At 39.7% G+C, this 240,960-nt stretch overlaps 7 protein-coding genes across 7 annotated transcripts; 2 read left to right on the top strand and 5 right to left on the bottom strand.

The window, feature by feature from the left end:
- Positions 1-62,234: 62,234 nt before the first annotated feature.
- wnt10a (wingless-type MMTV integration site family, member 10a) lies at positions 62,235-96,154 on the bottom strand (the record flags this gene model as incomplete). The annotated part of the gene is made up of 4 exons (XM_083908945.1): positions 96,063-96,154; positions 87,649-87,914; positions 81,519-81,892; positions 62,235-62,801 (listed from the first exon to the last, which is right to left on the bottom strand). The coding sequence occupies exons 1-4, from the start codon at positions 96,089-96,091 to the stop codon at positions 62,235-62,237; spliced, it is 1,236 nt and encodes a 411-aa protein (XP_083765071.1). The 5' UTR covers positions 96,092-96,154.
- Positions 96,155-103,388: 7,234 nt separating this feature from the next.
- wnt6b (wingless-type MMTV integration site family, member 6b) lies at positions 103,389-124,783 on the bottom strand (the record flags this gene model as incomplete). The annotated part of the gene is made up of 4 exons (XM_083908784.1): positions 103,389-103,850; positions 105,175-105,602; positions 114,726-114,946; positions 124,704-124,783. 4 exons carry the CDS (start codon positions 124,781-124,783, stop codon positions 103,389-103,391), a joined length of 1,191 nt encoding a protein of 396 aa, XP_083764910.1.
- Positions 124,784-135,728: 10,945 nt separating this feature from the next.
- LOC310943148 (FAST kinase domain-containing protein 3, mitochondrial-like) lies at positions 135,729-139,004 on the top strand (the record flags this gene model as incomplete). The annotated part of the gene is made up of 9 exons (XM_083908674.1): positions 135,729-136,604; positions 136,859-137,009; positions 137,107-137,294; positions 137,385-137,553; positions 137,840-137,925; positions 138,102-138,273; positions 138,388-138,457; positions 138,572-138,686; positions 138,909-139,004. 9 exons carry the CDS (start codon positions 135,729-135,731, stop codon positions 139,002-139,004), a joined length of 1,923 nt encoding a protein of 640 aa, XP_083764800.1.
- A 1,070-nt stretch (positions 139,005-140,074) lies between these two features.
- Positions 140,075-149,670, bottom strand: cfap65 (cilia and flagella associated protein 65; the record flags this gene model as incomplete). The annotated part of the gene is made up of 31 exons (XM_083908673.1): positions 140,075-140,306; positions 140,388-140,483; positions 140,592-140,803; positions 140,888-141,004; positions 141,132-141,275; positions 141,766-141,930; positions 142,158-142,349; positions 142,533-142,643; positions 142,732-142,798; positions 142,927-143,012; positions 143,182-143,275; positions 143,627-143,752; positions 143,836-144,049; positions 144,229-144,357; positions 144,738-144,903; positions 144,994-145,137; positions 145,219-145,303; positions 145,431-145,570; positions 145,678-145,929; positions 146,377-146,496; positions 146,610-146,769; positions 146,852-147,054; positions 147,149-147,238; positions 147,335-147,603; positions 147,745-147,970; positions 148,053-148,189; positions 148,446-148,651; positions 148,739-148,905; positions 149,013-149,115; positions 149,229-149,416; positions 149,584-149,670. The coding sequence occupies 31 exons, from the start codon at positions 149,668-149,670 to the stop codon at positions 140,075-140,077; spliced, it is 4,728 nt and encodes a 1,575-aa protein (XP_083764799.1).
- A 2,219-nt stretch (positions 149,671-151,889) lies between these two features.
- Positions 151,890-154,973, bottom strand: LOC310943146 (uncharacterized protein; the record flags this gene model as incomplete). Its single annotated transcript, XM_083908672.1, has 3 exons — positions 151,890-152,237; positions 153,560-153,720; positions 154,541-154,973. 3 exons carry the CDS (start codon positions 154,971-154,973, stop codon positions 151,890-151,892), a joined length of 942 nt encoding a protein of 313 aa, XP_083764798.1.
- Positions 154,974-172,412: 17,439 nt separating this feature from the next.
- Positions 172,413-222,428, bottom strand: myo1b (myosin IB; the record flags this gene model as incomplete). The annotated part of the gene is made up of 31 exons (XM_083908569.1): positions 222,297-222,428; positions 219,198-219,313; positions 205,428-205,522; positions 202,423-202,527; positions 200,679-200,725; positions 198,981-199,044; positions 196,444-196,542; positions 194,444-194,547; positions 193,047-193,194; positions 192,386-192,504; positions 191,850-191,936; positions 191,578-191,643; positions 188,422-188,526; positions 187,025-187,087; positions 186,726-186,926; positions 186,390-186,616; positions 185,920-186,120; positions 184,907-185,000; positions 183,511-183,660; positions 183,333-183,401; positions 183,159-183,245; positions 182,702-182,788; positions 181,536-181,622; positions 180,225-180,311; positions 179,020-179,094; positions 178,784-178,918; positions 177,267-177,373; positions 176,977-177,109; positions 175,412-175,564; positions 172,651-172,781; positions 172,413-172,545 (listed from the first exon to the last, which is right to left on the bottom strand). Exons 1-31 carry the CDS (start codon positions 222,420-222,422, stop codon positions 172,413-172,415), a joined length of 3,501 nt encoding a protein of 1,166 aa, XP_083764695.1. The 5' UTR covers positions 222,423-222,428.
- Positions 222,429-233,079: 10,651 nt separating this feature from the next.
- On the top strand, positions 233,080-239,127 carry LOC310943120 (eIF5-mimic protein 2-A-like). Its single transcript, XM_083908642.1, has 12 exons — positions 233,080-233,140; positions 234,019-234,092; positions 234,539-234,715; positions 235,418-235,512; positions 235,606-235,671; positions 235,778-235,913; positions 236,758-236,867; positions 237,112-237,282; positions 237,533-237,679; positions 237,903-238,041; positions 238,339-238,461; positions 238,562-239,127. Exons 2-12 carry the CDS (start codon positions 234,029-234,031, stop codon positions 238,591-238,593), a joined length of 1,260 nt encoding a protein of 419 aa, XP_083764768.1. The 5' UTR covers positions 233,080-233,140; positions 234,019-234,028; the 3' UTR covers positions 238,594-239,127.
- Positions 239,128-240,960: the final 1,833 nt, after the last annotated feature.

The raw sequence follows: 240,960 nt of genomic DNA, 5'->3' as shown, positions 1-240,960 counted from the left end.
TAGCGCATGTCTCTATGAGTGCAAGGAGCCTGTACCTCACAGGTGTCCAACCTTAAATCTGTAAATGTAAATAAGTTTCATTTAATGATGCCGTATTCATCCAAGTTCAAGATTCAAGAGATTCAAGAGTTCTTGAGCATTTCTCTTCACTGCGTTCGACAACGCCATTGTTACTTTCATCATTTTGGCTAATATCCTGTTTGTTGAAATTGTTCGAACACCCCATCACCCCCCACCCCCATCCCTACATTGCTGCACAAAAACATTTATTTATGGACAAACAGCCTCACCTCATGAGAAAACCACTCCCTTTTTGAGAAGTTCTGGCTCGTGAGTGGATGAAGTGTTTCTAATATTTTACTGTCAGACACTTGAGACTGGGAGAACCATGTACCAATCAAATAATCTACATCCGTCATAGCTGTTGGAACACTGCGGAGCTGTTTACCGTGTACTTTCACTTGAGTACACAGCTGGCAACGGCGTTAATGAGCCAATAAAATATGATGCATTTTAGTATAACTACATAACAAGCTCTTAAAGAGGTGTTTTGGTTCTCACATGCATACATTTTGTGGGAAAAAAAACACTTGCGTAACGTGTCAAGTGTATAGAGACGAGTTTGTAGCGTTCACAATTGTGTTATTAATGTAATTGGAGTGGGAGAGAAGTCGAGTGCATTATGGGAAGTCCCCTGGCAGTTAAGGCCTCGACAACATTGTTAGGGGATTGTTTAAGGCAAGCCTCAGCCAGCCCTAACTCAAAAGTTCTATCAAACAGGAGAGTGTAAAGCCTACTCTTTGACGCGGAGAGGGTGGTAACTCGCCAGAACCAAAATGGATCCATAAAGTGGGAGCGTGGTAACTGAGGGGTCAAATAGTTTCCAGTGATTATCGAATAGGATTGTTTCGCCTCGAAACGACTTATCCCTACAGGCTATGTCATGTTTGAATTTAATATCACGTTTGGATTCATTGCAGAAAGCTGCAGGTCGTTATGGCACGACAAGGCGTCGCGTTTAGCCAACTGATAATTGACATTATAGTTTCCTAACAATAGTGCTGAAGACCGATGTGTACACGTTGAAGTTAACTGGTCCAAGCACAAGACCCAGAGGAACTCTGTATCTAAAATTCAGTGAGTTAAATCGTTAAAAGGAGTAGATCGATCAAAATAGCTGTCCAACAGTGAGGAAAAGAAACCAAGGATTATTTTGTCTATTTCTGCTGAGTAATAGACTGCAAGACTCGTCCAGTTTGGTAGACTTTTTTGTGACATATGGGGCTTTGGGTTAAACCAGTGTCTCCCAATCCTGGACCCCTGTCCTGCATGTGATTCAAATCGTCAGATCGTCATTAAAAGCTCTGCAAAAGCCTGACAACAACCCTCTCATTTGAATCAGGTGTGTTGGAGCAGCATCTTACAACATGCAGTACAAGGGTCCCCGAGGACCAGGATTGGGAAACACCGGGTTTAAAACTGTGGAACTATTTCCCTTTGTCTTTCTTTGTAATTATCCTTGTCACGGTCATTATCATGGTCCTGCATTATCCGAGTTTGTAAAATGGTGTCATGATTATATCAGTGTTGTTGTAGCCTAGGAACTTAAAGAACATAACAAAGTGAACTTGGGTGGAGACAGAGCAGCGAAACACTCCGTTAATAACAGACAGAGATGAGACAAAAACGCTACCTGCGGCGTGTCAGCGCAATTTTCATTTCACTTAATCAAGTTTGAATTCTGCTTCGGAGACATGTTAATTATCCATTTTGCCCCCTCTGTCCACAAAGATCACTGTATGTTAGATATTATTCCTGAGGTACCCAACAACAGAGGGCAGCATTGTACCTTTATGCTCCCCTCTGCCCCTAAAGCTGCATGGGACACATGACATCAACCCATTCTCTCCCCCATAAATTACCAGAGTCCTCACCCAGGGGTAAGAAGTCATCCAAGAAAAGCAAACCAAAGCAACCAAAAGACTCTATTACTGGAATGTGGGTTTGTTACACCCTCAGTGATCTATACCCTCTCTTCAGCAGGTGCTGAAACTATGTGGACACTTTCCATTAGTTTGGTTATACTCATAATGTTTGTATTTGCTGTCACCACATAAATGAGGCGACTATTAAGCTCCTGACTTGGGCCACTCACATCCTTTTTGAGGTTTTAATTCCCTGCTGAATAAAACATATAGTGATAATATTCACATTATTTCATCACTAGAATCCGCCTCATACAAACCAAAGCTGAGAATCCTTTCGCATTTGATTTGCTGTTTTTGTGCAGTAGCGTCACATATCACACACCAGGCAACGACACAAGTCTAGCAGACAGATCACACGGCTACTGCTAATGTGGATCTTGTTATTGCAAGGGCAGCCAGAGGAGCATTTTAGCCCTACAGTGGGCCTCCCTCGCTGGGCTTGCTATCGTCCCACATCAGCTCTGGACTCCTTGATGTGGTTTGGGAGGACAAGATGGGACCGAGCAGGGCCCAAAGTGATCAGTCGCGCAGTAACATCTGAAACCCATTTCCCCACAATTAAAGAGAGAGAGAAACTATCAGGACCAAACATCGGCCTGTTTCCATGGCATCAAGTCAAACATTTGCCTGTGTGTGTGTTTGTGTGTGTGTGTGTTTGTCTGTGTATGTGAGATGTACCTCCCAACCACAATCACTCACACACATACATGCACACTTTCCCATCCTAAACAGTGACGGAGCATTTCCAAATGTGTTCAATGAGAAAGAAAAGTGCTTTCCACTAAAAGGGAGGGACATCAAGAGTGATATAAATATAAAGTAATAATGACATGACAAATAATTAATAAGAATAGGGAGTCAGAAGGGTTAAATGAGCTGGAGCCAGATTCACTGTCTTTCACACACCTGAGCGACGATTGTCACATGAAAAGTGTCGGCACATCAGTTAGATCAGTCACTGTCAGAGTCTTGACACTATATATGAAAATGGATATAGTCTTCTAGTTGCACAACTCTCATAGACGTTACCGGCAACCAGGCACCTACAGTATTTGATGATACCAGCTGTCAATCACAGTGGTGTCCACTCATTCATGTCATGCTTTATTATCTGTTTTCCTCTATGCACATTTACAAAATTTACATCATGAATGAGAAAAAAAAAACTTGAGCCTTCAACTTGCTACTTTTTTTAATTCCACCCTGTATTTTACTGGTTTCATTTGCATCTTTAGTTTACTTTTTTTTTTACATTAGACTTTTTCCTTTTCATTCCACCTGGTGTTTTATTTTTGTACTTGCATCTCTTTTCCTTTTATTGTGAAGCACTTTGAGCTGCAATCCTTGTATGAAAGGTGCTGTCAAATCAAGTTTATTATTATTATTATTATTATTAGCAATAACTCCACATAAAAAAGGTTTACTGACAGTATAATTGGGTTCTTTTCTCCCAGCAGTGGAACTGCTACTTCCGTCCCACTTCCTGGGCTTCACTTTTCAAACCAAAAGTTTCCGTCCATTTCTATCTTTATAGTCTGTGGTTGGGAGGACCTACAATTTTCTTTTGGGCTACCAGATAAAACATTTCCCCTTGCTTTTTTTCCCCGAACAATTATTAAATAACACAAGTTCCAATTCATTCATTTATTTATTACACTACAAAATGTCTGGCTCATATTATGCACACATTAGCCCTTGTCATGATTTAAATTGTGAAATGAGGCTGCGATAGTTTGCTATCTCTAAAGAGTGGGTCCCCATGAAATGAAATGCCTCATGCTTGAGCGTGTACGAGAGCAGACTATGCGTGTTGAGTTGCTCCATTTGAATGCTCATTGGACATCAAACACAATAAAACGGAGAGTGGAATGGAGCTGATCGCTATCTCCAAATGTAATCAAACCAGTTCGACTCACTAAAGTACACACACAAACACACATTTCTATCCTTTAAAGGACTCTACGCTGACTATCATTTATTTGAACAGGTTAACCAAAGCTTTATCTCTAACCAGTTAATACTCTAACCTTGACATCGCCACATTTTTTTATTTGATCCCTAAACGTAACCAGCTCAGAAATTAGGTTCTGCCTTATTGGGGCCAGATTACTGGTCCTGACAAGGTCAGAGTTTATGCCAGAAAAAGGACCCAGAGAAGTAACAGATACAAGCACACACACAGGCAGAGAAAAGGCCACGCTCTTCCCCCCTCTTTCTCTGCGCCTCCCTCTTGATTCAGATCATTGGTCATGATGTGCTCGCCATGTCCTTGGCCTGCGATGTACGGCACAGTCGCCGAATGCTGCTCTTTACTGTGGTATCGGTGGTCGGCCATTTTACAAACATCCTCCGAGGGAACCTGTCAGTGAAGTTCCTATTCAGTTGAGCCAAGGACTGCAGCTTCCCATGACCCTCAGCTTTCATGGGCTCGGTTGACCTACGGTGAACCCGAAGATGACCTTTTGGAGCAGCTCAGGGTTTTTGATCAGTTTGTCTGTTATGAATGAGGCATGGATATGATAATATCAGGCCACGTTAAAAGCTACTTATCATGCTCTTTGGGTTTTTTTAGGCTTAGGTTGCCTCGTGCTCTCTGATCATTTTTGGCTCAGTGACTTTCCATTATGACCTTGGTTCTCTGAGTGAGAGTGTATGTGAATAAGTTGGGTGAATAACGCAGCGATGGAGGCACAGGAGCATATGAAAGCTGAAGTGTGACACACGGAAACGGAGATAATCTTTGGGATAATTTAATCTTCATCAGTGAAGAGCAGATGATATCTGACATCAAGTAGGGAGCACATTCAATTTTGTGGTCAGAGGAAAGCTTATTTTTGGTTTAGGGACTAAAAGTTTGTTTGCAACAATCGATCTTTCCGTTTGTGCTCACTCCCGGACAAGTGTGTTGTTGGCTCTCACCAAGTGATAAACCGCTCCAAACAATCATCTGTTACAGCAGCACATTAACCCAACGCAAATATGAAGAGGTTAAGGACAACGAGAAAGTCTGGCAGAGAAGAAAGAACGAAGACTGAAACACAGAGATAAAGTCCGAGGCAGACAAATCAGCGCTACAGTTGAGGAAGCATAGACAGTTTAAAGCGCGATGAGATAAAACCTTGAGAGACAAGAGACTGACAGAAGCGGAGCCAAATCGTTGTGTGATTCTTTTCGCTAAGGCAAGCATGTTGTAAATATCCAGGAGTGAACTGGCCTTTTTTGCTGGCTTTTCTCTGGGAACACTATCACAGGGAGAGGCGTTCCTTGACCCTTCAGCTTTTCTAACTTGGCAACAACTATCATCTCCCATTGCCTTGCTCAAGAGATGAGGGGAGCAGACAAACATGACATCCATTTGTGGCTGGGGAGAAAAAAAATCAAAGCTCTAGAAAGAGCAAATCCAAACTAATCTGTTTCAGGGTTTGGATTATGAGGTTTATTTGAACTGTCGTTGGAATACCGATCTGCCATTTTAGGCATAATTAAGATGTGTTATAACTGGGAGAGCTGCATGAAGGATTCAATAACGCATCCATATGAGGACATTTGAGCAAAAACACAAATGGTCCACACTTATATATTGATTATTAGTTTTAGTGTTAATTTTCATTGCAATTTGGACAGTGAAAATACTGTAGATGTGCAAATGATACTCTTGTTTTTTGACTTTGCTAAGCACAAAGACTTGGATATAAACAAGGCGAATTCTAGCCTTAAGAGATAACAAAATGAGCGAACCAGTCCTATTTTGTTGCTCCCAAATTACTGTAAAGCTATAAGACCAGGGATAAGAATGAACTGGAAAGTTTCACTCAAGTAGAAGACGTAATTCCCTAATTGTTCTCTCTAAAAATAATCATGATATATGCTTAAATTAGAGTCAAACATCTGCCACCAGGCATATATGATGCGTTTTCAACTCAGATAAATCATTTCCAGGTGAGAACGGCACCAAAGGCAACCAATAAATTACGCACAGGCATTTTGCCGCTTGTGCTGACAAATATCAGTCAAGTTGTTGTGCAGTCTTGTATTAGACTGTCTTGTCAGGTGTAGTTTCAGTTGGGTGTAATTGCAAACACAGGCTACACGCTTTAGAAATAAAAGTGCTAAGTAGAACCATATAAGGTTCTTCGGCTTGTCCACCTGGAACCCTTTTGGAGGGATCCACCAAGAACCCTTTTAAAACCCTTTATTCAGGAAAAGGGTTTTAAAGGGTTTTCTGGATCAAAATGGTTCTTACTGGAACCATTAGTGTTACCAAGAACACTTGAAAAACCCTTTCTTTGGGAAAGGATTTTTCAGATGCAAATAGTTCCAGGTAGAACCTCAGCCCTTGTAGAAGAACCCTTTGGAACCCATATTTCTATGAGTGTACAATGTACCTGACCCAAAAACAGCTACTTACTGTTGTAGTGTGTGGTGGTTTTGAGGTCATTGCATTGCTCTTCTGTTATTTAGCCACTACCTTATTAGTCTCATTAGTCATAATAACAAAATACATGTTAAACCTAGCATGATTAGTGAGTCATTAGCAAGGTAAGGTCGTAAGATTGTTTCACATTATGATCTTATATTACATTATTTACATATTTGAATTTTTTTTTATGATATGAATCAGTTTGTCAAAGCTATAGATTAATTTTCATCGTTCGTGACGTTCCACCTTAACGCGGAGGGCCTTTGTTTGTAGAATGATATGAAACAGATTTACCTGGTCAAGGCCAGAGCAGGGAACATGGAGTACAAGACGGTGCAGTTCAGAAAGAGAGAGAGAGAGAGAGTGAGAGAGTGAGAGAGAGTCAGAGAACGGGTGAGAGAAGATCCTCTGAGGGCAGCAGCTCTGGTTTCAGCCAACCACTGATGTTGACTGGCAGCCATGTCAAAAGCTGAGAAGTCAAACGATGCTGAATCTCAAGTTCATCTTTAGGGCACGTCAAAGCAAAGCTTATTACATGTGATTTCGGAGGGCCAGGAATGTGCGCACGCACACACACACACACACACAGATAAATGTTCAATCATGCACAGTCGCAAGTGTGACAAGCACAGACACACAAACACAAATTGTACTTTGTCATAATAACATCTCTGCTGCCAGTATAATAAGCAGGGAAATATCTCAGATTCATCCACTCTCACTGCACAGTGGATTAAATATAATTATTACCGCTGAAGCGTCTTCATGTGGAGTTTTTAGTTCATGACAAAGATTTAAAATGTCAAGCTTAGACCTTTGTTCGGACGCATGGCTCATATCGCTGATCATAACACAGGAAGGACTCATGTTCTCATTTTTCTATGCATGTGAAGTCCTTTTATAACTATTTAAATGTACATACTTTATGTCTGAATCATTGTAATCCCAGACTGGGTCGTTCTTATTTTTGAGAGAATGATTTTCTTTAACAGTTAAATGACTAACACATCTGCTTTTCACTCTATGTTGAAAATATCTTTAATCGGTCTTCAATGAAGCCACATCAATACACATTTGTCGATTGACTTCACAAATGAATGAAATTGAAAGTTTATCTTAGGATATTCAACATTGATCAGAGACTTTTAATGTCTTATTCAGCGGGCAACACAATTTCCAGTAGTAATTTTGGTTATCTCTACTTCATTTAATTCTATAGTCATCTAAACACTTATTAAATTAGTGATCTTTATATATCAATATTTGTACAAAAAAATCCCCTACAAATGCAGTATTACACTTTTCTTTTAATTGCTAACAATCATTGGTCAAAACTCTTCAATAATAAATATAATACATTGACAATAAAATGAAATAATCATAATAATTCGAGTGGTTTGCAGCTTAAAACACCAGATGAAAGGCGATGTTTCTGAATGTCTTTTTTTTGGAAATATGGATCAAAGAGGACAGGTTGATAAAGAGAGAGACGAGAGAAGAGAGGAAGGGAAGGAAGACATTTATCTGTGGGTTTACGATATATGGGCCACAATTATTGCTTTTCTTATGCGGTGAATCGTGGTTTCTTTTTGAGAGAGCCCAGTTTAAGAGTGCAGCATATAACTGTTGTGGCCATATTTAAATTTTCCAGCAAAAAACAGATTAGACTCCCATGATGGAACTTTGGATGAGGTCCTTAATCCACTTGTGCCAGAGGCCAAAGGGCAAAAAACACAACTTTTGCTGTTGTCTGGGATAATCTGGCTTTCTCTCTCTCTGTCATTTTATGTATTTTTTTTATGTTTACAGCCAACAGTTTACCATTAAACGATATATAAAGCCTAAATATGTATCACTGCAGTGCAAATACCTTATTCTATCAAACAATACTGATTTATCTAAAAGAAATATCATTTAAACTTTCAAGAAAATATGTATTATGTCACTCGGTTTGCACAAAATAACAGTGTTTGCTTCCTGAGTGGGATTTGTTGGTTAGAAAGGTTTTTGCAGGTGAACTTTTGAAAAACGTAGCTTCAGTATTGACTAATTCTTGTTAGCAATTGAAAAAAAAATAAAATAAAAAACACCCTGTAATTTGTTCTAATATGCCATAACGCACAAATTTATTTTTGTTACAGTATTGTTAGGTACACGGGAAATGCCATGTGTCTGTCAGAGACAGAGAGAGCTAAATGCATTCATCACAGCAATTATCGCTCATCAAAAAATATCACCTGCAAAACAAGACAACAATCATCTTTGGCACTTTTGACAGCCCATCATTTTTGAAATATTGCTGAGAGTAATGAAATGTGAGAAGCTTGCATAAATAAAGAGCTGCAGGCAACAGTCTTTGCACTGCATCCTTGCTGTTTGCACACTGTTGCAGACATACAGTATTTACCAGATAATAATGTTTTGCTCAAAGGATGATGGAAATAGCCCAGTTATTTTAAGACATTATTGATGGAGATTTCAGTCTCAAAGGACTGTCTGGTTACAGAAAGGTAACCAAAATAATATATTCAAAAAACTGTGGCCTGTAATATTAAGGTGTTGCAACCAGTTCAAACAGGTGTCACCAAATAAAATGGACTAAAACACAGAAAATCTACTCTAATTTACCCATTCTTTCTCTTTTTGTCCGGAACAACAACACAGACTCAGGGTGAACATGATCTTGTCTTTGAGAGCTGTAAACCTCATTTATGAGGAGAAAAGGCTGCTATAGATAAATATATCACTATTTTATTATGGAATAATGGTGATAATACGCTTTCAAGCTTAAATTCAGTGATACAAATACTCCAAACGGCTCTAGGAACGTATGCAGTAACAATCTAACTTATTGGTGCTTTAATTCTAAGTCTATTCACCATGTCGGTCTCTTTGCTCGGTGAGGGGTCCATCATTTATCCTGGACCAAGAGACCCATGTCTGGGCATGTCTCCACCCATCTCTAATCCTGACCCGCTGAGGTGTAATGCTTCACTTTGACCTGTAGAGGGAGCAGTGGCCTATGCTCTCACACTGTCTTACCCCTATGTGACAGTGCCACAGCTGGCTGCAACACCTGCTCTCCAGATGTTGAGGAAAATGAGCTTGACTTTCAAACTACAGAGATTTTTTTTTCTTCTTTTTCAATAAGCATCTCTCTTTCTCTCTCTTTTAAAAGTGGCCTGACAAATGCACAGCCTTTTTCTTTGTGAACTCTCCTCACCTCTCGCAGCTCTTCATGTCCACCAATTTACACAAGACTTTTTTAACACTAAAAGCAAAGCTGAAGTGAAGGAGCCGCAACACTCATTACGCCGATCTCTCTCAGTTAAGCCTTCTCTGGGCCCAATATAGACCCCTTTAAAACCAGCATTGATAAAGTATTTATTTGCAATGCCTGTTTTATTCACTACACCTACAGTAAGTTACTCTGCAGCCATATTGTGTAATTAGTACATTTTTCTTTGGGGGAAGAAAAGAAGGAGGGAAATACCACACACACAAAATGCTTCATGAGTCACATAATGATTCAGAGAGAAAATTAGTCATTAAACTTGAACAATGGATAAAAAATCTTACACGTTTTTCTCTGGAGGGCAAAATGTAACTGACTTTGAACAGTCAGCAGTATAGTGTGCTGTGCTTCTAGGCTGCTGGAGTGTAAGTCCTTGGTCCTTTGTGCATTTGTTGTACATTTTTCCATGCATATGGCCTTGCCTTTACTAATCCTGCAACCTTGTCAAAGAACAGAGACTGAGGAAAGGAAAGGAGAACAGGACAGCCGGGCAATGACAGGAAGAAAGTGACATGGGTTTTACTTTTAGCTAAAAACACATCCTCATATTTGTGTAAACACAGTGTCATTCCACATTCTTAGATATTAAACACAAATAAAGGAGTTATATTGATATTTTTCTCTTATTTACACTACCACAAAATGGCACACATATAAAGGAAAGCAGAAATGGCAAAAGGGTAAGGCCAGGTCTTTAATATTTAGGAGAGGGAAGCCACAGGGAGGGTGTTTCCCCTCTGGCCCAGGGGCCGCTGCTGCGGTGACCGCTGCCTGCCTGCCGGGGCCGCCTGTTAGCAAACGATGTTTGATCCCGGGAGCCTGAGATCTCTGGAAAAGCTGAACTCCATTTGCCTGGGTTGGTTGACTTCTGGAAGCAGAACAGTCAAGTCAGCAGCGGATTGGCCCGGACTCTGCGCAGCTGCTCGGAGAGTGAACACCGCGAGAACCGCTCGCGGAACCGCTTGCGGAACCACCACAGCACCGCATGGAGAACCTCGACATGTGTCATAGCCACAATTTACAGAGCTGTGTGTTGTGAAACAGATATATGATAGCATGACACTTAGCAAAGTTATTTTGGACATTGTATATTATGTCCTACCAACTATGAGCTTAGGTTCAAGAGATGTGGAGTTTCTTATTAAAACATCCTATTGGCGTTTGTTCACAGGCCGCTGAAACAATGCCAGTGTATTTCTTGCATATTGCATCATTGTACCTCACAAACAACAACACGTAAAACTTTTATACCGACTGTACACATGCACAGCACTGCTCTGGGCTAAAATGTGAACTGAAATGTGCATTGCATTAGGACACTCGGGGTTGTTGTTATTGCTTTACACCACCACGTTTGACTAATACTCCTCAGGATTATTCAGTCCCAGCGGTTTGTGGGAATGCGGCAGTTTTGTGATTTGCATGTGCGTTAAATATATACATCTATGAGAATTGTAAGTGCACCATGTGGGTGTGTTTATGTTGACAGCTTTAAATGGCTAGTTCAGGTTGTTTGGAGTGTGATTGTGTGTCTCACTATACCTCACAGGAGTTCTCAATTCACTGTTACCTTCATTAAGTTATGTTACCGCTTGGGTTGATTTATGTAACGCAAACAAAGTAGGAGAGTGAGTAGTTTATAAGCTTCAATTTCCATGCATTACGCCAAACATATTCTTAACCCTTTAACACGGAGCACATTGCAAATAACACGTTCGCGCAAGTGCAATATGCATTACCGCAATTACGCAATGGTTTGTGCTATCGGAAACATTTTCGGAGGGTTCTGTAAAGCTGAGAAATTGCACGTCAAAGTCAACGTGTGGTTATTACGGTAATTTCACTCATGGTGTTGCAGGAAGCCGGCAAATCAGTGTCTTTGTCACCAGAGAGAGTTGGAAAAACGCCTGTATGTAGTTTCCATTTTTTGGCCAGATACTCAAAATCTGGTGTCCATGTACAACTACAGTGTACTTTTTTGTTTTTCTGTATTTGCAAACTGTTAATACACCATTTTAACATGCAGTCACATGTAAATAACTGCCAGATATTGAAAGTTATTCTGCAAAAATGGGAAAAAGCACTTGGTGACAGGACATTTTCTAGCCCTTTTATGGTTGATAAGCACAAAAACAGTCTAGATGGACTTTTTGAGGCTTAGGTGTAAAAGGGTTAAGTCTTAGTATTAGGTGTAAGTAAGTGTTGATTTTATTAGGTGAGCCCTTTGTTAACGTGCTAAAATCTGTCTTTCCTTCTGTCCCCACAGGCAGCGAGTGAGAACGGGTGTCTGCTCCCACACAGGTCCGTAAAGACATCAACAAAGTTGTTTTTGATGCTGTGTCAAAACTTCTTACAACTACATTTAAAACCAAAAACATGAACTATCCCTTTATGTACAACACATGATGAGAATTAAATTGAAACTGAAATCAAATCAGTCATTAAAGTGTCACTTCCCGGCTTATAGGATCCAAAGAAGCTGCTGCAGAGCATATGTCACATACTAAAAACAACAACAACAACAACAACAACATTCTCATGGAAAACACACAAGGCAAAAAAAATCCACACGCAAACAAACAGCGAGAGAAAGATATTCCCACAGTGATTGATAGTGATGGCGGTGTAACCATTCGGGGTTAGCACGGCAGCTGTTTCTAGGATCTGGTGCAAATATTCCCAAGCCATCGTCATGATACGCAAATACATAATGATCAGTATGGTCACATCAGCCCATCAAGAGTCCTACTGTACACACACACACACACAGTTCCCATACTGTCTCGGTAATAGAGCCTCCTCTTCCTCATGTGTTGAAGCAGTGCAGGGTCAACCACATCAGGGTGTATTGCCCCACCCTGTTCTCACACACACACACACATACACACAGCATCCAACACCCAGGCAAACACAACAAACACACACTTTTGCCTTAGCTAACCAAAGGCAACCCCTTTGTTATACAAATGCGACCTGAAAGAAACACAAATATGCAAACTAAAGCGAACAGACCAAAACCCTCCGAAGTTCACTTTTGAACCGTGTGTATGTGTAAATACAGTCGCTCACTCACACACACACACACACCACATAAAAACACACGTACACAACCAGATGTGTGCTCGCCCTGACCATACGACATATGGAACCACGCAGGGGTTTAAACCAATAATGTTTTTTCAGCGAAAAAAGAAATATTTCTCGTCGAAACTTGGTCGATGTTATTGTGGTTTTTGGTTGGTATCTAAAAAAATGCCATGGGAATGGAATGCAGCGAGTATTTGAATCGCCACCAAAGGCATGCATTAAATACCAATTGCAAGTGTTCAGTGAATGTTGTTTTGTGCTCATGTGCTGCAGCTGGTGCCGGCTTCACTTCACTGACTCAGTGATTCAGGCTCTACCATTTTTTTTTAATAGCCCCCACTGTGAGATTTTAGCTTTGAATTCAAATGTATTCTATTCATCCATCACTGTCTCCTGACACATTATTAAATACCAAATTCAATATTTTTTAATCATCATTTTAACCCTTTAACTCTGAGCGTATCGTGTTTGGACAAGGGCTCTCTTGCGTTACCGTAATTACGCAACGGTTTGTTCTATCGGAAAAACTCCAACAGCCTCTGAAAGCTAAGAACTTAGAATTAGATAGCATAGACTTTTGTCAAATATCAAATTTTGAGACATACTTGAAAAATGATATTAGAAATAATGTTTTATACTGTTCAAATTTCAAAAATGAAAATGCAAAATACCTTATTCATCTACAACTACAGTGTTTCTTGTCAAAATAAAACTTTTTCTTGACTTTAAACTGTTAATACGCTCTTTCAACACACAATGAATCGTACTCAAAGGACATTTTCTGGCCCTTTTATGGGTACAATAAGAAAAAAAAGGATATTTTGAGGCTTAGGTGTTAAAGGGCTAGTGTTACCTGTTCCTATATATAACAATTTTCCATAAAAATCTTCAAATATTTCATGCCAATTAAACCGTCTGATGATCTGATGGTTAGAAAAAGAAAACGATTACTCACAACCGAGCACAGTACTTAAATGTAAGACTATCTCGTTTAGCTCCTGCAGATGTTTGAAGCACCTGAGAACTCTGAGGTTTTGTCACCGGCCTCAGATTCCCAGGTCTTGAACCCATTTTATGAAGAGTGATGGTGACCCTGTCGGACCCCACAGTCGACCTCCCGGGGGTCATACCTATTAGAGTGGTTATAAACTCTTTCTGGTATTCTTTTCTGTCTGTAATTAAAGCAATAAATTACCTGCTGATGGTGACAGGGTGTTAATGGTGGCTTTGCATGACTAACAACATGCAGGTGCTGCCTTTGGGCAGATGTGACTGCGCGCTGTGAGTCTTATTGACGGTCGCATTTTTACATACAGTATAGTGTAAACATGTTGTACTTTATACGTGATATTAAAAAATGCCAGTTTGTACTCATATTTCACAAAAACAATTGAAGAAATGTTGGCTTTAAAACAAAACTCCTATTGCGAGTAATTATTTAAATGCACAGTATTTTATGGACGTTCTCCAGTAGCAGAACCGAACTACACTAAGGGCAGCTAAATGTAAAGCCAGTGTGGAGCAAAGTTACCCTTGACTTAATGGAAATATTGACCTAGCTGTCAACGTCTCACTCGTCGGTCTGGACCTCTTGTCCGCCCAATAAACCGTTCCCATGATGCAATATGCTTTCAGGCAAAAGCCGTGACTACAATTTCACCAGTGTCTCTGTATCTTATGGTTGCTATGGCCATGACTTTTTACTGTAACCAACCTTTACGCAGATCCACCGTCTAAAAACAATCATGAGAACCAGTGACTGTACGTTTCACAGACGTTCAGCTACGTTCCAGTGCAAGGCCAAAATAACTGTTATATTATTACAATAGCACTGCTCAAAATTGATACGGTTTACTTCAGTTTACAGAGATGTTATGATTCACTCAGTCCTACAGTGTCAAAATAAGCTGTGTGTGAATAATATGGTTATATTACCCTGACATGACAGGATTATACTGTATGTCTGCATTACCTTTCCAGTACCTGTCAAATCTCCATTAAGGTAATCAAAACGAAAAATATAAATGGATAAAAGTACTGTTTTTACGAGGCTAGGGTTGGCTGAAATCATTGGTGGCAACTGTAAGTTCGCTCCCAGGAAAGTTGTAAGAAAATGTAAACGCTGGCGAAAACATTTTTGGTATCGTTTCCTCATATTTCATTTGTGAAGGAAGGATAAAACAATTTCTTTTAAAACTCCAGTGCAGAACCTCTGTCGCCCCCCCCTTTGGACTTCTGGGTAATCGGCAAATCAGTGCAGTCTACTTTTTTCTGCCCTGCCCCTCCCCATGCACCTCAATAGCAGTGGAATCACTTCCTGTAACGTTTTATGGCCACATCTCGGTGTTTTCAGTCAAAGTGCTGCTTGAGGCTGTCTTGCTTTACTTGCGCGGTGTTCTTCTTTCACCTTGACGTGACAAAAAATGTGTCACAATGTGGTTGTTTGTGTTTTGTTTTTATATATATATACTAATTTAAGATTTTATATCTATATATCTTATATATTGATGTTGCACACTTTTGTGCATTGAACAAATGTTTGAAGTATGGTAGTACTGATGATAACTTCTAACATTATTATATTGAAACTAAATTGGTCCAAATTCAACATTGAGTAAAAAAATAAAAACAAATGGGTGATGATCAGTCATGGGGACACCTTGATGTCGGAGCATGGAATCACTGTGTTTAGCAACAAGACGATGAAAGTGCTGCTGGATTATGATCGTTATCTCAGTCAGGAGTTCTGAGCCAATTTGTCAGCTCTACTTAAAGCTTTTGAAAGGTTAAAATTAAAACAAGTTCTAAAAAAAGACTCAAAAAAGATCCTCCCCTTCATCACGATCATCTGGATACAGTTGTGTCATTACAACCAACGACTGTGTGTGAATGAAAGGATGTTACTGTAAATGCCTTGGTGATAAGAACTTGTATTTTCTTAGTCCACTCTCTGCTTGACTCCCTCTCTCTCTCTCTCTCTCTCTCCAATCTCAGTTGCCACACAAGACGCTTGTGACTACAGGAAATAATGTTACTCCCGAGAGGCAAGTGGGACCTAATTTGACATTTGACCTCACTTTGTGACTGGCTCACGCACGGCGGTGACTCAACGCAGATGCACACAAACGTTTACCGTAACCTGAAGCTCGCCTTCCCATAACATTTTCAATTAAAGGAGACGGCTTACGACTGTGTATATTTTGCGCAATCTGTTGAAAGTCGCAGAGCAGCTGCTGGACTTTTACTGGAAAGACTAATGGAAATCACCTGGTTTCAGATATCTATATGTCAAGAAAACACTTTAATATAACACAGCATGAGCTTTCCTTCAAGTGCAGTTCTTTTTTTTTTTTAAAGAGTTTACAGAGTGTCTTGACAAGAATAGCCTGTAATTTATCCCTGCAGTGAAAACACGGAGACTGTTATCTGTTTTTTACCAGATTAGTAATCTCAGAAGAGAAAATGACTCTACCTAACTATAGAGATTTCCTCGTTTTCCATCAACATGTTATGACTGTGCGTTTGCAGTGTTGACCTTATGCAAATGTGTGTATCTGCGAAAGTGGGCGCACATGTGTTTGTGGCTCGTCCCACGGATGATGATTTTCTTGGTCGTCGCGAATGTGACAGCTACTCATTCACCTGATATAGGAGTCAACCCCACCCTATTATTTGGCTGCACCAGATAGCCTTCCCCCTCAGTGAGGGTGTGCACTAACCTCTTCATCTAATGACTCCCATGTTATTACTTTGTCTGCCACCAGAATCAAAGACTTCGTCCCACATGCAGAGCAATTTACGGTCATTTCGGACATCTTAACAGACAGAGATTTATGCTACGGACACGGCGTATGGCAGTACTTATTAAATCCGTCAGTTTTGTAAATAAACCAGATGTTTCCCAAGTGACAATTTGTTTTTCACACAGTTTCCTATATTTGGGAGACACATCTCATTGTGGGACTGAGGCTTTATTGAGCCTTATTGAATCATAGAGAAAATGTGGTGGCCCACCAGACACAGGCCTGTGACTCATTTTGGATCTTGGATAGCGGGTTTAAGAACCAGCGGGGTTGCTGGATGCTCTTTATCTTTATATTTAGTGAACACTTTAATGTCCAGTGTGAAAGATGTTGTCATATTTAATAATGAGAATGCTTCACTTAAATCAGTGAAATACAGTGTACTTTGCATTTGAGAAAGGTTGTCATTCTTGTTTGTTTGTGTTGAAAACTCTTGTTGGTTTGTTTGTTTGTCACAGCTGCGGTGGAAACATGGAGGCAAAGGATGTTGGACTCCGTAAATCAAGGCTCCATTTCCCAATGGCGATAGGCTCCAGGCCCCTCGAACCCTCATGTGGGGTATAAAGCAGTAGACAATGAGTGAGTGACCGTCAAACTTTTCATCGCTAGTTCACGCTAACGATCAGGCGTTGACTATATGAATGTAAATCACTCGTCATTTACCGTTTGTAAACGACACATTTGTGCACACAAGCTAAACAATATTCCTGCTGACAACTGTAAAAGACTTCTCCTTGAGCTCTCCCTCCCTCCCGACCTCCCTACCTCCCTCCCTCCCTTCCCCTCCCAGTAGCTCCTACTGCTACTAATTAACCACATCCTGAACCCTGTGTGTGTGCTTGCTCGTGCATGATCAGTTTTGTGGTGACAAGATGATGAGTTTGATCTCACCATCAACTCCCATGAGCAGAAACAGCTGGCCACGGTGCCCCAAGTGTGTGTGTGTGTGTATGTGTGTGTGTGTGTATTGTGCTGTATATACGTTCCACTTGAGTGAAACATGAATGAAAATGAAAACTGGGTTGCTGCAGGGGGCCTTGGCCTTTGATGTGCCAACTGTACTTACTGAGTTATTCCACAGCCGAAGTCTTTATCGGGGGAAATTTTGGGGCAGGATCATCCCGTTCACCTTACACAAGGTCATGTTTTTCACTGCTGGAGCGGCAGATGTGAAGTCAGGTTACAAAGTCAGTCAAGAGTTCAACAAGACTCTATAGGTCCCCTCACAATGGCATAATGTGCGTTATCACTATTAATACTGATAGTTTGCTGTGCACACATGTATTTGTTATCGAGTAGAGGGAGCAAACACCCTCATAATCAAATGAACACAAACACCATGGCATAGTTTTGATGGTACTTTGTTTCAATTCCCATTTTTGATCCAAATGGATTATGAATAACATTGATGTAGAAGAAAATCCATGCCATAAAAGACCTGTACATAATGTTGTGGCACGATTACGCATATCGTTCCCTTCACCTGTACTGTATAGATGAAAACACAGCATTTTATCTGAAGTAATACCTTATATTTTAAGCCTGTATACGGTTATTTAGGGTTATAAAAGTACCTAGTGTAGACTGGACACCATGTAAAAGGATGGCAACCCATTACTCAATGAAGAAAAAGCAGGCTTCAATTTTCTTCCATACAGTCAAGACTGATTAAGCGCTTCCTGCACAAATGAAATGGAGGAAATATATTCATAACATGGTGTATTTGTCTCGCAATATGTATTTGTGAATGGCCGTTACACTGAGAACTGAAGGAAAGACAAGAACAGAGAAGAAATGGTTCTATTTTAACTGAGAAGAAGAATGCAATGCAGTACTACTACCAACCAGTGAGTCGTTCTCACAATCCGATCATAATGAGAAGGCTTCCTTTTGTTGCCAGTGCCAACCCATGAGGATGCAGGCCATATGACAGATATTACTCTGCTTTCTTTATATAGACCGAACCCAGCATAGCCCTGCCCAAAACTTTCCTGCTGGCCCCAAACCTGAGAATCAGGCAGAGAATAGGGGAGCAGAGACATAGTGACACACACACACACACACACACACAGAGCCAGAGAGAAATACAGTCTTTCAGAAGATGCAGTTATTGATTTGTATATATTTGCTTAAGATTGTGACTGACAATATGTTTGAAGGAGAGATCAGAGAAGGGGAGAGAGAAAGAGAGAGAGAGGCAGACATATTGAGTCTGGATCAGAGCTCTATAGAGAAGGAAACCACAGAAAAACCCTCTGTGGCCAAAGCATCCATCATCCTCATGTTACTGCAATGGGAAGAGATTGCTGACCTCACCAGCAGATGTGTAGCCTGTGAGCTGGGCTGGGCTGGGCCGGCCTAGGTTGGGCAGAGAAAAGTTGGACCACTGAATCTACTTGGATATTCCCATCCAAGTTCTTGCTTTGGTCATTTTGTTAGTGTGCTTTATGCTTGAAACAGAGTGGTTATTGTGCTAGTAGTATCGCACACTTTTGATTTAATGGTCATTTCGTCTGTAGCTGTACAACTGTTGGTCAGTGTACTGTTTGAGACCAAGACCCTGAAAATGATATAGGACGTGTTTGCGTTGTTTCTTGATTGCATCTCCTATCCAAGAAAATTGAAATCAATGTATTTCCTGCAATATACAAATTTGGTAACTATTTTATGGCGTGTATAATTATAGTATAATGTTTACTATGATTTATTACTTTTATGTTATTGAAATTTAATGGTGTTTTTATGAGGAAAAGTATGATTGAGTCTGACATGAAGCATAAGACTGGGCAAGTTGACTTATTCAGTATTAAACCAAAAACCACGATAATTTAGATAGGAGGGAGAAAGTTACTTCCATGTAACTAAGCTGATAAAAAGAGCCCCTCGTCTTCACCACCTATGGAAAAGATCACATCCAACAATTAAACCATAAAACTGTCAAAAATGCAAAGGCATGTCTGCACACGAAGCGTCTGACGTATTTCTATCATTGTTCAACCCGTGCTTGATAAAACAGGTACGCTTTCAAGCTAGTTTCACTACTTCTTCAACCCCACATATTTACGCGAGTCACCTGGGAGCCTTTACCTCCCCGCTAGTTCCTCTCCATCTCTTGATCTCGCCACTTTCTCTATCTCTCATTCTTGACTGGAAAGTCCCCTCCGTTTTTGCAGTAGCACCGGGAGTAGCAGCAGCAACAGCAGCAGCAGCAGCAGCAGCAGCAGCAGTGTTTGGGTCACACTGGTGAGGGGGAAGGCACGCCACTGGCAGCTGGCCTACCACATGAGAGGACTCTGGTGTTTGTATGTGTGTACGTGAATGTATGTGTGTGCTCGCATGTGTGTTGGGTGCATGCATGTGTGTACAATAATAAGAGCCCTGCTGCCTGTCAGCCACAAGGCAGCAGCTGCTTAGGCCCACAGATTAGAGGCTTGCACTGCACTGGATGCCCCTAGTGAGTAGTTACATGGATGGATGGATGAATGGAGATCCAGTCTCCAACATTTAGAAGGGTTTATTGGCAGAAAATCTTATACCTACATTTTTATATCGAGAATTATCACTTGGTTTTCATATAGAATAGGCTTTTTTCATATGCATGTGCAGTGCTTTACAAAGGCCGCCATCTTGCATTGCCATTTTTCTATACTATCTTGATTTTTTGGGCCAAATGGCCACGATAGTTTCCTGGTGAGCTTGGGAAAAAGGGGAGGGGAGCAAAGCAAAGCTGCAGTCTCGCAATTGCATGTCAATAATTTTTCCAGTATGTATTTAATTACGCGGTGGTACTGTTCAGCACTTGGGCCAATTATGTTTTATTAAATTGGTTCAGATTGGATTGGATTAAAGGCAGATTTTTCCTGGCTGGATATTTTAATAATGTTTACTGTCTTCACTGCTCTTGTACATGGTAGAGCTCGTCAGATGTAGTTGTTTTTCTGAACTCATCAGTGTAGAAAGTTACTGTTTCTCAACAGAGTCATACCAAGAAGACGCCATTGCTCCTAAAAAACTACAACAAGCATGTTTGCTGATACGCTGTTTGCCGCTCTGCATAATCATCTGGGTCATTTGTCTGATTGGGTGTAGGTCTGTCTAATTGCATACAAAGGCTTTTCCCATCCACGTTCAGACAGATACAAGATATCTGCTCTAGGTGCAGGATGGATGGATGGATGGATGGGAATAGACATTCACTCAGACACCATCAGACAAAAGTACTCTCTTCATCCAAAAAGCAGCCATTAACTTCATACTCCCATCATCGGTGGCTCAGCTTTCCACTAAAACACGTAGCAAAGTGTACTTTCACATAATAGAATTTGTGCCAAAATTACACACTGCACAACCCTAGCAACAGACTTCCTTTATATAAAGTACATACCAGTGTGATTGTTTTGAAGAACGTTTGATCCCCCAGGCCAAAAAATCTGTGTAGGGTCTAATTAAAATCCAATTTTTCAACATTATATTAATAATCTCAGACAGCTGGAAGAGTCTCAACAAGTGTAAGTTGGTCTGATTTGCATGTCACTGCTGTTAGCAAATCATTACAGTGTCTTTGGAGAGGAAACCGGCTTCATGTCTCATCTGAGCTTTTCTACAAAATGAAATCTTTGTTTGTTTGTTTGCTGTCCATCAGTTTGTTTGCCCTGTAAACTCCAACTTCAAAATGTAAAGTCTGATAAGGCAGCTCTAGAACATTGCAGCTCCAGATGGTGGCCTTCATAAAGAAAGGTTCGTGAAATGGCTTATGCTAAGGCTACAAAACTACAGAATTAAAATTTTATTGTGATTACAGACTTTTACATAGTTATGAGTAATATAATCAATTTCTTCTCGACAACAGAAGAAGTAGTCGCCAAGGATAGCGACCTAGCGTCCCTCGAACCCCGACTCCCCTGCCCGACTGACCTTTCAGCTGATCAGCCGCTCGAACCAGACGTGTCAGAGGGAGCTGTAGCATCGTTCTCTTCTTCTTTGGTAGGATTTGCGTCCTTTTCCCAGACTTTACCACCACCCGATGGTGAAGTCAGATACTACAGGACCATGACGCGCGATTATACCCGGGTCCGTGATATGCGACGCGCACAACACCTTTTACAAGTCACCGACCCATCAAAATCATTTTTATTATGTAATTATTTTAAGGTAAACATAAAGCAAATGTTGTTTTGCAACTATTTTGTGACTTGTGATAAGGTGGGTCGCATCTCGTCCATCAGCTGATCCTCTGCACATACGAGCCTATTAATTTGATTACCAGCAACATAAAGGACTAGGTGTCGGCTGTTTATTCTAACGGCACATACTGTCTAGTTTTAGGGTGGAATTCCCCCTTAGGCAGGCACCGTCAGTCATATGACAGTAAGGTATCTCACTTGATCCTCTGTTGTGGTTTCTGTAGGTGAGATGAAGGCTATCACTGTGACTCTGGGAGGCAGGCAACTCTGTTAAACGCTCTCCCTTTGTGTCTGATCCACCTGACGTCTTTGTTCCTTGCGCTCCGGCACACGCATGCAGCACATGAATGGAAACAGACAAAGATCAATGCATGCAAGTACCCGCGGACGTGCATGCACACATGTTTGTCGAGCCCTGTAAGAGTATACTCTTAATGTCACAACCCCAATAAAAGCGTAGCCATCCAGATGTATCATTGTCTCTGGCAGATCACGTAAGATGAATTAGTATTTCGAATTATCTCGCGCGCGCACGTCACCCTGCCAGAAGGTGTGTGATCATGTCAGCAGCGATAAGACCAGCAGTGTCTGCCTCATACAAAGAGGAATGTTGCTCTTGAGACATCTGGTGCAGTTACGGATGCAGCCCCGGTCAAATAGGCGATTATGTCATCGTGTTCAGGTGCCGGCGATGAAGGAAGGGAGTGTTTCATCCAATTTGTTGAACACTCAACACACAATGACATAAACGGCCTCGCTCCCTTTGACGCACGGCACAAGCGCACACAATAGCACAGGTGTAATTTTCACCTCCACATTTGTCAGACATATCTATATTTTTAATTATTGTGCTTTTGGAGGAGGAGCCAAAGCCTAAGTTGTGATGTAGTTTTTTGTCTCATTTCCAATACAAGGTCTTATATACTTACTACACACTAAGGTAACACTTTAGATTAGGGAACACATATTCACCATTAACTAGGTGCTTACTAACATGCATATGTATGCAAGTAGCATACTAGCCCTTTATTTGTAAATATTAAGCACGTATTAACACCTTATGTAGGAAAAATCTTAATTCATGTTGTAGTAGATGTAGAATAAGGTGTTAAGACGTGCTTAATGATTACTAATAAAGGGCTAGTATGCTAAGCACCTAGTTAATGGTGAATATGTGTTACCTCATCTAAAGTATTACCCATATTAATAATAATTGATGATTGCTGCTGTCATACAATGGCCATGTTTCTTTATCATCATGGTTTAAGTGGTCATAAAAAGTAAATCACGCTTGTAAACAAAACCAAAGTAAATCACTTATCACTTCCTACTTATTATCACCTATTTTTTTTTTTACTGTATTTTCAATAAAGCAATTGAAAAAAATTCCAATTAAATTAGTACCATTTTTACTTTATATTGCCTTTTTTGTCCAAACCTGTCCATGCTATAATCTGGCTCCCCTCCATTAGTTTTAATCTCTTTTTGTGGGCATTTAAAGTGAATACTCACTGGTTTGTGTATCTTACACATGGGAGTTTTTCCCTAATTTTCCGTATGAGTGCGCACATGCACATCATTTATATACAAGTGTGATCACACGCACACAAGCACAGTCACACACACACACACACACACCCGCCCTCAGCATGGGACAGGTCTGAACACTGTGGCAGCAGTGAAGCCTTGGCACTCCCCTTCTGACATGTTCAAATCTGTCCTCATCACTGATTTTTCCATCTAATCTGCACTGGATCATGTCCGTCACATCAAAAGGAGATGGGAGGGTGGCAGAAAGACAAATGAGGCATTCTGTGTGTTCCTTCTATATTACTACTGGTTGGTTACTAATACGCGGTTGATAAAACGCAAGCGCTTCTAAGTTAAAGTGGAAGCGAGGAGAGCGGCACCCGGTTGATGTGGTGATGGGGCGGCGGACAGTTGGGAAGGACATGAAACGAGAGCTGCGCGCACCAGTCACACCTGTATGAAACAGAAGGTGAAAGTGTTGGGCTGCATTCCGTTCACTCTTCCCTTAAGTTAAACACGAGGAATGCGATGTGTGCTTTCCAGATGTAAAGCAGTAAGAAACTGTGCAGAGGTAGAAGGCCAGAGGCACAGTCTAGACTTCACGTCCACAAATGTGGCTCCTAAAAATGGTCAACTTGTTTGAGATAACAGATGCACTTGTGACATCTTCTCTTTGCTGTGTTTCTGTGTCGCAGGAGTGGAGTGCGTGAGCAAGACGGACGCGCTCAATAAAGTCAAACAGGGCCAGGCGATCCATCCTTTTTCTGGCACAATCTGCCCATGTTCAGCCACATTCTGCAGACAGCGTTGCCGCCCCGCGGGATCATAACAGCGAGAAAGGAGGAATGGACAGGTTGGAAGAATGCCAGGAATGAAGGTTGAGCTCAGCCTTGCAGGTCTGTGCAGCGACAGCGTGCACAATGAACTCTGAGAGAGGTTTTGTAGAAATGGCCCGGGGACACGTCTTTGCCGCAGCATCTGTATCTGTATCAAGGATTTGCTTCTGAAAAAAAAAACAACACTAAATCTTAATCAACTCAACACTCATTCCCTGAGACTGTCTCTGCCTGAACATCCCCAAATTTAACCATAAAAAACACAAGGTAAGTTGACCTATAGGGCTGAGCGACCATATATGGCTGTATCCTATTTGGTAGAAAGTTGTTGTTAGCTGCAGCTGCAGAGATGCGGTCACACGTGTGCACTTAAGTCACTCATCCCCGTTGTGTACAGTTAGTCACAGAGCAGCTGAGTTTGCCCGGACCGTTTGATGTCACCACTGATGACGAGATGAGCTCATGTAGCGCCAGCGATGTGAGTCCGCACCATCGTCGACCCTCCAAAGGATACCTCAGCGGATGCTGAGAGAGATAATATCATCATTTTGGCTGAGACAAAGACAGAGGTAGAGGCTGACGTGCTGTGACTGAAGTGTGGGAGGTGGGAGGTGGGAGGGGGGGGCAACAGCAGGTGCTGTGGCCATGGCTCAGAGATTTAAAGGAAGACACACAGTGAAGGAGGGAGATGAGGAACTCTGGGCTGTCTCAGATGTAGAGAAACTTTCATTGTCATCATTGAGAGTGAGCAGAAGTCGAAGAATATATACAAATGAACATACTCATGTTTTGGTGATGAAATGTTCCAATGCTGAACTGGAAACAGGTGATCAGAAGGGGAGGAGATCAATTTCTGTGAGTGAAGACCTTTGACCTTTCAATGTAGACAAGGGAAACAGGACATCCTTGTCTACAGCTACAACTACTTTGGTAATGACCACAATTGTGGCAAAGGTCCTAATTTTGATCAAAAGTTTGAATAACTGAAATGTCTCTGCATCTCTGAATGCCTGCATGATAAAGTTTTTCGGTCAGTTGATTTGCTTTCAAATTAATCATATTTAAGTGCGATATTAAACACCATCATGTAGCCTATGTAATAGATAATAGATGAACTCACAAAATCAACCTGGACAGTACAACATACACTGCCATTCAAAAGCTTAGAAATGTCTTTATTTTCTACGTTTTTTTCCAATGAATATAACATTAAACTTAATCAGAAATACACTCTATACATTGTTAATGTGGTAAACGACTATTCTAGCTGCAAAAGTCTGGTTTTTAATGGAATATGTACATAGGTGTATAGAGGCCCATTTCCAGTGTTCTAATGGTACATTGTGTTTGCTAATCGTGTTAGAAGGCTATTGGATGATTAGAAAACCCTTGTGCAATGATGTTAGCACAGCTGATAACAGTTTTACTGCTTCTTAGACGAAAGGGCAAAATTATTATTTTGAATAAAAATCATTATTTCTCATCTTGTCAATGTCTTGACTATATTTTCTATTAATTTTGCAACTCTTTTGATGAATAAAAGTGTGAGTTTATTAGAAAACTTTTTTGTAAAAATTGTATAGGTGACCCTAAACTTTTGAACGGTAGTGCATGTAATTTATCCTGAATCAGGATGCACCATTATGGGTCAAAAGACGATATCTTAAAGCTACAAATAAGGAATTACTCACAAATAAAATGGCTTGGCTCACCACTATAGTTGTTAGATCTGCCTGTAGAACCACATACACCCTCCCTCCCTCTGAGGATTAGTCTGGTTCAAGACCGTGGGTTAAAGTCTCTCATGGGTCACTGGAAGTAAAGATGAAGGCGGGAGGTGGAGAGAAGAAGGGACATAAAACAACCCTCAGAAGAGCTTAAGATTAAAGGGACCACTGCTTGTCCCTCGTTGTGTTATTAATGCCAAAATTACTAATTATACTGTCTCAGATGTTTTTAAGTCTTGGTTGATGATGCAGCAATTTAACTTGTTTGGGCCAGATAAGTGATCAAAGCAGAACACCCGCCTGGGCCGTGGAGGGGAAGGCTGAAGTCCTAGCAACTATGGGAAAAGAGAGAGAGAGAGAGACTGTGGTATGAAGCAAGGTGAAATTATAGAAATTTCTGTCAAGCATGACTGCATGTGAAGCCCTTTAAAGTATGATTAGAAACATAGTTCATGTTTTAAAATGACCTGAATTCAAAATCATGCACGTGGTTATCATTTGGATTCATTTGCACTCATAGATCACACTATGCACCTGTCACCTTCACCGGGGGAATTTGTGATTTATCAAAGGCAACTCTTCCACAACGGCAGACGAGGCTTCATTGAAATTAATTACAGAAACTACTGTGGTTAACTTTGGGCACCACAGGAATGTTATATATGAAGCAGAATGTCGGCTACAACAAAGCAACCAAACCTTTTTCAACGCTGTGCTATGTCTGTCCGTTCCATCCCAGCCATCACCAATATCTCAAGGATATCTTGAGGGAATCCTTTCAAATTTGGTGCAATAGTTCAGTTGAATTTGCAAATGAGCTGATTAGAGTCATCTTCTACTGGGGGTTGACAAAAACGGGGTGCAGGTCGCCTGTCCATCACAGGGCCACATCAAGACAAACAACAACCGTCCACTCTCACAGTCACACCTATGGACAATTTGGCCTAATCTGCATGCTTTTGGAATATTTTTTTTGGAGTAAACTGGAGAACCTGAAGAAAGGGGGAAATCCATGCAGAAAGGCCCTTGTTCTGACCGCGTCTTCAAGAGTTGCTCAACTGATTACATTTTTGTCGTCAAATGTCAAGGTCACAGAGACCTCAGAATTGTAATTTCTTGACATTGTGAATGAAAGTTCAGGAGAGAATCCTATGAGCTCTCCTTCTGTCAGTCCACCACTCCTATCAAGTGGATTTCTTTCCAAGACTTCTTCTATGTAGCTTATTCCTCTTTTGTAAGTCGCTTCTGCTAAATGCTTCAACATAATGTAATGTTTACTGTAAATACAAACTGATGGCAATGAGCCATCCACAAATTAACAGTTGAATTTACCTAACAATTCCCATGGATTTCTAAAATCCAGTACATGCAAGTCAGTGGGTGGAAAAGGGCAAGGCAGTTGTAGAGAATGTGTGACAGTTGAGGAAAGAATGTAAAGATAAACCGAACGTAAACGGCACATTAACTACATTCCTTTCTTTGGGGCCAATAATGAAGATATCGTCCATCCAAAAATGTGTCCTTGATTTAAAGTGAGGTCAGATCTTTTGAGATTAACCGAGTAGTTTTGTGTTGATGTGTTTGTTCGTTTAGCAGTCAAACTGGAACAGTTCAAAGTTTAAAAAAACTTTGCTGACCAGCAACTCTAAAGTTAGCACATCTCATGATGGTTTTAGAAACACTCTTTCCATTGCCATTTTTAGATGTACACTAAAAATATTTTTTAGTTATTCGGTAGTGCTTTTATCTAAACAGTTTCAACATGTAGAAAATTCTTTGCTTTTTAACATTCTTTAAATCTTTATTAAATTCATCTTTATCAATTATTTCTGATTTTCTTGAATCTGCTTTTGTGTATGAAAAATGCTCTATAAATAAAACTGCCTTGTTTTGCCACATCACGCTAGTTTAGTTTAATCTGTACAGAAAATGAAGTGCAAACGTGACATTTATTGAAATAATTGTGTGCTGGACAGGTTGGGGATTGTCTCGCGACTCTTTTAAAAATAAGCTTATAATAGTTAATAGTTTATCAAATATTTGTTTTTTTGTGATGTAACTGCATCATGCTTAAAACTGTTTAAATTATAAGTGAAATTTTAAAAATGACTTTGGTAGAAGTTAAAGTGTTCTTTAAGCACAACACAAGTAGAAGTACTAAAGGACAAATTTTTAGTTTTTAAGTATCGCAAGTAGTTTATTTGAAAAATGTACTACTCAAGTTCTGAAAGTAAAAGTATTGTGTTATGTAGTTCACAATCCTAAGAGGCAGAGGCATTTCATTCAATATGAATGGTCTTTTACGCCCCGACAAATGAAAACACAGACACTAAGGAGGGCCAGAGGTAGTCTCTTTCAACAGAGACCACCCATAGTATAGTATGATGTTATTGTCAAATTTTGGACCAAACATTTTTTAAATAAGAAAATTGTCAAATGTTGGACGACATAGTATAGTATGAGGTTTTGTCAAATTTTGGATGAATTTTTTATTTAATAATTTTTAAAAAAAAATTTGGACCACATAGTACAGTATGACTTTTTTATGAATTTTTTTACCAAAATGTTTTTTCCAATTTTTTTTGTCAGATTTTGGACCATCATTCTTTTTTCAAAAAATGGTCCGATTTTGGATGAAATAGTGTAGTATGACATTGAGGTCAACGAAATAGTATAGTATGACGTTTTGGTCACATTTTGGGCTAAAAAATTTTTTTTTTTTTCGATTTTGGACGACATAGTATAGTATGACCTTTTTGTCAAATTTTGGACCAAAATTTGTCTTTCAAAAATTGGTCAGATTTTGGACGAAATAGTGTAGTATGACATTGAGGTCGATGACATAGTATAGTATGACGTTTTGGTCACATTTTGAGTTAAAAAAAAAACATAGACGACATAGTATAGTATGATGTTTTTGTCAAATTTTGGGCCAACACTTTTTTTTCAAAAAAATGGTCAGATTTTGGACGAAATAGTATAGTATGATATAGAGGTAGATGACTGGATTATATGACATTGTGTTTAGCTTAGTAGGTAGAGCACCCACCAAGATCCGTGACTTGAGACTGTAGTCTTGCTGCACACTGGTTCAAATCCCACTCCAAGCGGTCTGTCCTGCATGCAATTCCCCACCTCTCTGCCTCCGGTCTCTTTCCACTGTACTTTACCACATTAAAAAGGCAAAAACACCCCAATAAAAATATTGCCCAATTTTGGACGACATAGTATAGTATGACGTTTTTGTCAAATTTTGGGCCAACATTTTTTTTTCCAAAAAATTGTCCGATTTCGGACTAAATAGTGAAGTATGACATTGAGGTCGACGACATAGTATAGTATGACGTTTTGGTCACATTTTGGGCAAAAAAAAAAGACATTTCAACAAAATTTCCTATTTTGGACAACATAGTATAGTATGTAGTTTTTGTCAAATTTTGGACCAACATTTTGTTTTTAAAAAAATGGTCAGATTTTGGACGAAATAGTGTAGTATGACATTGAGGTTGATGACATAGTATAGTATGACGTTCTGTCACATTTTGGGCTAAAAAAACTTTTTTAACAAGATTTTCAATTTTGGACGACATAGTATAGTATGTCATTTTTGTCAAATTTTGGACCAACATTTTTTTTTCAAAAAAATGGTCAGATTTTGGACGAAATAGTGTAGTATGACATTGAGGTCGACGACATAGTATAGTGTGACGTTTTGGTCACATTTTGGGCTAAAAAAAGAAATTTCAAAAAATTTGCAGATTTTGGACAACATAGTATAGTATGACGTTTCTGTCAAATTTTGGACCAATTTTTTTTTTGAAAAAAATTGTCAGATTTTGGACGAAATAGTGTAGTATGACATTGAGGTCGACGACATAGTATAGTATGACGATGTAACGAAGGGAACTTCATTACTGGGAATTTTGCACTATTTTAGGTTTGAGTTATTGCATTTTAACATCTCTCATAACATTTAAATTGAACATCAATAATGGCACTTGGACACTCTAATATTAATTGGCACTTTATTGCAGGTTTGCACAGAACATTTGCACATTGCATTATTTGCACATCGTCTATGAAACATTTTAATAATTGGTATTGAATGTTCGATTTAAGTGTAGAAAAACTTCCGTGATTAATTGTTTGTCCTGGAGCAGGTGCTGTGGAGGCCACGCAGCTCCTCCTGGAAATGAAGGAGAATTGAGACAATGACACTGTGAATATTAATGATTGAAAACCTGACTAAAGTTAGTCATTTCTGTGGCGAAATTGTGTTAATGTGTTAAGAGGGCTATAGTAAACAGGTGTTAAAGTTTGGCAAGACACTCACCTTTCCTTCTTTGTTGCAGCATGGTGTTCGGGCAAAAGAGTCCTAAAGGAAACGAGAACTTATTTATGGTTCCGGGACGGACCAAGGGGGAAAATAGGAGCGGGGAACTGGTGGACAATGGTTAGGTTGTTGTTGTTTTTTTAACCATGATACAGACTTTATTTTTAATAAAATAATTTAAAAAACATTATTTAAAATTGGTAAAAACATGTTAAAAATATGAAGTTAAATAATTTAATTGTTTGTTGTTAATTATGTGGAGAGTTACCTGCAAATGGTAGTGCCAGAGCTCACAATCAGGGACACAGTATAAAAGGCGCCATTTTACATCTGTCTGTTACTGGTCAGGGCAAAGCTCTTTGCCTGTGAACGGTGTTGCTGAATTCTTTGGGAATAAAATGTCGATTGATCCCGCTTACGTCTGCCGTTCATCATATGTCGCTGTAACATCCAGCTGCATTAAATGGTCAAAAAACGTTTTTCAAAAACATTGTCAGATTTTGGACGACATAGTATAGTATGTCGTTTATGTCAAATTTTGGACCAAATTTTTTTTCTCCATAAATGGCCACATTTTGGAGACATAGTATATTAAGACGTACTGCATAGTATAGTATAACGTTTTTGTCAAGTTTTGGACCAAAAAAAGTTTTTCAAAAACATTGTCAGATTTTGGACGACATAGTATAGTATGTTGTTTTTGTCAAATTTTGGACCAAATTTTTTTTTCAAAAAGATGGTCAGATTTTGGACGAAATAGTATAGTATGACATTGAGGTCGATGACACAGTATAGTATGACGTTCTGTCACATTTTGGGCTACAAAAAAATATTCCAAAAAATGTTCTATTTTGGACGACATAGTATAGTATGTCGTTTTTGTCAAATTTTGGACCAAAATTTTTATTTCAAAATAATGGTCAGATATTGCATGAAATAGTGTAGTATGACACTGCGGTCAACAACATAGTATAGTATGACATTTAGGTCACCTTTCTATAGGCACTGTATAGCTCAGATGGTAGAGCACCTGACCTATTCATGTGTTGAGGCAAGATCCCTTACTGTGGCCAACACTGGTTTCGAATCCCAAACCAAGTGGTTTTTCCTGCATGTAATTTCCCACTTCTCGGTTTCTTGTCTCTCCTCCCCACTATACTATCTATTAAAAACGCCCAAAAATGTTGTCAGATTTTAGACCACATAGTATAGTATGTCGTTTTTGTCAAATTTTGGACCAAATTTTTTTCTCCAAAAATGGTCACATTTTGGAGACATAGTATATTAAGACGTACTACATAGTATAGTATAACGTTTTTGTCAAGTTTTGGACCAAAAAAAGTTTTTCAAAAACATTGTCAGATTTTGGACGACATAGTATAGTATGTCGTTTATGTCAAATTTTGGACCAAATTTTTTTTCTCCATAAATGGCCACATTTTGGAGACATAGTATGTTAAGACGTACTGCATAGTATAGTATAACGTTTTTGTCAAGTTTTGGACCAAAAAACGTTTTTCAAAAACATTGTCAGATTTTGGACGACATAGTATAGTATGTCGTTTTTGTCAAATTTTGGACCAAATTTTTTTTCTCCAAAAATGGTCACATTTGGCAGACATAGTATAGTATGACGTACTACATAGTATAGTATAACGTTTTTGTCAAGTTTTGGACCAAAAAAACGTTTTTCAAAAACATTGTCAGATTTTGGAAGACATAGTATAGTATGTCGTTTTTGTCAAATTTTGGACCAAATTTTTTTCTCCAAAAATGGTCACATTTTGGAGACATAGTATATTAAGACGTACTACATAGTATAGTATAACGTTTTTGTCAAGTTTTGGACCAAAAAAAGTTTTTCAAAAAAATGGTCAGCTTTTGGACGACATAGTATATAGTATGTCGTTTTTGTCAAATTTTGGACCAAATTCTTTTTTCTCCAAAAATGGTCACATTTTGGAGACATAGTATATTAAGACGTACTACATAGTATAGTATAACGTTTTTTCAAGTTTTGGACCAAAAAAACGTTTTTCAAAAACATTGCCAGATTTTGGATGACATAGTACAGTATGTCGTTTTTGTCAAATTTTGGACCAAATTTTTTTCTCCAAAAATGGTCACATTTTGGAGACATAGTATATTAAGACGTACTACATAGTATAGTATAACGTTTTTGTCAAGTTTTGGACCAAAAAAACATTTTTCAAAAACATTGTCAGATTTTGGACGACATAGTATAGTATGTCGTTTTTGTCAAATTTTGGACCAAATTTTTTTTCTCCAAAAATGGTCACATTTTGGAGACATAGTATAGTATGACGTACTACATAGTATAGTATAACGTTTTTGTCAAGTTTTGGACCAAAAAAAGTTTTTCAAAAACATTGTCAGATTTTGGACGACATAGTATAGTATGTCGTTTTTGTCCAATTTTGGACCAAATTCTTTTTTCTCCATAAATGGTCACATTTTGGAGACATAGTATAGTATGACGTACTACATAGTATAGTATAACGTTTTTGTCAAGTTTTGGACCAAAAAAACGTTTTTCAAAAACATTGTCAGATTTTGGACGACATAGTATAGTATGTCGTTTATGTCAAATTTTGGACCAAATTTTTTTTCTCCATAAATGGCCACATTTTGGAGACATAGTATGTTAAGACGTACTGCATAGTATAGTATAACGTTTTTGTCAAGTTTTGGACCAAAAAACGTTTTTCAAAAACATTGTCAGATTTTGGACGACATAGTATAGTATGTCGTTTTTGTCAAATTTTGGACCAAATTTTTTTTCTCCAAAAATGGTCACATTTGGCAGACATAGTATAGTATGACGTACTACATAGTATAGTATAACGTTTTTGTCAAGTTTTGGACCAAAAAAACGTTTTTCAAAAACATTGTCAGATTTTGGAAGACATAGTATAGTATGTCGTTTTTGTCAAATTTTGGACCAAATTTTTTTCTCCAAAAATGGTCACATTTTGGAGACATAGTATATTAAGACGTACTACATAGTATAGTATAACGTTTTTGTCAAGTTTTGGACCAAAAAAAGTTTTTCAAAAAAATGGTCAGCTTTTGGACGACATAGTATATAGTATGTCGTTTTTGTCAAATTTTGGACCAAATTCTTTTTTCTCCAAAAATGGTCACATTTTGGAGACATAGTATATTAAGACGTACTACATAGTATAGTATAACGTTTTTTCAAGTTTTGGACCAAAAAAACGTTTTTCAAAAACATTGCCAGATTTTGGACGACATAATACAGTATGTCGTTTTTGTCAAATTTTGGACCAAATTTTTTTCTCCAAAAATGGTCACATTTTGGAGACATAGTATATTAAGACGTACTACATAGTATAGTATAACGTTTTTGTCAAGTTTTGGACCAAAAAAACATTTTTCAAAAACATTGTCAGATTTTGGACGACATAGTATAGTATGTCGTTTTTGTCAAATTTTGGACCAAATTTTTTTTCTCCAAAAATGGTCACATTTTGGAGACATAGTATAGTATGACGTACTACATAGTATAGTATAACGTTTTTGTCAAGTTTTGGACCAAAAAAAGTTTTTCAAAAACATTGTCAGATTTTGGACGACATAGTATAGTATGTCGTTTTTGTCCAATTTTGGACCAAATTCTTTTTTCTCCATAAATGGTCACATTTTGGAGACATAGTATAGTATGACGTACTACATAGTATAGTATAACGTTTTTGTCAAGTTTTGGACCAAAAAAACGTTTTTCAAAAACATTGTCAGATTTTGGACGACATAGTATAGTATGTCGTTTTTGTCAAATTTTGGACCAGACTTTTTTCTCCAAAAATGGTCACATTTTGGAGACATAGTATATTAAGACGTACTACATAGTATAGTATAACGTTTTTGTCAAGTTTTGGACCAAAAAAAGTTTTTCAAAAAAATGGTCAGCTTTTGGACGACATAGTATAGTATGTCGTTTTTGTCAAATTTTGGACCAAATTTTTTCCTTCAAAAATGGTCACATTTTGGAGACATAGTATATTAAGACGTACTGCATAGTATAGTATAAAGTTTTTTCAAATTTTGGACCAACACTTTTTTTTCAAAAAAATGGTCAGATTTTGGACGTAATAGTATAGTATGATATAAAGGTAGATGACTGGAGTATATGACATTGTGTTTAGCTCAGTAGGTAGAGCACCCACCAAGATCCATGACTTGTAACTGTAGTTTTGCTGCACTCTGGTTCAAATCCCACTTCAAGCGGTCTGTCCTGCATGCAATTCCCCACCTCTCTTCCTCCAGTCTCTTTCCACTGTACTTTGCCACATTAAAAAGGCAAAAACACCCCAATAAAAATATTGCCCAATTTTGGACGACATAGTATAGTATGCCTTTTTTGTCAAATTTTGGACCAAAATTTGTTTTTCAAAAAATCGTCAGATTTTGGACGAAATAGTGTAGTTTGACATTGAGGATGACGACATAGTATAGTATGACGTTTTGGTCACATTTTGAGCTAAAACATTTTTTCATGATTTTGATCGACATAGTATAGTATGACGTTTTTGTCAAATTTTGGGCCAACATTTTTTTTTTTTTTAAATGGTCAGATTGTGGACGAAATAGTGTAGTATGACATGGAGGTCGACGACATAGTATAGTATGACGTTTCGGTCACATTTTGAGCTAAAAAAAACGTCCAAATTTTTTTTCCCATTTTGGACGACAGTATAGTATGATTTTTTTTGTCAAATTATGGGCCAACATTTTTTTTTCAAAAAAATTGTCAGATTTTGAACGAAATTGTTTAGTATCGTATGGAGGTCGATGACATAGTCAATGTGGCATTGTGTTTAGCTCAGATGGTAGAGCACCCACCAAGATCCGTGTGTTGGAGCTGTATTCTTGCTGCAGACGACCCTGGTTCAAATCCCACTTGAAGTGGTCTTTCCTGCGTTTAATTTCCCACCTCTCTGCCTCCGGTCTCTCTCCACTGTACTATACCACATTAAAAAGGCAAAAACAACCCAATAAAAATATTGCCCAATTTTGGACGACATAGTATAGTATGTTGTTTTTGTCAAATTTTGGAACAAAGTTTTTTTCTCCATAAATGGCCACATTTTGGAGACATAGTATATTAAGACGTACTGCATAGTATAGTGTGACGTTTTTGTCAAGTTTTGGACCAAAAAAACGTTTTTCAAAAAAATTGTCAGAATCAAAAACGACATAGTATAGTATGTCGTTTTTGTCCAATTTTGGACCAAATTTTTTTTCTCCAAAAATGGTCACATTTTAGAGACATAGTATAGTATGACGTACTGCATAGTATAGTGTGACGTTTTTGTGAAGTTTTGGACCAAAAAAACGTTTTTCAAAAAAATTGTCAGAATCAAAAACGACATAGTATAGTATGTCGTTTTTATCCAATTTTGGACCAAATTTTTTTTCTCCAAAAATGGTCACATTTTGGAGACATAGTATAGTATGACGTACTGCATAGTATAGTGTGACGTTTTTGTGAAGTTTTGGACCAAAAAACTTTTTTCAAAAAAATTGTCAGAATCAAAAACGACATAGTATAGTATGTCGTTTTTATCCAATTTTGGACCAAATTTTTTTTCTCCAAAAATGGTCACATTTTAGAGACATAGTATAGTATGACGTACTGCATAGTATAGTGTGACGTTTTTGTCAAGTTTTGGACCAAAAAAAGTTTTTCAAAAAAATTGTCAGAATCAAAAACGACATAGTATAGTATGTCGTTTTTGTCCAATTTTGGACCAAATTTTTTTTCTCCAAAAATGGTCACATTTTAGAGACATAGTATAGTATGAGGTACTGCATAGTATAGTGTGACGTTTTTGTCAAGTTTTGGACCAAAAAACGTTTTTCAAAAAAATTGTCAGAATCAAAAACGACATTGTATAGTATGTCGTTTTTGTCAAATTTTGGACCAAATTTTTTTTCTCCAAAAATGGTCACATTTTAGAGACATAGTATAGTATGAGGTACTGCATAGTATAGTGTGACGTTTTTGTCAAGTTTTGGACCAAAAAAAAGTTTTTCAAAAAAATTGTCAGAATCAAAAACGACATAGTATAGTATGTCGTTTTTGTCCAATTTTGGACCAAATTTTTTTTCTCCAAAAATGGTCACATTTTGGAGACATAGTATAGTATGACGTACTACATAGTATAGTGTTACGTTTTGATCAAGTTTTGGACCAGATTCTGGGGGCAGCGGTGGCTCACTTGGGAGAGCATCTACCCCATATGCTGAAGCTGTAGTCCTCGCTGCAGGTGATCCTGGTTCGAATCCTGCACCAAGCGGTTTTTCGTGTGTGTCATCCACCATCTCTCTGTCTCCTTTCCTATCTCTCTCCACTATACTATCATTAAAGGCAAAAAGGCCCAAACAAATATATATATATAAAAAATGATCACTTTTTGGAAGACATAGTATAGTAAGTCGTTTTTGTCCAATTTTGGACCAAATTTTTTTTCTCCAAAAATGGTCACATTTCAGAGACATAGTATAGTATGAGGTACTGCATAGTATAGTGTGACGTTTTTGTCAAGTTTTGGACCAAAAAAATGTTTTTCAAAAAAATTGTCAGAATCAAAAACGACATAGTATAGTATGTCGTTTTTGTCCAACTTTGGACCAAAATTTTTTTCTCCAAAAATGGTCACATTTTAGAGACATAGTATAGTATGAGGTACTGCATAGTATAGTGTGACGTTTTTGTCAAGTTTTGGACCAAAAAAACGTTTTTCAAAAAAATTGTCAGAATCAAAAACGACATAGTATAGTATGTCGTTTTTATCCAATTTTGGACCAAATTTTTTTTCTCCAAAAATGGTCACATTTTAGAGACATAGTATAGTATGAGGTACTGCATAGTATAGTGTGACGTTTTTGTCAAGTTTTGGACCAAAAAACGTTTTTCAAAAAAATTGTCAGAATCAAAAACGACATAGTATAGTATGTCGTTTTTGTCCAATTTTGGACCAAATTTTTTTTCTCCAAAAATGGTCACATTTTAGAGACATAGTATAGTATGACGTACTGCATAGTATAGTATGACGTTTTTGTCAAGTTTTGGACCAAAAAAACGTTTTTCAAAAAAATTGTCAGAATCAAAAACGACATAGTATATAGTATGTCGTTTTTGTCCAATTTTGGACCAAATTTTTTTTCTCCAAAAATGGTCACATTTTAGAGACATAGTATAGTATGAGGTACTGCATAGTATAGTGTGACGTTTTTGTCAAGTTTTGGACCAAAAAACGTTTTTCAAAAAAATTATCAGAATCAAAAACGACATAGTATAGTATGTCGTTTTTGTCCAATTTTGGACCAAATTTTTTTTCTCCAAAAATTGTCACATTTTAGAGACATAGTATAGTATGAGGTACTGCATAGTATAGTGTGACGTTTTTGTCAAGTTTTGGACCAAAAAAACGTTTTTCAAAAAAATTGTCAGAATCAAAAACGACATAGTATAGTATGTCGTTTTTATCCAATTTTGGACCAAATTTTTTTTCTCCAAAAATGGTCACATTTTGGAGACATAGTATAGTATGACGTACTGCATAGTATAGTGTGACGTTTTTGTCAAGTTTTGGACCAAAAAACGTTTTTCAAAAAAATTGTCAGAATCAAAAACGACATAGTATAGTATGTCGTTTTTGTCCAATTTTGGACCAAATTTTTTTTCTCCAAAAATGGTCACATTTTAGAGACATAGTATAGTATGACGTACTACATAGTATAGTGTTACGTTTTGATCAAGTTTTGGACCAGATTCTGGGGGCAGCGGTGGCTCACTTGGGAGAGCATCTACCCCATATGCTGAAGCTGTAGTCCTCGCTGCAGGTGATCCTGGTTCGAATCCTGCACCAAGCGGTTTTTCGTGTGTGTCATCCACCATCTCTCTGTCTCCTTTCCTATCTCTCTCCACTATACTATCATTAAAGGCAAAAAGGCCCAAACAAATATATATATATAAAAAATGATCACTTTTTGGAAGACATAGTATAGTAAGTCGTTTTTGTCCAATTTTGGACCAAATTTTTTTTCTCCAAAAATGGTCACATTTCAGAGACATAGTATAGTATGAGGTACTGCATAGTATAGTGTGACGTTTTTGTCAAGTTTTGGACCAAAAAAATGTTTTTCAAAAAAATTGTCAGAATCAAAAACGACATAGTATAGTATGTCGTTTTTGTCCAACTTTGGACCAAAATTATTTTCTCCAAAAATGGTCACATTTTAGAGACATAGTATAGTATGAGGTACTGCATAGTATAGTGTGACGTTTTTGTCAAGTTTTGGACCAAAAAAACGTTTTTCAAAAAAATTGTCAGAATCAAAAACGACATAGTATAGTATGTCGTTTTTATCCAATTTTGGACCAAATTTTTTTTCTCCAAAAATGGTCACATTTTAGAGACATAGTATAGTATGAGGTACTGCATAGTATAGTGTGACGTTTTTGTCAAGTTTTGGACCAAAAAACGTTTTTCAAAAAAATTGTCAGAATCAAAAACGACATAGTATAGTATGTCGTTTTTGTCCAATTTTGGACCAAATTTTTTTTCTCCAAAAATTGTCACATTTTAGAGACATAGTATAGTATGACGTACTGCATAGTATAGTATGACGTTTTTGTCAAGTTTTGGACCAAAAAAACGTTTTTCAAAAAAATTGTCAGAATCAAAAACGACATAGTATATAGTATGTCGTTTTTGTCCAATTTTGGACCAAATTTTTTTTCTCCAAAAATGGTCACATTTTAGAGACATAGTATAGTATGAGGTACTGCATAGTATAGTGTGACGTTTTTGTCAAGTTTTGGACCAAAAAACGTTTTTCAAAAAAATTATCAGAATCAAAAACGACATAGTATAGTATGTCGTTTTTGTCCAATTTTGGACCAAATTTTTTTTCTCCAAAAATTGTCACATTTTAGAGACATAGTATAGTATGAGGTACTGCATAGTATAGTGTGACGTTTTTGTCAAGTTTTGGACCAAAAAAACGTTTTTCAAAAAAATTGTCAGAATCAAAAACGACATAGTATAGTATGTCGTTTTTATCCAATTTTGGACCAAATTTTTTTTCTCCAAAAATGGTCACATTTTGGAGACATAGTATAGTATGACGTACTGCATAGTATAGTGTGACGTTTTTGTCAAGTTTTGGACCAAAAAACGTTTTTCAAAAAAATTGTCAGAATCAAAAACGACATAGTATAGTATGTCGTTTTTGTCCAATTTTGGACCAAATTTTTTTTCTCCAAAAATGGTCACATTTTAGAGACATAGTATAGTATGACGTACTGCATAGTATAGTGTGACGTTTTTGTGAAGTTTTGGACCAAAAAAACGTTTTTCAAAAAAATTGTCAGAATCAAAAACGACATAGTATAGTATGTCGTTTTTATCCAATTTTGGACCAAATTTTTTTTCTCCAAAAATGGTCACATTTTGGAGACATAGTATAGTATGACGTATTGCATAGTATAGTGTGACGTTTTTGTCAAGTTTTGGACCAAAAAACGTTTTTCAAAAAAATTGTCAGAATCAAAAACGACATAGTATAGTATGTCGTTTTTGTCCAATTTTGGACCAAATTTTTTTTCTCCAAAAATGGTCACATTTTAGAGACATAGTATAGTATGACGTACTGCATAGTATAGTGTGAGGTTTTTTTCAAGTTTTGGACCAAAAAAACGTTTTTCAAAAAAATTGTCAGAATCAAAAACGACATAGTATAGTATGTCGTTTTTGTCCAATTTTGGACCAAACTTTTTTTTCTCCAAAAATGGTCACATTTTAGAGACATAGTATAGTATGAGGTACTGCATAGTATAGTGTGACGTTTTTGTCAAGTTTTGGACCAAAAAACGTTTTTCAAAAAAATTGTCAGAATCAAAAACGACATAGTATAGTATGTCGTTTTTGTCCAATTTTGGACCAAATTTTTTTTCTCCAAAAATGGTCACATTTTAGAGACATAGTATAGTATGAGGTACTGCATAGTATAGTGTGATGTTTTTGTCAAGTTTTGGACCAAAAAAACTTTTTTCAAAAAAATTGTCAGAATCAAAAACGACATAGTATAGTATGTCGTTTTTATCCAATTTTGGACCAAATTTTTTTTCTCCAAAAATGGTCACATTTTAGAGACATAGTATAGTATGACGTACTGCATAGTATAGTGTGACGTTTTTGTCAAGTTTTGGACCAAAAAAAGTTTTTCAAAAAAATTGTCAGAATCAAAAACGACATAGTATAGTATGTCGTTTTTGTCCAATTTTGGACCAAATTTTTTTTCTCCAAAAATGGTCACATTTTAGAGACATAGTATAGTATGAGGTACTGCATAGTATAGTGTGACGTTTTTGTCAAGTTTTGGACCAAAAAACGTTTTTCAAAAAAATTGTCAGAATCAAAAACGACATAGTATAGTATGTCGTTTTTGTCAAATTTTGGACCAAATTTTTTTTCTCCAAAAATGGTCACATTTTAGAGACATAGTATAGTATGAGGTACTGCATAGTATAGTGTGATGTTTTTGTCAAGTTTTGGACCAAAAAAAAGTTTTTCAAAAAAATTGTCAGAATCAAAAACGACATAGTATAGTATGTCGTTTTTGTCCAATTTTGGACCAAATTTTTTTTCTCCAAAAATGGTCACATTTTGGAGACATAGTATAGTATGACGTACTACATAGTATAGTGTAACGTTTTGATCAAGTTTTGGACCAGATTCTGGGGGCAGCTGTGGCTCACTTGGTAGAGCTTCTACCCCATATGCTGAAGCTGTAGTCCTCGCTGCAGGTGATCCTGGTTCGAATCCTGCACCAAGCGGTTTTTCGTGTGTGTCATCCACCATCTCTCTGTCTCCTTTCCTATCTCTCTCCACTATACTATCATTAAAGGCAAAAAGGCCCAAACAAATATATATATATAAAAAATGATCACTTTTTGGAAGACATAGTATAGTATGTCGTTTTTGTCCAATTTTGGACCAAATTTTTTCTCTCCAAAAATGGTCACATTTTGGAGACATAGTATAGTATGACGTATTGCATAGTATAGTGTGACGTTTTTGTCAAGTTTTGGACCAAAAAACGTTTTTCAAAAAAATTGTCAGAATCAAAAACGACATAGTATATATAGTATGTCGTTTTTGTCCAATTTTGGACCCAATTTTTTTTCTCCAAAAATGGTCACATTTTAGAGACATAGTATAGTATGAGGTACTGCATAGTATAGTGTGACGTTTTTGTCAAGTTTTGGACCAAAAAACGCTTTTCAAAAAAATTGTCAGAATCAAAAACGACATAGTATAGTATGTCGTTTTTGTCCAATTTTGGACCAAATTTTTTTTCTCCAAAAATGGTCACATTTCAGAGACATAGTATAGTATGAGGTACTGCATAGTATAGTGTGACGTTTTTGTCAAGTTTTGGACCAAAAAAACGTTTTTCAAAAAAATTGTCAGAATCAAAAACGACATAGTATAGTATGTCGTTTTTGTCAAATTTTGGACCAAATTTTTTTTCTCCAAAAATGGTCACATTTTAGAGACATAGTATAGTATGACGTACTGCATAGTACAGTGTGAGGTTTTTTTCAAGTTTTGGACCAAAAAAATGTTTTTCAAAAAAATTGTCAGAATCAAAAACGACATAGTATAGTATGTCGTTTTTGTCCAACTTTGGACCAAATTTTTTTTCTCCAAAAATGGTCACATTTTAGGGACATAGTATAGTATGAGGTACTGCATAGTATAGTGTGACGTTTTTGTCAAGTTTTGGACCAAAAAACGTTTTTCAAAAAAATTGTCAGAATCAAAAACGACATAGTATAGTATGTCGTTTTTGTCCAATTTTGGACCAAATTTTTTTTCTCCAAAAATTGTCACATTTTAGAGACATAGTATAGTATGACGTACTGCATAGTATAGTATGACGTTTTTGTCAAGTTTTGGACCAAAAAAACGTTTTTCAAAAAAATTGTCAGAATCAAAAACGACATAGTATATAGTATGTCGTTTTTGTCCAATTTTGGACCAAATTTTTTTTCTCCAAAAATGGTCACATTTTAGAGACATAGTATAGTATGAGGTACTGCATAGTATAGTGTGACGTTTTTGTCAAGTTTTGGACCAAAAAACGTTTTTCAAAAAAATTATCAGAATCAAAAACGACATAGTATAGTATGTCGTTTTTGTCCAATTTTGGACCAAATTTTTTTTCTCCAAAAATTGTCACATTTTAGAGACATAGTATAGTATGAGGTACTGCATAGTATAGTGTGACGTTTTTGTCAAGTTTTGGACCAAAAAAACGTTTTTCAAAAAAATTGTCAGAATCAAAAACGACATAGTATAGTATGTCGTTTTTATCCAATTTTGGACCAAATTTTTTTTCTCCAAAAATGGTCACATTTTGGAGACATAGTATAGTATGACGTACTGCATAGTATAGTGTGACGTTTTTGTCAAGTTTTGGACCAAAAAACGTTTTTCAAAAAAATTGTCAGAATCAAAAACGACATAGTATAGTATGTCGTTTTTGTCCAATTTTGGACCAAATTTTTTTTCTCCAAAAATGGTCACATTTTAGAGACATAGTATAGTATGACGTACTGCATAGTATAGTGTGACGTTTTTGTGAAGTTTTGGACCAAAAAAACGTTTTTCAAAAAAATTGTCAGAATCAAAAACGACATAGTATAGTATGTCGTTTTTATCCAATTTTGGACCAAATTTTTTTTCTCCAAAAATGGTCACATTTTGGAGACATAGTATAGTATGACGTATTGCATAGTATAGTGTGACGTTTTTGTCAAGTTTTGGACCAAAAAACGTTTTTCAAAAAAATTGTCAGAATCAAAAACGACATAGTATAGTATGTCGTTTTTGTCCAATTTTGGACCAAATTTTTTTTCTCCAAAAATGGTCACATTTTAGAGACATAGTATAGTATGACGTACTGCATAGTATAGTGTGAGGTTTTTTTCAAGTTTTGGACCAAAAAAACGTTTTTCAAAAAAATTGTCAGAATCAAAAACGACATAGTATAGTATGTCGTTTTTATCCAATTTTGGACCAAATTTTTTTTCTCCAAAAATGGTCACATTTTAGAGACATAGTATAGTATGACGTACTGCATAGTATAGTGTGACGTTTTTGTCAAGTTTTGGACCAAAAAAACGTTTTTCAAAGAAATTGTCAGAATCAAAAACGACATAGTATAGTATGTCGTTTTTGTCCAATTTTGGACCAAATTTTTTTTCTCCAAAAATGGTCACATTTTAGAGACATAGTATAGTATGAGGTACTGCATAGTATAGTGTGACGTCTTTGTCAAGTTTTGGACCAAAAAAACGTTTTTCAAAAAAATTGTCAGAATCAAAAACGACATAGTATAGTATGTCGTTTTTGTCCAATTTTGGACCAAATTTTTTTTCTCCAAAAATGGTCACATTTTAGAGACATAGTATAGTATGACGTACTGCATAGTATAGTGTGACGTTTTTGTCAAGTTTTGGACCAAAAAAACGTTTTTCAAAAAAATTGTCAGAATCAAAAACGACATAGTATAGTATGTCGTTTTTGTCCAATTTTGGACCAAATTTTTTTTCTCCAAAAATGGTCACATTTTAGAGACATAGTATAGTATGAGGTACTGCATAGTATAGTGTGACGTTTTTGTCAAGTTTTGGACCAAAAAACGTTTTTCAAAAAAACTGTCAGAATCAAAAACGACATAGTATAGTATGTCGTTTTTGTCCAATTTTGGACCAAATTTTTTTTCTCCAAAAATGGTCACATTTTAGAGACATAGTATAGTATGAGGTACTGCATAGTATAGTGTGACGTTTTTGTCAAGTTTTGGACCAAAAAAACGTTTTTCAAAAAAATTGTCAGAATCAAAAACGACATAGTATAGTATGTCGTTTTTATCCAATTTTGGACCAAATTTTTTTTCTCCAAAAATGGTCACATTTTGGAGACATAGTATAGTATGACGTACTGCATAGTATAGTGTGACGTTTTTGTCAAGTTTTGGACCAAAAAACGTTTTTCAAAAAAATTGTCAGAATCAAAAACGACATAGTATAGTATGTCGTTTTTGTCCAATTTTGGACCAAATCTTTTTTTCTCCAAAAATGGTCACATTTTAGAGACATAGTATAGTATGACGTACTGCATAGTATAGTGTGACGTTTTTGTCAAGTTTCGGACCAAAAAAACGTTTTTCAAAAAAATTGTCAGAATCAAAAACGACATAGTATAGTATGTCGTTTTTATCCAATTTTGGACCAAATTTTTTTTCTCCAAAAATGGTCACATTTTGGAGACATAGTATAGTATGACGTACTGCATAGTATAGTGTGACGTTTTTGTCAAGTTTTGGACCAAAAAACGTTTTTCAAAAAAATTGTCAGAATCAAAAACGACATAGTATAGTATGTCGTTTTTGTCCAATTTTGGACCAAATTTTTTTTCTCCAAAAATGGTCACATTTTAGAGACATAGTATAGTATGACGTACTGCATAGTATAGTGTGACGTTTTTGTGAAGTTTTGGACCAAAAAAACGTTTTTCAAAAAAATTGTCAGAATCAAAAACGACATAGTATAGTATGTCGTTTTTATCCAATTTTGGAACAAATTTTTTTTCTCCAAAAATGGTCACATTTTGGAGACATAGTATAGTATGACGTACTGCATAGTATAGTGTGACGTTTTTGTGAAGTTTTGGACCAAAAAAACTTTTTTCAAAAAAATTGTCAGAATCAAAAACGACATAGTATAGTATGTCGTTTTTATCCAATTTTGGACCAAATTTTTTTTCTCCAAAAATGGTCACATTTTAGAGACATAGTATAGTATGACGTACTGCATAGTATAGTGTGACGTTTTTGTCAAGTTTTGGACCAAAAAAAGTTTTTCAAAAAAATTGTCAGAATCAAAAACGACATAGTATAGTATGTCGTTTTTGTCCAATTTTGGACCAAACTTTTTTTTCTCCAAAAATGGTCACATTTTAGAGACATAGTATAGTATGAGGTACTGCATAGTATAGTGTGACGTTTTTGTCAAGTTTTGGACCAAAAAACGTTTTTCAAAAAAATTGTCAGAATCAAAAACGACATAGTATAGTATGTCGTTTTTGTCCAATTTTGGACCAAATTTTTTTTCTCCAAAAATGGTCACATTTTAGAGACATAGTATAGTATGAGGTACTGCATAGTATAGTGTGATGTTTTTGTCAAGTTTTGGACCAAAAAAACTTTTTTCAAAAAAATTGTCAGAATCAAAAACGACATAGTATAGTATGTCGTTTTTATCCAATTTTGGACCAAATTTTTTTTCTCCAAAAATGGTCACATTTTAGAGACATAGTATAGTATGACGTACTGCATAGTATAGTGTGACGTTTTTGTCAAGTTTTGGACCAAAAAAAGTTTTTCAAAAAAATTGTCAGAATCAAAAACGACATAGTATAGTATGTCGTTTTTGTCCAATTTTGGACCAAATTTTTTTTCTCCAAAAATGGTCACATTTTAGAGACATAGTATAGTATGAGGTACTGCATAGTATAGTGTGACGTTTTTGTCAAGTTTTGGACCAAAAAACGTTTTTCAAAAAAATTGTCAGAATCAAAAACAACATAGTATAGTATGTCGTTTTTGTCAAATTTTGGACCAAATTTTTTTTCTCCAAAAATGGTCACATTTTAGAGACATAGTATAGTATGAGGTACTGCATAGTATAGTGTGATGTTTTTGTCAAGTTTTGGACCAAAAAAAAGTTTTTCAAAAAAATTGTCAGAATCAAAAACGACATAGTATAGTATGTCGTTTTTGTCCAATTTTGGACCAAATTTTTTTTCTCCAAAAATGGTCACATTTTGGAGACATAGTATAGTATGACGTACTACATAGTATAGTGTAACGTTTTGATCAAGTTTTGGACCAGATTCTGGGGGCAGCTGTGGCTCACTTGGTAGAGCATCTACCCCATATGCTGAAGCTGTAGTCCTCGCTGCAGGTGATCCTGGTTCGAATCCTGCACCAAGCGGTTTTTCGTGTGTGTCATCCACCATCTCTCTGTCTCCTTTCCTATCTCTCTCCACTATACTATCATTAAAGGCAAAAAGGCCCAAACAAATATATATATATAAAAAATGATCACTTTTTGGAAGACATAGTATTGTATGTCGTTTTTGTCCAATTTTGGACCAAATTTTTTCTCTCCAAAAATGGTCACATTTTGGAGACATAGTATAGTATGACGTATTGCATAGTATAGTGTGACGTTTTTGTCAAGTTTTGGACCAAAAAACGTTTTTCAAAAAAATTGTCAGAATCAAAAACGACATAGTATATATAGTATGTCGTTTTTGTCCAATTTTGGACCAAATTTTTTTTCTCCAAAAATGGTCACATTTTGGAGACATAGTATAGTATGACGTACTACATAGTATAGTGTAACGTTTTGATCAAGTTTTGGACCAGATTCTGGGGGCAGCTGTGGCTCACTTGGTAGAGCATCTACCCCATATGCTGAAGCTGTAGTCCTCGCTGCAGGTGATCCTGGTTCGAATCCTGCACCAAGCGGTTTTTCGTGTGTGTCATCCACCATCTCTCTGTCTCCTTTCCTATCTCTCTCCACTATACTATCATTAAAGGCAAAAAGGCCCAAACAAATATATATATATAAAAAATGATCACTTTTTGGAAGACATAGTATAGTATGTCGTTTTTGTCCAATTTTGGACCAAATTTTTTCTCTCCAAAAATGGTCACATTTCAGAGACATAGTATAGTATGAGGTACTGCATAGTATAGTGTGACGTTTTTGTCAAGTTTTGGACCAAAAAAACGTTTTTCAAAAAAATTGTCAGAATCAAAAACGACATAGTATAGTATGTCGTTTTTGTCAAATTTTGGACCAAATTTTTTTTCTCCAAAAATGGTCACATTTTAGAGACATAGTATAGTATGACGTACTGCATAGTACAGTGTGAGGTTTTTTTCAAGTTTTGGACCAAAAAAATGTTTTTCAAAAAAATTGTCAGAATCAAAAACGACATAGTATAGTATGTCGTTTTTGTCCAACTTTGGACCAAATTTTTTTTCTCCAAAAATGGTCACATTTTAGAGACATAGTATAGTATGAGGTACTGCATAGTATAGTGTGACGTTTTTGTCAAGTTTTGGACCAAAAAAACGTTTTTCAAAAAAATTGTCAGAATCAAAAACGACATAGTATAGTATGTCGTTTTTGTCCAATTTTGGACCAAATTTTTTTTCTCCAAAAATGGTCACATTTTAGAGACATAGTATAGTATGAGGTACTGCATAGTATAGTGTGACGTTTTTGTCAAGTTTTGGACCAAAAAAACGTTTTTCAAAAAAATTGTCAGAATCAAAAACGACATAGTATAGTATGTCGTTTTTGTCCAATTTTGGACCAAATTTTTTTTCTCCAAAAATGGTCACATTTTAGAGACATAGTATAGTATGAGGTACTGCATAGTATAGTGTGACGTTTTTGTCAAGTTTTGGACCAAAAAACGTTTTTCAAAAAAATTGTCAGAATCAAAAACGACATAGTATAGTATGTCGTTTTTATCCAATTTTGGACCAAATTTTTTTTCTCCAAAAATGGTCACATTTTGGAGACATAGTATAGTATGACGTACTGCATAGTATAGTGTGACGTTTTTGTCAAGTTTTGGACCAAAAAACGTTTTTCAAAAAAATTGTCAGAATCAAAAACGACATAGTATAGTATGTCGTTTTTGTCAAATTTTGGACCAAATTTTTTTTCTCCAAAAATGGTCACATTTTAGAGACATAGTATAGTATGACGTACTGCATAGTACAGTGTGAGGTTTTTTTCAAGTTTTGGACCAAAAAAATGTTTTTCAAAAAAATTGTCAGAATCAAAAACGACATAGTATAGTATGTCGTTTTTGTCCAACTTTGGACCAAATTTTTTTTCTCCAAAAATGGTCACATTTTAGAGACATAGTATAGTATGAGGTACTGCATAGTATAGTGTGACGTTTTTGTCAAGTTTTGGACCAAAAAAACGTTTTTCAAAAAAATTGTCAGAATCAAAAACGACATAGTATAGTATGTCGTTTTTGTCCAATTTTGGACCAAATTTTTTTTCTCCAAAAATGGTCACATTTTATAGACATAGTATAGTATGAGGTACTGCATAGTATAGTGTGACGTTTTTGTCAAGTTTTGGACCAAAAAACGTTTTTCAAAAAAATTGTCAGAATCAAAAACGACATAGTATAGTATGTCGTTTTTGTCCAATTTTGGACCAAATTTTTTTTCTCCAAAAATGGTCACATTTTGGAGACATAGTATAGTATGACGTACTGCATAGTATAGTGTGACGTTTTTGTCAAGTTTTGGACCAAAAAACGTTTTTCAAAAAAATTGTCAGAATCAAAAACGACATAGTATAGTATGTCGTTTTTGTCCAATTTTGGACCAAATTTTTTTTCTCCAAAAATGGTCACATTTTGGAGACATAGTATAGTATGACGTACTGCATAGTATAGTGTGACGTTTTTGTCAAGTTTTGGAACAAAAAACGTTTTTCAAAAAAATTGTCAGAATCAAAAACGACATAGTATAGTATGTCGTTTTTGTCAAATTTTGGACCAAATTTTTTTTCTCCAAAAATGGTCACATTTTAGAGACATAGTATAGTATGACGTACTGCATAGTACAGTGTGAGGTTTTTTTCAAGTTTTGGACCCAAAAAAATGTTTTTCAAAAAAATTGTCAGAATCAAAAACGACATAGTATAGTATGTCGTTTTCGTCCAATTTTGGACCAAATTTTTTTTCTCCAAAAATGGTCACATTTTAGAGACATAGTATAGTATGACGTACTGCATAGTACAGTGTGAGGTTTTTTTCAAGTTTTGGACCAAAAAAACGTTTTTCAAAAAAATTGTCAGAATCAAAAACGACATAGTATAGTATGTCGTTTTTGTCCAATTTTGGACCAAATTTTTTTTCTCCAAAAATGGTCACATTTTAGAGACATAGTATAGTATGAGGTACTGCATAGTATAGTGTGACGTTTTTGTCAAGTTTTGGACCAAAAAACGTTTTTCAAAAAAATTGTCAGAATCAAAAACGACATAGTATAGTATGTCGTTTTTGTCAAATTTTGGACCAAATTTTTTTTCTCCAAAAATGGTCACATTTTAGAGACATAGTATAGTATGAGGTACTGCATAGTATAGTGTGACGTTTTTGTCAAGTTTTGGACCAAAAAAACTTTTTTCAAAAAAATTGTCAGAATCAAAAACGACATAGTATAGTATGTCGTTTTTGTCCAATTTTGGACCAAATTTTTTTTCTCCAAAAATGGTCACATTTTAGAGACATAGTATAGTATGAGGTACTGCATAGTATAGTGTGACGTTTTTGTCAAGTTTTGGACCAAAAAAAAGTTTTTCAAAAAAATTGTCAGAATCAAAAACGACATAGTATAGTATGTCGTTTTTGTCCAATTTTGGACCAAATTTTTTCTCTCCAAAAATGGTTACATTTTGGAGACATAGTATAGTATGACGTATTGCATAGTATAGTGTGACGTTTTTGTCAAGTTTTGGACCAAAAAACGTTTTTCAAAAAAATTGTCAGAATCAAAAACGACATAGTATAGTATGTCGTTTTTGTCCAATTTTGGACCAAATTTTTTTTCTCCAAAAATGGTCACATTTTAGAGACATAGTATAGTATGACGTACTGCATAGTATAGTGTGACGTTTTTGTCAAGTTTTGGACCAAAAAAACGTTTTTCAAAAAAATTGTCAGAATCAAAAACGACATAGTATAGTATGTCGTTTTTGATTCTGACAATTTTGGACCAAATTTTTTTTCTCCAAAAATGGTCACATTTTAGAGACATAGTATGACGTACTGCATAGTATAGTGTGACGTTTTTTTTGTCAAGTTTTGGACCAAAAAAACGTTTTTCAAAAAAATTGTCAGAATCAAAAACGACATAGTATAGTATGTCGTTTTTGTCCAATTTTGGACCAAATCTTTTTTTCTCCAAAAATGGTCACATTTTAGAGACATAGTATAGTATGATGTACTACATGGTATAGTGTGACGTTTTTGTCAAGTTTTTGACCAAAAAAACTTTTTCAAAAAAATTGTCAGAATCAAAAACGACATAGTATAGTATGTCATTTTTGTCCAATTTTGGACCAAATTTTTTTTCTCCAAAAATGGTCACATTTTAGAGACATAGTATAGTTTGACGTACTGCATAGTATCGTTTGACGTTTTTGTCAAGTTTTGGACCAAAAAAAACGTTTTTACTCTTCAAGTAGCTCTTGGCCTCAAAAAGGTTGGTGACCCCTGGTATAGTGTGACGTTTTTGTCAAGTTTTGGACCAAAAAAACGTTTTTCAAAAAAATGGTCAGATTTTGGACGACATAGTATAGTATGTCGATTTTGTCCAATTTTGGACCAAATTTTTTTTCTCCAAAAATGGTCACATTTTGGAGACATAGTATAGTATGACGTACTACATAGTATAGTGTTACGTTTTCATCAAGTTTTGGATCAGATTCTGGGGACAGTGGTGGCTCACTTGGTAGAGCATCTACCCCATATGCTGAAGCTGTAGTCCTCGCTGCAGGTGATCCTGGTTAGAATCCTGCACCAAGCGGTCTTTTCTGTGTGTCATCCACCATCTCTCTGTCTCCCGTTTCCTGTCTCTCTCCACTATACTATCATTAAAGGCAAAAAGGCCCAAACAAATATATATATATAAAAAAAGATCACTTTTTGGACGACATAGTATGTCGTTTTTGTCCAACTTTGGACCAAATTTTTTTCTCCAAAAATGGTCACATTTTGGAGACATAGTATATTAAGACGTACTACATAGTATAGTATAACGTTTTTTCAAGCTTTGGACCAAAAAAACGTTTTTCAAAAACATTGTCAGATTTTGGACGACATAGTATAGTATGTCGTTTTTGTCAAATTTTGGACCAAATTCTTTTTTCTCCATAAATGGTCACATTTTGGAGACATAGTATAGTATGACATACTACATAGTATAGTATAACGTTTTTGTCAAGTTTTGGACCAAAAAAACGTTTTTCAAAAACATTGTCAGATTTTGGACGACATAGTATAGAATGTAGTTTTGTCAAATTTCGGACAACATTTTTTTCTCCATAAACAGTCACATTTTGGAGACATAGTATAGTATGACGTACTACATAATATAGTATAACGTTTTTTCAAGTTTTGGACCAAAAAAACGTTTTTCAAAAACATTGCCAGATTTTGGACGAGATAGTATAGTATGTCGTTTTTGTCAAATTTTGGACCAAATTCTTTTTTCTCCATAAATGGCCACATTTGGGAAACATAGTATATTAAGACGTACTGCATAGTATAGTATAACGTTTTTGTCAAGTTTTGGACCAAAAAAACGTTTTTCAGTGGTCAGCTTTTGGACGACATAGTGTAGTATGACATTGAGGTCGATGACATAGTATAGTATGTTGTTTTTGTCAAATTTTGGACCAACATTTTTTTTTTCAAAAAAATGGTCCGATTTTGGACGAAATAGTGTAGTATGACATTGAGGTCGATGACATAGTATAGTATGATGTTTTTGTCAAATTTTGGGCCAACATTTTCTTTTTCCAAAAAAATGGTCAGATTTTGGACGAAATAGTATAGTATGATATAGAGGTAGATGACTGGATTATATGACATTGTGTTTAGCTTAGTAGGTAGAGCACCCACCAAGATCCATGACTTGTGACTGTAGTCTTGCTGCACCCTGGTTCAAATCCTTCAAGCGGTCTGTCCTGCATGCAATTCCCCACCTCTCTGCCTCCGGTCTCTTTCCACTGTACTTTACCACATTAAAAAGGCAAAAACACCCCAATAAAAATATTGCCCAATTTTGGACGACATAGTATAATATGACGTTTTTGTCAAATTTTGGACCAAAATTAGTTTTTCAAAAAAATGGTCAGATTTTGGACGAAATAGTGTGGTATGACATTGAGGATGAAGACATAGTATAGTATGACATTTTGGTCACATTTTGAGCTAAAACATTTTTTCATGATTTTGATCGACATAGTATAGTATGACGTTTTTGTCAAATTTTGGGCCAACATTTAAAAAAAAAAAAAAAAAAAAGGTCAGATTGTGGACGAAATAGTGTAGTATGACATGGAGATCGACGACATAGTATAGTATGACGTTTTGGTCACATTTTGGGCTAAAAAAAAGATTTTCAAAAAAATTGTCCGATCTTGGACGACATAGTATATAGTATGACATTTTTGTCAAATTTTGGACCGACCTTTTTTTTTCCAAAAAATTGTCACATTTTGGACGAAATAGTGTAGTATGATATGGAGGTCGGCGACATAGTATAGTATGACGTTTTGGTCACATTTCGGGCTAAAAAAAAAAAATTTCCAAAAAAATTTCCGATTTAGGACGACATACTATAGTATGACGTTTTTGTGAAATTTTGGACCAAATTTTTTTTTCAAAATAATGGTCAGATTTTTGACCACATTTTTTTTTTTTCTGTTTGTGAGCAGCATAACTAAAAATAAGCTATGATTTTGATTAAATGAATGTTGGACACTACATACAAAACTACACACATGATACCTTTCTGTAGTTCCTGCTCTGGTAGAGTAACTATTTATATCCCCTTTACCAATGCAGTACCACTGAATGTTTTCAATGCTGTCAGGCTTATATCTCAAGTGATTATGCTTGATTTGATTTGATGGACAGCTGGAAGCTTTGCAATGAACCTTCATTAGAAAAAGTTGATTAATGCGAACACATGCAATCCTTTAAATAGGCTTTCACCCATTTGTCTGTACTTTTTTCTTGCTGATTCAAAAAAATCTTGTCCTAATTCACAAATCACTATTGGCCAAGGAAGGCCCAAATACCTACCAGCTGTCTTCCACTTGGTGGAGCTTAAAGTGCAACTATTCCTCTGGTAAATCAGTAGAACTTTCTCTTGGAGAAAGACCAAAGGGGTTAGACCTCTTCCATATATAGCCCCTCTAATGAGGACATGTTTGACCCTCGCTGATCAATATTTTAGGAAATTGCTCCTTGTGTCACTTCCTATGTCCCAGGATGAAAATGACATGATTGCAGTGTGTCTGCGAGAGAGCGAGCGAGAGAGAGTGAAATGTCAGCAGGCCCACAGCAGCTCTCTCTCCACCATCTCATTCCATGTCAGGCTTGAAGAAAGTGGAACTCGAAAGCAGTGAACCAAGTGTCAGCTTAGGTCGAATGGAACATGTTGCAAATGGTGTTAAAAGCATGTACTCGTTGGCCTCTGCTCTCAATAATTAATGTGTGGGGGCCCACAAAAAATGATCCCTTCTTCCATCTTTGATCCTTCCCTGGTGGAAGGGGTCATGAATTAGTAACACAGATCAAACTGCTGCGTTAGCGCAGATCAAGTATTTGTAAAGAAGCTGAAAGGACTTCATACAAGAACAAGAGAGGGTCCTATGAGATAATGTGGATGTGCCTTGGATGTTCCCTGTTCCTGTCACATCAAATTTTAATTTGGAATAGAGCAATTCTACAAGATATAAGAGCAATGCATTATTTATCTAAAGGCGACGACCTATCTTTAGGTCAGAAATGTCTTGAATAAGTTTTTAAAAGCAATCTAAAAAAAAAAGAGAGAGAGAGGAAAACATAAGGAGCATGAAAGGCAGTCCTCAATCTTCTGGAGAATGTACTTTAATTTAATTTGAAGCCAGAGAACAAATCAGTCAACAGCAAATCATTTGTACTGATTTAACCTTAGACGGTCGGCCTTCTAACTATTCACTGTGTGTGGTCTCCTCTGATCTAGACACAAGTAGGACACATCTATGCTGACGCGGGTAAAGTCAGCAACTTTAATGCTTCCAAACATTTACTGTAACATGCAGTCATGGCTCATGGAGTCATGGAGCTGTCTGTTTCAACAATGTTCTTCAAATTCACTTCGCTCTTCGCTGCACGTGGCATGCTCACACACACACACACACAACTGTGGATTCCTGTGATAAAGCGCCATTCAATATTATTTTTCACCAAAGTTTACTTGTAGGGACTGGTTCGTACATTTGTTCTTTTCAATCCACCCTTGAGGGAAAAGTCAAAGAGTGCCTCATCGAGCTTGTAGCAGCTAGCTGCCTGTCTGTTTCTCCTTATACTGTGTCTTTCTTTCTGTCTGTTTGTGGCGTCGTTTCTCAAATTTGCCCAAAACTCAGCTTGACCACATCTCTGTCTGAGCACCTCGTACCCTCCAGAAGAGTTAACTAACCGGTCGTCTTTTGCCGATTCGGTGGTAGAGAGTCTGTCAGGTGCTCTGGGATGTTTCTCTGGTGGTCTGAGCGAGATGTTGAACAGACGTAGCCTCCACTTTCTGCCTGTAATAACAAGCAATTGATCAAATTAGATATGAAACAGTTGACAAAATCTATAGCAGTCGCAGTCAAATTGTGTTTTTGTGTGTGAAAACAATCAATTAACTCCAGGTCATACAGACTGGATATGAAAGACACTCGGGAATAGCATTTGAGAGAATGTCACATAACCTGGTTAACCAGACGTGCAACACGATAAACAGGAAGTCTTTCTTCAATTTCATCCATTACAAGGGACTCAATTTACAAAATTATTATTTTTATTTCATTTCCCTTTTCTCTTCGTACACTCTTAGAAATAAAAGTGCTAAGTAGAACCATATAAGGTTCTTCAGCTTGTCCTCATAGGAGAACCCTTTTGGACGGTTCCACCAAGAACCCTTTTAAAACCCTTTATTCAGGAAAGGGGGTTTTAAAGGGTTCTCTGGATCAAAATGGTTCTTACTGCAACCATCAGTGTTACCAAGAACCCTTGAAAACCCTTTCTTCGGGAAAAGGGTTTTTCAGAAGCAAATGGTTCCAGGTAGAACCTCAGACCTTGTAGAAGGAACCCTTATTTCTAAGAGTGTGTGTGAGGTTCATAGATCGTGGGACGATAAGAAACGACAGAAATGATAACGGTAGCCTACTATGATCGAAGCGTGCAACTTTCAGGGTTGGATTAAAGAATCACTGACAATACGCAGTGTCCTGGTGAGTGATTAAAACTGATAACACATGCAAAAAAAAAAGCTATTATGTTGTGATCTTCAACATACTGTTAATGTATTGGGTGATTCGTTATTGTACTGCACTGAAAAACATGTTATTCACATGCACAGTGTCTGTCCAATTGAGAAACCATTATGCAGACTTGCGAGTTCATGCAAAGCGATCATAACATTCTAAATCATATTTATCAGTGTAATGTTTTTTTTTTTTTTTTTGTGTCAGGTCATATCTGAACTTCACCTTGGGACCTGCGCTCTATCAAAATAACAACCACTGTTCAAATAAGGCTAACACACAAGCCCAGGCCTGACATTCACTGGCAACAGCTTTTCCCCGTGAAGATTAATGTTTCTGCCCTTTTTCACTCTCTCTCTCTCTCTTTTTTAGGGGGAGTAATCTAATATGAAACAAGTATTTGTCAAGGTCATTATAGATCGACTCAGGCTCTGAACACTTACATGATCATTTGTGTCTAGATTGTGACTAATTCGTGTATCCACTTCTTTGTCTCTCTGCAGTAATGAAAAAAAAACAAAAAAAAGATCGGCTGAACTTTGATTTGGCAGCCGCTGGGTTTTTTTTACCGATGGAGGATATTGGCAGTGATGTCTGAGCGAGAATTACTCAACCTCGACTTAAGTTCATTGTCAAATTATACATCCAATCACCGGCTGTCACTTCAATCCACGAGTGAGCCTCCAAAAGAAAACGCAATGCATGCATTTCACATACGGTGTTGTCGCCACACATGAACTATTTATGTATGTTGAGAGGGAGATGAACAGAGTGTTCACTCCGCGCTGTGCATGTTTAACTCAACACGAGAGAGAGAAGAAGAAGAAGAAGAAGTTGCAGTTTGGATAAGAATAGAACAGCAAGGCTCTGAAATAGCACCTTTTTTTTTTACTGCACATCTGTTTACTTTGAATCTTTTGGATTCTTACACTTGACTTGGTGACTTCATAACTTCCCTCAGGGTGCAGAATACATGAGTGAGTCAGGACACTCAACCTGATTTCTCTTTGCACGCAAGCAGCAACTGGTGAAGGGAAGGAATATAAATGGTATTATTGGGTCCATGTCTGAAGGTTATGAAATAAAAAAATAAAAAAAGTCTATGTACAATCACATGTAATGACTTTAATAACTGCACTTATGATATAATACAAGTATTTCAATGATTGGCTCTTATTTTGAGGTTGTCCAAATTAGTGTTGCGAAAATAAAAACGTTAACACTTTCTTCACCAGCCACTTCTTTTCCCTAATTAAGTGTCCAGTGTGGAGTCCATCTGTTTCAAGGTTGAACGTGTTGTGTGTTTAGACATGGTCTTCTGCATACCTTGGTTGGTAATGAGTGGTTATTAGAGTTACTGTTGCCCTTCTGTCATCCTTGAACCAGTCTGGTCATTCTCCTGTGACATCTGGCATCGGCGAGGCCTTTTTAACCAGAGAACTGCCGCTCACTGGATCTTCGGACCATTCTCTGTAAATGAGAACACATTACACCAGTGCATGCATAGCCATAACTTACTTAAAAATACCTTTTAAAGACCATCACATGTTTTTTGTGTCTTCTGACTCCGGGTCAAAGTCATAAAAAGGACTGCGGCGTGGAGTCGTGACTAAGCTATTTTTAAACATTGTTAAATCAATGTTTTGATAATGAGTAGCAGTGCATCCACCGTCCCAGTGGGGGGCGCTGCGCTTCTGAGAGCGGATGTGCTGAACAGTACTGGCCAATCACAAGACTCTGTCTTCTGGGGTTGAGAGTTGAGTCTGAAATATCGCGGCTCAGGAACAGCGTCAGAAAAGAGGATTCCTATCGGCTCGTTTACAGCAACTAGGAGGTTTTTGACCATAAAAACAAGTTAATGTATGTAAGTAGACCTCCATAACTAACATATATGTGAAACAGGACCACTCTAGGTCCGCTTTAATATAATGTTTATGAATAAAGGGCTAGTATGCTACTTATATATGTTAGTAAGCACCTATTTAATGGTGCTACAATTAAGTGTTTTGCCCAAGTATTCATTACAAAACTGAGCACTAAGGTGTTTCAAAGATTTATTAGTCATTAGTCAGTTAAGGGCAAAATTCTTAGTAAGAGGGAGTCATGTATGGAGACAGGTGAGGCATAGTGGAGGTGCATGAGGTGACTTGTGCAAGTTGCCAGTCAAAAATCTGTCATTTTTCCAGTTATAACTCATAACGTACAGACATGACACACGCGCATTTTTATTTGCCGTCTCACTTAACGCCGTGGATATCGTTATCTCCGGTGTCAAGCGTCCATAAATCTAGCCGACGCTTATCGTGAGAGCCATCGGGCCAACGGGTTTTGCACCAAATGAATCCAATTATTGTCGTCTTTATCGTGCACTCTGGATAAAAAAAAACAAAAAAACCCTGCGAATAATTCAGCCAACATTTAAAGAAATAGGGATTAAAGAAATGAGCCTCAAGTTGAAACACAGTTTACATTCTTGGCAACTTTACACTTGTTTTTAAACATCCCCCAAAGCACTACGGGGAACTGTGTTCCAAAAACCCCGGGACTTAGACTGGCAGTTGTCTCGTCAATAAATTACTGCTCTGATTTGTTGGAGGGCTGTTCGGCGACTGTTAATGAGCCGAGGGGTCAATGACCTCTAACGTGACATCACTATAAATATACCAACAGTTTAAGTGTTCTCGCCAACTATGTTGAACTTTTTTTGATCGCATGCAAACATAATAATGGTGTTATAAGAAGTATTTTATGGCTGTCTGAATAACTGTTAAACAGATCTACAGTTTGACAGCTGTCACTGAGAATAGAATGTTCAGACTACATCCACACATAATAAGTGAGCCCAAGCAAGACAATGAATAATGATGGTGATAAATCTTTGCAGCAGTGTGAGGCAGCATTGGTGTAGCAAGAAATGAATGTGTGCGTGTACACTGCTGTTCAAAAGTTTGTTAGTCACTTAGAAATGTCCTTATTTTTGAAGGAAAAGCACTTTTTTTCAATGAATATAACATTAAATTAATCAGAAATACACTCTTTACATTGTTTTAGTGGTAAACGACTATTATAGCTGCAAATGTCTGGTTTTTAATGGAATATGTACATAGGTGTATAGAGGCCCATTTCCAGTGTTCTAATGGTACATTGTTTTCGTTAATGGCGTTAGAAGGCTATTGGATGATCAGAAAACCCTTGAAAACCCTTGTGCAATGATGTTAGCACAGCTGAAAACAGTTTTGCTGGTTCTTTGACGAAAGCAAAGTTTGAAGGGCAAAATTATTATGTTTTATTCTTAACCTTCCCAATGTCTTAACTATATTTTGTATTCATTTAGCAACTCTTTTGATGAATAAAAGTGTGAAAGCACAAAATAAATTGTATAGGTGACCCCAAACTTTTGTATGACCTAAAAAAATCCTGTATTATTCACTCAACAGTGCGTTTACATGTGCACTTTAGTCAAGCTAAGGTCGTAGTCCGACTAAGACAGGCAACCAGACAACTTGAAGACTCCGAGTATACATGGGGGAGTAGTAATCGGACTATGAATGAACAATTATCCAGGTATGTTAGTCCGACTAAGACTAGCTTGATTTTAGTCGGACTAACATGTTTACATGACATTAAAAAACTTTTTTTTTATTTTTGTTCAACTAAAATTGGACTTGTAAACTCACTTTATCCTCCATATGAGAGTCGTGTGGGGCCTCCGGAGCCAATCCCACCTGACAGAGGGCAAAAGGCAGAGTGCACCCTGGAGAGTCCATCGCAGCACTCACATATTAACACCTATGCTCCATTTAGAGTGTCCAATTAACCTCTCCATGTTTTTGGACCTGTGGGCGTAACCAGAGATGCAAACACGGGGAAAACATGGAAACTCCACACAGAACGGGAATGTGAACCACCAAGGAACCTAAGAAATTCATCATCATTATGCGGAGCAAAAATCAATTGTCTTAGCAAACACGATCTTTTCACATATTTTATTATTCATCATATTAAAGCCCCTTTCAATATTATGCTCTTTCTTTTTGTCTTACAAATATTAATTTATCCACAAAAATAAAATAACTTAGATAATAACCATATTAAAACATAAAAAAAAATTAAAACATACATTACATTTATGACATGAAATTAACAAATGGACAAATGTATAATAGATATTTTTCCCAGAGTTTTCCTGGACACAGTTCTGTGTGTGCAAACTACTTATCAGAACCACAATAATCTTTTTGCACTGAAAGCCTCATCCCAGACTTTCTTGTTTCCCCCTCAGCTTTTAACACTTAAACACATTTTGCTTAAAATAAATTACACTGTCTGATAAGGAGCCTCACTCATACAACTTAACTAAGATCAAATGTGATCTTCACAATGTGCACAGGCAAATAAATCCACATCAACTTTTGTTTTTTGTTTTTTTTTCTCAATATACTTTGAAGTCATCTTCAAAATACCTCCGTTGTACACATTGAAGTATGAAGGAGGTGAGTGTATATTACAGTATATTACACACACACACAAATAGCACAGTAAACACTTTCAATGTTTATAGTGTGATGAACTGACGCCTGTCCATGTGCACTCAGTTTCACTTTATACTTGTGTGTTGTTATTGGTGCAGCATTAATATGTTTTATTTACAATGCTGTTCAGATCATGCTGAAGATTAAAAAAAACAACAAAAGTACACAGTGTACACACTGTTGATGGAGGACGCTTTATCTGAGCTGTGTTTTTACGGAGAAAACAAATGTACAAGCTTACGTAGTCATGTTTGCAAACAGTGATTTTCTTTTTTGTGTTGTATGATACTTGAATACTTGTTCTGTGTAAAGTCTGGTTTGAGTGACTTTCATTTTTCACACCCACTGTTTTTAGAAAAGGAAAAGTTTGAGATGCACAAAGGTGGCAGCAACAATACAGAAATTTCACAGTGGTCATAATTTTTTAAAGAAAAAAATTAATTCAAACCAAACAGCTATGGAATTAGATTTGTTTTCAACGAAACAAACAACACTTTATGAATCCAGCAAACACAAATGAACCCCTGAATAAATTAAATACACAAATTGCAAATAAAATATTGTTTCCATTCATTTGAAAATGCACTTTTTGTTTGCAATGATCGGAATTTTGTTTGCTCCAACTCTTTTGTTTGCTCTCCCTCACTTGTTCTTTGTGCTGTGTTTTTTTGTTTGCGATTCTACAATTATTTAGTCGGCTGTCGATGGGAAAAAATTGGGGAACGACAAACAAAAAACACCACGCCACAAAGAGCAAGTGAGGGAGCGCAAATGTAAGTAAAAGTGTATTTTCAAACAAATAAAATGTTTAAATGATTAAAATCGATATTTTATTTGCAATTTGTGTATTTTGTTGATTTTGTGGTTAATTTTTTTGTGTTGTTCGCGTCTTAAAAAGCGTCGTTAGCTTCTTGAAAAGCGTAGTTCGCTTCTTAAGAAGCGTGTTTGCTTCTTAAAAAGCGTTGTGAGCTTCTTAAAAGGCGTTGTGAGCTTCTTAGGAAGTGATGTTCACTTCTTAGAAAGCGTTGTTAGCTTCTTAAAAAGCGTTGTTCGCTTATTAAAAATCGATGTTCGCTTCTTAAAAAGCATTGTTAGCTTCTTAAAAAGTGTTGTTAGCTACTTAAAAAGCGTTATTTGCTTCTTAAAAAGCGTTGTTTGCTTCTTAAAGTGTTATTAGCTTCCTAAAAAGCGTTGTTTGCTTCTTAAATTGTTATTAGCTTCCTAAAAAGCACTGTTTGCTTCTTAAAGTGTTGTTAGCTTCCTAAAAAGCGTTGTTATCTTCTTAAAAAGTGTTATTTGCTTCTTAAAAATCTTTGTTCGCTTCTTAAAAAGCGTTGTTAGCTTCTTAAAAAGCGTTGTTCGCTTCTTAAAAAGCGTTGTTCGCTTCTTAAAAAGTGTTGCTTGCATCTCGAAACATCTAACTCCATAAATAGCTCCGTCTGCCCTGAGCCATGATTTGAGCTGATGATGCCACTGATTCCGGAACGATCACTGTGTCCTGAGCCAAACACTGACACGATAAACAAAAGTCACTGCCTGTGAACAAGACAAGGAAATTCTTAAGTGCTCCTAATGCGCTGACGATGTGTGAAAAGGACGGACTACGTTTGTCCCTGTATGTAATAGATAGAGACAGCATGTGCCACTGTAACACTGTAACATGACTGTGTTTCTGCTGTGATCTGGTTAAAAAACATTATAGATGCTCTCCGGCATTATTTAAGTGTCACGGGATACAAGACAGTCCTCACACCTTATATCCCTGGTGCTATGAAGCATTATTATTTTTTCCTTTATGCATGCAATCTCCTCCCGACTTTCTCACGTGTACCTCATGCAGCTGGATGTCGGTCGACGTGCGGCGATGACTTTTCCAGAGCTCAGATCTTACATTTGGCGTTGTCAGATATTTCTCTGATATGACTATGTTCCTTTATCTCAGGAGAACGGCAGCAAACATGCAGTCTCTCTGAGTTGTTGTGGCAGCTTTAGACAAAAATGCTCGCTGCATGTGCACACTCTTTACCAACATGCACGTCTCTCTGCTGGCTCAGCTGCTTCACACACACGCACACACTCACGCACACACACACTGTCCTCGCTCTTTAGGAAAACAGCAGTCCACTGCAAAAAAAATGAGCGGGGGGTACATTATATTACAGTCATATTCCCCTTTCAAATGAATAGTCTCTGACGTGTGTAACGTGTCTTTATCTCTTTGTTTAGTCTCTCGACGTGTGTTTCTTCATTTACAGACACTGACCCACTCTGTTATCCGGCACTCTTCGCAGACCACGTAGCAGCACCAGTGGAACTTGCAGTTGCAGCGTTCGCTCCGCGTCTGCTGCAGGATGTTGTGTCCTCTGCCGCAGCACAGGCTCTCACAGTTGTCCATGCCAGGGCTGGTCTTGTTGCAGATGCGGCCCTGTGTGCCGGCCGAGTCCGAGCCCAGGTCCCGTTCGCAGAAATCCGGAGACTTTTCAAAGTAGACCAGCTCGTTGACGCTGGGCCGCCGCCGGTGTGTGTGGTGGTGGTGATGGTGGCTGTTCTGATGATGGTGGTGGTGGTGGTGGTGGTGGTGGTTGTGGTGGCTGTGATGGTTGTGGTGGTTGTTGTGGTTGTTGTGGTGGGAATGGTCGAGCTGTCCGGTGTTCCGGTTGTGCGCTTTGATAAGCGCGGCGACGTGGAAGCGCTCTTTGAGGATGGAGCCCACCACGCGGAACTCGGGGGTGACTTGCCAGCAGGTTTTCAGCTGGCAGCTGCCCGACGTCCCGTGGCACTTGCATTTCCGTCTCATGTGGTCGAGAACCACCTGCGAAACACAGATGGTGCGAGACAGACAAAAGGAAAGAGTGGGATGGTGTGAGGAAATGAGCAGAGGAAAGAAGGAGGGAGGGAGGGAAGAGAAGGAGGAGGATTAATAACTTTCTTGGTCACTGGTTGCATTTGAAGTTTTCAAGCTGTAAAGTGTTACTTTTAAATATGTTCACACAATACTTTCATCTTCACTGGACTGTGTTTCTCAATTTTCAGAAGGACGCAGAATACATTCAGCATTACGAACATGCATATAAGTCGCATACTAGCCCTTTATTAGTACATATTAAGCAGCATGTATTAACACCTTATGGAAGAAAAATCTTAATTCATTTCATAATAGAGGTAGAATAAGGTTATGTAGAAAATTAATACATGCTTAATGATTATTAATAAAGGGCTAATATGCTACATAATATTATATTCTCTCTGTTCACCAAGCCCAACCAGAGGCAGAATAATAGCAACAGAAAAACAGAATAAAATCAACAGAATTAACTACAACTACAGTGTGTTGTTGCCATGTTGCATCTCGTATTACACGTGCCAGCTTTGCCTCACAACTTTTGTTTATTCTTCTACACAGTGACCGTTGTTTCGCTGTAAACCAAAAGACACATAATGCCCTGCAGGAAAAAGGTCCCATATTTAAAAAAAAAGAAAAAAAAAAGCACCACCAGGTGGTCCAGGTCTGAGCTGCTGGTTGTCAAACACACTGATATCAAATAACACAGATGGATGCAGGTATTATCCAAACAGATGTGTTTGTCATTATTCATATTTTGGCAGTGAGCTATGACTCCAGGTTTAGCCCACATGTGGTGGCACAGAGGCAGCGGAGCGTATCCGTATTTACATATTTCCACTGTAATGGTTTAATTCTGGATATTGGAAGGGCATGCACGCAGGAAACCGCAGTGTGTTTCCTTTTGTTTTGTTTTTATTGTCTTACCAGGAAACAGCATGAATGAATAAAAGCCATTTTCACGTACAAATTAGGCTTCGGAACGGGCCAAAATCTAAAAAAAAAAACTCGCAAGGTCAAAAGAATGTGTATGTGAACATCTGAATACAAGCACAAACACAAAGTATCCTGTTAGAGCATGACTACCACTTCAGGACCTACCCACTCTCTGTCAGTGGCACACACACACACACACACACACACACATGACCATCCCATAAATCCTGTCCTGTAACGTTCCTCAAGGCTATGCATGCATGCGTCGACTATGAGTATGAACATTTGTGTGTGTATTTATCAGTCATCGCCCATTCTAAACTTTAAGATTGAATTACCAACAGGAAACGGGGGCCACCCAGACTAGTGACAGACGCTTCATGCTGCTGCTACTGCTGCTGCAGCCCCTATATATACATTCCATGCATGTGCTAGCAATAATGGTAATCTGCACCGTATATCACAGGAGATTATTAGAATGAGACAGAGATGGCAGTCAAACTGGTATGTGGTGTGATGGTAATAGCTGGAAAACAATTAGAGATGTTAGAGATCTGTCATCTACACTTTGAATGGACTGATGCCAAAAATCACATGCTTCACTTTTTCTGTGATCCTTTGCGTGACCCCGCCTTTCTCAATTTAGTGAACTGTGCTCCGGGTTTGTGTAGCATGAGGCTCCTTTGCAGACTGTACAGTTTCAAACCCGGTCCGGGCGGCATGAATGAACGAAAGCGGTGGGTGAGAGAATGAAAGTGTGATAAATGGAGCTGTTTGACTCATCTGTTTGGAATGAACCATGTACGAAAAAAGAAGAAAAAAAAGCACAGCAAAAGAAAAAGGAAAAAGCCAAACTCCTGTTTGCAACAGAGCCAAAGTTAACAAGGATCAGTGATGCTCTACAAAAAAAGAAACCTGGTTACTGTTGCAAGTCATGTGGAGCTAGAAGATTATGATGCATCCACTGAGAGCTGCTACTAATTAGTCGAGCACTACTCCGCTCAAAAGTGAACGATGTGCCAGTGCAAATATAGCTCTCTTACACACACTACCGCTCAAAAGTTTGGGGTCACTTAGAAATTTCCTTATTTTTTGAAGCAAAAGCACCTTTTTTTCAATGAATATAACATTAACTGAATCAGAAATACACTCTATACATTGTTAATGTGGTAAACGACTATTCTAGCTGCAAATGTCTGGTTTTTAATGGAATATGTACATAGGTGTATAGAGGCCCATTTACAGCAACCATCTCTCCAGTGTTCTAGTGTACATGCAATGTACATTGTGTTTGCTAATCGCATTAGAAGGCTATTGGATGTTTAGAAAACCCTTGTGCAACTATGTTAGCATAGCTGAAAACATTCATAATTTGAATAAAAATAATTATTTCTAATCTTGTCAATGTCTTGACTGTATTTTCTATTCATTTTGCAACTCTTTTGATGAATAAAAGTGTGACTTTTAATGGAAAACGCAAAAAAATTGTATAGGTGACCCCCAACTTTTGAACTAGGGGTGGTTGGAAAAAATCGATTCACATAGGAATCGCGATTTTAATCATCCACGATTCTGAATTGATTCATAAACTTCAAAAATAGATTTTCTATTTTGAAAAACCACACAAAACCCCAGTTTGTGTTATTTGTGTACAGTTCATTTTTGTAACTTCTGGGAGAGAAAGGCAGCTAGCCTAAGCTAAGTTGTTTTTTGTACAGTAAGTAAGTTTTTATTTGTTTTGAATGAATAAATGTTAACCTTTGTTTTTAAAATTTGTCTTTGCGTGATCACATTATCACATTATCTTATGCAAACTGTATTGTTTTGATGCCATAATTTGCCTGAACACACTATGCATCGTATCAATTTTTTTATGTTTTGAATTGAATTGAGAATCGATTTTGAATCGAATCTTGACCCTAAGAATTGGAATGGAATCTAATCATGAGCCACCCAAAGATTCACATCCATATTTTGAACTGTAGTGTATTCAGTCAAAATAAAACATATTTTCCTACTGTATCTTCTTTGTGTGTTATTGTAACAGAAAGTGACTGAAAAGAACATTCGAGAACAGACACAGTTCCTCTGTAATTGAGAAGAAAGTTGAAAGAAACTGTGATCAGCGGTGAGGAGATAGAGGCCGTGTACGACTGACTTAATAGTAAACAACACAATAATAGTTCAAACGGCAACTTGCACTTCAGAGTTCAGATTGCAGCATTCGGCTGGAGTTTTTAAAGACAGAGGCAACCCCAGAATCACAAACGCACACTGGCCTTAAACACACAGCAAAGTCTGTAATCATAAAGCGCTCTAACCTAAACCTTAAGGAGTCAAACTGACCTAACAGTCATAATTGCATCCACATTGCTACTGTTTGATGGTACTTTCACAACAGGATAAGGGTTTTAAAGGACAGTAAAACTACAAAAACAGCCTGAAAAATATGTGATTTCTTCTTAAATTAAATAAAAAAAAAGGTTTACGTATTCTGGGAAATGGGGGCAAATGTGCATCACAGTATAGCATGTTCTTAACAATCAGTGATCCCATAAAACAATCTTTCCAGTAGTACACAGCACATCTGGCTTCCATACCTTATGTTCTGAATGCACCGTAATTTAATTCACCATTTTGCTAAATTCCTCCTCCGAACAGCAGTTGTCCAGTCTTAGTTTGGCACCCGCGACGTAGCTCGGTATAAAGCTTGGATTTCTGCACGGCTGGAGTTATAAGAAAATCTCAACCTTTGGAATCGACTCTGCATTTTTTCCACTTACAAAAGCAAAAGTATGAAAGATGTACAAAAAAAATTCAAGGAATGTTTTTGGCTGTTCTAATGTACGATGACAACATTTGCATGTACACGTCAACGACCTAACCACTTATTAAGGGCATTTTAAAGGGTTACATCTATGAAATTCATCGTTATTATTATTATCATCTTTTCACTATTATCTATCTGTTGGTTTGTTTGTGATTTAGGAAAATATGCAGGATTGTTTTGTGATGTGAGCCATTGTAAACCATTACCATGGTTAAATGGTCCTCTACCTTCTGTTAGAGGGAAACAAGCCTCGCAATATGAAGGGCTGCTGACCCAGAATCCTTTGTATGAGGAGGTTTTAGCAAAGTCTCAGGTCTCGCAAGAAACACAAATTGTTTCATGGCACTAAACACACACACACAATTGCAAGGTACTGGCAGTAGAATCAAGGCAGCATTATTGTTATTTTAGATGTTAATTAAAAAAAGAAAACAGGAAGAGAGAAAGAGGAAACGACTCTCCGACCACCTCTTTTTCGCATGGCGAGAAGCATGAAAAATGAACGCTGACTGGCAGATAGATAGATAGAGAGCTTGCTAGCTAGCTTTCTAGCTAAAATGATAGCATGCTAGCTGAACGATAGATAGATAGATAGATAGATAGATAGATAGATAGATAGATAGATAGATAGATAGATAGATAGATAGATAGATAGATAGATAGATAGATAGATAGATAGATGGACGGACGGACGGACAGACAGACAGACAGACAGACAGACAGACAGACAGACAGACAGACAGACAGACAGAGAGATAGATAGATAGATAGATAGATAGATAGATAGATAGATAGATAGATAGATAGATAGATAGATAGATAGATAGATAGATAGATAGATAGATAGATAGATAGATAGATAGATAGATAGATAGATAGATAGATAGATAGATAGATTCACAGTGGTGTTGTAAAAAATATGTACTCCGAAACTGCAGGGGGAGCTCCATAGAGATCCAGACTTGCAAAACTGACTTTAGTGAAACTTTGTGGAGGGATAGGATGCGAGCCAAGGACAAAAAAAAAACATTACATATGGGCCAATAAATTTTGGATAAGTGGGTGGATCAAGGAATTTAATTAGCTGCTAACTAGCAATGCTCTGAAAAGGGAAGTTAAAAGTTGCTGGCTAGAAATGAAAGGCAAGCAACGTCACACTTGTCTGACAATGTGTGAAGTCTAAATGTGCTGTGCCAAAACACAAAGCTTCATAAAGCTTATAAGCATAGCAAACCAGGGTTGGGCCTTTGGCAAAATGTTTTTTTTTTGTAGTTTTTTTTTTTTGTTTTACCCCAGGTCTCCAATGTTATTCATTATGTGCTGCCAAAAATGATAATGCTTCATTTGATTTATTTTTCTCAGCCTCGGGTTTGCAACTTGTTACTACTCAACTCAACTGAATAACCACTGGCAAAACCCAATAGCAGTCAAATTAAAGTCTCCGCCTCTGCCAATTCAACATTAAAGGAAGCGCATGCATGAGCTCTGCTTTAGGGTGGAATTATCCATTCTTAACCTGGTAGAGCTTTTTGTTCTAAGAATTATTACAGAAGAACAAAACTCCAGGTTAGGAGTAGCCCCCATTATCTCTGAGTGAACATGTGTGGAGGAAGGATGTCAGATATTCCCTTTGACGTGGAGTTGAAAGGCAGGCAGGTATAATCCAGACCCTTAACTGCTAATAGGAAATCGGGAAGCTGTCTGCTCTTGCTATTAGAAGTGGTCTGTCAGTATGATATGTGAAGTGCTGATCTATCTAACAAAGGAGGCCGGGGGAACACCAGTGAAGAACATTTTGTACTGAAAGTATTAAAAATGCAGGGGGGGGGGGGGGAAAGGCTGAATTTTTTAAATGTAATATTGAATGACAAAAGTTTAAATAGAGGGTAAGATCTTAAAGTTTTGCTCTCTACTTATCTAAAACGATGATTAAAAAATACCCTTCAAAGACAAACTCTTATCACACTGGATACAGATCAATTATGAGATGAACGTTTGTGATATTCTTGATTTCTTGTGATCGGTCACACCTGTGAGGCAGGTGTGTGTGTGTGTGTGTGTGTGTGTGTGTGTGTAGTAAAGATGATAGAGAGAAAACACAGAAGAATGTTGTGTGTCTGTCTCTGTCTGTGTTTACGAGATGTGTCTTGACTACTGTGGGGCAAAGAAAAAAAAAAGGAAGAAAAGTGACGCATGTGATTTATTGTTACCCCCTCGTTGTAGATCTTGAGATTTCGCCCTGAGGACACGGAGGACTGATGGGGTGGTGAGGTGGGGGCTGGATGCTGGAGCTGGTGGTTGGATGGAGCGTACGGTAAAAAAGAAAAGAAAAAAAAAGGGAGGAGATAGAAGGGCAGAGAGGAAAAGGAGCTGTGGAGAAGGGATGACAGGAGGAGGAGATGATCTGTGGATTATCTCTTTGCTGTCCCTCCAGCTTTTGATTCTCAAGTGTGTGTGTGTGTGTGTGTGTGTGTGTGTGTGTGTGTGTGTGTGGTGCGCTGTGAGGGAATTCTAAATAATCTCCGATGGAGCAAGGGCGCGTTCTTCTTGTGTGTTCTGCCCAACACAATGATACTCACACCGGAAAGTTGTGCTTTTATTGAGTATACTCTTACACGGATCCAGCGTCTGTGTGTGTGTGTGTGTGTGTGTGTGTGTGTGTGTGTGATGATGACAAATTAGGATTCAAACCTATCTTTGTGAGGACATTTTGGGGTTAGTATTAGGGAATGCATTATGTCAGTGAGTGTGTGTGTGTATGCATCGTGCATTAAGCTATTATGTACAAATCACCTGTGGGTGTAGTTCTCTGTCGAGGCTCGTCAAGAATATCCTGCTGCTATTATCTACGCCAGATTGTAATCAGATCAATAAAACTCTGAGCTGTGAGTTATACAACAACTTAAATTTATGTGACTTGACATGTGCTGAGATGAGATGAACCTACGTTCAGAGTTACACAGAAACTATTTGCACAGCGTCTTTCGTACGAGCGTTGCAGCTCAAAGGGCTTCACAATAAAAGGAAAATACAATAGAACACAACACAGGGTGTAATGAAATAGGAAAAGTCTTAAGTCAAGTAGTAAAAAACCCTGTTTTAACTTTGAAATAAGACAAAAAAAAATGCAAGGGTGGAATGAAAAAGGAAACGGCTGTAGAGGCAAGAGGTTAAAAACCTGTTCTTAACTTTAAAATAAACCAAACATGCAAATAAAGCACAACACAGGGTGGAATAAAAAGGAGCAAAAGAGAGGTTTTAAGTCTTCTTTTAAAAATATCCAGTGAGCTGGCTTCCCTGGTATCTAAGGGTAGTGTGTTCCAAAGATTTTTGGGCTGTTGTGGAGAGCCTCCAATAAACAAGCATTGGACGATCGCAGTGTTCTTGCGGTCTAATAATAATAATAATGATTATTAAAACTTGGGTTACTAGATAAATACTTAATATTGACAGTTCCCTGATTTATGATTGACACTATGGCTCGCACTGCACACACACACACACACACTGAAGAGATGCAACTGCTTCAAAGTCAACGGTTGACCACAGTGTGGAGACAAACATCTGGTGTGTTTTTAATTGGCTTAAGAGAGTGAGACAGAGGCGTCTATAAAAAAAGAGGCCCAGACGGAGATCAAATACGACATGTTGGTGGCAGATTAGGACTGCAGGCTACATAATACAGTAGACTGGGGATAAGTGCAACATGTTGGTGTGTGGAGCGCAGCAGACTACTGTGCAACCAAGAGGAGTTGTGCAACGAACTCAAGATCGGAGCGATGTTGTGACAGTTGGTGCAGTTGGACAACGTTCAAAAAGTGATGCGTGTCTGACTGACCGTCTCGACTCGCCGTCCTGATTTGTGTAAAGTGTTTACCACATTGTCTTCGTTACTAGGGCGATTTCCAAATAGTACGGTCAAATCGAAAAACCATACCGACTTAACGATGTATTCTCTTTTTTTTTCTTTGTTGCATTCAAATGGGTGGTGCAGCTGTGTCATAATAATAATAACAACTAACTAACTGTGATTCAGGACTAGAGTTAGTTACCATACTCCTGTTCCACTTGTTTTTGTCGTCCTGAGCGAATATCATTCTCTGGCTGAGTCAGTCACTTATGAACATGTTGATAATGACTTACAGGATTTCTTTTTGTGAACAGGGAAGGTCCTGACATTTACAAGACAAAATGGAGAGAAGAAATAGCCAATGAGGGATTGAGAAGTTTGAGCCTGTCTGTGCTTGTTACACCGTTTTTTTTTATTATGAATCCCACGCCATATAAAATGTATTGTGTGTGTCTGTGTATTGTGTATGATCTCATCCCCGCAGGCGAATCACACACAAGATGGGAAGTCTAGATTTGTCTGTTAATGAATTTTAAATACAGTCTTTGCTGAATTGCTATTATCCATATATATACACTACCGTTCAAAAGTTTGGGGTCACCTATACAATATGTTTATGTTTTCCATTAAAAGTCACACTTTTATTCATCAAAAGAGTTGCAAAATGAATAGAAAATATAGTCAAGACATTGACAAGAGTAGAAATAATCATTTTTATTCCGTCAAAGAACCAGCAAAACTGTTATAATAATAATTGCCCAATGATTTTCAAGGGTTTTCTAATCATCCAATAGCCTTCTAACGCCATTAGCAAATACAATGTACCATTAGGAGAGATGGTTGCTGGAAATAGGCCTCTACACTCTTAGAAATAAAAGTGCTAAGTATAACCCTATAAGGTTCTTCGGCTTGTCCTATAAAGGTTCTACCTGGAACCCTTTAGGAGGATTCCACCCTTTTAAAACCCTTTATTCAGGAAAGGGGGTTTAAAGGGTTCTCTGGATCAAAATGGTTCTTACTGGAACCATTAGTGTTACCAAGAACCTTTGAAAAACCCTTTCTTCGGGAGAGGGATTTTCAGAAGCATGGTTCCAGGTAGAACCTCAGCCCTTGTAGAAGGACCATTTTAGAACCCTTATTACTAAGAGTGTATACACCTATGTACATATTCCATTAAAAAACAGACGTTTGCAGGTAGAATTTCATTGAAAAAAAAAGAGTTTTCTGTCCTTTTTTCCTTCAAAAACAAGGACATTTCTAAGTGACCCCAAACTTTTGAACGGTAGCGTGAGTAAAAATGGCACCATGTGGACGTCTGAACCAGCAACGTCTTAACCGCACTACCTATTTTGTCTGCCTCATTGTCTTTAATTGTCGGCCAAGTGAGTAATCACTTTTTGGGGAAGTCCTAATCTGATGTCTGTGCGTCCCACAGTCGACCCCTTCTCGCCGATAATCTGCAGGGCTCGTCGGCGCGATGCAGCCTTGTGTGTTCGTCAGTTCAAAGACAATCTGCTCAAGGAACCTTTTAAAGCCGAGCAGAAAGCCACGGGCCGATATCAAAGCACACAAACAAATCCCACAGCCGCACAGTAAGCCCAGACATCACTTTAAACAAATCAAACGCCTCGCTTCAAAAGAACAATTACGGGCACGCGGGGCAAACACACACAGGCGCACATCGCGGAAAACACAATGACATGCAATTACTGAGAAAATGCATATTTACGGTACGCAAGTAAGAGCTGTAACTTCACTGGAATGCGCGTGTGCACGTGTGTCGTATTTACGCACTCGTTAATTGCACACAATGTCCACAGCTCTCATTTAGAGAGTCTAATAAAATGTTATTACCGGCATAAGCGCTTCCACCTGCTGAGCTTTTACTGTGAAGCCTTCGCTGTGTACTTTTGGGTGAACGTGGATGTGAGTAAACGAGAAAGAGAGTTGTAAGGATAATGTGTGTGTGTGTGTGTGTGTGTTGCAGGTATTACTCATGTTGCGGGGACCTAAATCTGGACAAAAAAAGCAAGTCCCCAATGACGTAATTTGAAGATATGTTGGATGATTAGGATGAGGTTAGGTTAAGGTTAGGTTTAGGGCAGTAGTCGTTATGGTTAAGGGTTAGAGTGAGTGTACAGGAAATGAATGTAAGTCAATGTTATGTCCTCTGAAGTCATGGAGACCAGACAGTGTGTGTGTGTGTGTGCACATGTATGTGTTGGCGTGTGTACAGTGTGTGTGGTGGGTCACATCAAATGCCCGCCCTCTGTACTTGTCAGGACTCAGGAATGCTCCGCACACCACGGATGATATGAATTGGCCTCTGGAGAGCACATCGCTAACCCCCACGCGCTAATGTTGCTATTTATGATCAAACACACTGCGCTGCTTCGTGTGGCTTTTCTGAGTCAATGAATTAAGGTGAATGGGATCTCCAGAGCTAGACATAAAAGGAGCTGGGACCACTGTTGCCAGTTTGGGTCAAGCCAGAGGGTGAGCAGCTCCAGTCCATTATGGTTTAAATAAATTCTCAACTATGTTCAATGAGCTAGGGAAGTAAAAATGTGCTTTTGTGCAGATAAAGTAGGTCGTCCACTGCCTCAAAACATCAAGTGTGAGAGTCCGTGGTCCTTTTAATTTGACACTGAGCTTCATATTAGTAACTTATATGAAAATGTATGGAAATAATTTAGTTACCAGTTAGCTCCGTTAGCTGCGTTAGCTGCGTTAGCTCATTTAGCGCGCCTACAGTCAAACTTGAGCGGTCTGTTTATTAAACGAAAAGCGCAGCTTACTTTACTTACTTATTTTAGAGACTCATTTTAACAATTGGGATTCACGTAAACATGACGTCATGCGCGTCTATTTCCGGTCAGTCGTCATGGAAATGCGCCATGCGTTAACGTGCATTAGCGTTGACGCTGTTAACAGCCATTAGCGCGCTAACGTGCCCAGCACTAGTTATCAGGTCGTGATCGTTTTGTCTGTCTTTTGTTTGCCGATAACATTGCAATGGTTTTTATTTTATTTATTTTTATCTATTTAATTTTACTTAAAAAAAATAACAAAATAAAAATAATAATTTAAAAAAATTTTTTTTTTTGTGGAATGTGCACTGTGCAATGACGATAAAACGATTCTGATTCAAGGACAGAATGATTTGCAGTTTTAAATCAAACTAAAATCAGATGCTAACACAGTTACCAACGTCACCAAATACTAATAATTTTGTCGGTAAGCAACTATCATATCACACAAAACTGCTCTTCACCCCCAAAGGTCACAGACAGCAGTATCACAAGAGGTGGTCGGAGGATGTCAGTCTTCCACACAGCCTTTGTTTGCACTTCCAAAAGCATGTGATTACACTGTCAGTGTCATTAGCTTCTGTCCTCCCTCTGATTTAACAATGCAGGTGGGTGAAGAAGGCTTGGCCACAGACCGCAGTATCTGCAGCTCACTGAGGCTGCACCATCAATACAAAGCATGTGAGCAATCAGTCGCTCTCATACTGTTTCAGAACAATGACAATCAGAAAGGTTGGAAAGCATCAGGTTATAGATTTATACATACACTACCGTTCAAAGGTTTGGGGTCAACTATACAAGTTTTTTTTGTTTGCCATTAAAAGTCACACTTTTATTCATCAAAAGAGTTGCAAAATGAATAAAAAATATATTCAAGACATTGTCAATGAACCAGCAAAACTGTTTTCAGCTGTGCTAGCATAATTGCACAAGGGTTTTCTAATCATCCAATAGCCTTCTAGAGTGATTAGCAAACACAATGTACCATTAGAACACTGGAGAGATGGTTGCTGGAAATGGGCCTCTATACACCTATGTACATATTCCATTAAAAACCAGACATTTGCAGCTAGAATAGTCGTTTACCACATTAACAATGTATTTCTGATTCATTTAATGTTATATTCATTGAAAAAAAGAGTGCTTTTTCTTCAAAAATAAGGACATTTCTAAGTGACCCCAAACTTTTGAATGGTAGTGTACATATCTTTCCGCCAATGAACCTTACAACATGTTACACAATAGGCCTTAAAGGCTGAGTCTGATCACAGCCACACATCCTGCTATTATTCATCCACATTGTGAAAATGACAAATTTTAAATTACCACAGACACAAGCACCGTCACGAACACGACACTTAAACAATTATTTAGAGAGCCAGGGCAAATGTCTCTGCTGTTTTGTCAGCATTGTGCATGTGAAATGTATCGTTTCCTTCCTAATAAGAGCCACACCGTCTCTTTTTACTCCCCTGCAGTTAGACCGTGTGATGGTAAATTGTTAATTACTGCAGGACGCTTGCCAGTAACACGACTGCTGACTGTTGCATAGCCAGCACTGTCACCACTTGCCTCGCAAAACAGACAGGATTGAACAGGGCCTCGGCATAGCGTGAAGCTCTGCAACAAGAACACAAGAAAGCGTGCCAAGCATTTGCTTTGAGGTGTGCTCTCTAAACGATTGAGAAAAACACTCAGGGGGAAAAAAAAGAAACTTGGCCGAGAAGTTTACTGCCTTGGTGGAGTATCTTCATGTCATGAGCAGGCGCTTTAGCATGTAGCCAAGCCTTTAAAACGGTTGCGTTTCGGTTCACTTGCAGCAGTGGAACAAGCTAAAGTGTGAATCTATAAAGCAAAATGAACACATGCAGAATCAGGATGAATTGAATGATGGAATGATTATGTTAATCAGTCAAAATACAAACTTTTTGTAAAATGACTGCTTTTATATTAACTACAGACATGGATATTTAAGAAATAATAAAAAATTTTACTACAATGATGATACTTTTATTTTTGCCCTGGACTTAACCTATTTGTTGTTATAGTAACATCATATGTGCTTGGGCTCCCCTTATTCCATCATAGAATACAGTGTTATTTTTGTAATCAGCTTTGCTGGAGAGATGTTGGTGGAGGCAGAAGCAGGAGAAGGGAGGGAAGGAAAGGGCGAATCTCTTTCTACTTTCCGCCGCGGCGTTTGAAGTCTAAAATCTTTTGCAGGGTTTTAAACATCTGTTTCCAAACTGCCAGCAGCCACTAATTAGGGCTAAAAACAAGACGGGACGTCGTGAGAACCCTGGGGTGGGCATGAGGCGACATGCACGCCCCGCAAAAAAAAAAAAAAAACCCACCGCATTCCTCTGCCTAAAGACTACTTCTCTGAAAGAGGAGGGGGAGCAGGGGTGGAGCGGAGCAGAGGGAGGTGAGACGGTGGGTCGGTGGGAGGAAAAAAGACACGGGAAGGGCAGGCATTATTTCTGAGGCCCCCACCTGTCAGTGTTTTGTGTTTGATTCTAGGGGCCGTGCGTCCGCGCACGTGTGCGCGTGCACGCTGTGTTGTGAGGTCTTAGAGGGGCTTTGTTGTGGCTTTCTTTACTATTTGAAGTCATCAAGGTGCGTGGTGTTCTGCAGCACAACCGTTCTTCTGCGTGTCATTGTATGTTTGCTTTTCTGTCCTCGCTCGACTCTCTCTCTCTCTATTCTCCAATCTGTGCTTAGATGCAGCAAAAAAAACACTTATACCCTCTCTGAAACCATGAAAGGTGGGAAAAAAGTAAAAAAAAAAAAAAGTATCCTAATAAATTGTTTTCTACCCTAAAAATAGCTATTTATCAGAGTCTCGATTCATTGTGGCCTAGTATTTAATTTTATTTTATCATGGAATACTGAGAAGACAAAGCTAAAAAACCTTATTCTATTTATTCTATTATTAGCCGGGGCTGCTAAATGTAGCATTCCTTAAAAAAAAAATAGATGTGTATTGATTTTGGAAAACGTGACTTATCATTACATTTTGATTTAAAAGTCTTATGTAATGTTCGTTACTTTCAGAATGATTTCAGAATCAAAACAGTTGTAGTAACAATAGTAAAGGAGCTTTAATATCTCTTCCCAATGAAGCTGGAGAGTTTGAAGATGTTTGTGTCGCAGTGTCGTATCACATAGGCTGGAGGGCGAAAGGCTTTAGCTTTGAACCCTACCCAAGGTCATCAGGGGTCATCAGGGTTTGTGTTAAAACGCAAGAGGTACGACCGGTGAGTGTCATTCATTTCGACCTCTTCCGGTTACGACCGGAATCGTTGCCCGGGAACAAGGTACAAGCTCTTTGATGTCAAAGACTGTAGGCGTTTCATTTGACGTATGCCTCAGAGACTCACTCGGCTGGAATCGTGCACAGTGAAAGCTGTTTAATTTATTGAGGAATCTTAGCGCCAATGTACAGCCTTTTTTTAACTTATTCTGGAAAGATGAAACTGTAAACTACAATCTATTTTCTTTGAGCTACTGCTGTACGTCTTAAAGTTTAAAGATTGCGATTACAGCTGATTTGATAAACTTGCTAATAACTTATTCATTAATGTAAAATGACTTACATACATAAACAGCAAAGAAGCACATTAGACCGTTTGAAGAAATTACTGCACGATCCAGCAGAGGCCGCTGTGAGTGCGGTTTAACCTTTGATACACTTTAAATGCCCTATTTTGGCAAATCAGAAACAAATAAGTGACGTGATGTGATTCTCAGAATTGGGCTTCATTTCTTAACCTTTAAAGGTTTTTGCCGTGATTGGACGTATTTAGCGCTTAGCTCCACCCGAGTGAGGCAGCACAGGAAGTGAATAACACCCAAATATTTTTTCAAGGAATAGCATGTGACGAAAAACATCCGTTCTAACTTGATTTTTTGGGAAAAAGTGACAGAGCCTGATTCCTGGTCCACTTCTCAGACACAATGATATTGCACATGCTATCTTGACTTTCTCTCGCACACACGCACTCTGCAACTGTAACTATCACTAACCTTTAATCATTATCATTACCATCAGATTAACGAAGTGAGAAGAGTGCCACGCCTTCAATTAATAAGATCACATCATGTAATTAGGATTATGCCTTTTGTGTGATACGAGTCAAAAGTACATATCGTGCTAATGGGCAGTTTCGTATCTGTCACGTGGTTTCGCACGTGACTCGGTGTGTGGATGCATATGATGCCTCTCTCTTGACGAAGGGTTGGGCCCAAAACGTTACCTGTTTTGGAAATAATAATTGGTTTGCAAACACTTTCAGTTTTTTTTTTTTCTTTTAATTATTATTATCATTTCATTAATAATGCCTATCACCCACATGGCACATTCTGCTATTTAATACTTACAATTATCTTGACACGTCCTCTCTTCTTGTGCGTGCTTTTTAAAAACAATAAAATTGATTGAGAGGTTCAAAACCACACTTAATGTACTGGAAACACGGGTTTCAGCTTCCTGTTCAATGGCATGTACCTGGATACACAACAGGATTGGGATAATATGAATGTGCGACCATGTATACTCCAAATTTCAGTTTCATAACCTTACGGCATACTCCCAATCATTGTTTTGATTCATGAGAGACAGAAACTTTACTCCCATGTTCACATCATTGATTAAGATTTATGTGACAGTTTCTACCAGTGCAGCTACTGGGGAGGCAGCAGCTGCTGTCGAGCACGTTTGACGCACTTCACATTTTGTGTTTTGTCTCCATAATCAAGGAAACCAGAAGTAAACTGATGGAAAGATACAGGCCACAAATTACTCAGGAGGAAACGGGGGAACAATGAGCAATTTACGGTCGCTTCGTGTCTGTTTAACAACAGAGCTGGACATCGTCGAGGCCTTATCACCGTCATTTGCATTCTCTCTTGCATTGGAAAAAACACTTGACATCGAAAATAAGAAGAGTTTCTTAACTACAAGTGGTTTTGAATATTTGACCCAAATACAACCCATACAGCAATGTTTTGGTATCATGGGTCCATTTCCTTTGTTTTCTGAAAACCATGACGCTTTATGACATCCTGAGTGATAATTGACATGACACAGTCATTACACAACCAAAATCACAACAAGACAACGCTAATGTAAACTCACAACTTCCCCTATGAGTCTGAGAATGACTCATTTGTCCACAGTTCCTCCGTTCTTCTTCTTCTTCTGATTTTAAGGGAACAATGTGGTATTCAAAGATATGATGACAAAAGTTATTCCGACTCCACAGCTACATACTGATCCACAAGGCTGTGTGTGTTCAGACAAGCCCATTTTTGCATAAAAGAAGAATCACACTGGAAATCGCCATAGCGACCACCTAAACCAATACATCATCGCCATTGTTAGTTGTTGGGGTTTTTTTTGCATTGCAGACAAACTCATACTTGTAATACTTACTTACTCATCAACCTAGCACTTTGTTTTGTGTCTTCAGGTGTAAGGGAAGTGTGAGCTGCACGGCTGCATGACACTTTCAAGACTAAGAGGTTACAAAGAAATTCCTATAAATGCCTATAGGCAAGAGAATCAGAGGCAATGCGCTGTTCTCTTAATCTCTTTAATGTATGTAATGTGTAGCATAATAAACATCGCCGTGTTGTAGGGTCATCTCATTTCGCAGGGGGAAGATTTTCAAGCACTATCCACAAACCGCTCTCTCCTTGTGTTTCTTTGGTGGTTCACCACAACACTTAGCGCAATGAATGCTGCCTCTACCTGACCAAGAGCACCAGATGATTGATTTGTTGAGAGCTCAGATTTCCATCTTTCACTGTCTGTAACTGCTTCTTAATGCGATTCATAATCACTTTGTTTACTACTAGTTCTGCACAATTAAAACCAGTACCAAAACCTATAATTATTATCTAATCTACGGTATCTGAATCTGTACCTGTTTCTCCTTAATCCATGTTGTGTTCAGCAAATCAGTATTTTAAAAGTAATATAAATATTTTTTTACAGGATACAACTGTGGTTGTGACTTATTTATGTATTTATTTATCTAATCGCCTCTGTCAGAATTGATGAATGAACGAATATCCAATGTAGTGATAACAAAAACTACAAAAAACAAATCATGAATATTCCTCGTCCTAACTTTTCCACTGGCTACTCGAACTGTAGAGAAAACACTACAGCAAGTGGAGCTTGGGCAAAACCCAATAATAAAAAAGAAAGAAAGAAAGCAGTGTAATAATGACAGACCAATAAAAGCCAATGAAATCAGATTATGTCGTGAACTATAACATTATCATTGGCCCAGCTGCCAGCAACCCACCCACTGTCAACCTGTTTTATTGTGTAATAAATTACGTTGAAGATAGTGTCATGTTTTTATTAAAGATGTGTGCAATATTTACATTAATAGCAGAGATTATTTATCTAACCACTGTTTTACTCCCCTCATATGTTTTTAGATACTCAGTGGGACGGAGTCAACCCAATTAAACTCGGTCAAATGGTGTGTGGTGAGATATATGACACTGTTATATCAAAACTGCAGCGTCTAACTTTTAAATATAACTTTAAAATTCAAATATATTAAATTCAACACAGGTTTTACACAGTGCTGATTAAGTTCCTTGTCTGGATAGCAGTTTTTTGTTTTCTTTTTGCGTGCGTCTTATGTTGCAACTACGCAGGTGAGGCAGAAGAATCACAATGCTAGAGTAAAGCGAGACGATCACAGCACAAGGCAGAACATAAACATTCGGCAGGTCTTTGCAGTCGTATTGTTATTATGGTCTTGACTTTAGCATCACGCAAACACGATCAGCCGATAATGAAAGTGTTACAGCTACCCGACTACCTGCATGTGTCAATCTGCCTGCATCTGCACCTTTACAGCTCCAAGTTTTCCTGACTGCAGTCAGGGCAAGTAATGACACCATAAAAGACAGATAAGCAATACATAAATTACCAAAGAAAAAGATACCTGGAACCTGTTCACCAACTGTTCACAAGTTCAAACTTAGCCTCGTATATATGAGTGTTTTGTAAATGCAAAGTAGCACATCAATATTTCATTATGTAGCGAGCTGAGCCAACTCACATAAAGAATATTAGCTCGCTAATATACTGCAAATGCCAAAGTCCTTCAAGGCAATTCCTTGCGTCTGTGGGCTAACAAGACCAGGCTCCTTTTTCTAAATGAATGTAGACTGAGCCAGAGCTACTACATGCATGTGCACCATCTCAACTCAAATCTGATAAAAAAAAAAAAAAAGAAGCAGCTTGAACATTGGGTGAGTTTTGTCAAAGGTTAACCTGCACATGAACTTGTTTTTATAGCTTAATCCAGAAGATGCCATCCACTCCAGTGGTTACCACTTGCCACACAGCAAGACGATTCTCAAATTCCAGTTCAAGTAGGGCCTGAACTCTGTGTGTGGATGAGAGTTAGTATGTTCACTCCGGGGAGTCACCCACAATCCAAAGTCATACATTGGGGTTAGGTGGATTTTGAGACTACAAATTGCCAGTTAGCCTGAACGTCACAGCGTGTTTCCTGCACGTTGGACGGGAAACCTATCCATCCATCATGTACCTGATGCAAGTTCTGATTTTTTTCCATAATTATCTCAAAAATCTCTCTATATATCTCTTTTAAGAAAATAAAAAATACAAAGACCAAAGTTGCTTGTGCCAGCAGCATGTGAACAGGAATGATACATGTGGATGATGTGCTGTATGAATAATGGGTGTGAATGTGTGAATGCCCAAAACTGTAGCACACTTTTAGTGGTCATACAGTAAACGCAGATACCTCGTCTTCATGCCTCCGCCTCCACAAATATTCACGGGGGAACAGCTCAATAGTTTTTAGTAATCCTACTAACAAAGAAACATGATGAACAGACCCACGCTTTGTTGGTTTTTGTTCATTTTCAATAACAATCTGTCCATGTGTGCGCCTACTCTACGAGCAGCTTTTACTAGCTCCGGAAGTAAAAGCCAGATTTGAAAGGGGATGTATTTTATCGCCCAAGGAAGAAAATATTCGATTTTGTTGACCTTGCAAAATACGGGAGTGTATCGACTGTGGGAAATTGAGTGGCCTTGGTGAAGGTTTGCCCTCTCTGAGAGCTTTCTCCAGTCTTGCACGTTGTAAATTAGTGGTCTGTGCTGCAAAGCTGTTGGACATTTGATATGTGTGAACTGCGGGTGTTGCACGGGGTTAACCTGACACAGAACAGTAAAAACCAAAGCACACTTTTTCACTCACCTGTCTCCCGACTCGATTATTGTGCAGCCTCATACGGGCGTGGATGTCTTTATAGGTCTCTCGGGCATCCAGGAAGTCCCGGGAGAACTTCTCTCCGAATTCCACATCTGGGCTGCAACCACCCCACTCCCAGGAGTCCTGGGGTCCCGGCAGGTCAGCGGGGAAGTGTTCCATGACTCCGTGTACCATACCCTTCCCCCGGTGAATGGCCTCCAGCTGCAAGCGGTGCAGTTTGATGCGAAACGCCTCCTCGTCGCCGCGTCTCTTCTCGTCGCAGCTGCACGCCTTCAGCTTGCCCATGGAGCACGCGTTGGCCACGGCGTGCACCACACCCGCCGCCGCTATGGCGTACGCAAAGGCGCTCTCTCGGAAACCTGCGGGCAAGTGAGGAAACAGGATGTGTAAAGGTGAAAAGGTCACAATCGGGACAGGTTGAGAAATGAAAAGAGGGGAATATTTTTGTCAAATGTCAGCACAACTCTGCAGATTATGGAATTTACTTCCTCTGAATGTCATAACTATGTCCAAAATGACACATGAGAAGTGACTGATTGACATGAGGTCTGTGTCAGTATTCAGGAATGTTCCATTTTCTGCTTTCAGGAGGTCACTGTCGACACATTAGGAAGGAGTTTTTAAAAAGTGTTAACACTTTGATAACCTGCTGAAAATGACGAGATCACAAGAAATGGATGTTGAAGGATGATATCTGCTGTTTGTGTGTTTGTTTGTTTTAAATTACACCCCAAAAAAACCCCCGATCAGAATAGCGGCAAAACTGTTTAATTCCCCTCATCAAAGTTGGGTTGTGAAATTGCTGAATAAAACTTTTAAGATGTTAAGCCATAAAACTTCACTCAACTTTTAACTGCAGCACAGTAAACAAGACACAGGAATTTTTAAACTCTTCTGTTCCCGACTTGTGTCACAATGTTCCCGGAGTTTGAACTTAATGTGTTCAATAAAGCTTCTTTTTTCTTCCACTGTTATCGTGGGATTGCACAACATTCATTTGCATATTCATTTACTTCACATGACATGTTTTTATCTTAGTTTCGGCTTCTCCGTCTCTAGAGGTCACCACGGCGGATCACAAGCATATTTGATTTGACAGATATTTTACACCGGATGCCCCCTCCCCCTGGGCCGGGGTCCATTTAGAGTGTCCAATTAACCCAATCAATGAGTAGCAATGGGAAGTGGGTGTGCCAGAGTCAGCCTTTGACCTGACAGGATTCAAACCGACACTACACTCCATTATACATAATAATAACTCAAATTAAATGTTATCATGTTCACAAACTATCATGTTTTTAAACGGGGCTTGGTGGGTTTAGGGTGATGCTTACGTCTAATACAATTTGATACGAAACGATACGATACGATAAAAAGCGATACGATACGATACGAAGCGATATGATACGATACATACAATGCGAAACGATACCTTACGTTGCGATGAGATGCGATACGATACGCTAGATACGTTACGTTACTATGAGATACGATACGCTAGATACGATTCGATGTGCTAGATATGATACGATACGCTAGATACGACACGATACACTAGATACGTTACGTTACGTTACGATATAATATGATACGATATGATTGCGATACGATTACGATACTATGCGAAATGCTAGATATGATATGATATAATACGCTAGGTATGATACGATACAATATCATACGATACCAATACCATACCATGCGATACGATACAATAAGATAAGAGCTACATATATCACTGTTAATAATTGAATAAATATTATATTAAACAACGTTACTAATAATGTAAATAATTCAGCTGCCCGTTTTGCACTTATATTGCATTTGCACCAAAGAAGAAGAAGAAGAAGAACTAACCCCTTCTAGCATATACTGAAAAAAACTTGTAACTTATTAGGGAATGCTTTTTGCAGACATTTAATCTCAAAAACAAAGCCATAAACATCGCATAAATATTAAGCTGCTGTGAGAGATTAATTAATAACATAATCTCAGAGTCTGACCAGGAAGCTGCAGTGCGTTAACCATTGTTGGCTTTCTATTGCTCTCCATATTTTATTCATATTTCAGGAGAACAGGAAGTGACTGGATCACTTTCCTTATGTAATATCTTTCAACACAGTTTAAGACCACTGTGCTTCACCTGCACGTATTTGACTTACAGTGGACAGTGAATATGTCACACGATCACTTGTCAAACTGGCTCATGCCGACTACAGGAAGTAATAAAACGACTGTGCACATGTAATCTCTCTATATGATGCACGATGACTGTCGCGTTTACAGTGAAACACATCTGTTTCTCCTTGAGGAAGTCTGACCTGCATGTGGCGCATGCAATGAGCAACTCCCACCACAACTGATCTGTAATTTAGAGGACTAATGTTGCACTACTCGCATGCACAATATAAACACATGTACAAAGTGCCTTCGTCGCATCCATTTTGATGTATTTGTGTGACAAATAATTCACGTTTATGGGTGGAATCTGTACGACGAAGGATGCAGTGAGACAGTGTTTGTTGTTGGATATCAGCTTACTGCCTGTGAGCTTGGTGCCCTCAGGTTCTATTAAATAAAATAAAAAAGTCCAACTGGTGGATACTTAAGGGTGTAGAAGACAGTGAAGATTATAATGGAAACTTGAAAAGGAAAAAAAAAAAAAACATGAAAAGAAACCACTTACAAGTTTATAGCATGCTGCTTGAAGGAGCAATGATTCAGGCTGGCTGTTGGGAGTCAAATAAAAAGCCAATAATTGGAACTGCCCCCTTTTTTTAAAAGACATGTTTGATGTGACTTAATTATTTATACGCTTAAATAAACGGGATGCTCGTTTGTTTTTTTTGTGAGATGCAATGTTAAGTTTCACACAGTGGTAAAAAATTCACAGGCTGTCAGGAAACAATCTGCGAATCTGGACGAGCCTTTGTGAGACAAACAAAAACAAAAAATTTACCCACAGAGACCCTAAAAAACAGTGACTGTCTGCGTAAGAACACAAAACTTGTGTGTTGTTAACTTTTATTTGAACTATGCGTAGAACTAGGAGATGAAATATTCCTCGTGTCACATTAAAACAAGGCCAGTTTTTACTATTCTGACTTTCCCATGTAGGAACACTACCGTGCAAAAGTTTGGGGTCACTTACAAATGTCCTTATTTTTAAAGGAAAATCACTTTTTTTTTCAATTAATATAACATTAAATGAATCAGAAATGCACTCTATACATTGTTAATGTGGTAAACGACTATTCTAGCTGCAAACGTCTGGTTTTTAATGGAATATGTTGTACATAGGTGTATAGAGAATAGAATAGAATAGAAAACACCAAATAATTGAACAGGTGACCCCCAACTTTTGAACTGCAGTGTATACATATATTAAAAAAAAAACAGCTTCTGTGACACAGCTTTCCAACAAAACTGCAGAGCTGAGTGATAAATGCAATATCAAGGAGGAGCTACAATACGTTTTCAACGTGCAAACCAATAATTTTAAACGTGGTTATTATAAAAACTGATTTATTATTACAGCGGGGCGGAATTAATGCGCACGTATACACAATCTCCGACATGTCCTCGACTACATATATAATTTGACTCACTTCCACTCCCACCTACCACCTTGGCGCACAAGGAGGAGGGGGGGGGGACCAGAGGGATGGCACTTAGGCACATCCTCATACATACATAGAAAGCCTTGTTTTAGCTCTAGCCCCTGCTCCGTTGACGGCCCAGGCCCCCAGAAGACTGGGAACAAATCAATCTAACAAATAATTCACTGGCTGCGGGCACGCCCGGATGAACTGATGGCAGAGGAAGTGGCAAAATGAATGAAAGATTCAAAAGGAAACTGTCACTTTGTGTTACAGAAACCGACTAAACAGGTTTATGCTTTTGCCACCAGAGTTGGGAAAGTGCTGAGAGCAAATTCACAAGCACTCGCACTGGCAAGGGAAGTAAAAAGCATTAGGATCAGCCCAGTGAGGGAGGAAACATAGAGAGAGAGAGAGAGGAGGAGGAGGAGGAGACCCAGAAAGAAAGAGAAAGATTCTCCTATTTCTATCTCTGTGTATCTGTACGGAAGAGGATTAGGGCCACACAGGAAAATAATATAATAACTAGTTACTAGCTAATTACTAGCTAGCTAGTTACTAACTTGCTAATAACTATTTGATTTCTGACTTAAAAGTGACTTAAATTTTGAGTTTAAAGTCAGAATTCTGAGTTTTAAAGTCAGAAATTCTGCATTTAAAGTCAGAATTCTGAGAATAAAGTCAGAATTCTGAGTTTTAAAGTCAGAATACTGAGTTTAAAGTCAGAAATTTGAGAATAAAGTCAGAATTCTGAGTTTAAAGTCAGAATCAGAGTCAGAATTCTGAGTTTTAAAGTCAGAAATTCTGAGTTTAAAGTCAGAATTCTGAGTTTAAAGTCAGAATTCTGCATTTAAAGTCAGAATTTTGAGTCTTAAAGTCAGAAATTCTGAGTTTAAAGTCAGAAATTTGGGAATAAAGTCAGAACTCCTCTTCCATAGTAACCGTGACTCGCCTGATGTATATATTTTTTTCTAATTCAAGCTGAATGAAAATAGACACATAAACCTTATTATCTAAGCAGTGTTTATGCAGTAACATAATATAGACACCAAAACAAGGCGCTTGGTAACTCGCTTGTATCACTTTTAAGAGACACATTTCTGAGGAATCGCTGCATCATAAACCATATATTAAATTGTCGCGACACTGACGATTTGTGTGACACCGCGTGTGTTTCTGTTTCTCTTTGCAGTTTGCACTAGAACAAAAAAAAAAAAAAGCCAAAAAACGTGTTTGTCAATCTGCACAATTCAAATCAAATCCACCGCTGTAAATCTGTCGCAATTAAAGCACACACTGCCAGTAGCTACACGCACTTATAGCCGCAGCATGTTTACTTCTTTGCATCAGTTTTTTGGGAGCTTCTGTCGAGCAGAATGTATCAACATGTAACAGATGAATCATCCGATTTAAAGAGGTTGTTTATGTCAGTGGTTTGGACTTTCTGCGCCCGAGGCGAACCAGGGATGCCAGACAAAAAGCAACTGCCTCTGCTAATAATGACAAACAGCCTCTCAATGAGTCAGTGAGGAGTGAAAGTATACGTGCAGCAGAGGTGTGTAAGCACATGCTTTTGTTGGAGACATTTCTTTCTTTTTTGATAAAAAAAAAAAGTTTGTAGCTGTGACAGGATATAAAATCCTAAAGATGGTTGTAAAAGTCCTAATTTCCGCCCTCAATGACAAATCTTTCATCAATTTATTTTAGTAACAGTAAAACGGTTGATTCTTTCACGAATACGTGAGATAAACAATGCAGCAGAGTGATAATCTCAGTCTGAATTTCAGTTTTGAGCATGCATCTCACCCCAAGACTCAAAACTGTGAACTACCCCAGCGTGCTTGTTCATCTATCCAGGTGTTTCGGGCTATACTATGAAATTGATTCCAGTCAATAACCTGGGACGGGTCCATCTTACAAGCTTCCCAACACTGGAGATCCTCTTTCATCCCTTTGTGGTGGACTTGCAAAGCTTGGAGGACTACAAAGCGTCAGGGAAAACCGATCTGCGGGAGGTTTGGTAATCTGGAGGTGACTAACTGCTTTTGAAGCTTACCTGCCTCTTTTGTACAGGTCGTACAGCGGAGATACAGAGAATAGTGGTTGGAATACAGATACCAGTCTGCTAGTCACTGAAGATAACCTAGCTATACAGAGGAGCGTATTGTTGCCAGACAACAATCGAGAATTGTCTGTCGGGAGGGAAAATGATCTCTTCTTATGGCCTTGTTTGAAGAAATGACAGTATACTGTGGCAGAGAATCTTTATAAGACTATATCCTTTCATGATATTGAATTTAAGAGTGTTCGAATATAACCTGTTTGAAGACTTTTGAACTGACTCTGCTTTTGTGGGGGGTGTTTTTTTAGCAGGTAGAACTGTGTATAACACACACAACCATTGAATATGAATGTATTGTATTGTTTTTATACTATTTTGTGACTTTTAAAACTAGAAAATGTTGCCATGAAAGAGACACCAAAAATGTTTGTTGTGACCGTGTGGCTGCGCTGACCTCTTTTAAAGACTATGCTGTCGTATGGGATTTTGTTCCGCGTCTCCAGGCTGGAGCAGTTCCAGCGGTGCCCTCGAAACTGGTGCTGGCACTCGTGGATGGCGATCTGGATTCCCTGGATTGCCGACGCCGTCACGTCCGGGTTCCGCATGCACACCTCCAGCTGGCGCCGCGTCAGCCCCGGTAGGGTCAGACACACGGTGTTGGCGTTCAGGATCGGGTCAATGTTGGGGAGCTTCAGGCCCAGGATTTCGTTGGAGTCTACCCTGCACGGAGCACACACAGGTCACGTTATTAACAAGACAAACGACGTTCAACACTCCTCCTCTGTGTCCCTTTCTCTTCCCAAACAAAATAAAAGTTAGAAGCTTTTTTTTTGTTGTTGTTAATGTGCCGTCGGGCGTCACAGCATCACCCACAGTGCCAGACAGGCGCCCCACTACACTCATGGTCCCCACTATAGTTGATTGCTGTAAAACCTCAACAATACACTTCTGAAAACATCTCCAGATGCTGCCCGGAAAAAGGATGTGAAATGCACTCACAGGGCAATTTGTGCTTTGTTTTCCAGATTAATTCAGTTTATGATTGTGTGAAGCTGTTGTTGGAGGCTCTTAAATTCTGTGTGATTTCCAACAAATGCTTACTTTAAGCTTCCTGAAGCCGTAAAGGTACCACAGAAATGCAAAAAGTTTAGAGTTTGTGAAACAAGTAGGGCGAACATGGGAGTGCAAAGGTGTGAAACTCAAGGACTTTTCCCCCCGGTGTAAGGTGTGCGTCTTTACTCGGCAGCCTCCTGCCTCTGTTGTAGATCAATCATGTGAAAAAAACAGTAATTCAGCTGACAGCAGTCAGAGCTCTCTCTCTACATCTTCACAGAGTCACAGTCACCAGCGTTAACAAGGAAAACACAGGCTTGAGAGGACGAAATGTGCAGCAGCGCACTCTTTTTTTTAATTCTCATTTACAAGAAAAACACAGGTTGTGTGTGTGTGTGCGATTGAGACGCACAACCGCACATGCAGTGAGGAGCGTGCATGACCAACGTCCACATCCAGGTGTAAGGAGGTGTGCACGCACACAGAGAGTTGTGAATGCAATACTGCAAGTTTGCATAAACTACATATTTCTCCCTCCCTGCATAATCTGCAAACCGCTGAATCAGAGAACCATCACACATCACCTTCTAAGTGACTCAGAGTGAATTATACAACATCTCGCTGGGACCTTAAATCTTCATTTGCACGGTGGTGCCCTACCTTCACGTTAACATTTTCCAAGCATGGGATTCCGGTAAGTTTTCTGTTGCTACCTGTTGTGTTTCCTGCTCTGACAGTGGACCTGTTTCAACAACTCTGTCTAAATATAGATCATCATTATTAATGGGCAACATTGTTTGGGAATCAGCGAGCAGAAAATCAAAGCACATGTGGAATGAAGTGCTGTTTATTTCTGATGTTTTTATTCTTTCAAAGTGTCAGAGTGAGGCATGTGTGTGTTATTTAGCTTTAACTTTGCTATATTGCTTACTCACTATCCCAATTCATCCAATCCACTTTGTTTATATAGCACAATTTTAAACAAACACACGTTTTCTAAAGTGCTGCACAATTCATGCGTAAGGTCATGAAATGTAAGACCTGTATGTTGCTTAAATAATACAGAATTATGAATTCAGATATTGCAACTCACCTTCTATCCATGAGGCAGATAATCACCAAGATGATTGCTATTCTGAGGACTGGGTGTTCCATTTTTGTGCCTTACTAATTAAAATAAAAATAAAAAAAATCACAAAATAATAAAGAAAAGAAAAATACAAAAGTTCAGAGTCCAGTATTCCACCTCTTAATTTAGAAGAGGACAAGTGGGTAAAAGAAGAAGAAGAAACAGAAGGTCAGGTCAGGTCCGCGTAAAAGTTGGCGCTGGACTTGACAGCTCCGCGAGACTCCAGATGTGGCAGCCAGAGGCGCGAGTCTCATTCAAGAAAACTTTCATCAACCTCGCAACTTCACTGAATGAAGAAGAAGAAAGCCGCAACAAGTTTGACTGTTTTTACGCGTCTCAAACACGTCCGCGTACATCCCCGGTTACTCCGTATTTTTGCGCGAGCGGTGGAGGGTTTTGAAACATCCGAGATGATCCAGGAGAGTCTCTCTAGATGAAGGTCTGCAGGACTGCTGGGGTTTTTTTTTTCTTCTGCGCGCCCCGGTACTCCTCCAAAAAACTCCTGCACTTAGCGCTGCGCCAGCCCACTTTTGCGCGTCACTCAGGGAGAGAAGGAGAGCGCCGAGGGAGGTCAAGTGCCTCGTTAAAGCAGGATAGAGATCCTTTTAGATAAGGAAACCAGAAACACTTAGCGTGCGCCCTCTGTGAGGGAGAACATTTATATTCACTGGAGGATGAGGAGGAGGAGGAGGAGGAGGAGGAGATCATAACTTTTCTCTGTGTGACTTTGGAGTTCACAGATTTGTTGACAGGGATGTTTTTAAGGGTGATGATGAAGAGGGGAGGACGGGAGGATGATGATGGTATCATTGTCTCTGTCAGGAGGATGATGAGTTGAGAAAGATGGAAGAACTCTTTTTTTTTTTTTTACTTTCTCCATGAAAGTAGTTGTAATTCTACCTCTGTATTTATTTTTTATGAAGTCAGGGCACTTTAGAAAAATGCACATTTAATTTTCTGAGGCTCAACTGAACACAAATTCTGATTAGAACCAAATATAATGTTATTATATTTACTTTGTCTAGTGTTACAGGTCACATTTAACACTATTCTAGAGTGCATTTAACGAAATTTAACAATGTTCCAGAGTGTATTTTTCTCTTTTAGTCTTAAAGTAACCCTAAAAGAGTCAACCCTTTATCACCTAAGCCTTATTTTAACCATAAAGGGCCAAAAAATGTCCCCCCCCAAAAAATGAGTTGTGCTTTCGCCCATTTACTATAACATCTTAAAGTGTTAAAATAGTGTATTAATAATTTAAAATGAAGGAAACACTGTAGCTGTACATGAACACCAGATTCTGTGTGTTAAATTTGAAATTTGAACTATAAAAAATATTTAAAATACTTTTTTTGTTTGTTTTTGTCTCAAAGGCCAAAATTCTGGAAACTATTTACGGGGCATTTTTTCCGGCTTCCTGCAACAGAGCGAGTGAAATTACCGTAATAACCACACATTGGCTTTAACGTGCAACTTCTCCGCTTTCAGAAACCGCCATAATTTTTCCAATAGCGCGAACCGTCGCATGATTACGGAAATGCAAAGTGCGCTTGCGCGAACTCGTCGTCTGCGATATGCTTAAACAGAGAGTGTAGTAGTCTTAAAGTAACACTAAAAGAGTTAAAAATCACAATGTCCCAGACTGTATTTGGTCCTAACTGGTGTTTAACACTGTTTACCCTGTAAAAACTTACTCATAAAACCAAAAAATAATGTCATTTCTCAGACCCAGAGTCACAAAAGTTCATACAATCAGTGTCATGTGTAGCCGTTTGTCTTCAGAGAACAGAGAAAGAATCATAAAGAAATGAGGTTTGGTTCAAATCTGCCCGCTGACGTTCTCATTACGCTCTAACCTCCCCTGCGTGTCGTGGCCTTTAATCGTAATCCTTTAAATGGCTGTAAAGCAAAAAAAAAAAAAAAAATCTCCATTGTTGATGAAGACCACATGATATCACTCATCTCAGAGCTTTATGAGTAGCTCGGAATAAAGATTCACAGACCACAAATAAAAAAGGTCCCCCCCCCCCCCCACACACATCACCACCACCATCGGAGGGGAAGTAAACATTCTGGCAGCATGGAGTCACCAGAGCAGTAAAACACTACATTCAGACACAATTAAGTTGCCATACACACATTTAGAAGATCAGGGAAACAATACCACATCAGATTTTCTCTCTGAGGGATTTATCGCAGCAGCAGCAGCAGCAGCAGCCTGATCTGGAAGGTTTTGGCCTGGGACGACAACTTTGTGCCTAATTACTTCAAGGCATGTAAGGAAGGGAGGCTTGTTAGTGGATTTAATAGGTTTCTTTTTTTCTTTCCTGACTTCAGTTCTACAGCGGGTGGATGTGCTGCATCGCTGTCATCCTCGTGACTCTTTCTGTTTCTCTAAATATGACTCACGCATCCTCACTCCCCCGTCCTCGCTCCACTCGGAGAATCAAACACAGAAGCTCAGAGATCACCGTGACCCCGGGTGCGTGATCTTATAAAGCGAAATGATGGAGGAGGTGATCCACTAAATGTCAATTAGATAAAGCTGTTGGTAAACTGAGAGATTTAAGTGACACGTTTAAAACGAGAAGTCACTATTCTGAGAAGGCAAATGAACTCACTTTACTTTAATTATTATAATTACCTTATAATTTTACCCCATTTCCAACAGAAAGTCATTGTGCTCAAATCAGACCTGACTGGCGATAAATTATTCAGTCTCTCTCTACCTGGGATTACATCAGTGTTTTTGTGGTGGTATCATGACTCGGGGGCCTCTCTTTTTTTTTTGTTGATTTTTTGAATGGCAAATGTAGGTCCCAGCAGACGGCATACGTTACATATTCATGCTGACGACCTACTGCACATTATTCATAATGAAAAGGGATATCACATGCGGACATATAATACAGCCGTGCTTCCATCTGCTCTGCAGAAACCAGTGGTGTCCTCTCTCTCTCTCTCCCTCTCTCTCACACACACACACACACCTTTAATTATATTTCCATTATTTTCCCACTCACTTACATTTGTTCGAAATGATGTGGTAAACATTTCAGTTCTGGTCTCCGATCAACTTGACTCCCGTGTCTAGAGATTTTTTTTCACTTTAGTTAAACGCTCACATGCCAGGTTCATTTCATAGCTCCTTATTTTGAGCCCAAATGTTTTTTTTTTGTTTTTTGTCCGAACATGATTTCCATGTAGCTCGTATTATTTTTATCTCGCACTGCTACATGAAATCCGAACCCCGCTGCACAGTTAATTCAATAATAAACTAAAAACACGCTGTTTTCCCTCCCAATAGTGCTGCTAGTTTTTTTTTGTCGAGCTGCAGTGTCTGGTTCAATTGAAACTTTATTGTCCTGCAGGGAGAGACACGGTCGGGCAAGGTTTTTTCGCAGTCTAGCGGTGGGTGCCGTGTAAACACATGATGTCATACTGTATTTATTATTATTAATATATAGTATGGTCTAGTGTAGCCGCGCTGTTAACTTTCAGTCTGGTATCATGGAACAAGCGGTGATTTACCGCAACGGTGACATACGCTGTAATAAATATAATATAATGTAATATATGATGTTATGTTCTCCGCTCTTTCTCTGTCTTCTGTTAGTTTGGGGTTTAAAAGGTTCTTAGGTTTAAGACTTAGGTTTCAGTGTTTAACGTGGATTTGTCGTCTGTGTGAGAGACTTAATTTTGAGCTTAAGTTTAGGCTCAACTTAACCTCTAATTTTACAATGATTTCCCCACTTAATAGTGCTTTGCTGTGCAATTTTTTACAGTGTACGTTCAAATTTGTTATTATTTGTTTGAGGGACACTTTGAAACCAAATAGAATTTGTTTTTTTGTGCTCATACCAATTAGTGATAATGAATTTGTCCACACACCCCGTGGATTGGGTACCTTGCTTATTTGAACCTTTCCTCTTGGCTAATAAACACATAATAATGAAAAATTTGACTAATTACTACTTTTGAGAAATAGTCAAATGTCAGGAAACGCACTTGCATGCAAAATCAATAGCATCTACAGGCTTAATCAGGCTTAGCTTAGACTGCACAACAGCAGGAAAAGGGCTAACTTAATCTCAGCATGGATTTAATTTTGATAAACAAACAAATATGCATATCACTATGTGAGCGTATTGTAATAGCATACAGACCTGAGAGTAATACTGCTGCAGTTACACTTTAGATTAGCGAACACATATTCACCATTAGCTATGTGCTTACTAGCATATATAAGTAGCATACTAGCCCTTTATTAGTAATCATTAAGCACATATTAACACGTTATTCTACCTGGATTACGACATGAATTAAGATTGTTCCTACATAAGGTGTTAATACGTGCTTAGTATTTACTAAAAAAGGGCTAGTAAGAGCTAGCTAGTATGCTACTTATAATACATGTAGCATACTAGCCCTTTATTAGTAGTAATTAAGCACATATTAACACCTTATTTTACCTCTATTACGACATGAATGAAGATTTTTCCTATATAAGGTGTTAATAAGTGCTTAATATTTACTACAAACGGGCTAGTAAGTGCTAGCTAGTATGCTACTTATAATAAAAGTAGCATACTAGCTAGCATGTTAGTAAGCACAGAGTTAGCGGTGAATATGTGTTCCCTAATCTAAAGTGTTAGCACATTAGCGTAAAACCCCTGTAAAATAAGTGATGTAGCACATTTTTGCCCTTTTGACTCTACATTGTACTTTACTTTATTATTGCCAATGAACTGTTCTTGAAGGTTGACTTTGCTGTTGCAGAAATAGAAATAAAACGTTGGCCATGTAACGCTCGCGCAGGAACATCGTGAACCCTACAAAAAAAAGCTTACTTTCAACCTGGGATCCCAGATTAAGTATAAGGTACAGTGATAGGATTTACGATAGGAGGTCAAAAATAATTACAACACGCAGTCATTTAAAGATAGCTTGTGGCTATTTTGCTAAATCCTTCATCTCTCTCTTTCTGTTCACCCACACACACACACACACACATCTTGACCTTCGTCAACACCGCTGTGACAATACAACGTGCACGACGTTAACTGACATCAACAGAAGTTTACCTTTCTTTCTGCGTCCTTTCCCCCCCGAAAACAGACAAGAAGACGGGGACAGACGGGGGAGTTCACGCGAAGTTCATGTTTCTTGGAGAGTTTTGGCCCGAGCCGAACGAAAATAAGCAATGCAGAGGGAGAGTGCGGCAGAGCAGAGGTTAGGCAATTACAAGGCTCGACACTAGTAACTAACTTCTAACAAGCAAATTCTTGGCCCTGTTGTGTGTTTGTGCGAGCGCACGAGAAGAGGTAGCGGGAGGAAAAACAGTGTGGGTGCAGGCAGGAGGATGTCAATATGGGGTTTTTGTTTGCATGCAGGGACACATGTTTTGGGAGGTGATATTGTGTGAAATACGGAGAGTAGAGTGGACAGAGCACACAAATGACAGGGCCTGTTAAACAATCAGTATGCAAATTTTTTTTTAAATCTAAACTGCAAAAAAGGGATGTGAATCACTGGGTGGCTCACGATTCGGTTCGATTCCGATTCCCAGGGTCACGATTCGATTCAAAATTGATTCTCGATTCAAAAATGTATACAATGCATAGTGTGTTAAGGCAAATTATGGCATCAAAACAATACAGTTTGTATAAGATAATGTGATAATGTGATCACACAAAGGCAAACTTAAGACAGTTAAGTTAACATTTATTCATTCAAAACAAATAAAAACTTACTTACTGTACAAAAAAATAACTTGCATAAATAAAAGCTTAGGCTAGCTGTCTTTTTCTGCCAGAAGTTACAAAAATAAACTGCACACAAATAACACAAACTGGTGTTTTGTTTCAAAATAGAAACTTTTTTAAAAAAAATTCAAAAATTGATTTTTTGGTGGGAATCTTTCTACGATCAGATGTTCCGATTTTTGGGGCTACACAATGACAAATGGAGACATTAAAGTGTCTTTTTCTGACTGTTTTAAACATTTATCCATGCTTAGATGTAACTGTTGCATAAAAACAAAATCACATATTGCATAAGTAACAAAATAAAAGTGCCTCTTCAAGTCTGGTACATTTTATATATCGATTCTGAATCGTAGTAAACGAGAATTGCGAAAAAAAATTTGGCACACACCCCTAGTACACGCCGTCCAGTGCCAGAAACACATGGACCTTATTAGAACTGTCACAAAGTTACCGTAATGTGTTTTTATCTGTGTTGCAAACCCCCGTGTCGAGACTGTGGTGTGGTTCTAATCAATTAACCCGGCTTTGTGTGTGTGTGTGTGTGTGTGTGTGTGGGGGGGGGGGTTAAAAATGTCCCAGGGCTGTGAGAACTGGCTTTATTTTGGATGATCCTAATGATACACACACAGAACACACACACACAGGCCAGAGAGGAGGTAAAACTGAGGATTCTTGAACAAAACCAGTGGGATGCACAACTTCCATGTGTTTTTTTTCCTCCCCTCTGGTGATTGGAAATGAAAATATTTCATGGGTTGTATTTTTTGGGAGGCAGAGAAGTCGTGTTTTATAAGCTCGGTTCAAGCAAAGTTTCAGCGGTAATTGTTCATTTTTAAAAGGGCACCCAGGGGATGGTAATGGATTATTTAACTTTATAAATATATTAATATATGGTTTTTTTTTAAAGAAAAAAGTTACCTGGTTTGCTGACGACATTTTTCAGCCATCTTGGCTCATGGAAGGAGGTTGTGCACCATGCAGCTGCTCAGAAATCCTGGATTTCAGCCCGGTCCATGGCATTTTGTAGAAGTACATCCCCCCCCGAATGCAATTTTTAAAAGAGATGGGGAAAAAATGACAGGGTTTGAACCTTAAACCATGCACTCCGAGTAAAGAACGAAAGAAAGAATAGAAAAAATCAACACAACTAACCTGCTTCACCCCAATAATGCACCAGAAATCAAAATCACATGGAATTAAAATGCTGGATTCATCTGAGGTCGTTATGGATGAGACTTGGCAACGATGCAGGAAAGTCATATTCTGAAAAAAAAAAAAAAAAAAAAACAACATAATAAAATGCAAATATGTGCATGACTATACACACACCGTGGGAAACATGCACGGTAGCAGACACAGTCGATCCAAGAATGTGTTAATAAAGCCTTATCATAAATTACCATATACATACTGCAGTTGGATATAGAGTGCATGGCTAAAAATGTCAATAAAATATATATACACAACAACAGGGGGCTGATTTAAATCAAGTTAAATCACTTACAGTAAAATACATCATGTGTTTGTGCCATTTTTGCCTTTAAATCATAATTTTTTGGCTCATTGTTATCATTACATCAGTGCTTCAAGTGCATCCTGCAATGCCTGACAGGATGGAAGAGCAGCATCGCCGTCTCTTTTTGCTCCAAGGGCGCCATCTTGTGTATAAAGACAGAAATGTAACAGACCCTCTGAATCCACTGTGTGTGCTCTGCAGTCTGTGGTGTTTTTCTACACAGATACATGACTTCACATTTGTGAAAACTGCATTCTACACACACACACAAACAATGGTAGATGACAGCAGCTACTTGTAGACGTGATGAACGCCGGGACAGAGAGAGGATGCTTTATAAAACGATCACACTTATACTCACTATTGCACATGTGCATGCACTCAAACAAGGCAGGTCTTCTGCTTCCCATCAAAACATTCCCCGGCTCTTATTGTACAAACAGCCTTGTTTATTGTCTCTGTCCTAAAAGAGAAAGAAACCTGCCCCAATTTCTTTCTTTCTTTCTTTCTTTCTTTCTTTCTTTCTTTCTTTCTTTCTTTCTTTCTTTCTTTCTTTCTTTCTTTCTTTCTTTCTTTCTTTCTTTCTTTCGCACAGGAACAGATACCGAGCCAAAGCAGCCACAGTGGACAGCAGGGCCCCCTCCGTCTCACACCAACACCTCTCGCAGCCATGTTTTCACAACCCGAGATTACAGAGAAGAAGAGGGTAGAAGAGGGGGAAAGAGAGGGAAGAGATAGCTACGGTCTGGACTTTGATAAATGAGTCAAAAAGAAAATCACACGTTATTTTTTATAGTTTATCCATCCTGAATACTAACGTGGGTCGACTAATGTGTTCCTCGATCGTTTCACACCGCGTTGAGATGATCATAAAAGATAAATGTGACATGATTTACACTACTGTTCAAAAGTTTGGGGTCATTTATACAATTTGTTTGGTGTTTTCCATTAAAAGTCACACTTTTATTCATCAAAAGAGTTGCAAAATGAATAGAAAATATAGTCAAAACATTGATAAGATTAGAAATAATGATTTTCAGGGTTTTCAAGGGTTTTCTAATCATCCAATAGCCTTCTAACGCCATTAGCAAACACAATGTACCATTAGAATACTGTAAATGGGCCTCTATACACCTATACATCTGTACATATTCCATTAAAAACCAGACGTTTGCAGCTAGAATAGTTGTTTACCACATTAACAATGTATAGAGTGTATTTCTGATTCATTTAATGTTATATTCATTGAAAAAAAGCACTTTTCCTTCAAAAATAAGGACATTAATAAGTGACCCCAAACTTTTGAACGGCAGTGTATGCTGAATACAATCGGGCACAAAAAGAAAATGAAGACGTGACAAACACAATATATGATTAAAAAAAAGATGTGGATTGTTCTACAAAATGTGTTAAAAACTGAAGTTCTGCTCAGTCGTAGACAAGCAGATGTTGTTGTAACCAAACATGTGTTAACATCATGTCATTATGCCGGAAGCTGCAGTGATGATAATAAACTAGGATGCAAGGCTTTTATGTTGAATCCACATCATCAATGATGGAATAAATTACATATTGCTGCAAATCCTGATTGCAAAATATGAAGTAGTTTGGGGTCACTTAGAAATGTCCTTATTTTGGAAGGAAAAGCACTTTTTTTTGCTATGAATATAACATTAAATGTATCATAAATACACTCTATACATTGTTAATGTGGTAAACGACTATTCTAGCTGCAAACGTCTGGTTTTTAATGGAATATGTACATAGGTGTATAGAGGCCCATTTCCAGTGTTCTAATGGTACATTGTGTTTGCTAATCGCGTTAGAAGACTATTGGATGATTAGAAAACCCTTGAAAACCCTTGTGCAATTATGTTTGCACAGCTGAAATATTAAAATATTGAATAAAATCATTATTTCTATTCTTGTCAATGTCTTGACTACATTTTCTATTCGTTTTGCAACTCTTTTGATGAATAAGTGTGACTTTTAATGTAAAACACATAAATATTGTATAGGTGACCCCAAACTTTTGAACCACAGTGTATTATAATGCCAGGTTCCTCGTGCAAAGCAGTGTGTTTTCTTGTACAGTGTGTCCCTAAAGGAGTCACTTTTATAACAGGAGAGCAGAGGTTAGGCCCTAATCTGCACTGCGATTTCTCCGCCTCGGCGCTCGACCAAAACACTCGTTCACGTACAACCCTGTGCAAGATTAGTCAAGTCGCTCACGTCAGTAAACTCCCCGCGTGTCGGGGGGTTTGCACAGAACGCGATGGTGAAGGGTCCCGAGGCGAGCTGCACCTAAAAGGAGATGCACTGATGTGCACAGAATGGACTATTAAATCTCCTTAGCCTGAGCAGCCGAGTTGGGTGGCCCCGTGGAACTTTAAGGCAGCAGCTGAGCCATCACCTCCAGGGCCTGCATTAACTCATAAAGATCACTGTCTCCTCCAAACACCCAGAGCCAAAGCCGAGGCTGCAGTATGTATGTGTGTGTGTGTGTGTGTGTGTGTGTGTTCGGCTAGTCTCCTAAAAGCATGACAAAGTCTATGCTTTTAGTGCGTCATTTATCTGCGAAAAAAGAAGCGAGATCGGTTCATTTCACGGCCTGCGTTAAACATCATGCCTGTCTCCCCACCAGCTCATATAATTACAGTCAATGCTATCAGATGAAACCCCACACAGAGCTGATCTCGAGATGTGCCCTTTTGTGTAAGCAAGCATCTCACTGCTAGATTGATAGAGGATTGGAGGAGACGTCCACACAAATGGAAAGGCATTATCGTGTCAAGTTACCACTAAGTTTTCTTCTCTGTCTCTCTCACTGTCTTCCTCCTCCCCCTTTTACCCTATTTGTAAATTTCCCTTCTGTTGTTGTTCATTTCCTTACTCATTCTTTTTCTGATATGCTGTTTTCCTGCATGTGGTAAAAGCATGGTAAATAGAAGAGAGGATGACAAAAAAGTCCACTGAAGGAAGACACTAAATGGCAGGGCTCAATTTGTCTGACTGATCGACGGAAATGACTGTCTGCACTGTAGAGCCGTTCACAGTGGCAGCCCTTCATTAACGCTCGAGTCAGCGACGACGTAGCCGCAGAGACACAACTCATCTCTCTCTCGAGTTGGGGGACGATTTTGCATTCCTGCAGGCACTATTTCTCCGTCTCTCTCGGAGGGACACATGGAAAAATACACTCCATCTAACCTGGACGCGCACTCCCACACACACACACACACATATACTACATGCACTGACTGACAAAGACAGACACATGCTGCCACATGTACACAGATGTCGACAGGCAGATCTATTTATACCGGTGCTACAATAAATCTATCTGCTCGCTTGTCTATTTTCTCTGGCTTTGCCCATGCAGTGTTGAATACCTGCACAGCTTAGAGAGACAGAGTAGGAGAGGAGAGAGGAGAGAGGATGAGGGGAGAGGAGAGAGGAGAGGAGGCCTGAGGGGAGACAGAAAGAGACGTGTGCACGCTCCCGTGGCATTTTTTCGTCCGTCTTCGCGGGCCTACGTCTCCGTGTCGTCAGTCGGTGCAACTTGCAGCCCTGGCCCTCCGTGCTCTCGCTATACGCCGCTGTGCAACAAATTCCTGGAAAACAAGAACTTGTGTCAACTTGTGCAGCTCAAACTAATACAGGCCAGCGTGCATGCCCCCCCCCCCCCCCCTTGTCTTTCCATTTCTGACGTCTCAAATACCTAAAAAATAACACTTGTTTTTGTTGAGGGGCAAAAAGTATCAAGAGGATTTAGTCACTAATGCACATATAACAAGGTGGTTTTATGGAAATAGTCTGTAGATGTTAAAGTTAGTCATTTTCTGCACCTGAAATGTAGAAAAGTGTTATTTATTTATCAAAAGTAATATCATGATTTTGATATAGTACACATTAAATACTATTTTACACATTTGAGAGTGAGTTATATATAAACAGTAGTTACTTTCAACACGTAATGTTTAATGAAATTGCAGTGTAACATCCAGATATGAAATGGTTTCTGTGGAATACATTGGAGCACAAAATTAAAAAATCATACATACATACATACATTATACGACAAAAGATATATTCTCTGACAGTTGATGATGATCAAAAATTATTTTTGCGTAAAACCCTCACTATTGTCATATTTGTATATTTGGTGTTTAAACGCCAAACGTGCAGATTTTCTTTATGAAGTACTTGGAAAGTGCTGAGGCGTTTTAGGTTTACGTTACTTGCCAAATCATTAAAAATCATTTTTAAATGAAGTACAGAGTGATATGTACGGAAGAGGATTAAGGCCACACAGGAAAAAAAATATTTGAGTTTTGAATTTAAAGTTTGAATTATGAGTTTTAAGGTAAGAAAAAGTGTGAGTATTAAAGTCAGAAATTCTGAGTTTTAAAGTCGGAATTCTAAGAATAAAGTCAGAATTCTGAGTTTAATCTCAGACTGTTGCATTTTAAAGTCAGAAATTAAAAATTTTCAAGTAAGAAATACTGAGTTTTAAAGTCAGAAATTCTGAGTTTTAAAATCAGAATACAGAGTTCAAAGTCAGAATTCTGAGAATAAAATCAGAATTCTGAGTTTAAAGTCAGAATACAGAGTTTAAAGTTAGAATTCTGAAAATAAAGTCAGAACTAAAATATTTTTTTACCGTGTGGCCCTAATCCTCTTCCGTAAATATGAGCCACATGAATATTTCTATTCTAGATGATATTTAAATATTGCTGCATATCCTGAAGGCAAAATGTAAAACTGGGGCGTTTGAAATGTATGTGGACATGAACTCCGGCTGAAGTCTTAAAGATAAATATGCGTCAGTGTTAAAGATAAATTAATAATAATCTGTAAATTTAATAAGTTTAACAGTTGGATAACTAAGTGGACATTTGTAACAGGAAAACTTCCTTTAAACTTTGGTTAAACGTGCATCGTAGGTCTGTTGCGTCACTTTTGCTAAAGTTGAGAAATCTTTAAAGTGACGAGCGTCGGCCAAAACAAACTACGTTAGGCAACTCCACACAGCCCACCCAGAGCTCGTGAACAAAGCTGTTTTTGTGCACCCAACAACGGCAGATACTGAAGACATCGAGTCACCATCACTTAATAGTAATTGTTATGCTATTAGCTGTGACAAAATACCGCTCTGCTACCCAGCATCAGGCCCGCCCACTGTCAAGCGCTAAAAGCCTTAAAGTACACACAAGTCCATTATCAGGAGGTCATTTTTTGGGGAACAATTGGGACAGACCTGAGTCAACTTTTGAGATGATTCTAAATCCTCGAGGGGTAAAATAAACCGCACGTTGAATGTGGCGTTATATAGCTCGGTATATTTCACTGTACATGTGTCTTTATATGAAATGAAAGGGAAGCATACTGTATATGCCCCTGAACATGAATGACACATAAAAACATCATCTTGTCTGCCTCACACAGAGACAGAGCGTCACAGACCTGTGTGCTCGTAATAACCGACGTAACTGAAGTCAGGAAAGCGAAATGCACGGTTTATATAAAGGCACAGGAGTGTCCACTGAAGGAAGGACAACCTACACAGATGCATAGGAAACAGGACTGCATTATAGGAAGAGCACTTCTACTATAGTCTGTTGACCATTAACAGTGCTTTGCCGTGTGTGTTTCATTCACACACATTCACACACAACTTCAACACACTCAACACACGCCAACATCCAAAGTGCATCATTATATTAGCCCTGTTTATCGTCATCCGATAAACAAAATACATCATATACATTTTCTCCAATAATATACCAAACAATGACGCAATGTCGAGAAAACTTTTTCTCTTTTGGTTTTTTACGATGAACCGCTCCAAAAAAAAAAGTTCCTGTTGCCAAACTATTAGAGGAAGTCCACGGCAGCCATCACATCCAAAGTGCTTCTGAGAGGGAGATGGAGTGAGTAGTCTTGTCATCTTTATATAAATAACTGTCTTTGCTGACAGGCAGGAGTTCACACCTGCGCATCGCAGCGTTGACGTTAATCTTCAAAAGAAAAAATATGATAGCATGATATAATTTCCCTTTTATGTACATTTTTTGACGCAGTAGCAGGAAAAAGTGAAGACCAGCATCTTGCAAGATTGTGGGACACAAAAAAAAAAATAAAAAAAAAAAGTCTTGTTAATCAAAAAATGCCACAGCATCCTGCTCATAGACGACTTTCAATACCTTATAGTTCCTGAAAGATGTTCACAGACCTAACAGGTGTCATATACTTCACACAGTTATAGAGTTAAATCAGATGGATCAACACATGTTGATGCTGATTAGCCTCTGGTCCTCTAGGTATCATCTCCCCTCCAGGTTAGATGGAAAACATATTTTCACATTCTTTGGTCCTTTTTCATAAACTAGAACTAAAAAACAAATAGGTAGCTCAGAAAATAAGAAACTCTTTATCGTATTCTTCTTCTTTTAGTCCCTCTTTCCATTGGTTCCACATGGTTCGGTTTACTCTCTGCACTTTGTGAACCTTTGGACAACAACCCGAGGACTTTCTGGAAGTCAAATACTGTCTGATTATCAAATTTTGGTGGTCATTGTCTGATCGTGAGTGGGATCAGTATCACCAAAAAAAAAAGTCTCAAATGTGTCCTTCTTTCAAACCCCAAACTAAAGAAAAAACACCTGAACACCAGAAGTAATCATACTCAACTACGTCATAGTGACTTCGCCCTTATCGTCCGTTCATCAGTGACAGAGACTAAGCTCTTTTCGGACCAAGCACTTCTTGCACTGGACCACACAACACCAGTGGAAACGACACAGACAGTTCTCCTCAAACACCACCGTCTCCTCCCGGTAGCCTCGCTCGCAGCACAGCAGATCGCAGCCACTGATGTCCATGGCCGTGCTGTTGCACATGCGTCCCCGCGTCCCCAGTGAACCCGTTTTCCGATTCGCGATGCAGAAATCGGGCGACTCGTCCGAGTAGATCAGATCCTGCTTATCCGGCGGCTTTATGTTCTGGCCAACGGGGATCAGGGTCTTGCCGTCGTTGCCACCCATAACCTTGGAGGCTCCGTTGAATCGCTCCAGCAGGCGGTCGCCGACCTCGCGGAAATGAGGCATCTTTTTCCAGCACGTGCGCAGCGTGCATGAGCCCGACAGCCCGTGGCATTTGCACTCTGTCCGCATGTAGAGCTTCACTGCCTGGAAGGGGAGAGAGTGGGTTTAGGGATTTTTACACGGCAGGGGGAGAAAAGAGAGGTAAAGAAGGGCAAACAGGTGAGAAAAATGGGATAAGGTTTGATCAAACAGAAAAACAGGGGCAACCTTCAAGTGAAGCAGAACTGCTTTTGACAAATGACAAGCTCTCCAAAGCAGTAACACATTATTGCGTCTTTATGATGTATTACAGTGGATCATGCACACAAACACACACACACACATGCATGCAGACTCACACTGATAGATAGGTAAGATAAAAGCAGACACTATTCAGAAGGAATTTAACTCCTCCACCACCACCACCACCCCCCTCTCTCCCTCTGTGTTGCCTCTGGCCTTCCTACATCTAACAAGCCTTGACAACAGATCATTCACTTATACTGCATAATTAACCCATCTCACAGACACACACACACACACACACATACCTGCCCATGCAGACATACACACATATTTGCTAAATGTGTACACAAGTAGATGTCGATCCTGAATGCTCCTCTCCTCCTCTCCTTCCTCATCTACCTGCCTTTGACCCCAGCTAAAGTGAACTCTGTGAGCTTGTGTCAACATTTCTGCAGCTGGAGATCAACACAACACCAACACCAACAGCTAAAAAGTCAAATGTGATCTTGGAAGTTTTTCTGCACGATAATCAACTCCAACTGAAAAAACGTGCTACTTTAAACAAACGCACGCTCTCTTTCGGTAGCATTTTGACTCGTCGCGGCCGTAACTCACTCTGCGCTCGCACTGGCAACAAAGAGGAACTTTAAACTTGAACAGAGGCCGTGGAAACATTAGACGCGACGTGCCTCGGAGGCTTGAAAACAAAATGTGTGGCACGCTCTTGTTTTTGTGTTTCAGAAACCTGATTCTTGTCAGAATATCGGCTTACGGCACTACACAAATGTGGCTCCGAGCGATGTCTGTCTTTTAAGCATGTTCCTGGAATGAAGACTATTCCACGGGACAAGCAGCACCTTTGGTGCTACGATGCAAGACGAGGGAAGAAGCAGGCCTGTGTAGCTCGGCTGTGGCGCAAGAATATCTTTCATTATTATAATAACGATGTTCTTGAATGTCTTATTTTGTCCAGAAACCAAAATGATTCAGTTTTAATGATTTCTCTGTAATATCGAGCAAATAAATTGAGAAAATATGCACATTTAAGAAGCTAAAACAATCAGAAATCTTGTTTTAATAATGAAAAAAGTAATTTAGTAATGGATTGTTTCAGCTCTACTTGACTCCACCCATCTAAAACACAAAAAAAACCACTCTCATTCCTCCTGAATCAATGTCTTACCAGACGTCCAGCCTCGTTGTTGTGCAGGTCAATGAGTGTCCTGATGTCACTCTTGCCTCGTCTCCTCTTTGCGTCCATAAACTGTTTTGACTTTTCATAACCAAACTCCACGTCGTCTCCACAGCCCCCCCACTCCCACTTGACTCCATCCCCGGAAGAAGATGATGATGATGATGATGATGATGATGATGATGATGATGATGATGATGATGATGATGATGATGATGATGATGATGATGATGATGATGATGATGAAGAGGAGGAGGAGGAGGACGATGACGACAACAACGGCGGTGGTCTTGGAGGTGCTCTGTTCCTGGTGGCCTCGCAGCCACACTGCAGCAGGTCTCCCATGCTGCAGGCCTGGGTCACAGCGTGGGTGACGCCGGCTGCCGTGATGGCGTAAACAAACGCCGTCTCCCGAATATCTGCAGCGACATGAAAAGAGGGGGATTTAGTCAAGTTAACATCTTTGCAAATGTGCTTATACGCAGGTTCAAAACTCTCAACATCTTCATTATGAGATAGTGGCAGTGGATGATACACTACTTTTCAAAAGTTTGGGCTAACCAATACGATTTTTTTGGTGTTTTCCATTAAAACTCACACATTAAGAACCAGCATAACTGTCTTCAGCCGTGCTAACATAATTGCCCAAGGGATTTCAAGGGTTTTCTTATCATCCAATAGCCTTCTAACGCCATTAGCAAACACAATGTACCATTAGAACACTGGAAATGGGCCTCTATACATCTATCTACATATTCCATTAAAAACCAGACGTTTGCAGCTAGAATAGTCGTTTACCACATTAACAATGTATGTATGAGTGGATTTCTGATTCTTTTAATGTCATATTCATTGGAAAAAAGCGCTTTTCCCTCAAATAAGGACATTTCTAAGTGACCCCAAACTTTTGAACGGTAGTGTAAATACGTGCACATTTTTTTTTCCACTGACACAGTGAGCGGTCTTTGTATTTGATCATCTCCACGTCCTCCACAATCAATCAGGATAACAACTAAAAGAGGGAGAGAGAGAGAGATCTACACGTGTAAGAAGCTGTTTTCCATGCGTCCATTTATCCAGGCATCTGTCCCTCCATCCAGATAGTCCACTATGTCAGCTACATGGAACAAGATGAAAGCACCTTTGTGTCACTCCTGGTCCATTACTGCAATCACCAGCGTCACCGGATTTGTAGTGCTGAGAGGACGGCTCTTTGGTGCGCACACACACACACACACACACACACACATGCAGTCATACACTCACACACAGCCACAGCTGCTGGTTTATTTTAGGCGCGGAGCTTAGCACTACCGGCTAAAGGCAAATCTAACAACTACAAATTGATCGTCTGTCCTCAGCATTGTTCTCGCCCTCGGCTCGAACGTTTCTTTGTTCTCAACCATTGCCGTTATTGTCATTCCCTTGGCAACGAAGGAATGTGTAATTGAAATAAGACAAATGTGTCTCCTATAGTCCACCCCACCCTCATATGTATACTCCCTTATCAAATTGACTCATTGTCATTATCGTCCACACCTAATAATAATAATAATTCACAAATGTTTGCAGAGTCACAGCAATAAAATTAATAGACAATGTTCCCTTATTAAGGTCAACATGGTAACTCCTTCATCTTCCAAACACTGTAAATGTGTGCTAATCTGCAGCTGGACATACACTACCGATTAAAAGTTTGGGGTCTCTTGGAAACGTCCTTATTTTTGAAGGAAAAGCACTTTTTTTACACTCTATACATTGTTAATGTGGTAAACGACTATTCTAGCTGCAAACATCTGGTTTTTAATGGAATATGTACATAGGTGTATAGAGGCCCATTTCCAGTGTTCTAATGGTACATTGTGTTTGCTAATCGCATTAGAAGGCTATTGGATGATAAGAAAACCCTTGAAAACCCTTGTGCAATTATGTTTGCACAGCTGAAATATTAAAATATTGAATAAAAATCATTATTTCTATTCTTGTCAATGTCTTGACTACATTTTCTATTCGTTTTGCAACTCTTTTGATTAATAAAACTGTGACTTTTAATGTAAAACACATAAAAATTGTATTGGTGACCCCACACTTTTGAACGGTAATGTAATCTCAGAATTGTATTTCTGTTTGAGCAACACTTGAAAAAAAAAAACAACAGCTCCAGTTCCTCTCCAAGACAACAACACAAAAAAAGACACAAAAAAAGTAAAAAAAAAGACACAAAAAATGTCACTTGTCCACTTCGGTGCATGTATGACTGAAGGCTAAGCAGAGGACTTTTATTTTTTAAAGAGCTGGAAGGCGGCGAGTGCGTGCGGTCACCGCCGCCAACGCTGCCAACTCTGTATCGCATGATTCAGTGAATGGGATTCATTAGGAACGGTAACACACACACACACACACACACACACACACACACACACACACACACACACACACACACACACACACACACACACACACACACACACACACACACACACACACACACACACACACACACACACACACGCACACACGCACACACACGCACACACACACACACAAAAGAACGGATGGCGTGCGACAAAACCTGCACACCCCAGCACGCTGCGATATCAAGACCAGCTGTACGCTCCAACACCCGGAGACGAAAGTTTCTACGTGTCGACGTGTATATGAGTCTGAAATGGTTTTGTGTATGTAAATTGTGCACATTTTGTGTGACTTTCTATGCGCCTGTTTATGTATATGTGGTTACAATGAGGTTATGAGGTCCCTAGGAATTTGGGGAACAAGTTAGGAGTATTGATTGTGGTGGGCACAGTTTCAGTTATGTATTACTAATCTCAGGCTTTACCGACACATTTCCAGTAATATGATACTCGTCACATATAATAATTACAACACACCTTTAACCTGACATTTAGCGGTGCTTTGTTTTCAAAACCAACAACAACACCGCAAGTCTTTTGGCACCTGAACCAAACACAATTATAAAGTGCTTCATTAGACGCAACTTGGTAAACTTCCCCGAGCGAGTACAAGGTGAGTCATCGCAAATCTCAAAATGGATTTTGAGGGCATAGCAACCGCAAAAATCTAATAGAAATATTGGAAGAAAACTTTTCTTTTAATCTCATTAGGCTGTGCACAGGCATGTCAGTGACATTTTCGAGCAACGCACGTGATTAAAGCACTAAATTGTTGATTTTGTCGTCTTGGAGACTTGAAGGTTGAGGCCAGGGTTGAAGCTATGACGGGAAAATATAGGGTAAAGGGGCTAAATCATGTGTTAATAGGCGTCCAACTGACTGTGTGTGTGTTTGTGTGACAAACCACGCCTTATATACTGCTGTAGTGAGTTCCTCAGTCAGAGTGACATACCCAAATTGAGATGTGTCATCTTGAAACCTGGGTTTATTTAAGACGTGCATGCGTATAACATTAGCGCACAGCTCATTATGAGAACAATATGGTTACGATAACAAAAGCCATACCCGAAACAACCTGGAAGACTGTCCTCAAATGCACTGCTCAGTCGAGGGGAATCTGCAGGCAAGTGTCATTTGAGATATGTTTAAATTGTGCAGACATGGAGCAAAGTATGGCCCTGTTAAAAAAATAAAAATAAGTGGGAATAAAAGAGCACGGGGTGAAAGAGAAACAGTGTTGTTGTGTGTAAAATAAGCTATCAATAATGTGATGATTTAAGTGCCCTGTTTCATATTTTCCTCGGAGACATGAATTCCAAACAAATTCTCATGCCGTGGCGGGTGTCTGGACCTGTCTGTGTCTGCTTCTAATTCCACAAGGCTCTGCTGCTGCTGCTGCTGCTGCTGCTGCTGCTGCAGGAATTAGCACATACTCTTTAATAGTCTGACTTTTGGGTCAAGATTCACGGGGGATGTCTGGTGCGTTCGCACGGCTTTGTAGACACCTGCAGGGACTGGGGCTCACATCCAGTGTTTTTTTTTTGTGTTTTCAAATGCACACAGACCTAGTCCACGGTGCATCTTCCAGGATCTCATAAACCAGAGAGTCTCCTATGTTGGAGGATTAACTAATCTCAGGAGTATGGAAATGACAGTTATCAAGAAATCAAAAGGGGAAACCTAAATTATACCTAATTCAGGTATAATTGCCTGTAGATACAGTACATATTTCTTTTCTGGAAAAAAGAACTGAAGCTCTATGTTGGGTTTGGACGGGATCCAGAATATCAGACTTGAGTAAACTTCTCCATTTCCCCAGCGAGATGAGGGATGAGTCTCGATGCCATCTTGACATCGTGTGCTCGTTTTTTTTTATTAAATGTACACTAGGCACGATCGTTTGGACGTTATACCGATCAAAAGATTCCGTGATAAACTTTCACCATCACATAAATCAAGTGATCTGAGAGAGAGAGAACAACATGTCTGCACCTTCTCTAGGCTCTGTTTGAAGACTTTGATCGATCACAGGGGCAGTGGAGATCACTCATACTGGCTTTTTTTGTTATGCATTCAGGTCCTATTGGTATAAAGATTGATGCAGTCCAGCACATAGGCTGTATATAAAATTGGACATATCTTAAAAGTTTGAAAACTGAATTCTGGAAAGTAGGACGGAAGTTGTAATCATCAACCAGAGGGAGGGAGAGATCATCTCTCACGTATGAAATGAGTCTGTTCGTGCTAATCTGACGAGAGGAGCTCACCACAACGGGAGTAGCAATCCCAACATGTTGGTACTTCAACAACCTGCGTCAACTGTTTTTTCTCGTGATCCTGCCAAACTGCAGCTTTCGATTCATTTCAGATCACAGGAGCGGCCTGTTTTTTGGCTCATGCCAAAACATGACAGCACGACAATTATTATTATTTATTTATTTAGACCCGGTTCGCGATTTACGTCTGATCTCCTCAGCTGTGCGTGCGCCAGGTTTGTGCCACAGCATCGCCAACGTCAAACGTTGAAGGATAATTTTGATTCATCAGTTACGTGGAAGTGGATTTGTGTGCATCTGCTTTGGCGTTGTCTGAAAAACAGCTCTGTAGAAGTCAATAAAACAGTAAAGTCAAGTCAAGTCAAGTCTCATGTCTTTTAAGCTTGAATCTGATTTAAGTCTCATGTCTTTTGAGTTTGAGTCAAGTCTCATGTCTTTTGAGCTTGAATCTGATTTAAGTCTCATGTCTTCTGAGCTTGAAACCTATTTAAGTCTCAAGTCTTTTGAGCTCGAGTCCAAGTCAAGTCTCATGTCTTTTGAGTTTGAATCTGATTTAAGTCTCATGTCTTTTGAATTTGAGTCCAAGTCAAGTCTCATGTCTTCTGAACGTGAAACCGATTTAAGTCTCATGTCTTTTGAGTTTGAGTCCGATTTAAGTCACGTCTTTTGAGTTTGAGTCAAGTCTCATGTCTTTTGAGCTTGAATCCGAGTCAAGTCTCACGTCTCTGATGAGTGCCCATCTCATGAGAGTCATGTGGAGCTGTATCACCAGCTCAGTCAGCATAGTGTTAACTTGTAATGTGTATGTGTATAATGTAATGTAATCGACCTTTGTTTGTGTTCAGAAGTTACGTACTACAGCTTTAAGTGAAAGGCGTAAATGTGTACACATGTATCTTGTGTCTCTGTACCTGTGTCAACCTGTGAAGCTTATTAATGTGAAAATCCTCACTTTTGACATGACTGATGACTGGTTTATTTAATGTGCAACCATTGTACAGCCCAGAGCAAAAGTCCTTGTTAATTCTACAGAAGTGCAGTGTCAAACACACACACACACACACACACACAGGGCTCTCAAAAGAAAAACCTGCAGCATCCTTTCTGTGATTACCAGCATCACTGTGTGCAGGCTGGCTCACACTGCCAGGTATGACTGCTCCAGGGTCCGTGTGCTATTCAAACACAACAGAGATCAAGGCGAGGATGATAATAACCACCAATTAATGACGTAAAACCAGAAATTCTACCTTGTTCTGGAGCCGACTGTACGTTAAAGGTTCATGTCCAGAGGAGAAAACATTTTGATTCCGCCGCAAAAAGAAGTTGTCATCCGTGTGTCGACATGTTCGTTCATTCGCTAATTTTCGCAATCCACGGTTGAAGAGGCAGCGCTTTGAGAATGTTGTGAAATCACCTAAAACCCCTATTATACAAACACGCACGCACACTAAGCATTTGCAACGTATGTGTGTTATTTCATTTTCATGCTGGTCATTATACGATGAATCCACAATGAACGGCACAAATCAAGTCACATTTTCTGCAGCACACACAGGTGCTGTAAGGTTTATGTTGGAAATAATGAGCGGATACGGGAAGACCATGCTTCAGACCCCAAAATCCCCATCAATCTTCTGTCTGAAAACCTTTTAAATGTTAGGGTTCTGGGGGGAATATTGGGCGTTTTATCATCGCAATTTGCTAAGTGGATTATTTTATTTGGGGGGCTGATCTTTGACTGGAGCCCCCTTCAATATAAACAGCTGATAAGGCAGAGTCACCCTCACTCACTCATTGTCTACCTCTATGTCTACCCTATCCTCCACATGAGGGTCATGGCTTCATAGGGCAAAAGTCACATACAGCTAAATTAGACTAAATGTTCCATCAACACTCCTTTTCCTTCACATTTGCATCAAATTAGGTGGAAAAAAAGACCAAAAAAACAAACAAAAAAACAGACTGTGTTCATCATGCCCAACTAACCTGCACAGACAAGGCTTTTTTACAAAGAAAAGCTTGTCATCAAAATGATTCAAAAGCATCTATTATCGCATAAAACGCTAAACAGCGGTCAATGAGGTTAAATAAACCACTTAGGGAGAGAGTCTTTTTTAATACAAAGGCACTTTTATTTTGACGTTTACTGGTATTAGTGCGTGATAAACAGCCATTAAGAGCAGATCCAGGTAATTTAGGACAAAGACTTCAAACCAGAGAGGCACTTTGGTCTCCCTCATAGACAGGCTGGAATTTATGATTAATTGCTCGTCTATTTTCTACTGGTAGATTCTTGCCCCATTCCCCTCGCTCTTACTCTGCCTCCGCTTCTTGATCTTTCGTTCCCGTCTTCATTCTTCTCTCCTTTCTTTCTCTGCCAGAGACACTGGCAACGCGAGTAAGTGTCATAAATTCAAATGAGATAAGAGACGAAAAACAAACACGCGTTTGAACCAGCTTGTCGGTTGCAGCTACATGTGTCGCTGACAATCAGCGTCTGGTGGTGCGAAGCTAATGAACGTCGTTCCAAAAAAAACAACCGTGAATCGCACAATGCAAATGTATATTTAACATATGGCAGATTATGAACATCTGCCTTATTTGAAACGAGACAAAAAAATGTGGATAGTTACGGTACAGTTAAAAAGTGATCCAGAAGCCACAGAATTAAGAAGAAAGCAGTAATGCAACATTAGTGACGCCAACTGCTGTAAAACATGCAAAGTACGTGTTCTTCTCTTAGGATTTGATACTATAAATGTCATTTTTTAAGACCCATTTTTTAATGCATCTAAAACCTTATTGTAGTTATTTCTGATTTATGTAAAAGAAAAAAGCTGTGGCATCAACAGTATCAATGTAGAAGCAATAGCGATCCATACGTCTCTATGTCCCATAGAAATTTGCATCGTGTTTGCTTTATGATGCAAGCTATCGCCCTCTTGTGGCCAAATGAGTCTGTTGTCTCTTAAAGCCGCTGAGGGAATGTGTTTAATTTGCTTTTTTTTTTTTTTTTTTTTGGGTTAAATTGGTTTTATCCTGCAGGATAAAGCGGTAGATGATGAATGGATGGATTTTTATTGGCTATCTATTTAGGACAGAGATGCACCACTTCCAATTTTACAAGGCACATTCATCTTCCATCCATTAGTGTAGCTGTTAGCATTAAATGATTGTAAAAATCCTTTTATACACCTGGGACACATAATTATCATTTATTTCATCGGATCATCTAGACTCTAAAGTAAAAGATGCAGCGTAGTAACCACACTAACTTTATAACTGAAGGCTATGATGTCTCATTTTCCACATCCATGACATCACAATTCAGGAAATTGGGTTAATTGGGTTTTCAGCAGCGCCAAACTGGTTTAAAAAAAATTGAAAATACCTGTTAATTTAAATGTGAAAGAGGCTTTCGGGGAAGAACATATTACTGAGGCGGGAAATATCACTAGAGCGTATCGTTGGCAGTAAATGCAGATTAGAATGCAGTAAAAAGGTTGTAATAATTCACTTGGTGCAATGAATGGAAGATTAATTAAATCAAAGAGTTATAATACTAGGTATTGACTGTTTGTTGACTAAACACACAGATTTAAGGTCCTTAAACAAAGACACAGCCCCTCTATGAATCTAATCATATGAGAGAAAAACCAACACAGTAATTGCAAGAGACCCAGCGCTGACCCAGCATCAGTTATATTACAGACTTCAAAGAGCTGGAGGAAGATGTCAGGAGATCTTAAGAGAGATGTTAAGAGAAAATGCAATCTTTGCTGATCATTTCAAGCGTGCCCAATCTGATAAAGAGGAGAGTCAGTCATGTGTGAATATGTCTGCTCTGAAATACAACAGCTGCCCTTGTCTGTTGTGCTGCCATTAGACGGGCATCTGACCTCAAGTTGACGCTAGGCCACTGGCTGCGGTCGTGAGGTCATGGGTTCAGATCCTGAAGGCACTCGCGTTTGAAAAATGGGACATGACGTGTCTCTAATGTGTTTTTACGCATATCCTCGAAAAAAAAATCCTGTGAAAAGGTTTTTGGTGAGGAGCGAGCAAAAAACGACTATGGGAATTAACGTCTGTTCCACCGGCGGTGGAAATAAGAACAAACAAGACTCGCATGCAGTTGTTTTAACTTTTTAAGGGCTTTGCTAAACCCAAAAAGGCTGGTATGTTGTGTTGAATGAAATTTGGTCAGAGATAAAACATCGAGTCGGTTCATACCCATATGATTTTGATTCCGCCTTTGGAGAAGAGAGTTGTGAGAAAACGTTGTATCGTTGCACCTGCACATAACTACAGAGCTTCAGAGGTGCCAGGAGGTGTTGATAGCTCGGTACGGACTGAACGGATCAAAAGGTGGTATTGATATTCTCATCGACATTTCTCCAAAGAAGCACGGAACAGAGATTTCTATTTGTTTTAAATATAGCTTAAGATATTAGAAAAGGCCACCGTTGAAAAGTTTGGGGTCACCTAAACAATTTGTTTGTGTTTTCCATTAAAAGTCACACTTTTATTCATCAAAAGAGTTGCAAAATGAATAGAAAATATAGTCAAGACATTGACAAGATTAGAAATAAGGGTTTTCTAATCATCCAATAGCCTTCTAACGCGATTAGCAAACACAATGTACCATTAGAACACTGGAAATGGGCCTCTATACACCTATGTACATATTCCATTAAAAACCAGACGTTTACCACATTAACAATGTATAGAGTGTATTTCTGATTCATTTAATGTTATATTCATTGAAAACCCCAAACTTTTGAACGGTAGCATAGACATCAGAGGTAATCAGCGAGACAGGGAAAGAGGAAAAACTGCGTCTGTTACTCACCTTGCTGCAGTATTTTGCCAAAGTATTTGTTGTGGCTGGTGCAGTTCCACCGGCGGTACCTGAACTGGTACTGGCACTCCCTGACACCCAGTCTGGCTCCTTTGGCCACTTCGTTGACGATTTCTGGCTGAGTCTGACACAGCTCGGCCTGCTTCCCCGCGAGACGCTTCGCCTTCCTGCAGATGCTGTTGGGGTCCATCACCAGGGGACTGCCCACTGCCCTGGAAAAAAAAACGTATAAATAACAAATAATCAGTCTGGGAACACTCTCGTCATAATGAAACCTGGTACCCTGCATTTTTGCAACCGTAGCAAGACATTGAAGAACATTTTAAACTTTCAGACTCTGATCTGTAGAGGAGGCGGCGGCAAAGCTTTACCAGTGGCACCAGTGTGCGCAAAAAATTAAGTGAGGGAAAAGTGTTTAAATTTAAATGAACGGCCTACGCCGTGAGAGCGCCTGTGATTGGAGCATGACTCACAGATTTGCGGTCAGTTGGCCGTCAGCCAATTACAGCTGGGCGTATGACGACCGTGTCCTGTATGAATGAACGCAAGGCTTTATTTAAACAAGGGAAAAAGGGTATCTGAGAGGTATGGCAACATGTCGTGGCGACACCTGTTAACTTAATCACAGAGTAAACAATGTGGCCACGTTCATCGGGAAAGCCATAAACCAGAGTTTTATTTTTTCTGTGGCTGTCGCGCCTGCCAGCTTCTTCCCACCACATCTCAGCCATAGCGACAATGTGCGCCTTGACTAGAAACATGGGAGGCAAGAGAGGGGAGTTTTAACGTCACACTCACTGATTTGGTTCTGCCATCGTAGGGAGTGTGAGGTCTTTGCAAAACGTCAGCAGTCACACAAATGGAGATCTCCTAACAGACAAGCCGTGACACTAAGTTGATCTTGGTAAACCAGTGGGCAGACTTCCTAGATTCCACTTAATACACTATCTGAGATTTTTTTTTTTTTTACGGCAGTTAAGGACTTAAACCGCAATTTGTCCTCAAATCGGCCCTTCCAGATTTAAGCCCATGCTAAATGAAAAGTACACATATTAAATTACAGAAAAATCTGAATGTAATTGTGCGGTTGGATAAATCAAGTCTGCTTCATGTTGTACAAATATTTAAAACGTCACAAAACACATATACAAACGTCTTGTATTATTCAACACAGACTGAGGACCTCCTCAACAGCTTTGACAGATCACTGTGTATAATAAAGATAAATAGTTTATTCTAACTCTTAACGGGAAAAGAGGGATTTGGCTCGACCACTTTGAAGCAATTGTGAGCTTTATGGGTCCTTCAATGTGATACAGGAAAGTGCCTTGGTTCTTCTTTCTTTTTCTTCATCCCACAACAGATCGTTGTGCTTCCCACACTTCACCATGTTCTATTTTTGCAGCTTCTGTGAGTTCACACAACACTGATGATGACACAACATGATCTACATCTCAAACACACGTTGGTCACAAAAAACACATGTGAGAAGTGACAGGGGTAATGACACGTGTGTGAAACCAGGTTTAGTTTCATGTCTAGAGTTCAACTTGTAGAGAAATAGATTTGCTTTGAAGCTGCATTTTTTTTCTGCTTCCTTTATCTAATGATTTATGTTATAATTTCAACTTTATATCTCATTATTATCACTTTTTATCTCATTATTTTGACTTTTTATCTCATCATTTCAACCTTTTTTTGTCATAATTATGTTTTTTTATCTCATAATTACAACTTTTTATCTCATAATTTTGACGTTTTGTCTCATTTCCACGTTTGTCATAATTATGACTTTATCTCATAATTTCAACTTTTTATGTCATAATTTAGACTTTTTATCTCATAATTTACTTTTTATTTCATAATTATGACTTTTTATCTCATAATTTCGACTTTTTTACCTCACAATCTGACTTTTAATCTCAAAATTTTGACTTTATCTGATAATTTTGACTTTATCTCATAATTTAGACTTTTATCTCATTATAATGGCTTTCTATCTCATAACTTAGACTTTATATCTCATTATTATGACTTTTTATCTCATAACTTAGACTTTTTATCTCATTATTATGACTTTTTATCTCAACATTTAGACTTTATCTCATTATTATGACTTTTTATCTCATAATTTCAACTTTTTTATCTAATAATTATGACTTTTTTCTCATAATTATGACTTTTTCATCTCACAATTATAACTTGTTATCTTATAATTTGACTTTTTAATCTCATAATTTAGACTTTTTTCTCATAACATCTACTTTATCTCAGAATTAAGACTTTTTATTTCATAATTATGACTTTTTATCTCAGAATTTCAACTTTTTATACCTCTTTTTTTTCTGGCGGAAACAGACTTCCATATATTCAGCTTTCATCACACTCGTATTGAATTTACTCTGTCACATCTGAATCAGGGACTTAACATCCATCCATGATCCATAACTTAAAAGTGTGAGAGATGGAGTGAAAGATCCTCACATCGGTGTTCATTCAGCTTCGAGCTTGTTAATCACACTGCCTTATATCATTCATCTGCTTCAAGAAGAGTTTGTTTTAAGAAGCAGAACACACTTCTGCCTGTTGCCTCTCCAGGTGGTCTGATACTGACACACAAACGTGCACGTATGCACACAATCCAATCTATTTTATTGTAATAACGTGATATTTATACGGCTGACTAACATGTCAGCACATGACTCAGTGGAAACATAATACGTCGGGAGCACAGTGTCAGCCTCTTGGCCAATAGCAGCGTGAAAAGTGAAATCCAGAAGCAAATAAACTAGTGTTACTCACGAGGACTAACAGACAGCACATGACAATAGCAGACAGCGCAGATTACAGTTATGATTTCCTTGCTATCGAATTTGACACAAGATTAGGGCGAGTTAATGTGCCTAATCCCACAAAATCAGACATAATAGCTGGTGTGTAATGTGAAAACCTGCAAAAAAACAAAACAAAACTGCGATGGAAACAATCCTGTACCTTTAATACAGCTGTGCATGCGTGCTCGAACACGCACACGTGTGGAGACAAATAATGTAAATCATTACGCTTTAAGGTGAGGACACGTTTTATGTCGTAGTCATTAGTTTAAGGTTAGAATAAGTCTACGGGAAATTTGTAATTTAGTGTCATGGAGACGCAACTTTCGCTGCTTTGTGTGTGTGTGTGTGTGTGTGTGTGTGTGTGTGTGTGTGTGTGTGTGTGTGGTAGTCACACAGATAATAACATCATACAGATGAGCTGTTCATGTTAATTAGCAGGTACATGTACAGTACTTAGTAAAACACTCCCTCTCAACAACCTCTTATTATCTACCCACTTCCATCGGGAACTGTGTGTGTGCATGTGTGTGTGAGAGAGAGAGATGGGTGCATTAAAAAGAGTAATTTCTATGTTGTCTGTAAGTTTTTTTATGGATGTGATGTTGTGTCATGTGTGTGTATGTGCCAGGGGCAGCTCTGGGAAGCCAGCAGCTCAAAAAGTCAGCCTGGCTTTTATCATGGGAAGTGGGTAGAGCTGCGAATATACAGTGTCCCGTTTCACTGTCAAGAGTCAAAGAGAAGGAGAGTCAACAAGTGAGTGATTCAGATTCATTAGTATTATTCCCCCTTTAACACAAAAAGAATACTGCAATGTACTCAGATGTAAGAGCTACAAACAGACGTCATAGGAACTCTAAGACATGGCGTTCAAAAATGAGGCAACTAGCTAAATAGCGAACTAGCTCGCTCCACCGGTAGAATTGTCAACATGTGACGTAAGTTAGCACGTTCGTTACGTTCACTACACTAATTTGGGGATGGGACGTGGCCTTAGTTCCTCGTATTTTGGTGGTAACGCAGCTATCAGTGATGCCATGGGCTTAAATTCAGCTTACTGTTGTTTTGGACACTGCATCATGTACATCCCCTCATACGTTTAATAACTGGAAAAGCATGCTTTATGCTCATACATACACAATCTTACACACACGTGCAGGTATTGGAGCAGGTGCACTCAGATAAAAACTCAAATCCACTTGTGTGTGAGAAGGAACTTCAAAATCAGGCAGCAATCAGATCACTTCCCATGCAAAGTCCCACCGTCACCGTCAGTTATGCTACAGCTCCCGATCAGATAACACGATAAAGTACCAACAAGGACGAGCAGTCGCTGATGTTATCGCGGGGGCTTTAGGGAAACACCGTCTCGGATGAAAAGGTTCTTTCGTAACGATACAGTCCTGAACGAGAGAGACACCGGGGGTTCATGCAGTGAGAGATAAAACCAGACAAAATAACAAAAGCATTCAAAATAAGAGCACCGATAGTCCTATCGGTGCTCTTACCACCTGCAACAAGTTAACAGCTTCTCCGATCCAGAGCTAAACCTTTACCTCATGGTTATGTGTACTGCGTGAAAAAAATGTGCATAAGGGCAGTCAGGTTCTTATCGCCGTGCTTTCACATCGGTTGTATAAAAAACCCCAAAGAAGGTTGTTTTCATAAAGTAGTCTCGCTAAAATTCAAAAATAAAAGGGTTTTCGCATGAAGATGTTATAAATAGACGCCTTTTGCCTGTGTGTTTTCGGGGCCCAGAGTCGGGCTCAGAAAGAGATTAAACATCGGCGCGAGACCTCAGGTTTCATAAAAGGATCTCACGGCACCATAGATAAAGTGCTGTACTGTACGGGACCCTTCTTTTTTTTCACTCCGCCCACGAATGAGTGAATTTCATCCCTCCTTAATCCCTCAAGTATGCTGGAGATGAAGACAGTCACGACAAGCGCTAGGTTCGAGACGCCAGTGTGTGTGAGAGAAAGGAAAGGATCAAATAGAGACAGCCAGGGAGAGGGGAATAGTGGGTGGGGGTTAAACGTTAGATAAGGAGGAATAATTAGATATTATGAGATAAACGAGGTTATAAATAAGGGAGTGAAAATCAAAACATGTGTAAAAACTCTGTCCATGTCCCTGCAGTGTCACCGACAGCAGCTTCACAGTTTTTTCTTTCAAACATGTTTTTTGGGTCGCGTGGATCAAGAGGTTGAGAGCGAACGAAAGTTTGCTGCAATAAGATATTTCAGAACTCATAATTTGTAGCGCGCCCAATTTAAAACGGTGGCAATAAAGTGCGACCAACAGGAAACCAACGCGGGACCAAATTCACATCGGAAAACTATCCAGCTTGCTCCGTTGTAACAACATTGACACACCCAGGGGCACGCACTGCCAAAAGATAAAAGCTGTCAGAAAACAGACATATTTATATGATGCGGCTGGGTTAGACAAAGCCAGTGCATGGATGAGCTTGGATGTGCCCATCACCACATATTTAGTGTGTAAAAAGATTGGAAAGTAACATTTAACAAGCACATGTGCCAAGGTTTGAAAACAGAGATTCTAGCTGCTACTGTCAACTGATGGATTTGTATTCTTTGTATTTACTGAAGTATTTTCAGTGTATAGCTGAAGGGAACTGCACGTCCTCACCTAACATGAGCAGCGTCCTGCCATAAGAGAACATTTACAGTGTCAGTGTCATCACTATTAGCTTTGTTTTTCCATCTGAATCTGAGCGCAGATTAACTGGGAACCACTGATTTGGACTGACACATACACACAAGTTTGCACAGCTAAAGTACCTAAAGGGGATATTTGAGTAAAAGTACAAGTATCTCACCAGAAAATGACTTTGGTAGAAGTTGAAGTGAATTAAGTAAAAGTCTTAAAGTATATGACAATTACTGTACTTAAAGGTGCATTATGCAATACATCTAAGGCCAACTGGCCATAAAAGATTCAGGAATAATGTTCATATAACAAACTGAACTCACCAACAACAACAGTACAGACAAAATATTCACATTCAAAAAAAATATTTTGCAGACTGCAAATCATGTTTACGTTTTGAAATAATGTTTTGGCTTCATGTGGCACCACCTACCGCCGTCTACCAATCATTGCAGTCAGTAGAGTCTCAGCTGCCGAGCAACCACGGGTTGCCAGTTACGTCTGAGCTACAATGGCGGAGAAAACGAAACCTAAAAGACCTCTGTATTTTGCATTTGAGTGTAGTAACCGTTTTTGGCCACATTCTTACATATGGTGCCTTTAAGTATCAAAAGTAATGTTCTGGTATAAAATGTACTTAAATTTAAAAAAGCAAGGAAAAAAGAAAAGTTGTCTTTCAACTGGAAGGTTTTGGGTTCAATTCCTGGCCTTGTTATTCTACGTGTGTCCTTGAGCAAGCCACTTAACCCCATGTTGAAGCATGTGAACGACAAAACTGTAGTGAAGCAGTTCATCAAGACTAGAAAAGCTCTACATAAATACAGACCATTACCAACTCTTCTTCTTCTGATTTTACTGACTTTGTTACTTTAAAACACTGCCTAACCCTAACCTTAACCTAACCCACAATTATAATCTTAACCAGTTCTGCCCCATTGGGACCAGGTTTTGGTCCCAGAGGAAGTACGGTCCTGACGAGGTAAGTGTTTGTGGCAGAAAACGTCCTAAAAAGCAAAAACACATACAAGTAAACAGCAGGCTTGTGTGTGTGTCACTCATTTTTTTTTTACAAAGTAGACATTTTTTGGGGGAAACATAACTAAAAACGAAGCTATTTGAACAGAAACGTCTCGACTTCAACACTTTTCCTGTGGTTTAATGGGAATTCTTGCTCTGTTTGCTCTCTGTTGCAGACAAATTGTGATTTAAAAAAAGTCTATTTATTTTGACTTGAATGTTTTAAAACTCCAGACAGCAGCGGCTGCTGCTGCAGTAAACGTCATTCAAAGCCATGTATATATTTCTGGCAGTAGAACATACTGTAGCATGAATATGCTTGCACACACACACACACACACACATAAACACAGTTAATTCAGTTCCCTACCTGATGCCAAGCCCACATCGTCATTTAATCTTTATCTGTGCCCATCTCACTGGTCCTGATTAGACATTGAGCTTTTCAGACTCTTATAGTGAAGCAGACAAGATAAGATCTGCTACAATGAAAGTCTCCTCTGGTGATGATGGCAATGAACAGTATACATAGTATATCTTTCCCTCTGCTCTGTGACTGAATGAGTGCATGTTGAACAGATTAAGCAAAGGGATCCACTGGTTTAAGATGTGATTATACTGACGCACACATAAACACACAAAAGACAGCACTTCGACACACTCACAAACTCTGTCTCTGTGTGTGTGTGTGTGTGTGTGTGTGTGTGTGTGTGATTGTACATACGTGCACCTGTGGGTCAGTGACACACTCCTGCAAACTGGAGCTGTGACACACTGGCACACACACACACACACACACACATGAATGAAGAGAAAAGTTGGCCCTGCTAAGCACCGCAATCAAAACCAGTATAAGAGAGCAAAGGCATTCCTCACTGCGCTGAGTCTTCAGGCTGTGCTCTCTGCTCTCAGGCCAAATGATTAGAGCGCCGTAATCAGCAGAGGCTCTGAAAGGACGCCTATCTCCCAGCATTTCATCTCTCCCACTCTCGGCCTCACTCTCTTCCTTCAGCGACAACCTATCTTGTAATGACTGGCATTCCCTCTCCAAAAGGCCAGCACGACTAAAGACAGACAGACACAGATAGAGACATTCAAGAGGAGCGAGCATGAGACCTGGGGGGGGGGGGGGGGGGGAGAAAGATGTCCGATGGTATGTCCAGCAGCTTTCAACAGAGAGCATCATTGTCCTGGGCAGACTGGGGAGCTGCCCCACAGGTGTGGCTTTGCCCAAGCTGCACCACAGTCGGCCACTGTGTGTGTACATGAGTGTGTGTGTGTGTGTGTGTGTGTGTGTGTGTGTGTGTGTGTGTGTGTGTGAGTGTGTGAGTGATGGAAGATGACAACGTGTGTCAGTGGGGATAGAGAGAAAGAAGGTGACTTCTAAAGGGTGGTTCTTCTTAATAAATATGAACGTCCTTATAGTGACTGTGCCGTCAGTGCACTCTTAGAAATAAAAGTGCTAAGTAGAACCATATAAGGTTCTTCGGCTTATCCTCACAGGAGAACCCTTTCCACCTGGAACCCTTTTGGAGGGTTCCACCAAACACTTTATTCAGGAAAGGGGTTTTAAAGGGTTCTCTGGATCAAAATGGTTCTTACTGCGACCATTAGTGTTACCAAGAACCCTTGGAAAATGCTTTCTTCAGGAAAGGGTTTTTCAGAAGCAAATGGTTCCAGGTAGAACCTCAGCCCTTGTAGAAGGACCCTTTTGAAACCCTTATTTCTCAGTGTAGTGTACGTATAGGTCCGTTGCTCAAGTTTGTGCGAGTCTATGCCTATGTTCCCGGGGACTAGTGTTCCCCCAGATTTGATACATAAGGGAACCTGATAAAGGTTCATATGTTTCCAGCTCTATGCACTTAGAAATAAGGGTTAGATATAAGGGTAGAAGGACACTTTTGGAACCCTTATTTCTTAGAGTGTAGAGCTTTAGCTCTAAAAAAAATAAAGCCCTATATCAACTATGAAAAGACTGATAACCACTAATGTCACTTTTTTTTTTTTTTTACCAGGATTTACACCAGGTGTTTAGAAGCTGGGTGAGAAATGACTGATTCACCCTCAAGGGCCAGTATTTTTCTTTCTTTCCCACCACAGCTGGGTCGACAGATCATGACCCTGTGGTTAATCTGATTCCCTTTGTCCACCTGTATTCGAAAATGCTTATTTTCTTCTCCGTTATGATCCATTTTAGTCAATTTTTACAATTTTTCATGATGGAAACAGCCTTATATTTTCATATGGACAGGGAAAAAATAAATGTTTTGGATTATGATGATATAAGAGACAGTTTGAGGATTATGCAGCAGCAAATTGTGCCATCCAGCAATGAAGCCTGGCTTAATGACGGACAGTATAAGGGAATATAATTATTACAAAAGAGGTTTAAGCCGCAGAGTGAGCACAAGTGTCTCTGTGCCTCTCCTCCACAGATGTGGAGAGACGCGTCCTTCTGAGGCTGCCCGTCCATACCAGTCATACAAGGACATCACAGTAGACTTACACAGCTTCTGTGACACCGCAGCCCACACTGACCTTGACAAAGCTGTGAATGAACAGTGGGAGGATTCGCATGAAGGGGAAAAAAAAAAACCTCCACAAAGCTTCACATTGAAATACTGCCACTTTGCAGAAGTGTGTGTGTGTATGTGAGAAAGAGAGAGAGAGAGAGAGAGAGGGATGTTGTCTCATGAAACACTGCACACAAGACAATGAAAGAACCACAGACAGATGGACAGACTTACAGAGTGTGTGTTATCAGAAGATCTGCAGGGTCTGTCTGTCTGTCTGTCTGTCCAACTGTCACACACACATCGGCAGAGCTGAGCCTATGTGGATTATTTTATGATGACATATCCACTGCGCCTAGAGGGCCACCTGACATTCCTCACTTTGACCCCCCACACACCCACACCCACGCACACACACACAAACACAGTCTCCCTCATGTATCTTTGCAGGCAATGCAGTGCAGACACCACTCTCTGTCCTTAATGAACACAGTGGAAATCCACATCATCAAGTCTAATTAAGACACTCTGACTGTGTTATTTTTATTTCAGGTAATTTACATCTATTTTTTTTTAATCAATATTTCAATTTAAATCAATAATATGATCATTATATGACTGTTTTATGTGTTTTTAGAGATCTGTTTTTGTTTTGTTTGTTAATTCTAGGCAACGGGAACATGTGAGTCACTGCCGATTAGACACAGCGTGCGTTATTTGGATGAAAAGTCGTCAAAGTGTCTGAGTGATGGCGCAGCGGTTAACCGCAGACGACGTGATTACGCGCAGCCAAGCGATTGCGCGCAAAACTCAAAAAAAAAATTAAGTGCCGTGTGATGATTTAAATCCCATGTGAGACACACACACACACAGTAGAGTAAGATCGACGTGAAACCATAACAACACACGTGATTAAAGACGCAGCAACTTACCACCACAATCCGATGATGTTGACCGGGCAGAGCAGGATGAAGAACAGGGCCAGTTGGATCCGCGATAGACGAACCGTCATTGTTGAACGCTGCAAATCCTCAATGAGAAATCCCCAGCAGCAAAGTTAGAAATGACTCAGCTCAGCCAAACGCCGGGTTGGATTTCCTCGGAAATACATAGGAAGCCCTTGTTTTTCTGACGGTGCCGTATCTCACTGTGCGCTGTGGGTCAAAGAGAGCGCGGAAAGGTTCATCATCCAACTCCTCTTCTGTCGGGCGCATCTCAGAGGCGCAACGAAGCTGGTCAGGACTCGGCTGCAGGAGAGACGTCCACTTTCAAAGGTGTGGTTGACCTCCACATGGTCGCAGCACATGTAATGTGTTTCACCAACTGTCCAAGGAAAGAGACGCAGTGACAAAACGCAAGCAAAAGTTGGGGCTGAGAGCGGAACAGCAGCGCACGAACGAACAAGCAGCTGAAAGGACAGCCGGACTCTCTCCTCTCTGTTGTTATATTTCAAAGGTGAAGTGGTATTAAAAACGACCTTCCAAACAAATGAAAAACAATCATGGTGTCAGCTGGATTGTGGCTTGGCTCTGAAATGACGCAGCGGTACATCAACTTTTGGGAAAGGAGTATATTGGTGCGCGCCGGCTGCAGGTAGAGGCGTATGTGCGCCAGTGCAGAGCCACAAGTCTGCGTCGATGTGTTTTCTTTGGATGATAAAGGGCGAGGGGGGGGATATGCGCTCGTCTCCTTCCACCTTGGTGTGACGTCGCTCCGGGCGCAGCGAAATCCTCGCTGTCACTCAGAGACGGAGAGAGACAGAAACTCCAATTAGCTTTAGGAGGACCCGGCGTTGAGCAGAGCAGAGAGGGGGTAAACAGACACACACACACACACTGACAGAGAGTGAGAGACCTACATTACTGTGTTTATGGTGGACCAGAAATAAGAGCTTATGGAATGAGGTGATGTCAGTACAGGTGTGGTATAGCAGCTCTCTGATACCATGTTTTTGCCAAGAGACTGGCACGGTATGAAGCCATCTGGATGCGTGTTGCGTCATCATGTCACACTGTTTTCAATCCCACAATTTATGGCTTTGCATTTTTTACAATCCATTTCACAATTCACAATTATTTCATGTTATTGGTTTGTGAATAAAACCTAAGCTGCGTTCAAACGAAGTTACCTTTTACGCGCGCGCCCACTGTGCGTTCTTTTTTGGGCACCTTTTCGGGCACTGACGTTTCCAGGAACAGTAGAGTCCTCATAGGGACCAATGTTTGGTTCTAATGAGACAGACAGAACCTATGCCCAGTTCTAACACAGGTATGTACACAGTCATGGCAAAATGGAATTCTATACCCTCATTAGTTACTTTAAAAAGTAAGAAATCAAGAATTAAATTGACAAATTATCTCAAAATCCTTCCTGGACATTGTGTGAGTTTACCCCAATTCGATGTGTGTAATTATAGTGTAACTTTCTGTACATGGCTCTTTAAGACAAAGTTTGTTTGTGATATTGTGCTATACAAAGAAAATTGTTGCCCCTATAGAGAATAACTAGCTCTTATAATTTGATTTATTATATTGCCAGTGATACTATTGTTTTGTTCTATGTTAAATGTGGGCCATATAATATAGGAAGAGCAGCATTGCCCAGCATAATGGGGATCCTTATAAATTAAACTACAACTAAACTGTTCATATGAATGGAAGTCAGTGTCCTGATAAGAATAGCTGTGCAAACATGTATCTGTGTGTGTGTGAGAACAGGCGTATTATCACCTGACTGGCCAAGGGCATATCCACTGAAATCCAACACCACTGTACCGTGGTCGCCCATAAAAGCCACTGACACCCGACTTTGTTTCACTGCAGTAATGCAATCAATCACAAGCGTAACAAAAGGCAAAACTCACCCAGTCAAGTGCCACTGTCTTTCTCGCAGGTCTCCGTTCCATCATTTACTGAAGCACAAACGGACGCGATGGGAAGACCTGTCGTCAGACTGAGACAGAAGGAAAAGCAACTTTTATGGTTTGATAAAATTAAAGTCCAAATGTTATAATATTTTGAGACAAAGAAAATGTGTGCTTTTAACAACCATTTGTGGCGTTATACAAATGTATTTTACAACATGTGACAGACAGACAGACAGACTTGAGGGTTACTTGATTATTTTCATCCACATTTCATTTCATGTTTTTACTAAAAAAATGCAACTGAAAATGCATATTGACATCTGGAAACAGACTTGTTGTATATATCGTATCCTATTAGCCTTATTAATTGTAACCCATATTTTCTAGGTTGCTGGCAAATTGCCCCCAGTGTGTATATATATACAATAATTCTGCATTGCTTTGACATATGCTATGTTTAGATACATGAGCGTGTTGTGCCTCTGGGTGATGCCGTTCATAACAAAGTAATGAATTATCTGACACCGCCGCCTTTAAAGGATTTAATATCACTGTGTTGTGATTTGTCTCAATGTTGTTTAAATGCTGTAATATCTTGTCATTTTCACTGTTTATATGTGTTGCAAACTATGTATGTACTAATAGTGTCATTGTATAATAATGGAATCATACTTTGTTAGTACATACTATGTGTAAATGTTTGTTGTGTACATTTTCTCTCTCTCTTTGTCTCTGAGACGTTTTTCCTTCCGTGTTTGGCTAAAACAAAACAAGGTGAGCTCTTTGCTGAAACAGAACATGTGGTGATATCTGAGCAGTAGAGAAAGCTTCTCCGTGTGAAGTGTGTGGCTGCACTGACGTGAACTGGTACCAACTACAATAAAATAAGAAAGTTATGAGAATTGAGTTATCTCAATATAACTAAGTCGGCATAGCTGTGAGCAAAAATGCGGCACTTGAAGTATGCTTCGTGTACTGGCTGTTCTTTTCTCCGCACATCTATCTTTCAGCCACCTTACACTCTCTGTCCTCTCCTCTTCTGTATCTCTGAGTTCTACAGTTTCTCTCTCGTCTTATCCCTCTCTCTCCTCTGGATCAGTGTGTTTTGTTAGGGAGGGCTGATTCTTCATACTTGGCTGCGGCTTTATGGACAATAAAGATCTGATTTCAAAGTCCGGCAGGGTGTTGGGCCTGGGGTCTTGGCTCACAACTCCAGTTGCCTGCTGGGAGGAGACACTGCACAGCCCCTGACCAGATGGCCATCAGCCCACTTACATTAGATTCATAATGTACATTATGTGCATTGTTGAGATTCTTGTCTGTGCGGAGCGCAGTACATCATTGTAACTGACGTCCACAAAATTAAGCTCAGTGTTTTCACACTTTTGATACTGCACCTTGTATTTACTGTAACACTGAAGGAAAACATGCCATGTAAACGCTTTTTGTGAAGAGAAACAATGTCTGTGTACATGCTTAGAAATAAGGGTTCCAAAGTGGTCCTTCTACAAGGGCTGAGGTTCTACCTGGAACCATTTGCTTCTGAAAAACCCTTTCCCGAAGAAAGTGTTTTTCAAGGGTTCTTGGTAACACTAGTGGTTCCAGTAAGAACCATTTTGATCCAGAGAACCTTTTAAAACCCCTTTCCTGAATAAAGGATTTTAAAAGGGTTCTTGGTGAAACCCTCCAAAAGGGTTCTCCTATGAGGACAAGCCAAAGAACCTTATATGGTTCTGATATATGGTAGAGCTGAAACGATTAATCGATTACTGAATTAATCGTCAACAATTTTGATAATCCGTTTGAAGATTATTTTTATGATTAAAACAAGATTTCTGATTGTTTCATCTTCTTAAATGTGAATATTTTCTTCATTTTTTTGCTCCACATAACAAACAAATCATTAAAACTGAATCATTTTGGTTTGTGGACAAAACGAGACACCCGAGAACATCGTAATTTCCAGGTTTGACAAAGACCGATCAATGTTTTTTAACAGTTTCTGGACCATTAATGGAGAAAATAATTGACAGATTAATCGGTTACAAAAATAATCGTTATAAATGAAACAAAAAATGTTGATATTGACTCAAATTCGAAGCGTCTTGAATGCATCAAGTGGAAGGCACACTTTATTATCAACACTGTCATATCCACACAATTACAGTGGAAGTTTGGCAGACGTGTGTTGTGACCACATTCATGTTGTTAATTTGAGTTCTCATACTAAACTGAGTTGAAATGACATGTGCTTTGGTTGAGGTTAATGGGCTAAAATCATTGTGGTTGTCCTCTAAATGGTTGAGTATCTCCACCCTGACTGTTTGCTTAAGCACATCATCATTATTTGGGAACAAAAACAAACAAAATCCATGTGTTGCCAAAAGACACCGAGTCAAGGACAGATGTCCGCCAGCACGGGAGCTAGAACCATTGTTTTCTAGTTTTCAGTATTTGCTCCTCCATCCCCGCGGTTCCCATAGCGATGCTGCCGACGACGACGGCGATTGCTCCACGTTGACCTTAAAAGCCTTTTTGTGATTAACTGGAGTTCCCTTAGTTGTTTACTCGCTGACTCGTACATTTTAATCACATAAGTCAGAGTTGAGATGTGTGACGTGTCCCTCTAGCATGTATAACACATCTGTGGGGACTTAGTGCAGAACTGTAAAAGAGAACGCCCTGATAAATACAGGAGCTTCACTCAGAGCTGCCAGCAGTGCATTTTTCAGTCATTAAACTTGTGATATTGGTTTCGTTCCACTTGACATTTACTAGTTGAGGGAGGGGGAGAGAGAAGGATGGCATAGGGTGACAGAGGAATTTGCTCATGACATGATAAGCAGACCTGTTTAATATAAATCTCATGTTTCCTTTGGCATCTTTAAACTACAGCACTTTGTGTACGGGCAAGTTGAGTCAAACACAGTTTATTTCACACTGGTACAATTTCACACCTGGCTTGTAAAGTGCACATGATGTTTTAGCTCTGTACAAGTATGTACAAGAACAAAAGGACAGTGACAACTTTTTTTAAGCTACACACTTTGTGGCTACAGTGAAATCCTCTGGAGAGAGAGATCAACCTTCATGGGGTGGTCATGGTCACCAGAGGATTTGCCACAAGTGCCTTTGTGCAGTTTTTGGTGAGATCTTAACAAATGGTACAGACCAAGAGGCAAAAGGTAACTCCCATTTTGAAGCCTCAAGATTTGAGTTTTTATAACCAGAATTTTACAGATGTTACCTAACGACCCACCCGCCTACCTATCCATCTACAACCAGGCTCCTATTGAAGGATACCAGCTGTCAATCACACTCATATGTGCCATCCTTGATCATCCATCCTCTACTGCTTTATCCTCCACCGGAGGTTCGCGGGGAGGTGCTGTGCCAATCTCAGCTGACATAGGGCAATCAGTGGGGTCACATTCTGGACGGTTCACTAGTCCATCGCAGGGCCACACATAGAGACAAACAACCATTAACTCTCACATTCACACCTATACGGTCAATTTAGAGTGTCCAATTTACCTAATCCCCAAATCTTCACGTCTTTGGACTGGGGCAGGAAACCGGAGAATCAGAAAACCAGCGCACACACGTAGGCAAACATGCAAACTCCATGCAGAAAGCTCCTTGTTCCGACTGGGTTGCGAACCCAAGATTATACAATAACAGATTTTACAAAATGTGCTTATTGAACAACTTTCCAGATTCAGTCATCATCTGGCACACTGTCAGATTATGACCAACATACACATGCATGTTTAGAGCCAAGCAGATGAATCCAAAAAACAATGGTGCACCCGGAAGATCAAGATATCACTTAAATTATATCAACATCTAATAAATGAATAGGATTATGTGTATCGACAATGTCCAGTTTACTTTCATTACCACACTACACTACACTCTTAGAAACAAAGGCACTAAGTAGAACCATACAAGGTTCTTCAGCTTGTCCTCATCATTTTATAAAGGTTCCACCTGGAACCCTTTTGGAGGGTTCCACCAAGAACCCTTTTAAAACCCTTTATTCAGGAAATGGGTTTTAAAGGGTTCTCTGGATCAAAATGGTTCTTAAAAACCAGGATTTTTCAGAAGCAAACGGTTCCAGGTAGAACCTCAAGCCCTTGTAGAAGGACCCTTTTGGAACCCTTATTTCTAAGAGTGTAGAGCTGCAACTAACGATTATTTTCTTAATTGATTAATCGTTTGGTCCATAAAATGTCAGAAAACGTTTAAAAAAAAACGTTGATCAGTGTTTGTCAAACCTGGAAATGACGATGTTCTTGAATATCTTGTTCGGTCCACAAATCAAAATGATTCAGTTTTAATTATGTGGAGTTAAGAAACGAAGAAAATGTACACAGTTTTAAAAACTAAAACAATCACAAATCATGAAAAAGCTTCAAACCGATTATCGATTATCAAAATAGTTAGCTCTACAATACGCTGCACTGTACTACACCACAATACTGCATTATACGGACAGGGTTATTAGGGAAATCTCCGAACAGGAAGGCTTATCTTTAAAGAAAAACATGCTCAATAAACAATTTGCTGCAATAACTCTGCAGTTTCCCCTTGGGTCTGTCACTGATTGAGAGGAAAGAGAGCATGGGTCTGGGATATGAAGTGTTCTCTCCCTCCCTCCCTCCCTCCACCCAGGAAAAGCTAACAGGCCTAACCCCTGTGCCGCCACACCTATCATACACACGCTGCACACACATTCCCCTTCTCACACTGCTTTCATCTGGGTGTGAAATGGATTCCTACTGTCTGCCAGAATGCACCACCTATCTCTGGATGTAATTCTCTCTCTTTCCCCCCCTTTGTTTTCTTTCTTTCTCTGTGCCACACACGTGCGTCCTTTTGTTTCCATGCCTCGCCCACCCTGCACAGTACACATAACACATTCCCAGGCGATTATGATTTGAAAAAAAAAATGATTAGAAATCTCACTGGAGCTAATATTTTATATGACAGCTTGAATTATATCTAAATCAGAAACACATGATGGCCCTAACCTTTAAAACAAAAAAAACAAACCACAGCCATCCCAGGAATTCCCAAGAGAAAGGCATGTTTATAAAATTCCTTCATAACTGGCACACACACACACACACACACACACACACACACACACACACACACACACACACTTTAAGTGTGTAGTACGAAATATTGATACCTCTCACTGCCGCATGATTTTACACGTCCACAAACACAAAGTCTGTTCTTAGAGAGAAGGGGAACTGAAGTTATGCGAAATGATGGTCTTGTCACAGCAAGTAATGAAAGTAAAACCCTGTTCCAGGAAACTGCCTCAGCGCTGAAAACCAGCGCAAAACTGTCAACAGCGTGCTATATAATGTGGTGTGATTCAGATACAGTGGATCCCTGCTTTTCGTCTCACACACACACACACACACATGGCCAGCCCAGTTTTCAGCTCAATGACTCTGTCATCATAATTGGATGCATATTGTTTGGATCACAACAACACTTGGAATTGACCAGAGAGAAAAATAATGGTTAATGTGCAGATTGGTGATGATAAGGAGGAGGTCAATTTTTTAAAACGTCGATGAAGTAATTAAAGGGGTTTTTGCAGCATGGTTCTCAATCTGGGGCACGGGTACCACCAGTGGTACACAAGCTTCCTCTGGTGGTACTTGGAGGAAAATCAGAAATACTGTTTTCTACTGGAGTGTGTTTAAAAATGAAACAAATAACAATACTTATTATTCTTAATCTAATTTCACTATACCGGCATGTGAAGTATATGCGAGGAGGAGGATGATGATGAGAGAGTCAATTATCTTATTGGGAATAAATCTGCCTCCTGTGTAAAGTCCGCAGCTGACTTTACACCACTGTATTTTAACGTCGGTGATAATGGTGTTACTTTAAGAGCTCAATATTTTCTCAGGTGCTACTTCAAGAAAGAACCACCGGTCTAAATCATAGCGTTTGAATTGCCAGAGGAATTTGAGATTTTCTCCGGCATTTTGTGCCATATTTGTAGAGGAAGAATTGGAGAAAACAAGTGTTGTTGCCTAGGGTTTCGATGCTCATCTGTCTCGTTTTGTGAATCCCTGCACTTTAGTGTTTGCTGACATTTGATACTGAGGAGAGTCCCATTATCAGCCCCTCCTATAGGGGGTTCCTGAGTCTCTCCTGCACAATGTGTGCATATATAGACCTCCGCGATTAAACACGAAAAAGTAGTCAAAATTCATATTTAAGTAGTAGTATTGCTAGATCGCAGCACAGCCACTGTTGTTAATGATCCATGGGCCACACACTGCATCTGGGAGCATGTTGGGAACGGGGATTCAGACATATTTTTGTCAATTTTGAACTGAAACTTAACCCTTTAAGGTACGCATCAAGAAACAACAAATATATATATATATATATTATTATACCCTACAATATTTCAGATACAGTCCTCTACCAAACGGTTGAGACGTCTGTTCATAATAAAAGTACAACATTCAGAACAAGTCATATTAACTGCAATTTCGTGACCAATATTACTCACTCACTCGTCTTTGGTGGCTGTACAACAGCACACATGGTTTCTGACCTGTAAAGAGCATGAGCATTGCATAACTACACCAAACGGTAGAGATGTGACTTAGAGTGTGGTCCACCAAATGGTTGCGAGTACCTTTAAAGGGTTTCAGAGGCTTTATTAAGATATAAAGCTAGAGTTTAAAATGGCGACGCAAATTTAAAAGATTGGAGTGTGTTGTGGCCCTCCCCCACCTCCTCAGAACCAATCATGTACAAACTAAAAGACGGCTATACGTGGAGTTTAGATCCTCATTTTCAGTTATAGTTTCTTATACTTTCTATTTCCTCAACATCAACAATTTCCAGGCTGAACATTTTAATTGTAAATTGTAAAACATTTCAATTTCCTTCATGATTGTTTATGACTTAATATAATACGTGGCTTGATACCAACTAACCACGGACCATTTTAACGTCTAACAGCAGAAATCCTGTTGTACAGACAGAGACGGAGCGAAACTCCAGATGTGGCCAATGACACCACAGATGAACTTTATGATTATGAGCTGTAATAAGTATAAGTGTGCTGCAGCGTGGTTCCCACACACAGTGTGTTTGTGGGTAATACTGTAGGTCAATGCGTGTACTGGCATGAGTTTCCATTGTGCCAACATTTTCCAAAACCTTTGCCAGTTTCCCTGATAAACACGCAAAGTTATCTGTCTTTGTTTAATTCAATTTCAAAGGTGTATTCTGTCACAACAAGCTGAAATACAGAAGTTACTCAACAAATTTTGTTATTAGTATTATGATTTATTAATGTGTGTGGGGGTGTGTAAACACGCGTGTTTGGTTGGGGAAGTCGTACTGATTATTTTACGATTTAGCTACACAAAAGTCAATATTTCCATTGGGTCATTTACAAAAAAAAGAAAAGAAATACTGATATCATGTGCACACAGACACACACACACATGTGCCAGAGTGACTATTTGGTGTGATTCATCAGCATTACCGGCAGAACAGTAACTTTATTGCACCAGATCTTATCTAGTCTGCCCTGCTCACCATTTGAAAACCCTGGCTATTTTTTTTTTCACTCTTTCTTCTCAGTCCAGCTCTTGTCCAGAGGGCTGGTGGTGCATTTTGCAAAGGAGATAGAGGGGACCAGATGGGGAACACACACACACACACCCACACACACACACACACACGGTCTTAGAGATGGAAGGAGATGACTTTTGGATCAACCCTGTGTCTCACCAGCCACACACAAGGACACTCATGCACTCAAAACAGATATGGAGTTTTGAAAAGAACCACATTCTGAAAAGAACCACTGACTTTTATAAACTGTAATATCAGAATACAAACCTAAACCTATAAAAACATCCAATAAATTGACTTTTATTTACAGAACACGACTGTCATTATGTCACTCTATGGCCTGTGTGTCTGTCTGTGTTTAAGTGTACCTTGTATTAACACAATAAATGCTGATTCTCTGCTTTTACGCTGACATTATTACTCATAGCTTGTTTCCTTATGTGTTAAATGTGGATGCAATGAAGCTCAGCTGTGACTTGGGAGGTAAACATGAGAGCAAGGCAGGCCAGTTTCTTTGTATATAGCACCATCTTGTGGTAGTTAACACTTATGCCATGGCATCATGAGTTGGTCATGATGATGAAGCTGTAAATGATATAGTTCAAATTGGGAAAATAATAAAGCCATAATAGGTTAACTGAACTATCAGACTTGAGATATCCAATTATTGCACCTACAACTTTTGTTGAATTTCCATTATCTCAGTGGTTTTTTTTTAACATGGTTAAATAAAAATTAAATACTTTTTTGATAAGGTATATTACAAAAAATGGTTACACCGTCTATATACAAGAATCTGAAAAAACAAACTATTAAATCATATTTTTAAATTATTCCAATAATATTTTGGTCAGGATAATAGCGAAAATAAACAATTTATTTTCCATGTGCATTGCCTCACATTTTGGAGAGCAACTCATTGAAAAGATCGATATCATTGGCTGCTGCCTAATGACGTCATTATGGTCAAGAAGCAGGCGACATCACACAAACCAGACCAGCGTGCAGTTTGCTCTTTAACCACTGGGCGGCAGCACACGTAAACACAAACCTTACACAACGTGTTACCAAACGCTTGAGATTCTGTAATGTGTTCGTGTTTGTAAACCCCACTACTCGTCATTCAGCTGTCTCACTGGAGGTAAGAGCTATAAATGTTGGTTTAAGTTTCATTCATGAACAAGTGTGTAAATATTTGATAAAACAAAGTTATATTTTGATGTTTTTCTTGTGGTTTTCTTGTGCAAAGGTCCATAAATTATCACCATCACAAACCAGATTTTAGAAAATCAAAAGTTGGTTGTAAAATATTCAGATTAATAAATTAATGTGAACTCAATCGTTTATGTAGAAATTCTCTGAAAGTGTTGTGTACTAAAGAAAATAACGTCATATTACTTACAGTGACGTTTCTTGTCTTCAGGTGGAACTTGGTCGTCACATCTTCAGGTCAACAATGAAGTCTGTTGTTTGCATCTCTTCCTCAGTCAGGGCAGCGTGTCACCACAGCTCAGCGTTCTCCACATTCAGTCGTGCTCCAATCCGCTGCAGTTCCATGGGAACGTGCTCTCCTGTGGTCAGCAGAACTGTGGTTGCACAACCACAGCCATCTTTAACAGGTTTGCGCCCTTTCCACAGTGCACATGCAAACACAGCCATGGTCCAGCAGGTGAGAGCAGCCCCTCTCCTCACTCCAGTGCTTTTCCCGGTGAAAGGAGACGATCGACTGACTGTGCAACAGATTGTAAGATGCATTTCGCCTAAAGCGGAATCAGGATCGGCTCCCCGTCTCCCTCCGCACACACTACACACCAAACAGAACAGTGCAACTGCACTAGTCAATATCCAGTCCCTGTTTGAAGACGATGTGATCGCTGAGCTGTGTGCCAGGCTGGAAGACTCCCCCATCAAGGACAGAGCAGAAGGTCTAGCCATTTTACTCAGAGTGTGTGATGAGTGTGGCTTGGAAGCCCACAGTCCTGTAGTCGTCAAACTGATCAAAGAGTGCCAGCAGCTCCTCACCATCAGGGGCATCGGGGTGACTCAGCTCTGCCACCTGGGTGAGGTGGCTCACGCCGTGGAAGGCCGTCAGTCTGAGATGTTAATGGAGGTCCTGAACTTCATCGGTTCTGCTCTAGAAAACCGTTGTGTCTCTCCCGGAGAAGCTGTCAGAGTTCACTCCATGCTCGCTCTGTGCTACGACCCTGGCAGCCAGCAGCAGGCTCTCATGCTGTCGTCTTTGCACAGAGTCACACAGAGGCTGGTGCACCGGCTGAGTGCCAGTCAAGTCAGTGATCTTCTGCAGCACCTGCAGAAGTTACAGCACAGACAGGTTGTTAAAACTTTCTTTTAGACTTACACATTTCACCATTTGTCAAAACTAAAGAGTTTGGCACTACTTTTGCCAAAACACACACATAAATCTCTTGCATGAAACGCAGCACCCACAACCATGCTTCTGACCACGATAACAAAACACAGACCAAGTAGTTCTTGGAGAACATGCACATACTGTATTGAAATGTATTCCCATATGTGAGGTGTTATAAGAGGATGAAGCACTGATACTAATATTCTGTTTCACAGGCTGTCGCCCTGATGCTGAGGCTGAGTCACACAGCGTCACAGGTTTTCAGTGCTTTCAGGGACCATGAAATCATCCAGGTGCTCTCTGCCCTGATGCGTTTGGGGCAGCATCATGAAGAACTCCTGACTGCAATGGAGAAAGTGCTACCAGGTGTGATCAGGTTTAATTCTTGCTATTTCTGTGCCAAAAGACAACATTTTGAATGGGAAAGGCTGATCAGAACATCTTGTGCTGCTGTTTGTGTCAGAGAGGCTGAGGAAATGTGAGCCAGAGCTGATCAGCGCTGTCATGGAGTACTGTCTGCAGACCAGGTGCCGATCTGAGGCAATTTTTGAGGCTGTGGCTGAGAACTTTGTGTGCAATGCCGAGGAGCACACCACCGCTCAGATAGCCAGACAGATTGTCGCCATGGGGAGACTCAACTACCTGCCAAAGGTACTTAAATCTGAAGATGTGTGTCGTTCGAGATATAAATCACAATGTAGATCGTTTTTATTGATGATGTATCTCACCTTGATCCCTCAGTGCTCCAGTCAGATGTTCAAGAAGCTGGAGAGCATTTTATCGACAAGGTTGTCCCACTTCCAGCCTCGCTCCCTGATAGAGATGCTGCACGCCTGCATCCACCTGGAGCGCTTTCCACTCAACTACATGTCCAAAGTCTTCAGTCCATACTTCCTACAGAGGCTGCAAGGTATGTGTAGGGAAACATGTTGGGAGAAAGGAGAGGGAGACAGTCGACTGTCACAATATTCATTATGAGACATTTGATGAGAGAGGACACATAAAGTTTGTCAGCTGTGTCTTGTTTTCAGCTTGTTTACTTTATATTGTAGTTAGTTGTAGTTTCAGTTATTACACAGTAAATCAGTTTATATTATATACCTTTAAAGTTACGAGTTAAGTTTACATAATACAGTCTTTGCTGAACAATCTGATTTACAGCAAGTTAATATGTAGCGTCATTGTTTGTCCCACAGCACAGGGGGAGCCTTTGGACAATAATACACTGAGACAACTGACACAGCTCCATCTTTCCACCTCACTAGAATGTAAACATTACCGGGTGAGTGAAATATTGAAAAGGTACCCATTTGCTACTATCACTGTCTTAAGCAAAACCCGATAGTGATATAAAAGTGAACTGTACATATACTTAAGAGGTTAAGTATATGCAAGTACTTTTCTTTTTGTTCATAGAGTGAAAAATCGATAAATAATATTCTCTATCGCCTTCATCAGGGTCCCAGATTGCCCCGCTTCATCCATGTGAGGACGTTCTCCTCTGTGGACGAGGCCTTTGAGACACCTGTGGACAATCTGTTGTACAAACAGGTCAAAGTGTCACTCACTCAATTCTTGGGAGGAAAGTTTTACTCGACCAGAATCTTAATTCCCAGTGGATACACCATAGGTAATGCTACACAAGAGCAGAGATGTGGTGCACAACAGCAATACTGCCTGTTTAGAATTTAGAAAATCTTTACTCACAGATATGGTGTTTCTCCGTTTCATTCTTCTTTCCAAGATGTGGAGATTTGTCTGGACGAGGATGGATACGTTTTGCCTCGTTCTCAGTGGGAGCAGACGCACAGGAGGTAAGAGGCTGGATGGTACATCGCAACAAAAAACTAAAAACATTAAAGACAGTCACATGCACCATTCAAAGTCAGTTGTGAGCGGTGAGCTGATGTCGTCTTGTCGACATGTAGGATGGCACTGTGTCTAGATGGGAAAACCCGCTTCTGCAGTAACACACGACTCCTGCTGGGCAAGGAAGTCACTAAAAGGAGACACCTCCACAGGATGGGCTATGAGGTGGTGCAGGTATGACTTTCAGTGCTGCATCTTAACCATCATTAACACCAGAACTACCAAAGTGGTTGCAGATTCTGTTTGTAGATTAATTTTGTAGAGTCATTTTTAGGACTATACCATTATATTCAAGCAATAGCTGATCAAACATTTTACTGAATCTGTACAGATAAGAACTACTTACGACTTGCTGTTGTTACTTCCAAACAAGATTTCTTCTTGTGTCCCCTTCAGATCCCTTACTTTGAATTTGAGAAGCTGAGGACTCGGCGGGAAAAAGTCCAATATCTTCATGACAAAATGTTTCCCATCTTCAAGTTCAACCACTGATTTCAGTCACGTCACAAGTATAATTTTTGAGCATTAAAATAAAATATTTATTATAGTTATTTTTAATAAAAAATAACTTTTTAACATTGTGCAGCATCTGATATCACAGATGCCTGCTTATGCCAGTAGGGACTGAATATGTGTATGTATGTATGTGTTATTTTTAATAAAAAATAAAGTCAATTATTTGCACCTTATTTCCTGAATTATTGTTACTATGTTTCCACTGCCTGTACCATGGAGAGGAAATAAAGTCTGTAAATGTTGTAACACAATGTTGCTTTTACCTTTGTCCGTATGCGAGTTGTATTATGTTGTATAATGTGAACTTTATTTGTAAAGGCACTTTCAGACCTCATGATATTCTACAAAGACAAAAACAAGCCCAACAGATGACACTGTGAGCCAGTACTTGATGACTCAAAGCAGACTCACGATACTCATTGTAAAAATAATAAAAAGGTGATGGAGCATTACCACATGAAATGCATCAAAAATATTCACTACCATACTAAAAAGCAAGGGGAAGCTTTTTGTCTTGATGTGGCGAAAAGAGTTTTTTATCGTTGACAATAGGATGAACTTAAAATGTTCAATTTTCATTAACTTTTTTTAATTAGTTCCTGCTTATCCAATGCAAAGCAAGATAAAAGATATGAATGGCCTTTTCTTCCCTTAACTGGAATTAAAACAATTAAAAAACAGAACAATTAAATTGCAACCTTTAACATTTGCCAATTATTTCTAAATGCGATTTCAATTTGAAAATGAAAAAGTTACAAAGTTGTTGAAATCAAGTCATCGATCTTTTTTTGTTGTTGTGCTCATCCTTGGCTCCGGATGTCCTCCTGCTGTAAATGAAACACAGTCAGGTTAACTTCATATTCAGGCGAGAGAACTACCCTGTGTGTGTGTGTGTGTGTGTGTGTGTGTGTGTGTGTGTGTGTGTGTGTGTGTGTGTGTGTGTGTGTGTGTGTGTGTGTGTGTGTGTGTGTGTGTGTGTGTGTGTGTGTGTGTGTGTGTGTGTGTGTGTGTGTGTGTGTGTGTGTGTGTGTGTACAGTGTCTGTCTTCACCTGGGAGAAATAGGTGGCAGGATAATAGAGCGTGGATACACTGTAAGCTCCAGCTCTCCTCTGACAGCTTCCATCATCAGGTTCTGGATGGTGCCCAACAAGACCCTTTTACTTAAATCACCAGGCGCGCGCTCAGTGTTCTGCCGTATTTGGAGTGCTGTTTTCGGACGCATTGAAATCCTCACGGGACGTTCGAGCTTGGAGAAGTCCAAGTCGTCAAGTATGTTCCTGGAAAAGAAGGAGGTGCGTTAAAAAGCTTAAAACAATAGCAAATCACTTTATGAATGCTGTTATCAGTGTGTGTTTTACCATAGCAGAGTGCTAAGTATGTGCACGACAATGTTTTGGCCAGCGGCATGACAGACTTTAGAGTTCTTGACAGACTGGAGGTGACTGAGGAACACACTAAAACAAAAACATTATTATAATTTTTGCATATAAGATATGAGGTCTAAACTGCTCCTACTACAGTATAATGTATACAACTGGTCAAGATAAGTGTGTGTGACATACTGCTGAGGCCTGTAGGAGTGTGCTGTAACCTCCAGAAGCAACTGAGTAGGATGTGGTGGTTCAGGTTCCTCCTCTAGCTTTGCTAATTTTTCCCGTTGGCACCGAGTCTCCTTCTTGTCTGTAATAACGAACTCCACCTCCCGTCTCTTTTTTTCTGCCTCCCAGCGGTGCACAGCTTTATGATACTGATTCAGCGAGGCTTCATGAATGATCTGAAGTGGGGGACAAGAGGTAAGAAAGGCCAAACAGGCTCAAAATAAAGTTGTTTGATACAGCTTAAAATACTGCCGTGGTACCTGACAGGTGAGATCTAGCTGATAAATGGTGGGGTAGTCCGTGGCGGTGACAGTCAGGACACTAAGAGCACTCTCCCCTGGATTCAGTCTACCTTGCTCTGGATGGAAATGCACCTCCTGACAACACACACACCAGCATGCTAAGCTAACGTTTACTCAATATAGAGTCCAAATACACAGCTACACATGAATGATTATGCACAGGCTGTATGTACAGTATGTACAGTATTAATCCTTACTGTACCTGCTGGTCGCTCTGCTGGGATATGTCCCAGGTGTACTGTGCAATGTCTGTGTCAGACACATTGTTCAGGAAGAGGATTCTTGAAGATGTTTTGCAGATGGGGATGTAGCCGAGAGACACACTTTCCTCGGACAGAAATATTGTCTACATCCAAACATATATATATAAATTAAGATGAGATGTACAAATAGCCACAATTGCATTTTACTTACAAGGATCAGACCAGTGCAACATATATTGCTTCAATTACTCAATTCAGTTACTTCAATTCATTAAATGTCTTAAGTTGCTGCATTGTAACATTTGGTGATTTTTTTCCTGTTGATGTTATTGTTCTGCCTTTTTGCAGCCGTCTCAATTTACCAACACAATGCTGCTGTTGCCTCCAACATGAAATACTAATCTGCAGTACAGAAATGTCAACAGGTGACAGAGGAACTAAACTAAACTATACCGTGAAACACAGAGAAAGATGTGTGGAGCTAAAGGGATTAATCAGCATTGTGTGAACTCTTCTACTAATCATTTCCAGCAGGCTGTGGACCGAAAGGTGCGATGCTGCCCTGCACAAATCTGTCATTTGACAATGGTTTGAATGTTAACAGATATTTGATTCTATTTTAAAGTTACTCACCGAAGTCTTAGCAATGTTCATAGTCGATTTCACTTGTCCTGGGAGAGGGATGTCATCACTGCAGTCACATGCGTTTGATTTGCCCTGTTTGGGACAAGCACGCCCAGAGCCCTCAAACCTCACCACCGTTGTATCCCCATTGTCGATGTGGATAGGAATATCCATCTAGAAACACACAAAATAGGAAACAAGCTAAATCACAAACATAGTCTGGACATTTAAGGAGAGAGGGCTAAATTGCTAATGCTATAAATGCTATGGTGTGTGAAAAGGTAGATGACAAAATCTACAAATTCAACAACTTGATTTCTAAATCAGCTTAATCTCCACACTGATGCAGGAAAAAAAATCAAAGAATAACAATTAGAGGAGAGGAGAAAGTTGGTGCATACCTGGTACAATTTAGCCTCCAGTGGAGAAAAGATCCATTCCAGCATGACTGGCTCTCCTGGAGGGACCCCTCCCTCTGGATTGACACAGTACAGCACCGCATGGTTAAAGTTGTCCATCTGAAGCTGCAACAGCACGGCTGAGTCCACTTCATAATGAGCAGGCAATGCACCTGCATTATGTAATTTGAAGCACTGCAGCACAAGCAAAGACACAGAAACCCAGACATTCTCAATACTTAAGTTTTAAATATATTTGATAGAAAGGACGATACACCAGTCTAACAAGCAGGTGTCTATCAAAACGAATGGACGGACCAATAAATAAATTATATTATTTGGAACAGAACTCATGCGGACACAGATTTTTTTACACACTTGCTTCGGAGGACTGTTGTCGCCAATGAACACAGGAGCGAAGACATAATTGTTGGAGGCATAGTGGAGATATGATCTGCTCGTCTCCACGGTCAAGCCCTGGAAATTGAGCTGTGAACAGAAACATGTACATGAAGTTAATAGACAATCTAACAATTAGGAAGAGTTCACTATTCCTAGTGATAAAGGTTAGCCTTACCAATATCTCTCTACCATAGGATTGTGTGAACACAACAGGAAGCTGATTTTTTCCTGTAATTTCATGGCTGTAAAGAAAAAAAACGTTTTGGTACCACACAGAAAGTGTTATGTGATTAATGAATAAGCTGAACTCTTGTAAATCATCCACTGTCAAATGTTTCACTACAGTACATCCTCTTCTGAAATCTCTGACCTGTAGCTGAAGCGCACTGCCTTCTTCTGGCCCGGCAACAAAGTCCCAGAACGAGGAGACACGTTAAACAGACGCTTTCCTTGATCCTGTCAATGAAACCAAGATATTTAGGTTTATCGGTATATTTTTCAAGTCAAGAATTGTTGAATTCAGAATCACATTAATTAAAATAGAACATTAATTAATTGAAGTGACACTAAATATTACAAACATATAGGACAAAATGTCCTTATGCTGTATTGAGGCATGCCTGACCTTCAACTTGGACAGCTGAGAGCTGCTGAATGCGCCGATCTGTGCCCAGTGATCCCACTGTGCAATCTGTTGGTCTTCTGGAAACAGGAAAGCCCTGATATTGAATAGCATTAGTCAATCAACCAAAGATAATAGAATAGTAAAAGAGAATAGTACATCTATTTTTAAAATTGCCTGTGACATACACTGCTTCAGTTAGTAGGTGTGCAGCTATTATTGTCACTGAAGCAACAAATATTAAACATTCAGATTTTGATTTTGCTCCACAGAACAGAATGTGTCAAAGAATTAGGTACATTTTTATATCAGTATTGATAGCCCACATTAGAAGGCCACCTGCAATACCTCAGAGGTACAGTTGAGGCGCACCTGCAGTACCTCTGATGCGCACAAGTGGGCCCTAACTTATGGAAGCACAATACTTTCCCTGTTGAAGTTTGCTCACCAATCAACAGGGAAGGAATCGGGGTTATCAAACATCAGCACAAATGTCGACGGGGCTGAATCCATGGGAGCAGCATTAAAGTTGAAGTCCAATATCGTCGCAGTGGTAGAAGGACAAGTGCGCAGACTAGGGGAGGATAGGAAGATAATATTCGGTATGTACAAAATGGTTATTTTTACAATACATTTTTCTATAATTCTGCTCCTGACCAGTATCTGGTTGGGGTTCCATGAGTGACTTCTGGAGCAGAGAGGGTGGACATCAGGTGGTGGTTGAGGCTATCCAAGGACAAGATTTTCCAGAGAGGTCTCTTACCGAGTTTTTTAAGGCTGCCACCACCACAAACATCTGTCACCTGCAGAATGGGGACCACACCCTTAGTTCTCACTTCACACACTGCATGTGGAAGGGACGACACAAGCCCTGGTAAGAGAAGTGAACACAGTAACCAGGAGGGTAGAAGTAGACCTTGTCACAACATCAAAAATAAAACGCATAATAATTATCATTGTAGAGAGTAGTAGAAAAGTAGATATGAGAACTAAGAGAAAACTAATACAGAATATATCCAGGTTTGAAGAGTGTGTGTGTTTTCTTTTTACCACTGGCATTCAGTATCTGGTAGCTGATTTTACACAGGTACTGGGCTCGTCTGTATGGTTTGACAGTGGACGGGAGTATCATCATGGAGTGAGGGGCAATAGTTCCCCTCTCAAAGTCCAGTTGTAGAGCTAAAAAGGAACAAAGATAACATTCTGTGTGTTGTGTGCAGCACTGGTTGTACTAAACCTGCGTTAGACATAGTCACTAGTCTTGATCTTATACATATTGGCCAGATAGGCTCTACAGTGAGGACTTCTTGTTTTCCTGAACACAAGAACTGTTGTGTTATTGTTTTACTCCTGTGTGCAACTCTGGAATATTGCCATGAGACCAAAACTCTGCTATACTGATAATAATTTGATATAAAAATGTTTAATAGTTACACACTACATTTAAAATAACCTGGATCAGCTGTTTTTTTTTTTGAAAATCAAATCACTGTCAGAGAGCAAATAAACATCATGCACATACACACAATTATTTTAATCAACAGTATAATGGAGCATACCACTTGATTCAGTCTCAGGGTCATAAACAAGACCCTCATCTAGAAGTGTCTGCTCCACCGAGAGAGAAAAGGACACAGCACAGGGACTGTTGTTGACCAGAGGAATTTCAATTGACTGGTAACTTCCCACTAGGATCTCCCCAACATCCACTAGGGATTTTTCCGCCTGATGAGAAAACAATCATTCACACACTGCTTGGTTAATGTTTTTGTTGCAATTGTAGTAAAAATCACACAAACACGTTGACGGCCGTACCTTTATAAAGCCTTTGGCGCCCACTCCCACCACTTTAAGGGTGAGTTGTGACTTATGTTCATCAGCCTTGACCAGCCAGAAGGTGAGAATAGCTTCAATAGTGTATGTTTTCTCTGTCAGCGGACTAAAGCACCAAGTCTGGAGCTGTAAAAAAAAATGCAGATGTTCAGTATTTCGGTAAGTTTCAAATTACCTTCTCAATAATTGATTCCCTTAATCTCTCACCGAGATCTCATTGGAATTCAGTTCACCAGCATCTGGTTCAACAGTGATAAGGTCCAGGTCAAGCTCTGGAATGCTCCACTGGAACCTATCATGAAAGACGATCACAGAGATTCAGCAGCAGGCAGGGTTCATGATTATGGGTTAAGACCAGGTTAAAATGTGAAAATGGCATTACATACAGGCAAAGAGAAACAATAGTGGGACCAACCAACCGTATACGTAGATTGCTGAGATTTCTGATGTAGTGGGAGCGTTTGGTGAGTGAGCCCACCGCTGTTGGCGGAAAATTTAAAGTGCCATCTCCTTCCAGAGACATGCTCAATGTTTCCGGCACATTCACAACTGTTATTTCCTAAAAGGTGTCACAAAAAAGGTGCAGATACAGTTAAACCTACAATAACTGCATTCCTCTCAATAACAGCGTGAATCTCTGCCAGTGTAGTATACATGGTACAGTACCTCTGTGTATATGTCTGCATTGAAGTGCAGCACTACACTAAAGCCCTCGATGGGACAGTCTTCTGTTGGAGTTTTTCTGAGGATGAGGATTTTGTGATACCTCGGTGCGATCAGACCACAGTTTGGAAATGCGGCCACCGATTCTGCCAGGGTAGACTTTGAGCTTCTGCCAAGAGAGTAAATGAGGGGCAGGTTCCCAATATTCTTTAGGAGCACCATCTGATAGGAAAGGGCATCAATGCCTGTGAACACCTATAAAAATGACACGTCAGAGACATCAGAGTATGTCTTTCTTTGTTTATCGTAGTATAATTTATAGTGCATTATATTTAGTGGGTTGATATTCATGTTTGTAGGTCAATTTGAAGCACTTTCACTGTCCAAGCATTTTCATTAGCTTTCAGCCGTGGTAAATTGCATCTTTATTAGGTAAATCTATAGTCAAAATGATTTTTTCACTGTTCTAAATCACATTAAAAGAGATAGCATAATGCTATAACCCACCAAAATAGTTTAATTATAAGGAAAACACATAGTAATATAGCCTCTCCAACTTTTTTTTCCAACAATTTGCTGTTTGGTGTTAAAGAATTTAAGTTCCAATTTTAGTTTTCAGTTACTGTCTCCAAAATTCAAGCACTTTGCAAAACAAGATTAATACAGATTAAGAAGAAGCTAATTCTTGTTCTTGTGTCTCACCACTTGCGAGGGTTCCAGAGAGCAGCATTGCTTCAAGTGTATTTTACCAGGCTGAAACGAGTGGCCTATGACTCTCACAATCACGCATGAACACAGCAGTCGATCGCCAGAGACATTAGCCTACAGGACCCACAGAGGAGGACAAAGGAGGATTTCAGCTCAAACAACACACTTTTTGACATGTTAACTAGTCCTAGAATTTTTCGCGGCAGTACCGAATAACATTTCAATACCATTTTATGGTACGCAAAGCACTCGAGTTGTGCTCCATGCAATGTGTTGAGTTCCTTGGGGTCATATGTCACCCTGAATGCGGTGGACTTCATTGGCGCCAGGTCAGATGATGAGGGAGAGACAGAAAATGGTGATTCGTTGACAAGAGTCCACACTACGCTGGAAGAGAAACACAGAAATTACATCGATTCAGAACATTTGTAAAACTAATATTGTAATAGTCTGTGGCAGGCAGCAGTACCTGAGTCTCTCTCTGGTGTGGTTGGTGATGGCGACAGATTGAGAGGATGTCGATGAAGTTGTCAAGGATTTGGTGACTTTGTGATTAAACATCAGCTCGTGGGGAAACACACACACATGGGGAGATTCAATGCACGGTGAAAAAGTTTCGTAATATTCATCCATGGGTGTTTTCGGCGTCGCACTGTCCAGTATTTCATTGGACTGCAAGAAAAATAACACAGTGAATGAGTGGGGTCACAGTTTGTAAAAATCTACTATTAAATACCACAAAAGATATTTAAATAGACAAAAATACCTTATGGGCTTGCTGTATTGCCCTCACAGTGTCTGGCGAATCCACGTCCTCAGGGTGACAGACACCATTCAGTTCAAGGAACAGAGGGTTCTAAAAGGAAGATTAGTGAGATAGATATAAGTAGGCGGTCCTCATAAATGTTTCTCTATGTTGTGAGTGTGTTTATAGCTAAATATTGGCTCGTACCCCATGCAGTATGAGACATGACACTCTCCTGTTGTGAGCAATGGGCTGCGTAGGCCTATAGACTGCATTCGACGTGATGTGGCTCCATGGCTGCACAGTGCCACATGGTGGCTGGATACTGAACACACTGTGGCCATTGCAATCAATGTCCCACTGGTAGATCGTCGCAACAGCAGAATGATTGTGCAGCGTGACCGTCTGTTTGACTGATCCTCCTTCCTTGACAAAACCAAAGTCCAATGTGGAGGAGGACAAGGACATTTCTGGACCTAATTACAAAAATAAACATTGTCTTACTAAATAAGTGTACATTCTGACTTTCGGATTCCCTTCTTGTTTGTTTTCAAATAAGGTGAAGAAAACTAAAGCATTGACTGTATTTTCTGGTTGGGTTTTTGTGGGTCCCTTACCGCAACACATCCCAGTGAGTTTCACCAAGAATTCTTCAGGGATCCCTCTGCATTCAAGAGATAAGTACTCAACAGTAACCATATCCACCAAAGTAGGAGAATATGTGACTCCAACTCGCTGTGTTCCACCAGGCTCCACCTCACCCTTCATGACATCACAGCTGAACACTGACCCAGTCAAAGGAACTATGCCAGGCAGAAGTGACAAAGCGAAAGCTGCGGGGACCTGCAGGAGAGGAGAATAATGATGTGAGAAGGTCACCGAGATAGTGAGCGCATGTATTTTGTGCAATTTGAGAGCAACTCACGGGGGAGGGATTGAAGATATCAAAGTGTTTCTGTAAATTCTGGCCAACACCTACAGAGCCATAGATCAGAACTGGATCCCAGTGTTCTTTTTCCTTCCCGGTCACTGGATTTCTCAGCTGCAGACATGGGTTTTTGGCTAAGATAGGAGGCAAAATAAGAGGCAAGTGAGCAAGTACTGGTTCCGGCTTATGGTTCAATGTAGAATCAAAAGCCAAATGAAGATGTGTCAAGTCATGCTTATGTATTTATAGCACATTAAAGCAACACAATTTAAATCAAAGTGTTTGACCTGAAGTTGAAAGTAGTAATCCTACAATCAATCTTAATGATTCACACATCAAAGCTAGTTCATTTAATCAATAACCACATTTCAGGACCTATGTTTGCACTACCTTGTGCGTGCAGCAGCACAGTGCGATAGCTTTCCGTCTTGTCCTCTTCTCCAAACTTGCAGTAAGCCTGTTGCTGGTACATCTGAGCCTCCTGTGGCCAGAACTCCACAGTGATATGACACTCCTGGTTGGGCTTCAGCAGGCCATGATCAGGGCTCAGCTGGAAAGGCGCTTCACATACCCACTGGAAGTATGTCTGGAGTTTACTGTGGGAGGATTGAAGGGATTAAAGAAAGAGTGGTGGTCAAGTAAAACATAAAATCAATTTCTTTCACATCAAAACTCACGTGTACCTTGCATTTTTGAGCAGGAACGTCAATTGTGTACAGTGTTGAACAGCACAGAGTGGCAGCAGCACTGAGTCAGGCACCTCCAGTGCAGGGCAAGGAACGGTGGCATGGAGGCGTACTTGGAAGCTTCCATCTTTACCTTGAAACTCAATGCTGTCCTCATAGTCACGCTGTCAAGAGACAGACAGTGGGACAGTAAGCCAGACCCACAAACTGAAGCTGAGATATAGTGAAATAACACATCTATTCATGATGCCTTAAGTGTGGTATGCGTTACCTTCTTTTGTGGTGTAAAGATGATTGGAATAGCGCATTTAGTCCCTGGGCTGAGAAGAATATTCGGGGTAGTTACTATGGTAAAAAACGTGGACACTGGGGGCCTGAAAAAGGTCAATAAGGGAGACAGGTTAATCTGTGGTTTACCATTTACCTCACGTTTGTATGAAGCTTATGTTGTGTGCATAACTGTGTGTAATTTTATAAACTCAAATACCTCACGGACAGCCTCTGTAGCTTGTTTTGAATGTTCCGTAACACTAAAGTCTTGGGGAACTCCTTTCCCAGGTCCCAGTCCTTCCAAACGAGCTCTGACCTGGTTTCCAACCCTAAGTGGCAGCTTCTTTTGCTGGACACGTTTCGCAGGTGTTTCCTTTCCTGTCTGCTGTGGTGATCTCCTGGATCCTGCGAGGAATGAGTTTAGGAAAGCATGAATAATTTACATTTAATACAACTTTTTAAGAGCACAAAATAACCATATAATAGCTATTTAAAAACAAAGACTGTAACTGTTAGTCAGACATTTTGCGCACATATTGTAATATTGTAATGTGAGACATATTGGTACTTACTCTGTTATCCTTTCCAGCAGTGGGAGGCTGCAATGGTGCATTAGAACCCAAAGGATCCAGATTGTTACCTATTTGTTCAGCTAACATGGCTAGGAAAAGAGACAAGGCATTGACACATCTATTAATTATAAAATATGACGCACACAGTTTTGTTAACACACCTGTGGGCCTTTTTCACAGCAGCTATTTGGAAGGTGACAGTCGAAAGAACACAGGTGATAGGAGAGAACAAATTACACTACCGGAAAATCCCTTCAGTCTCCTAATACTTTTTTTTTACAATTTCAATGATAAATGCCTTAGTTAATTTGCTGAGATTTGCTAATAAGCATTAGGAGATGAATGAATGTTTGCTTTTATGGATTGTTTTATTATGTTTTTACCTTTATTGTATTGCAGTGCTTTTATTTTTATTATGTCAATGTTATTTTATCCTTGGTGCTCAATACTTACTGACTTAACCAGGAAAAACTGAGCTTGAGAGCCTCTTCCTCCAGGAAGACAGGGAGACATACAAATAAAATATCACATTGCAGTCATAAAATAAATACAATTATAATAATATATGTGCTTTTCAAGTGTTTTGAAATGGCTTTATGAGTTACTTTTAGCCTCCCCAGTGTCAGGTGTTATGCTAGCTTAATGTCACACTTACTGTATACAGTCTTCATTAATGTTATCAGGAACACCTGTGCCGCTTACCTTGCTAGCATCATTCAAAATGGCTGCTGTGAACGTGACCACAACACTCGCTCTAACTGAACGCACAAGCAGTTTAGTTGTTGAAATAAATGTATATTAAACACTACAGCTGTACTGTAAGGGATTCTTACCGTCTTTCGAACGACACACTACTAAGTTTGCGCTTTTAATTCCACGTTATTTGCGTACGCAAGGCGACGCCGAAATTCCGTCGGTCGTGACGTAAACCTAGATTAAAGTAATTTCGTCTCAAAGGAAAGTGTGTCTTTCTGTCGGTCACGGCGTTACCATAGCAACGAGCAGTTGTTTGTATACTCCGCTCGCTCACTTACTTCCGCCCTTGACGCTACAGTAACTACTGCGGCCGTTGAGGGACATTTTTTAAATGCGCTCTGGTAGGCCGTCACAGGTATAGTTACAACTACCGTGACGTCATTCTTACTAGTCAAAACTAGTTGTTTTTTTTACAGGTTAGAATGACGTCACGTTTGCCATTCATGTGTATGTGGTGGATTTCTGCAATTCAATTGTTTCAGTATCTGTGTAACTTAATTCAATATATCTTGAAAAGGACAATGTAGATAACTTCAATTGAGGATAATTAAAGATATCTTGAACTTTAATTATGACTACTCATAAGATATAGGAGTATTTAGGGAACACTATGGACACGTCTCCAGTACAAATGGCACACAATATCATTAATTTTTAGTCTTAACTCAAAACAATCATGATTTATTTTTTAAACAACCACCTCCACACAAAAAAAACTCTAGTGTTGCACAGGTGAAATATATTAAATTCTATCATTTTTAAATTATATTGACAATACCATGCGTGATACTATGAGAACAGTTTACAAAACACAATGAGAGGGTCACATTCAACTTCCATACAGTACATGCAAGCGTTCCTTTGTGTGTGTCATTCAAACTAGCGACATGCAGATTCACAAAGATAAAGAGACAAATCAAAGAGCTTTGTTACAAAACACAAATTCATGACCATATCATCAAAAAAAAGTACTATATAACCTGAGAAGAGTTTCCCCCTGTGTTACACCATCATAATGCCCTAAAATAATCACTGAGCAAATGTAAATCTGAGTCTAAAAAGTATGAAAATCTTCCAATATTAGTTCAATATCTAATATTTGTAACAGACCAGAGAGCACTGACAACAATGTAACACTGAGTAAGTAAAATGCTCCATCTCCACTTCTTCTCATCAAAGTGCTATTTTCCCTTAAACTCCTACAGTTTTATTACATGTGCATTCACGTGTGTATACGTTTATTGCAGATTACAGCTTATAGTTTGGTTGCGCTGTTCTAAAACTAAAACAAATGAAACATGCACAAGAATACACATAAGAATAGAATTGTTTGCTGATTTTGGAGCCATACCTCTTATACGTGGTCATCAAACAATATAATCACCAGATATATAAGATGAAGATGGCATTATCCTGGTCAGTTTTCATATTCAGCACAATGGGATATTTATATCTGGGAAAATGATCCTTTTTCAATAGCGTTGTGTATTTTTTTTCTCAGGAGGAGTAAACACAAAAAAAAGACATACATTGAAGGCCTGCAGGATTTTTTATAACCCAGAGAAAACCCCACTTCTTGTTCTTGGGGTTCCTTCCTCCCGTTGCTCCTCTGAATAAGTGCTGTAGTTCCCTATTCCTCCTATGTCAAGCCTGGTGCAGCCTACGGAGCCTAAAGAACTGGCCCTCAGCACCTCTGTCTCCTCGATTTCATCCTCCACCTCCCCGTCAAGCTCCTCCTCATCTTCTAGGCTTGAGCTGTGTGAATCACCCTGAGACTTGGCACTATGCATATCCATTTCATCCGTATCTGCACCAGTCAGTGAAGTGAGGGCCGCTTGTTCCTTGACTTTGCGGCTCCTCTTCCATTTCATGCGCCTGTTCTGGAACCAGATCTTAACCTGGTGAAAGGAAGAGAAAAAAAGCAGAAAAAACAATGTTAGAAAACAAGGGCACCATATGACGGGGTAAGCAAGATTAAACTTGACCTTAGGTCACTTGTGTGCGATGGCTCAAATGAGATTCCCTTGGGTTCGTGCTAATTTACATATTTTAAAGTGTTGTTTCACAGGTTCAACGGATTGTGTTGAACCGTATATATAAAAAGTGGACATGATTCTGATTTGCTGACCGAGGACAACAAGAAAATGGCCTATAGAGGACGGCACACACCAGATCAGTGTGACTCATAGCTGGTATCCAATAGGAGTCTGGTTGCAGGTGATGTTTGTGATCTTTGCAAAACGTCAACATGGCGCCGGACAAATCGCAGAATTCTTGTGATGTCATTACCGGGTTGCCATATTTGTTGAGCAATTGTTCTGCATTAAGGCTAATCAGAGGAAATCAACCTCTTTCTGCAAACTTATGCCAACATCCACATTAAAAGCCTACTTTAAAAAATACTTTTGCACTGTTTGAGTATGTAGATGGTTTATCTCTAACCCAATTTTTTTAAACTGTTGTTTCACAAAAGATATACTCTTAAGGGAAATGAGAGTGGGGGGAATGATATATGTTGAAATAAAACTAACAATAAACGGATCTAAACTGCATGGAAAATAAAGGGTAGGAGGTGTTTTCATAAATACACTAGAAAAGCACTCGGAGAGCACAGACCTCCACCAAGGCAGCTCAGTGCCTACAAAATACAACCTGCCGGTGCGCATCGTCAACGGATCACGCCCCAAATTGAATTGCCTGTTCTAGGCCCCATTGCGGACATTTCCTGAAAATTTCTTCCAAATCCATCTGTGACTTTTCAAGTTATGTTGCTAACAGACAGAAAAACAAACAAGCTCCGGCGAAAACATACACTTCCTGGTGGAGGTCACTAAAACCAAAGAGTGTACCAGTAGTCCTCATGGAGACTAAAACTTGGTCCCAATGAAGCAGAGCCTAATCTCTGAGGAACTGGTTAAGTTTTCATTTTATCTTCTCCAATTGTTTTGTTTTATTTGATTATTATTTATTCATTCATTTATTTATTTATTTGTCTTATTATTTATACTACTTTACCTGTGGGAATAAGTTGTACTGTTTTAACATAATGGAAAACCTACATAAAAAAATATCAAATTAAAAAAAAGTTAGGGGTAAGGGTAGGCATTAAGTGGATAACGCTTTGTTTAGGCTGTCCAAATGCATGGATGTCAACGCCGCAGCGTCCTCAGAGGAATAGCTGCACGCAAAACTGTGTGTGTTTGTTTGTCTATGCACTCACTTGAGTCTCGGTGAGCATGAGTGAAGTGGCCACCTCGAAGCGTTTCGGTCTGGACAGATACTTGTTGAGCTTGAACTGGTTTTCTAACTGGAGGAGCTGCTGACTGGTGAACGCCGTCCTCGGCCTTCTGCACTTCCCCAGCAAACCTGCCTGGGCTGGAGCTGAGAGGGGGAGGAAAAGCAGGAGGGTTAGATGAGACATACATTTTTTTAATTATTATTATTTGATATTATTCAAATAAACCTTCAACTGTAACATCCCATAATACTCCAGTTTAATTTCCAGTTCATTGTTGGATGCCACCAGGCTTATACCTGCCTGTCTTTCCTGTCTGTCTGTCTGTTTGTTCACGTTTATTGCCCTGATGTGAGGTGAGAGGATATTGCTTCGGAGGAGTAATAAACCACCGCAGAGCTCCATTACCTTAATGAAAACACTATAAATGTTATCAATTGATTAAGTGGCAGGTCTGCTTCAAGTGTTACCTTTGTCGTAAAATGTTACACATTGTTTTTTTTTTTTATGAGATAAATTGTCCTTAAGTGACACAACATCTCAATGTTACATTACCTTCAAATATGAGATGGACATGAAGGTGTTGGGATGCCCTTAAATATGAATACAAATAGGTTGACGGCCTACAACTTACAAAAGTAGGGCATAAATAAACAAGAATAAAAAAAATTAAAAACTGCAATTAAAATTCCAACTCTAAAGAGAAACATGCATTGAATGCATGAGTAAAAGGTGTCAAAAACTTAAAAGTTGTACAGAATGTTATTTTTTTGTACTAAAATTGAGTTTCTAAATTAGGATGTATGATTTTAAATAAAACATTTATCTGACATTATGATAATGTAGTTTTACTATATTAATCTAATTTTAGTTAATATGTAACAAAATGTCTTGTAATAGTGTAGTTTTCATGTTAGTATGTTTAATTCATAAACAAAATAATAGTGTGCAGTTGAAAAAGCTCACCTCCATATTCTCCAAATCTCGGTATCATGAAGCCGGCTCTGATCCATGGCTCCAGGGGCAAACCTCCCGACACTACACTCGCCTTCAGTTGCTCCGGGTACGACTGGAACATCTGCGTAAAACCGGGATAGATGAAGGCGGGGTGCTGTCCTCCCAGGGCCGCCAGGGGGTACACGGAGCCCGGGTGCATCCCGATGAGACCCCCGTGGTGCAGCGCAGCGAATCCTGAGTTGTTGTTGTTGTAGAAGTGGGATTTGGGCAAAACTCCCAGAGGAGCCGGAGAGGAGTTTGGAGGGTTCGGGTGAGGGGAGGGCGTCTCAGAGCAGCGGTTCGACACCGGGCTGTCCCCGGGGCTCTCCGTCCTCTGGTCCGCGTCGTGCGCCAGCAGCGCGTCAATGCAAAAGTTTTTGGATTTCTCCAGAGTGGAAGTCATTCTTTCTGTCCAAAGTGATCTCAAAATGTAGGTTTGAAAAACAACAGGGCTTTGTCTGCTGCTCTCAGAAAGTCCAAATGTGTCTGTGATTGTCTTTAAAGTTTGGTGTAAACCTCTGTTTTCACTCGTCTCCCTTGCAGAAATGGCCCACTCTGTGTCTGACCCGCTCCACCTCTGCCATGCGAGAGAGAAAAAAACACTTGATTCACTCCGCCAAACACTCCAGAGCGCTATAAAGTCTGCTCCATCCTGATTGGCCAGTGTCCTGCAGCACAGGGGCAGGATATAATATAACCATAGACTATATTCCTATAAGGGCATACATGTTAGAATTTAGAATAAAATAAGCAAAGAAAGATTCTGCATTCACAATCTTAAAAGTATGATCTTTCATTCAGTTTTCCCCGTTATCTTTTATTTGACCTCTCTCAGGTGTGATTGTGTCTTGTAAGGTCTTCTTTGACACACCGTGACACACTTTTACCGCCACGTTAATTACTGTCATCTCACTTTAGAGAGATGATAAAAAAGTCGACGTTTAACAGGGACTTCATTGGGATTTATTGCCCGAGGTTGACAGAAAAGAAGCCCCGACAGTTCTTATCACGGGTGGTTGTCATAATTACAGGTCCTCACAGTATCTGTGCAGATAATGGTGCTGTAAAACTGAGAGAAAGCAAACTTATTGTGTGTCTTATTGTGCATATAAGAGCTCATGTGCATGGTGAAATAGTTTAATTTACACTATCTAACGAAATACATTTACTCAAGTTACTGTATTGAATACTTTTTTGTGTGTATTTTGTATTTTTTAAGTACAATTTAAAATCAGGATTGTGTATTTTACTTGAGTAAGTATTGACTCAAGTATTGTACTTAGTTACTTTATAAATCCTATCCGTTACTGAGTAAAAGAATTAAAATTCAGCACAATGAAGACCTAAAGGGGGAAAATATACACCAGAACCAGACGAATGATGATGTGATTATCACCAGCACTGGCGCGTGAACATAGAGGGCGCCAAAAGTGACGTAATATCCTGTGTCGCGCCGGGCGCGTGAGCTCCAAAATACTTTTGGATTTCTGACCCCTTGTCATATTTCTACTATTATTTATATTTACTTAAATTACATTTCAAATGAACTACTTTTACTTCTACTTGAGTAATATTTCATCAAAGTATTGGTACTTTTACTTGAGTACAATATTTTAGTACTTTTTCCACCTCTGCCAACAAGCCATGGACTTTGGTGTGGAGGAGTGTGAGGTCCAGAAAGCGACACGACCCTCTGATTCCGTTCAGAAAAGGCAAACATATTCATAAGATATCATAGGTATATATTTTCTGAGGTGAGCTTTTCTAACGTATAGAGGCTAAAATCAGTTTTTTTTCCATCCAGCATCCATGTCTCTCAGCGGGAAACACTTAAAGAGAAAATCGGCGCCGACAATGTCATCACCGGTACACCACGAACTATGGCTTTAAAGTGTCTGAAAACTGCACTTTGCTTCTGCGACAGTTTGGTGATTTCCTGCTGGTTCATACAGGACTGATAAGCGACAGTTATGGGCTTGGGAAAACAAACCGCTCTCACTTCAAAGACAAACACGGCAACACCTGCTCATCTACCCAGCATATAAACTAAATGACCAGTGAGTCTATATATGTACAGTACGTGTGTGTGCGTGTGTGTGTGTGTGTGTGTGTGTGTGTGTGTGTGTGTGTGTGTGTGTGCAGGCATGCGTGTGCTCGTCGAGGTAAATGATTATCGTGATATAAAGGTTTTCAGAGATTAATTTTGTCTGCATCTCATATAAGATGAGATGAGTTTGTCCTCACAGCATAGGCATACAAGGCAATCTAATGAACTAATGAATGAAATCGACAAGACATAGGTTACTCATTTACAACATGCATCATCTTCCATTACTATCAATCACTATGAATTATTACTTTAAATCCCATGTTCATCCTTTTGTCTTTATGCCTGTAATAGAAATAATTATACATTTTACTGATAGGGGCTCAAGTTCATCTTATAGACGCCACAATAGACCTTTTCCATGGCAGAAAATCTCTCTGTCTTTAGACACGAAGAAGTGATTAAATTACAGGCCACATGGCTCGTCCACGCTCTAAATGTAAACGCCACAGTTGTTGGCGATCGGGTTATTCTTTCCCATTGCCCCTCACCACATAGGCCCATAAAAGGAGGCCGTAAAAAGCCTGCTGTAAAATAATTAGTGCTCTGTGATCTGTTCTCCATTAGATAAGGAGGGGGAGGAAATATATATATATATATATATCACACCATTTAATAAAGTTTGTTGTGACAATGACGTCTCTCTATCTGAGCACAAATATCACATCGTCGGAGATAAGGGCTCGTAGATAAAGACAACAAAGCCAGCGACATTTGAAATTTCACACCACCGAGGCGATATTGGGTTTGGTGGTAAGTATAATGTAATTTGGATTTATGATCAGATTATACAGCCCGGGACTATAACAACACTTCTTTGTGTTCATATAATTCACGCACATAACGTTTATCTATTTGCAAAGCGATAAAACGGCGATATAACGTGATACTTTGCACGGTGCGGAGGTTGACCCATCGATGTCCCGTCTGATTAAAACATCGAATATCTGTTTACCAATGCCATTTAATCCTCAGAGTCAAAGTGTGTGTGTGTCTATGTTTAATAAAAACTCACAAAGGACAAGGTTTCAAAGTAGGCTAAACACACTCAGCAGCCCTTGACCCCCAAACTCTGACCCTAAACCTAATTTGATAAGTTATCTCAGGTTTAGGTCTATTATTCACAGATTAGGGAACACATATTCACCATTAACTAGGTGCTTACTAACATAGCATACTAGCCCTTTATTAGTGAATATTATATATTTAACATTATAAGCAAGTAGTAACACCTTATATAGGAAAAATCTTAACTCATGCCACAATAGAGGTAGAAAGGTTATGTAGAATAATGTGTTAACACATGCTTAATGATAATAAAGGGCTAGTATGCGACTTATATATGCTAGTAAGCACCTAGTTAATGGTGAATGTGTGTTCCTTAATTTAAAGTGTGTTGAGTTGATTAGCTGATTGACACGTGAACTCTTTCCACCATATTCTAATTTTTTCAGATGCTGAATTTTGTGTTCTTGTTAAATGTGAGTCAAAATCATCACAATTAAAAGAACCAAAGACTTCAGTCCGAGTGTATTGAACGTATACAAAGCACAAGTTTCACTATTTGAAAGTTGAATTACTGAAATAAATACAACTTTTCCACGATATTCTAATTTATTGACGTGCACCTGCGTATGTTCGTTAAGCATCAGTGTTACCGTCATTGTACGTCAAATACAGAGCTGCAGCTTTTTTTAAGCAGAAGAACCTTATATGGTTCTACTTAGCACTTTTATTTCTAAGAGTGTACACTACTGTTCAAAAGGTTGGGGTCACCAATACAATTTGTAATGTTTTTACATTAATATTCACACTTTTATTCATCAAAAGAGTTGCAAAATTAATAGAAAATATTAGAAATAATGCGTTTTTTTTAAATTCAAAATGATAATGTTGCTATTTCGTCAAAGAACCAGCAAAACTGTTTTCAGCTGTGCTAACATCATTGTACGAGGGTTTTCTAATCATCCAATAGCCTCCTTACGCTTATTAGGAAACACAATGTACCATTAGAACACTGGAAATGGGCCTCTATACACCTATGTACATATTCTGTTAAAAACCAGACAACCAGACCAGTTTGCAGCTATAGTAGTCGTTTACCACATTAACAATGTATAGATTGTGTTTCTGATTCATTTAATGTTATATTCATTGGGGAAAAAAGTTTTTGAATGGTATTGTACATACAGAGCAACATTGAAGTCTGGCAGACACAGAAGAAACCACACAGTCTGGAGCTTCTTCTCCAGCCGTCGCTGTAAAAAGGACCATTCATGTTGCTTCTATTCATACACAAATGTAAAGAGGCTGAGCTGCGAGGATGTGCCCCATAGTTATCCCACCGTAGGGTTGTTTTTAAGATTACATTTTACTTTTGTTGCAAAAATGTGCGTCCGTAACATGGCCGCAGAGTTTAAATTAACACGCATTTAACGCTAATTATAAGGTCCAGTGTGTTTGTTAAAGGGAAACAATGTTTCCCAGGAGACATTATAGGGCAAAAAGGAAACTCCCCAACAGATATATTATAGCGTATAATGAGACCAGTTGTTGTCCCCTCTACATCCCATTGTGTCGCGTCATCTAATGTCTGCTATTGTTGTTATCTATTGTCGCGATTCGTGTTTTTGCTCCGCTTGGCCCTAATGGAGCGCGGGGGGGAAAGAACACTTCCTGGTCGAGCCTGGTGTGGGGTGTGGGTGGATGTCGAGGAGGTTGCGAGGGTTCAACGTCATTCAAAAACCACTTGATTAATGGACGCTGTCACGACGGAGAGCGGGGACATAATGAGGAGGACAAGGGGGAGGAGTCGAGGAGGCGGGGAGGAGGAGGAGCGCGGAGATTGGATGATTATTACCGACGGCAGTTAACAGAGAGATGACAGTCGAATGTGATGAGGTCTCAGCGAAGGGAGAGAGAAGAAGAAGAAGGGAGGTGGTGGGGGGGGGGGAGATAGCTAATTAGTGGTGAACAGAAGTCGGAGGAGACAGACACACGTAGAGCTGGTTAATGGACAATGAGGGGGCAGTGACGGCAGAGCAGAGGCTACACGGAGCAGTTAAACATCTGTTGCTCTGTGGGATTCTCAGACCGTTCTGGAGGGTCCATGATCCCAAAATAGTCGTCGTGAGTGACGAGTATTTTTGGGAACCTGAAGCTGTACGGAACATTTTCTAACAGAGAGCTGAAATAAAACATTCTTGTATGAAACTTTGTAGAGGATTTGCGGTGGGCAATTAATCATTAAAGGCGCCATATGCAAGAATGTGGCCAAAAACGGTTACTACACTCATATTCAAAATACCGAGGTCTTTTAGGTTTCGTTTTTCTGACCTAACTGGCAACCCGTGGTTGCTCGGCAGCTGAGACTCTACTGACTGCAATGATTGGTTTTAATGCGAATATTTTGGCCATACTGTTGTTGTTGTTGGTGAGTTCAGTTTGTTATATGAACATTATTCCTGAGTCTCTGTGACATATTAGGAGGATTTTACGGCCAGTTGATTTATATTTATTACATAATGCACATTTAAAGCTGTGTATACGTAAAAAGCATGAATTAACCATCTCACTGCTGTGAAACTCTCAGGAAATGACTGATTATTGCGATTATTCCATGATTTTGAAATGAAATCAGCCTCATAAAGAAAGCACGTGGTAGATAAAAAAATGGAACGGAGTTTTTTGTTGTTGTTGTTGTTTTTGTTGTTGTCTCAGAGTAGTTATTTAAATGTTTGGTAACACTTTAGATTAGAGAACACATACTCACCATTAACTAGGTGCTTACTAACACGCATATAAGTCGCATACTAGCCCTTTATTAGTAAATATTAAGCACATATTAACACCTTATGTAGAAAAAAATCTTAATTCCTGTCATAATAGAGGTAGAATACGGTGTTAATACATGCTTAATGATGCTAATAAAGGGCTAGTATATGTTAGTAAGCACCTAGTTAATGGTGAGTATGTGTTCCCAAATCTAAAGTGTTACCAAATTTTTAAATAATAGATTTCAGATTATACCCATACATTTTTCTCAATGGAAATAGAAATGTGTGGAAATAAATCACCTGCTCATGATGGGTCAGGACTAAGGCTTCATCTTTCGAGCTTGACTTGAATATCCGATAATAACTGAGATATGTCAGCCTTGAAATAGTGAAAAGTACCAGTCCAGTTTATTGTTGCGACCTGGAAGAAAATACAAAAAGTAGGGTGTTAGAATGGAAAGAATATTATGAACACAAACGTGCACACAGCTCCACATTTGACCTTTTTTCCTGTCTTCTTAAACTTAAACGATTGTGACTGAACTTCTTACCTCCACCTCTCTTTGTGTGCATCTTTATGTAACCATCACCTCATGCTTGTTTACTCTTGTCCTCATCATTCTCTCTCTCCGTGCCCATCCTTTCCGTATGAAGACAGTTCAATTAGCCTTGTGGTCCATGGACACGCCCACCAATCCATGTTTGCGGTGGTTTAATCAGAACACTTGCATGTGTGTGACAGACATATAATTCTTTATTAGCACCACTGACACCGTGCCATATCATCTCTCCCCTCTCCTGTCTTTTATTTCTGCTTTGCTCTCTCTTTCATCTCCTCCTTCGAGATGAAACACGCCTTGATTGGACGAGAGAGGGAGATTCAATATAAAGGCGAATAAATGCTGGTGGGTCAATGATTTTATCAAGGTTTATTAGCTGAATTTGAACACACTAAGCCCTAAGTATGTTTGTGAATCTGTGTATGGTTCGCTCTTTGGTTATGAGGGACCTCGTGAGCAAGTGTGCGAGGACCCTATTGTAATCAAGGAATACCTATTGGATTCCTATGTAACTAAATGTAACCAAATATAATGTAAAATAAAGGTAACTACTCTGATATTGCTAAAAACTTTCTGTATTTATTACTTATTCAATTTCACTCGTCGCATGATGCATATACACTGAGACACTGCGATCTAGTGGTGCCGTCACTCTGCGGGTAACACAATCGCCATGCATTGTGGGAAATGTAGTTTAGTTTCAATTTTAACACAGATTTTTGAGACCAATTAATCCCTCACGGGCCACATAAGATGACGTGGACTGGCCACATCTGACCCCCTGGCCTTGAGTTTGACACATGTGCCCTAGGGAATCTCGAATTTGACCCGCTAAACTTCACGAAAATTGCCACGCTAACCAGAACTGCCGAAAAATCCGATAAAATAATGAACTTGCGAAAAACCAATGCAAAATGGCTCAGTAGCGCCCCCTCAACAGGTCAGGCTCCTATGCAGCGGGCCGAAATTTAGTTGCGGAATATCGTCCAGCCCAAGACGAGCAAAAAAATCCTCTTGAAACCATGACCTCCACTCAACAGGAAGTTGGCCATCTTGGATTTAGCGTGTATATCTTGGCTTTTCACAAGTTTTGTAACTGAACTTGCTAGTTACGTTTGTTTTTCCAATTTGGGTTTTGAGACGGAATAACCAAAGAGCGAACCATACGCGGATTTTTGTGGGGGGGGGGTTGTGTCGGGAATTGATTTCAGATGTATATAGTTTGGTTTTTGTAGTGGGAGAATAAGCAGGAGAATAAATAACCATGTTTCCACAGCAGCTCAAAAACAAACAAATCAGCTTGTACAACAGTTGAATAGTTTCCAGACGCAATATTCCAAAGCAACCAGCTAAAAACGGCCAAAATTACGTATCCTCCTTCAAAATAAGATGCCTTTCTTAAATGTACACAGACTGTATGGATGGGTTTCAAAAATAGTCGCACCAGGAAAGCTTTTGTGCCGTGACAATTGCACGCGAGCCAACGCAGTTGGGACTCTTGTTTACAGGAGAAGAATGTGTTGAGACAGAGGCTATCTGGAGGTTAACAGGGGGAATTAGCTTTGCTCTAAATTGTTGTTTTGACAGAGGCGGGACTGACAGGCTTAGAGGAGGGGCTGTCACGTCTTGATGTATGTCGTTCCACACTGAAGAGGAGATTTCATTTCCCTAATAGATCACTCCTTGCCCTTACTTTACACCTTCTCTTGTTATTGCCTCGGTCCGTACCTTCTGCCATGTTCCTCTAGCCCTGCTGTCGTCTCTTTCTTTAGCGCTCGGCCGACACGGGGAACTGTTTAATTAGAGTCCAGTGCAATGAAAAGCATCATTATCCTCATTGTTTTTGACTCTGAGGAGCCTCTGTAAATGTTTGGCAAACTATTCCCCCTCTGCGGTACCAACGTCTTATCTTGTTTCCGTGAATCGACAATGTCATTTTCTCAAGGACATTTTATCTGTCCAACGCCCTCATAAATACTTCTCTGTGTCAAATTTCGCAGCTGTTTCCATTACATCAAAGTCCTGTGCAGTTTTCCCCTTCATCACTCTGCGCGCCCAAGGTCGAAGCAGAATTATTCAGATCCTTAGACGTTAAAGCAAATTTTGGTGGCGATCATCTTGGTATGTGTATATGAACTGACAAAACTCAAATTCTCTCAAGCTTTTTAAGGTATTTGAGGTAAATATTGAAAGACACGTCACAAAATCTCATGTGACACTCATGAAATAGAAAGGCCATCACTTTATATATTGCAGTGGCATTATCTGTATTGCTTTTGTAAAGGATGCAGTGTGTGTATATCCTAATGCTAATGAATATACAAAAAGGATGGAGGTCATTTTTTTAGCGTTTTCGAGAATTTCAAACAGCTTTTTAAAGGCACCATATGTAAGAATGTGGCCAAAAACGGTTACTACGCTCAAATTCAAAATACCGAGGTCTTCTAGGTTTCGTTTTCAGACGTAACTGGCAACCCGTGGTTGCTCGGCAGCTGTGACTCTACTGACTGCAATGATTGGTAGACGGCGGTAGGTGGCGCCACATGCCAAAACATGATTTCATTTCATTTTCATCATATTTTTTTAACGCGAATATTTTGTCTGTACTGTTGTTGTTGGTGAGTTCAGTTTGTTATATGAACATTATTCCTGAGTCTCTGTGACATATTAGGAGGATTTTATGGCCAGTTGCTTTAGATTTATTACATAATGCACCTTTAATATTACAGCTGCCGCTGAGAGACTAAAATCGAACTATTCGGATACAGCTTTCCTTTAATCTGCAGTGTCCTGCCTCTGTTTCACTCAGGCTCTTGCTCAGGGACATCTTTAACAGACTGGTATCTCTTCATATACCCACAAGAAGGTTCCTTTATTATTGGTCAAATGGAGGGCAGCTTGCAACTTTAAAGACAGCAGACTTTATCCAGCTTTTCCCCCAGATCTACTTCCATATCACAACCCTGTTTCTTTGAGTTCTGCAGGCTGTCACCTCACACCTCACTCACGACTTCCCTTTTGTGCGCTCTGATGCGTTACCGCCTGTCTCGTCCGTGTCAATCACGTCCAACTAAGGTGAACAGGTGAACTCCAAAAAAATGGATCAGGAGGAAACAGGAGCCACCTGAGTTTAAGGCTTCACACGCTCTAAACGTCTCTGTTTTTGTATTTGAAAAAGGTGATGTGAGTTCTTCTCTGAATGCACTGCCACTCCTCGTGCACACACACACACACACAGTCCTGTTCGCCGCTGCCTAAATGTCTGTAAATGAGCACCTAACGATGTGTGTGCAGCTATTTGCTTATCCGTATCAGGTGCACAGCTGCGCGTCTTCACACGCGGACAAACAGAAAGACATGGTGACGTTCACAGGAACAGATAGATTGGGATGATTTTAGATACTCAAAGGCAGAGGACAGCAATATGAGCTGGGTCCATACACACACACACACACAACAACACATAACACACAACGTGACTGTTGTTGTTATGTGTTGCTCATTGATGTTTTCTTATCCCTCGTCCGTTCACACAGAGCCACCACCAGCAGCAGCAGGGTGTTTTCTTTCTTCCTCTATCTGCAAGATGGAGCAGCAGCACAACAGTTTTGTATGAGCATCATGTTCCTCAGACTCCCCGCTGACTCTGGCACTCACTGTGACTTATCCATTAGGTTTTCCATGAAGTAGAAACATTTGAGATTTATTTTTTTTGCAGTGGAGACTCCTGAAATATTCAATGGTGTCAGATTAAATGTGTGTATATATATATATATATATATATATATATATTGTGTATATACTGCGCAGTCACGTTCCCATCAGGATGAATTGTAATGCCTATACATGTCTCCTGTCTATGAAAGCGGAATTGTGTATTTTTCATTCATTCATTCATTCATTCATCTTACACCACTTAATCCTCCAAATGAGGGTTGTGAGGATTGTATATATAATTGTATAATATATATATATTACAAAAAAATATATATATAAAAGCAGCAGCAAAAATTTGCATTCTGAGTTTAAATTCAGAATTCTGAGTTTTAAAGTCAGAATTCTACTTTGAACTCAGAATAGTCTTACTCGAATAGAGTCAGAATTCTGAGATTAAATTCAGAATTCTGACTCTATTCGAAGAATACAGACTTTTAACTCAAAATTTGACTTTAAACTCAGAATTTTGACTTTAAACTCAGAATTTTTACTTTAGACTCAGATTTTCTAACTTTGAACACATAATTCTGATTTTAACTCTGAATTTCTGACTTTATTCTCAAAATTCTGACTTTAAATCTCAGAACTCTGACTTTATTGAAAGAGGAATTCTGAGTTTTAAAGTCAGAACTTAAATATTTTGTCCAAAAAATAGAAATTTCAATAACTTTGTGGATTTCCTTTACTAAAGTCTAAATATGAGGACCAAACAAAGCTTCTCACATCCCCATCAACCTCACAAAGCAAAAAAAAAGGATCTAAAATTAGATTAACTACTCAACACCAAAGAGAAAATCTGAATATGATCGAAAATGAACTACGTATAATTGTTATTAGTTTACAGTGCCATTAATTTAGTTATAATGACTTTTTTTTATTCAATTTTGCAGACTTAGCAGATTAATTTAATGATTACCTCTCTCTTCTATAACCCGTGTACAGCTATTTCACAGATGGTGCAGCAGAAGCCCATTTCACCCTCAATACTTTACTCCCCCTCCCTCCTCCTCCTCCCTCCTCCCTCCTCCCTCCTCCCTCCTCCTCCCCTCCGTTCTCGCCTATTGATGTGATAATGGCTACAAGCTGATGAAGCCATGAAGAGTGCACTGGTGACACCAGAGGGTGAATGGGGACACAGACTCTCCACCACCCAGTAACACTCATTAATCAGATCTCCTCCAGACTGCCCGACACATGGGCTCATGTAAAACTCTATAATATGTGTCTGTCTTTACTGCAGCGAATACACGGCACAACATAAGGAGATGCCAAACATTCTATTTTATATACATACAAAACTAGAAATTAACTTTTAATTTAGTTTATATAGTGTATAATTTTTTTTATATTGTATTTTTGGCACCAATTTCAGCACCAGCAAATTCCCTGTATGGATTCAAGCATACAAAAGTTTGGGGTCACTTAGAAATGTCCTTATTTTTTAAGGAAAATCACTTCTTTTTTTTTTTTTTCAATGAATATCACATGAATCAGTATAATGTAACGACTATTCTAGCTACAAATGTCTGTTTTTTAAAGGAATAGAGGCCCATTTCCAGTGTTCTAATGGTACATTGTGTTTGCTAATGGCGTTAGAAGGCTATTGGATGATTAGAAAACCCTTGAAAACCCTTGTGCAATTATGTTAGCACAGCTGGAAACATTAATATTTTGAGTAAAAATCATTATTTCTAATCTTGTCAATGTCTTGACTATAATTTTCTATTAATTTTGCAACTATTTTGGTGAATAAAAGTGTGATTTTTAATGGAAAACAAACAAATTGTATAGGTGACCCCAAACAATAATTATACAAAACTAGAAATGAACGTTTAATTTAGTTTAATATAGTGTGTCATTTTTAAATGTGAATTCCCTGTATGGATTCAAGCATACATGGCAATAAACCTGTTTCTGATTCTGATAAAAATGGAGAATAATATTCTCTGTCTTGTCTCAGATGTCTCAAATCCCAGCATAGATTTACACCAGAGTAAATCAGCGGCCGGGGGACCATGGCGTCCAACGTGTTGACGTCCACACTTTAAACTCCCCTCACTCGATAATGAAATCAGCCTCTTCACTGTGACAATTCAATACAGTCAATACTGTTAAGTAACTTCCATCACACACACACACACACACACACACACACACAAACACCGAATGTGTGAACAAACACATCTGAAAAGACATTTTTTATTCCATGAGGTGACGTGCTAATGAATTCACAACATCATGGTCCAATATTTTAAAAAGGGAGGTTATGCAAAGATTCCACCTCTAATAATATGCAGCATTAACGTAATGGTAGGAACAAAAAAAAAAAAAGACAGGTTGAGAGGAGGAGAACGGAGTAGACGTGGATGGGGGGGGGTTGCATATTGAATTTAGAGATTCATTAGTTCACACTGAACTTTGATCCTATTGACTATAGATGGTAGTAAATCCAGAACACTGGGAAAAAAAAGCCCAATGTTTATCTTAATTGAGTGGGAGTGTGAATGTGGTGACTTCAAGTTTAATGTGATTGGTCTGTGTTTTTTTAGGGGAAATTGAATGAAAATGTTGTAAAAAAATCACTATAGTAATGAAGTTATGATGTTTCTGCACCTGATGATGATGAGAAGTCTGGAGTTTGAGACTGAGAATTTCATTCATTCACAAAACAAATACCATGGGATGGTGTTTGATAATGAGATCTGCCAAATCTGCTGTCATACAATTTTAGCCTGAAGATATAGGAGGAAATATTTAAAGATATCAGAGACTAATCTAAATCCCTAATCCTAACCATTATCCTGACCCTATAAGCCATTTTAAGTGGTGACAGAACTCGAGCTGAGACAATAACTCGATTATTAATCGATTACTTAAGTTAATCGTCAACTATTTTGATAATCAATAATCGGTTAGAAGCTTTTTTCATGATTAAAACAGGATTTCTGATCGTTTCAGCTTCTTAAATGTGAATATTGTCTTTGTTTCTTTGCTCCACACAACTAAGAAATCAGTAAAACTGAATCATTTTGGTTTGTGGACAAAACGAGACATTGGAGAACATCGTCATTTCCAGCACTGATCAACACTGATCAACGTTTTTTTTTAAAAATTACGATTCATCAATTAATCGAGAAAAATAATTGACAGATTAAACGATTTCAAAATAATCATTAGTTCCAGCTCTAAATGAGTTATTTCTGTATGTTTTTATTACTATATTAAATCATCCCTGTTCATCATAAATGTGTATATGGTCATCTTTTTTTCGTTCCATATAAAAAAATAATAACTTTAATGTGAAATTACGTGAAATATCATCATAAATATTATTATTTCGATGTCTTTTTTTTTACTTCACCAGCCCCTTACTGACCAAACTATAGACACTCAGTGGCCCCCAGGTCATTCTAGTTTGAGACCCCTGACATGATGCATTCCCTTGCTCCTTACGCTAACCTTAACCAAGTCCCTTAACCTTAACATTACCCTAAAACCAGGTCTTAACCATGAAAAGCCTCATAAAGATAGATTTTGGACCTCACAGAGATTTAAAAAAAAAAAAAAAAAAAAAATACTAGGACACACACACGTGCAGAACACCATACAATGGCTCACAGTAAAGCAGCTATTCAATTCTTTTTTTTACACCCTTTTTTGTTGACTGCTACCACTCCTTTTACTCCTGCTTTTATTCCTGTCTTTGTGGTTTATTTTCATGCCACGCCGAGTCTATATTTATCTTATTAGAGAAAGCGGAGGTGTGAGAAAGACAGAGAGGTCGTGAGAGTGAGACACTTCTGCAAACATTAGCTAATGCTTTACCTTTTCTCTTTTCTTCTTTTTGCTGCTGCTGCTGCTGCTGCTGCCTTTTCATCTCAGAACAGAGGAGGAGGGCACGGGGGACCGAGGGTGAGATGGAGGCAAACCATCCTCTCTGGTGACCTCTGAAGAGAGAAGCTGGAAGAAAAAGAAGAAGATTTTCATCTCAGAAGAACACATCGTACAGTGTTGAAGACAGAATGTTAATTTGGCTGCAGGCAGTTTCTGCTATTGCAACTGTAACCGACGTGGAGCAAACTCAGTTTAGCACCAAATGTAAACTTCCAATCCAACTTTATTTATAAAGCACTACTGAAACAAAGCGCTGTAGATCAGAGATAAATAAATAAAACACACGTGTGACCTAATAGACCTAAGAACAAACAATAAAACAATAAAAAATTCTGTAGAAAATATAAAAACAACACAAATAAACAGGTCATACAATAAAACTATTTAAAAAAAGTTAATAATAAAAGTTTATAAAAAAAAATGTTGTGGATTAACATCAAAATATCTGTTTGGCATCGTCCTCCATCATTTTCTGCTCAATTGTAATGTCAGCTGCAATCCACAAGATGTCACCAAAGACTACTATTAGAGGTAGCTGTGACCTCCTCTATAATGTAATAATACTTTTCAAGGCTCAGTTTCCATTAAGTCAGACAACCAGGTTACATTTAAAAGGTTGTTGGGAGTTAGATGTTTAAATTAACACTTCCTTGTTTTTGATTTGTGTAAAACTACTGCACTGTGGTTTTTCCTGAAGTGCTGGATTTGTGCAGATGCCCTTCACTGAATGCACACTCCAGAACTTACAGAATGCACAATGTACAGTTCCCTTTTTGCTCTCCCACTGTGGGCTGAATATCCACAGGGAGCCTTTGACTCCTCCTCCCTTTCCCAGCCTGCCGATCGGTGGGAACTGGGTACTGGGTAGCCCAAAATGGTATGCTATTTTTACCACTCAGTACTCAATCTGAGGGCTGCTCCCTGGAGACCTGTTGCCGGCAGCTTTCCCCAAGCCGCGGAATTTAACCCCAGGACAGCTCTCCCCAGATGTGATGGAAAACATCTGGCCGAGTGCTCCGACTACAAGGCTTCATGTGATGTCCAGCCCCAAAAAGAACCGGCCAACACCCTGTTGATAATGCAGATAAATGACCCTTTAAATGAATGTCAGACTTAATAATCTGATGAAGTCACGTCTGTCTTCACGCTGGATTACAAACTGCACCGTGTCATTATGCTACTTTGAAAGTCCAGTGCGTAAAACCCAAGGTGAAATGACTCATAAAAATTATTATACTTACAAGTGTAGCCTTCGTGTGATTGCGTGAATTGTTGGTTTTCCACTGCCGGAGAATCAGTCTTTTATATTTAGACTCAGGAGCTATGGGTCAGCCATTTTGGACCAACATGTTATAAAGATAGCGGGATAAAGAGCGGGAAAACAGTTAGCCATGAAGGCTACGTAAACGACTGTTTTTTTTAGTATTTTTCATTAAAAGTCACACGTTTATTTATCAAGAGTTGCAAAATGAATAGAAAATATAGATTAGAAATAATGACATTTAGTCAAAATAATAATTTTGCCCTTTCGTCAAAGAACCAGCAAAACTGTTTTCAGATGTGCTAACATGATTGCACAAGGGTTTTCAAATCATCCAATAGCCTTCTAACGCAATTAGCATTAGCATATTCCATTAAAAAACAGACGTTTGCAGCTAGAATAGTCGTTTACCACATTAACAATGTATAGAGCGTATACGTGATGTTACTTACAAAAATAAAATAAAATACAGACATTTCTAAGTGACCCCAAATTTTTGAAAGGTAGCGTACACTTCAACAATACTTTTTTATTGTTTTTTTTAAACTTACATACTGTACCTTTAAGTGCCATCAGTCACAGGCCAATGTGGAGGACAACGTACAGACACACAGCCAAAAGAACGTCGCGGATTCCCAGGATAACATTTATTTATTTATTTTATTTATTTATCACCTGTATTTTTATTTAATTTAAAAAAAGAAAAAAAAGAAGAGATTACTTGCAAACGTTACATCGAGTTCTAGCGGAAACCTTTTCCCATGTTGCGTCTTGCAGTGCTAACGCTAACATTATAGGCACACGAGAATGCAGACACCGTTTTACAGTTGCAGCCATTGTACGAAAAAAAAAAAACAAAGAGTGAGAGAGAGGGAAGGGAAACCGTCACCTTAGCAAAACTGTGTCGAACTTTTCCCACGTGTCGGACATCAACGACTGATTCCTCAATTCCCTGTGTTGTGTGTGGCGTTAAATACAAACAAACAAACCAAGATAGTTTGGATTTAAAAAATACCCTAACATCATCGTTGCCAGAAAGAAGAGAGAAAAAAAACACACACAACTGGTTGACTTGGATACCAAACAGTACAATGCCCAATTACCAGTACACCAAAAATACACATTATATTATAGTCAACATACCTGAAAATATAGAGCACTCATGTTCCTTTTATAATCAAAATTTGGCTTGTGTGTAAATATATGCGTACCAATTTTTTCTTTCAATATACGAGCGTACGAGACAGTTGCAAAAGTGGACATAGATCAATGTCTTTAAGATACATCAAGAATCCATGGTCGTGTGATATTTGGTCTTTCACCTTGAAAAATACATTAGAGTAGAGAGAGAGAGAGGCTAAAGCACGACAATAACTCAAGAAAAAAAACCCAGCCATTTCACTAACACAGCAATAAAAATAAGGATACTAAAGAAAAAGCCCTTTGTTCATGCCAGAGCCACAACCTAAAGAAACTATATGTACAGCGTATAGTACAGTGAGGGCGACTGCTTTGGGTTCTTACGGTCTGAAAGAGAATAACTGAGGAAAAAAAAATGTTATTTATTGCACACAAATATAATATCTGCATCAAGGGTTTCACTCTCCACTGGAATGTACTTATACTGCCACTGTCGGCGCGTTGTTACCGTTACTGGGAACTGAAATTCATCACATGTGCAGCGCTATCAAATGCCCTAATAGGTCGCTATATGGCCACATATTCAATAGTTTGTTTTTTGGCTGCAATTAAGTGTGCTCAATCACCTATAGGATTTGTATTAGCACACTGACATATGACAAGTCATGTGACCTGTCCAATGGCACATCGGAAATGACAGATAGAAAAAGTGGTTTCACAATAATCTGGCAAAAATGACATTTGAATTCTCAACTATAGCCACTGTGCTTTTTCTTCTTTTTTTTTTTATGTCATCGTCAGAGAAAAATACATAAAAAATAGTACATCATACAATCAAATTCACTTTCAGCTCCTCTTAGGTGAAAACAAGTGCAGTTTTTTTTTTCTGTTACTTAACTCAAGAGAAATTAAACTCTAAAAACAGGCCAGGCCCAAAAGTTCCTAGTTTGTCGCAAAAAAATGTTAAAGCCTTAAGGCCAGTTGGGGCTGGTGCTTGTCTTGTCACACAAGTTTCTCTATATATATATATAAAAAAAAACATTTTATCATCTGAAGACTGAATAACCAAGAAGGCGGAACAATCACCATCAACATCACCACTGGTCTCTGTCGTCGTGCTCCACCCCCGTCTTCAATCGTCTTGACCCCCAGTTTCACAAATTTGACCGATTATCTGTAGCATTCAACCTGCATCTTGGCTTTTTTTGCCAAATGAGAGGCACATGATTACAGCTATAGTGGTGCCATAGGAAATCTGAATAAAGAAGAGACTGAAGGAAAACTGGGGGTGGTGAAAAAAAAGACCAGACATTCCGGAGTGGACTTGGTGGTGTTTCTATGTATAATTGCTCCCAAGCTGTTAAAGTGTGGTGGGGGGGGGTCTCCACTATGCCATCAAGGGCACCGACACCTCCAGCAGGCGGTTATTCTTGCGCTTGCAGGACACACCGTTGCCGTTCTTGGGGGAGCCAGGGATGAACTTCACGCACACTTTGTCCTGCTTGAACTGCACCACGAACCTGTCGCACAGAGACAGTAAAACCACACGGTTAAAACGGCGACACGCGTGATGTGACGTATCATTCGTCCCGTAATGACAGGATTCGACCGGTGTTCTCTCTTACTCGTCCGAGATGTCGACTACGAGCTGCTCTTTGTCTCCGGCCGTGGCCCCGATGCGGTGGAGTTGGGTGATGGTCTCGATCAAGTGCTCGCTGCTGAGTAAGAAATCTCCCTTGATGGCTGACACTGAGCCCTAATGGGAAAAAAAAACACACAAAACATAGGCATCAAAGTGGTCCATGGCACATCATGTACTATGTATCTACAGCATATAGATAGAAAAACTGAAGAAACAGAGTACAACTAAATAGATTGTGACCCTTTTACCATTGTCATTATGCCCATGAAATGATTCTAAATAGTACTATTACCTTTATTTGACCTAATAGGAAGTCATTTAAACCTCATTCCTTTCTCAATATACAGTATCATTGTCGTGTGTCCTTATTTGCATGTGTATTTGCTTTTTCTTTTTATACATCTTTGGTGGAATGTCAGGAAAATGTCCTGTGACTAAGTGCTTTTGCCCATTTTTCCAGAATAACCTTCGATATAGTAATAATAATAAAAGTAATAGTAATTATATATCAGCTACTTACAATTTACTGCATGTTAAAATAGTGTATTAACCAGTTAAATAAGGTTATATTTAAAAAACAAAGACCGCAGTTGTACATGAACACCAGATTTTGCATAAATTTGACATTTGAGCAGTATAACACATTATTCAAAACAACTTCTCTTCTTTCAGAAACCGTTAGCATTTTTCCGATAGCACAAACTGTCGCGTAATTACAGTAAAGCAAAGTGTGCTTGGTGTTAAAGGGTTAATAAATAAATAAAATACATGTGTATCATATCCTCTCGGTCTCAACTCAATAAAAACATCAATATAATTGATATATATATATATATATATATATATATATATATATGTATACATTTTTGTATGTGTGGTCTGTGTCAGCCAGACGCCAGCAGGAAAAACTTAACCCTTGTAAAATGTTTACTAAAAAAACAACTTAAAACTACTGAAAAAAAAAAAAGGTTTGAATCAGCACTTCCTGAAGCTAGAGATTTCCCATGAGCACTTAAAGCAACAGCACAATTTCACTCAGGCAAAGAGAGTAAATCTATTTCATTTAGAGGGAAATGCATTACTGCAGGCTCACAACCACTGTGTGTATAAAAAAAACCTACTCTTCTCTGTGAAGCGTTCATACATATTCAAAAAAAACAACAGCGAACACCTGCAACACTCACATAGATAACATTACAGTGGGATTTAAAAGGAAAAATAGTGCATTTTCTATTTTGCTTTCTTGCAGAGAGTTGGATGAGAACAGCAGTGTCACTTGTGCTTATGAGTAAAGAGAAGTGACGGCACAATACCACTCTCTTTGAGACTGATCTCACAAACTCTGATCAATCTGAGAAAATATGAAGCTGTTAAAATCACATGTGTGTGCTCACCAAGGCAAGCTATTCCAAAGACATAATTCTCCAACTGTGCAACAAATATTCTTCTCCTATAAAGAAGAAATAAACAGACCAAATGATGACTCAGCTAAAATACTGTTTCTGATTGTCCACCGTGACTTTTTTTTTTGCTTAAAAGGACCAGAAAATTGTCCTGTGACACTGCTTTTGCCCTTTTTTCCAGAATAACTCTCAGTATCTGGCAGTTATTTTGTTTACTGCATGTTAAAATAGTGTATTAAGAATTTAAAATGAAGAAAAACAAAGTTTTATTTAAAAAAACAACACTGTGTTGTGTCAAGCTATTCCAAAGACATAATTATCTAACTGTCCAACAAATATTCTTTGTCTATACAGAATAAACAGCCCAATTATGATGACTCAGCAAATACTGTTGCCGATTGTCTTGTTTTTTTGCTTATTTTAACCATAAAAGGGCCAGAAAATGTCCTGTGACAGTGCTTTTGCCCATTTTTCCAGATTAACTTTCAGTATCTAGCAGTTATTTACAGTTTACAAAGTTTTATTCAAAAAACAAAACAAGACACTGTTCAAATTTGAACAGTATAAAACTTGTTGAAAACAAGACAATCAGAGATGGCAGACTTCACCCCATTCACGTATAAGCCTCTGGCGGCCTCTGTAGGTCATATTGGCGAGTGCAAGTGTAGAAGAACAAATGTACAGAGCCACTTAAAACAATAGTGAAAACTCCCACTCTGTGGGTGTGACTGAAATTACCTTAATAACCACACTCGGGCTGGGCAATATATCGAAAATGTATCGTTATCAAAATTTACGACGATAATCGACGTCATTTTGCCGTTATCGATATATTCGAATAATTCGAGAACAAAAAAAGTTGTTTTTGGCTGTGTGTGTGTGTAGGTAGACTGCCTACCGGTATGTTCATGTCCCTTTAAGACACTCGCACGTGTACAGTGTGTGTAGTCACGTAACTCCACGCCCTCTGTAACAACGGACACGCTAAATCTGGCGACTTTTCGACTCCTCTTAGTGACTTTTTTGTCAAAAGCGACTAGTGACATATCTCCCGACTCTTTCTGGTGTTATTAGAGACTTTTGTGGTGTTTGGTGCACATGCTTATATCAGGCAAATGGTCAAATATGCAAATTAGGCGATGACGTCATTTAGCAACTTCAAACTTATCGTTCATTAATCGTTATCGAGGTGAGCTGCTCAATATATCGTGATATTGATTTGAGGCCATATCGCCCAGCCCTAAACCACACTATAAAGAAGAAATAAACAGCCCAAATAATGACTCAGCTAAAATGCTGTTGAAAAGATCCGAATTAACCTTCTGCTGAAAGTATGCTCACCTCTTTGATTTTGAGAGCAAAGAAGCCATCACCCTGCGTGCTGACCGACACACTGGTGAGTTCCGGCAGAGGGACGCTGGCCTTGAGCTGGCCCGTCTTCTGGTCAGCCAGGATGAACCTTTTCTTCGTCAGCAGGAAGATTCGAGGCGTTCCCTGACAAAACCAGAGCAGCAAGAGCAGTGAGTCACCACAATGTCAAAGTACGACTAGTAACACGCACAACAAAGTGCGTATCAGCTGTCTTGATCTTGAAACTACTGAGACCGGGTGAAAAGCAAAAAAAAAGCATAATAAACTTGTTCAGACATGTCAATGTGGTTGCTGGGTGAAACATGGATCAACATAAAGTCATGGTTTTGTGCTCTAAATATGAGTGGAAAACATCTATATTTAATAAATAAATCTTATCCATAGACTGTATGAGTAAGTGAGAATATACTGAATGTCCACCAGGGGGCGACTCTGCATAATTCTCACTTGATTGACATTTTCCTGAGGGGATAATTGTCTCAATCACTAGTTTCAGGTTGTCAGGATTGCCTGAGCTGCACCTTTGTGTTGGTAATGTGATCTGAAGGGAAAATAAACAACGGGGGAAAAAATAAAATTCCATGTGTCTAAAACAAAACCGAAATTATCTGTAAACTAATATGATAAGAAAAGGAAATACTTTTTATTTCATTTTCATTTTGAGTATTTTTGGAATATTTGTATTGTGAATGTTGGAATAAAGTTGTTTGTTTTTGTGTCATGTGTTGTTGGTGCAGTGTCCAGGCCGGACACATTATTTCTAGTAATACTTCTAATAGCTTGACCCATATTATGACTCCATGATTATTTTTTCATTTATTCTACGCTAGATTAGTTTTCCATTTCACTTGTTATTGATCTGATACGCCCTTTACCTTTAAATTGTGTTTGGACTTTGTACTTATTGTTGATTTATTTTATTTTTTTACATAAGGTGAATTGCCACAAGGTCTTCCTCTGTAGCAGAATCCCAGAATTTCAAAGTAAAAGTGTCTTTTTTGATGTTGAATGATGTATAAGTATGTCTATTAATATCAAAAAGAGAGAAATAAATGTAAAACAACTATAATTAAAACACCAAACAATGTTGAATGGAATTCAATAGTTTGACATTTACAACCAAATGTTTAATTGTATAATAATGATAATCAATAATAATAATAATGATGATGATGATGATGATGATGATGATGATGATGATGATGATGATGATGATGATGAAGAAGAGCCATGTTTTCATTATAACATTATATTAAGAGGAGAGCCACATGTAATTGGCTTTAACACCTCTGCTCTATAGAGTTATGTTCCCATTTAGAGGAAAATGACACCAATGTGATTGACAGCTGGTATCGTCCAGTAGGTGCCTGGTTAAAAGTAACGTAAGTTTCTGGCTGGTTTCTGCGACTCTCACTCTCACTCTCACTTTCACTCCATCAACGCAAATTCAGCAAATTCATCAAATTCATCAAATTCATCAAATTCATCAAATTTAATTCTCATGGGTGATGTCACTACCAGCCAGGGGTTCTTACCTTGCCATTAGCTCTGTTGATCTTGTTCACCACGTCAGCCAGCAGGACCTTCTCCTCCATGGCACTGTTGAGTTTCTGGTACTTGGGATTCTTGCTGATCTCCAGGTAGTCTCCTCTGAAGGGCTGACTCACACTGAAGACAAAAACTCTTAAGTTGTTTGACGCTTTGTGTTTACAGACTCTGCTAATCTATTCATCGACTATGAAGTATAAAAATGCCAAAATGTAGTATTTTCTTTGTTATTAGACAATGAAATGAAAAGCTCTCTGCTGAAGTGATTTTCAGGTACCTGCTTGGGTAGAGAGTCTTTTTATCCTTGAAGATCTCACTCGCCTCCAGCTTCTCCTCATACACCACCTTCTTCTCCTCGGTGAAGCGACTCCTGTATTTCTTGCACTAAACACACAAACACAAGAGTGTATCATTTATAATGCAACGCGTTTGTTTTCGCTCCCACTCTTGAGTTCAGGACTTGAACGTGAAATCCTCCTACTTGGTCTTGTAACACTTTAAATGTGTCTATTCTTATGCTAAGTTGAAACGGACGAGGAATTTAATTACTGGCAATGATGTCGCATTGTTATAAGACAATAAGGAATCTTCAATATTGCAAACCAGTAATTCCCAGAGAGAGACTGGGTTAGGACCCACAAATGGGCAACAGGGGATTTTGACAACTTATTCCTGCCTTTTACTTAAGATTTAGATAGATAGATAGATAGATAGATAGATAGATAGATAGATAGATAGATAGATAGATAGATAGATAGATAGATAGATAGATAGATAGATAGATAGATAGATAGATAGATAGATAGATAGATAGATAGATAGATAGATGGATAGATAGAATAAAGAATATTGTGAATTGAGTCACAGTGGTTTGTCCCCCATAAAAAAAGTTTAGGAAACACTGTTTTTGACCCAATGCCTGCACTCAATGCTTCCCAAAAAATACTTTTTTACCCTCACAAATTATATTCACAAACCTGTAAAAATCCACGTTAGTCAGCATTTTTTGCCTTTTGCCACCTGACAGGTGTGGTGCGTTAGAAGCCGACATGATTTTTGGACAGGTGGGTGTCGGTCTGCTCACAATAACATGTCAAAATTATGTCAAATGCCACACTTCCCACCGATGTGATTAGCAATGGCGGCCTGTACAGTCAGTGTGCCTATCGCCTGGAATGTCCACCAGAGCAGTGACTACAAGACGACGTCCCACATTTAACCATCTGCTCTCATATGCCTGTCAACCATGTTGTCACCACAGCAGCACAGTAGATCCACACCAGATAATGAATCCTTCTGACCCCGATGTTACCTGTACACATTATCCACACGACAACTCCGCAGACTTTTTGTCTGTTGGCTTTTTTGCACATTTATTGTGAAGTTTCTAATTTTCAGTGTGATTTCCAATGTCAAACCCTCCACCCTTCATCATATTTTAACATTTCTATTTTATTCCAAAATTTAAATACTAATTAGACACTTCATAAGGTCACCTGGATTAATGTTCAATGAGTGGGTGCCTTTGCAGCTTTTTCCAAGATAACTTTTACTTTTAATATCTGGCAGTTATTCAACCATTTACCAATAAACCAATAAATAAAAGTGTCATTAGGAAATAAAAGTCCCCTGAAAAGAGTACTTTTATTTATCTATTTCTGTTTTTACAGATTTATTTCTGTTTCTATTTATTTAATTTTGACTGAGATGGCTCTCCATAGAGGAGAACATGCAAACTCCAGGCAGAAAGGCTCTTGTTCTGACCAGTTTGAAAGAGAAATACATTAGACTGACCCTCCAGAGATGGAAGATTCTCCTGAGCTCTGTGTGGACTCCATCCAGGAAGAGATAAGGTCGAGCAGGCCAGTTCTTGTCTATGGGCGACATGGAAGGTAAGGTGCTCTTCAGACCCAGGAAGTACTTTTGCATCTGGACAAATGGAAGACACATGAGGAAAAACATGGTCGTTTGATATCTTCTATGTCTACAAAATCCAAATAATCTTTGCTAAAACAAAAAGCCATACGTACAATCCTCTGCACGGTGAAGTCATAGATCTTCTTGCCTGCGTTTGCCCTGAAGAATTTCCTGTACTCTCTGCGGATCTGTCACAGCAGACAAACAAAAACTTAAAAACTTACAGTTACCCCATTTTCCACCTATTTGTCTTACGTGAGGGCAGGAAAGACAAAAGAAAATACACGAAAACACACAAACAACACCGATGGAAAGTGATGAATGACCAACTGAAACAGACAAATTAAATTTTGAGCTGCTGGAATTAGCCACAATGTAATTACTGAAAAGTCAAAGATGGTTATGAGAAAGACCTTCATGTTGACCTTAATTGCACAAATTGAGTTGTAAACAGGTGCAAAAAAACGATCAGTTTACATGATGAAGGTATTAACACAGCAACATTGACGGATGACGGTGCACAAAACCAACAGATAATCACAAAAAAAAACTTAGGACACATACCTACAGACAAAGGAAGACTGTTAGATGAACACTGCTGGGTTATGTGGGGTTAGTTTCACATAAACAGAGGAAGCAGACAGAGACACATTCAGACAAGAAAGACGGCATCTGCCACGTTGTGTCAGGCTCTGTTGGTTCAAATTTTCAACATTAAAAACCAAAAGTTAACTCGTCACATCTTTGCTATTTCCTACCAAAGAAACTGTTCCAGTGAAAAGTGCTGTGAGGGCTGTGGATTATTTTGAGAAACTAGGGCACGGTTTCACTTTTTCAAAACAGATTTAAACCTCTCTCTCTCTAAATCACTATTCAAATTCATTATAACCTTAGAACCTTTGCAAATAAAACTGACAAAAAATTTTGTTTGAGTTATTGTGGGTGGCACTGGATTAAATGCTGAAGAACTAAAGGTTGTATGTATTACGACTGGAAGAAAAATCAGGTTGAAAAGTCCAACGCTGTGGAGTTACTGTTCTTAAACTTGTTGGTGATTCACACATACAGTTAATTATTCCTGTTCCTGCATCCTTAACCCCGTGGATCTGTGTATAAGGAGTTGCCAACACTTTGGGATCAATGTGAAGATAATGGATGGAGCAAGTCCACAACTCTAGGCAGAGACCGACTCTCTGAAGACAAAAACGCAAAAGGATAGAGATGAGGAGGATGAGAGGGATGAGGAGGAGTTTGGGGTCAGGGGTGATGAGTAGGTGGAGGACTTGGTGATGGGCTGTGCCGTGGGGCTGGTAGGTACCTTGAGTCCCTGCCAGTAGGCCCAAATCACAGCGACAGCATGCTTACGCCGGGCCTCTTCCTTCAGTCTCCTCAGCTCCCTGCGAGCCTGTTTCGGGGAGGTGGGCGGAGAGGAGAAAGAGCGGGAACAAATAAAGCGAGAGTCGATGAGAGGAAGAAGAGGGAGACATCGTTTTTTGCCTCAGGTCAGCAAACATCAAATTCACACACACACACACACACTGCACACAAGCCATGTGTGTGTGCGACCATTAAGAGACTGTACAAGTACAGCTCTTCTGCTCCGACCTCCAGAAAGCAAATATGGCACTTCAGGCCACATGGGCTTTTATCTGTGGAAAGTCTGTAAGGGAAACAAAGTTGGGGGTTTTTATTTTAGTGGAACTTTGTGAGTTTATAAAAAAGATGGGAGAGCAAAAGTCACAACTCATGGGGGGGCAGCAGAGGTCATGTCAATGAGTCCAAACTGTTCTATCTAAAAAGACAAAACGGCAATGCAGAGGAAACATGCAGCAGCTACATACTGGAAGATTGAAGGCATGCAGGAGGAGCAGGCATGCAGTGACACTGTGAGTCTGTGTGTGTGTGTGTGTGTGTGTGTGTGTGTGTGTGTGTGTGTGTGTGTGTGTGTGTGTGTGTGTGTGTGTGTGTGTGTGTGTGTGTGTGTGTGTGTGTAGCTGTGTTTTCCATGTGAAGGACTGGGTATTGGTTAAAAAGTGTTTGATACTGATTCCTGAATGATTCTTTTTTTTCGATACCAATTCTTTCAACAAAACTACCGTTGAAAAGTTCGGGGTCACTTAAAAATGTCCTTATTTTTGAAGGAAAAACATTTTTTTTTCATTGAATATAACATTAAATGAATCAGAAATACACTCTATACATTGTTAATGTGGTAAACGACTATTCTAGCTGCAAACGTCTGGTTTTGAGTGTTTGCTAATCACGTTAGTAGGCTATTGGACGATTAGAAAACCCTTGTGCAATTATGTTAGCACAGCTGAAACCAGCAATCTACAAGCTGCTGATGAGATGATCTCCTTAGGTGCTGTAATTATTCTATATTCAGTGATACAGAGGAAGTTTGATACCACAAAATGAGTGAAGTTCAATACCCAGCCCTAGTTAATAGTTAGCATCCGGTTGTGCATGTGAGAGTGTTTTGTTAAACCGTCCTACATCACGATATGTGAATGAAATGTTCTGAATGGGTTAAGCTGCGTATGTTAAAGGTTTTTTTGGGGGGGATGAGGGGTTCTACTGCGGCGGCGAATCACGGCAAAGTCAAATGGACATGGCTTCCCCCAAATACCTTGGTGCCCTGCCAGCCGGCCCAAATGACCGACACGGCATGTTTATTCCTCGCCTCCTCCTTCAGCTGATGCAGTTCTCTCCGGGCCTGATGGAAATCGGTGGCAGTTGCGGAGGAGGAGGTTAATATCATTACGTGACAGTCATATAACTTAATCGTCTCAGGAGAGGTAATGAGTCATGAGTTGGGTGTGAAAACTGACGAAAGACAACAAAAATAATGCCAAGAGATGGGGAAAGTGGGCAGTCTGCGACAACATGCGGGAAACGATAAATATCTGTGTGAGCAACCGCGGTCAGCCTGACCAATAAGACGAGGTCAACATACAGACAAAGTTCACATACAAGACGGAGTCGTTATCTGTAATGAGTCATCAAGATCTTGGCTAAGGACCTTGAAAGAAAGGTATCGATTATTAACAACAACCAAGATACCTAACGTGATAACACCTGGCAAGTGTAATAAAGAGGATAAGATAATGGAGAGTGTGATGCCAGCAGACTGCAAAACCTGCCGAGGCTTTGCATGCGTCATCAACACGGAACTCATTTGAAGTTTGTGTGTAGCGGCTTCCTGCTGTTTTGCTGTCAGCATATCGGTTTATTAAAAATAGGCTTCTAAGCATGAGCTGGAATAAATGGGGTGAAAACCCTGTGAGGGACACATTTAAAACATACTACTTTTCAGGACCTCAGCGTGACTGCTTAAAAAAGGAACAATTAAATTTGGATTTTACTTTGGAATGATCTGCCGTTGTACATAAGACAGTCCTCTACCTTGTCCGTTTTTATATCCCTTCTTAAAACCCACCTCTTCTCTTTGGCCTTTGACACAGTGAGAAATTAGATTTTTATTGTATGGCTGCTATCGCTTCCTTTCAACAAATAAATTTGGATTGGATTGCTCCTAGAAATCAGTTTTATTTGTAATACTATGAATGGTTTACCAAAACATCAAGACAATCTTTGATGTAGCAGCTTCAAAAAAGGACAAAAACAAGGAGAAACAAACAACAAAAGGGCACATTAATCAGGCCAATGGAGAGGAGCAGGACTGGGTTTCACTCAGAGCGGCTGCTCCTCTATTAAGTGAGAATGAGATGGAATGGGATGGGGACGCAGTGACCAGGGGTGACAATACAACACAGTACAGCTGCGTGGAAATACCTTGGTTCCCTGCCAGTATGCCCAAATTACTGTCACAGCGTGTTTATTCCGCACTTCTTGTTTTAGACGTCTGAGCTCCGTCCGAGCCTGGTGGGACGTGGTGGGCGTTGGTTAGGTAAGAGGTGGTTGAGGAGGATGTGAGGAGGAAAAAGAATCAAGAAAGGGCATTGAAGGGAGGGGGGGAGAAAGTTGCACTTTGTGTGATCAGGAAAAGAAGCAGGATTAAAAAGGAAACAGCAGCAAAATATATCAAGGAGAACTTAGTTCAAGAACAGAATGTGTGTAAAACTGTGGGACCATTAGGCAGGAACACTACAGAGGATGAAGGTAATACTGTGAAGTCGTCCCGAGCAGAGTCTCTTTCAACATTAAAAGAAAAGTCTGTATTAAACCCAGTGTTTGTCGAGGTAAAAATCTAACTCTCCGATTTCTCCAGTGCACTTTTATGCATCAGTACCTGGGTGCCGTGCCAGTAGGCTGCGATGGTGGTCACTGCCTCTTCACATCTCTTCTGATATTTCAGCTCTCTGAGAAGTTTGCGGGCCTGGTGGAAATAGAAATAAAATCAGTAATCATTTCAGTTTTACCAAGTTCCAGCTCCATTTCTTTCAAATGCAAAGAGAATGCACACCTGCCATCCTCTGGTGTACGACTGCACCACAGTGGTGGCACTCTTGATCTTCTTGTACTTCTTTTGTTGCTGTGTGACGGAACATGAAAAGAGTTAGCACTCGTCAGTGCCTGCGCGCTTGTATGTATAGATTTCCTTGTGTGGATTTGGAGAATTTTAAAGCTCCAGGAGCACTAACCGCATATCGACGGTACCACGCTGCAACCACAATCTGACTCTTTTTCAGCAGCAGGAAGTGGGTGCGGCACTTCCAGCCACGGTAGATCTTCTGAATGAGCGTGGCCAGGTCTTGCAGGCATTGCCTCCTCCTTTCCTCCAGGAAGAAGAGCTATAATAGAGAGAGAGAGATGGCAGGTGTCATCAAAATCGTTTCATCTCGTTCCTGTGAATTCAATAAAAAAAAGTATTTTATACCAAAGCAATATCAAGACCAAAGTACAGTCTCTCCACAAGTTTACTGCTCGGGTTTACAGCAGTGCAATAAAGGGAATCAACTTATCAGGGACTAGCAGAACATTTTACTGTCTCATCCTGTGTTTTCAAAGAAGAATTTCTTTAAAATCTTGGTCACAATAAGCTTGAGGTGTGGCTCCATTGAATTAACTAGTGAAAGAAACACAAAATCTAACACTTTAGATTAGGGAACACATATTCACCATTATCTAGGTGCTAACTATCATGCATATAAGTAGCATACTAGCCCGAGGAAACCTCTTAATTCATGTCATAATAGAGGTAGAATAAGGTTATGTAGAATAAGTTGTTAATACATGCTTAATGATTACTAATAAAGGGCAAGTATGCTACTTATGGGGACCGTACCTATGTTCCCCGGGTCCTATGTTCCCCGCTTTGTATGTGACCGGGGAACATGGGACCCTTTCTCTAACCCTAATCCTAACCCTACCCTTTTTCAAAAAAAGGGTCCTATGTTCCCCTGTCACATACAAAGTGGACCTTTTTGGGGCAAAACGGGGAACATAGGACCCGGGGAACATAGGTACGACCCCCTACTTATGCAAGTAAGCACCTAGCTAATGGTGAATATGTGTTCCCTAATCTGAAGTGTTAGCAAAAATGCTATCTGAAAACTTTGATCAAAATCTGCTCGACTAGACTCTATTTTCAAATGATTTCCCAGCTGTAGATGTATAAAGGAGATAAGTTGACCAGATAGAAAAATAAATTCCATCATTATGAGATCATGTTATTCTAAGCTTTGTTTGGTCTTTTCCTGGGTTGGGAGAAAAGTCCATCCAAACGCTTGCAGGCTCCTCAAAGAGTTGAGGAGCCTGCAAGCGCCGAGTTAAAGGCACTCATTTCCCATGTTAGATGGGGTGGCTAAGTGAAACCATGTGTTTTCAGCATGGTGGTTGCATGCTAATTGCCAAAGTGGGGGCTTCAAGTGCAGCCCACCCTGCTTTACAAACATTTTACTGTGAGAAAACGGGGCAGCCGAGCACACTGGAATCCACCTTTAGACCTTCAAACTGTTTCACCTACAGAGCAGAAGCCAACGCTGACTGAAGAAACAAACAAAAGAAGTTAAAGCGGAATTAAGACGTGTTTTCTACCGTTCTTGGGTTTCTGATGAAGATCTTGGAGCGGCCGTATGCAAACTCTCCTGCTGGAACCTGAAGGCCAGACATCAAGACCTCCACTCCTTCCCTACGGAAAGCCAGATGAGTCAGAAGGGACATCTAAAGCTAACCTGTGTTCAACATAAACACCATTAGCAGAATGCTAAATGCTAGAGTTTGATGGAGAATAAATTATTACAGGAGGACCAAAAAGAAGAAAAATCATCCACAGGCAAAATGAGGCGGGAAATAAGAAAACCAGACAAAGCACTAAGGGATTGCTGCACAACAAGGTACTGATGTGTGGCAGAGCCAGATTGGAATCAGTGCTTTTGCCAGCACAGTGGATGAAAACATGCAACACTGGCGGGTACGGAATGTAGGAGAAAGATAAGATTAAAACGTCTCAACATGTGGTTCAGAGAGGGAATGGTTTGCCTTATTCCCAGCAGTGAGCGACCGGTATGTGACTTGTTGGTTTCTGAGAGGACAATACAATAATAGGTCATCTACAAACAACAGCTCAGGACTGTAATCATAAAGGTAAATAATCAGTAATTAACAACCTCACTTTTTTCATTTAAGGATGTAAACCTCCTTTAAAGTGCTTCACATAAAGAGGTTTAGAGAATAATTCTGTTGGGTTTAAGTGTTTTAATTTCACCTTAAAGTATTATTTCCCACTTTGATCCTGTGTTTATCCAGGGAAAGTCATTTGAGGCCTTTTTCCAGCAATAGCTTGCTGCACACTAACCCAGCTCCACACACACACACACACCTGGCAGCAGACCACGCTTAACTACAATCCATTACAGCGGGTCACAGTCAGTCCAGTGGGAGAAGTCTGTTCAGTTCCTCATTTAAAAAGGAGCCTTGGAGTGTTTTCCCTGTTCCCACACTCGCAAACCTTAGAGGGATTTATTCTGGCAATCATCCTGCAACACACCCCCTTCTTTAGTCCCCTTCACCTAGCCCCCACTATTAGCCTCACAATAAACAACCATTACCTGGCTGGTCCTCTCCAATGGGGCCAGGTTCGCTTGCAGAGCATTTTGTAGCGTTCTAGGCAGGGCTCGTACGGCTGGCGGAAGGCGTAGCCTGCACGCCGCACACGCACGTTCTCCATCAGACCCAGGTAGCGCACCTGATGACGCACCAGAGACTCGGTGAAGATGTGGGACGCCTTCTTGTCGTTGGGTTTGATGCACCTGAGGAAGCAAGGCGACAGTTGTTCAGGCGAGTGGTAACTTGTCAACATCACACTATTTTTAGCATGACGAGCAGCAGTTTGACATGAGCGTGTGACAATGACATTAGCAAATTAAATGAAAGTGGATGAATGATGTCACCGAACATCTTTTTCAAAAAAGTGTTTTTCAAAGGATAGTTCAGTCCTTTTGAATTTAGATTGTATGAGGTATTGACAGTGTCCAGTCAGAAAAGTCTGTCTAACAGAAAGAAAAAATTGATATATTACCGGATGTAATTTGGGTTCTTGGTCTGCAGGTTCCTCATCAGTGTGCCCACCGATGCTTTGAACTGGAATCCAGCAGTCGGTGGTCTCTTCAGGTTGACTTTGGCAGGGTTGCCTTCAGGGAACAGCTGTTTGATGAGGCTCTGGTTCGCCTTGTACATGGCCTGCGAGAGGTCTCGGTATAAGAGGTCGTTATTCTTGTCCACAAATCCTTCAGCGCGGTACAGCACCTTGATAAAATAAAGAAGAAGAAACACATTTGAAGCTCCAGTGTTTTCTACACAAAAGCACATCAACACACACCTTACAGGTTTTAGAAATCATCATCATTTATAGTACCTTGCCCGCATAGTGCTGGATCCGGAAACAATTGTGTGGCAGACTGTGGTCAGTGAGAAACTTGGAATTCTTGCTGTGGCGACTCTCAAAGTGCTGGTGCTCGGCACAGATCGTGTTCAGTTTGTCCAGGAACGTCTCATCGGTGACCGTCCCAGGCCTCAGGCACTCCTCATCCAACATGGCCAAAATGCCATTTTGGTTCTGGCCATTACAATTTGGTAAACAAGACAGTGCGAGTTCAAAAAAATGCCAAAACACAAAAAAAGTTGTAGTTATTGTTTGTGACTGGCTTGACTTACATTTTCAATGAGGTCGCAGATGATGGCGTTGTTGAAATACTCGATATTAGTCCACTCGATGTCCTGTAAGAAATAATATTTTTTTGTTTTTTATTAGTATCTTTGATCAGAGTAAGAGGAAACCCCTTGTATGTTTAATGAAATGAAGCCCAAGTCTCGACAAAACATAGAACTTCATCATTGAAGGTGATGTATTTTCTCAGATTTTCTCAGGTACAGATTTTGTAACCCTGAAGCTAAAAAGAGCAGCTTTCATATATTTCTGTTCTGAAGATGGATAAAAACAAGTGAATAGAAACAAAAACAGAAGAGGTAAGGGGACGATTATTGTGAGATTCTTTGAAAAAAGGAGAGTTGGGGTGGGGTTTTGGCAATGGTCTGTTAGTTAACACAACATTTTACTTCAAGGTTTAGCCTCATATGGAAACATACTGTAGCACTTAAGCGAGAGTTTGCTGAGATAATGGGAACACATTGTGTAGCGGGGGGAGGAAAAGTGGGCAAGGCCCCTTTAAAGTTGCGGCCTAAATGCTAATACATTAGTCATTATAGCCATTAGCGTTGCTGGTATGATACTAGATTCTAGACCTTTATTCAAGCAGAAGACACAAAGCCCTACTTCAGAGGGAGAGGAAAACCGTTTTTTTTCCATCGTGTCCTGTGCCGGCATCTAACTCACAGCTCCTAATGGGGTTGGGAACATAGCTTGGGTTGATGTAAGCAATGTGACAGATATTTTGAGGGGGAGGGAGCAAAGAGGGTGTGAGGGTATAGTCCTGATTGGTGGACCTCCCCCCTGGTTTTTCCAGCCTTGTGGTATTTTCCCATGCAGTAAACTGGACGGAGCCCAGAAGTGGAGTATCATCGGCAGTGGTGGGGAAGGAGTGTGCATTTACATGCGTGTGTGTGTGTGTGTTAAGTTGGGGGGGGGCAATCCGTAGAGCTTTGAAAACAAACAGAGCTTAAAGGCCCACATAGGGGAGTGTTTACTCTCACTGGAGTGAGGGATCACTTCCTTCCCAGAGAGGAGTCCACAAAGGGGGTTGGGGGGACAAGCCGAGAGGGTGACGGACGACAGAGACATAAGTTAAGTAGAAATGATGCATTTGGGTCAAGAGCGCAAGATTTAGCCGACGTGGCACAAGAAATTCCAGGGATGAGTGATACGAACCATGCTGCCATGCTGCCATGTTGCTCGGGGACAAACAAACAAATCGTCTGCTGACATATAGAGTAATGTAGATGTAGAGCTGTAGGTGAGAGAGGGCTACCAGGGCCACAGGCTGGGCTTGATAGGTCATTTATACAAGTGTCTCGACTCCCCACAGGGATTAAATGTTCTGCATGTGCTTGCGGTATACGTATATATATCTGAATGCGTTTACGTGCGTTTTTACCTCTCTGATATATTCCTCCTGCTCCTCGCGCAGGGTCAGCTCGATGAAGATCTGCTGCAGCTTCTCATTACAGTAGTTGATGATAAACTGCTCGAAGCTGTTGTCCTGTCAAAGCAGCAACAGGTAAAGAAAAAGATTAGTTCAACATGCTGAAGACTTACTTTCAATTTTAATTACTGTCAATGAAATGGTCCGTTTATGGAAATTAAGCTGTCTTAGCACTGATGAGGATAATTACTCAGTTTCCAGTTTTTAGATTCATTTTCAATACATTTAATACGAAACACAAAAACATTTTCAAATTAAATTGGGAGAAAAGGTCTCATCTCCTCTCATATCGTTACTCAACTATGGTTTCACAATCGCCTGTTTATTGAATATGGGTACTTAACAACCAATACCAGTAACTGCACAATTGCAAAACCTTATCAAAACAGGTGCTGTAAATTGTCATTAAACATTGACGGAGTGTTAATCATTCAAAAGCCTTATCCATTTTATTTCCCCGGATCTTTAAAAGAAAAAAAAAATTACTACTGTTGTCGATTATGACCATTGAACACTTGAGATGGTTTTTATTGTGCGGGTTAGAGGACACAGCTGTGGTTAGAGCAGCATGTTAAGTTGTGAGAGTGAAGGACACTGCAAGGTTTCTCAGCAACCAGGATAATGGGACACATATTAACAATGAGAACGGTTATTAATGTGAGGAGTTCCATTTCCATTTTTTACGGAGAAACCAAAAGGTCATCTTCACCCAATACACACACACACACACACACACACACACACACACACACACACACACACACACACACACAAGTATTAGTATGTTTACACCCAAGTGGCAGCAGACGCCAGGCTGAAATATAACTTCTTCCGTTACCCTAAAACAGTTCTGCAGCAAATCTCTTATTTTATGACGAGCCGTTTATAACAGGAGGAGGAAAGAAATCATCTTTAAACAGTTTTAACTCAATGAGCTTGTCTGTGTGAGGTAATTCTTTACTTTCCCCCAAGGTAAGGGAGAGTACTTTCATTTAACATTACAAGTGAAAGGAGTTACAGAAGCACTGACTTTGAATGTTAAGCAGATGCTAAATCTTTCTTAAACTTGACGGGAGAATGTCAAGGTAATGAAGTCACCAAACACATATTTCATAACGCACTGTTCTCACTGTAAAATACCTGCAAACATCAAGCCCAGGGCATTGAGCACGACAGCAACTCTACTGCGAATATTCTTATCTGTTCTCTTTTCAGAAATAATTCTAAAGACTGATACCACGCTCATGTTTGTACAGTGAAAAGGAAAACTACAGCAATAAGCCGTAGCTTAGCTAGCTTAAGACCCATATTACATGTTTTATTAAAACCGCCCAAATTAACATGGTAATAATGTACAGTAGACCTATGTGATTTTAGCTGAAGCTTGTAAACTTCTGCAGTATCTGCACAACAACGACCCTGGAAGGTCACTGTTTACAGCATATCAGCCTTTCCAATGGAGTCCTCCTTTGTGCTATGCTAAGCTAACGTTAACTTGGGTGCTAGCAGACAATTTTCATCGAGAAAAGAGGTCTGAAACTTGCCACTCAATAAGAAGTTATGACTTATTTCTGTATGCTTTTTTCTTTAATTGATAGATTCATTTTGCATCATAAATACGTAGGGGTGGGTCAAACTATTTATTTTGGTGATATATCGTCATCCGTTGTCGATACGCCATTAATAAATGAAGGTGCTCTAAAGTAAGCTAATTATTGCTCCATATCAAAACTGCTTTATTTTGAAATTCTATAAAATATAATCACAACAAGTATTATTATTTTGATATCTTTTTCTCACTGGAATGGCCCTCTACTGGCCAAACTAGACACTCAGTGGCCCCCAGGTCTATCGAGTCTGAGACCCCTAATGTAGACGTTAAAGTAGTATGCTCCATTTTTGGATGTATGATTGTCTGTCTGAGAGGTGAGAACTACTCTTTAAAGTAACAACTGTTTTTAACTGGACACAAAACAGCATCAATGTTGCATTAAATTCCCCTTAATTTGGCTATAATTAATAGTCTTATATTACAGGCCTATCATTGATAATGTGGTCGTCAAAACACAACTCTCACTATACAACGATACAATTCAGAGGACCCTCAAGCTGCAGCCTCCTAAATAAAACTCAATCCTTCACGACTGTCGGGTAAACGGCACATTCATTGTATCAGAAGACTACATTAGTCTGTACTAATTGTGCAGAGTAAACTAGCAGCGGAGTGTGTGTGCGTGCAGTAATTCACGTGATGCAAAGGATTCTTTAGCATCTCGTTGCTGCACACCCACAGTTATAAAGAATTATCTTTTAGCAGACGAGCTGAATTACGTTGCGACGGGGGTTTTTAAGATCACAGCATGCACACTGGCACGGCAAAACACGCTGGTGCAGATGTTACTTACTCCATCCTGGTGACCCAGACACAACACAACAGTCAGAGGAGAGGAAGGACTTGAGAGTGAGTGGGGGTAAACAAGCAGGGATATGAAAAAAAATAAACATGAACATATGGGGGGGTGGGGGTGCTGAAGGCATCAGGCAAACAATGCAAGGAACAGTTTACGCCACGTCTAGTTTAATTGTACAAAGCACTTAAAGTGTCAAAAATGTGTTTGGAAGGAAATACTCATTTATATGCACACTGATAACCAAGTGGATGGGGGTGTATTAGCTCCTATGTAATTATACAAAGTATTATGAAGTATTAAAGATAATGTTTACCATTTAATACCTTTGAGGAATACATTAAAAGGATATGATGCTTTGAGGAGTTATGTTTCCTCTGTAGTAAGCAGTGTATTGATGTTGTGGCCACTTTCCTACTGTGAAATGCTGATTTCAGTGTGTAAAAAAAAAATACCACCGCACAAAAATCGTTTCACCCCTGGGGTGCAATGGGGCTGAACTAATCTGATCTTAATGTGGTATTATCAACCCTCAGTTATTGTTGATAAGCTCCTCGCAGGTACCAAAACACGCAACGCAAACATCCCCGGAGCATTTAAAATCCTTTTAAATGGAATAAAATGCTTGTGTGGTCGGGTTTTTTTTTTTGTCCTTGTAGCTTATCAGAGCCAGAGGAGTGGCTTTAATCTACCATCTTACCTCGAATATCTCAAAGCCATAGATGTCCAGCACACCCATGACCTTGTGCCGAGTTTTAGCTTGTGCCTGCAGGGAGACAACAGTGTCGATATTAGCAACAGAAAAATAACATTGTGCCAGTTTAACTCCGACATCGAAAGTCATTATCTCCAGGTAAGGAATATAAGAAATTGGGTCCGGACATTGTTTTCTCACACTGGAGATTCTCTCGGCGTCAATGAATGCCTGAAAGAAGCTAAAAATAATAAATCAAAAACTCCGACTTTACTTACTTTGATGCTTTCATTGATCCTCGTAACTAGCCAACTAAACAGACGACTGTAGAGATTTTTGGCGAGGGCATCTCTGGCATAGTAGGCCTGTCAATAAATAACAGAATATGACATTATTAGACTACAGTGGAACTGCAAACAGAACAAAAATTATAAAACTTCTCAATCGTACAAAATACAGACCATTTGGTCTCATTATTCTGAGGTCAGGTTAATTTGTCCTCAGCTTTTGGACAAGGAGACCTCAGTTTGGCCCATCCATATTACAGGAGTGAACTCACTAACCTCTAAAAATATGACCCATTTAAATGTCCAGCAGGGACACGGTTCATGTATAATAGAGAGGTTTTCACACAGCACTGACATAGATCAGAGTCGGCAGCCAGCGGAGCAAGTCAAGAGTAAGGAATGACCCATTATCTTTTTATGAATTCCAATGAATGTGTGTGTGTGTAAGTGTTAATGTCAATACAAGTAGGGCAGACGTTTGCTTTAATAGAACTGTTGCGGGGCAGATGTGGAACTTTGTCTCTGACCTGGGACACGTTCAGCGTTGTGGAGACTTTCTCCAGCTTGGCCTCCACCGTTCTGTAGCTAAAGGCCCTCTCGAGCACCGACTGTTCGATCCCCAGCAGCTCGCACATCTCCTTCAAATCTGACAAAGACAGGAGTTAAACATGACGGTGTCCATATCAACTTGTTTTACCTCTTAGTTCAAGCACGATGAACGACTATTTCAAGAGATTACGCGATCCAGCCTTTTGACTCATCAGGAAAAAAAACAATGCTCACAGGCAGTGAGTGACAGCAAGATGGATACAGCCACCATGATGGATGGACATATGTAAATGGGATATTTGCCTAAAGAGAAAAGGACTATCCGAGTGTTAACACATGCCGTTTTTGCATAAAACACACATTTGCTGAGAAGAACTAGGGAGAGTAAAAGAGCCAATAGGGGGCAGTGCCTCAACACCAAGCCAGCTGTGAATGTTGGGAGTAATGTGTGAATTAAACCCTAACATGAGCAGATTAGATCAGTGAAAAGAAAAATACATTAATACAAATAATAATAGGATTGTTTGATATTACAGCTAAAGTCAGCAGAGTTAATTCAATGTGTAATCACACAGAAACACATCACAGATTTTCATCAAAGACAGACTCTCTGCCTCTTGTTTCCAGCTGTTCACCAACCGTTCTTGTCTTTGATGCGACTCTCGTCGGTGCCGTTGCAGCGCGACTCGGGCTTGAACTCGATGTTGCCGAGCTTCAGCACAGCAGCCACGAGCTCCATCACCGACTGCACCTCATCCTCCATGAAGCCCACGATCTGCATGGCGTTCTGGGAAAGGGGGTGGGGGGAGAAAGAGTCATGAATCAACCAATATTGCAGAGTCTCAGTGGGAAACGTTCACAGAACGGAAATATTATTACTGCGGCCTGTCAGCACTGTAACTAGCTGTTATCGTGATAAGGAACGTGACAAATGAACGCATGCATTTCCAACACAAACGTCGTCTGAGAAGCCAAATTCCGTCTTATTTTAGGCGTCATCTCCATCAGTTTTATTTGTGGGAAGTGGAACAGACGAGATTGAGTGAGATCAGTCAAAAAGCTGCGTCCTTTTATTCACAGGACAGAGATTTATTTTAGTTAATTTTTTGAAGCCAAACTAAGCATACGTTTAGTTGACATAATTCAGCATGTCAAAAGAGAGAGGCCTGGAAACTAAATACATTGCTTTATGTTCCGTGGCTAAATTATATTACTCTACTGTTACTGTCACAGCGAAGGCCACATGCAGGGAGTCATTGTTTAGAGGCAAATGTGTTCTTGTTTTCCAGCCGGCGAAAAAAAACAAAAAAAAAACGCAGCTGTATGGGAATGAGGTTAAAAACTCAAGAGTGAGAAGCAGGATGTGAAGCGAGTACAGTAGAACGTGGCGGCGTGGACCGAGATCATGAGTGCAGAGAGCAGAGTACGCTGCAGCGGCACTGATAACAATAGTGAAAAAAGTTCCGTACAGACACAACATCCTGTGTGTCAGTAACAGTGAATAAAGTAGTGGTAGTGATCTTATTCAAATTAAAGGAAGCAGCTGCTTTATTCTCCAGTGATTCCACTGCTACTGTGATGCTTAGAAGCTGAAGCATTGTTGAAGAGATATTTTTTTTTAAAAGTTGGTAGTTTTAAGTTTGCTTTCAAGTTCAGATTCTGTCCAAAGTTCACCTGGTTTTGCAACAGGGTTGAGGGTGAAATATGGAGTGGCGTGTTACACAATCAAAGAGGACTAACAGTTATAATATAAACTCTTTGATATGGCCATGAGATAAGGAGAAGTCTGACTGCTTCTGCCCTCTGTACAGGATTTAGATTAACTTTGTATGATGCAATAAAGGAAAAGTGAGAACCGAACACCATGGAATAATGGCACTGAGTGTACCTCTGTGGGAGTCCCATTTGTGGTTTTAAAACAAGAATTACAACAGGACGCTTCCAGGTACGTGTGAGATCATTCCTTTCACTGGCCTGGGTTTACTGGGGGCAACTTCTAAACGACGTAGACGAATAAGTAAGCACAATCTACTCACTCTGACTGTCCTGAAATTGGCGGCATCATCCAGCCCATTGACGGCAGCCGAGTCCAGGCTCAGGTAGTTGTACTTGCTGAAATCCCGGTGCAGCTTCAACTTCTCTGTGACACATAAACAAACAACGTGGTTGCTAATATTCAAACTCATTCTCCATTAAAGCAGGTTCTTTACATTAAACGGCAGCCATCGTGTCGTGATGGAGACACAGAAATTCAAATGGGTGAAACCACGGTCAAGCAAATTTTGTCTGACCTAAAGTTTATTGTTGCTCACAAACACAATTTCTACACACACTCTGCAGTGGACATCGCTCAGGGAGATCAAATAGCCGTCTTAAATGCCCTCCTATCTTGTAGCAAAGAAATCTATTCCTCTCATGGGTGCTTGTGTCAGATTTCATTAGTGTTTGCATTAACTGCAGCTATACCAAACCCCCCTCTGGTGTGTGGGTGTGTGTGTGTGTGCTGCGGAGTCAATGACCACTATATTGTTCTACCGTGTTCAGGACATGAAACAATGCCCTCTGTCCGCAGAAACACAAATAGAAGAAACAGGTTTTGCCCTCTTTGTTCTTCGCAGTGTTTGTGAGGAAGGAAGAGTGGGCCATTAATGTGTAAGCCATGTGTTTGTGCAGCTGACATCCCACTGCAAAGAAAAACATTTTCTATGAGAGAGAGAGAGATTTACTGAAAGATTAGTATGCCGGTCACTCTTGGAGACAGTAATTGTAGAAAGTAAGTGATTTAATTAAAAAACTTTTTTTGGGGAACACAAACTCCATGATTGTAGTTTGGACGAGGCAGAAAAAAACACGGCCAAAAAAACAGTGTTCTTTGGACAAAACTAGCAACTGATGTTTTATTCATTACTTTCTGTGAGCAGAGGTGTGTGTATATTCAGAGACGAACAGGCTAAATATAAACCATAATATGCTTGCCATTTGAGTTTCTGACCATCACAAGAACGATGTTCATGTTATTTTTCTTCTACGAGCATCTCGGCTTGTACCATGTAATAAGTGAATAAAGTCTGTCTCTTTGAAGTATTCGCTACCGTTCAAAATTTTGGGGTCACTTAGAAATGTCCTTATTTTTGAAGGAAAATCACTTTTTTTTATAAATATAACATTAAATGAATGATACATACTCTACTCTATACATTGTTAATGTGGTAAACGACTATTCTAGCTTTTAATGGAATATGTACATAGGTGTATAGAGGCTCATTTCCAGCAACCATCTCTCCAGTGTTCTAATGGTACATTGTGTTTGCTAATCGCATTAGAAGGCTATTAGATGATTAGAAAACCCTTGTGCAATAATGTTAGCACAGCTGAAAACAGTTTTGCTGGTTCTTTTGACGAGAATAAAAATCATTATTTCTAATCTTGTCAATGTCTTGACTATATTTTATATTCATTTTGCAACTCTTTTGATGAATAAAAGTGTGACTTTTAATGGAAAACACAGAAAAATTGTATAGGTGACCATAGGTTGTGCTGAAAAATGTGGGTGCACCTAAATTTTGAGCTTTTTAGTCCAACCAATGCAAAAAATAATTAGTCTGGGGTATACACTACCAGTCAAATTTTGGACACACCTATTAATTTTAATGTTTTTTTCTTTATTTTCATGAATATTTAGATTGTAGATTCTCACTGAAGGCATCAACACTATGAATGAAAACATATGGAATCATGTAGTAAACAAAAAAGTGTGAAATAACTCAATCAAAAGTAACCACCCACTGCTTTGATTACTGCTTTTCACACTCTTGGCATTCTCTCGATGAGCTTCATGAGGTCGTCACCTGAAAGATTTTCCAACAGTCTTGAAGGACTTCCCAGAGATCCTGAGCACTTGTTAGTCCTTTTGCCTTCACTCTACGGTCTGTCCAAACTTTTGACTGGTAGTGTATATATACACAATGATGCATACATACTGTATAAACCCCATTTTTCCCAAGTCCATGCCATTCCTAGCATTTAAATGACTTACTGAGCGTGTCGTCAGAGGCTCCAGACAAGAGCTGATAAAAGATGTGGAAATTCCTCTCTCCCCTTGGCTGTTTCACCACACGTGACTTCTCCAGCAGATCTGAACGAGTAAAGGACAAAGAATGGGAAACAATGACACACAATGAGAAAAAAAGTCATCTCCAAAAAAAGGAAATATCTCTGCAGTGATTCACAGACATGTCCTCTGGAAGCAAGTAAATACAGGGCTGACCTGTAACTATCTTCAAGTGCTGACCCAGCGTCTATATTGAGCCCAAATGGGTTTCAATGATGTGTTTAAGTTGCTAAGGTGACCAAGTCAATGTTGTGTGTATAAATAAGACAGGAAGTGCACGGAGAAGAAGAAAACCACACACGGATATCAAACGTCAGCCCTTTCTCCTGGGCCACCGACCAAGTACAACAGTACCTGATTAAAAGAGGAACCCATCGTCCACTCGCCGCATTAGGCTGAGTATGATTTAATTAAAGACCAACTACAGCGCTCAGCAGCTTCTGAGGCCATTTGAGAGCCAGCCTGACTCAATAATAACAATCATTTTCTGTATGTATATATAAAAACACATCTTATTTTTGGACATCTTCTAGTTTACATTACTCCGAGATGAACATTTTGGAAGTAATGGCCACAAAAACGTCGACCACAATCCCTTCTCAAACCAACTGTAAGTCTTTAAACATCACTCGCTGACTCACTAGTTAGTGGGTGCTGAGAGGAGGAGCAGAAGTACCTCGTTCTTTCTGTGGATACCTAACTGGAGAGCCCTAGACACACACCTGAGGTAGAACTGGACCGGGCTTAACGCAAATCTGTGACACCCACGAGCCGTGAATCACATTAGTGGCTCCATAAGAGCACAAACACAACAATAATATCCATGACTGAGTGTTTGACGGTAGCAAAAACAGAGCCGTGTTCAAAAGACAAAGACTCACTTTCTTTAGCCAATTCTTTCACCTTTATGTAGATTGTTGTTTTGACACCATTCTGTCCAAAAACACTAGGAGGAAGACAACGAAGAGGCTCAGATTACAGCCCATCCTCCGACTGAAGTAACCTTACACCGAGTGTCCAGCCAAACCATTCAGTCATCTTGCATTTTGTTTTTTAAAGGGCCATGATTTTTGGATGGGAAGCATCTGGACCAGTGTTTACTGCGTTACTCAGTTCACTACATGTTCTTTCTGCCTTAGATAAGCAAACACATATTGAAGTGTCAATGTGGGGACAATATCCTGTTAAGTTTTGACTAAAGTCTTCGGCTGTGTGCGGCTGCCAAAAAATGTTACCACTCTATAATTACCAGTGCTACCGAGAATTGGCTTCAGAGCCATTTATTTTCTGTTAAAGCAAGGTCTGAGGACTCCGAGGATGTACATCCAGGGGAAAATAATGAGCCGAGAAGAGAGGAGAAACCCATTTGTGTGTGCCCCGCAAAGACATCCTCATCCATCTGTCTATCCAGCCAGCCTGCCAGCGATGTCTGAAGCGGTCACATGTCGCTGCTTCTTTCCTCACAGTCAGTCCCTTGTGTTGAACTGACTCAGGCCCGACGCCACACAGAGGTTTATTTGTGTCTTGGCCATCAGCTTCTCTCTTTGTTTCTGTGACCTCTGGCGTATACGCCAGCACAGACACAACAAAGTGAACAGAGGCAAGATCCAAACCAAAACAGAGAGAAGAGCTCGGGGAGCGGGGGGGGGAGGCGGTCTGTGGAAATGTGCCTTTTGTTGACTCTGAGAATGTGGGATTAGTTTCGATCGAGCAAAAATTATCTTAAGGTCTATCTAGTGCATCAATTTGAGAATCTAAATGGCTATCTCTAGCTGCTACAGCTCAGTCATAGCAATAATGCAAACTAATCATCTATCCGCAGTTTCATCTGTTGTGTTACACTGCACACTTTCTGAGAGTCACACTTTTACAGAGACTAATGGAGGAGGGAGATCTGCTCTTTATTGAGGGGAAATCCTGACTAACTTCCCATCTCAGGCATCATATGATGTACAGATTGTAGTGCTGGGCAAAAGACGGAAAAAGACGCGAGTGACGTCATGTTTACGTGACCCCCAATTGTTTAAAATGAGTCTCTAAAGTAACGCTAAACTTTAAAAACAGAGGCACACATACGCAGTACACAAGTACGCTGGTTATTTGTAGAGCTGTTCTTTTCGTTTAATCAACAGACCGCTCCAGTACGACTGTAGGCACGCTAACGGCGTTAAAGGTTTTTTCCGGGTCAGTCGCCATGGAAAAGCGTCATGCGCTAATATGCTTTAGTGATGACGCCGCTAACCGCCTGTAGCAAGTCAATACAGAAACGATAAGCTATCCTCGTTACCTGATGATTTCATTAGTCATGTAGCTGTAAAACATTATCAGGATGATGAAGGGCAGAGTCGCAGGGTAGAGCAATTTTAATAACGGGGCAAAGATCTGCAAGGAATAAATATGAACTATGATCCTATATGCATATTTTTTTATTTAATTTATAACATTGTTTTAATAATACTTACAGTTGCTGATGACTCCACCCAGAGGATCTCCTTTGAAATCAAACTCAATGTCCATGTACTTTCCCTGTGGACCAGAGCACAGTGGTTACAACTAAGCATGACGCAGTTTAAACAGCAACAAACATCTATGCATATGCAGCCAATGATGAGTTATGTCGAGTTGAGTTCCAATTCACAACTAAACACAAGCTGTTGGTCATTAACACAACTGCCATGAAATAACTGAAAATGTCTGCTAGTTGCCTCAAAACTAACCATTTCATCCCCCCCTCCTCCTCCTCTCTCTTCCTCTCTGAAAATTGGAAGTTAGAACAGTGAGTCCTATGTGCTTGGATTTTTGTTTTTGATTTCCCCCCCCCCCCTCATCTGATGTATTAATAGCAGACGGGGTCCTAAGAAGAGGCCAAGCTCTCTACTGGTGAGCGAGCTCCAGCCAAATTCAATAAGCCTGCTGCACTCAGCAAAATTAAGTGACACTTTGATTTATAGTTTTCTGATAAAAATGACTCTATGAGCTCTAATGAACTGGTATCTCGCGGAAAAGGCCTGAGGTCCCACGTTCCTGAGCTTAAGGCCAAGGTAACCCAAATATGAACAGATCGGGGCTTAATCCTGCATGATGCTCCCTCTTAGAATTACAAATCCCAGCAAGAAGGGGTCTGGCTACACCGAGCCTGATCCTTTCCCTAACCCTAACAATATCACGGAGGGTGTGCGCCGTGAGCACTACAGGCAGATATTCTTACTTTAAGCACTAGCATGTGTTTGTATGTATGGGTAAAAGGTAGAAGGTTGAATATAGTGGAAAAACTAAAATTAGTACAGGAAGAGCACATTGGCTCTTGGCCCATTAGCTGCTGCAGGCTGAAATAACCACTTTCCATTATAGTTTAAGCAGGAGACGAAAAAAAAAACTCAAAAAACTTGCAGTTTTGCGGCATCACATCATGGATACGCTGGACGTTTTACAGATTGACTGACTCACTCAACAAACATTCATGTTAAAAACCTAAAACACAAGTGGCTGGTGGTGAGATAGTATGATCTGATGCAATGTTGTGTCACAGGGTACAAACTGAAGCAGCATGTTGTTGTTGTTGCTGCTGTTTTCAGGCCTTTGAAAGAGAGAAGGCCATCATGGGAAAATAAAGCTCAAGAACACACACACACGTCTCTTTTCATACAGTCACTGTCCGGAAATTAACTAATTGGCTGGATTTGCGTCCATTTATGCGAAGAATGAAGTATTATTCTTATTCAGCGTCCTGCAGGCAATGAGAGCAAGTTAGAAACTAATTCTCATACACTGGGACATGAACTATTTAAAGAAAAGAATATGTCTGTGCTGTCATTCAGTTAAAGTATAAGCTCATTCACAAAGGCCATTACACATGAGACGGTGTGTATACGCTGCAGATCCAATAAATTCTATCCCTATTATTACATTAAAAAAATGTTCATGCAACAAATGTCATGAAAACACGCACCAACATGCATCGTTTACTGAGGGCATGTGTCGACAGTAAAATATCAGCCTTGACATTTTGTGAGCAAAGAAAAAACAAATCAATGTAGGGTATTAAGAAACGCAGTGGGGATTATTTTGGTTGTTATTTTTTACTGTGCACTTTACTCAACAAATTGATCATCTAATCAAATACCGCCGTCAGATGCTTCAGATCTGGAGAGGATACTTACAAATCTGGATGAGTTATCGTTCCTCACTGTTTTGGCGTTTCCGAAAGCTGTAAAAGGAGGGGAAAAAAAAAAATCATAATGTGACTGTGAATGTATGTATTCGTGAACACCTAGCACAGACTGTATACAGAAAACGATCCAAACCGTTGAACCTTGCCTTCAGCTCGCTGTCAATCACATCGCAGGGCTGCATGTAAAAGCTATTTGTGCTGATGAAGCCTCATAATTCTGTATGGATTAAGCAAAGTACCAGGGCTTTCCAGGCTTACCGACGGCTCAACCCTCGCTGCTGCCACGCCACATTCGTGTTGATCAAAAAACGCCTTCAATAAGTGCCCGATGCTTATTAATACACAATAACAAACAACGGCGTTCAAACAAAAGTGTTGCGGGGTATTAACTCTTCTGCGTAACCATGGTAAAACATGTACAGCAGGCCTCGTCTTATTTGCATTCAGAACATTATTTTCCAAAACGCAGGGCGCTCTCTCCATTTGCCTCTAACCAAATTTCTACATTAAAATGCTATTACTGCGCCATGCATCACGGCGCTATTAGCCTAACTGCTTAATTGCTGATAACAGCTGATTTATGCTCGTTAAAGTCTTGGGTTAGCGTGAATGCGTGCGCTGCAGAGCACGGAGTGAGAAGAACTAGACGGTGACAAAGAGCGAAATCGCTACCGAGGATGAAAGAAAGCCAACAAGGGAGAGACAAAAAAAAAAAGAGAGGGAGCATGGCACAGATACATCGCGTGTAGCTCCCCTCCTTTTTAGCATTAGGGCAATTAGATCGGCAGGAGTTAAACTCTTGCAGATGTGCCGAGTTTCTGCAGGGACTCAACCCCGGGTATACAGCTACATCATTCATGGGCATTTCCTGTCCACTGCCCCCAATTAAAATACAGCTGTTACTGTGCTAGCAGTGGGATGTGGGAATGAGACTGTGTGTGTGTGTGTGTGTGTGTGGTGTAGAGGGGGTTAACTGAGCAAATAAATACAGTTAAGCAGTATTCAAGACTTTTTTTTTTTTTTTTACAGTTATTCTACTGCTCACTCTCTGTGACATTGCATTTTTCCATGTAAGGCCCTCAGCTGCAAAATTACTTTTTAGGCTCATCGAAAAAACAAAAAGAAACCGTGTGTTTTTAAAGATCATATCTACATCGTCTTAAAAAAAACAGCCTTCGAGTTACAATAAATGCATTGTTACAAACTGAGATTTTGATTTGCAGCCTTAATATACTGCATGTCTGACCATATGCTCATGAACTTTTAATATAACTTTTAATTTAAGCTTACATGACATCATTACACTCTCTTGGCAGCGTCTATCGATCTATATCTACACAAATCTCCTTATTTTCTTCTATATTTAGGCTTTGCAGGGTTTTGTGTGTTTGTCAGCGTCTATGTGCTTTCCTATTATTGTTGTGGATTATTGAGTCGCATAGCTAATTAAATGTTTTTGTTTTTCAAACTATCAAACGCATTTTTATTGGTCTTCGACTTAACAAACAAAGTCACGAATGATCACCAAATCTTCTCTGAACAACAAACACAGTAGGTAAGAGCTTGAGTTAGGCTGCGGAGTAAACATTGTGTTTTCTGAACTTTGGCTGAGGGCTATTTGAATTAAAAAACCTGTCAAGTTAGTCTGTTTGTTAACACAGAATCAAGTCTCACGATGTTGAAAATGTCGTACGATCCAGGCATTTAACGTAGACGCACGGCACGTCGCTTACCCTCCAGAACGGGATTGGACTGCAGCAGCTGCTCCTTGACCTTGTTCACCTCCTGGCCCTTCCCACACACCGCTGCCACATATGACATCACCAGCTTACTGGCCTCTGGAACACACACACACAAACACAAACGCATGCATTAGATTTGATGATGACCGAAAAGCAAGTGTGACATCGTCCACCCCTTTTCACCGTACCCGATAAAATCCCCCTTACATCATCCCCCCTGACACTCATCAGAACAGGGTGTGCTCATTCAGAAGAGGGGAGCTGCTCCTATTACGCAGATGTACCTTTGTTTCACTTAATGACCATTATTGCATCATGTTATCATCATTCAAACTACTGATTTAGCGGGGAACTTAGCTGGTGTGATCCAGTTTATCAACTTCTCGGGCTAAAAAGGGTGCTCTGAGGCCACATTCTGCAGTAGCACTGTTTGGGTGCATCTCTTGTGCCATTAATTTCAATACACACTAAAGAAATGACTTTTCAAGAATAAAAATGATGTTTTTTATGAGCTGTACTCATGTACTAAATGTATGTATGAGCACTGATTAGTGTAAAAAAAACACAGTGAAACTACTGCCAGTCAGAGGACATCAGATAAGGAAGTGGTCTATAATCCATCCTGAGGATGCTTTGTGTTCATGCAGCTCAGGAATGTGGGCCCATCATGTCCTCAAACCACCTCTGAACGTGGGATGGATTGCAAGCGTTCTGACCTGGATCTGGATGTGATCAGATCACTCAGGATGGATGTTAATACCAGGTCATAATGGGGTCAGATAGAAAAAAAAATTTACTGCATGCGTGACTCAAAAAAAGAGCATTGGTTGCCATCTGGGCAAAAGCGACGTGGCCTTGTAGGATGTCTGCTGGCATCAGAATCATCCCTCCGGTCCAGTGAAATGACCCAGAACTGATGATGCATGTGGCGTGCCAAGGGAGGATAGAAAAGAGCTAGACAGGAGTTGCCGGTTCAGTGTGTTGATGAGCATTGGTGCACCAACAGCTCCAGACATGCTCAAACTATACTTGAAAAACTCTTTTGCTGAGTAACAAAGTATACACAACTTTACCTTCACATCTTTATCTTCCAGAGGGGGAAAAAAATAAACTTCCCTTCGTTATCTCTCACTATACGACTTTGTTATGGCTCCTGTGCGCTGTGCTGGCATTTGATGGTTGTTGTTTTTTTTTGTTTTTTTAACCAAAGCAGCATCAACACTAAAGCTTCAGTCAGAGAGTCGCACACATGAATGTCAGTGACCCATATCAAAACGAGGAAGGAGTGTTCACTGCAATGCTTCAGGGCTGACGGGCTTACTGAAATCCACATCTATCTCCTCAACTTGGCCGAACAGATTCTTGGGAATGAGGTTGTCTGATATATAAAGCATGATGTACAAATGTTCTGTTGGGATTACCATGAAAATCACTTGGCTGTATGTTGTCCGGCTACATCCACATTACTCACTTTTTGTTGAAAAGGCCCTAAAATGGAGAAGTCGTCACCGCTTGGAGCTGCTTTTATTCGAAAAATGGTAATGCAGTTATCCCTGATTTGTTCTTATTGGCCACAACTCGACTAATCAGCAGCAACACACATAATTGACTGCAGTGTTGACAGTGGCTTTTGTTGAAATTATTGTGTGGCTTTGTGGTTTTGTATAGTTAACCTTCTACAGAGGGATATTACAGAGTATAATTTGGGATTAGCCAGCGATCGCAAAGTAAAAGTCTTTTAAACCATTTGAAAACTATTGTGTGAATACAGGCAATAGATAAGGAAATCAGTACTGAAACACTTCTTTAATGTTGGGGTGGAAGTTTCAAATTAAAGGGTGACACGACTCATGAATCAATATTTCAGCACTTTTAACCTTTAATTTAATGTTTTATTTGACGTCTTCTCTTGTTATAACCATACCAAAACAAAAAAACATGCCCTAAATATTCGAAACATGAAAATAAAGTGGTTTTCTCTTTTTTTCCTCTCATTTTGCCTACCTCCTCATTAAAGTTACACGGAGAGCTTTAATTTCAACCAAACAGGCGATATACGTATGAATCATTTTCACCACGCTCGAGTCAAACACAAGAATGTTTCGTGTAGCAGACTTGAAACTGAAATCCCTGACGCATCAAGTGGAGGCAAATGTGCAAACTGTGTGGCTTTTTAAACACGAGCAAATATCAATTTAACAGTAAAATACGAACATATACGTGTCATTAAGTACGATATTTTACGAGAACATTGGGACTATTCCCACAGACTGTGCTCTGCCAACTCAATATGGCGTTTTTTACCTACACAGACCTGTGTTATAGCACTGCCAGTTAAGACCAGGAAATTCCATTCCCATGGATTTGTTCTCTGTGAGGTATGTGAAACTGCTCCAGTGATGTGGTGACACCATTATAAAAAAGTAACAGAAATAAAAAAAAGGACCACGGGTGCATCTCCCATTTGTAGTCCGGGCGATTTTTAACGTCTCCCAACAGGTAACTGTTCACAGTACGCTGGGAGTGTGTCATAAAAACATAAAACAACACCACCATCTGCTCCCACATCTATCATTTTAAATGCAACTCATGTTGCAGGTTATCGCAAGGTTATTGTCACGTTTCATGCACTGCCGTGGCGTTCTTTAAACATAACTGCCTTTTATGGCGGATCAGATCTAAATCTCTGCACCACGACTTTATACAGTACATAACAGCCCTCATCTTACACCGGGCCTTTTAAAAATAGAGCATATTTGACTACAAAGTACAAAAAACACAAAAGATGAAGAGAGGAAACGGTGCATTTGAAGCCTCCAGGGAGCGACTGACTAATTACTGAGGGACGTCTTACTCTTATTGAACTTAAAGAAATATTTAATCCCCCTGTGGCTTTTCATGCGTGCAACAGATGTATTACTGATATGTCAGAGATCCCAAATTGCTCCTTAAATTTTCCCCTGCAATTAAAATGTAAAACATTTGCGTCTACTTACCAGTTTTCCCAGCCCCACTCTCTCCTGTAATGAGGATGCACTGGTCCTTGTCCTGGTCCCTCAGTGAACGGTAGGCCTCATCTGCCAACGCGTAACTGGAAGCAAAAAAAGACCTCATCGTTCATAAAAACACTTTCAAGCAGCGAGATGCAGAAGGTGTTGGAGGTAAAATAAGTCCAGAGAGCTGTATACTTTTCTGTCAGGCTGTGTGGGACTAGTCTAATCATCAGCATGTGGTGGAGTGGTTTGGATTTATTTAGTTACCGTCTGGTTCATGTTTTTTGGCTTCGATAGTTGACCATTTCCCGCTCCTTCTCCTAAACTTAACACACAAGTTATCATACAAGTCAGTGGTTTCTTACATAAACCAACTGTTTTATCTGTCCTATAATCACTTTCTGGACCAATTATAAACACATTTTATTGGAAATAAAGTTACTTTACGCAAACAGTGGCAGCCGTTTGAATAAAGTTGAATGAAAGACTGTGCCTATTATAAAATCTAGCCTATTGTGGGACATTCCAGGACAGCGATACAATGGGAAAGTGGGACTGATCATCGACGCTTCACCCTCCACGGAATTCCACAATATCATATTTGTTCTCTTTATGCAGACGGTCCCTGAAGATGGTTTTGGAGCAGGGTGTGGATGGTATGAGGGCCGTATCACAATGACAACATTTTATCTTGTGTGACACACAGTCGCCTGTAATTTCGATGGGAGCACACAGCCACAAAGAAGAAATATATGAAAAAGGGTGAGGCTTATAGGGCAATATTTTTACAGCTTCTTTTTTGGCGAGCAAACAGACATAGTATGGCGCGGTGGGGGAACGTGTTCCAAGCTTCCTTGTCGAGCAGGAAAACGAGACTGCAAATTACTTCATCTCACGTTCTTTTCCCCCCCTCGTACTTTCATTGCTGGGGAATTTTTTCCAGAGCCATGTCTGGCATTAGCTGCGATTGTGGAGGGAAACGGTGCATGTAGACTTTTCCCCCTTTATTATGCCTTATGACACATATTAAACGCTCTCTGCTGTTGAGGAGTTGGGTGAGTTAGTTTGAGATGTGTGCAAAAGTCTCCGTCTGTCAAATTCAGTGGCATTTGGATTTAAATGACGTGACTGAAAGTTGGTCTTAACAAGCTTATAATGAGTTTAAGTCGTACAATAATGTGTATGTAAAGCTCAAGCACGTGTTGAATAAACCTAATGTAATAGCAGCAGCTCTCGACATGAAATAGTAGGACAAACAGATTAATTAGGGTTCCAGAACTGGGGTTGGGCTATTGTTCAAATGTAAGGGTAGGTCCCACTAAATACTTGGCACTTTAACCTGTAGAAGCTGATATTTTAAACCTGCATACATATTTCCCTAATTTTTCTAAGAAATACTTACACCATAAGGTAATTATAGCAAAAAACAACTCCTTGAGGAGTTCTTTTGAATACTCCAGTACTGATGGACCACTGCAGGAGAGAGTCAACAGAGTCACAATGTAATGTTAGTGGTGACCACCTGAATGAAATGCAAGAAACTCAAATCAGCTACACAAACCTTGGCATCAACTGATTATTATTTAATTAAGTGAACTAGAACTCCTTTTTTTTTTTTCACCCGACAAAATTCCCCCCCTTTCTTTGGTTTCCTGTTTTGTGTATTTAATATTTTACACAATAGATCTAAATTATTAAAACGTTCTGCAGCTCAGACACAAAATAGAAGTTGAAAAGTCAGATCATAACTTTGACACATTTCAGTTCTAAACGAAGCGTTTTTTTGTTGTGCGTCATGTAATATTAACGCAAGTCGAGTGAGAGTCAGATCAACGAATGTTTAGTTTAGTCACACAAAACTTTGTGTATCATTTATTATTAAAATGTTAATGGATGGAGGAGCAGAATAAGAAGAAAAAAACACCCAAAGGAAAGAATACAATAAAACTGGCATCATATATGCGCCATTGGCTGCCCTGACTTTCTTTTCATAAGTTTTGGCCACACAAATAAAATCCATATTGGTCATCCTGTACTGTTTTTTTTTGTTTTGTTTTTTTACTCAATGCAGTACGGGTTTGAAACCATCCAGGGCTTAATCTTCCTCCTGAGCATCAAGCCAAGATCTGCATCTCTGAGTATTATGTTTCTCCCATGTGTCTAATTTAAAGTCCCCTTGGTCCAACTAATATAATTTATGAAGTACTTACACGCACTAAACGCTGCAGAAATGAAGGCTGGAAGGAATTTCTGACATTAGTAATGCTGACACGGGGCTTTCATACAGCTCTACCACTCTCTGTGATTCAGCGACTAGCATGGTAGTGGCCAACGTGCTATTAAAAATGTTCACACATGAGCACGCTGGATGTTTATGAGGCATCATTCTGTCATTAACTACTTTAACTTCCACAAATACATGGAAAAAATAAGCTAACGTCTGGAAAAAAAAAAGAATCCAAATTTAATTTTGTACGCACAGCATTAGTGGAGTCAGTGTGGCGAAGGCCACAAGCGGGAGCATATAATCACATGGTGAACTAACGCTGACCTCCAGTTTGGGAAAGTGGCTGATTGTATGTAAGAAGCCATGACACAGTGAGGGCAGAGATGGGCAGCCAGATGAATGGATGGATGCCAGGTCACGATAGCAAAGTTAGTGCTCTGGCGGGCTAATAGAGCTTAGGGTTCTGCACCATCACACATCGTTTTGGACTTCAATGCAGCCGAACCATCGGCAGTGAAGGGGTGCACAGATGTAATTTTCTATGAAGTTGGTGCAGAACAAATCCCTGACTAAAGAAACAAAAATGTAATTTCAACTAGATTTTGATATTAAATAGTAATAGTATAAGAATTATTGTTGACTTCCGCCAAAGAGGTCTATGTTTTCGTTTGTTTGTTTGTCTGTTAGCAACATCACTCGACATTGAAATGTCCGCAATGGGACCAGGACCAGGAAGTGATTAAATTTTGGGTGCGATCCATAGGGGGGTGGGGGGCTGAGCTACCTTGGAAAAGCACTCATAGAGCGCAGATCTCCGCCAAGGCAGCTCAGCCCCCCACAAAATAGCGATAAAAATAGCGATAGTGTCAACGGATCACGCAAAATTTAATCCTTTGATTTCGGACATTTCTTGAAAATGTCATCCAAATCCGTCCTTGACTTTTTGAGTTATGTTGCTACAAGTCAGATAGATAGACAGACAGATAGACAGACGGACAAACTCCGGCAAAAACAAACCTCCTTGGCGGAGGTCAATTACTCCACTTTATTGTATGCCGTCTCAACCAAAATCACAGATCTCATTTCCATCTTCAAAATGTCAATTAAGGAACTGTTTACCTATTGTAATGTCTTCACTGGGTCTAATGAAGACAAATTATTTTTCATTTGCCCAAACAAACACAAAATGATCGCTCATATTCCACCCCCAAATCTGTGATAACAGCTGATGTGTAACTCTCTCCTGCACACAACACTTTTGAATGGATGAGAAATGCCACGGGACATTACGTCACCGCAGATGTCTGCTCTGCTTCTGTCGCCTGACCCCATCCTGACAATGAGCAAAGCGTCGCACAATTAAGCAGGGGGCCGGACGTGGGGGACTGTACCAGCGGGGAGTGGGAGGTCCTTTCGCAGGGACTAGAGCAGGTCATATGAATATGAATAGCCCTCACATAATCCCGAGTTGGAAGAGAGGTTAGCAGAAGTGAGAGGCCACGCCTAACTAAAACTGTGCAAGTGCTGATGATACGTTTCAGTCTGAACATTAAAAAAGATCCAAGTCACAGCTGACTTCACCACGATGGACACACACAAACACACACAAGCAAAAGGAAAAGCGGATTTTAGCGTACTGAATACACCACTTCCTAAATGTGAAAGTCAAACTAGTTTAGAAGCACCAAGGTCAACATCAAAGGCAGAGGAAGCAGCGAGTGAAGCCTCCCTGATCCAGTGTGTAGCATGTGTGTGTGTAGGGGGGTTTAGGTTGGGGTGAGGCCTTGGACCATAACAGCTTGGCACCTCCCCTTCACATCTGCCGGCAGGCTGTAATTTGGTCTTGCACGTGGCAGCGGTGAACACAAAGCCACACTGACATGAGGTAAGCAGTAGAAAATAGTCTCGTCAGTTCTTTTTACTTGTAACCTCTGGTAACTGGGGCACAGGAGGGGATGACGACGGGCCGACGGAGTGTGTGACCTGAATCTTTAAAATGGTAGATCACTTGAGGCCAGAGTCACTGCACTTTAATGCTTTAGTGATTTGTAGCCGATAACAAAGCTGTTATGTAGGGGGTTAGCCCGCAGAGCTACTGGGAGATAACCTCCGTTCGCGACTGCGGCGCTAAATTTACTTTATGACTTCTTCACGTGTATACGAATTCAGGGGCAACGACGTCGTCTGTGATCTCGCGCCTCTAAAGGCCTCAGGAAATCCGCTCGGCTCTGATGGAGCAACCAAGGAAGCAACCCTTTCCTGATGGCTTGTGACCAGGTGGAAGAGTGGAAGGCAACACACTCACACACTCACACAATAGCAGTGGCTCACATTCACACATTTTCTGACTGGTGACGAGCATGCTGATGTGCGTGGGAGCAGACAGCGGATACACATGTGCACTCTCATCGACGCTAAAGAGGTTTCTGACAGATGTGGCCCATCTGTGGATCGACTATGGTACGACGTGTTGCTGCAGGGAGGTGGCGAAGGCAAGATCAGCGCACACACACAGGGGCCACAGCCCGTAATTAACATGTATTCAGCAGAGCATTTTCACTGTGAAAACTCACAAGGTGCAATAAAGAATGCGTCTAAATCTCCAAATTAAAAGCTCAGACGGTGGAGCTGCTGCCACACATCTCTAATTTATTCAGCACTCACTACAGGTTTTCTGAGAGCTGTTACATTACTCATTGAAACCCACTCAGACATCAAACTTTGGGGGGGGGGGGTCTGGGGCTTTAATTTAATTCCACAGCAAGGGAAAACACAGGTCAAAGTTGTTTGCGTTATCCTTGGAAGAGCAGGAAACACGCACGCTGTGCAGAGAAGGATCCTCAAAGTACTCGTCAAACAAAGACGCTTCAGTGGCTCTTTCAGCAGGGTTTTCTGGGAATTGGTATCCGGAAAATAAAAAAAAATGAAAGGAGATATACGAGCTGACTTGATCGTTTGAGACATTGCATATGTCTCTGCATATGTCCTTGCGCGTTTGGCTACAGGACACAGAAAAACACACCAACTCTACAGCCACAAGTGCACAGCCACAGACAGGATGATGGAAACAGAAGAGCAAGATGTCTTTATATAGCTCTGAAAGAACTGCAAGGTTTGATGACTTCCTCTCTTCAACCCGGGCTCTCCATGTCTCTGCCTTCCACTTTCTGGTCACTTCAAGCTCACAGGAGCAAAGAAAAAAAGGGGGCAAAGCGGTGAATAGAAACATTTAATATTGGAATACGGCTGAAACCAAAAGCACTAGAGTGTGGTGATTTCTCCTTGGAGCGAGCGCTCGATAGAGTGCAACAGTGCTACACTTTCAGGACGGCTGTAAATTACCCAATGATTTTTCTCCATTGACATTCTTTTAAAAAACAAAAAAGGGCTGAGCACCGACAGAATTGTGATGACGAAACGTCCAATTCGACGCAGCAAACGCATCCAGAAAAACTGTCAATAAGGCAAAGGTACAAGGCTGTGTCCATAATCACATCCATTAAAAATGATTTACTCACAAGTTCCTTCCTAACTACTTCTGGCACACTTCTGTTCGAGAGGGTCACGGTTACTTTCTGTTAAATGTAATGCCGTCGTCATGATCTTTCCACAGTTGTAGCAAACAATTCCGTGCTAAAAGCAAATACAACCAGTCGGACACATTGCCCCCATTCCCGAGGACTGTGGCTAACGTATATCACCTTGACATCATGAGTAAAACGCGTTTTTCCCCCCAGAAAAAGCAGTAGAATTAGAGGCATGAGGCTTTCACGAGAGAATAAAACATCCTTTTACAATCTCCACGCTTGTGTGTAGAGTGTGTTCACCTTGGATGGGAGCAATATTATGGCTTCTATTCAGAAAATGAATGGGATACTTCTTCCACACTGAAAGAACTAATGGTTTGTTTGATTTCATTTTCCAGGCCTGAGGAGGAAAATGGTTAGATTTTTGTAGTGATTTGGATCCAGATTAATAAATAAATAAATAAAAAATACAATTGTTAACCCAAGATGAGAAATGTTGTAGTAAGAGTCAAACTTTTGTTTGGCAGCTCACAAACAGACTATAATGACAATAAAGTATTTTATCTATGACATGGTTTTTATGAGTGAACCAAACTAGAACCTCATCTATGTTATTGTGCCGTTTGCTCAAAATGCTCTTGATCCTTGTTGAATCTATGGGAAACTGAGCTTTTTTTTTTGTATTATTAATAAAACCTTGCAAATATCCCCTCACCCATGCCCAAAGGCTGTAAAGATATAAAATGTTAAATCTAATTTACTGACAAGATCACTTGGCATGTCTTCAAAGAAGCAAAGGCCTCGGGGTGAACATGTGATCTCTACTGAGCCCGTCCAGACAACAGACACACAGTTATTGTGGGTAGTGTAATGTCAGAGAGCATCACAATGGAGGCTGAAACCTTCTTCTGCTCCACACCAGCAAATATGAGGAAGTCACAGACAGATAAATTTAGACTGTGGGGAATAGCACTGTTATATTTTTCTTATTCTTATTCCAGAGCCAACACAAACGGCTTCAAATGAAATATTACAGATCAAAAGGTCAAATGACGACAACAGGGTAAGTGGAGGTAAGTGATTTCAACTTGGTGTCATTACAAATTGCGAGAATATGTCAATGTGTAACTGAAGAGACAAGGATATTCTCAATCTTTTATTTCTTGTAACTAGGCCAAAGCAACAACATATCAAATGGCCCTTTTCCATTATATGCTTCTAGCACTTATTGGCTCTACTCTACCCCGTTTGGTATCACGCACGTAATTTTTCCATTACTCCATAGTAGCTCAACGTGGGTGGGGGGGGGGGGGGGGTGGAAACGCGACATGCGCTAACATGCGCTTAACGTGCGCCAACATTGACGCCGTTAACGCATTAACGTGCCCAGCACTATTTTTAAGTGTTTTAACTGATCTACAGATAGCCATTGATCGGTCTGATTCCCGTACTGAACGTCACGCTTGTGACTCTTCCAACGACGACACTCTCTGACCAATCGGTGGACGGCAGTCTGTCGTCGTCACAATTTAGCATCGGCTTAGCTCAATTGAAACCTCGCCAAAACAGGTACTAAAAAGATAGAAAACCCCCAAAAAACATGTTGTGCTAGATCTGTATAATGGAAAAGTGCTAATAGTGCACAACAATTCCTACTGAATGTTAAACCAGAGGCAAAATAAAGACAACCTTTAATCATACAGAAATATGAACAATCATATGCTGCCCCTGCCGAGATGTGCATGAACCAGAATAAAAGCAGCACCAAAGTAACCCAACCGCGGCACTCCATCAGTTCCCGTTTCAAAAACAGCAACTACAAAGGCACGTGTGTCAATCTTATTTCCGAAAATACAGATATCTTTTAATCATTAATAAAAAATAAAAGGTCCCATTGTGAAACAAAAATCTTTTTTATCCATTCTGCCATGCCTCTCACAGGTTGTTATGCAATCTCTGGACACAGATAAAAAAGCTTGATGCTCATTGTTCCGATTATGAATAGCAAGGGTTTACAATGGTTAATGGACAGTCGGAGACAAAAGAAAATCTATAAAAGAAAATCTTATGCAAGAACCGACGGTGCACGCAATGTTTATTCAGTCAGGGAGATGAATTATCTCTCTGAAACAAACGAAGAATCCAGAGCTACTCTTTATTAATTTTAATTATTATACCAGTGTGTTTTGTAAAATTAGACAGGGGGAGAAGTTCAACATATACAAATGAGAAATTATAAGCGCTACGGTAAACATGAGTAAAAAAAGAAAAAGGGTGAGTTTTATTTACTTTAAATGTCTATGTAAGTAATTATAAGTAGGATAAGCAAAAAAAGAGAGAGAGTTAACAACACCCGACCTGAGTATTTGATTTATTCTGATTATTGACAACATGCAACTTCCACACAAACACCTACACGTAGCCTTAACTGTTGTAAACTTTCATTGTTAAAATTAAACTGCTTTATCCTTGTGTTTTTTGTAAATACATTTTTCTATTGGGAACTTGTTTATATTGTTGCATATTAAAACAAACACTTTATCTGTTAAGCACTTTAAAACAACCACAGTGGACCACAAGCGCTGTACGGAGTAATAGATAAAAGACAGAATAAATAACATTAAAGCTCCCGCAAGGCAATAGAATACATATTAAAAAAAGGAATAAAATGGCCCACTCCCACTGAACACTGTTGTTTTTCCCCAAAAATGTTGTTGACCGCCGCCCTTAAAAAAATAAAACTGCTGCTGCCAACTACAGGTCGGAGGCTTAATTACAACACAAAACTACTGCCTTTCCATCTCAATACACTACAGGCCCATCTATGCATACATATAAAGTAGATGACATCATTTGTAATACAGTAAAGTACTGTCTGTATGCACAACTGTAACTAACTATGTTATCCAATTTATTCTTGAGGTAAAGTGGGTGGATAACACACTCTCTCCATCATCCCTCTCCAGGTTCACTGAGCTCTGCATTACGCCAACAAACATGCTGGAGGACTCACTCTGCCCACCTGAGTCAAAATGCCATTTCATTGAGTGCCCACTTACATCTACCCACCCACAGTTTCTGCTGCTTCTCGTCGGGGTCCTCCTCGAGTCTGCTTTATATAACAGCAAAACTCTATGTACATGTCATGAGCTTGATAAACAGCCGGGACAGAGCGGTACAAAACAAGAAGGATCGCCTGTCTGGAATTCAAGTTTCAAACAGAAATTTCTTTTAAGGAAACAGAGACGCAAAATAAAACTTTCTTGCATCAGTCCGTCGTATGTCTCATTAAGGACCTGCTGTGAAAACACTGTGGTCATATCATACGCCGTGCTGTCATCATCGTCAAGTCTTTTACAACAATCTGCCACAGCAGTAAAAACAAAAAGGTAAAGGGACACAAGGTGCAATGACCACGTAAAAAATCTATTTGCAGTAAATTTACAACGTCGCATAATATTGCGGATCGAGCTCTCCGACAACAAAGGGAAGACAAATATGGGTGCGGTCCCATAAAGCTGTAAAATTGCTTCAAAGTCCACCCTTTTACACTGTTGTAATTTCACCTTCTAATGAAGAAATTAGCCCCTGAAACCTGCTTACTCAGCTCAGACTTGGCTGTTCCTAAGCATGCGTGATATTGTACACACACACAAATAACGAAGAAGCAGATTCTTTTCACCGAGTAAATTTAGCTTCCACTCGCATGTTATTTCTCATAGGAGCCTTTAACATGCTGGACGTGGACGTGTCCCTGGAAACTGAGGCGAAAGTAATGAATGCTAGTTGGACAATAATGTCAAGGAATCATTTTACTGAATGTCTATCGACTTGGACATCATTTTCACTGAATGCAATGATAAAGGCACTGCACAGACACAAGGAAAAAGGGAGAAAAAAAATCAACAATAACTGTTACAAAGTAGATTTCACAGTCAAGCTGTCATATCTGTGTTAAGACAGCTGCAAATCCTGACATATGCCATGCATGGGGCCCTCTTTGCGCCATTAGCCAGTAGTCCTGATGCCCCCACCCCTCCCCTCTCTGTAACCAGTGCTCTAGTGGAACTAGGTATCGAGCGCTAAGAGCACTGGGGGTCTCAATACCTCATTAAACATTGGGGAATACGATCTTACCCCATGAGACGCGTGGCAAGCTGCCCATCCACACACACACACGCACACACACACACACACCTCAATCTGTGTCTGGCTCGGGCAGCTCAGGACATAGAAAAGATGACTCCGGGCCATCTGCAGTGCTGCTGAGCATGAGAGAGGCCTTTGGTCAGATCATCACTAATGCTCAAAATGTAAGTGTGTGCAAGGGAGGAAACCACCTGCCAGTTAATTATGGAGGTGCCTCATCTGGACTTTATTTTTGCTAAATTGGCCAGGAAATTAGGGAGAAGGGATGATTGGAGAAGGGTGCGGCTGGGCAGGTCTATGGTAATAGGAATTAAAACAGCAGGGGTTTCCACTAATGTGTGTGTATTAAATGCAGCAGAACTAAAGAAAACGATTATATTGCTGCATTTATTCATGCTGATGTGAGATGTGTATTATATTTTTAAACTTTTGGTGAAATTCACTTTACTAAATGGAACTGAAGAGGCAGTTTACAAATTGGGAAGCAGCTGCAGATCTTCCTGCAATTCCTCTCCACACTCGCACACATGTTTCTCTGTAGTTGTGAGGACAAGCATAGACAATGTTTTCCCTGAGTCTTTTCCCCTCTGAAACCAGGTTTTAACCCGTAAAAAATCCCCATTTAAAACATACTAAAATGTCCCCACAATGATGTTTTTTTTAACCCAGTTTCTCCCCTCAACCCTAATAAGGGTATGTATACAAGTATACGCACATAAACACATACACATGTCTGTGGAGTACGAGAGCATTAACGGTTACAGAAAAACAGAAGCACTACCACGCATCAGATATCCTCGGAGATATGCGTACACACGTACACACACACACACACACACACAATGAGTCACCGATGATGTAACAGCATTGATCAAAACCAAAACAGTTTTGAAGAACACAAAGAATTTTCTGTGCTTTATTAAATAACCCAAAACCACACATATTTTTCACGTTATTTCGAACAGACTTTCCAGGATGAAAGATTCCCCAACAACACTGTGTTAGACAATGAATAATCGCTCATAAACACACAGTTAGCAGATGCTCAGTGGGCAGATGTGGCCAGCGGCTGAATACTTTGTCCCACGGTGCGTTTACATGCATGTTGAAAGATCCATTTTAGGTTTTCTTAATGCCGTGTAACCACGTTAGTCAGATTAAAATTGAGCTCGTCTTAGTCAGACTAACATACCTGGATAATGGATAAGTCATGGTGGGATGTATATGCTTAGTCAGACTTGGCGTTGTTAGACGTAGGCGGCTTATAAATTGATCTTCTCCTCCGCACATATACTCAGACTCAGGAAGTTGTCCGACTGCCCGTCTTAATCAGACTTCATCCTTAGCTTGATTAAACTGTGCATGTGACTGTGAGTAAGCGAGTGTGGCCCATGACCAGGTTGGATCTCCAACATTTAAGTCCAAACGGATGCCTCTGATTGACAGTGAGGTGTTATTTCCACTCTGTGTGTGGGTGTACGGAGGTGTGAAGAGGAGTTAAAAGGTTGAGCAGTTATCCGTTGCTTGTTATTTGCTCTCCAAAAACGTCTCCGCAGTGGCAGTAAGGTGAGAAATTCAAGTCAAGAGAGGAGCTCTGTGCTAATTTCTTCTATCAAGCTTCCTGTCCAACTCGCTCATGCATATTTAGATGGACTCCACAAAGCATAACTCGACTTCATAACTTCATACACACATCCTTTAAAGGCATCTTATGGCAAATCCAAACTACTTGACTTTGCAACCTGTTCTGAGCTTCTGATTTTAAACTGTTTAAATGGCTAAAGGAGGATCAAAGACAAGAAGAGGGAATTCCCTCGGACCCCCCGTTGTTGCCTTAATTAAAACCCATCACTGATCCCCTTCAGTACAGTCAATATGGCAATAATGGCTCACAGCGAGATGAGACCAAGTCATGAACAAGACGATAAACGGAAATGTTGGGGTGCAACAATAATACAACTTATCAATGAGAATTCTTTCTTTATCCATGCAGTTGAATACACAAATTGTGAATGCACTGCTGTATAAAATGATCAATAACATTGCGTTTAAAAGGTAGAGTAGGCCTGTGTGTATGTTATGATACACAAATTATATGGTAGTTTAAAGCTACCTCGTCACAAAGTTGCCACTTCAGTTTTTATGTGCATAATTTAAACATTCAGTGTGTGAAATTAGCAGCTGTAAAAGGTAGAGCTTGCCGTTTCGCTCTGCTGGGATGTCACAGTGCCACAAATGTGGTTTAGTATTGAACGATTATATAAACATTAAATGGAAATGGACGTCTAGCGTTTGACCAGATATGTGGGTTTAACATTACTTGTTGAGAAGGATCAATGCAAAGCCACAAATCTTGGTCCAGATGGCCAGAGTGAGGGATTAAGATAAATGTTAGCATGTTGAAACAATCAGCCTTTGACTGGCCTTTTACGTCCTTGTCATATTGAAACTGGGCTTAACCTTTTTATGCTTAAAGACTAAAGATAATGTGATATTTAACATGTTTAGGGAATGCAAATTTCGGATAGGAGAGACATATTTTTCACTGTTACTCATGCACAGCAAATGTCAAAAATTAGCATATTCTTATTCAAAGGGTCTTTGACATATGACAAAACTGTGTATTTCTTTATTCAATACTCCCCCAAATACCTAAAACCATTCTTTAAGCAACATAGACGTCTGTTTATTGACTGCTGAACGATAATTGCATGATGTAATGACCATCAGCATTGATGGATTTCTTGTAAAGCTCTCACTATCCTGGTCTGTCTGCCACCAGCATATAACTTCTTAAAAAAACACCCAAAGGCTTGATTTACTACATCACTGTGTATCCAAAACAGAAAGAGGATACTGCTTTTGTAGTTCTTTCCCCAGGTAGCAAAAAAAGATGAATGATGGAGTATCATTGTAAAAGCTCCATCAAAGAAAACGAGGTAAAAAGAGCTCAGTTGTTACAGGAGGCAAAGAATGCATAGAACATTTTAAGGGAAAAAATATATTGGTAGAACAAGAGTGAACCTTTTGAAACCAATCCTCAGTTTTAGCTGTAAGCCAACAAATGAAATCAACAACTACTTGGGCAGCTCAGTCTGTTTTCGGAAATTGAAGTTCTTATCACTCAATGGGTATTTTATACGACGACCTAAAGCATTTTGTTTTCCAACAGTGTACTCAGTAACTGACAAATGCACAAGAAGGTAAAACAAAAAATTTAAGCAAAAACAGACCGAAACTGTGTCACGTCACTTTCTGAAAAGCTGGCTGTGAAGTAAAGCCAAGGAGCCTGTTCGTGTCTGCAGGGAGTTATGTCTGTTCTCAAACATGGCCGCTCTCACTTCTCCAGTCTGAGTCTCTGAGGGGTTGTGCTGCTGCCTAGAGACAGAGGCGGCTAATTGACGAGTATCGGGCTTTGTTTTTTTTTATCTTGGCAGCCTCACAGCGATGCTTACTTTATGTTGCCAGTGGACAGATGGCACGCTGCAACGCTGAATGTCCGACAGAAGCTGCAAACCCACTCTCCACACAAGAGCTAGTGTCCCCCTCTGATCTCACACCACACCCCCTCCCTCCCCCCATCCCATACACATTAGTCACTGGGCCCACATGATAATCCTCACAGAGGTTTGCAATATGCTCTATCTTCCAGAGACAGATGATGGCGCCTGCTCAACACATCCACACAAACAAAACAATCCTCCAGGATAATAGAAAATTGAAAGATTTCACATAAAAAGAAAACTCATTTTAAACCCCCATTGTCAAAACATATGTGCTTGAGCCTCAAGTACTACATAAAATTGACATAAATGCTACGTAGCTTTTTTTTTTTTTTGCGAAAGGATCTCATCTGGAAGGCGGACTCACATGTGTGGACTGAGTTCGTAGAAGTTTCTGTTGCGATACTCCTCCACTTTGTCGGGCGTGTAGATGGGCAGGGACCTGTAGGGGTTCATGGAGATCACCACACTGCCAATGTACGTCTGCGGGAAGAAGGGAAAACACGGAGCAGTGAGCATGAAGCCACGTGACAACACCTTTTCCCCCCTACTGTGTCCACTTTGGTGTTAATTGTGCGGTCAAGGTGGCAGAAAAGGTGCCGCCGTCAGCATTTCCTCAGCCAGATATTCCCAATGCACTGTTGGTTACAAAGCCTCAAACTGTTAATAGAATCTGATCTGAGGACTGGGAAGTAAACGTGCATTAAAAAGAGGTCATGGTGCTGTAGGAGAGTTTCAGTAATTCTATATGCATTTGTGTTCCTGTACCGGCGCAGACCTTGACAATAGCAATTTGTGTTAAAGGTCCACAGTGCAAGAATTACACAATAGTGAGACTGCAGAGACTCTGCCCTCATTTTCCCTTCATATAGCATATGTAATTTGTCGCCTAGTAAAACATATAAAAGTGATTATTAGCTTATATGAACATACTTATGTGCAGCATATTTATATTCAGTCCTTGAAGATGTCACACACTAGACAGGAACAACACATATGGGACAATAATACAGACAGGTTTTATACATTTTACGCAAAACAGCCTTATGTAATACTTTATGCAGCTCCTATTTGGAAAATAACACTTGTCACACACACTGTTTTTTTTTTTTAAAGCAAATGTAGCCAGCAATCATCTTCATCGTCCTCCTACGCTCCAAACAGAGCCCAGATAGCACTTTCTAACATCCACCTGAAACATTTTATCTGTTTTCCATGGTAATGGCTGTTGCATAACCCACTCTGGCATGAGTGGAGCACGGCCTTCCCCGTGGCAACACACCGCTGCCTCCCACAGCCTCTCGTTTCGACGAAGCACGCTGGAGGCAGAATGAGGCCTTTTCCAGTGGCAGAGGACAAACACAAAGGGAAAGAGTGTGCAATGTAAACACAGCACCATGTGTTAATGAGGGGGGCTTCTCTCGACCAAAAGATATATGTGAAAAAACGATTGCACATCATTAGGAAAAACAAAACTAGCAAAAGGAGCTCATGTTTATTTCATGAATCTTCTCAAAGATCATAAAACGAGTGTCATAAAGCGTGGTACAGCTATGGCCTCGGGGCTTTTTCGGATTTCTCCATCAACTTTAAGGAGAGAATCTGCAACTAACTAACAGAACAAAAGTGCTGGAGTTCATGCATATTTACCTTTTCTTTCAGGCTCAAAACAAACGGAATGACCCATCACATCAGTGCTGACCAATGTGCTGTATAGAGATGCCAGGATTTATGATGTAATTGGTGGTGGTAGTGGTTAATATTAAGAAGAATCATCTTTACAAGGTGACATTCATTTTCTTTGATTTTCCAACAACCTATTTGACACATGAGCCTCCGGAAAACTAAGCCATGTTTCTTCTGCTCTGAGTTGTTATATGATATTTTGGGAGTGGGGGTTGGGTCCATTTGCCGGGAATGATACCACACAAGGGAAAAATACATTCACATGCAAGGATTATAAAGCCCACATTTATTGGATAAGTGTAGGATTCAGACATCGTCTTGGCCATCAATCTTTGAGCTGAAGCGTATGCCACCATAGAGCTCCCATCGTGTATTAAGAATCATGAAATGTACCTTTTTTCCATGATTCTTTTTCACTCCACATCATTAGTGCAGTACAGCGAGATGCCACCGCATCGTTCACCTCTGACTGGTTCCACAACAGCACCAAATACAGTAAAAGAAAAAGTCCCTCAGCAAGATGTGAGCTGCATCTTAACAAAAATATCCAGCACACCACTAAGGCAATCATTGCTAAATGAGGTGACATCATCCCTCAGGCCCAGCGAGCCAACAGCAGCCAGAGCAGAGCTGTAATCATCTTGGCTGTCAACCTGCAGAGCAGAGGAATCGTGGCGTGCCAGAGCACTTAAACCAGAACCAATTGTCTGATGCAGGGATGATAGTTTAACAACCGTATTTTTGTAGATAAACAGTCAGTCAGGCACCCAACCTCTCCTCGTCTCTGTGTTCTGGACTTCATGCCTCATTTAAAGACTTCATCTACAATCCTCTTTGATGTGATTTATCGATTGCCTGGTTGCTGTAGACTCTGTATCTGTGCCCCTTCTGCAACATGACTAAAAATTAGTATAAGAATAGCAGAACAATTGTGTTTTAAAAAATGTATTCGCCGAGTTCCTTTAATGAGGTTTAAGCATCAGGTCATACTTCCAGTGTTCTTTCAGTATTACATTTCCACCCGCGCTACTAAACGAGGGCCCGTGTCAGGCTAACATTCTACACATGTGCACTCGATCGAACATTCCATTCAGTATTCCTCACCAGTTGTCGTTTGTATTTCCTCATATACTTTGAGTGCAGAGTCGAGAATGTGCGGGTACTGGCGGATCTCCTCACATAATCTGAAGTTTCCATAGTGACCGCCTCCTTCATCATCTCTTTTGACCAAAACAAGAGCCCACGACCATATGGACTGGTGTGTGTGCAGTTTCATCTAAGAAGGGTCGGTGCAGACCACCACGCAAATGGGTCACAAGAGTCTAATACAACACTCATTCACTTAAAGTAGACATATTATACCCTATTTCTCCAACTTAACCTAGTTCCCTGGTGTACTTAAATACCTTCAGGATGAAGCACCACAGCAGTTCAATCACCCTGCCAAAACAGCCCTGTTCAGAACGCTCCGTTTTGAGTGCCTGCCTCTTTAAATGCAAATGAGACACAGGAAACTACGTCAGCCTCACTGAGGCTCCGGCAGCTAACAGCAGTTAGCATTTGGAAAAGCCATCATTTGCCAACTGTAGCCGGCACATTGCCGTCATATATAAAATGTATCCACTGGACATGTAAATCCTCTGAGTGTAGAACTCTGTGCTGCACTGTGCAGCCAGTCATCTTTTTCACACTTTGCCTACTCATAGGGTATTAAAATTATTAAAAAGTTGATTTTGCATAATATGTCTAATGCTATTTGAATACAAAATGGTGAACTTACGTAGATCTCATTGTGGTCAAAGCGGTTCTTCAGGTTGTCAAGGAACGAGTCTTCAGACAGGGGCTCGAGGAGGACCATGTCGCCCACCCCGATCATGTTGTCTAGAAGTGACGTCTTCACCTCCATTTTGGCTGCAGGTGCCCCCACTGTGCAGAAAAAAACAGGAAGGAAGAGATATATCACACACACTGCAAATTAAAAAGCCCTCCTGTGGAGTTTTTGACTCACAGCGCTGTGGAGAGATGTTTTTTATGAGTGTGCGCCTGTTTGTTTATCGTGTAACCGTGAGGCTGAAAAGTCAGTGATGAAGAAAACTGCAACACCAAGCAACTTTGTCTGTGTTTGTTTTCTGATGATGTTTTTGCATATGCTATGTGAAAAAGAAAAATACACATAACATGTTTGCTGGAACTCAAACACAACGAGAAACAGACCTGCATATGCCTATCGGGTTATTGTTTTATACTTGTTGTCCATTATTTGAGAGGCATTTGGCGAATTTCTTTAGAGGCACTCTCCAAATCAGAAAATAAACAGTCCTAAAATTAGCCAATACAAACAAACTTTTGGGATGGATATGTTTGTACAGCAGTGGTTTAACTCCAGGGGAGAAGTGGGACCTTTTGGTTGGCTATTCAGTCCTCTGCTTTGGCATGTGAGAACATCCCCCTGGCAATTACATAACTGAGGAACTTTGGTCTTAACCTCTGACAGTCTGCTCGGCTGGAATAGGCTACTTATAAATTAAAGGAATACCCCCACCCCACACACTGAAGAGAAGAAGCAGTGGACTGCTTCATACTTTCGATCATCCGACTTGCTCGTCGCAGGGATATAATATTTTGTGTAGAAAAGGATCTGGGCAAGAGTGCCCTACGACAAAAACAGTGCTGGGGGAGGCAGTTTTTTTAGCCCATCTCCTTTGGGACAGTAATCCCAATGCTGTAGTGCAGGAGATAAAAGAGGGGCCTAGGCCACATTCAGGGCCTTGATACAGGGATTTGCTGCACCAAAAAAACCAACGTGTACTGTTGTGATAGACTGTCCACACCAGGCCAGTGGATGAGGCCATGCTATCATCCATTGTTCACTGCACTACATTGTGCATACAGTCACTTCCAGCGTCGTCAGAAACAGACTGGTTGGTGATGTTTGGTGATGTTTGGTGACAAACTGATGGTTCAGAGATCAGAAACTGTGAAAATTGGATGGAACTAAGCTTAAACTACTATGCAAAAGAGTTTCAGAATTCAAGATCAGTTGTTAAACTTTACTTTAAATGCAGCTTCAGAGAGCATGACATTTCTGGAAGGAATCCTGTGTAAACTTTCACCTCCCTTTTTCTGGCCTCCGTGTTGCCCTTAAGGGCACGGCGTTATTTTCCAATAAAGACGTTGCCAGGTTCTTGAAAAGAGATAAGATGTTCAAAAACAACTCACTCTCGCAAAGTCTTTCAAATATAAAAAGGGAAAAATGTTGCAAAAAGATTAAATGGCCTGGTATTCAATTGCAACTGAGGGGTGTTACTTTGAGCCCACTGACTGGTGCCAGTCTAATGGAACGTTGCCAGAACATTCCCAGTGACAGCTCATGTCTACCAGCTGCCTTGGTTGTCTCCAGTGGCATTTTAAATCAGGTAATTTCCTTTTAGCATGGTCAAATGAAATCGCAATCACCTGCTCTGTGATCCTGTACCATATGCTCTCTTTCAATCCAGCTACATAATGTTTTTGCTTTGCTACAGCATTTCAAATTTCTGTATGTGTTTTCTTTTAAATTGAGCTAGTGCAGTGCCCGTAGGAAGTATGTATTCCTATTTAGGGAGCTGAAGAAGATTTCTCAGTTATGGTAAATGCATGATAAGGAACATAAAGGCTAAAATAATACAGACACTGTGCAAACTTTCTTCAAAAGAAAGTCAGCTCACTGTCAAACTGCATCAGGGCAAATGGATAATTTCCTGAATTTCAAAAATTCATTAAAATTATCCCTTAAGGGGTTTGCAAATATTTTCAACACATTCTTGTTCAGGGCGATGCAGACTGTTAGGATGGTAAATTTCAAGTCATTCCGAGATACTTTTTGTTTTTGAGAAGAAAGTCAGCTCACTATCAAAGTGCATCAGGGCAAATGGATAATTTCCTGAAATTCAAAAATTCATCAAAATTATTCCTTAAGAGGTTTGCAAATATTTTCAACGCATCCTTGTTCAGGGCGATGCCGACTATTGGGATGGCAAAATTCAAGTCATTCCGAGATTATTTTTTGTTTATTTCCGTGTGAAAATGTCTCACCCACCGTGAGGACAACCTCTTAACTCCCACCTTCCCGCTCCACACAGCGCAGCAGCTGCTGATGAGACACTTAAATATTGATTCAACATATAGCATTGAGGACTGCTGTTTGGAAACTATACAAACGTTGAAACAGAACTCCCTGGTAAAGTTCCCAAACTGTTATTAATGATGTTTGAACTAGCCAGTCGCAATCAATATTGGTTAAGTGAATCACTCACATGGTGACTCAAATCCGTTAACTACCCAACTACTCCAAACTTACTGCAGTAATGGTTATAAGTGCACAGACATGCAATACTGAAAGTGCTGAGTTGAGTCTCTGGTATGAACAAACAAGAGTTTAAACAGAAAACAGATGCTGAAGCCTCTCGCTGACCTGGGGGAGAACACTATGTGTCTATGTCGCCCAAGTGCCTGTGCCATCCGGAGCAACAACATATTGCATGTGTCTGCAGCCTGGATGCCGGATGCTCATCGCTCCTCTGCCGATAACCCACTACCCCAGATTTGGAACTGGCTTCTAGGCAGCCAGTGACACAGTGCCATTAATAAGAGTCACTGCCTGCTGCTAACTGTTGTACTAGATCCAAGGTGAAGGAATAAGACAGAAACCTCACAGCCTTGATTAAACTCAGAGGATTATCCTCACGGGCTGAGCAATAGGGCAATGATGAATATAACTAGTAGTTGTCGGTCGATGTTAAAAACACAGACTTTTATGGTTTTATGTCAAACAAATTACTCCCAAAAAAGAAAAACAATTTTTTTAACAGTCTAAATAAAAATTACCCTTGCACAAACTTTAGTCAAATCACTCAGGAACTGCATTGAAAAGTGTCCCGCTTTATCAATCTCTTTGATGCATTCTGCATCAGAGAGATTTCATCAATCTCTCTGATGAATGTTTAGGGCAGCAGTAAGCAGCACATGCACCCAGAGGCTTTAGCCATTAATCTCAAATCTAAATCTCATGAATCAGTGATGTATCAAAACTTGTGCCCTTGGTCCGGACGCATGTCACCTCAACTGAGTGCATGAGCTAAGAGCCAAGTGTGGCCATGTGTAGCAAATAGGAGGGGTTCACACACCTTTTAAATTAGGTACAATAAATAATGATTTAACATGAAGAGCATGTTTCACGCTGCTGGCCATGAATGAGACTTTATTGTACTGCAGCTCTCGCAAGAATGATGGGTGTGTGTGTACAGTACTTTCCATAGTAATTACATTAGGGAGACTTCCTGGGACAACTACCTGCCATTATTCATCACCTATCAGCTATATAAATCCAACACTAATACCTGCCACTGGCACTTATCAGATGTCTCCTCCCATTGGTGTCAAAGAATATGTAAAGCATCTGGTGAGATAAGATAGAGCTCACTGGATGTGAGGACAGTCGGTACAAGTCACATGATTACATTTTGAAATGGGAATTTCATCTATAATTCCCACAGATTAAAGTGCTGTATTTAGAGATGCCAAGTTGTTCAACAGAAAAATAAAACATGAGCGAGACCTTTTATCATCAAGACTCCAGAGTCTATTATTGATGGGTGGGCAGGACCTGGGATTTCTACGCACGTCAGCAACAATATTATAACACACACTTTGCTTCCTGCCTCTGATAGTGGCCTACATTTTCCAATAAGCTCAAGCTAAAGGGGAAATAACAAATACAACACCATTATATACATATATTATTTACACACTCTCAAGTGAGGCTACGTGTTCTGGCCTTCAGCAAAAAAGTCAACCAGACAAAAGGTCAACAACCGTGCAAGCATTCACATGCATGTGGTGAAAGAGGCCCACAAAACAGCTATTACTTGAACTTGATTAAATGTAAAACAGCTCAAGGTAAACTTTATAAATGTTCATATGGTTAACAACCTGGCAGTATACAATGACATGTGGTTTGAGGGGAAATCTAAAGGGCATTGTGTGAGCCATACCCCGAGAGGTGATTGGTGTCATTCTGCCTTGGGAGCAGCTGTTTGAGAACACGGTGGCGTCTATGTGCAAACAAATGATAATAAAAATCTATTATGCAGTGTAATCGTCTGTAAATTCACTGCAGATCAGGCTGGCCTTGTCACGAGAGAGAAGAGTCACAACATCGCAGGCTGCTGGCAGTGATGGAGATTAAAGTCCTCTCTAATGGAGGAGCAGCGGGGCTCAGGCTGTGCCAAAGAACAGACCGGGACAGAGAGGACAGAGAGGAGGTTTAGACAGGCAGAGGGCGAACAGCTGCCTGGGAGAGTGACCTGGAATCCGGAGTCGCCAACACCGCGCCAGGTACAGATCTGTGCAAGCCAGTGTGAGCAAAGGCTGGCATATGAACAAACTGGCTGGTTATTCATTGGCACACAAAGAGGGTGAACAAAATGAGAACATTTTTGAACACTTCTCACTTCATGGCGATTGTTTCCATCTCCTGTCAAAACCGCACACATGCGAGAGCTTAGAATTCAGACGTGCACTACGACAAGCTTGAGACCGCAAACTTTTTTTTTTTTTCATTAGCTCAAATGTACACATCTGAGTTGTCATGCCACGCAGTCATATAGTCTGGTTAAACATAAACCTTTGACTTAAAACAAACACGGCTATGTATTTACAATACAACAGCAGGGATACGTCACGACTAGAGACACTGAGCCGACAATGGAGCTGGCTGTCAAGATGACAAAAAACAAACAAGCACATAATTAATCCACTGAACATGCACGTCAGCAAAGGGTATATAACTGTCAACTTTAAAGATTATGACAACATATCTTTTGAATCAGCTTTTTAGGTAAACATGAGCTTTATTCAGGTGTTTTGGGTAGTGCCTGACTGATCACTGCTGGGAAAAGAATCTGATGATTATTTTAACTTCATTTTCACCAATCATCCTTTTATTACCATAACACATATTCTTTTAGGTTCACGTGGTAGCTAAACCAGCTTATGACAGGGCCAACATACAAAGACAGACAAACCTTCACATTCACACACAGCCACCAGTTAACCCAATTTTCTGTAAAATACTATATGGGAATACAATTTACAATTAAATTATACAATTAATGTAAACAACTTAGCCATTAAAAAGACATTCATGTAAAATCACCAGAAACTGGTAATGCAAAATTAATCTCTTTGTCTTCATGAAACATTTTAGGGATGCACAATATAGGACTTTTTGTTAATATTGTGCTTCGGCCGATAACTTATACCTATTGCAGAGGTCATTTAGTCTCTTCTGTGGTAAAATTAACATATTTTGCCTATATTTTGATACTGTGCCAATAAAAAACTATTGGTGTCCTGCTGCAGCTAGCAAGCTAACCGCTAACATGCTATCTAACCAAGTTAAACATAGAGGTTCTTTTGATTTTCAACTGTAATGTGTTGCTTACTCACCTGACACTTGGTCACAACCATACGCCATTAGGTTAAATAAAACTAATGGAAATAAAACTTTCCTAGATAAAGAGATCACTTGTTGCTAGCTTGAGATATGTTACTAGCTTGAGATAGGTTGCTAGCTTACATTGCTTCTTGCTTGGTTGACACAGCTTATTTAAAAACCTATTTCTATCCAAGTCCTCGCTCATAGCTGCTGGAAAATATTACTCTTTTGTGGCACATTTTATCCTCTGAAATGAAAGTGAAAAGTGCAGCACAGCTAATAAGCCACAATAGCATTCTCTGTTTCTCTCTCCCTGGTGCAACATCATCTCAAAGGTTAGCACTGTCAAGACTGCTAGCTATTATTCACTGTAGCTGTAATTGCAGGTAAAACTTCATGTCACATGATAAATTAGGAAAGATGTATTTAACTCGCACAAGTGAGTTCATTTATTGTGGCAGCAATGAAGTGAATTTGTCACAAAATAAAGCAGTTTGAATGCTACGGGGTGAAGATAGTCATTAAATGTGTGCCACGCTTTTATTTAAATGTGACGGCGAGTTAGCAGGCAAAATGCTAGCACCAAAAAAGTAAGACTGGGAATGTACAAAAACTGGAATGTTTTGAAGGAATTAACTTTATTTACTTTCAGGAACTGAGTACTGCCATGTTTTCCATTTCCAGCTTATCTTCATAAGCAATGAGTCAGCAGAGTTTAAGATGTTCCTTATGCATAATTCGCTTCCTTATTGCCGTAAAACACATTTAAAGAACCAAGAATGAGTTATACACTGACTGGTCGTGGATCTTTGCCACAAGTTTTATCTTGCTTCAGACAATGAGAGACAGCTAGCTTTAAAAAGGCACATTTTCAATACACAATAACACAAAATAATGTTCCATTACGTACAGAACTTGAAGCATTAAACACAGGCCCATGTTTCTTTGAGGAACCACGTGCACTTTTGCTCCTGTGGCAATGATGCTGAGATTTAATTAGACTTTTACAGTGGAATTTCACATTAAAAAAAACTTCCAATTACAGCAACATACTTATTTATATCACCCATTTCTAAAACGGCTCTGAAATTACTTAATGGTTTCCCGCAATTGTTAAAATATGCAGTCGGCAATAACATTTAATACTTATTCAAGATGATCATGTGACTTGCAATAAAACAACATAATTATACCGTGTTAATGTCTCTCGGCGTATAACTCAACACTCAGGCAGTCAGTACATAAACAAGTGTTAGTCTGACACAAACTTTCAAAATGAAAAAAAATGTTAATCCGTGCAAAAACGACTAAAACTAATTTATCAGGGAATAAAATTTCTTCTGCATGTTTATATTGATTTGGACTCTGTGTCTGCTCCAAAAAAATGATAATAAAACTTAACTTGTGTAGCCCTAAATCAAAGCACAGAGGACAACCCTGCAAGGTTGCACTTTTTCACCGTGTTACATGAATATGTTCATATGTTCCAGCTAGTTAGCAGCGTCAGCCTCGTCTGCACTACGGGACAGGGGAACACTTGGTGTCTGGCGTGTGTTTTCACAGAAGCCAATGGAGAAAGCAGCTGCTAGACTTAAAGCAACAGTAAGCTGAATAAAAACGTACAGCGTTATTACCCCCCGCTTCAGGAACATGGAGGGAAAAAACTGTGAGATTTGCTTTATAGGGAACTAAGGGAACTTAAGGGAACTATGGTGTATGACATTCTGAGGTCTTAAAATGCTTTCTTGAATGAGGAGAATCCTGCTCAATGGCGTTCAAGGTCTGCTCAGCGGAACCCGCATGTGTCCATCTCAGTTGACTGAAGGCTGAACACGAGACACACGCCTCACTACACTGAGCTGCACGGCCATACAAGAGCAAACAGTGTTCATCACCATGGTGCTGGCTGAGAGGACTTTGGTCCTCTCTACACACACACACACACACCCCATTAGACCATATAGCACCTCAGTCCAACATGTTCATGGAGGAGACGTTTGGAGCAGTTGCAACTTTCAAGAGGGCAGCCAACAAGGAGTAGAGCTACTGGATGGGCCAACAGTCACACACACACACACACACACACACACACACACACACACACACACACACACACACACACACACACACACACACACACACACACACACACACACACACACACACACACACACACACACACACACACACACACACACACACACACACACAGTCATCATCCAAGTCTGAGCTAACGGTTGTTACTTTTTCCAGGTCTGAAGGCTAACCACACACTACCTTTCACATTCATCTTACATCACCGTTTGTTTGATCAATGTCGGGTAATAAAGTTCCCATCTGGTTTCCCCGACAGAATCACAGTGGCTCACAGTGGCCAACAGTGGGGGGTGGGGGGTGGGGGGGGGCTATCCTTTAATATATATATATAAAACTCTTATCTGATCCTCTAGAGATTTCAAGTTCATGGAATGAGAAGTCCAACCACAAGGCAATAAAAGCCACAAAGTATGACATTAACAACAAATTAATGTCACTTCTGCCCGTGTATTTTTCAAATCATGCATATTTTCAGAAAAAAAAGGGGGGGGGGGGACAAGGACAAATGTATGTTTAGACTTCAAGTTTCCAAAAACTCTGTGACAAAAACACTGGCAACAAACCCAAAACAAAACATATAGCTGCTGGTGGGTTTTTGTAGCACCCCATAAAACAACTTAACACACATTTTCCCCTCTGCTTTGACAACTTGTATTTAAAGTGATCCCCTTCCATTATGTCATGCATTTATTTTTTTGAGCTATGCTAAAATGGTTTTAGTTCCTGTTCTTTGATTATGAATGTCAGAAAAACAGCAAGTCAGCCCAGACATGTAAGCATTATTATGATCATTCCAGCACCTAAATGACATAGAGAATCATATTATAGCAATTTAAAACATTGTTATTCTCTGTTTTTTATGGGAATTATATTTCCTGTCTTATTTCTGGGAGTAGATAATGAAAAATGACAATAAAGAGACTTGTTTTCAACATTTTCCTGCAGATCCAGGTCTATCCTCCTATCCTAACTCACATCATTAATTGGTAAAATAAAAAAGTGCGTTCACCAGACATAGTGTAAGTGAATCTGTGCTGTTATTGAGCGTCTTTTCACTGAGCACCAGCGCAAACTTTTAATGACCACATACAGCAGCAGCATCTTTAACAACACTACTGTCTTCTATCTACACTGACCAGACTCTTCTCTGCAGCCGGGTTTGACTCTTGACTCCCAAAGATGAAGCAGATGTGGGCAATTAGTGAGCACGCTTTTTTTTAAAAAACATTTTAATTCACGTTGCTAAATGACCATTTGGTTTTGGATTAGCAACCAAACAAGCCGCGAAACTACACCGGAACATGGTTTTAATACTCGGTGCAGACACTTTCAAGCTCCAATCATAACAAATCCTTCACAAAGAAAAAGCAAAAAAGCAAAAATCCCAACCCCCTCCTGCTGGAAGAGAGAGGGAATGAATGAAGCGGAGCGTCATGTGCAAAGTTAACTTTGGCGAAAAGTTGCCGTGAGTGCAACAGCGGCTCAAACATAAAGACACAGATAAGTCGATTTGGAAGAGAGAAAACAAACATGTCAAACTTACCTCTTTATCTCTGCAGGACTTGCTCCCTGGTGTCCTAAAATCCACTTTATGGACAAAAAAAGGAGAAAAAATTAGGATCCCAGGAGCGATTCTTGCGGTGTGGAGTGGCTCCTGAAGCCCTTTCCTTTCCACGCTTGTCTTCAGTTTCAGGCGTGTGTTCTTCGGCTGCTGTACAGGATGAGGCTGCCGCTGCTGCTGCTGCTGCTGCTGCTCGGATCTCAGCACTTTGAATGGAGCAGAGTGAGTGGAGATGGGCTTCAGAGGGGCAGGGTCCGCCGGGCGTAGGGAGCGGCAACAGCGGCGTCACTGGGCCAGCGTCCCCTAATCACCTCCAGTGCGTGGAGGGGGGCGGAGGGTGAGAGGGACCGGGGCTATGATGCTTTCAAGTGTTGTCGGAATTCTTAATGATTCAGTCATAAATACGAGAAAACATCATTGTTTTATCACATTTTTTATAACTTCCATAAAACTAAAAAAAAAATATTGTTGTTATTTATTTGGCAAATAACGAACTGAATTCACATGTTGATACCCAGACTCACTGGGCTTCTCTGACAACTTGACTGAAGTATTCTACTTGAGCAAATGTGTCAGTCTAAACATCTAAACTGTCACTACTACTGTCATTAGAAAAAGAAAATCCAATAAAGTTATATAGGGAGAGCTCACCCATCACAACACATTAACAACATTATTAAAAAAGTAGACAAAGGGCTCCAGTAAATATATACATATTTTAAAAATATATAAAAGTGTATAAAGAAGGTTTGTTTTGATTTCAGATGTATAAAGGTACACAATGAGCACTTAATTTAGAAATGTTATGTGCATGCACGGTGATGGTTGAGTCGTGAAGAATTTAACAAAGCAATAAAAGACGTTCATGACACTGGGTGTCAAGATGTACGAGGTGAACTCTAACGCAGCATTAAATGATTCCCTTCATCCCAGACAGATACAATAATATCAAGCTGACAGCACAACACCCCCCTCCTGTGTTTTCATTCTAAATAGCAGCGACTTTTCGACCGATTCTTTATTTATTAATTTTTTTCATAAACTTTGGGCCAGTTTTTTATGTTAATGAAGCCTGTTAAAATACGCTTGTAAAGAGTACGACACTGTGTGTTTTCAAGTTTCTTTATTTATTTATTTTCTATTTAAAGACACTTTTCCTAAACGACTTTGAACTGAGCGGGGGGTTAGTAATTACAACGGTTGTTATTAATCCGCCATACATCACGAAGAGAGTAGATATATAACAATCCCGTATCATAAAATTGTACTTGAAAAAAAATCACCGTTAAACTGTCAATGGTATATTGTTTTTTTCCAGTTTTTAATTGTTTTTGAGCAACTACTCCCCCCTACACGAGTGGGGAGACCCAGAGAGATTGTGTTACCGCGCATGCGCGGAGGTGTCTACAGTTTCCTTATATCTGGAGTTGTTGTTCGGCGGTCGTACTTTATATTTCACGGACAGTTTTTGCTCTCTAAGAGGATTTCGGTGAGTTATGGGTAGATTGTGGGTCACGTATTGAATAATGTCGTCATATATACCAGGTGACTGTGGCGCGTTGTCATGAAAAAGAGGAGAAACTAAGCGGACCGGAGTCAGCTAACGCTACCCGGTCCGAAGTCACACATCCGGGTTGGCACTGCTTTCTTGCAGAAATCTTTTTTTTATTCAGTTAGATTTTTATGCTGATGACATTTTCAACCAGACATTTCTGATATAATTTGATAGAATTCCGTTCGAATTGTGAACAGTGGTAGACACGTCCAAGTCGGCCCTGATGCAATGCAGCTAAAGGTAACTCGTGTTACCTAACGTTAGCTTTCAATGTTGGGTACAAGTTACACCCACCTGTCAGTCAGTTATCAGTGCGAGTTCGCTAGTTAGCTTAGCATTGAATTGTGTGTGTGACCTGCACTGTACTTTCTTGTGATATTTCCTTGATTATTTGCATTATTGCTTTCTCTTGATCCATTCTTATTCAAAGCTGGAATCATTGCAATCAATTATTGTCGTTTTTCTAAAAGATATTGCTATTTTTTAAGTTGAGCTTCAGTCTTCAGTGTGAAATAGATAATAATAGATTAAACTGTCATTGTATTATTACCACATTAGATGCGATTAAAATATGAACCTTTCTATATTGTAATTGCATTTATGCATTACATGTATTTAATGCATATAATATAGAACAATCTTTAATAGATCAAAAAATGACAGAAATGCCACATAACCCACATCCTAAGCTGCAACCCCTGCAGTTGATAAATAACTTAAAATAATTCAGTTAGTAGTCTATTAATTTGGGAAATGTAATTTTGGAAGGCTGTCTTAACCTTGTCCTTATTTTTTTCACCTTTGATTTCCAGAGTATCTTTTATGAGTAATCAGAAGCAGCAGAAGCCTACGCTTACAGGCCAGCGCTTTAAAACCAGGAAAAGAGGTGAGAAGCCTCAGGGCATTGATTGCATAGTTCTGCAGAAATGTAAAACTAACCATAATAGCCTTTGTCGGTGAGCTCCATCAATTTCCATGTGACATTAAATCAGTTTCATTTGTATAGCACCAAATCACAGCATTGAAAGAAAAATTGACAAATTAAATGAAAGTTAAATTAATTTGTCTCAAACTCAGGAATATGACATTGAATTTAGTTAATTCAAGAACATTCATGTCTGTTTATTGACAAAGTAATGTTGTTGTTTTTGACCACAGTAAAATAAGATCACACAGCAGTCAAACACAAATAGATATATGTGCAAGTTACCTCAAGCAAAAACTTGAATATGTGTGACTGAATGCTCATGAAGTGAAATGGTTCTTTTTATAATTTCATAGCTCATGAGTCGGCAGCAGGTATAAACTGAAATTATTATGCATTTTCAACAGATGAAAAGGAGAGGTTTGACCCTTCCCAGTTTCAGGAAAGTATTGTTCAAGGTCTGAACCAAAGTGGCACTGACTTGGAAGCTGTCGCAAAATTCCTCGATGCCTCTGGTGCTAAACTTGACTACCGACGCTATGCAGAGACTCTGTTCGATATCCTGGTGGCCGGCGGAATGCTGGGTAAGTGGGTGATTGTATTTGCCTCTACAAAAAACATCTTAGATTAGCAGTTTACACAGCTAAGTACAATATGTACCACCAGCACAGTATTAGCCAGCGTGAGAGCCCAGTGTTTGTAGTCGTCTCAACTTTTATACAGTGCCATAGCTGCTACAATTTATCTGGGTCCCCATCTAAACCCAGCACAAAGCAGCACCAGCAGTGCCAGACCAACCTAGTTGATCTTCCTGTTCAGTGCCCACATTTTTTTTCAAATGTATGATCTCGCTCCCATGCAAGTGCCTGCCCATGGGCTTGTTGATCAATTTGTGCTTGGGTGCATTGTTGGCATCCCGCTCTCTCGAGGCAGTGTGAAGCAGCTGCGCTTTAGTTCAACATGAATCTGGTGCGAGTTCAGTGGTGTAGTGCTTCACTGTGACTGCAAGGCGTTATGATAGTTATGCAGTACGTGCATGGGCAAGGCACATAATATGCAGTGCTTGTTCCAAGGATGAACCATAATGGCATATTTAGATTTTGAAGCACAACTTATTATTAATTATAAGTGAATTTTACTTTTATTCATATGCCTGATAGTACAGGTGGATTTGGGTGGCTCTTTATTGCACTGGCTCCATGAGCTTGGATCTTTCAAAACAGAAAAATAAATAAATTCAAAGATTCATAGACCTTAAAAAATAAAGATAATGTGTTTTCTTACAGCCCCAGGAGGAACCTTGTCAGACGACATGACCTGCACTGACTTCTGTCTCTTCAAAGCACAAGAGGACATGGAGACCATGCAGGCATATGCACAGGTCAGTCGTGTTTTAAAAATGAATGCTAAAAAGCTAAATTTTCTCCTGGTACAAATACTGAAGCTAACTGTATTTTGTTTCTGTTTTTTCCAGGTCTTTAACAAGCTAATCAGGCGTTACAAATACTTGGAGAAAGGATTTGAGGAGGAGATCAAAAAGGTTGGTCAAATTAAGTCAAATTTATGATTCTCAAAAGCATTTTGTACATAAAAACAAAATGTCTCAGCTTAAAAATGTGTTTGTTTGTGTGTTTGCTCTCTGGCAGCTGCTGCTGTTCCTCAAGGGCTTCACAGAGTCCGAGCGTAACAAGCTGGCCATGCTAACGGGAATTTTACTCGCCAACGGCAACATCTCTGCAGCCATTCTCAGCAGCCTCTTCAACGAGAACCTGGTTAAAGAAGGTACATGCATCTCTGCCCCGTAGGCCTGCCTGGTTGTGTTTTTAGCTGTTTAGCAGATAAGATCCACAGGGAGAAGTAGTTTGGAGTCGAATTAAATGAGCAAATCTGAACAAGGTCGAGAATCAGCTTGTACCATCTTGTGCCTTTGTTTCGTTCTCTGTAGTACCTTTTTGTTGACTTCCACAGTTTAGGGTATTTTAAATCGTCCAGGGACATCATTATGCCTTTTAAAACAATTGTGTTTTCTTGTTTGCGAGGAACAGAATGAGAGAGAAAAAAGTAATACATACTCCAAAAGACCACTTTTAAATGGTGTGTCCATATCTTTGTACTTTAACTTGTTACTTATTTACTAACCTGTTTGTTTTGTCCGTGTAAGCCCAAACACCACTTTGTGTCGGACAAATGTTGCCACAGAACAGCTATAATGTAAACTCCTTCACAGAGGACATCATTATTTATTAATTTACATTAATGATTCAACATTGGAGATGAAGGAAATCCACATGTATACATTTGAATATGTCAAAATAGCCTTGTTACATTAAGTATGAATTGATAAAAGTGATGGTTTTTGCAGAGGTTTTGTTCTCTGTTGTTGTATAAATGCCTTAAACCACATGTGATTGATATTGTGTATGCATGACGTTATATAACTGTCATTGAAATACTTTGTTTATTGAGAAATTCATATTTGCTGTGTGTGTGAGGCGTTGATCCAGTGAAAGCCTGTTTCATCATATCCTGCTAAGTTGTGTTTACCGGTGTATCATTCAGACCTAATATTTATCCTGGCAGGTTTTGTCACCCACGGTTGACTTAGTTTTCTGCATTATTTGTTCAGGTGTTTCAGCATCTTTTGCTGTGAAACTCTTCAAATCCTGGCTTTCTGAGAAGGACATCAACTCTGTTGGTGGCAGTCTGCGAAAGGTTGGCATGGACAACCGGCTCATGGTGAGGATAAAAACCTCCATAGAAAATATTTACAAGATTTTTGGTGAAGGCTTGTGTTTTTCCACTGTGAAAAGATTGTTTGGTGAAAAATAAATGAAAACTCACCGTGACATTAACAGGTTTAGGTGCCTGTGTTATCCAGCGCTCAGGCAATTAATGAACAAGAGCGTTTTGAAATACCTGAACCCGGGGCTCGCCTGCTGGGAAATGTTTGCCTCCGTATTTGACTGTGTGCCTTTTTCAGGAGCTGTTTCCTGCCAACAAGCGCAGTTGTGAGCACTTCTCAAAGTACTTCACAGATGCTGGGCTTAAGGAGCTGTCGGACTTTGTCAGAAACCAGCAGTCCATAGGTGCTCGCAAGGAACTGCAGAAAGAGCTTCAGGAGCAAATGTCACGTGGGGAACCCCTCAAAGATGTGAGCCTTATTAGATGTTGAGCTTCTTTTACACCCTGAAGTCCTTGATTTGAAAAAAGATGCAATTAATTAATGACAAGTTGCTGAAATCCACTCAACCAGAACATTTGCTGCAGTCCTCTGTGTCCTCCTAAGGTTGTCGTACCTTTAGACTGGTGCAGGATTTGATGAGCAATGAGACTCGGCACGTGCTGACCTTGGTTAACCCCCTTAGCTAATGTACTGTACGTCACATCTCTCTTTTTGGCAGATTATTGTGTCCATGCGTGAGGAAACCAAGAAGAACAACATCTCTGAGCAGACGATGATTGGACTAATCTGGTCGAGTGTAATGTGCTCCGTGGAGTGGAACAAGAAGGAGGAGCTCGTCACGGAACAAGCCATCAAACTTTTAAAGGTGACACTTCTTCTTATATATATGGTTGGTTCTGCTGTTTTCTCGACTCTGTGGCAATCTTGTGGCACCACAATTAGAAATGAGAGTAAAACCTCTGGGATGGCACTCAAAAATTGTGCCTCAGAGACGTTGCTTTGAACTCGGCAGAGACAATTATTGATATGCTAACCCAAAGCCATCCCACCAGTCAAAAAAAGCATGAACATTTCTTTTACGTTTGCAGCAATACAGCCCGCTGTTGAAGGCTTTTACCTCCCAGGGACTTTCTGAACTTACTCTACTGCTGAAGATCCAAGAGTACTGTTATGACAACATCCACTTCATGAAGGCCTTCCAGAAAATTGTTGTGCTGCTCTACAAAGGTGTGTTTCTCTGTGTGTGTTTGTGATGTTCCTTTTTCCATCATTAAATGTGATGGTGGGAGGGGGGGCATCATTATGGAGTAGAAAACCGCAGTATAAAGGCATGTGCGAAAGATGCCAGATGGCCGTAGATTACAGACAAAAGTTTGGTTTGATGGATGTCATCAACCTGCCGGGCGACATTTGCTTTTCAAGCGCCTGCACCTGCAGACGCATCTGTGCTGTTGGCATCATTTTTAATTGTTTTTTTTTTCTCCTCTCCTTCTCCTTCCCCTCCCGGTCTCCGTTTCTTAAAAGCCGACGTATTGAGTGAGGAGCCAATTCTGAAGTGGTACAATGAAGCCCACCTCGCCAAAGGAAAGAGCGTTTTCCTTGAACAGATGAAAACGTTTGTCGAATGGCTCAGAAACGCAGAGGAAGGTTAGTGGTTTAGAAATCTCTTACATTTCCACGTTAAAGTCACATTGATACAAATGCTTTACGTTTAAGCACAGTGATGAAGGATGTTTCTCCTTTCTAGAGTCCGAGTCTGAAGAGGAGGAGGCCGACTGAAGACAACGACCTGTAACTACAACCATGATTTGTATTTTTACATACAAGATGCAGTTCAAGGATTTGTAACGAAAAACCTATATTTCTTTTTTCCTTTTTCTATTCTCTACCTCCTCATATCTACAGCAACTTCAAATGTAAGGGCTTTGATACTTTTTCTTTTCTACCTGATTTTCTCTGTGAAGAAACACTCGGAGTCACAGTGCCACAGTTGAGTAAATAGACTGGAAGCCCTTTCATGTAATTAAAGGGGATTTTTTGTTTTTGTTTTTTTAGAAAGACATTTCCCTTTAAAATGAGCCAGTTTGAAGGCAACCTACACAGCTATTGTATTAGTCGTTGAACTGTTATTTGCCAGAGGCCTGTCTGTGTAGATAAAACATATTGCCAGTTTTTAAGATTCTGCCTCCAGACGACGATCATTGCAGCAAACTGCCATAAAATTGAATTGAATTGTTCCATGCACCTTTTATGCTTACTTTGTAAGTTTATGCCATTCACTGTAAATTTGTGACTTTTTAAAATAAATGGAAAGTCATGGTTTTAATTCCCGCTGTGTTTATCTATCACTGCTGCGTCGACGTCGTCGCCAAACAAATGACAACTGTAAGTGTTAAGATACTGGGGGACTATTATTGTGAGCAATTAGCAGAAAATTGCACCCTTGCATCGTAAGCAGCTAATAATGAGAAGAGGCTTGTTAGGGAGGGAGGATGCGTTTGTTGTGTTACAGACCGACGTATGTTCCCTGGAAAATGTTCCAGTGGTTGATCTCCTCTAGCCTCACCTAATCAAGTAATCGAGAAAAGCAGCCTGGCATGTGTGACCTGAAGTGTAAACAGCCATCTCATTCTCTTCACTGCTATCCCACTCTGGGTGGTAATTATTGCTCAGTCAAGCATGCAGAAATGAGAGCGAGAGGGTGATTGGAGATGTTTGGGAACACGGGTCCGTGCGCAGTCACTGGGGCAAGTCTTTTTTTTTTTTTTTTTTACAAAAAAACGGATAAAGCAGATGGCTCATTTTTAAAAAGTTACGCCACAAAGTGTGTCACGGTTCCGACCTCGTTCTCGTATCGCAGCTGTGGAAAGAATATAAACAGGACCTCCTTCTCTACGTGAAAAGGATCAATCATGTATGCTCGAGTATTTTCCTGAAGGGTGCTTAATTTGCGTAAAGTCAGGCTCATCATACATTACAGGCACCTAACTCTGGAATGCAGCGGAGTGGTTCAGCTGGGCGGATAATTCCTGCTAGTCCAAGTCAGCTTGCATCTTTCAAATGGATATAGTGTTCAGCACAGCACGGCTCAAACAGCATTATCAGCTCATAATCAGTTTCGCTCGGCTCCAACAGATGGCAGTAAGTCCTCAAGAGAGGCTTCCTCCTCTTAGTCAAACCTTACTGTTCTGTTGAATAGCAGAGCTCAAACAAGTAAATGCCATTTTGAAGAAGCCAGCCTAGAAAGTATAAGACGCACAGAAGTACAAAGTATCAGACACATTTTCTTTTTTTTGCCCCTGTCTCAGGAGGATTTGTTTGCCTTTTTGGTTTTATTTAGTTGCTCTAAAGAACATGACACAGTTTGGGAGAGTGACATGTCGGCGGGGGGATTCACGGCCCGCCTCGGGGTTGGTGTGTATGAGCGTGCTCCTGCACATTTGTGTGTGTGTGTGTGTAGTGCTGAATGGCAATGACGCTCCCACCCCACCTGCTCCTGCCTGTGCAAAGCCCTGGCAGTGCCATCTTGGTGGGACCGTTATCTGCTTGTTACCAGTGCTGCCTCGCATCACACCACACACAGAGCTCCTCCCTATGTGTCGGGGTCCGTACAGGCACTGAGCAAAGCAAAAAAAAAATAAAAAAATGTCTTCGTATAATGAGCTGTGCACACTGTGCCCTGACACATCTGTTTGTTTTTGCTCCTCTTACCATATTCAAAGCAATCACATGTGCTGCCCGTAATTGTCGCTCGTACACGAGCATTACAAGACGGTCTTGTACTTGTGTACAATGTAGTCCGTGTTTTTGTATCTACCAAATACTGCGTGTGGTTTATTTTATTTTTTTGTCATCTTTTCCGTATTTCAGCGATGACAAATTTCCGGAAATCTCCGTCTCAGCTGGACTTCCAGCTCGAGCCGTGCGGAGCAGCACAATGTGCCAGGGAATGCCAGGGGAGTTGGAGTCGGGGTGGGTGGGTGGTTGGGGGACCAATTATTCTGCGTTTCACACTGCGGCTTTGGTCAGTAAACATGGCTCAGGCTGCAATGCAGAACTCCTATGAATAATGCTGTCAGAAAAACAGAGGGAGACAGGGCAACACTTCTCTCCGCTGAGGAGAGAGACTTGAGATAATTACTCAGT

Source organism: Microchirus variegatus, assembly GCF_963457635.1.
Source record: "Microchirus variegatus genome assembly, chromosome: 22".
NCBI classification, from domain to species: Eukaryota; Metazoa; Chordata; class Actinopteri; order Pleuronectiformes; family Soleidae; genus Microchirus; species Microchirus variegatus.
This window is presented reverse-complemented; position numbering and strand designations above follow the sequence as displayed.

Bases quoted from the DNA above. Each gene is read 5' to 3' on its own strand.
- LOC310943120 (XM_083908642.1), top strand. From the start codon at position 234,029: ATGAGTAATCAGAAGCAGCAGAAGCCTACGCTTACAGGCCAGCGCTTT. The intron at 234,716-235,417 runs GTAAGTGGGTGA...GTTTTCTTACAG, and splicing joins GGTGGCCGGCGGAATGCTGG to CCCCAGGAGGAACCTTGTCA. The intron at 237,680-237,902 runs GTGACACTTCTT...TTACGTTTGCAG, and splicing joins AAGCCATCAAACTTTTAAAG to CAATACAGCCCGCTGTTGAA.